The 288,358-nt window shown below is 41.7% G+C and overlaps 3 protein-coding genes across 3 annotated transcripts in view; 2 read left to right on the top strand and 1 right to left on the bottom strand.

The window, feature by feature from the left end:
• dennd1b (DENN/MADD domain containing 1B) overlaps positions 1-6,885 on the bottom strand; it is a 216,774-nt gene extending 209,889 nt beyond the window's left edge. The window contains exons 1-2 of the mRNA XM_060941793.1: positions 6,829-6,885; positions 3,033-3,147 (exon numbers count right to left, since the gene is read on the bottom strand). The gene's annotated coding sequence lies outside the window, so the exon portion shown is untranslated. The remainder of the gene's footprint in view (positions 1-3,032; positions 3,148-6,828) is intronic.
• A 12,637-nt stretch (positions 6,886-19,522) lies between these two features.
• On the top strand, positions 19,523-27,844 carry lhx9 (LIM homeobox 9). The gene is given in 6 exon segments (XM_060940618.1): positions 19,523-19,773; positions 20,790-20,963; positions 20,965-20,993; positions 21,517-21,896; positions 24,817-25,019; positions 25,720-27,844. Coding segments are annotated over 6 exon segments (1,236 nt in total). The 5' UTR covers positions 19,523-19,578; the 3' UTR covers positions 25,975-27,844.
• A 45,990-nt stretch (positions 27,845-73,834) lies between these two features.
• nek7 (NIMA-related kinase 7) lies at positions 73,835-223,237 on the top strand. The gene is made up of 10 exons (XM_060941791.1): positions 73,835-74,082; positions 138,923-139,004; positions 152,067-152,207; positions 154,875-154,937; positions 161,226-161,336; positions 171,894-172,002; positions 176,184-176,291; positions 182,196-182,290; positions 209,291-209,404; positions 222,334-223,237. Exons 2-10 carry the CDS (start codon positions 138,951-138,953, stop codon positions 222,442-222,444), a joined length of 906 nt encoding a protein of 301 aa, XP_060797774.1. The 5' UTR covers positions 73,835-74,082; positions 138,923-138,950; the 3' UTR covers positions 222,445-223,237.
• Positions 223,238-288,358: the final 65,121 nt, after the last annotated feature.

Below are 288,358 nucleotides of genomic sequence, written 5' to 3'. Positions count from 1 at the left end.
ATTAGCGAATGGTAAATGAACAGTATGAACGTGGTTGGATTAGCCTATCAAGAGAACACTTTTACAGTTTGTACAGTGACATTTTTTCCATTTTAATAACTGAACTGACTTGTGTGATAAACAAGATGAAATATTACGTTATGCTGGTGCTAATAACTAGTGCTAATAACCGGTTTCATAACTAATGAGGTGCCCTAAATATGCACAGATTCAGCCTCAGGGGGACCTCTGCCCTACCAAACCACTGAACCCCCCTTTGGAGAAGGAGGTAAGCAGCAATACAACCCATAAATGCTTTAGGATTGAAGTTTTTAATGAGCGAGCGCCATATACAGTTTGCTATATACAGTGCAATTGTGATGAGGGTGGGCAAAGTTGAGGGGCCCAAAATTCTAATCTTTCATGGGGCCCAAAATTTCTGGCGGCGCCCCTGGGTACTGGTATGGGCTGCTATTATGGAGGATGAGTTAGTTGAACCATTTCAAGTTGAAGATGGATTTAAAAATCAACTCCCAAACCTACTGCCAGTTTCTAGAAGATACATTCTTCAAGCACTGGTCCAGGAAGAAGTCTGAAATCATTCAAGAAGGCCATGAGTTTTATGCAGGCCAATGCACCATCACATGCATCCAAGTACTCCACTGCTTGGTGAGCCAACAGAGGCCTTAAAGATGGCCAAGTAATGACACGGCCCCCTTCCTCACCTGACTTAAACTCATTGAGAACTTGTGGGCCCTTCTTAAACGTGCGATTTACAGTGAGGGAAGATAATACACCACTCTGAAGAGCATTTGGGAAGCCGTGGTTGCTGCTGCACAAAAAGTTGATCATCAACAAATCAAGAAACTAACAGACTCCATGGATGGAAGGCTCAGGGCAGTTATTGAAAAGAAGGGTGGCTATATTAGTCACTGAATATTTTTGAAATGCCAAAAGTGTGTATTTGTTAATTCTGAATTGTTTATTTGTTACAATTACTCTAAAAATTTAAATAAGATGGGGAAATTTTAGCTTTTCATTTTGTTGCATAATAATTCTGCACACTAAATCTTGCCTAATAATTGTGCACACTCATATTCCCCTGAGAAAGCCTAAACTCCCTTTTCCTTTGTTAAACATTCAGGTTTTAGGTTTATTAACAATTTAGATTGACTGAATTGTTTTGGCCTGTCTGTGCATGGAAGTCGCATCCTTATAAACGTAAGTGGCACAGAGCCCTCAGGCATCAGCACCCATTCTAGCACCCGGTACACACCAGGCGTTAGTGCAGGGACAGGCAGGGCTGCCCGAGCAAATAGCATCTGAGAGAGAGAGAGAGTGTGTGTGTGTGTGTGTGTGTGTGTGTGTGTGTGTGTGTGTGTGTGAGTGAGAGAGAGAGAGTGTTTCTCAGTGATCAAGTCCCTCAAATATAAGCCGAGATTTTTATGATCCGTATTGGAGCAGGGCGGACTGCTTCAGCACAGCTTGCTCAGGGGCTCCATGCCATTAACTCTCCACATGTGGAGCAAATTTGTTTTATTTATTTACAAGCGTATAGCAACTCATGGCAGGGGTGTGTAGAAACACTGTTTCCAGTGACGGTGTCACACTCACAGAGTACCTGGGCTTGTCTGCCTCTGCTCATTTTGCCTAGGGACTTGTCTGTCACATTAAAGTAGACACATTGCCATTCAAGACCCTCTCCAGTCCCTGCTGCCTGACCATGAAATAGGCCAACTTTCATGTCTTGCCTCGCTTCTCGGCATTCTCTGACTTTTGAGATTGCCTTGCCTTGTCTTCTCATTCGGCTTTCTAGCAGTTGGTGAATGAGACATAGCTGCCGCATCGCTCTCGTACACAGGTCCCTCAGCAGACAGATTTCAGCAGGGCTTCCAGGAGCAAAAGGACTCACTAGTCAGCACTCCTTTTGTCGTGTGCAGTATTCACAGCCCTCAAGCAAGCGAGAATTTGAGCACTTGCATGAGAGATGGACGAATTTGAAATTGAATATGACTATTTAGTGTGTGTATATGTAAAATCTAACACATACACAGAGATTATATATGAATATACACTCATCGGCCCCTTTATTAGGACCACCCATACATCCACCTGCTGTCTGTTTGATGCAGTTCTCTAATCAGCCGATCCCTTGGCAGCAGCACAATGCGTCAAATCATGCAGATACAAATCAAGAGCTTCAGTTAATGTTCATAATGTTCAAACATCAGAATGGGAAAAATTGTGATCTCACAGTGAAGAGTGACTTTCACTGTGGCATGGGTGTTGGTTTGAGTCAGATGGACTGGTTTGAGTATTTCAGAACCTGCTGATCTCCTGGGGTTTTCACACACAAATAACAGTCTCTAGAGTTTACACAGAATGGTGTGAAAAACAAAAAACAGAATGAGTGAGCGATAGTTCTGTGGGTGGAAACAAACGCCTTGTTGATAAGAGAGGTCAGAGGAAAATGGCCAGACTGGTTTGAGCTTCTTTGCCAGGAAGGATACAGTAACTCATATAATCACTCTTTATAACCGTGGTGAACAGAAAAGCATCTCAGCATGCAACAGCAGAACAGAAAAACACATTGCAGGCCTAGAAATTCATATATTTTTTTCACCAGCCAGCTGGACTAGTTACCTTCCAAAGTAACTAGCCAAACAGAAAATCAACTAGCCAAAATTTGTTCATGTATGAATTTTACTTCTGTCAAAAATAACACAAAAGAGAATAGTTACCATTGTTCATGACTAATGTGCATTTATTTCAAGACCCGATTATTTTGATACTGTTGTCAAATACATAAATGAGAACAACACAGAGCACTATAATATAACATCAACAAATAATAATATATTGGAAAACTTGGCGTATGAGTATTGAAAACAAATGTACTTACTATCATGACTATAGCACCCAAAATATGTCCAACATGCTTTCTGTATTTAACCATTTATGAGACAGAAAGCATTAGGAGCTTCATACTGACTAGGAATCAACTTGAAAAAAATTAATTATTCCATAAAAATTGTATTGCAGCCAAGGCCTACCCTGTTTGCTTAGAAGTCCTTTGTCGTTTCTCCTTCTCGTACGCTTTATCGGCTGCCTTTTTCTCCTCTTCAGACCGAGGTCGCTTTGTCCCTGTCTCAGGCAGTTTCTGTACACCTTTCAGAAAATTCCACATCACAACGTAGCTTTGGCAGATGTAGATGTAAACAACAAAAACACGTGTTTAAATGGGCGATAATGTGGCCACATCTATTGAATTTGATAACGTGATTACCGCGATATTCAACGAGATGCGTTATATGCATCCGCAGTAGTGAAAAAACCGACAGCCTGACTTGTACACAATATGATTTGGAATTCTTCAGTATTTTCCGTCCTGCTGATAAACACATCGATTAACACAGACACGGCACACGCATAATATGTGGCGGCTTTAGTTGACGGTGTGTCTGAATCTTCGCTTCATATATATTTTTTATTTTCATCTAGCCAGCCGGGCTGGCTAGTGACAGGAATTGCCTGCCAAATGACAAATTAAGTCGCCTCAGGCGACTGGACCACCGCGAATTTCGAGCCGTGCATTGGGTTCCATTCCTGCAGCCAAGAACAGGTTCTTATTAAAGTGGCCGGTGAGTGTGTGTGTGTGTGTGTGTGTGTGTGTGTATATATAAAATCTCATCTTATCTCTAGCCGCTTTATCCTGTTCTACAGGGTCGCAGGCAAGCTGGAGCCTATCCCAGCTGACTACGGGCGAAAGGCGGGGTACACCCTGGACAAGTCGCCAGGTCATCACAGGGCTGACACATAGACACAGACAACCATTCACACTCACATTCACACCTACGGTCAATTTAGAGTCACCAGTTAACCTAACCTGCATCTCTTTGGACTCTGGGGGAAACCGGAGCACCCGGAGGAAACCCGCACGGGGAGAACATGCAAACTCCACACAGAAAGGCCCTCACCGGCCACGGGGCTCGACCCTGGACCTTCTTGCTGTAAGGCGACAGCGCTAACCACTACACCACCGTGCCGCCCCGTGTATATATCATCTCATTATCTCTAGCCGCTTTATCCTGTTCTACAGGGTCGCAGGCAAGCTGGAGCCTATCCCAGCTGACTACGGGCAAAAGGCAGGGTACACCCTGGACAAGTCGCCAGGTCATCACAGGGCTGACACATAGACACAGACAACCATTCACACTCACATTCACACCTATGGTCAATTTAGAGTCACCAGTTAACCTAACCTGCATGTCTTTGGACTGTGGGGGAAACCGGAGCACCCGGAGGAAACCCACGCGGACATGGGAAGAACATGCAAACTCCACACAGAAAGGCCCTCGCCGGCCACGGGGCTCGAACCCGGAGCTTCTTGCTGTGAGGCGACAGCGCTAACCATTACACCACCGTGCCGCCCCGCCCCATGTATGTATGTATATATGTATGTATGTCAGTCATCTCATCTCATCATCTCTAGCCGCTTTATCCTTCTACAGGGTCGCAGGCAAGCTGAAGCCTATCCCAGCTGACTACAGGCGAAAGGTGGGGTACACCCTGGACAAGTCGCCAGGTCATCACAGGGCTGACACATAGACACAGACAACCATTCACACTCACATTCACACCTACGGTCAATTCAGAGTCACAAGTTAACCTAACCTGCATCTCTTTGGACTGTGGGGGAAACCGGAGGACCCGGAGGAAACCCACGCGGACACGGGGAGAACATGCAAACTCCACACAGAAAGGCCCTCACTGGCCAAAGGGCTCGAATCCGGACCTTCTTGCTGTGAGGCGACAGCGCTAACCACTACACCACTGTGCCGCCCCGCCCTGCCCCATGTATGTATGTGTGTATATATATATATATATATATATATATATATATATATATATATATATATATATACACACACACATATTTGTTTATTTATTTATTTAACAGCTAACCCACAAAATCGAGTCGTACATGAGCTGATAGCTGACTAGGCGCATAGCACCGAGTCGGCTATAATCCATGTACGATGAGACTGAGTGGAATAACTGTTTTATTCTCTCCACATTCACTGCATTTTGAGAAACAGAGCATTTTTATTTTTTGCAAATTCAATAAAACTTTATACAAGACATCCAACAAAATCATTTCTGCTTAGAATGTACAACCCCGATTCCAAAAAAGTTGGGACAAAGTACAAATTGTAAATAAAAACGGAATGCAATGATGTGGAAGTTTCAAAATTCCATATTTTATTCAGAATAGAACTTAGATGACATATCAAATGTTTAAACTGAGAAAATGTATCGTTTAAAGAGAAAAATTAGGTGATTTTTAAATTTCATGACAACAATTCTCAAAAAAGTTGGGACAAGGCCATGTTTACCACTGTAAGACATCCCCTTTTCTCTTTACAACAGTCTGTAAACGTCTGGGGACTGAGGAGACAAGTTGCTCAAGTTTAGGGATAGGAATGTTAACCCATTCTTGTCTAATGTAGGATTCTAGTTGCTCAACTGTCTTAGGTCTTTTTTGTCGTATCTTCCATTTTATGATGCGCCAAATGTTTTCTACGGGTGAAAGATCTGGACTGCAGGCTGGCCAGTTCAGTACCCGGACCCTTCTTCTACGCAGCCATGATGCTGTAATTGATGCAGTATGTGGTTTGGCATTGTCATGTTGGAAAATGCAAGGTCTTCCCTGAAAGAGACGTCGTCTGGATGGGAGCATATGTTGCTCTAGAACCTGGATATACCTTTCAGCATTGATGGTGTCTTTCCAGATGTGTAAGCTGCCCATGCCACACGCACTAATGCAACCCCATACCATCAGAGATGCAGGCTTCTGAACTGAGCGCTGATAACAACTTGGGTCATCCTTCTCCTCTTTAGTCCGAATGACACGGCGTCCCTGATTTCCATAAAGAACTTCAAATTTTGATTCGTCTGACCACAGAACAGTTTTCCACTTTGCCACAGTCCATTTTAAATTAGCCTTGGCCCAGAGAAGACATCTGTGCTTCTGGATCATGTTTAGATACGGCTTCTTCTTTGAACTATGGAGTTTTAGCTGGCAACGGCGGATGGCACGGTGACTCGTGTTCACAGATAATGTTCTCTGGAAATATTCCTGAGCCCATTTTGTGATTTCCAATACAGAAGCATGCCTGTATGTGATGCAGTGCCGTCTAAGGGCCCGAAGATCACAGGCACCCAGTATGGTTTTCCGGCCTTGACCCTTACGCACAGAGATTCTTCCAGATTCTCTGAATCTTTTGATGATATTATGCACTGTACATGATGATATGTTCAAACTCTTTGCAATTTTACACTGTCGAACTCCTTTCTGATATTTGTCGGTGCAGAATTAGGGGGATTGGTGATCCTCTTCCCGTCTTTACTTCTGAAAGCCGCTGCCACTCCAAGATGCTCTTTTTATACCCAGTCATGTTAATGACCTATTGCCAATTGACCTAATGAGTTGCAATTTGGTCCTCCAGCTGTTCCTTTTTTGTACCTTTAACTTTTCCAGCCTCTTATTGCCCCTGTCCCAACTTTTTTGAAATGTGTTGCTGTCATGAAATTTCAAATGAGCCAATATTTGGCATGAAATTTCAAAATGTCTCACTTTCGACATTTGATATGTTGTCTATGTTCTATTGTGAATACAATATCAGTTTTTGAGATTTGTAAATTATTGCATTCCGTTTTTATTTACAATTTGTGCTTTGTCCCAACTTTTTTGGAATCGGGGTTGTAAACAAACCGGCAAAATGACAGGAGTAATTTGTGAAAAATGCGATAATAATAATTCTTGAAGAAAAAAAAAGATGTTCTTACCATCAAATACTTTTATTCCATATTTTGTTGCTTTTTTTATTTTGGGGTTTTGTTTTCGAGTAGAGTTTTTATTTGGTCCTCGGTTGGCTCAGCAACACGCAACGCCATTTTGTTGTTGTTCTTCTTCTTTAGTTTTTTTGGCGGTTGGCAAACTATCTTAAAGGTGCATTACTGCCAACCACTGGGCTGGAGTGTGGAAGAGGCGATACTGGGGGGATCCAAACAAACAAGCAAAAATCTATATTCTTTTAGCTATTTCTGTTTTTTTTTTTAAATAAACACTTTCACAATTTTGGGGGTTTTGTTTTTGAGTAGAGGTTTTATTTTGTCCTCGCTTGGTTCAGCATCACACTCTGCCATTTTGTTTTTCTCTACTCATGGTATATGAGCTGATAGCCTAGTAGTAGAGTAGCCAATCAGAGCATACGATTGCTCATATCCAGTGAATGTTGATAGAATAATCACATATATATTTGTGGTATATTCATGTGGTGGCCTAGGAAAACCCTCCATGAAGTCAAAGTGTTAGCATTTTCTACTCATTTCTGAAATGTACAGCTTTTCCTGAACCGAAATACTGTATATCTCTCTTTTGCGTGCATCTCAACCAGAAGTATTTTAAAATGTGCTTTCTCTAAAAGAAGAGGAAATGCATTTAAAGTTTCCTTTCCAGTTCAACTGAAATGCCGCACCTACCTTTATAATCATCTTTAATTTACTTATGAAAAAAACCACTGGAATGTTACTGCTAAATTTGAAAGTATTATACACTTACAATGACAAACTAGTTATCACAATTATCGCTGATGATCAGCATCGTCCACATCAGCTTCTAGCTTTGCACGTTCTCATTGCATCCATGTGAGGTTCCTGAAGATTCTCTGGCTTCCTCCAAGCTCCCAAACATATCCCACTGGTTGGATTGGCTCTGTGAATTTGCCCCTGGATAAAGCAGTTAATGAATGAATGAATGAATGAATGAATGAATGGTACGTAGGAAATGGTAGGTGAATTCCATGTCACCATTTGGGTTCTTCAGCAAGGCCTTCAAGATGGAAGCAGTAATTTTTATCTCCGAAGCAAATTTGTTTTGTAATATTTGCTGATGTTCTCTTCACATTCTGGCAGCTGTCAATAAAATATATCGACTCAGAGTGCCTCCCCCAGGCTCTGTATATGAGACTGGGTGGAGCTGGGGATCATGGCCACCATCATCCAACCAAATAGTACACGGAGGTGGCTCTACTTGTGTCTCAGTTCAGAAAGCTCCATCTTTTCTACAAGGATTAATAAATGTAATTCATCTAACCCTAGGTTAATTAAACCTGTGATCTAAAAATCAATTGTTCAGCTGTACATGGTTAGGAAAAGGGGATGTGTGGACACCCCTACTCATTCACAGGTTTTTGTGTATTTTCACAATTTTCTACAATACTGAAGACATTAAAACTATGAAATAACATCTGGAATTATTCTATCCACATTCACTGGATATGACCAATCGTGCGCTCTGATTGGCTACTAGGATATCAGCTCATATACCGTGAGTAGAGAAAAACAAAATGGTGGAGCGTGTTGCTGAACCAACCGAGAATGAAATAAAAACTCTCCTGGAAAACAAAACCCCAAAAACTGTGTTATCAAATATTTAGTAGAAACAAAAATAGCTAAAAGAATATACAACCCCGATTCCAAAAAACTTGGGACAAAGTACAAATTGTAAATAAAAACGGAATGCAATGATGTGGAAGTTTCAAAATTCCATATTTTATTCAGAATAGAACATAGACGACATATCAAATGTTTAAACTGAGAAAATGTATCATTTAAAAAGAAAAATTAGGTGATTTTTAAATTTCATGACAACAACACATCTCAAAAAAGTTGGGACAAGGCCATGTTTACCACTGTGAGACATCCCCTTTTCTCTTTACAACAGTCTGTAAACATCTGGGGACTAAGGAGACAAGTTGCTCAAGTTTAGGGATAGGAATGTTAACCCATTCTTGTCGAATGTAGGATTCTAGTTGCTCAACTGTCTTAGGTCTTTTTTGTCGTTTCTTCCATTTTATGATGCGCCAAATGTTTTCTATGGGTGAAAGATCTGGACTGCAGGCTGGCCAGTTCAGTACCCGGACCCTTCTTCTACACAGCCATGATGCTGTAATTGATGCAGTATGTAGTTTGGCATTGTCATGTTGGAAAATGCAAGGTCTTCCCCGAAAGAGACGTTGTCTGGATGGGAGCATATGTTGCTCAAGAACCTGGATATACCTTTCAGCATTGATGGTGTCTTTCCAGATGTGTAAGCTGCCCATGCCACACGCACTAATGCAACCCCATACCATCAGAGATGCAGGCTTCTGAACTGAGCGCTGATAACTTGGGTCGTCCTTCTCCTCTTTAGTCCAAATGACACGGCGTCCCTGATTTCCATAAAGAGCTTCACATTTTGATTCCTCTGACCACAGAACAGTTTTCCACTTTGCCACAGTCCATTTTAAATGAGCCTTGGCCCAGAGAAGACATCTGCGCTTCTGGATCATGTTTAGATATGGCTTCTTCTTTGAACTATAGAGTTTTAGCTGGCAACGACAGATGGCACGGTGAATTGTGTTCATAGATAATGTTCTCTGGAAATATTCCTGAGCCCATTTTGTGATTTCCAATACAGAAGCATGCCTGTATGTGATGCAGTGCCGTCTAAGGGCCTGAAGATCACGGGCACCCAGTATGGTTTTCCGGCCTTGACCCTTACGCACAGAGATTCTTCCAGATTCTCTGAATCTTTTGATGATATTATGCACTGTAGATGATGATATGTTCAAACTCTTTGCAATTTTACACTGTCGAACTCCTTTCTGATATTGCTCCACTATTTGTCGGCACAGAATTAGGGGGATTGGTGATCCTCTTCCCATCTTTACTTCTGAGAGCCGCTGCCACTCCAAGATGCTCTTTTTATACCCAGTCATGTTAATGACCTATTGCCAATTGACCTAATGAGTTGCAATTTGGTCCTCCAGCTGTTACTTTTTTGTACCTTTAACTTTTCCAGCCTCTTATTGCCCCTGTCCCAACTTTTTTGAGATGTGTTGCTGTCATGAAATTTCAAATGAGCCAAAATTTGGCATGAAATTTCAGAATGTCTCACTTTCGACATTTGATATGTTGTCTATGTTCTATTGTGACTACAATATCAGTTTTTGAGATTTGTAAATTATTGCATTCTGTTTTTATTTACAATTTGTACTTTGTTCCAACTTTTTTGGAATCGGGGTTGTAGTTTTGTTTGTTTGTTTGTTTGTTTGTTTCCCCCCAATATCGCCTGTTCCATACTCCAGCCCAGCCGGTGGCGGTAATGCACCTTTAAGTTGGTTTGCCAACCACCAGAAAACCCTGAAGAAGAATAAGGAAACCCCCCCCCATACAAAAAAGCAACAAAATATGGAATAAAAGTATTTGATGGTAAGAATGTATCTTTTTTTTTCAAGAATTATTATTATTATTATTGCATTTTTCACAAATTGTTCCTGTCATTTCACTGGTTTGTTTACATTCCAAGCGGAAATTATTTTGTCAGACGTTTTGTTAAAATGGATAAGTTTTTATTTACCGAATTTTCAAAAAAAAATCAAATAAAAATGCTCTGTTTCTCAAAATCCAGTGAAATGTGGATAGAATAAAACGGTTATTCCACTCAATCTCTTCGTACATGACTTACAGCCAACTCAGGGCTACATGCCTCATCAGCTATCAGCTCATGTACGACTCGATTTCGTGGAATAACTGTTAATTTCATGGAAAACACAAATAAAATTGTTAAAAATACAAAAAAAAAACCCTAAACATATTTGAGAGTTTAGATTCTTCACCGTACCCAGTGTTTCCCTTGATGATGCCTTACACACTATTGGCGTTATCTTAACTGGCTTCATGAGGTAGTCACCTGGAATGCTTTTCAATTAACAGGTGTGCTTCGTCAAAAGGTAATTAGTGGACGAGTTTCTTACCTTTTTAATGTGTTTGTGTTCACACCACAACTGTAGTAATCCATATTATATCAAGACCCGAACAGCTAACTAAAGAGAAATGACATCCATCATTACTTTACGACATGAAGTGACTTTTAATTAATAAAAATAAAAAAGCCATTGAATTAGAAGATGTGTCCAAACTTTTATACAAATATATAAATAGGTTGATTGATTGCTTTTCGGCGGCACAGTGGTGTAGTGGTTAGCGCTGTCGCCTCACAGCAAGAAGGTCAGGGTTTGAGCCCCGTGGCCGACGAGGGCCTTTCTGTGTGGAGTTTGCATGTTCTTCCCGTGTCCGCGTGGGTTTCCTCCGGGTGCTCCGGTTTCCCCCACAGTCCAAAGACATGCAGGCTAGGTTAACTGGTGACTCTAAATTGACCGTAGGTGTGAATGTGAGTGTGAATGGTTGTCTGTGTCTGTGTCAGCCCTGTGATGACCTGGCGACTTGTCCAGGGTGTATCCCGCCTTTCGCCCGTAGTCAGCTGGGATAGGCTCCAGCTTGCCTGCGACCCTGTAGAACAGGATAAAGCGGCTAGAGATAATGAGATGAGATGATTGCTTTTCTAAAATGAACTATAATTAACACGAGCTTCACTTTGTTCTTCACCTTGTCTGTAATCTCAGTTGTCACCGTCTTGTTCCATCTAACACTGCTTTGCTCACAGGTCATTAATTAGTTTGCACAATTTCCCCAGCATCAACGCATGTCATGTGTGTTCTATCACAGTTCTCCGCCTCGTGTTCTGAAACGTACCCAAGATGCTGTGGGGCAGACAACATCTGCATCAGCAGAGCTTTGGAGTCTCGAGCTGACCTTCAGCGAGACCATATGCTGCGTACGCTGAAACCAGTCGGCTAGGCACTAAGAAGGCGAGCCAGTTTGATTTATTTAATTGGAGGGTGACTTTGACGACAGTAGAAATTAATAATAATAATAATTTATTATTATTATTATTATTATTATTATTATTATTATTATTAATTGAGCCAAAGACAGTTTCTCACTCCTACTGTTGTTGTGGATGATGACACACACTTGGCCACTAGAAGCTGATGTCAACTGGCTGATGGCTGAGAATCAGTTTTAGCATCTGCGCTCTGTCCTGGTGTGTGTGTGTGTGTGTGTGTGTGTGTGTGTGTGTGTGTGTGTGTGTGTGTGTGTGTGTGTGTGTGTGTGTGTGTGTGTGCGCACGCACGTGCAGTCTGGGCTTGTATTGGCTGAGTTGTTCTCGTTGTTCCAGCCCAGGAAAATCAGACTCCAGTCATGGAAGGCCACAGCTGTACAGAGATTTGTGTTTCTGAACAAATTCATCCCGTGAAGGCGTTGATAAGTGATCTGAGGAGTCGATTCAGATTTTTCAACAATGTACAATCTTAAACTCAATCAGATTTGATGTGATCCTCTAGGTCCTCTTGGACTCTGTGTGTGTGTGTGTGTGTGTGTGTGTGTGTGTGTGTGTGTGTGTGTGTGTGTGTGTGTGCACTCTGGATCAAGCAGCATCTGAGCAGCCTCCAGATCACCGTCTGGTCATGCAACAGTGACAATGTCACTCAGCCTCGGGGCTTCATCCTCTCAAAGTGGTCAGATGGACAACAACTGTGGTTGTGCCAATGTTGCTGGAAGAGCCCACCGCATCTGACTGACAGGGACATGAGATTCCTCTGGGTACAACTGCAAATAGCCACACAAAACAGGAGGTCATCTCCTCAAGACCACTCTCAGCCATGCAATCAGGACATCATCTCACACCAGCTATCATTCTGGGTGGGTCAAAATGACAGTTGACAGTTGACAGTTGACAGTTGTGTGGCATATGTGGCCATGTATGTCATTAAAGCTCCAACAGAAATAATTTCAGAAATAAATTATCCATAAAGACCACCTATTATCCTAAGAAAACCTTGAGACACAAGTCAGGTTTCCTTTCAAATGTGCCAGCTGTCTGTGTTTTCATCAGGTTTTCTTCTGTACACTTTATAATAAAAACGAACACATGACTGGAGTTTGGAGTTTAGAAATTACCTTTATTGTCTTCAACTCACCTGTACCTTGCTGATGTTGCTCACTTCACCTAGTCTGAGGACTCTTTATGATCGTAGACCAGGGATCATCAACTGGTGGACTACCAAGTCTTTTATCTGATTGAACCATGTACTTGAAAAAAAATCTGTATCAGAACCAAGCAATGTGATTCGAAATACGATTGGACAGAGATGTTTGTGTTAATTGTCTGCTTCAAGTTCGAAATAGGGATAACAAGTCGAAAGGGATAACATGAAACACAAATGCAAAACCAAACACAACCACTTCAAAATTATGAGTCTTATTTATAGCCATGAATTAACGACTAATGGTTAAATAATGGGCGTGATGTTCTGACTGATGTTGCTCAGTTGCGTCGTGGCAGCTGTGCAGGCAGTTTGGGACATACCAGTGCTCTGCATGGCGGTGCGTCTGTGCTCGCTTTGTGGATCCATGGCGTGGTGTTCCAAGTGATGTTGCCCAGTGGCGGCGCAACGGCTGTGCTGGCAGTGTGGGACTTGTTTTTGTGCGCCTTTTGGTGGGACTGTGGCTGCTATACCATTGGAATGACATCCTGACCTCTATTTGGTGAACTTTTTTTTTTCATTTTTTCCCTATAATTGTAAAGTGACCTTGCATTTTGAGAAAGGTGCTATATAAATTGAACTTTTATTATTATTATTATTATTATTATTATTATTATTATTATTATACAACAGCAGCTTGTGAATACAGATTTTAACAGCATAGCCTCAAACGATCACACTCAACTTATCCTATCGATGACTATCTAGTGAAAGGTCTTTGAGACAATCTTTACTTTATCTTACAATAGAAATGGATATGGCCATCATACATGCACTATCTTGATATACTTTATTATTCTATCCACATTCACTGAATATGAGCAATCGTGTGCTCTGATTAGCTACTCTACTACTAGGATATCAGCTCGTATACCATGAGTAGAGAAAAACAAAATGGCAGCGCAAGTTACTAAACCAACTAAGGATGAAATAAAAACTCTACTTGGAAAAAAAAGCAACAAAATATGGAATAAAAGTATTTGATGGTAAGAACGTATCTTTTTATTATTATTATTATTATTATTATTATTATTATTATTATTATTATTATTATTATTATTATTATTATTATTATTATCACATTTTACACAAATTGCTCCTGTCATGTCACCGGTTTGTTTACATTCTAAGCAGAAATTATTTTGTCAGACGTTTTGTATAGTTTTTATTTATCAAATTTGCAAAACATAACAATAAAAATGCTCTGTTTCTCAAAATCCAGTGAATGTGGATAGAATTAAACAGCTATTCCACTCAATCTCGTCGTACATGACTCATAGCCAACTCAGTGCTACGCGCCTCGTAGGCTATCAGCTCATGTTCGACTCGATTTCATGGAATAACTGTTAAATATACTTTGTCTTTAATTGTAGAAGTTTTAGATTTAATTCCAATTATTTACTCTAAAAAAGATCTTTAAAAAATTATCTCAGTTTGGTGTAAAATCATGAATTTGTGGCGTTCTCTCCTCTCTAAAACATGTCCTCCTAAACTTAAAAGTGTTCATCGAATGAAAACGGGCGGGGCAGCATAATTTCTGCCCCAATGGACCTCTATAAGTATTTGACCTTATAAGTACTCGACCTTTTAACTGAGTACATTTGAACATGACAGACCGTTGTTTCATTGCTTTCGCACAATTCAAGAGTTTCAAGCTAATTCAGATTTTGTTCGCATTGTGTATGAGTTCAGATTTCATTTTCAGATTTTTGATACACAGTACCAGGTTTTTGAACATGTTTTGAAGCTATTTGCTTTACAGACACAGGAGATTATTTAAATATGGCTTATGCTGGTTTTTGGGGGGTTGATTGTTGGGTCTGGAGTACAATCTTACAGATCTCTTGTAAAATAACAACAACAACCAATAATCTACTTCAAATCTCCATCTTTAAAGTTAATAGTGAAAGCACAAACCCATTTGGGAATTTTGGAAAAACAAAACAAAAAACCCGAGGAGATGTTCTGAGCAGAAGCAGTCCTAAAGTCATGGTGGTTATATTGCTCAGCTTTTGGGAAAAGACTGGGTTACATTGTTTTATTATTATTATTATTATTATTATTAATACTGTACCAGTCTTTTTCCATGCCAGGGACAGCTATTATCAAATCTGTAGCTTCACAAACCTTAGGGATCAGTTGTATCTGAATTAGGAAGGAGATTAAAGAAGAAAAAAACAATACAGCAACTTCCATCTGTCAAAGCACTGTGTGTGTGTGTGTGTGTGTGTGTGTGTGTGTGTGTGTGTGTGTGTGTGTGTTGGGTATTGGTGAGCGTCCCCGATCCGCTCTATCAAACTCTAAATGCCGACGTGCGCAGCTGCTACGTCATTTGAAATCCAGCGAAAAAACGCACTGTGATGTCACTTTGCATCTCATTTACCTATGTAAATCCAGTCGCGTGCGGCTATGAGTATGGCGTCATTAATGATGTCAGGGGCTTGCATTTATATACACGGGGCGAATGTCCAAGGAGTTGGAAGTGAAATAGGAGGATTTTGGGGGGAAAAATATTTAATTCGAATGAATGAATAAATAAAAACGTGCAAGTTTTACTAAGGACCCCAGAATCTTATCCACATGAACTGGAAGATCATATGACTAGATTTGTTTTTCAGTGCAATTCAGATGAAACCCAACCCTGGTGAGGCCCGAGCCTGGGAAGAGGCTCCAGTCGCCTGCACATGCTGCATCCTGAAGCCCGGTTCTTCAGTTCCTCAGAGCTGTCAGGCTCCAGGCGGGGAGGCGCGCGGCTCTGCAGGGATTATTCCCAGTCCGAGTCCTCCTTCTTCTTCCTTCACATCCAGCTCATAAAGTCTTCAGCTGATGAACTGACTCAGAATCTTCAACTCAGCTTTGAAGTCGGACATACATTCCCCTTTAGTTCCCATTTTTGTTTGTTTGTTTGTTTGTTTGTTTGTTTGTTTGTTTGTTTGTTTGTTTTACCTTCACCTGTTTTTTTTCCGGCTAGTTTTGAACATTTGGGGAGAAAAATAGCTCGGGATAAAAGTCTGCAAAAAAAAAAATCTTTCATTTTATTTCTATAACAGTGTCGATTTGAGGTGCAGGTGCAGGGAGGCCTTTATTCGTTAAAGTGTTATTAACTGAAGTGGTAAAAAAGAAGATATATAGCTTATATATAATTCTGGAGTTCAGCACGCGCTTTTCGAAATGACGTTCATGTGAGCACGTGAGCTCCATCCGGCTGGGATATAATCCGAGCAGTGAGTGGGAATGTTGATCTTCTTTCACTGAATCAACCGAGTTAATCAAGCTCAATTACCCAATTACTGAACTCGAGCAGAGTGAACATTACAGACAGACACACAGACACCGGCCTTCACCGAGATTTATTACAGCAGATAAGATTTTCCAGCTGTGCCTTTAATAATAATAATAATAATAATAATAATAATAATAATAATAATAATATTGTATTAATAAGCAATGTACTATTGGATAAATAAAACAAATATACATTGAAATATACTTAACATTTAAAATACAAATATTAAGGTATTTAAATCCGAGGTATATCACACCACATTACTGTATACACACACACAGTGTGTGTGTGTGTGTGTGTGTGTGTGTGTGTGTGTGTTAGAAGGGTAATATAATAATAATATTTATTATTATTTTTCCAAAGTAAAAATATATTCCAGGTATTTTGCACACAACACACACCCAGTGTGAGGATGAAAATCACACTCGCCTGTCTGTCTCAGAGTCCTGATCCTCACCGCTCCTGTGTGTGTGAGACATATAAACACACTGTGCTGTAAATGACACCCGCATATACGGCGAGAAAGCAGGACCAACCCCGAGCGCTCGCTCTCTCTCTCTCTCTCTCTCTCTTTCTCGCGGGCGCGCGCGCAGGACGGATCTGGCGGAGAAGGCTCGCGCGTTTCCACACTGATGATGATGGACTCAAGTGAGAGTGAATGAGAATAAATGCAGTGTGACTTATGTTTCTGCCCTGAACACAGGATCAGTAGGTTATTAACGACAAACCATCAAAATGTAAATGAAACCGAGAGCTCGTGCTCAGGACATATTTACTGTCAGGACTAAATAACCTACGGACAGGTAAGATCAACGCGCAAGTGTGTGTGTGTGTGTGTGTGTGTGTGTGTGTGTGTGTGTGTGTGTGTGTGTGTGTGATCTATCTATCTATCTATCTATCTATCTATCTATCTATCTATCTATCTATCTGTTTGTCTGTTCGTCTGTTTATCTAATCTACTCACAGTATAATTTGATTTTAAAAAATTCTTGTCACCTTTTGGACAAATGATATTTGATATTTAGTTGCAGAAGGTAATCTGTGTCTAGTAAAGAAAAATTTCGGAAAATAAATTATTATTATTATTATTATTATTATTATTATTATTATTATTATTATTATTTTGAATTTCTTTTTATTTGTTCTCCGTATTATAAATTCCCTGTTCTTTTCATTTTTGCTTAATTTTTTTATTTGTATCTGGGTTTTTTTTTGAAAAAAGGTCATTATAATTTACATTTTTATTTATTCATTTATTATTTTTAGGTTTTTTTATTATTTATTTCCTATTTATTTGTGCTCCGCATTACAACCTCCGTGTTGTTTCAAGCTCATGAAGAAAATAAATCATACTTAGAAGGAGAAAAGCTTCCAGTAAATAATAAAGCATAGAGTTTATAACCAAAACAACAACAACAACATTATTATTATTATTATTATTATTATTATTATTATTATTATTATTATTATCTTTTCTTTAATCACTGAAGAGAAGGAAATGCTCTCCTGGATCTCGGTTCCTCATTTGTAAGAACGTCATATACACTAACTGATTTCTCTTTTTGCATTTTTTTTTTACATTTCTTTAAGTCACTTGAACTCATGCTCATTCTGTCCACTGTGTCCATGTGTGTGTTGTTTTGAGACAGTTATAAAGCCCGAGCCTTGTCCTGCTCTTTCCTCTCATTCCTCCCTGAACATTTCACCAGCACGCGCTTACATTTGCATTGCTTAATTTATTAGTGTAATTTAGTATTCAAATGAATATCACCCTTATATATATATATATATATATATATATATATATATATATATATATATATATATATATATATATATATCACAATTCTAGGAGAACATTTTTGTTAAAATAAATAAAATAAAACAAATCTATAAATGGCCATCTCTCTCTCTCTCTCTCTCTCTCTCTCTCTCTCTCTATATATATATATATATATATATATATATATATATATATATATATATATATATATATATAGAGAGAGAGAGAGAGAGAGAGAGAGGGCCATTATTTTATTTATTTTAATATATATATATATATATATATATATATATATATATATAGAGAGAGAGAGAGAGAGAGAGAGAGAGAGGGCCATTATTTTATTTATTTTAATATATATATATATATATATATATATATATATATATATATATATATATATATATATATATATATATATGTGTGTGTGTGTGTGTGTGTGTGCTAAAATGTATTTATCGTCGTCTTCATTTTTTCTGTCGAAATAAAATTAAAACGCGCGCGCGCGCGTCGAGCTGATTTCTGATTTGCACACATATCTGCCATTCCTCATGAGATTTAGTTATTGATTTATTTATTTATTTCACACAACTGACTTCTTCACTGAAACAGTGCTGAACTCTGCAGGCGTTTCAACCCATATAAAGCGCCAGATCCATCCTCCCTCAGTCCTTTACCTTCCTCCAGAAGTGAAGTGAATTGGCTCTGTCCCTGATCAAAGATAAAGAGCTCCTCAGTGAGTGAGTGAGATAGTGAACATGGTGTTGGTGAATGAAAAGCAGTGAAAATATATTAGTAGTCATTACAGTCGCTTCATTAAATGCTCAATTAATCACATTCAGAGTTTGTGGGGTTGTTGTTTTTCCCCCCTAAATGAGCTCTCTATCATGGGATGTGGTCACAGCAAATGGCCGAATGGACCCTGATTAAAGCTGCTGGAGGTGAAGGAGTGAAATGAGAGCTTTGGCCATCAGCAGCCCAGTGACAGCTCTTTGTTAGTGAACACAAGAAATCAGGACTGAGAGAGAGGGAGAACTCCTCCTACCAAATTACCCAATCTCTCTCTCTCTCTCTCTCTCTCTCTCTCTCTCTCTCTCTCTCTCTCCACAAATAAGACAAACGTCTCCCAGACTCTCACACTCCCCACACCCGACTCCTGAGCGCTCGGATCCTCTCAGAGACAAACTGGGAACTAAAACCGCACGCTTTTAAACCATCCGTGTTTCTCAGCACATCTCCTCCTCTTCACCCGGACTATACTTTTGATTTTTTTGCATCTTTTTTTCCTTCTTTTTGCTGTTTTTAACCAGAAGTGGATGTGCGCTTTAACAATGTTTCTGCCGTTTGCAGTTTGCGAGGCGGCCTGCTAAAGTGCGCGCACGTGCGCGCGCACAAGCGCGCGCGTGTGTGTGTTTGTGTGCGCGCGTGGTGGTGTATGCGTGTTGGGTGGGTGGGTGGGTGGGTGGTGTGTGTGTTAAGTTTCTGTGCAGCAGGTCGCTCTCGGATGGTGTGAGGGGCTCCGCGGCGCCTGGTATATGGAAGTTGTGGCGTGTAAGGCGAAAGAGAGCAGTTGCACATTGCGCCCCGCAGCAGCAGCAGCAGCAGCAGCCGCCATGCTTTTCCACGGCATCTCCGGAGAACACATCCAGGGCATCATGGAGGAAATGGAGAGGAGAAACAAAACCGAGTCTCGCCTCGCCAAAGCTGTCCAGATGAACGGAAGAGAAACGGTGAGACTTTTTTCCCCACCTAAACTGCACAGGATCCATTTATTTCCCTCATCGACTACTGAACAACTAAACTACTGAACAACTAAACTACTGAACAACTAAACTACTGCAGCTCCAGCAAATCACTGCTCTTCTCTTTTTAGGTGAAAGGAAGCGTGTGTGTGTGTGTGTGTGTGTTTGGACTTTGGGCTGTGTTTAGAAAACGTAGCGAAAATACCGAACAGAATTCAATTCATTTTATTTCTATTTCTTTTTTTAACGGTGTACACAGCCACAAAGCAGCTTTAGAGAAATAATAATAATAATAATAATAATAATAATAATAATAATAATAATAAACTGAAAGCGTGAACAGATTTACAAGTCACTGTTTAATGTTTTTTTGAAAACAAAAAACTTTAAAAGCGGGAGATAGAGTTATTATTGTTGTTGTTATTATTATAAATCAATTTAAAACAATATAGTAATACTAACAGCAACATTAACATTAATAATAATAATAATAATAATAATAATAATTATTATTATTATTATTAATAATAATAATAATAATAATAATAATAACAACATTATTTTTACTTCGAAAAACAAAGAAAAAAAACGAGTCCTAGTTCTGTTCAAACAAACAGTATGTGTTTTTCAGATAAATCCCTGTGTCAGTGTAAATATCTGAGCTGCACTTCCTCTAATCTCTACTCATGGTGTAGTTTCTGAGCTCAGGCCTCTTTTATTCCTCCTCCAGTGGACTCAAACTAACCCTTGAATATAATTCAGTAATGGGTTGTTTATCTTGTGTTATTTGCTTATAAACACGAAGTGATATAAACACTAAAAGAGGCTGCGGATGTGACTGTAGCTTCACATTGAAGTGTCTGTAAATAAATATCAGGAGGGAGAATCAGTTTCGATGTCAAACATCAAACATGTTTCTAATCACTATATGTGTGTGTGTGTGTGTGTGTGTGTGTGTGTGTGTGTGTGTGTGTGTGTGTGTGTGTGTGTGTGTGTGACCCCAGAGCATGCCGTCTGTGAGCCCGGAGAAGCCCGCTCTGTGTGCCGGATGTGGGGGTAAAATCTCTGACCGTTATTATTTACTGGCGGTGGATAAACAGTGGCACCTGCGCTGCCTCAAGTGCTGCGAGTGTAAACTGGCGCTGGAGTCCGAGCTCACGTGCTTCGCCAAGGACGGCAGGCATTTACTGCAAAGAGGATTACTACAGGTGAGGAGGACAAGCATGGGGACAAAACACACACACATCACACTGCTTCAGAAGGTTACTTCTCTCTCTCTTATAAAGAGGGATATAAAGAGGGACCAGAATGCCAGTGGATCAGGACGCAAATTAAATATAGAGTATGTTATTAAATATATTAAATATAAAGTGTAGCTCGAACTATTATTGCTATGATCTAGGCCACTTACAGTCTAATGATCACTGTATGGATGTGGTCGTTTTTATTTTCTTTAAAAAAAAAAAGCATTGCTAGAATTGGTAAATTTCGCAATTTTCCCATTTCGATTTGTTTAGCTGTGGAACATCATGAACATCTGGATGTGGTGAGATCTTTCTGAGCTGTCGCGGATGTTTTCCCTTCAAGATTTTCTCAGTCCACTTGCACTTAGGAGCATTTTCTCCTTTATTATAAAATAATAATAATAATAATAATAATAATAATAATAATAATAATAATAATAATGATGATGATTGGACCCGATTGTAAATAAGGTCCTTGCCGTTCCAGAAGGTTCTCCGTGCAGCGGTGCGCGCGCTGCCACCTGGGCATCTCGGCGTCGGAGATGGTGATGCGCGCGCGCGACTCCGTGTACCACCTGAGCTGCTTCACGTGCACGTCGTGCCACAAGACGCTGAGCACCGGAGACCACTTCGGCATGAAGGAGAGTCTGGTGTACTGCCGCCTGCACTTCGAGAGCCTCGTGCACGGGGAATACCACCAGCACCAGCAGCAGCAGCAGCACGCGCAGCTCAACTACGCGGACCTGGCTGCCAAGGGCGCGAGCCTCGCGCTGCCCTACTTCAACGGCGCGGGCACGGTGCAGAAGGGCAGGCCCCGGAAACGGAAGAGCCCCGCCATGGGCATCGACATCAGCACCTACAACTCGGGTGAGCGCTGTGGCTGCTGTTGTTGTTGACCTTTTTTCCGCATCTACATTCCATTTCATGACAATCATCCAGCGCGCGCTTCACAGGGCGCTTTACACGCATGCGCACTATTATTATTATTATTATTATTATTATTATTATTATTAAATGCACCAGAGTTATTCCAGTTTGAACTGATTTAATAAACCAAGCATAAATAGTAAATATAATATATTACACTGGCAGATAAAACAAAACAAAAAAACGATCAAAATGCAGAAAAACTGGAGCTTTTAGAGACAGAAAGAAGCCTGTGATATCACAATCACGAGTACATGAGTCGCGAAGACTTTACAAAGCATTAGATCAGAAATAATAATAATAATAATAATAATAATAATAATAATAATGTCACATTTAGATTGGAATTATTCGAAAATAATTTTAACAATTACATGCATTGAAATAGCAAATAGCTATAAATTTATAAATATATAAATATATATAAGGAAAAATAGACTACATGATATTGCACGACATGAAATTTGATTATAGATAGATAGATAGATAGATAGATAGATAGATAGATAGATAGATAGATATTTGATTTTATGTTACAGTTTTTTTTTTTTTTTTTTGGGGGGGGGGGGGGGGGGGTTGCTGCAAGGAAAATGATTTCACGCGCTGCTCCTTTCTCTTTCAATTCCGATCCGTTTGGGAGGAAAAAAAGAGTGATTTTTCCCCTTCTTTCGTGAAATGTGTTTAGTGTGAATTAAAGGTGATCTCGGGGGACAATAAATAAATAAATAAATATAAAATAAAATAAAAACAATGCCGAGGTTCTGCATCGGATCCGACTTTTTCTGTCGAGAAAAAATTAAAACGCGTGCGCGCTCAAACACAGAGAGAAAGAGAGAGAGAATAAATTAATTAATAAAGTGTAAATTAATTAAGTCTTGGAATATTGTATCTTGGAGTATTGGGTCTCGCGCTGTCGCTCAGGATACAGATGCAGATAGAGATGTGGGCTCCATCCCCATATAAACCCGTGTGTTAATTGTGTTCAGTGTTCTCAGACTGTGATGAGCCTGAACACACACACACACACACACACACTGCTTTAGAAAATATTTTCCATCAGTGTGAAGTGTGCAGCATGCAGTCCAGCATTAATGGACATTTCCCCCTTTTTTATTCGCCCTGAAGACATGCTGATCATTCCAGCAGACTTTATTATTATTACTGGTCGTTTTTGGGTCAAAAGCAGCTCGAGTTTCATCTAAACTACAACACTGTGATGGAAAAAAAAAGTTTTCACACCGACATGTACCCTCATCCTGATTCTTATTGTTTCTATACGCGTCCAGTTATGTTTTTAAATGCTTTCTATCCGTGATGCCTTCAGCTCCTTCCTGAAACACTGATAGAGCAGCAGAGAAATGGATCAACACCCAGAGCCTGTATTTAATCAGCGGCTGGGATCAGAGCCCCCTGCTGGTCACATCAGGAAGTGTCCGACTCTCAGACTCGCTTCACAAGAGCGTTCGAAGCCAAAGATAAACAATTTTTCCAAATGTCAGCTTTTTCACTCTGGCTGCTTTTGCTCGTGTAAATATTGATGTGACTGTGGTGGATAGATCAGATATCTAATAGCGGTCCAAGTAACAAGTGAAAAATGAACCAATGGAAAGGGATTTCTTTTTTGGTCGACCAAGGGTTTGTTGGCTGCGTATGCAAATGAAAAAATGTTGGTGTTTTTTTGTTAAAATAACAATAAAACATTTTACCATGAAAATTATATACTGAAATTATTTTAACACGGTGTAACCAAATCTGGCTTTTTATCTGGAAAACAAAGTTGACCCAGTCATGGAGATTGTTGCACCAAAACAAACAAACAAACAAACAAACAAACAAACAAACAAACAAACAAACCACACCCTCCCCAAAAAAAGACTGGCACCATAAATAATAATAATAATAATAATAATAATAATAATAATAATAATTATTGTTATTATTATTATTATTATTATTATTATTATTATTATTCGCTATATACAAAACCCCAAATTTAAATGCAATTTTTTTAAAACTTATGGTGCAAGAATAAATCTGACAAAATTGAATCAGAGTTAAATATCATAAAACAGGAAGGAGAGGACATTTCTTGGATGTCCGTGCATTAAAACACACAACCAGAACATCCTGTAAATATTCAGCCGATATGTATTTAATGATAGATTTGTGATTTTTTAAAAAATTTTGCATGATTATTTTTTAATTAGATAACCTTTCCATTTAAAATTTTATTATTTTCTGCTCTATGCTGATAGAGTAGCTGTAATTTGTTGTTTTTTTTTTTTACAAAGAGGCTGAGACATCCAGAAAAAAATCTTAGAATACAAAGCTTTTTTTTTGAGAAACTGGATCTTTGTCGTGTCATTCCTTACTTCCTGTGTGTACTCTTCTAGTAATACATCCCTCTATCCTAGATTTGTTGTTGTTGTTTTGATGGATTGCTTGCGTTTCAAGTTCCATGTGGCTGATACTCATTAGAAATGTCCCTTCACACTTAAATCCAAGATTCCAAACGAATCAAACACATGAAAATTTTTTCTTGGTTATTTGTCCATGTTTGTGTTTGTGTTTCTTTGATGGACCCCTGAGATTAATTTTGAGTTATTTAGATGCTTTGGTGTAAAGATCCTGTAAACAGAAAGAACCTAGAGAACCTACGACGAACTTGAAAACAAACACTGAGACATGATAGAAGACAGGAAGAAGAAAAAGAAGAAAAACCCTATGTCTAAAAATGATCACATGTTTATGATTTCTTTTTTTAATATATAACTTGATATATATATATATATATATATATATATATATATATATATATATATATATATATATATATATATATATATTTGTTTAATCTCAGGTTGTAACGAGAACGAATCTGAGCATCTGGATCGAGACCAGCAGGCATACGCTCCATCGCAGAAGACCAAACGCATGCGCACGTCCTTCAAGCACCACCAGCTTCGCACCATGAAGTCCTACTTCGCCATCAATCACAACCCCGATGCCAAGGATTTAAAGCAGCTTGCGCAGAAGACAGGCCTCACCAAAAGAGTGCTGCAGGTAAGCATCAGGCTTCTTCTGTCTTTCCAAAGGAAAAAAAAAACAAGAATGTACCTAGAGCTTATTCATGTGCCCCCCTTTAGTGCAGATTTCCTCTCATATCACTTCTCACTCATCCAAGCTTGAGTTATTTTACTCAGTCATGTCACTTAGAGTCACATTTCCATCCATTGTCCTTGGAGTGAGTTCATTAAACATGAAAGACAGATAAATGGACCAAAGGCACAACATTTCACCAATTTGAGATTCGAGATTTGGGAACTAGTTTGAAATTTTTGTAATGATTTCATTTCTCAGTTTATAAATTGTCCTCCATGGGACAGAGGATGATCAAGTCCACTGTATAAATCCTGTAGCAGCATTAAGCATGAGCAGGAATGTACAGAATTCTGCAGGAAAGCATTCTGTAATGGTCAAGGCCCATTTTGTAAGTAAATAATTAAATAAATCATTCCTGTGTTATGGCTGTAAATAATGCATCTTACCAGCCCTCATGTTCTCCACAGTACAAGAATAGAACAAAGTGTCTAGATTCATGGCGTAGTGTTTTCTTTAGACAGTCAGTATTTATTCCTCATCCCCCCTTTTTTTTCCATGATGGCATTTCAGTAATGTAAATATCCTAAAGCTAGGAATGTGACAGTATCCCGACAGCAAACACAAAATACGAAAAGTAAAAGGCATTGGGGTTGGTTTGCAGGTCTGGTTCCAAAACGCGCGGGCCAAATTCAGACGGAACGTTTTGCGGCAGGAGAGCGGGGGTGTCGAGAAGGCTGACGGCACGTCACTTCCCGCACCCTCCTCCGACACTGGTGCTCTGACTCCGCCAAGCACAGCCAGCACGCTAACAGACCTGACCAATCCCTCTATCACCGTAGTCACCTCAGTCACCTCTAGTTTGGACAGCCACGAATCCGGGAGTCCCCCGCAAACGACCTTGACGAACCTTTTCTAACGCAGATTTGGGTTTTTGTCCTTTCTTGATTGTTTTTTGTTTTATTATTATTATTATTATTATTATTATTATTATTATTATTATTTTAGATTTCCTCTCCTCCCATCCAAATGTCACTTTTTTGTTGTTATTTACAAAACATACAAAACACTCTTTAAGGAACAAATTTGAAGACGAAGCAGTTACATCGTGTCAGATCCATTTTGGATGGACTGTGTTTTGATTTGGCAAGGAATAAAGACAAAAGACGCCTTCAAGATTTTGATTTACGTTTGATTTTTGTTTGTTTGTTTGTTTGTTTGTTTGTTTGTTTGTTTACACTTTCCAGACAGACCCATTCACATCAGCTAGTATGTGAACGGCTACAACTTTGTAAACCTGCTCTGTTTTTCTCTTACTTTACTTTACTAATTTGACAGATTTCATTTCCAAACTCAATCAACCAGTGACAGTCCCATGATCCATTCGCACATAAAGAGTATGAAAACAAATGAGAGGGTCAACTTAATGTGTAGCATTAACTTGCAACCACTTGGCAGCTGAGTTTACACGTGTGTCTGTTTTTTTTCCTCTCTTTTTTAAAAATGTATTCACCATGTCAGCGTTGTGTCGACATGTTTACCGCTTCATACGTGAAAGTGCAAACACATCTCCGACATCCTGTTTTGTAGTTGTTTAGGTTTCATTGATGATCTGCGTTTTATTTCCAAAAGAAAGCATTTTACATTCCATACTTTTGTATTCAACGAGTGTAGCTTTGACAAAACTCCATCACCATTTCTTTTACTTTTACGACTCATGTGCCAGGTGGTGCTTCAACCTCAAGATAGTATTGTCTATTGTCATACCAGCGTGGCTCTAATTCGGGTTAAACGATATCAAAACTGTGCAGTGGTAACTGTTCAAAAAAAAAAAGCTCAAAATCCCTTCCCATGACTTTTTGATGGGCTACAAAGGTTGTACAGATGATAATTAACAAGTATTTTGGCGTAACTACTTTTCCGTATGCCATTTACTATTCATCTCTATCGACTTCTAGGTTGCTTTAGTGGCATCAAAGTGATAAGTGTGTAATGTAACCGTGGTGCAGCAGCTCAGGGTCATAGAGATCTACATCTACAGTACTCTGTAGTCATTTAAAAGAAAAAGAATTACTACTTCTGAGCTTGTCGATTGGAGAATTGAACCAACAAAACAAACAAACGAGCGACTGGAGAAAGTTAGTCACGTTTCTTTTTTCCTCCTTAGTCTTTTTTTTTTTTTGAATGGACACTTGCCACTGAACAGTCCAAAAACCATGGCAGGAAATTTGTCTGGAAGTGACAGCAAGGCAGGCGAGGGACAGTTAGGGGTTGACAATGTGGTTGATTGTGTGCTGGAGAGTCAGTTCTGTCTGTAGAACAAAGTGCTCCTCTAAGATCTACTTCATGAAAGTAGACGCCTAACTCAGTTCTACTATGTGCCTTACGCTATAACCTGGAAGAGAACTTGTGAAATTCAGGAGATACATGTGTGTTTGTTTAATGGATATCGCATTCTTTGAACGCCTCACTAGTTTTGTACTGTTCTGTTTTTCATCCAAGGATCTTTCTAATGGTGTGATTCTGTTACAAAGGAGGCAAGCGATGGCCTAGAAAGCAGTTGTGCACTCTTTCAAAAATATAGTCGGTCAATCCGAGTATCTTATATATTGATCTTCGTGTTAATAGTATGGTACGTGTTCTATCAAGATTGTCCATTGTTTCCTTGTTTCTTGAAAAAAAAAGAAAAAAAAGATGGTGTATAGAAACTATTTCCCATTAAATATTTATGGACCAAGCGGTTGTTATATCTTATTAAATTTGTGTGAATAAAAAACGCCTTGCATTGACAGTGTTTTATTTCTCTCATTGCACAACCATTCTTTATGTTGCGTCTCAGATCTGAGCTGAAAACTAATATTGGGGAATGATAATTAAAAAAAAATAATAATCCCACCACATATCTTTCTCTTGCTCTCATTTGTGATATTGATTTCCAATTTCATTCTCTTTATTATTCTAAAGTAATGCCCCATGGATTTGCACTAAGACCCTGTACTTGACGAAAAAATGATCCTAGAAAAATCAGGATTGGGTTTTTTTTGTTTTTTTGTTTTTAAATGCATGAATATGCCAACATTATAAAAAGGTCTACTGTGCTGAAAGAAAGTGCACACTGGTATTAAAAAAAGAGAGAGAAAGTAAAATAAAGAAAAAAAGAAATAAAACTAAATGCAAACCTCTTAAGATCAGGTTGCTTTGTAGTTTAATATATTGTTACTTTATGATTTCTTTCAGGGAGAACAAATCTTGGGGCATTACAGCCATACTTCACGGCGTTTGAAAATTCCCTAAAGTATTAAAAGACGGGGAAAACTTTGATCGGAATTCCTCACCATTGAAGACAAAGACAATATTAGGATCAGACGATAGTAATAAACCTAAATCAGCAACAATAAATGTAATGCAAAAGTCTTTTTTTGTTTTGTTTTGTTTTTGCTTTTTGTTTTGTTTTCCTTTTTAAATTCTTCTGAATGTTTGAATCCACACTTGGAGAAGAATTCACTCAATATGTGAGATTTTTTTTCTTTTCTAATATCTTTGTTATATTAGAACTAAAATTGTTCTTTGTATCAGGATGACATTGACAAGAAATATGTATAATATACAAGCTGTATATAACTGAAGAAGGACCTCTCACACACACACACACACACACACACACACACACACACACACACACACACACACACACACACACGAAAGCTACACATATACTGACTGTCTGCCTGTCTCTAATCACACACACAAACGACATACACACTAACTCATACCTTCTAAATGCATGGAAAAGGACATTCTCAAAACACCAAAGCATAACAGATTTAAGAGAAAACAACAACAACAACAACAATAATAATAATAATAATAATAATAATAATAATAATAATAATAATAAAAATTTGTATGTTGCATGCACCTTATGAGTGGTTTACATTTTAAAAACTGAGTACCATTTTGTTTGATGTTTCATGTAAATTAAATTATAGAACACACTTTACCTTGTGAAACCTTCCATGGATGGAAGAAAAAAAAATCTTACAATAAATGCACAACTGCATGCAGTATTTTAATAATAATAATAATAATAATAATAATAATAATAATAATAATAATAATATAGTAGTAATAATAATAATAATAATAATTATTATTATTATTATTATAAAATACTCCTTTCCAAATAGAAACCATTTGCTTTGGGATTTCTTTTGTTTGCTTTGTTGTATGTAAACGAGCACTACAGTGATGAATTCTGTTAGTACCTTGGACACTACGAGCCGGACACACGGACTCGGCTGTTTTACGGAGGCCTTCGACGTTTACTGCGTGTCACGCTGTCGGAGCCGATCTCAATAAACTCTTGGTGGAATCCAGTGGCAGATCTTCAGCTATTGCTGTAAAGCGAGCAGAACAGATGGCTTCTGAAGCAAGGCTGCGTCCACGACCTGTCTATTTACATAACCAGTCGCGCTGATCGAAAAGGTTTGCTTTTATTTATTTCCTGATCTGATTTAATGATTTCGCTGATGCTTGTGAGCTGCCACAGTTCTCAGGGTGCACCATTCGATGTTGTAAAAGCGAACAAATACCAAGGAGTGCTATTAAACTCATTCTGTTGCACTTTTACACATGGAACTCTGCTTTTCTTTCTTTCTTTCTTTGGGTGTAAAATACACAAATGTCAGCTGGTTCCAATTGGAAACGTTTCCATGGCGGCGGTGGTGATGGTGACTTCTTGGAGCGAAGTCTTGCCAATGCATCAGAGCCTCTTAAAGCTTGTGACTTCAGAGACGCTGCTATAAAAAGGGTGTCTTTAAAAGGAATATATGTCATAGAAGACTAGATGAAACGACAAGGTGGATCCCTTAAACCTTGACAAGGAAGTAATGTTCGTTGCAGTTTCACAGCTCCAGGGTGTGTAGGATTGATCCTGAGCTCAGGTTACAGGCTCTGTGTGTGTTTGTGTGTGTGTGTGTGTGTGTGTGTGTGTGTGTGTGTACTTTCGAATGTTCTCCCCATGTTCCTCACTGGTAGGTGGACTGGCTATGCTAAATTAGCTGTACGTGTGTGATTGTGTGTGTGTGTGTGTGTGTGTGTGTGGTGCCCCATCCAGGGTGTATTCCCGCCTCGTATCCAGTTTTTCTGGGATAGACTCCAGATCCAGTGTAACCCTGACCTGAATAAAGCGCTGACTGAAGATGAAGGAATGAATGAGTGAAGTACTTACATTAATGTCTCATATATATATATATATATATATATATATATATATATATATATATATATATATATATATTTTTTTTTTTTCTTCCCTGTCTTTTGACCATTTTCTACACTATTGAAGACATCAAAACTATGAAATAACATCTGGAACATGTCTGGAATTTTGTGGTAAACAAAAAAAGTGTTAGAAAACAAAATACATTTCATATTTTAGATTCTTCAGTGTATCCAGCGTTTCCCTTGATGATGCTTTACGCACTATCAGCGTTCTCTTTACCAGTTTCATGAGGTAGTCACCTGGAATGCTTTTCAATTAACATGTGTGTCTTGTCAAAAGTTAATTATTGGACGAGTTTCTTACCTTCTTAATGCGTTTCAGTTCATCAAACACTAAATAGTAAAGTAATCCATACTGTATGATGTCAAGAACTGAACAACTAACTAAGTAAAGAGAAACAACATCAATCATTACTTTGAGACATGAAGTGTGTTTTGTGTTTATGAGTATATATATTTTCAACACAAGAAGACAAATCTTCTTTGCAACTTCACATCACTGTGTAATGTTCTTTATATTATATTATATGGACACAGCCACAAAAAAATATGCAAGTTAATCCAAATAATTTTAATTTTGAACCAGTTCGCCATTTTGACAATGCACATTTAGTCAGCGGGAAAACACTGGGAGTGACGTCATTGGAGTCATCAGGAAATGTGTCACTCAGATCCGTGATGTATTTCATATGAAAAATGTGAGTTTTTCAACACGAGAAGATAAACTTCATATCATCGAGCCAATGTGTGATTTTCTTTTTGTTATATCGACACATTCACACAGAAAAAAGTCCCCAAATTTATCAAAACAATTCATCGATTTCCTCACAAGTGACATATGGAGATTTACGTCGCTGTTTTGGTTCCCAGATGGAGCTCGTATGAAAAATACAAGTGGTGTATTTCCCAGTAAAACACTCATGTCTATATATAAATCCTCTTTTAGCTGTTCCAGAATCTCAAGCTTTATATATATATATATATATATATATATATATATATATATATATATATATATATATATATATATATATATATATAAAGCTTGAGATTCTGGAACAGCTATAAGAGGATTATGCGCTAACGGGTAACCAAGACTGATTATACACGAGCTGGAAGGTAATGAAAGTACACTCACCTTGGGTCTGCTCCTGTTAGACATTTCAAACGAAGGCCTAAACGTCTCACACTCCTGGACAGAATCACACACACATAAACACAGGCCTGTTTCAGTTCAGCTCAGATTTATGATTGTGCTATGGCTTCAGCTGCTGATATGACTGATATGGTAGCATAAGCCTGAAAGAGACTGGCAGATCAGACATCAGACATGTTTACAGTGACAGGTACAACACACACACACACACACACACACACACACACACACACACACACACACACACACACATGGAAAGCTCCGAGTGTCAGGAGATGTGTACATCCAAGTCTGTGTGTTCTTGGACCAGCATTCTCCTCTTCTGTGAACATGACCCCCCCCCCCCCCCCCCCCCCTCCCCACACACACACACACACACACACACACACACACACACACACACACACACACACACACACACTCACACAACCCAACCCAAACACACACACCTGTCTACACTCACTGTGGGTGAGAAGTGTGGGAAGACGACTGCATTGCCAACTAGCACCAGGAAATGTAAGTATGCATGTGTGTACATGCCCTGTGCACACAGACAGAAGAGAAACACTACCATTTCTTGCTTTCGTGTGTATTTTGGATCTTTCAGTTGAAATAAATTCATCTGTAATGCCCCTAATTACAGGACTGCACAAAGGCCTTAAATCAAGGACACTGGAAAACATTGTACAATTAAACGCCTACCGGTAGCAATTATCACAGTATCGGCTGTTTTTACTTTTTTCAGTATGCACTTGTTTGGTGTGTTCACCTCTATAATACATAACATGCTCTTACTCAAGAAAATAATTCACTATAAAAATATTACGTAAATGTCAACATGATTTTCCATTTAGTTTATATTCATTAATACTTGAGATCTAATCTAATCTAATCTAATCTAATCTAATCTAATCTAATCTAATCTAATCTAATCTAATCTAATCTAATCTAATCTAATCTAACACAATAACTAATGGCCTTCTAATTTCATGCCTTAACTGAATATTTTCATCTAATTGTACATTATGTAGCCAAAAGTTTCTGGGCACCTGACCATCACATCCATATGTAGCCTACTTGTTGAAGCTCCCTTTCCAGATGTTATCCCCTTTTCCTGTTATAATAACCTCCAGTCATCTGCATAGTCTTTCCACTAGATTTTGGATCTGTGCTCATTCAGCCACAAGAGCAGTCGGCATTCCTGTTCACCCCAAAGGTGATCAATGGGGTTGAGTTCAGGGCTTGAAAGTGCTTCCAGGAAGCACTTGGTACACCATGGAGCTCTTCAATACAGTGAAAGGAACCTGTGATGCTCCAGAATGCAACGACATTCTGTATCATATACGTATTATGTGCTCACATATGGGTGTGATGGTCACCCCTGGCGTCCACATACTTTTGGTCATAGAGTGTATGATGAGAAATATAGAGTATGTGAATGATATAACAAAAGAGTTTGATTGATATCCATGTAAACACACAAATCTACATACAAAGGAGCTGGAAGAAATTCGGTAGACTTTAGATATACACATTTCACCAAAGGCTTAAAAGCATAATTTCCCCCATTTTTTAACCCTCAGAGGTCTACGCCTGTTTTTTTGGCCACCTATTGTAGGTTTAAATATGCAGTCAATAAATATGCTTCAATCCTTCAAGGTGTTTTAGACAATTTTTTCAGCATAGACAGGTTGATGAATACCCAAACACCCAAGCACATGATTGGTCAAAGGTCTTGATTGAAAACCGTGTGCGTGATGTTTATATACTACAACTGGCTTACCAAATATTTCATATGATATCATCTTTTCTGTTGGAGACCCAAGAGAGAAAAACAACAACAACAACAACAACGCGAAGACAGCATTTAAAAACAATGACCTTGGGTTCCTCTACCAAGCAGGTACAACAGACTGGTATGTGGAATGCTCCAATAATCATACCTTTATCAGGAGATGTATGCTCAGGTTATTGCAATTAAATGGAAATAGTGAGTGGGAGGAATTCTCACTCAGGACCAGGACCAATCAGGAGCTCCCATGCATGTTAGCATCACTCATGGTCTTTCACATTGATATTACAGGATAAGTGTAGGATTTAAAACATGACAACAATATATTATATTATGCATTATGTTCTAACTTCCCCTTTCTCAGTGTTCAGAAAGCAAGCAAGCAAGCATTTAGATGAACTATACATTACAACTCAATAATATGAATTATTTGATCATGAGATTATAAGAAAATGCTAATTAACAGTTAATCCACAAAATCGAGTCGTGCATGAGCTGATAGGCGACGAGGCATGTAGCACTGAGTTGTCTATAATCCATGTACAACGAGATTGAGTGGAATAACCATTTTATTCTATCCACATTCACTGGATTTTGAGAAACGGAGCATTTTTATTTTTTTGCAAATTCGATAAATAAAAACTTTAGACAAAACGTCCGACAAAATCATTTCCGCTTAGAATGTAAACAAACCGGTGAAATGACAGTCGCAATTTGTGAAAAATGTGATAATAATAATTCTTGAAAAATAAAAAAGATAACTTCTTACCATCAAATACTTTTATTCCATATTTTGTTGCTTTTTTAATTTTTGGGGTTTTGTTTTCGAGTAGAATTTTTATTTCGTCCTCAGTTGGTTCAGTAACACGCTCCGCCATTTTCTTCTTCTTCTTCTTCTTCTTTAGGGTTTTTTGGCGGTTGGCAAACCAACTTAAAGGTAGACTGCCTTTCAGATTTTTCAAGTGTAGGTCATAAAAAGGATTTTCCCCGACACCCAATTATTTTTGTATAGTGGACTGAAAGCTACTGAATTCGAATCACAGACTTCCAATTTTATTTTTTTAAATAGAACAATTAATGAATTTAAGGCCATGTGACCCTCAATTCTCTGCTATTTTTTCCTGCTTCACCATGACCCAATTCAAGATACTACGTCATGCATCATGTGGTAGGCTTTCCTCGTTCGCGCAAGGCATTCAAATTTGAAAAAGGAGAGAAAAATGGAGGACGTGAGTGTGCAAATGAAACGGGAAAGGTAAACCTGTGCATGCGCACACACACAGACTTCCTCTGTCTGCTTGACCGCACGAAGTGAGTGATTTCATGCACATTATTTGCTCGGGAATCCCCTCAAATTAAATAACTTCCCAACCACAGAATGGCCTAGGTTTTTTTGAGATATTACTGAAATAAACATACAGTTAGGTCCATATATATTTGGACACTGACACAAATGTTGTTGTTTTTTACCTGTTTACTGAAACATATTCAGGTTATAGTTATATAATGGACATGGACATAAAGTCCAGACTTTCAGCCTTCATTTGAGGGTATCCACATTAAAATTGGATGAAGGGTTTAGGAGTTTCAGCTCCTTAACATGTGCCACCCTGTTTTTAAAGGGACCAAAAGTAATTGGACAATTGACGCAAAGGCTATTTCATGGGCAGGTGTGGGCAATTCCTTCATTATGTCATTCTCAATTAAGCAGATAAAAGGCCTGGAGTTGATTTGAGGTGTGGTGCTTACATTTGGAAGATTTTGCTGTGAAGAAAACATGTGGTCAAAGGAGCTCTCCATGCAGGTGAAACAAGCCATCCTTAAGCTGCGAAAACAGAAAAAAAAAGCCCATCCGAGAAATTGCTACAATATTAGGAGTGGCAAAATCTACAGTTTGGTACATCCTGAGAAAGAAAGAAAGCACTGGTAAACTCATCAATGCAAAAAGACCTGGACACCAACAGAAGTCAACAGTGGTGGATGATCGCAGAATAATTTCCATGGTGAAGAGAAACCCCTTCACAACAGCCAACCAAGTGAACAACACTCTCCGGGAGGTAGGCGTATCAATATCCAAATCTACCATAAAGAGAAGACTGCATGAAAGTAAATACAGAGGGTTCACTGCACGGTGCAAGCCACTCATAAGCCTCAAGAATAAAAAGGCTAGATTGGACTTTGCTAAAAAACATCTAAAAAAGCCAGCACAGTTCTGGAAGAACATTCTTTGGACAGATGAAACCAAGATCAACCTCTACCAGAATGATGGAAAGAAAAAAGTATGGTGAAGGCGTGGTACAGCTCATGATCCAAAGCATACCACATCATCTGTAAAACACGGCGGAGGCAGTGTGATGGCTTGGGCATGCATGGCTGCCAGTGGCACTGGGTCACTAGTGTTTATTGATGATGTGACACAGGACAGAAGCAGCCGGATGAATTCTGAGGTATTCAGAGACATACTGTGTGCTCAAATCCAGCCAAATGCAGCCAAACTGATTGGTCGGCATTTCATAATACAGATGGACAATGACCCAGAACATAAAGCCAAAGCAACCCAGGAGTTTATTAAAGCAAAGAAGTGGAATATTCTTGAATGGCCAAGTCAGTTACCTGATCTCAACCCAATTGAGCATGCATTTCACTTGTTAAAGACTAAACTTCAGACAGAAAGGCCCACAAACAAACAGCAACTGAAAACCGCTGCAGTAAAGGCCTGGCAGAGCATTAAAAAGGAGGAAACACAGCGTCTGGTGATGTCCATGAGTTCAAGACTTCAGGCAGTCATTGCCAACAAAGGGTTTTCAACCAAGTATTAGAAATGAACATTTTATTTACAATTATTTAATTTGTCCAATTACTTTTGAGCCCCTGAAATGAAGGGATTGTGTTTAAAAAAATGCTTTAGTTCCTCACATTTTTATGCAATCATTTTGTTCAACCCACTGAATTAAAGCTGAAAGTCTGAACTTCAACTGCATCTGAATTGTTTTGTTCAAAATTCATTGTGGTAATGTACAGAACTAAAATTAGAAAAATGTTGTCTCTGTCCAAATATTTATGGACCTAACTGTATATCACAATGATCGAATTTCAGAGGAAACTAAATTTCACCGATTTTATGAAATCGAAAGGTCGTCTAGCTTTAAAGGTGCTTTACCGCCACCGACTGGGCTGGAGTGTGTAACAGGAGATATTGGCAGAAAAGAAAAACTACATTCTTTTAATTATTTCTGTTTCTTTTAAATAATTTATAACAGAGTGATATATCTGACTTGATGCATGCCACCATTTTGTTTTTCTCTACTCATGGTATATGAGCTGATATCCTAGTCATAGAGTAGCCAATCAGAGCGCTCGATTGCTCATATCCAGTGAATGTGGATAGAATAATATTATTTACGCAGGTCTGTGGTCACTGATTTTACTGACTCATATTTGTATATAGTTTATGTCAGATATTTTCACTGTAATATGTTCCTTTCTAATATGGCGTAGTGTAGTGAAGAAAAGACTTCAGGAAAATGAAGTGAAGAAGGTACATTGCAGAAATAGAACAACAATTAAAACGATGTTCATAAAGAAGAAACAATTGGTGACGGGTTTACAATAACGAACCACAGTGCATGTGACAGTACTTTCAGAACAATGCAGGTTGTACTCAGTTGTACAACAAATTTTGACAAAGCCGACGTGTGTGTTTACAGTTGGAAACCTGCGTCTCATCCAGCACTCTAATTATTCCCTCAGAAACCACAAATTTGAAAAGGCTAAACACAGTCCCAATTTGTCAAAGACAGGCATTGATCTCATTGAGAGAAAATGTGGGAGTCGACTGAGCCCAATATAACCCATGCCATTAAATTCCTGTGCAGTGTTCAGCAACGGGACTGACAGATTTACCAGAGATGCTTCTTTGTAATTTTGTTCAAGAAAGAGAAAACACACACCATATGTGCCTTACCTTACCTTGTTTATATCTGTGCGATGGTTAGTAAAACTGCTATTGAAGTGTCATGTGAGTAATACTGAGCACACATCACTTACTGATTATTAAGTATAAAAATAGAGCAGAATAATTCTCTATTTCTTGTCATGAAGAGATAAAAATTATTTTAGCATGAATTCTTTGATTGAACATGACACGACAACTCATTGCATCCTGTGGCATTCAGGTTTACTGTATGGTGAATCATATTGCTGTTAAAGGGCATGACATTAAAAGTGCTGGAATACAACCAAATGTTTGTAGTTTACTGTAAACAATACTGTAAAAATCAGAGGTACTGTTAAAGCTTGCTTACTCAGTCTTCTTTGTTTAGCAACAGGTTCCTATCGACATCAAATCTTCTCTCATCTCTTAAAAAGCATCCTTGGGTTCTTGATCCCTCCCTGGAGATCTTTGGCTCAGAAGTACACTGTGTCCAGGAGGGTCACCTCCTCATATAGATGATGATCATAAAGATAAAATAATATCTTATTTGGGGTTCAGGAATAGTGAAGGTCTGATGTTAGGGAAAGTGACTCCAGATTTGGATGGAGTCTAAATTTAGTTTATGAGTGTATAAGGACATGTCAGGTTGTCCCAAGCATTCACAAATAGCTGAATGCTTGTCCAGGCTTAAGCCTTCCATAGTGTTTATATAAAAATCTCCCACTATGGTGTCACACTCCAGTCTTGGAGGTCACTGACCCAAAGAAGTTTGAAACCACCAACATCAGCCCATTACCCCAGACACAAGATATAAAAACTGGACAGGTTCTGAAGCAGCAAGGCCTCGATATAAACAGACTGGTAATGCAAGAAGTTATCACTTGATGAGCATGAACACCAACACACATTGTGTGGTGATTGCTAGATGTAGGTGTCAGTTGTCAGGGGAGACAGAACGTTGGGTGTATAATTAAGTGATGGAGACTCCTCCATGAGCTGCTCCTGAGGTGTGGGGCTGTAGACTTGGTGAACAGGTTCTAGAAGATCTTGATAAGACAACCGAGAGGTTGGTCAGTCTCTTGGGGTCCCATCATGGTGAAGGAGCTTCAGTCAAATTGATGGCAAGAGGGAATTTCCTGCTCCAGTCTCTCCACCTGACTCTTGGATTCAAACTTGTGAGTGAAGGTGAGACTAATGTTAACACTAATATTCAGACACTTCGTAAAAGCCATATATAACAGTGTACCTCGGTCAGAGAGGATGTTGGGTGCTAGCCTGTATCAGTAAAAAAAGTACTGGAGTATGGCTCCTGCTCTCTGATATACAGTGGGAAGACCTGTAAGGGGGCAACATACCTTAGAGAATTGATCAACAACCACCAGTATTATAATATTGCCTGATTCTCGAAGGTCGATAACAAACTCCAGAGGTGAGGCAAGGGGTTGCCTCTGTTAACAGTGGTCCTAGAGTCCCTGGAAGGCAGTTGATGAGAATTCTTGGTTTGGGTACATGACTGAATATATTTCTAAACCTTGATGTGAAAAGTAGGTCACCAGTATTTTGTCATAAGTAATTGTTGCATGGTTGTGATCCTAGGATGCCCAGTAGCTGGTGATCTGTGTGACTAAGTAATGAGCTTACTCTGAAGGACCTCTGGAACATACACTTTGGCCAGCTTGACTGACGGTCTGGGGTTTCCAGCTACAGCAATTGTTATTTCTGGATCCAGAAAATGGTACAACCAAGCCGTTGAGCAGCAGGATGGTGTTTCGCATAGGATATGTGTAACACAGTCATTTGGTATTCATTGAACCTTGATGGGGTGGCACGGTGGTGTAGTGGTTAGCGCTGTCGCCTCACAGCAAGAAGGTCCGGGTTCGAGCCCCGTGGCCGGCGAGGGCCTTTCTGTGTGAAGTTTGCATGTTCTCCCCGTGTCCGCGTGGGTTTCCTCCGGGTGCTCCGGTTTCCCCCACAGTCCAAAGACATGCAGGTTAGGTTAACTGGTGACTCTAAATTGACCGTAGGTGTGAATGTGAGTGTGAATGGTTGTATGTGTCTATGTGTCAGCCCTGTGATGACCTGGCGACTTGTCCAGGGTGTACCCCGCCTTTCACCCGTAGTCAGCTGGGATAGGCTCCAGCTTGCCTGCGACCCTGTAGAACAGGATAAAGCGGCTAGAGATAATGAGGTGAGATGAGATGAGATGAGATGAACCTTGATGATAGTTAAAAGTTAAAACAATCTAGTAAAGCATATGGCCCACCTGGCTAGCTGATGGGTGAGATGCTGAGCTCAGTAGATGTACTTTCTCATCTGCTTGTTTCAATGGTTCGTGAACATTGTTTACATAATTTACAGACGTACGTATGTGAGAGTTAGACACACCACCCTGAGAAAGCAACACCATGAATATGGCTAACTTTGTTGTGTAATGGTTCATGGAGGGATGGCAAACCCCATCCAAACCATATCCCCACTCTCCAGGGACAGACTGATAGCAAGGAATTCCTGGTTACTGACATCATACTGTAATTCTTCTTAGTTGGGGACAGCTTCTTGATGAAGAATATACCAGGTGGATTATCTCTTTTCTCTTTGTTATTGGGAGAGCACACCCTGATGCTTACTTCAAAGGTATCCACATGAAGAGCAAATATGGTTGTGGGGCAATAGAATGGGAAATAGTGGTGTATTTTTTCTTGAGTGAGGCTTTTGCAGCTAGTTACCAATACAGTTTGCATAGAGAGCAAGGAGAGAGGTAAGGCATTCATGTAGATGTTTAAGATGAACTTCCTGCAGAAGTTGTTTGCATTCCTTAGGTCTGGTTTGGTGTAATACCATGGTCCACGCAGTGAGACTGACACTATAAAAACTATATTGTTATGTCTTGGACTCCAAATGGAAGGAGACTGATTTTCTATCCCACATAGTCAGATGAACTCCTGTTTCAGGACGTCATTGCTTGAATTCTTTCTCCATAGCTGCTATTTGTTTGATGGAGAGGGGTGTTATGGTTTGGCAGAAAGTCCTCTGAGCTATGAGGTAGAAGTTCACTAGCACTCTTCATAAAAGGTGAGGGGGTTCTACTGTGCAACTGGTCTTAGTTTGTTCCTGGACCCTCTTCAAGCCAGAAGAACATTCATCCACAGCTTCTACTAATATGTAAGTTTGCACCAGTGTGTTAGAGCTCAGACCAGGTACTGATCAATAAAGCTGTTATTACAACATCTATTATTCATGTACCATTAGCAGACTTACTATTCCAGTATACAGTGTGTGTGTGTATATATATATATATATATATATATATATATATATATATATATACACAGTGTTCAGCGTAAATCAGTACACCCCCTTTGAAAAGTAACATTTTAAACAATATCTCAATGAACACAAAAAATTTCCAAAATGTTGACAAAACAAAGTTTAATATAACATCTGTTTAACTTATAATGTGAAAGTAAGGTTAATAATATAAACTTAGATTACACATTTTTCAGTTTTACTCAAATTAGGGTGGTGCAAAAATGAGTACACCCCACAACAAAAACTACTACATCTAGTACTTTGTATGGCCTCCATGATTTTTAATGACAGCACCAAGTCTTTTAGGCATGGAATGAACAAGTTGGCGACATTTTGCAACATCAATCTTTTTCCATTCTTCAACAATGACCTCTTTTAGTGACTGGATGCTGGATGGAGAGTGATGCTCAACTTGTCTCTTCAGAATTCCCCATAGGTGTTCGATTGGGTTCAGATCAGGAGACATACTTGGCCACTGAATCACTTTCACCCTGTTCTTCTTCAGAAATCCAACAGTGGCCTTAGATGTGTGTTTAGGATCATTGTCATGTTGGAAAAGTGCACAATGACCAAGGGCACGGAGTGATGGTAGCATCTTCTTTTTCAGTATAGAGCAATACATCTGTGAATTCATGATGCCATCAATGAAATGCAGCTCCTCAACACCAGCAGCACTCATGCAGCCCTACATAAGGACACTGCCACCACCATGTTTCACTGTAGGCACCATGCATTTTTCTTTGTATTCCTCACCATACAGTTTTGAAGCCATCAGTTCCAAAAACATTTATCTTGGTCTCATCACTCCAGAGTATAGAGCCCCAGTAGTCTTCATCTTTATCAGCATGGGCCCTGGCATACTCTAGGTGGGCTTTTTTGTGCCTGGGCTTTAGGAGAGGCTTCTTTTGTGGATGGCATCCATGCATGCCATTCCTCTGCAGTGTATGCCATATTGTGTCATGGGAAATAGTCACCCCAGTTTGGCTTTCTACTTCTTTAGACAACTGCAGTGAACTTGCATGGCGATTTTCTTCAACCCTTCTCATCAGAAGATGCTCCTGTCGAGGTGTTAACTTCTGTGGATGACCTGGACGTCTTTGTGAGATGGTTGCAGTTCCATCTTTCTTAAATTTTTGTACCACTTTTGCAACAGTATTCTGACTGATAAGTAAAGCTTTGCTGATCTTCTTGTAGCCTTCACCGTAAAGAAATTATTTTCTTTGGGGAATTCTGAAGAGACAAGTTGAGCATCACTCTCCATCCAGCATCCAGTCACTAAAAGAGGTCATTGCTGAAGAATGGAAAAAGATTGACGTTGCAAAATGTCACCAACTTGTTCATTCCATGCCTAGAAGACTTGGTGCGGTCATTAAAAATCATGGAGGCCATACAAAGGACTAGATGTAGTAATTTTTGTTGTGGGGTGTACTCATTTTTGCACCACCCTAATTTGAGTAAAACTGAAAGATGTGTAATCTAAGTTATATTATTAACCTTACTTTCATGTTATAAGTTAAACAGATGTTATATTAAACTTTGTCTTGTCAACATTTTGGAAATTGTTTGTGTTCATTGAGATATTGTTTAAAATGTTACTTTTCAAAGGGGGTGTACTCATTTACGCTGAGCACTGTGTGTGTGTGTGTGTGTGTGTGTGTGTGTGTGTGTGTGTGTGTGTGTGTGTCTGTGTGTGTGTGTGTGTGTGTGTGTGTGTGTGTGTGTGTGTGTAAAAGATTGGTCTGATGCATAACTGGGCAAACTTTAAACTGGATATGCACATGTCCTCCCATGACAGACACAACCTAGACGTGTGGTTTCTTTGGTGTAAGGTGGGTCTTACTAAGGTGGGGGCACTGACTAGAGAGGGTGTATTCCAGACAGCTGAGTTGTAATGAGATAATGATGGCCTTCTTATTTCGCCTGCTACTGGCTGCCAGGTTGCGGGACTCAGAAGCTCTGTCTTTAACTGCAGTAACTGTTGGAACGACTCTTTTTCTTCTGTGGGGTAGTCAAAGACTGCTCAAACAAGGTTGGTGAAACACTTATAAGACAATTATAGCATTCCTTTCCTGATCATTCTCAGTTTGCGGTGGCTAGTTCTGTTGACCCTGTTAATGGAATCATTATGGACATGAGATGGGTTCTGGTTTATTTACAAGGGGCACTGAAAGACAATGCAGAAGCATGATGCATGTTTACCATCATCATCATATTTATCCAGATTTTAGATATGATAGTTGACTGGAACAACAAGAAGATTTCACGCTCACCTTCCCTATGACGGGAGGATGTATAGGCTGGAAAGCAGTCAGTTGATGGCTGATGTTAACCCATGGCAGAGAAAGTTGTTTCTGTTGTTGCTGAAGGCTCTGATGTTGCTGCATAAACAGAATCTGTTCCAAGCTGACTGCTCCATCCAAGCACAAGCATAACTTTGTTGTGTAAACTGCTGGGGACAGGACTCGAGGCAAAAATGCCTTGCATGATCTCTCAGGTCAATTCACACCAAAAGGTTTTTTCAGTTATCTGTATTGAGCATGTTTCCCACAAAAGATACACTTCTTTTTTTAACCAGTGTATAAATCCACACCCACTTTTTAAACAAAAGAGAATCAAGTGAATGCTAGTTGTTTTGAAAGTCTCTTAAATTGTACTTTGCCTCAGGTTTTATCACATACGTTGCATCTTGCAGACCCCATTAGAACAAAATAAAAGTAAAGCAAGGAGGACAATCTGATAGGCTATGTATATCATGCCAGTATTGAGTTGGGCTTTTGATTTTCATATAAAATATGAGGTCATGACACAAACATTTGCATTCGTAGCTGAGCAAATCTACCAGAAAGTCACTCATGCCATGTTAATTTACAGACGTACGTATGTGAGAGTTAGACACACCACCCTGAGAAAGCAACACCATGAATATGGCTAAATTGATATTTTTAGAAAGTGTGATTAAGTTGAACATCTCCTTACAGAAAGATTCACAAGTTATGCTTGTACACCTTTGTTAAATAAAACCATGTTTTTAGATTTATTTATTTATGATAAGGCTTAGATTATGTGCAGTGTCTCCGATACAATTTCCAGTGAATGATATATATGCTACTTTAGAAACCAGGATTGGTTACTCTTCAGGGGAAAGTAACTAAAGCATTTTCAAAACGTTGCTAGAAATCACCAGAAGATGTTATGGATTAATTTGCATATTCACTGAAACATCATGATCATTTGTACATCAAAACATGTTGCATGAATAAGGAATATTTTCTTAAGAAACTAGGAATAGAATATATATATATATATATATATATATATATATATATATATATATATATATATATATATATATATATATATATATTTTTTTTTTTTTTTCTAATTTCACTATTTCACTATTTTTTTTTTTGCATTTACCTAACAATGTTTCTTTTGTCATGTTGAATTCTTATTCAATTGAATATGATTACCATTCAAATGCTTTTGTAAAATTGATTCACATATAAAATAACTACATCATGAAGAATGAAAGCCCCTCCTTCACAGATGAGTGAAAATATTGAATAAATTTCCTCTTTTTGATTGCTTGGGGGGCGGCACGGTGGTGTAGTGGTTAGCGCTGTCGCCTCACAGCAAGAAGGTCCGGGTTCGAGCCATGTGGCCAGAGAGGGCCTTTCTGTGCGGAGTTTGCATGTTCTCCCCGTGTCCACGTGAGTTTCCTCCGGGTGCTCCGGTTTCCCCCACAGTCCAAAGACATGCAGGTTAGGTTAACTGGTGACTCTAAATTGACCGTAGGTGTGAATGGTTGTCTTTGTCTATGTGTCAGCCCTGTGATGACCTGGCAATTTGTCCAGGGTGTACCCCGCCTTTCGCCCGTAGTCAGCTGGGATAGGCTCCAGCTTGCCTGCGACCCTGTAGAACAGGATAAAGCAGCTAGAGATAATGAGATGAGATGAGACTTAAATATGAATAATATGATACATTTTGGGTATTTGATATGGCGAAATAGGACAATAGGACACAATGGAAAAATCAAGAACACACTGGAAAGATGAGAATAATGGCGCTGGTAAAAGAACAGCGACTGTACCGGCTGAAGGTTGCGCGGGTCTCTGCTGCGACGTGTGAGCAACGGGACATCACTACTGCACCGGATGGAGCGTGAGGCAGGGGTGGGGCAAAATGACTGGCCGTAAATTCTATCAAAAATTCGATCTAAATTGACCATGGTTGCAAAATCTCATCTCATCTCATTATCTCTAGCCGCTTTATCCTTCTACATGGTCGCAGGCAAGCTGGAGCCTATCCCAGCTGACTACAGGCGAAAGGCGGGGTACACACTGGACAAGTCGCCAGGTCATCACAGGGCTGACACATAGACACAGACAACCATTCACACTCACATTCACACCTACGGTCAATTTAAAGTCACCAGTTAACCTAACCTGCATGTCTTTGGACTGTGGGGGAAACCGGAGCACCCGGAGGAAACCCACGCGGACACGGGGAGAACATGCAAACTCCACACAGGAAGGCCCTCGCCGGCCCCGGGGCACGAACCCAGGACCTTCTTGCTGTGAGGCGACAGCGCTAACCACTACACCACCGTGCCGCCCCGGTTGCAAAATATTGGCCAAAAATATGCAAACACTATGAAATATGAAAGGAAGATGAAAAAGATGATTATTTTGTTTTAGTCTTGCAGTATAAGCCAATAATTCTATTGCCTTATACTGCAAGACTAAAACAAAATAAAACTGTCAAAACTCGCCTTTTCAGTGATAACGTCCGAAAAGATCACTCACATAACAGAAAGACTGCAAATGGAAGGATGATCAACTTCTAACTGTTGGAGTGGAAAATTCCATTCTACACATGCAAATTGTTAATGTGTGTCCTTCCCCGCACACAAATAACACGTTACGGTAAAAAATAGACCACAACTCATTTTATAGCTCAGAAATTCATACAAGACCAGCTACCATTGTAAGAAACATATTCTATACCTAACTTTCAGCTTTCATTAAAAAAACCCAAAATCGCTGATTTATAACTAAATTTTTGTATGGCGTAGTGATTTTAAGTTACTACTTTTGGTGAAGTAGTGACCTTGACCCTGAAGCTTTCCGTTTACGTAGATCAAAACACACGATCGTATTGGTTTTGGGTATGTGGAAAATGGAGTTACAACGGTGATCAAATATTTTGCATGATGTTTTATTACGGTTATGATTATTCTGTGGGCGCACCAATCCTTAGGTGTATAAAGTTACAACTTAAAATACAATTAGTGATAACTGTAGACTTTTCAGTGGACTACAACCTTTTTAAGGGAATGCGATGTAGTCAACCATTTATCATGTCCCAGATCAAGCGGCCATTTTTCCACAAATTTGCAGAATTTTTGTCAAATTCTGAATAGAGTATTCACATCAAAGATTTAGTTTTATCTGTATTATTTCTTTCATCATTTTATTTCAAATTAAAACCAACATCACGATTCAAAACCATATAGTTTATTGACTGTGAGTATATTTAATGGGGTACCCCTACAGTACCCAGTTTCTGAGACAGACTCATATATCTCATCTCATCTCATCTCATCTCATCTCATTATCTGTAGCCGCTTTATCCTGTTCTACAGGGTCGCAGGCAAGCTGGAGCCTATCCCAGCTGAGTACGGGTGAAAGGTGGGGTACACCCTGGACAAGTCGCCAGGTCATCACAGGGCCGACACATAGAACCATTCACACTCACACCTACGGTCAATTTAGAGTCACCAGTTAACCTAACCTGCATGTCTTTGGACTGTGGGGGAAACCGGAGCACCCGGAGGAAACCCACATGGACACGGGGAGAACATGCAAACTCCGCACAGAAAGGCCCTCGCCGGCCACGGGGCTCGAACCCGGACCTTCTTGCTGTGAGGTGATAGCACTAACCACTACACCACCATGCCGCCCCAGATCCATATATCTATATCTCTCTCTCTCTCGCTCTCTCTCTCTCTCTCTCTCTCTCTCTCTATATATATATATATATATATATATATATATATATATATATATATATATATGTGTGTGTCTGTGTGTGTCATTTGTTTACCTGGGTTCTCTTTATCTACTTTTAGGACTTGTGTGAAAATCTGATGTTTTAGGTCATATTTATGCAGAAATATAGAAAATTCTAAAGGGTTCACAAACTTTCAACCTCTCTCTCTCTCTCTCTCTCTCTCTATATATATATATATATATATATATATATATATATATATATATAACACACTCGCCGGCCACTTTAATAGGTACATAGTACAGTACACCCATCCACCTGCTGTTTTCTGCAGTTCTCTAATCAGCCAATCCCTTGACAGCAGCACGATGCATGAAATCATGCAGATACAAATCAAGAGCTTCAGTTAATGTTCACTTCAAACATCAGAATGGGAAAAATTGTGATCTCTGTGAGTTTCACTGTGGCATGGGTGTTGGTTTCAGCCAGATGGACTGGTTTGAGTATTTCAGAAACTGCTGATCTCCTGGGGTTTTCACACACAACAGTCTCTAGAACATATATATATATATATATATATATATATATATATATATATATATATATATATATAAAATGTTGTCCCATTCTTGCCAAATATACAATTTCAGCTGAATGGTGCGAAAAAAAAAAACACGTTAAGTGAGCGACAGTTCTGTGGGTGGAAACAAACACCTTGTTGATAAGAGAGGTCAGACGAAAATCGCCAGATTGGTTTGAGCTGCCAGGAAAGATATAGTAACTCATATAATCACTCTGTACAACTCCTCTCTGGGGGGGAAGAGGGGTAACAGGAGGACAGAGGATGGGAAGGAGCAGTAACCTAGCCATAGCCAAAGCAATACTGGACAATGTGCAATATAAATGTGCAATATAATGTGCAATACCTCTCCTGATGGACTTTTTCCCCCCCATATCTTATTCTTTTTTTATATTTTTATATGTAAATACTTAATTTAACAAGAAGTTGTCAGTGGGTATGTATGTATGTATGTATGTATGTATGTATGTATGTATGTATAAATAAATAAATAACCACACAAAACCCCATTTCCAAGTTGGGACACTGTGTAAAACATAAATAAAAACAGAATGTGAAGATTTACAAATAATGGTGTTAGGGTTTTGCTGGGATTCGTGTGATAATCCAGCAAACCCCCACTAGGCCACCAGGGGGATGACTCAAGTGCAGAGGCGTGAGGCGAAAGTAGAGTATAAAAAAAAAGTTTATTTACACTATTTACAATCCAATGGAAAAAACAAAAAGAAAATCCAAAAGCTCAGAAGATAAACCAAAATAAAAATATCCAAAGGTAAAATGTCCAACAACAAAAGGAAAGGCAAAATGCTGAACGCTCAGAAGATCAAAAAGGTACAAAGTCCAAAGAAAGCAAAAATATCAAAAACACAAGGGCACAGGCAAGATACGTGGGACAGAGGAAACTAGCACTAGACAGCATAGCATAAAGACTCCATTACAAGGGAACAAACAGAGGGGTATTTATACACAAACTAATTAAGGAACAGGGCGGGGCAGGAAACAGTCAAGACAAACACAAAACACAGTGGCGGCCTCTAGAGGCCAAAACAAACATGACAAGATAAACATAACAGCGGCCTCTAGAGGCCAAAACAGTCCCAGTCCTAACAGGACCCCCCTTCTAGGAGTGTCTCCTAACGTTCCCAGGGCGATCCGGATGGGCCGAATGGAAGTCCTGACAAAGTCCTTTATCTAAAATGTCCCGGGCGGGGACCCAACAGCGTTCCTCAGGGCCATAGCCCTCCCAGTCTACCAGATATTGAAGCCCGCCACGGACCTGGCGGGAGTCAAGCAGGCGATGCACAGTGAACACAGTCTGACCCTGGAAGATACAGGGGGGGTGGGGGATTCCTAGGGGCAGGGGCATATGTAGACGTCAGTACAGGCCGCAACAGGGAAACATGGAATGTGGGGTTGATCCTCAGAGTCCGGGGCAGCTGGAGCCGGTAGGTGACAGGGTTCACCCTGCGCACCACCTTGAAGGGGCCAATGTAGCGAGGAGCAAGCTTGCAGTTCTCCACCCGCAGCGGAAGGTCCTTGGTGGACAGCCAAACCCACTGCCCAGGGCGGAAAGCATGGGCAGGCCTTCTATGGCGGTTGGCCTGAGTCTGGTTGGTTCTGGAGGTCTGGATGAGGGTCCTCCTGACCTTGCTCCAGGTCTTGCGACACCGTCTCACATATTGGTTGACCGAGGGCACCCCCGCGTCCTCCTCCTGGTCCGGGAACAGAGGTGGCTGGAACCCGAATTGGCACTGGAATGGCGACAGCTTGGTGGCCGATGACTGCAGGGTGTTGTGGGCGTACTCTGCCCATGGCAGCCAGGTGCTCCACAATGTCGGGTTATCCATGGCCAGGCCTCGCAGGGTGGTTTCCAGGTCCTGGTTGAGCCTCTCCGTCTGGCCATTGGACTGGGGGTGGAACCCAGAGGAGAGGCTGGCAGTGGCTTCGATGAGCTTGCAAAACCCGTGCCACACTCGGGAGGAGAACTGGGGCCCCCGGTCAGAGACGATATCCTGTGGGAGACCAAAGACTCGGAAGACGTGATTGAACATTAGTTTAGCTGTTTCAAAGGCAGAAGGGAGCTTGCACAGTGGTATAAAGCGGCAGGCCTTGGAGAATCTGTCAACTATGACCAAAATGACAGTGTTACCTTTTGAGTCTGGCAGGCCCGTGATGAAGTCGGCCGCCACATGGGACCAGGGACGCCGGGGAATAGCCAGAGGATGCAGGAGACCCTGGGGACGCTGTCATGGATTCTTAGTTCTGGTGCAGATATCACAGGACAGGATGAATGACCTCACTTCCTTCTCCATGTTCGGCCACCAGAAGCATATTTTCAAGAAGTCCAGGGTCCTCCGAGCTCCCGGGTGGGCGGTGAGAGGTGATGAGTGACCCCACTGGAGAACCTTGGCCCGGGCTTGATGTGGGACGTACAAGAGGCCCGGTGGCCCCGTCCCAGGACCGGGGTCCTGGCGTTGGGCTCGTCGGACGGCCTCCTCAATACCCCAGCGGACAGGGGCCACAATCCGGGACACAGGGATAATAGGCCCAACTTCGCTCTCCCTGTTGGTGGGAGCGAACAGCCTGGAAAGCGCGTCAGGTTTGGTGTTTTTGGAGCCGGGGCGGTATGATAGGGTAAAGTCGAACCGACTGAAAAACAAGGCCCACCTAGCCTGTCATGGATTGAGTCTCTTTGCTTGCTGGAGGTACTCCAGGTTCTTGTGGTCCGTCCAGACCAAAAATGGATGTTTCGCTCCCTCCAGCCAGTGCCTCCACTCCTCAAGGGCCAGTTTAACTGCTAGCAGTTCTCGATCCCCCATGTCATACCGGTACTCCGCAGAACTCAGGCGGTGGGAGAAGTATGCGCAGGGGTGCAACCTTCCTTCCGAGCGTTAAGAGAGGACCACGCCGACGCCGCTCTCTGAGGCGTCTACCTCGACGATGAAGGGTTGTGAAGGGTCCGGGAGGACCAGAATGGGTGCCGTGCAGAAGCGGTGCTTGAGGTCTTTGAATGCCTTTTCCGCCTGAGGAGACCAGACATACGATCCACCTGTCCATTTGGTGAGGTCCGATATGGGCGCTGCTACAGAACTAAAGTTTCTAATAAACTTGCGGTAGAAGTTCGCAAATCCTAAGAACCGCTGAACCTCTTTGACGGACTTGGGGGTGGGCCAGTCCCGGACGGCCAGGGTCTTGGCTGGATCCATCTGGAGTTGGCCTGTCCGTACAATAAAACCCAGAAAGGAGACCTCGGGAACATGAAATTCACATTTCTGGGCCTTAGCGAACAGATTGTTCTGTAGCAGCCTCTGGAGAACCTGGCGGACATGGTGGCAGTGCTCCTACACGGTCTTGGAAAAGATTAGGATGTCGTCGAGGTAGACAAAAACGTACTGGTTAATCATGCCCCTCAAGACGTCGTTGATTAGGGCCTGAAAAACAGCTGGTGTGTTGGTGAGTCCGAAGGGCATCACCTGGTACTCGTAGTGCCCAGACGGGGTGTTAAAGGCAGTCTTCCACTCGTCTCCCTGTCAGATACAGATGAGGTGGTATGCGTTCCATAAGTCCAATTTGGTGAAGACAGTGGTGCCTTGGAGCAGATCGAACGCTGTGGACATCAGCGGAAGGGGATAGCGGTTGCGTACAGTGATCTTGTTCAGACCCCTGTAATCAATGCATGGCCAGAGCCCCCCATCCTTCTTGCCGACAAAGAAGAAGCCGGCACCAGCGGGTGAGGTGGAGGGTCGAATGAACCCAGAGGCCAAGGCGTCCTTGATGTACTCCTCCATGGCCTTGCGTTCTGGCTGAGAGAGGGAAAACAGTCTGCCACGAGGAGGGGTGGCCCCAGGGAGCAAGTCGATGGCACAGACTCTTCCGTCACCTAAGGCTTGGCCATCCAGGGCAGACACAGACAGTGGGACTTCAAGAGGAGCAGTCGGGACATTGATACTTTGGGCGAAGTGAACATCCATAAAGTTTCCAGCCGCCCCGGAGTCTAACAAGGCTTGACAAGAGTGGACGGACTCACCCCAGGAGATGGAGACCGGGATGTAGACTCCTTGGCCAGGGAGTTCAGGAGAGAGGGTAGGCCCCGTCACAACCCTCCCTCGGCTGGACAGGGCGGTCCTTTTCCCGAGAGCTCGGGACATGATGCTCGGAAATGGCCAGGCTTGCCACAGTAGATGCAGCACTTGTCCCTCCTTCTGCGCTCCTTCTCAGCTGTGGAGAGACGAGTACGGCCAACTTGCATGGGCTCTGGACAGTCACTGGAGGAGGTAGACGGGCTCCAGGTCGAGGCAGTGAGGCCAGGGAAGCTCTGGACTTGGCGGCGCTCTCTAATCCTGTTGTCAAGACGAGTAGAATGTGAGATCAGAGTTTCGAGGTCACTTGGGCATCCGATAGAGGCCAGGCTGTCTTTGATGGGGTCAGACAAACCATGGTGAAAGGCTGAAACCAGGGCTGCTTCGTTCCATCTGCTGACTGCTGCGAGCGTCCAGAATGCGATGGCGTAGTCCGCGACGCTTCCTTCTTGCTGGATGGACATGAGCTTCCTGGCTGCATCTTTACTGGTGTCTGCCTGATCGAAGACACAAAGCATCTCCTCCGTAAACAACTTGAAATCAGAGCACTCGGTTCCCTGTCTCTGCCAAATGGCCGTTGCCCAAGCCTTACCAGCTAACAAGGTTATCACAAAGGCAATCTTGCGGCGATCCGTAGTGTAGGTGGTAGGCTGAAGCTCAAAGGTGAGTTGGCACTGGGTAAGGAACTCCCGGCACTCACCGTGCTTGCCGTCATACCTCTGTGGTGCAGGAAGGCTGGGTTTGCGAGGTGAAGGAGACAGCGTGGCAGGAGGCACTGGAGCGGGAGCAGATGGTGGAGCAGGAGCCGGATCAGGATGAGGAGATGCAAGCAGAGGAGTCAGCTGTGCCAGGGTTTTCCCAATTTGCTGAAGCAGTACCTCGTGGCGAGCAAGGGCCTTACGTTGGCTCGTAAGTGTTCGTCCATGAGTGTCCATGGTAGCTCCGAAGTGTGTTAAAGAAGCCATAATTCCCTGAAGGTTAGCTGGGTAGACCGTTGAAGATGCCTCTGCTGAGTCGGTCATGACAGAGTCTTTCTGTTAGGGTTTTGCTGGGATTCGTGTGATAATCCAGCAAACCCCCACTAGGCCACCAGGGGGATGACTCAAGTGCAGAGGCGTGAGGCGAAAGTAGAGTATCAAAAAAAAGTTTATTTACACTATTTACAATCCAATGGAAAAAACAAAAAGAAAATCCAAAAGCTCAGAAGATAAACCAAAATAAAAATATCCAAAGGTAAAATGTCCAAAAACAAAAGGAAAGGCAAAATGCTGAACGCTCAGAAGATCAAAAAGGTACAAAGTCCAAAGAAAGCAAAAATATCAAAAACACAAGGGCACAGGCAAGATACGTGGGACAGAGGAAACTAGCACTAGACAGCATAGCATAAAGACTCCGTGACAAGTGAACAAACAGAGGGGTATTTATACACAAACTAATTAAGGAACAGGGCGGGGCAGGAAACAGGCAATCAAGACAAACACAAAACACAGTGGCGGCCTCTAGAGGCCAAAACAAACATGACAAGATAAACATAACAGCGGCCTCTAGAGGCCAAAACAGTCCCAGTCCTAACAAATGGAAACCCCATATTTCATTGAAAATATAAATTTTAGCGTTTTTTGAAAAATATATGCTCATTTTGGCCCTGTGATGACCTGGCGACTTGTCCAGGGTGTACCCCGCCTTTCTCCCGTAGTCAGCTGGGATGGGCTCCAGCTTGCCTTTGACCCTGTAGAACAGGATAAAGCGGCTAGAGATAATGAGATGAGATGAGATGAGATGAGATGAGATGAGATGAGAACACGTTTCAAAAAACTTGGGACAGGGGCATGTTTACCACTGTGTTGCATCACCTCTACTACACTCTGTAAATGTTTGGGAATTGAGGAGACCAATTGCTGTAATTTTGAAAATGTTGTCCCATTCTTGCCAAATATACAGTTTCAGCTCTTTAGCAGTTCAAGGTCTCCTTTATCATATTTTGCACTTCATAATGTGCCAAATGTTTTAAATGAGAGACAGGTCTGGACTGCAGGCAGGCCAGTTTAGCACCCAGACTCTTTTACTACAGAGCCATGCAGTTTTAATATGTGCAGAAAGCAGATAGAAGGAAGGCCTTCCCTGAAAAAGATTTTGTCTGGATGGCAGCATATTGCTCTGAAACGTGTATATATCATTCAGCATTAATGATGCCCTCCCCATACATAACGCACCCTCATACTATGACAGATGCTGGCTTTTGAACTGTGCACTGATAACAAGCTGGATGGCCCCTCTCCTCTTTAGCCTGGAGGACGTGGTGTCCGTAATTTCTAAAAAGAATTTCTACTTTTGATTCATCAGACCTCAGGACAGTTTTCCATTTCACCTCAGTCCATCGTAAAAGAGCTCGGGCCCAGAGAAGGTGGTGGTGTTTCTGGATATTGTTTATATGTGGTTTTAACTTGCATTTGTGGATGCAGTAATGAACTGTTTTCACAGACGATGGTTTTCTGAAGTGTTCCTGAGCCCATACAGTGATTTCCACTACAGACACTTTTAATGCAGTGTCTCCTGAGGGCCTGAAGATCACAGGCATTCAATGTCAATTTTCAGCCTTGTCTCTTGCATACAGAGCTTTCTCCAGATTCTCTGAATCTTTTAATGATATTATGTACCACAGATGATGTGATCCCCAAATTCTTTGCAATTTTACATTGAGGAATGTTATTGTTAAATTGTTGCACTGCTTTCCCACGCAGTCTTTCACAGAGCAGTGAACCCATCCCCATCTTTACTTCTGAGACACTCTGTCTCTCTGGGATGCTCTTTTTATACCCCATCATGTTACTGACCTGTTGCCAATTAACCAAATAATTTATTTTAGCATTACACAACTTTTTCAGTCTTTTTTTGCCCCTGCCCCAACTTTTCTGAACTGTGTTGCTGACATGAAATTCAAAATTACCAGATATTTTTCAAAAAACAATAAAATTTCTCAGTTTCAACATTTGATATGTTGTTTTTGTACTATTTTCAATGAAATCTCAGGTTTCCATGATTTGTAAATCTTAACATTCTGTTTTTATTTGTGTTTTACACAGTGTCCCAAATTTTTTGGAATTGGGGTTGGATATACAGCTCTGGAAAAAATTAAGAGACCACTGCAAAATTATCAGTTTCTCTGGTTCTATAGGTATGTGTTTGAGGAACATGAACATTTTCATTTTATTCCATAAACTACTGATGCTTCCCCCAAATAAAAATATTGTCACTTACAGCATTTAATTGCAGAAAATGACAACTGGTCAAAATACCAAAGAAGATGAAGTGTTTTCAGACCTTGAATAATGCATATAAATCAAGATCATGTTCAATTTTCAACAACACAATACTAATGTTTGAACTTAGGATGAGTTCAGAAATCAATATTTGATGGAATAACCCTGACATTTAATCACAGCTTTCATGTGTCTTGGCATGCTCTCCACCAGTCTTTCACGTTGCTCTTGGGTGACTTTATGCCAATCCTGGCACAAAAATTCAATCAGCTCAGCTTTGTTTGATGGCTTGTGACCATCCATCTTCCTCTTGATCACATTCCAGAGGTTTTCAATGGGGTTGGGGTGGCCATGACAGGGTCTTGATATTGTGGTCCTCCCATCCACACCTTGATTGACCTGGCTGTGTGGCATGGAGCATTGTCTTGCTGGAAAACCCAATCCTCAGAGTTAGGGAATGCTGTTAGAGCAGAAAGAAGCAGGTATTCTTCCAGGATAACCTTGTACATGGCTTGATTCATGTGTCCTTCACAAACAAAAATCTGCCCCATTCCAGCTTTGCTGAAGCATTACCGATCTTCCATGAAATTTCAAAATGAATGGAAGACACTGTGGCTTGTAGGCCTCTCCAGGTCTCTGTCTCGCCATTAGATGACCAGGTGATGGGAAAACCTGAAAATTGGACTCATCATGACCTTACTCCAGTTCTCTATGGTCCAATCCTTATGGTCTTTACCAAACCTCAGCCTAGTTCTTCTTTGGGTCTCATTGATAAGGGCTTTTTTCTATCTTTGCATGACTTCAACCCCACCCAGAGGAGCCTGTTTCAAACCATCCTTGCCGTGCACTTAACCCCAGCCACCATTTGCCATTGCTTTTGTAGGTCTCTTGATATCATCCTATGATGGACGATCATCCCAGTCAGTGGAGAGTCATTTTCACTCTGCCAGTCTGTAACTTTGTTGTCCCCAGTGTCTGCTGCTTGACTTTGAAATTTTGAGGATGGAAGCAACCTGACGCTCACTGTATCCCTCTGCCAATAAAGCTAGAACTGAACCCTTCTTTTTCTCACTCATAACTTTTCTTTTTAACTCTTTTGGTATGATGAATAGATATTTTTGTGTTCCAATTAAATTTAAGGTACTACTAGCACTGGTTTTGCCATCCAAACTGGTCCTATTGCCAGAGGATAGTGATGACCACAGCAATGGTTTTTGTACTTTTCCTCATTAAATAAGATTTGGGTCAGGTGAATCATCAGTACCTCATTAAGTAAAATGAGGTGTGCTTGTGTTGGAATTCCAACACACACACTGGAATGAAGTGGCTGTCATACCTGTTGATCATCATAGAAGATGATTTAAGAAGAAATTGAAGTGGTCTCTTAATTTTTTCCAGATATACAGTCAAGCCGGAAAGTCTGCACACCCTTTTCACCTTCTCCACGTTTTATTACATTACAGGCTTATTCTACAATAGATTGAGTTCATTTTTTGTCACAAAATTCTACACAAAATAGCCCATAATGACAAAGTGAAAGCAGGTTTTTAGAAAATATGCAATTTTATTTTACTGACAAAAATTGGTTATTTTGGATAGATTAGGGATAAAATTAGCTCATGTTTTAAGTCGTTCAAATTCTGTAAAGCTGCTTTGCGACAATGTTTATTGTTAAAAGCGCTATACAAATAAATTTGATTTGATTTGATTTGATTTTGGGGTTACATATCTGTACACACCCTTAGCCTAATACTTGGTTGATGCACCTTTGGCAGCAATTACAGCTTTAAGGCATCTTGGGAAAGAAGCTACGAGCTTGGCACACTTGTTTCTGGACATTTTTGCCCATTCCTTTTGGCATATCCTTGCAAGCTCCATCAGGTTGGATGGGGAGCATCAGTACACAGCCATTTTCAGCTCCTTCCACAGATGTTCAATTGGATTCAGGTCTGGGCTCTATGCTGGGCCACTCAAGGACATTCACAGACTTTCTCCGAAGCCACTCCTTTGTTCTCTTGGCTGTGTGCTTGGGTCATTGTCATGTTGGAAGGTAAACCTTCGCCCCAGTCTGAGGTCCAGAGCACTCCGGAGCAGGTTTTCTTCAAGGATCTCGGTATACATAGCTGCATTCATCTTTCCCTCTATCAGGACTAGTCACCCCGTTCCCACTCCTGAAAAACATCCCCACATCATGATGCTGCCACTGCCATGCTTCACTGTAGGGATGGTATTAGCCAGGTGATGAGCGGTACCTGGTTTTCTCCAGATGTGACGCTTGGTATTCAGGCCAAAAAGTTCAATTTTGGTTTCATCAGACCAGAGAATCTTGTTTCTCATGGTTTGATAGTTGTCTAGGTGCCTTTTGGCAAACTCCAAGCGGGCTGTCATGTGCCTTTTACTAAGGAGCAGCTTCCGTCTGGCCACTCTACCATAAAGGCCTGATTTGCGGAGTGCTGCCTGGATGGTTGATCTTCTGAAAGGTTCTCCCATCTCCACAAGGATACACTGGAGCTCTGTCAGAGTGACCCTCGGGTTCCTGCTCACCTCCCTGGCCAAGGCCCGTTTTCCCCAATCGCTCAGTTTGGCTGGATAGCCAGATCTAGGAAGATTCTTGGTGGTTCCAAACTTCTTCCATTTATGAATGATGGTGGCCACTGTGCTCTTTGGGACCTGTAAAGCTGCAACAATTTTTCTGTACCCTTCTCCAGATCTGTGCCTTGACACAATCCTGTTTCTGAGGTCTGCAGATACTTCCTTTGACCCCATGGCTTGGAGTTTGCTCTGACATGCACTGTCAACTGTGGGACCTTATATAGGCAGGTATTGGCAATCCCCAATCATATCCAATCAATTGAATTTACCACAGGTGGACTCCAATTAAGTTGTAGAAATGTCTCAAACAGTATCAGTGGAAACAAAATGCACCTCAGCTCACTTTTGGGTGTCATATCAAAGGGTGTGCACACTTGTATACATATGATATTTTACATTTTGATTTTTAATAAATTAGCACAAATGTCTAAAAACCTGCTTTCACTTTGTCATTATGGGCTATTTTGTGTAGAATTTTGTGACAAAAAATGAACTCAATCTATTGTAGAATAAGTCTGTAACGTAATAAAACATGAAGAAGGTGAAAGGAGTGTGCAGACTTTCCGGCTTGACTGTGTGTTTCAAAAAATTTTATATTATTTGAGATGTAAATATCCCAGAAACTACAACCCTGATTCCAAAAAAGTTGGGACAAAGTACAAATTGTAAATTAAAACGGAATGCAATGATGTGGAAGTTTCAAAATTCCATATTTTATTCAGAATAGAACATAGATGACATATCAAATGTTTAAACTGAGAAAATGTATCATTTAAAGAGAAAAATTAGGTGATTTTAAATTTCATGACAACAACACATCTCAAAAAAGTTGGGACAAGGCCATGTTTACCACTGTGAGACATCCCCTTTTCTCTTTACAACAGTCTGTAAACGTCTGGGGACTGAGGAGACAAGTTGCTCAAGTTTAGGGATAGGAATGTTAACCCATTCTTGTCTAATGTAGGATTCTAGTTGCTCAACTGTCTTAGGTCTTTTTTGTCATATCTTCCATTTTATGATGCGCCAAATGTTTTCTATGGGTGAAAGATCTGGACTGCAGGCTGGCCAGTTCAGTACCCAGACCCTTCTTCTACGCAGCCATGATGCTGTAATTGTTAGGACTGGGGACTGTCTTGGCCTCTAGAGGCCGCTGTTATGTTTTTCTTGTCATGTTCGTTTTGGCCTCTAGAGGCCACCACTGCTTCTGTGTTCTGTGTTTGTTTTGACTACCATGTGCCTTTTGTTTTTCTTGTGCCTTGTGCCCTGCCTAGTCCTCATTATCGTCACCTGTGTTCAATTTATTTTGTGTATTTATACTCCCTCTGTTTGGTCCCTAGTCAAGGAGTCTTTATGCTATGCTGTCTAGTGCTATTTTCCTGTGTCCCATGTACCTTGCCTGTGCCCTTGTGTTTTTGATATTTTTTGCTTTCTTTGTACTTTGTACTTTTTGGATCTTCTGAGCGTTCTGCATTTTTGCCTTTCCTTTTTTTTGGACTTTGAACTGTTGGATATTTTATTTTTCCCTTTATCTTCTGAGCATTGGATTTTACTTGTGTTATTTTTTACTTTGGATTTTTGGATTTTTTGCATTAAACTGCTTTTTTCTATTCTACTTTCGCCTCACGCCTTTGCACTTGAGTCATTCCCCTGGTGGCCTAGTGGGGGTTTGCTGGATCACTACACCAACGACCCGGGTTCAAATCCCAGCAAGACCCTAACAGAAAGACTCCGTCATGACCGACTCAGCAGAGGCTGCTTAAACTGTCTACCCGGCCAACCTTCAGGGAATTATGGCAGCTTTGACATGCTTCGGAGCGACCATGGATGCTCATGGACGAACGCTTGCAAGCCAATGTGAGGCCCTTGCTCGCCACGAGGTACTGCTTCAGCAGATTGGGAAAACCCTGGCACAGCTGACTCCTCTGCCTGCATCTCCTGATCTGGCTCCTGCTCCACCATCTGCTCCTGCTCCAGTGCCTCCCGCCACGCTGCCTCCTTCACCTCGCGAACCCAGCCTTCCTGCACCACAGAGGTATGACGGCAAGCACGGTGAGTGCCAGGAGTTCCTTACCCAGTGCCAATAGACCTTTGAGCTCCAGCCTACCACCTACACTACGGATCGCCCCAAGATTGCCTTTGTGATAACCTTGTTAGCTGGTAAGGCACAAGCTTGGGCAACAGCTATCTGGCAGAGACAAGGATCCGAGTGCTCTGATTTCAAGCTGTTTATGGAGGAGATGCTTCGCGTCTTTGATCAGGCAGACACCAGTAAAGACACAGCCAGAAAACTCATGTCCATCTGGCAAGGAGGAAGCGTTGCAGACTATGCCATCTCGTTCCGGATGCTCGCAGCAGTCAGTGGATGGAACGAGACTGCCCTGGTTTCAGCCTTCCACCATGGTCTGGCTGACCCCATCAAGGATGGTCTGGCCTCTATTGGATGCCCAAGTGACCTTGAAACACTGACTTCCCATGCCATTCGTCTTGACAACAGGATGAGAGAACGCCGCCAAGTCCTGAGCCTCCCCGGCCTCACTGCCTCAACATGGAGCCCATCTACCCCCTCCAGTGACTGTCCAGAGCCCATGCAAGTGGGCCGTACTCGTCTTTCCGCATCTGAGAGGGAGCGCAGAAGGAGGGACAAGTGCTGCATCTACTGTGGCAAGCCTGGCCATTTCCGAGCATCATGTCCCAAGCTCTCGGGAAAAGGACCGCCCCGTCCAGCCGAGGGAGGGTTGTGACGGGGCCTACCCTCTCTCCCGAACTCCCTGGCCAAGGAGTCTACATCCCAGTCTCCATCTCCTGGGGTGAGTCCGTCCACTCTTGTCAAGCCTTGTTAGACTCCGGGGCGGCTGGAAACTTTATGGATGTTCACTTCGCCCAAAGTATCAATGTCCCGACTGCACCTCTTGAAGTCCCACTGTCTGTGTCTGCCCTGGATGGCCAAGCTTTAGGTGATGGAAGAGTCACCCAAGTAACTTCTCCAGTCTTCCTCCAGTCTCAAGGTCACAAGGAAGAAATATCCCTGCACCTGATTCCTTCACCAGAGTTCCCAGTTATTCTAGGTCTTCCTTGGCTTACCCATCACAACCCTCATATAGACTGGGTCACTAGCCAGGTTGTGGAGTGGGGTCCTGCTTGCTATGCCTCTTGTCTGCTCTCTAGCTCTCCTGTGTCTCCTGCCGAGCCTCCTGATCTCACTGAGTTATCTCAAGTTCCCACAGAGTACTGGGGTCTCAAAGAAGTTTTCAGCAAGAGCAGGGCTGCCGTTCTTCCTCCGCACCGTGCCTACGACTGTGCCATCGACTTGCTCCCTGGGGCCACCCCTCCTCGTGGCAGACTGTTTTCCCTCTCAGCCAGAACGCAAGGCCATGGAGGACTACATCAAGGACGCCTTGGCCTCTGGGTTCATTCGACCCTCCACCTCACCCACTGGTGCCGGCTTCTTCTTTGTCAGCAAGAAGGATAGGGGGCTCCGGCCATGTATTGATTACAGGGGCCTGAACAAGATCACTGTGCACAACCGCTATCCCCTTCCGCTGATGTCCACAGCATTCGACCTGCTCCAAGGCGCCACTGTCTTCACCAAGTTGGACTTACGGAATGCATACCACCTCATCTGCATCCAACAGGTAGATTTGTGGAAGACTGCCTTTAAAACCCCATCAGGGCACTACGAGTATCAAGTTATGCCCTTCGGACTCACCAATGCGCCAGCTGTGTTTCAGGCCCTTATCAACGACGTCTTGAGGGACATGATCAATCAGTATGTTTTCGTCTACCTTGACGACATTCTTATATTTTCTAAGACCTTGCAGGAGCATCGCCACCATGTCCGCCAGGTTCTCCAGAGGTTGCTATGGAACAATCTGTTTGCTAAGGCCCAGAAATGCGAGTTTCATGTCCCCGAGGTCTCCTTCCTGGGATTTATTGTGCGGACGGGACAACTCCAAATGGACCCAGCCAAGACCCTGGCCGTCCGGGTCTGGCCCACTCCCAAGTCCGTTAAGGAGGTTCAGCGGTTCTTAGGATTCGCTAACTTCTACCGCAAGTTCGTCAGGAACTTCAGTTCCGTAGCAGCACCTATGTCGGATCTCACCAAAAGGACTGGTGGATCGTATGTCTGGTCTCCTCAGGCGGAAAAGGCGTTTAAGGACCTCAAACAACGCTTCTGCACGGCACCTATTCTGGTCCTCCCGGACATTTCTCAACCATTCATGGTCGAGGTGGATGCCTCAGACAGTGGTGTTGGCGCGGTTCTCTCCCAACACTCGGAGGGTAAGCTGCACCCCTGCGCATACTTCTCCCACCGCCTGAGCCCTGCGGAGTCCCGGTATGATGTGGGGGATTGGGAACTGCTTGCGGTTAAACTGGCCCTTGAGGAGTGGAGGAACTGGATGGAAGGAGCACAACATCCATTCCTGGTTTGGACGGACCACAAGAACCTGGAGTACCTCCAGCAAGCCAAGAAGCTGAACCCACAACAGGCTAGGTGGGCCTTGTTTTTCAGCCGATTCAATTTCACCCTATCATACCGCCCAGGCTCTAAGAACACCAAACCGGACACACTCTCCAGGCTGTTCTCACCCAACAACAGGGAGAATGAAGTTGGGCCTATTATCCCTGTGTCCCGGATTGTGGCCCCTGTCCGCTGGGGTATTGAGGAGGCCGTCCGACAAGCTCAACGCCAGGACCCTGGTCCTGGGACAGGGCCACCGGGCCTCCTGTACGTCCCTCGCCAAGCCCGGGCCAAGGTTCTCCAGTGGGGTCACTCTTCCCCTCTCACCGCCCACCCGGGAGCTCAGAGGACCCTGGACTTCTTGAAAAGACGCTTCTGGTGGCTGAACATGGAGAAGGAAGTGATGTCATTCGTCCTGTCCTGTGATATCTGCACCAGAACTAAGAATCCACAAAAGCGTCCCCAGGGTCTCCTGCATCCTCTGGCTATTCCCCGGCGTCCCTGGTCCCATGTGGCGGTCAACTTCATCACGTGCCTGCCAGACTCACAAGGTAACACTGTCATTTTGGTAATAGTCGACAGATTCTCTAAGGCCTGCCGCTTCATACCACTCTGCAAGCTCCCTTCTGCCCTTGACACAGCTAAATTAATATTTAATCATGTCTTCTGAGTCTTTGGTTTCCCACAGGACATCGTCTCAGACCAGGGGCCCCAGTTCTCCTCCCGAGTGTGGCACGGGTTTTGCAAGCTTATTGGAGCCACTGCCAGCCTCTCCTCTGGGTTCCACCCCCAGTCCAATGGCCAGACAGAGAGGCTCAACCAGGACCTGGAAACCACCCTGGTGATGGATGGATAACCCGACATTGTGGAGCACCTGGCTGCCATGGGCAGAGTACGCCCACAACACCCTGCAGTCATCGGCCACCAAGCTGTCGTCGTTCCAGTGCCAATTCGGGTTCCAGCCACCTCTGTTCCCGGACCAGGAGGAGGACGCTGGGGTGCCTTCGGTCAACCAATATGTGAGACGGTGTTGCAAGACCTGGAGCAAGGTCAGGAGGACCCTCATCCAGACCTCCAGAACCAACCAGACTCAGGCCAACTGCCATAGAAGGCCTGCCCACGTTTTCCGCCCTGGGCAGCGGGTTTGGCTGTCCGCCAAGGAACTTCCGCTGCGGGTGGAGAACCGCAAGCTTGCTCCTCGCTACATTGGCCCCTTCAAAGTTGTGCACAGGGTGAACCCTGTCACCTACCGGCTCCAGTTACCACGAACGCTAAGGATCAACCCCACATTCCATGTTTCCCTGTTGCAGCCCATATTGTTGTCCACGTATGCCCCTGCCCCTAGGAATCCCCCGCCCCCTGCATCTTCCAGGGTCAGACTGTGTTCACTGTGCATCGCCTGCTTGACTCCCACCGGGTCCACGGTGGGCTCCAATATTTAGTGGACTGGGAGGGCTATGGCCCTGAGGAGTGCTGCTGGGTCCCAGCTCGGGACGTATTAGATAAAGAACTTTGTCGGGACTTCCATTCGGCCCATCCGGATCGCTCTGGGAACGTCAGGAGACGCTCCGGGGGGGGGGGGGGGGGGGGGGGGGGGGTCCTGTTAGGACTGGGCCTCTAGAGGCCTCTAGAGGCCGCTGTTATGTTTTTCTTGTCATGTTCATGTTGGCCTCTAGAGGCCACCACTGCTTCTGTGTTCTGTATTTGTTTTGACTACCATGTGCCTTTTGTTTTTCTTGTGCCTTGTGCCCCGCCTAGTCCTCATTATCGTCACTTGTGTTCAATTTATTTTGTGTATTTATACTCCCTCTGTTTGGTCCCTAGTCACAGAGTCTTTATGCTATGCTGTCTAGTGCTAGTTTCCTCTGTCACATGTACCTTGCCTGCATACCTGTCAACTTTGAGGTTTGAAAAAAAGGGATATTTCCCAGATTTTTAACTCAAAATAAGGGAAAATTTCGGAAAGTCATACCCTTCACCAAAAGTGGGTGTGTAGTTGAGTGGGGGGCAATTTTCTATCTAGTATTTGTGATTTCCTGTACTCTGGTGCATGATGGTGATAGCCAAGACCCAAACTCAATATGCTTATGGTTTATAGAGTGCATTTGTGAATAAACTATACATTTATTTTTATTTGCTTTCAGTGGTACCAGTTATTTCCCAAATTAAGGGCTAAAATACGTATCTTATGTTAAAATAAGAAAGGTCATTATATAACCAGTCAATAAATTCAATTCCATTGCAATTTATTATGGTTTTACCATAGTCATGGCCTCAGAACACTAGATAGATAGATAGATAGATAGATAGATAGATAGATAGATAGATAGATAGATAGATAGATAGATAGATAGATAGATAGATAGATAGATAGATAGAGTAATAAAGAGATAAAGAGTAATATAAGATATTAAACCAAGAGTGATTTAAAATGGGTAAGTTTCAGATAGAAAATAAAATAGACAATGAGTGGATAAAACAGTTAATACACCAATTAGTTTACACTAGGCTATTTATGAGGTCTTAGCCAGGACATACTTAATGTAAACATATGTAGCTTACCTTTGATTATTTGGGAGGCTTTCGTTTTCCCCATGGAAAATTTATTTGCGATGGAAGAGTCTGGGAACATTCCAGCCACGCACTTGTTGAAATCATCAAAGAAAGAGAGGCTAATGTTTTTCTTAGCTATTAGCATCGCCATCTTCACCTCAGACCTAATCAGTGTTGCCAGATACTGCTGACGTTTTCCAGCCCAAAATATGTTCAAAACCCGCCAAAATGCACTTGAAACCGCCCAACTTGGGCAGGAAACCGCCCAATCTGGCAACACTGGACCTAATCACTTGTTCAGCCTCGCCTCCGGACGGAGTTCTGTAATTACTGATGCCTGAGAGGGCGGGGACGTGAATTCATGGCCCGACTTCCTGCTGTAAACTCCTGTCAGAGGCGCGTCATGAATTCTGGACCTACCGACTTTTATATAATGTGAAAATACAGGATATTTTCGGGAAAATAAAAAAACGGGAAGACAGCGGAAAATAAGTCAAATGAAGTATAGAAATGATTTGTGAAATCACAAATTTTCAATATGCGCACCACCTGAGACACAGCACTGAACGAGGTGCAACTTGTAGGGTTTCAATTGCAAATGTTTCCTCAGGACACACCAAACTGTTGTTGGAGGAATCTGGGTCTCCAGACTTGCTCTTCTTATGGACTTCTTGGGGCTTCACAAATTTTTTGCGAACCCGCTCAACCATCTCTTCCGATGCTGGTGGTTGTCCAGATCCTTTTGCTCTGCACAGACAGCCGTCCTCTTTGAACTTTGTGTGCCATGCAGTTGGTCCATTTTTAGAGAATTCTCTCATAAATGCACGCTGCACAGTCTTGTTCGACTGTGTTCGAACGTACTGTAACACACAAAACGCCTTTTCTTTTCCAGTGAATGGCATTTCTATACCTAAAAAGATAAAAACAAAAACATTAAACATAAAATTTTGACCTGTTTCCACACATGCTGTTAAAATTTTAGGTCAATTGAATGAGAATTGGCAAAGTTATTAGATTGTGAAATGATATCAAATTTTTTGAAAGACCCTGTATATATAATATTGCAAAAGACACCTAAAAATCACCAAATCTAGTGACAGTGTTGCTAAGTTGGCCGCACTGATTGTATCAATAACATATCAGAACAAGTGTTGCCAGGCAAAACAAACCTCGCCCAGTAGCACTTATGATGAATATGTCACAGTCTGGTCCAGTCCATCCATGCCTTAGATTGTGGGACTTCCATGCTGGCTCCAGGCCTGATCCAGGACAGGAATTCAGTCCTGCCTTGCTGAAGGCCATTTCCTGAAGCGGCACTCCCACACCTGCTCCCACTCCTCCCATCAGCCAGGGCTTTTTAAGAACTGTTTGGAGCTACTCCATTTGCCAGAGTGTCTCTTGTAGGCTTTCCTTGCCTTGCTACAGCTCATTGGTATTGTGTCTTCTTGATTCCCCCTGTCTGAATTTCTCCTTGTTTTTCTGTCCAGTTTTTTGTCCCTGTTTTTGCCTGCCTGTTCTTTTGAATTGTGTCTTTTGCTACCTCTGCCTGGATTTCCCTTGTCCCTGTGCTCATCAGTTTTTGTGAAGATTTTTCTGTCCTGTGTTTTGTTCCTGATTGTGTCTACCTGCTCCTGTGTTTTTAACCTCCTGGCCTGTTTTTTGACTACCGATTTTTGCCTGAGCCCTACTGTACCTTTTTGCCTTTCTGCCATCTACTTCATTAAAAAATTTTTCTCTTTACGCTACCTGTTTTCTGAGTCTGCTCTTGGGTCCTCACTTCACCTCAGCTCGCCACTCCTGACAGAATATGAAGGAAGATATTGCACAAAAAAAAAGGTACCCTGATTGGGTCACTGTCGGCCCCTGCAGAACTCGATCAGGCAACTGAATGCTTAGAGTCAACATTCTGCCATACCTTAGATCAGGGGTTTTTAAAGTGTGGGAGAGTCAGCCCCCCCTCAGACAGAAAATAAACAACAGCGCCCCCTACAATTTTTGTTGTTGCTATACTTAATGTTCCATCCATATTTTTAAAAAAATGGTTGTTGTACACATTTTTTTTCTTTTACACATTTTAAACATCTGTGCTTTTTTTAAAACCTCTTTTTTACACATTTCAAACATCTGTGCTTTTTTTAAAAAAACATCTTGTTTTACACATTTTAAACATCTCATAGCATCATTAGCTAGCACCTCTTGGCAGACAACACACTGTGGCAGTGGAGTATCTTCAGATCCAGTCCATGAAAATCCAAACTTTAAATAATCGTGGTCATACTTCCTTCTTTTTTTGCTTGGCCCAGACTCTGTCTCCTCACTCACTGTAGCTTTAGATACTAAAAATCGATCCATTTTGTTTCTGGCAAAGGATAGCTGAAGTTCACTAATGTCCGCAATAGTAACTTATTCTGGTTTATTTTTCTTCACGTTGCGCCCCCCCCGAAGAACTCTGGTGCCCCCTAGGGGAGGCACGCCCCATACTTTGAAAAGCCCTGCCTTAGATAATGTAGCTCCTCTAAAAAGGAAAATGGTCAGAGACAAAAAAATTAGCATCCTGGTATAATGATGACACTCGCACTTTAAAACAGACCACTCGAAAATTGGAACGTAAATGGCGTCAAAAAAAAAAAAATTGGTAGTGTTCAAATTAGCGTGGAAGGAGAGCTTCCTGAAGTATAGAAAAGCTCTTAGTGCTGCTAGATCAACATATCTCTCCTCCCTAATAGAAGATAACAAAAATAATCCTAGATTCCTATTTAATACTGTAGCAAAATTAACCAGGAATAAGTCCACTATAGACACATGCACACCTGTAGTACGGTATGTAGTAGCAACGATTTCATGAATTTTTTTTAATGACAAAATTGAGAATATCAGACAAAAAATTCAAACTACTAATTTAAGGTCAATGTAAGTGACCCTGTAGTTAACAATATAACTGTATCAGATCAGCAATTAGAATGCTTTACTCCCCTTAGAGAAACTGAATTACTTTCATTAATCTTGCCATCAAAAGCCTCAACTTGTGTACTAGATCCCTTACCTACACGTCTATTCAAACAGATAATACCGGAAGTAATTGAACCGCTTCTAAAAATAATAAATTCTTCTCTTAGGACTGGCTATATACCCAAATCCTTTAAACTAGCAGTTATCAAACCCTTGATTAAAAAACCTGACCTTGATCCCTGTCAGCTGTCCAATTATCGGCCAATATCAAACCTCCCCTTTATCTCCAAGATCCTTGAAAAAGCTGTGGCACAGCAGTTATGCTGATATTTACATAGGAATAACATCCATGAAATGTATCAGTCAGGATTTAGACCTCATCAAGCTCAACAAACAAAACAGAAAAGAAAAAGAATCATAGCACAGAAGACAGCACTGGTTAAAGTAGTAAACGACCTACTGTTGGTGTCTGATCAGGGCTGTGTCTTGCTGCTTGTGTTGCTTGACCTTAGTGCAGCATTTGATACCATTGATCATTCCATTCTTCTGGATAGACTAGAAAATGTTGTGGGAGTTAAAGGGCCCATGGCATGAAATTTTCACTTTCTGAGGTTTTTTAACGTTAAAATGAGTTCCTCTGACCTTCTTAAGTCACCCCAGTGGCTAGAAATTTCATAATGTGTAAACCAAACTATGCCCAACATTTGAGAATGGCGCGTCAAAACTGCACATTGATAAACTCTTCCCTTGCCTACATCAGCAAGGGAGATGATCCCCACGCCTCCCCTCTGGATTCCCACCCACTGTATGGATTGCCCGCCCAGCTCAAAAGTTGCCATCAAACATGGAAGTTGCGCTGTACATGGATGTGACAACACAGAAAGGAGTCTGTTTTTACTGCCGACGGGAGAGCCCCTGAAGACGCAGTGGCTTAATTTTATTTACTCCAATAATACGCCGTCGAGTCTACCTAAGACGGTGTATGTTTGTCGGAAGCATTTTCCTGATGAATGTTTCCACAACTTGGGACAGTACAGGGCAGGTTTTGCACATCAACTGTCACTGAAGCCTGGGTCCGTACCAAGCATCCCTGCCGCATCAGCCACAAACACCGAACAAGTAAGTGTATAACTGTTAAGTCGTTTTGCCGTGTTTTAAAATCGGTGCCACGTTAGCCTTGCAATGGCTGGGGGCGTCGTGGCTCAGGTGGTTAAGGCGCCATACCATGAATGCGGGCGACCCGGGTTCGATTCCGGCCCGAGGTCATTTCCCGATCCCTTCCCGTCTCTCCCGCTCATTTCCTGTCTCTACACTGTCCTATCCAATAAAAAAAAAAAAAAAAGGAGCCTTGCAATGGCTACATTAGCTGTGCAGCTAACCGCTTCCTGCAGTTAGCCAGGTACTCTGCACTACAAAACCAAAAAGCATGCAGCATGCTCTGTTAAACTGAGTTTAGTCTGGAAATTGACTGTAACTTATGAGCTTATGTTTTGCCGTCTTTTAAAATCGGTGCCACGTTAGCCTTGCAATGGCTACATTAGCTGTGCAGCTAACCGCTTCCTGCAGTTAGCCAGGTACTCTGCACTACAAAACCAAAAAGCATGCAGCATGCTCTGTTATAATAGCCAATCAAAACAGTTTTTACAAAGACACCCACATTCTTTTTTTTTAAGTCACTCGTTCATTTTATTTGTTTGTTCAGTAAAAACCCAAACATTTGTTGAATTTATTTTATTTCCTCGCGTCGCACCTTAATGACGTCAGCACGCGGTATTTTTCCCTTCGCGGTTTGTTCCTTCTCTCTCGCCATAGTAAGACACCCACATCCGCTTGTTCTGACCCACTGGAGGTAGCGTCACAGTGCTGTTAGCCAATCAGAGTCATATTAATATTCATATTAATATTCAATGTCATGAATATTAATGATAAGACCCGCCCCCACCCTCTACCCTTCCCCGCCTCCTGCTTCTCATTAGCAAAACGACGCACTGGGAAAAGCGCTGAAATGGGGCTTTCTCCCAGGAGGCTATATCTACGTGCCGAGGGTTCATTTCGAGAAAGGCTGCAGATATAACATCCGGAAACCTCCATGAGCCCGTTTAAAGCATCAACAAACTACCATGCCATGGGACCTTTAAGGGAACGGCCCTCTCCTGGCTAAGCTCTTATTTAACTGATCGCTATCAGTATGTTGATATAAATGGTGATATTTCTAGGCATACTGAGGTAAAGATTGGTGTTCCACAAGGTTCTGTCTTGAGTCCACTGCTTTTTTCTTTATATATGTTACCTCTGGGTGATTATTATTCATAAACAGTGTATTAGTTTCCACTGTTATGCTGATGACACACAGTTGTATATTTCTGCAAAACCTGATGAGAGACACCAGCTTAATAGAATTGAGGAATGTGTAAAGGACATGAGACACTGGATGCCTATTAATTTCCTTCTGCTTAACTCTGACAAGACTGAAGTACTTGTACTAGGACCACATGCAGCTAGAAGTAAGTTTTCTGATTACACAGTAACTCTGGATGGCCTTTCTGTTTCTTCACGTGCAGCAGTAAAAGACCTCGGAGTGATTATTGACCCCAGTCTTTCATTCGAAACTCACATTGATAACATCACCCGGATAGCTTTCTTTCATCTCAGAAATATTGCTAAGATAAGAAATTTAATGTCACTACATGACGCGGAAAAACTAGTTCATGCTTTTGTTACCTCCAGGTTGGATTATTGTAATGCCTTACTGTCTGGATGTTCTAATAAGTGCATAAACAAGCTCCAGTTAGTTCAAAATGCAGCAGCAAGAGTCCTTACTAGAACTAGAAAATATGACCACATCACGCCTGTCTTATCCACACTGCATTGGCTCTCAATCAAATTTCGTATTGACTATAAAACACTACTACTGACCTTTAAAGCACTGAAAGGTCTCGCACCACAGTACCTGAGTGAACTTCTGCTCCTCTATGACCCACCACGCCTACTTAGATCAAAAGGTGCAGGCTATCTGCTGGTACCTCGTATAATGAAGGCTACATCAGGGGGCAGAGCCTTTTCTTACAAAGCCCCACAGTTATGGAACAGCCTTCCAAGTAGTGTTCGGGAATCAGACACGGTCTCAGTGTTTAAATCTAGGCTGAAAACGTATCTGTTTTGTCAAGCCTTTCGTTAATGGTGTTTATGAGGTAAAGGAGTAGATCTGGAGGGTCCTCAGACATAGAGTGTTTTGCTAAACTGGGATGTATGGATGCTGTCAGTCCCCCACTCGCTTGCTCACTGAGTTTGTTGACGGTGTAGTGGCTGGCTGCTTTATGTCCCGGGGCTCCCTCATGCCTGGGTTACCTTCTGGCTCTCCCCTTTTAGTTATGCTGTCATAGTTAGTTGCCGGAGTCCCTGCTTGTACTCAGTGCAATATGTACAGTGGTGCTTGAAAGTTTGTGAGCCCTTTAGAATTTTCTATATTTCTGCATAAATATGACCTAAAACATCATCAGATTTTCACACAAGTCCTAAAAGTAGATAAAGAGAACCCAGTTAAACAAATGAGACAAAAATATTATACTTGGTCATTTATTTATCGAGGAAAATTATCCAATATTACATATCTGTGAGTGGCAAAAGTATGTGAACCTTTGCTTTCAGTATCTGGTGTGACCCCCTTGTGCAGCAATAACTGCAACTAAACGTTTGCGGTAACTGTTGATCAGTCCTGCACACCGGCTTGGAGGAATTTTAGCCCATTCCTCCATACAGAACAGCTTCAACTCTGGGATGTTGGTGGGTTTCCTCACATGAACTGCTCGCTTCAGGTCTTTCCACAACATTTCCATTGGATTAAGGTCAGGACTTTGACCTGGCCATTCCAAAACATTAACTTTATTCTTCTTTAACCATTCTTTGGTAGAACGACTTGTGTGCTTAGGGTCGTTGTCTTGCTGCATGACCCACCTTCTCTTGAGATTCAGTTCATGGACAGACCTCCTGACATTTTTCTTTAGAATTCGCTGGTATAATTCACAATTCATTGTTCCATCAATGATGGCAAGCCGTCCTGGCCCAGATGCAGCAAATCGGGCCCAATCCATGATACTACCACCACCATGTTTCACAGATGGGATCAGGTTCTTATGCTGGAATGCAGTGTTTTCCTTTCTCCAAACATAACGCTTCTCATTTAAACCAGAATGTTCTATTTTGGTCTCATCCATCCACAAAACATTTTTCCAATAGCCTTCTGGCTTGTCCATGTGATCTTTAGCAAACTGCAGATGAGCAGCAATGTTCTTTTTGGAGAGCAGTGGCTTTCTCCTTGCAACCCTGCCATGCACACCATTGTTGTTCAGTGTTCTGATGGTGGACTCATGAATATTAACATTAGTCAATGTGAGAGAGGCCTTCGGTTGCTTAGAAGTTACCCTGGGGTCCTTTGTGACCTTGCCGACTAATACACGCCTCGCTCTTGGAGTGATCTTTGTTGGCCGACCACTCCTGGGGAGGGTAACAATGGTCTTGAATTTCCTCCATTTGTACGCAATCTGTCTGACTGTGGATTGGTGGAGTCCAAACTCTTTAGAGATGGTTTTGTAACCTTTTCCAGCCTGATGAGCATCAGCAACGCTTTTTCTGAGGTCCTCAGAAATCTCCTTTGTTTGTGCCATGATACACTTCCACAAACATGTGTTGTGAAGATCAGACTTTGATAGATCCCTGTTCTTTAAATAAAACAGGGTGCCCACTCACACCTGATTGTCATCCCATTGATTGAAAACACCTGACTCTAATTTCACCTTCAAATTAACTGCTAATCCTAGAGGTTCACATACTTTTGCCACTCACAGATATGTAATATTGGATCATTTTCCTCAATCAATAAATGACCAAGTATAATATTTTTGTCTCATTTGTTTAACTGGGTTCTCTTTATCTACTTTTAGGACTTGTGTGAAATTTTGATGATGTTTTAGGTCATATTTATGCAGAAATATTGAAAACTCTAAAGGGTTCACAAACTTTCAAGCACCACTGTATACTGTTCCTACTTATTCAGGTGACATTGGGCATACCTAACAACCTGTGTTTTCTCTCTCTCCCCCCCCCCCCAAATCTGTCCCTCTGAGTTATATGTCGGTCCTGGGATCGAGATGCTGACCTCTTCTGCTCCTCGGACCTGCCTGATCCATCCTGGTGCCCTGTCTCTGGTTGGAGTCTCATCGTATCGCTCCTGTGGAGGGCAGCCCCATGTGGACAGTTGAGGGTCGCGCCTGGAGGATGCTCTGGACTCTTGCAGTGGTGCTTTTGTAGCTAGGGACTTGCTGACTTTAGGACTGCAGTTGACTTGCTGACTTTAGGACTGCAGTTGACTTGCTGACTTTGGGACTACGGTTGTCGTGAATGGTTTTGCGCTCGGGTTTCCATCGGTGGGGGGTTTATAGCATCAATAAAGCTGACTTTATGTTAGGACTGTTAATGTTAGTCACGTTGTCTGTTGTTGCCTGGATGGGGATGGGTTTCCTTTTGAGTCTGGTTCCTCTCGAGGTTTCTTCCTCATGTCGTCTGAGGGAGTTTTTCCTTGCCACTGTCGCCACAGACGTGCTTGTTGGGGATAGATTAGGGATAAAATTAGCTCATATTTTAAGTTGTTCAAATTCTGTAAAGCTGCTTTGCGACAATGTTTATTGCTAAAAGCGCTATACAAATAAACTTGACTTGACTTGACTACCCTATGGGTACATGTGGCTCCTGCTTATAAATAAAATTGTCTTCTGATACCATGTCCATACAGTAAATGTAGTATATATATTTACTCTGAGGCAGTAGCCACAAAAATGAAGCGTAATTTAAAAATCACTGAAGTAAAATATACCAAGTGTCTGTACTTTATATTATTCTACTCTTACCTCTTACAGTTTTCGAAACTGAAACCTCTGAACCGAGGCTGACATACACACGCTGTTGCCATGACCGAAACTTTTATTTCCCAAAAATGGCCTGGTGCTAGAGCTCAGTGGAATGCACTTTCCCTCTATAATAAGCATAAACATGTCTGAAAGCGATTTCTTTAGTGTAGTCCATTTATTTTGAATGGTGAACCGAATTGTATACGCTCACCAGCTGTTTTAATCAGAACACATGTATGCGCAGTGCGCGATTGTTACACTCTTACATTCTTATAGCATGATGACATAGTGACTAGCTCCTCTATATGAGGCAGTAGCCACAACAAAAACGATTTTGACCTTGACCGGACGACCCTCAAAATGTTGGAGGTTCTATTTGAGACCAATGCCCATCTATCCTGAAAGCTTCATGAAGATTGATCCAGCCGTTTTCCCGTAATATCGTTAACAAAACAAAGAAAGAAGCAAAGAAACCCGACCGAAAACAATACCTCGTCCCCTGGTGGACTTGTCCTGGGCAAGGTAATGAGTGCATTACTGTGATTTGCCTTGCAGCCAGAGCTAGACAGTCGGTCAATTTGCATAAGTACAGCTACGCAATAAGCGCTTTAGCCTGAAAGTGTCTTCATGAATGTGGAGAACATTGACTCAGCTGCACACACATTCACAGCTAGGGGTGATTTTTCTTAGCCAGTCTAGCTACTGGCATGTTCGTGTGAGGTGGGAGGAAACCAGAGAACCCTGAGGAAACCCATGCAGACATCAGGAGAACACGAAGAGAGTTTTTGTGTTTAGAACTGCCTCCAAACTAAGGGAATCAAATCAGAGGAAGCAGAATTCAGCTTTTGTAATATTCCAGTGTGGGTGAGAATGGGAATGCTGGGAGATATTGTGCAGATCAGGAATTGTTAGCTAGAACTCGCCCTGTGTACACACACACACACACACACACTACTTCTGGGACTACCCACCATAGTCTGTGCGCGCGCACGCGTGTGTGAGTGTGTGTATGTGTTACACACTTGCTTGGGAGCTGGTGAATTAATCCGGAACTGAAGTTTGGAGTTATTTTACACCTTCATCATCATCATCCTCCGTGTCCTTGTCCTCGTTATCAGTCGGAGTTCCAGTTGAAGAGTGTGTGCACGCTAGGCTGGCTCTTCCTGGTAAGAGATAGAGCGACGTTAGCTAGCTAAGCTAAGCTAACCTGCTAGCTAATGACTTGGTTTTACTACGTACAAGTTACGAGTCAGTGATGGAAGTAATGCTAAAATGTGTGTGTTTTGAGAATCGCTGGAGAGTAAAGCTCGTCCAACCGTCAGTTAGAAAATAATAAGAGTCACTTTGTAAAAAAAAAAAAGTTTAGCTAAAACTCTAGCTAGCTGGCTAGTTAGCGTGGGAGTGTTGCTAGCTGTGCTGGGTGACCTGGGTATTACTGGACTTGCGCAATTCATCAGTGTGGCTTCATATATTGTTTTAAAGTTGTTTACAGCAACACTGGCCCTGTGTTAAGATGTGTTTGTGTGTGTCACATGCTCCTAGCTGTGTAACTTCATGCTCCAGAAACCTGTTTGTTGTTAACACGTTATAACTCGTTAATAGTACGACGTAGTCGCCGTTTCTATTTTATGTTACACACACGACGTATCCACTTCGGCGATGTTGTTTATTTCAGTTGTTTAGTAAACACTTAGGCCAGCAAGTGAAGCACGTCGTCGTCAAATGTTAACATGGACCAGAAATGATGCAGAGACAGAAAGTCAGCGCATGCGCAGTGTCCACTGGCCACATTTTAATGTCGGTGAACCGAACCGAACCGAAAAACAAACGCCTGCATTTCGTGTTACTCTTCAAGTTTTGTCATCAAAGTCAACTCATAGCTCGAGTTAGCCTTGTATTTGGTTATTATTTATTATATTACTTTCGTATTAGGCATAGAAAAGTGCAAGTTCCTCACGACTACACAGGAAATTATTATTATTTTGAATTCGAGTGAACACAGGTAGCTCACATTAAAGGTGCATTAAGTGAAGATTCTTCAAGACTGGACCTCCGGGTGGCAGTGCAGTGGTTATCACTGTTGCCTCACAGCAAGAAGGTTCCGAGTTCGAACCTCATGACCGACGGGTGCTCCGGTTTCCCCCACAGTCCAAAGATATGCAGATTAGGTGAAATACCCCGCCACTGGGGTTGTACAAGCCAGTCCATACTTAGTGCCAGTCCCAAGCCTGGATACCTTGGGAAGGGTTGCATCAGGTGGTGTTGTGGTTAGCACTGTCGCCTCACAGCAAGAAGGTTCTAGGTTCGAGCCCAGTGGCCGATGGGGACCTTTCTGTGTGGAGTTTGTATGTTCTCCCCGTGTCTGCGTGGGTTTCCTCTGGGTGCTCCGGTTTTCCCCACAGTCCAAAGACATGCAGGTTAGGTTAATTGGTGGCTTTAAGTTGACCGTAGGTGTGAGTGTGAATGGTTGTTTGTCTCTGTCAGCCCTGCGATGATCTGGCGACTTATCCAGGGTGTACCCTGCCTCTCGCCCATAGTCAGCTGGGATAGGCTCCAGCCTGCCCATGACCCTGTACAGGATAAGCGGTTACAGATAATGGATGGATGGATGCTGTGGTGACCCTAAACGGGAGCAGCTGAAAGAAGAAGATTATTCAAGACTGGACCTCTGTTTCCACTAAAGCAGTATGAGGGCTGGTTAGGAGCCAGTGCCTAATCTCAAACCAGTTCTTCACACCCAAAGAACCAGCTCTCAGGCAGGAAACCTGGTTCGAGAGCAGCACCAACAGTTTGCTGGTCTAGAACCAAGAAGAGTTTGCTGGTCTAGAGCAGCTGGGGGTGGGATTATCATGACCAACAAGACCAACTCATACTTTGTGACCATAGGAAGGCCATGGTCTAAAGGTTAGAGAAATAGCTTTGGGACTAAAAGGTCACCAGCTTGATTCCCTGGAGCAGCAGAAATGGCTGAAGTGCCCTTGAACAAGGCACCTAACCCCCAACTGCTCCTCAAGCTGCTCTGGGTTTGTTGTACATCGCTCTGGAGAAGAGCGTCTACTAAATGCCTGTGATGTGATGTAATAAAAAAACAAAAAAACCTGAGCTAGTGTAGATTCTAGTCTGCCTCATCCCGTAGTCCGCCATTGTTGGTGTTTCACTTGGTGCTAGTGTTGCTGGGAGAGAGAGCAGATACAGACATATACGCTGACTTAATGACGTGCCTCTCTGGCCCGTGGAAAAACAAACCAGTGATTAGTAATTGAACCAACTCCGAACCGGCACTAGCACCTAGTTTGTGTTGGTGGAAAGGCAGTATGGATATGAAGTAGTTTTTTTTTTTTTTAATTTTGTTTTGTGCTCCTTGCTCCCACCTCTCCCCTTGCCACATCAGCAAAGCCACACCCCCTTGAATCTGGAGTGGCCAGTGAGTTCAGTTCAGACTGATTTATACCACTGTAATATTCAGTGATTGGCTCTTTATTATGGATATTTTTTTTACTTTTTTTAAAAGATATTTTTTGGGGGCGGCACGGTGGTGTAGTGGTTAGCGCTGTCGCCTCACAGCAAGAAGGTCCTGGGTTCGAGCCCCGGGGCCGAGCCCCGGGGTCGGCGAGGGCCTTCCTGTGTGGAGTTTGCATTAGGGTTGTGCCAATGGACGATATCATCGTCCATCGTCATTTATGACCCACCATCGCGATGGATAGTAACCATCGCGATGCCACGCCCCTTTTTTGTCAGAAACATGCACTGACCTTCTTTAGGCCTGTTGACCTAAAAATTTAGCAGGATTGCACGGTAAATGATCAAATCACGAATATAACTAATATGCATTAGAGTTTAAGTAGTCAGACATGACAATTAAAATACTGTGTGGCTACAAATAGGACTAATTAGCCTATTATATTATTTATTATTATTATTCTATTATTAATAGGCTATTATTATTTATATCTTGAGGCTATAGCTTGCCTTCGTTTTTTTTTCTACATGTCTGTATTAATGTTCAATATTTGAGCAAATAGAATAAGCCTGGTCGTAGTGCGTCGGGAAACATGCTCATTGTCAACTGTATGACGTTCAACTTCAGCGAAAGCATTAACTTTGCAGTACAAAGGCTATAAAATGAATAGGCACGAAGGTGTTTCTGTAAACACGTTTATTAAAAGTTGAACAACATATCAAGATCAAGATAATGGAAGGTATACTGCACGAAATGCTGCCACAAAGACAGAACTTTTAAATGGCTATGCCATTTTTACTGCAAAAGCTTTAAAAGAAATCGTCATGCAGTTCACTATGATATCACAGCAGAACAATAAAGAACCAGAGAACATGGGTATAAGAGCAAGCAAAATAATAAAACAAACAGAAAACATGGCTTCCCGAAACGCGCAAAAAATGTAATAACTTAAAAGGTTAAGAGGGCCGTGTATTCCAACATGTTTAAATTTCAATGTTTCTGGCCAAGAAAACTAACATGTTAACCTTCTCTGGCTTTAATAAGCTGCGGATTGGGGTGACTACACTACCCGCGGTGCTGAAAACTCTTTCTGACGGCGTGCTGGTAGCGCATATGCACAGATATTTTCTTGAGATGTTTGCCATTAACGGAAACCTGCACTGATTATTTTTCCACCATATCAGTGGATCCTCTTCCCCATCGATTGCACTTTCCTGCAGGTAGATGGCCATTTCTGCTTCAGCTCTTTGCTCGTCAGTGAGCGTGGATTCTCTGGCTCCCCTCTTCCCTAAAAGGCTCCCCAAAGACGCCTTCTTTTTTTTGGGCACTGCCGCGGCGCTTTCTCCCGTTTCCTCTTCTCCGCCTTGTGCCGGGCCGGGTGTTGCACTTGAATGAATGATTTCTGCCACGACCTCTTCAATCAGCTCACATTTTGTACAGCGAAGTGCTTGGGGGCTCATGTGGTCGCCTCTGTACCTGGGGTCAAGCAGTGTGGCTTTACGCAGCATCCTCTGAATGGTGTCATCATATCTGCGTTCCATCTGCTCCAGGACAACACGCTTCAGGTTGGCTGTCAATTCGGAATCATCATCACATTTCTCCAGCACACTTTCTAAATGGCCCAGCATGGGTACCAGGGAGGACACCGTTATGTAGTTTTCCCCAGAAAGAATATCTGTGAAATCCGCCACTGGCTTCAGCGCCTTGTTCACCGATTCTAGAACACTTATGTCCTGCCATGTCAGTTGGGGCAGTGGGCGGCGGCTTTTGTCTTCAGCAAGCACACGTTTGATGGCTTGTGCTTGCTCCAGTATTCTTTCCACCATTTGCTGTTTTGAGCCCCATCGCGTGGCACAATCCTATCAGTAAAGACACAGGCCTAGTTATCCACTTTAAGTTAGCCTAATGTCAATAAGCTGCACATTAAATGATAAAATAATCTAGCCTATATTTGGCCCTGAATATGCTAATGATTTAAAAAGCTATATAATAATTTAAATACTATTTAGTTGTTAGAACTGTTTAAAATATTACCGTGATCAATGAATGCTCAGGGAGGTTCATTTCCACCTGCGCTTTCCGAAGCTCATTTCGCCGTAGCCAGCTGTGGGAAAAGGCAGCGTTGACAGCTCGGCAAACTCCAAAAGCACGGTCTGTGCTCGCCTTCTGTTGCGCCAGGGAGTTGTTAATGGCCAGGTTCAGGTTGTGGCCAAAGCAACTCAGCCATTGCCATTTCAACTGCCGGATGGCAGCGACGATATTCGCCCCATTGTCAGTGGTTATGCAGGCGATCCTTTTCTCCTGTATGTTCCACTCCATGATCGTGCTGCGCAGAGCATCCTCCAAATTGTCCGCCGAATGCGTCTCTGGCATGAAGTTGGTCTGTAGACATTTGGACTGCATTCTCCACTCTTGGTTGACATAATGTGCGGTCACTGACATGTATGGCATCATGTTGCAGCTGGACCACATGTCAGTTGTCAAGGCCAAATATTCCACCTGGCCCAGCTCGGTTGCAATGCCACTTCTTATCTCATTGAAAAGATTGGGTACAGCCGTATTAGAAAAATATTTGCGACCTGGCAACTCGTACTGCCTGTCAAACGTGTGTAGCATGGCCCTGAAAGTGGGCTTCTCCACCGTGTTGAACGATACCATTTCTTTGGCCAGGTAGCGAGTCACAACACCTGTCAGCTCCCTCCACCTGTCACTGTCAGTTTTATATTTAGTGCTTTTCGCAAACATCCCAGATATGGTCGGTTGCGCTTTTTTGCAAGGCCCTGTACGCACGGACACGTTGAGGGTCGCATATTGTTCAGGATGGTGAACACGCAGGTGATCGCGCAAATTTGTTGTCTGTCCATCTTTGACACGGACCACAGATGCGCAAATCTTGCAGACACATTTGTTTATGTCCTTTGGTTGCCCACGCTCATCTGGTTCAAAACCAAAGAAATTCCAAATAGGCGAAGTCGTGCCCTTCTTTCCAACCAACTTCTGCGTCATAGTAGGCTGCCAGCTGTTCAAATGAAATGAAACGAGCCTTTCTAATGAAATTGGAAGCTTTTAATCGTTAACATTAAAATTTCAAGCAGAATGGAATGACAGCTTTTTATCACGCGCAGCGCGCCAAAGCCCAGGAAGAGTATGGATTATGTAAAGTATATACCGTATTTTTCGGACTATAAGTCGCACTTTTTTTTCATGGTTCGGCTGGCCATGCGACTTATACTCCGGTGCGACGTATATATGTTTTTTTCGTCTTCATAATGGATTTTTTGGCTGATGCAAACTCCGGAGCGATGTGTAGTCCAGAAATACGGTAGTTTTTAAAATGTATTACCATTAAATTATCATTATTAGTAGATTATTATTTTTATGTAGGCCTAATTATTTATTTAGTGTTACAATTAAGTAAATAAATATATAGTATGGGATAGTGACATTCTCAGCGCACGGGCCATTCAAATGCAATGGAAGTTTTTTTTTTCCCTTACACGTTAAAGCCCGGGAAGTCCGTAGTATCAATACCAAGTAGCTTATATACTACTGTTATTTTATAATTATTAATTATGTTTTTATATAGTATTAAATTTGGTCATGAATTCCGCAAATCACTCAAACCCCCCCCATCCTCTGACGATATCATCGTCCATCGCATCGTTTCACTGTAAACATCGTCATCTGCCAATTAAGGAGACATCGCCCAACCCTAGTTTGCATGTTCTCCCCGTGTCCGCGTGGGTTTCCTCCGGGTGCTCCGGTTTCTCCCACAGTCCAAAGACATGCAGGTTAGGTTAACTGGTGACTCTAAATTGACTGTAGGTGTGAATGTGAGTGTGAATGGTTGTCTGTGTCTATGTGTCAGCCCTGTGATGACCTGGCGACTTGTCCAGGGTGTACCCCGCCTTTCGCCCGTAGTCAGCTGGGATAGGCTCCAGCTTGCCTGCGACCCTGTAGAAGGATAAAGCGGCTAGAGATAATGAGATGAGATGAGATATTTTTTGGGCTTTTTTCACCTTTATTGGATAGGACAGTGTAGAGACAGGACAGGAAATGAGTGGGACAGAGAGACGGGGAGGGATCGGGAAATGACCTCAGGTCAGAATCGAACCCGGGTCCCCGGATTTATGGTATGGCGCCTTATCCGCCTGAGCCCCGACGCCCCCGACATATTTTATTTTTGACAATAAAAGTGCCCAGTGTTTGTTGTCCTGCATTAGAGAAGATACCTTTACCTCAGAAATACATAAATACCTAGCCAGCATAATTTTAAGAAGAGCTAGCTGTTTCATAGATAAAACAATTGATTACTCCCATATGACACAACAAAAAACCTCTATCTCTGAGATGGTGAATTTGAATCCCAATGATGCCACCACCTTCTGAGAGTCTTGACACGTGTCCGTACATTACCGCTGTCTGAATCCATCATGTCAGTCAATTTTTTAGACACCAACCGTGACATCATAACTTGCTTGTGATTTGTCCATCCGTGGATGAAGAGGTAAGGGTCTTGCTCAAGGGCCACTCTCAGTGTTGTTTTTTTTTCCCAGACTCATGTGATCTGTGAAGTGTGAACGTTGTTTTCGAGTCCACGAGTACTCCAGTGAGCCGATTTGCAGGTCCTTTTAAAAACAGCAGTCTGGGGTTCTCTTCAAACAGAACCATGGCATGGTCCACATCAGGTGTGGAAGGCTTGGGGCTGCATGCTGAGGAATGTGATTGGATTGGTTCAGCTTGGTGGTAAATAACACCAGATTTTCTTCGGGCTGGAGCGCTGTAACCAGTTCAGTTTGTGGTGTGAGTGGTTGCACGGAACCCATCACTTAAAACGTCAACCTGGACTTGTAAAACTCTTATTTTATACAAGATCAGCTCCGTGTTTGCATGATGACATTCCCTGCTGTTGGTACCACAGGAAAGTAATAACATCATGCGAATGAACCGCAATGGAATTGCGCAATCGAGCCATGCTTTGGAAAGCTATTAGTCCTGCCCACAAATAAGCCTCAGGTATAGCCTCGAGTATTCTGAGCAAGTATGAAAACACCCTTACCGACTCTCTGGCAGTCCTTAGACTCAGCCTTTTTGTCCCAGGATCCGTTAAAATGCAGCGTAATTTGTATAAACAACTTTAACAAACTTAAGTGACTTCAGATCTTTAGAGGTTTAATGCAAAAAAGGCAGAGGAAGCCAAATCACGCAGGGACGCTCTGGAGTTCATCAGTTGTAACATTTAAAAATATAAACATAGTTTTTTTTTTTTGTCAACTCCAGACTTATGGAAACAGTGCCATAGCTGGTGAGCTTGGGAGCTTATAATTGTGTTTTAAAGGGCAGAGGAAGCCAAATCCACAAGCCGAATCCCGCAGTGAAGCCAGTCAGCCCACACTGTGTCTGTAAGGCTCGCTCTCGGCGTTTGGTAATCAATTTCAGAAGGTAAAACTTTGATCCTATGGTTATAAACGATAGCAAACGGCTTTATTCTGAAAAGAAAAAAAAAGACCAGGGGCTTATATGCAGAGTTTGAGTAAAGCCTGAGGGACGACCGAATGAGGTTGGGACGAGGTGTGTTTGTGTGAATTCTCATATTTTAAAAAAATAATAATTTGGTTTATAACACGCAACCGTATACACAGATGATGATTTATGATTGAACAGTTAGCAGGGAAAGAGGAGCTTGACCAGGTCTGTCAGGTTCCTCTGTCCAAACATAACACCCCCCCCCCCCCCCCCCCCCCAAAAAAAAAAAAAAAAAAAAACCCCGATGTACTTCTTCCCGTGTCTCTCTGGGATGTTTTTATTTTACAGAAAACTTATCACAAGATATAAATGTTAATAAATGTTCATAAAGACAGTACGCAGTCTCATTCAGCTGAAAGGACATGACTATTTTATTCGCACAGCATTATTATTTTCACACACACACGGTGAAGTCCTGGCTTTCAGACAGATGGGGTAGCTACTGTATATGTAAGGGCTTTGGGATCACATTGATTTGGTAGTTATTAAAAAAAACATTTCCATAATGATAGAAATGATGGGATTTGTAAATATGATTCTTAATTACTCAGAGAGGGTGGTATTTTCGTTCTGGGGCGTGGTCGATAACTCGTACGGCTCTCGTGTTTACCGATCTATGAGATCCCAAGCACAATGGCATGAATGGTGGTGGTAGCATGAGACTTGCTCTGTTTGAGAAGAGTGTACAGATGAGGAGGTGAGAAAGCTAAGGGACTAAAGGGCCGCTGCATCATTCTGTTTAGGTGGCGATGGAGTGAAAGGTAACAAGTGGAGTGAAAGTTAAACAGCATTGTGGGTAATGCAGGAGGTTGTTTTCTAAATCAGGGTCCAATCAGGGTTCTCCACTTTTCAAAAATAAAAGGTGGCGAAGTCCCCCTGAAGCTGACGGACTTTGGTCTTTTTTTGACGGTGAAACTGGCCAATAAATGGATTGGAAATGCTAAATCATTGTTAAAATAATTTTACAAAAAATTAACATTCTTACTGTACATATCATCTTTATTGTCAACGTGAGACTCATTTGACATTTCAGTTGAGACCGATGCGCCTGTTGCGCCTCCCTGAATTAATTATATTTTTTCTGTGTGTGAAAAATAAATGAACTTCCATGCATAAACAAAATACCCAATTACAATAAATGCATACATTTTTTTTTACAATACACATAATGTTAATTGGGTGAAACCACTCCAATTCATGCACGAACTGGTGCGCGTGCCCGAGACTAGCACTACAAAGCCACCCCGGCCTCCGTAGCTCGGGTCCTTTGACCCAGGAACTGCAGTAAACAAACAGTGAAGCAACGGGAAAATGCAGCTCTTGCCTACACGATCACAGATACGTAAAATAAAAGACCTGAGCTTAACTAATGTGTGTGTGCTGTTATATGATTACTGTAACTGTGCATGGTCAGAAAAGACGATAGATAAGCGTAACCGTTGCACAATAACGCTACAAACACCCGCAAAGTTATTTAGCTGCTGGCTAGCTGCAGCTTGTGGCTTCCAGCGTTACTATGTGTCAGTATAGTGTAATGTGGTGCGGTGTAGTGTAATGCAGGGATAGCCCTGTATGCATTTGTTTAATGGTCTTCTGCGTGTTAAATAATTACAAAATTATAATAAAGTGAATACGATTTATTTGGTGTATACTGATGAAGTTACATATTTTTTTTTTGGCCAAGGGAAGGGTGGCGGGCCAGAATTATAACGTGGCGGTGCGCCACTTTAAAAGCGCCCGTGGAGAACACTTGGCTGTTTCTTACGCAATCTGATATGTTTTCTCTGTCGGTAGCCCTCGTTATTCTCACATTTAAAACAGAATATACAATTCCCGCAAGACATGGAACGTCTCGCTTCCATGGAATAATTACGCAATGCGTATGGCAGCATAAATACACTGATTAGCCATAACGTTAAAACCACTGAGAGGTGAAGTGAATAACATTGATTATCTCATTACAGTGGCACCTGTCAAGGTGTGGGATATATTAGGCAGCAAGAAAGAGAATAATCGGTTCTTGAAGTTGATGTGTTGGAAGCAGGAAAAATGGGCAAGCGTAAGGATCTGAACGACTTTGACAAATTGTGATGGCTAGATGACTGGGTCTTGAACATCTCCAAAATGGCACATCTTGTGGGGTGTTCTCAGTATGCAGTGGTTAGTACCGAACAAAAGTGGTTCAAGGAAGGACAACCGGTGAACCGGTGACAGGGTCATGGGTGTCGAAGGCTCATTGATTTACATGGGACATGAAGCCTAGCTCATATGGTCCAATCCCACAGAAGCGCTACTGTAGCACAAACTGCTGAAAAATTTGACCCTGGTCTCTTTCTGTTTTAACTGGTTGTCCTTCCTTGGGCTGCTTTTGGCAGGTACTAACCACTGCATAACTTGCGGGGAACACCCCACAAGATGTGCCATTTTTTAGACATGCTCAGACCCAGTCATCTAGCCATCACAATTTGGCCCTTGTCAAAGTCGCTCAGATCCTTACGCTTGCCCATTTTTCCTGCTTCCAACACATCAACTTCAAGAACTGATTATTCTCTTTCTTGCTGCCTAATATATCCCACCCCTTGACAGGTGCCACTGTAATGAGATAATCAATGTTATTCACTTCACCTCTCAGTGGTTTCAGTGTTGAGGCTGATTGGCGTACACCAGCACAAGATCTGTTCTGCGCTGTCTGTAAAGAATTTCTGCTTCTTCACACAGAGTTTTATTGCCATTTGTTCCATCCTGGTGGCAAACAAACCTTAATAATTCATTGAGAATGAAGCAGAGCTGTTTTGAAAAGCTTTTTTTGTAAATATGTCTGTGAAGGTTCTCAGTCATCCAGGTCATAGTAAACCGTAGATGCTAAAGAAGGCAACTAGACTTGCTTGAAATCCTTGAAGATGTTTCACCTCTCATCCGAAAGGCTTCTTCAGTTCTGTCTGACTAGTGGGGGGTTCCAGGTATTTATCCTCTAGTGGATCAAAAGCAACCCTAAAGGGAGTCATTGAGGTCACATGGGTTGTTGACACTCTCAGGCCAAGTTTACATTAGACCGTATCTGTCTCGTTTTCTTCGCGGATGCACTGTCCGTTCACATTAAAACGCCGGGAAACGGGAATCCGCCAGAGCCCACGTATTCAATCCAGTTCGTGTCTGGTCCGGTGCTGTGTAAACATTGAGGATACGCGGATACGCTGTGCTGAGCTCTAGCTGACGTCGTCATTGGACAACGTCACTGTGACATCCACCTTCCTGATTCGCTGGCGTTGGGATCACACACACACAGCGGCTCAGTCCCGAATCACTGCTCGTGCGCTTCACTCGCGCGCTCTGTGAGCTGCGCAGGGCCGGAGTGCGCACCCTCCAGAGGGCACTCGCTGTTCAGGGTGGAGTGATTTGGAGCGCAGGAGGAAGCGCTGAGCTGCACTGAGGTTTATTTACACATTTCAACCTCCTTCAGGCGCTTAAACTCAGTGAGAACATGAACATCACAGCCAGGTGTGTTTATCTGCTGGAGAAGGTGTTCGCTTGCCATCCTTCCACTTGCAAGTGGTGAGTGACTTGCGCATGCCCGATATGCACTGGGATCATGTGACGTGCCGTCTAATTAGTCATGTGATTAGCGTATCCGTGTATTGGCGTTGCTGTGTGCACGCGAATCGTGTATTGGCGTTGCTGTGTGCACGCGAATCGTTTTAAAAACGTTAATCTGATGATCCGCTGATTCGAAATAATGTAAACAGGGCCTCAGTCATCCTGTGAAGCTATATTCGTCAACCTGGAATGACCATCGTTGAACAGAGGAGGTGGACTGAGACATTACTTATCAGCGACCTACAAGGCAGTCCTTGGTACACTTCCCAGAAAACTGAATACACATCCACACCAGAACTCAGCTGACTTCAAAGATTCACATGATGCTAGAAAGAGCCAGTGACCCACAGATCACCCTGTAGGTGCAATTAGTAATTAAGTGATCAATCTCATTAAATCAGTCTCATTAAGTCATTAAATCAGTCTCATTATATAATACCTTTAATTTTGATGCTCAATAATAAATTATCAAACAGCTAAATTATGGTATGTTCCAAATTATTATGATCACTGACCATATTACACAACCTATATGCACCTTGGAATCCTTTGAGATTGAGTCACTTCAAAAATATCGGAACAGCAAATAAACACACAGTTTCAATAATAATGGAATTTATTATGACAAAGATAAAAATGAATAATAACAGTTGAAATCTTCAGCAAACAGTGAGGTGTGTGTGTGTGTGTGTGTGTGTGTGTGTGTGTGTATTAAAAGGAAATTAAACATGAAACATGTAGTGTGTGTGTAAAGCCTTCTGGCCTACAACGAAGGAGTTAGTTTTGAATGCTGGCTAGGTGTGTGTATGTGTGGTGGAATTGACCACGTGTTTCTAAGTAAAACAAGAGAGTTAGCTTTGGTTGCTAATTAGACAAAAGAATTGTGTGTGAGAGGCCTGGTGACCACGTGTTTCTAAGTAAAACAAGAGAGTTAGCTTTGGTTGCTAATTAGACAAAAGAATTAGCCGTATGTGGCTAGCTAAGGCCCAAGGATCCTACCTCGTGGAGTTAAAACAAAAGGGTGTGTATGTGAGTGTGGGGGAGGACCGCCTTCCCTTGAGACAATACCCTTAGCCCTGGATGCTAATGAGACAAAAGAATTAAGGCCTCTGCATGCTCTTGCGACAAGGCTTTCGCAGATAGCTTTTCGCAGACAGTTGTAATTTATCGTTGAGCGGGGAGTAATAGGCGTGCGCGATGTTATTCACCGCCACAACGCAAGGGGGCGCGAAGTTGCGAAATCGCTAGGAGTAGTTGGTGGGTGTGGTTAGTGGAGTGTTTATCCTCTGGTTACTTATAATGACTAGAACTGGAGTCGTATAGATGTACGCATAGATTTACATAGAAGACTAGATGCCTCGTCCCCGTTGCCCGTCAACAAAGTCGAACGTCCGCACATGGCGGCCATCTTACCTCAGACAGCTGGCTTACCCATTACATTGTGTTGGTAGCGATATGTACTTTTCAGATGACCGTAACTTCCTCAAATTTCAATCGATATTCAAATGGTTTGGTTTGTTATATAAAAAAAACAAACGGAAGTATGTATTTATGATATTAATGATGAATAATCATTTTATGTTTTAAAAAAATACGCATAGCTTGGCGAAAATATTTCAGTATACTACAGACTGTAAGACAGGATGCATGCTGAAATGCCTATGCTGTGAGAAGCCTAACACTGCATACTTATGGATAACTGCGGCCTTAGGACAAATAACCATACAATTTATTTCCCATTTTTAGTGAAAATATTTTTACATGTGATAGGGCCGTAGGGGAAGCTAAAGTTAAATAAACAGCTTACTCACTTCTGAAACTTCAGAAATACTTCATCCACCTCAAAAACCTAATGCACTCACATCATAGCATAATAACAAATGTAAACTCACATCATAGCATAATAACAAATGCACTGCCCGAGTAAGTAATAGTATAAAACAGTGACAGCGACTCATGGTAGTTTGTGACAAAAAAGCATTTAATTAATCACATGTGGTTATACTTCCAAGGATAAAAAGATATCTTTACATTTACAAAAAGAACATTCAAAGCTGATTATCATGTCAAAGTCAATATATGTTAGCACAGAAGATTGAAATTTCATTTGACTAGGCTCCAATGTGCAGTTAAAATAAAACTAAACATACTGATATAAACATCTACAATTAAAACACACACAGACACACACATCACCTTGTCATCAAAGTCAGTACTTTGATTTCCTGTAAATTATAATGTGAGTGCTGGGCTGTGCTGTGCTTGCGTAAGTCTTCATACCCCTTGTCTGTGGTAAGATGGCCGCTCTGTGCGGACGTTCTGGAATATGCGGTGAGGAATCTAGTCTTCTATGTAAATCTATGGATGTACGTACTTCCTCGATCAACCGCTCTTCGTGCTGCTCCATCTTCGCTTGTGTTTTTAAAAATGGCGGTCGTGAAAACAAACCAAACCGGGAAAGTAGGGAAGCGGAAGTGCGTGTACAGCGGATGTAGAGTGGACCAATCAGAGCCCTCTTGTCTGCGACGCTGTCTGCGAGGCTGTCTGTGGTGGTCACAATTTTTGGGAGGTGCACGCAGAGCGTCTGCGAGGGGGGGGGCTTCGCAGACGCCTTCTGCGACGCCATCTGCGAGGACTGGGTTGTCAGCATAAATTGGCCTTTAGCCGTAGGCTAATTTCACTAGCTTATAACAGTACTGAATCCACTGAAATCTTGATAAGGTCAAAATGTGTAAATAATGAAATTAAAGTGTTAGAAAGAAAAAGGGGGCATGCAAAACCTATCTATTAAACAATTGAGAGATCAAAAATAGAACAATAATAGAAGCACAAAATCAATGTGCACACTTAAACAGTTCCTGAGTTTAAATTCACACTAATAAATAAACTAATTCCTAAGACTAGTTTTTATGCCCAAAATGCCAAGTCTTACTTAGTGTCTTGCCTCTACGCAAAATTATGAAGAGGAGTTTCACCGTTGTGGAGCACGTGAGTCGCTTCTGTGGAAAGCAGAGGATCTCTTGGTCCGACGCGTGATTGCTCGTGATGAAAACAAAGTCTCTGATCAGACAATGTGTACACGCTTTAATTAGAAGGATCCGGTCGCTTCTAACATTAATTAACTGCTTGGGCTGCAGTCCGTACATACGTACAATGAATAACTGAAAACCGGTTGTAACTCAAGCTGAGTTTAAAAATCGCGCGATCCGAGAATCTACCGTGGCCAAAGGTGAGAGGAAAGCGCGAAACTCTGATTCTTGAGGAAAAGAAAAGACGTCTTTATCTGGTTTGCTCGGTCAGAGCAAATCTCTCTGTGTCCAGACAGCTTGAAGTCTAAGATGGAAAGAGGGAGAGCGGAAATGTGTTCCGTTACTTATGCCTTCATGGAGGATGTGACGTTGGTGATCCCGCCCCGGTGTGACGCAGGTCAACGCGGAAGCTGGTGATGGGAATTGTAGTCCTAAAAGACAATACAGGCGGTACCTACAACCCTAATGATAGGGTGATCTAGGTTAGCAGCCTAGAGCAAACCTCTAGGCTGCTAACACCGTTTACACCTGGCCTCCAGTTACCCTAACAACCTACAGGATGACTGAGAGGGTCAACGACTCATGTGACCTCAACAACTCTCCTTAGGGTTGCCTTTGGTCCACTAGAGCAGGGGTTCCCAAACTTTTCCATGCCAAGGCCCCCCAAACAGCATTAGCTTCTGGCCGGGGACCCCCTTTGCAAACCCACAGACAATGCTACAAAATATGTAAAGAAACATCAACTTTTAGAATGTTTTCTCTTACTTTTATTCAATAGTCAATAATTGTTACATTTGTTTAGCATAAGAATATTATTAACTAACATGTTTTCAACACAAATATCTTCGCACTGAACAACAAACTGTATAACCAACTGTAGTACCTGATTCAACTCGTCATCCATCCTTTTTGCGACCAGTGCCTCGCGATGGAGCATGCAGTGTGTGGCCACTACATGCGGGGCTTTCTGCTTAATGAGCGCGGTCACTCCACTGATCTTCCCGGTCATTGCCGCGGCTCCGTCCGAACACACCCCCACACAACGGGTCCAGTCCAATCCGTTAGACTCGATGTAATCATCCAAAACTTGAAAAATGTCTTTCCCAGTAGTTCTTCTTTCAAGTGCTTTACAAAAATAGTATTTCCTCCACAAATCTTTCCTGTGAAATAAATCTGATGTACACAAGCAGTTGGGCCTCATTGGATAAATCTGTGCTCTCATCCAGCTGAAGTGCGAAGTATTCGCTGGCTCTCACCTGCTCCAACAGCTGAGCAGATACGTCTTGAGCCATGCCACCAATCCGTCAGCTCACGGTGTTATCAGAGAGTGGGACAGCATCGATTTTTTTGGCAGCATCCTCACCAAGCAATTCTCGGACAATGTCTTTGGTGGCTGGTAAAATCAAATCTTCTCCAATTGAGTGAGGTTTTTTAGCACGAGCAATGTGGTACGAGGCTAAAAATGATGCCTTCAGGGCCCACTCGGGGACAGTAGCTTGCTGGGTGAATGCAGCAGATTGCCTGACCAAATGCTTTTCTTTGCGTCTGAAGAAATCTACTGTTTTTTTGGCATCTGTCGGATGTTTTTGTACCAAGTGACGCTGAAGTTTCGAAGGTTTTAAGCACTCGTTTGACAGGGTCTCCAGACAGAGGATGCATTTCGGGCAATCATGGCCATTTTTCTGTATGGCTGTAAAGCCATACTTAAATGTATGCTGCCTCATATTTTTGGATTTTAGTTGGCCAGGACTTCTTAGTTTTTTTCGCAGCAGTGTCCTCCACAGCAGGGCTGTTGGTTTGTTCCTTCGGTCTCTTCTTCAAAAACCTTTCCATTTTGTGCTAGCAATACGCTAGCTTGAGGAGCAAAGCAGCTTGATAAATGGCGCAAACCGCACCGTCACAGGCAATCGGAGAGATGAGCATGGCAAACAACGTTTCGATATGATATATTATTATTAATAATTATATTTTATAATACTGATTAAAAAACTAATTACAATATATTTAATAATAATTATTTTTAAAAAGTATATATATTTTTTGCAATTTTTTTGTTATCGTCCCTCTAACTTTCTGAGGCCCCCCTAGCGCCCCCTGGCGGCCCCCACTTTGAAAACCACTGCACTAGAGGATAAATACCTGGAACTCTCCACTCGTCGGACAGAACCGAAGAAGCCTTTTGGATGAGAGGTGAAATGTCTTTAAGAATTTCAAGCAAGTCCAGTTGCTTTCTTTTGCAACTACGGCTCTCTTAGTAAATCTGGAATACCATGTGAAATACTGGGAATGCCATTCCTCTCATAGTAGCACTCAACAGGACTTCTGTGATATCTGGCCCTACTCTCTGTGCTCGGTCACTGGGAGAAAACAAACCCTCAGGGTTTAGGATACATCTTGTATTGGAATAAAGCAACCTGTCAGAAGGTCCCTTTGTGTCTGTATCTTGTAGATTCGTTAATACTTTCAGTCAGGCTTGTAGTACTCAAGTCCGACTCGTGCCCTAATTTTAAGGACTTGTGACTCGACTTGGACTTGAGCACTGATGACTTGGACTCGTACATTAACTGCATTCAGACTCATAAATTGGAGACGAGGACTCGGATTATTTCTTTATTTTTTGTAACGCCATGATAATTTGGCACAAGATATTTATATCTACATTAATTTTTGTACTAATTTTGTGCAAGAGTGTCACACCTGTGTGCCTTGGTGCGTGCATCAGATAGACTCTTGGGCGCGCTCCCAGACAGCGCGCACGCCATGCGGACTCTCACGTGCGCACTGTAAATGCCTTGCACCTGCGCAGGATTAAGGCACAATCAGCACGCCGATATCAAAACTGTGAAAACGCACTTACTTTGTGAAGTATTGAGTTGCGTTGCTGACACATTACCAAGCTTTATTTCCTTGTTTGGTTTCCTGATCCCTGATTTTCTCTTTCTCGTCCTTGATTCTGTCAAGTCTACGATAGCCTGTTTGTGCCTCGCTCGATCTGTTGTCTGTTTCACTGTTTTACGATTTTACCTGCTGTTCTGGATTGTTTACCGTCTTCACTTGTATTAATAAACACACCTTCTGCACTTCCATCCATCTCCCAACCATCTCTGACAGAATACTTCACACTCCCTGACAAAGAGAAGCGCATTCACCTGTTTATACGTCATGTTCAGGAGCAAACTAATGTTAATGGCGCTGAAACAGCCACCGTCAAATGGTGCGGTTGGAGTCTTGTTCTCGGACTCGACTCGGATCAATAGTGGACTTGGCTCGGACCCGACTCAATTTTTTTTAATGACTTGGACTTGACTCAGACTCGAGGTTTAGTGACTCGACTACAACACTGCTTTCAGTTTTCAAATTGAGACACGGTTCATGACAGCAATCACGAAGACAGCGGAAAGAGCTAATCGGTGTTTTTAAGATCTCTGTGCATCACTGTCATTATGAAACGTTGTGCAGTTTGACTTGGAAACCTGATAAACAGCGTCTGGTAATTCACTGCAAGGAATATTCCTTTGGTTTTTAGTCACTTGTGCTAGACATTACAGTATTTGTGTATGATGCGAACGCTGAACATTACAGCAGTTCTAAATTGTGTATATATAGAATTAAACAAATGAAAGATGGTCAGAATATTCAAAATGTCCTTTGAAAAAAAAAAGAATTTGGGAAGCCATGATGGACCAAAATATAATCGTACTGTGTTATGGTCTAGAGTTTAGATTTGTGACTGTGAGAATGGCAAAGGCATCATTAACATGTTCTGTGTAGCTGTTTAGCGGGATGCGGTAAGCTTCTGTTGCTAATTACGACTGGTGAAGCCAGTGCCAAGTGTGTGACATTCTTTAGAAGCTGTGAGGCTGAAATTTTTAAGTTTCTGGGGTAGAACAAGGGGCACGAAAACAAATCCATGCTGAAGGAAAGGGTAAACCTTACTTAACGCACAACCGTCTCTTCATGCAGCATTATAGCGTTGGCAGCATTTCGAATCCTTTTTTAGAAGTCGTGCCAGCTTGCCACTTGGAGACGTTTGCCAGCGTGGTTCGGGACAGAGAATAAAAATGTTTTACAGATGTTTGAAGCCAGGCATGGAAGTTAGCGGGGTACTGGCGCTGCTGTGGAACGGGACAGTTGTTTGGCCGCCAGCGAGCAGCAAGGCAGGGGCGGGAACGCCGTCCTCGTGCAGCCATACTGTGAACGCCAGGCGGGTGGCGAATGCCGCTGACAGTTTAACAGGGAATATTTTACAGCAGAGGGTACGGCATGCTGTAAACAGTGGGTGAATGTTGTAAAGCCTGTTTATCGTGCTTGTGAAGCCTCCAAAGATAAGTTCTGTATATTTGAATAAAGCAGATGGCATGGGTCAGGGAGGCGAGATGAAAGGAGGCCAGATTTCTTTGAACAGCTAAGTCATGTAAGTTCATGTCTCTTGGTTCTTGGGTCAGAAAGGGCCCCGAGATTCAAGAAATCATTTTATAATTATATTACAACATTTCTTCGTCTTTGTTTTCTTCTTAATTTTTTAAAATCTTGCATTGGTCGTCAGCGGTCACTAACTTCATGTTATTCTTAGTTTGGTTGATTTTAAATTTGTATCATTAATGCATATAGTGCTGGTTATTTCCTAAGGTTTTTTTTTTTTGGGGGGGGGAGAACGATAAACCAGAAAAAATGCGCAAAAACTCATTTAAATACTCAAACTCCATGGAAAAGGGGTGAGCATGGCTGAAGAACGAAACACTACAGTGTATGAGTCCATTTTTCTGAAGCCTGGGATTATCGCTAATGGATAACCTGTGTGATTTACTTATCGCTGTTGATGAAGTGTCTATCGACGATATGTATCGCTGTCATTTTATCGCCCAGGCTGAGTTCTGGTGTAATTTTGCGACTCTGCCGTTTTATTTCAGTCAAATATGCTTAGCGAAGTCAAGCATATGGTGAGAGAGTTTCATTTCACATGAAACATTTCCCGTTTACCGTGACAGAAAGCGAGAGCGCCATGAGAGTCCGCCCGAGAGCATGAGTGAGATGACAAGGGGTGGGATATATTAGGCAGCAAGAAAGAGAACAGTCAGTTCTTGAAGTTGATGTGTTAGGAGCAGGAAAAATGGGCAACCGTAAGGATCGGAGAGACTTTGACAAATTGTGATGGCTAGATGACTGGGTCTGCAGTAGTTGGTACCGAATAAAAGTGGTCCAAGGAAGGACAACCAGTGAACCAGTGATAGGGTCATGGGTGTCGAAGGCTCACTGATTCGCATGGGGCACGAAGGCTAGCCCATGTATGGGTCCAATCCCACAGAAGAGCTATTGTAGCACAAACTGCTGTTTTAGCCAGCGTTAAATTTTTCATAAAATGTGTCTTTTTTTTTTTTTTAAGAGATGCTCAGGCCCAGTCATCTCGCCATCACAATTTGGCCCTTCTCAAAGTCGCTCAGATCCTTACGCTTGCCCATTTTCCTGCTTCCAACACATCAACTTCAAGAACTGATTGTTCTCTTTCTTGCTGCCTAATATATCCCACCCCTTGACAGGTGCCATCGTAATGACATAATCAGTGTTATTCACTTCACCTGCCTGCGGCCACAGGCCAGGCCGGATAAGCTTATGCGATCACGCATCATCTGTCCGTTGTCCGTCCACAATTTGCAAAAATCACTGCTCCTCCTACAGCATTGATTGGCTTTCGATCAAACTCGTATACAATGTTCTGTTCCCCAGGTGGGTGTGCATAAAAGTTGTCAAGACGGTGGTGCCACCTGTCGCATTTACGATTTTATGGGCGTCTGAAAATTTAAACGCTACTCTTCGTAAACTGCTTGAATGTTTTCACTGTAACTCATCCAGAAGACTCTGAAGACATATAGACCCCTTTCACTGACGTCACCCGAAACCGGAAGTAAACAGACCCTGCGCCATATTGGAAGACCAACAAACTCGTGATTAGGGGAAAATAACGGCAGCGGTATGTGAACCCACGAGAATAAAGTGGAGTGGCAAACAACTTAAACAAACAAATCTGAGCTGCTTTATTTATGATTTATTGGCCCAACAGTAGACTTGAAAGAAACCTGTGTGAGACTTGGCAAAAAACTGTGGATATCATGGATAAGTATGTGCATGATCTTTGGACACTTTAAGGGTAAGCAAACGCAAGAAATTCTGATTTAAAACATGCTAAATTGGCCCCAAGTTGATAACTGTATGAGGAGCAAGCCTCACAGACTTCTACAGTTTAATAATAATAATAATTTAGGATGGTTTGGGGCTTGCTCGCTGCTGCCAGGTTGGTTGTTGAGTAGCCTGACTGTTTTTTTTTTCTTGCGTGTGGTATCATTGTTGACGCGAGGTTGTTTTTTGAACATGCCAATGTGGACACGATTTCCCCTGATGAGTTATGACTTCAGACGCGATGCGTGTGTGGAGGTGTGGAGTCCGCGTGATATGTGCGTAAGATAGGCTTCTCATGTGTTTGGAGATCCGCGCTCCGAGACAAGCACAAGGCTTCTCATGTGTTTGGAGATCCGCGCTCCGAGACAAGCACAAGGCTTCTCATGTGTTTGGAGATCCGCGCTCCGAGACAAGCACAAGGCTTCTCATGTGTTTGGAGATCCGCGCTCCGAGACAAGCACAAGGCTTCTCATGTGTTTGGAGATCCGCGCTCCGAGACAAGCGCAAGACTTCTCATGTGTTTGGAGATCTGCGCTCCGAGACAAGCGCAAGCGCCCCAAGGGAAAAAAGGGACCCCCCGAAAATATCGGCATTGTTCGAACACTGAGTGTAGGCACTGGGTGTAAACAACAAATAGTTTACAATGTCTGGGTAGCAAACAGATGGCAGAATTGGTGTCAGGTCCTCCTTATGTTTCCATTCTCCCTTGCCGCGAGTCTTATCATATGGGTCAAACCCATCAATCACAGCGAGTTTCTCCACATACCGTGCCCTTTCTGCAGCTGGTAATGTACTCACATAACCAGAATTATCATCCATCGTGTCACTTTACTCTCGCTCGTACTTTGTTTTATATTGTGAGTGCATGTACTTGGTCTTCCAATATGGCGCCTAACAAAATCTCGCGGCGCGGTGACGTCATGTGAAAGGGGTCTATAGCAACGAGAGTTGTTCACCAGGTGGTGCCACCTGTCATGGATGCGGCTACACAGGGATCATATACAATTTCATGAAAATCATTACTCCTTCCACAAGATTGATCGGATTTCAAACTCACACACAGCAACAGTGGTCGGTATGCGCTCCAGCCTCATTGAGGCTATTTTTAATCTTATGGCTGATCAGTGTACAATGATCTAATATAATTGATAGTATAATAGAAGTTTGGTTCAGGGTATGTTTTAAGGAAATCTTCTGCGTGAAGCAAATCCACCTGTCACATGTGGATATTTCTTCCCACTGGTGTGTGTGTGTGTGTGTGTGTGTGTGTGTGTGTGCGTGCTCACAGCACTTCCACTAATAGTTGCATAAATTGTGAACTAGCTGTAATGCCAAGCTTATTAGTCTTCACTTCACAGACCTTCCACGAAGCCATTCTTCAGCACTGCACATTCTGCTGATTCCATACATCTCACCCCATCGCAGTGATCCAGGCCTTACTGAATTCCACTGAACGCTGCAGAATCTCTCTGAATATCCTGTCAGCTCATTTAAGCAGTGCTGCACCATGGTGGGAAATTCGGCTGACGGGGCGATACCACCAAACCTTTGCTACGCTCTGAAAATAAAGCTCATTGTATTCACGGATCAGTTCCACGTTAACGAACACAGTTTGTTTTTGTACATCCAACATGATTTGATCGTGTGATTTTTCAAGGCAATCCGTGGAATAAAATCAAAGCCTGAACGCGCTCAAGAGTCGATCAGGTTAACTTAATACCATAGTAGCTCTAGTGCTGCCACCTAATGGATCGTGTTAATACTACGTGAAATGATCACGCTGACTCGAGAAACTCATTGATTGAGTTTCGTATAAGTAATGAAGTCATGTTTGGATGTAATAGTAATAATGTAATAGTCTTATTCAAGCTATATGAAACACGTTCTCATAAATCTGACCACCATATTCTGGACATAGTTTTATATTTTTGCCAATTATAAGCTTATTCTTTCAGTCAATTATAAGCTTATTCTTTCAGTCAGTATCAAGTGTTAGACTTCATATGATTCCCAGAAAGCGACTCTTTCTTTCTAGTGCGATGTGAAGTCAACATCGTGCATGGCCTTGGTATGAGCCAGGGATTTTTTAGGTGTTTTGGAGCTCCATGTAGAGTGAGTTTGGTCCACATCCACGTCTTCCTCAGTGAGTTAAACCTCAGTAACTTCTCAAGTTTGACACTAGGTGGGGCAGAATGCAGTGGAATCGCTCTGCGCTCCTCATAATGTGCGAGTTAGTACGCGGAAGCTTCAACCACACACCGTAAATTGGACCTACTCATCATTAGTCTTCATCTATGATGATTGTTTTTGGTGATTTTTTATTTTTATTTTTATTATTTTGTTTATTATTTTTATTATTTTTTTTTATTATTTGGTGATATTTTATATTATATTATTTTTTCTTCCAAAAGTTGTTTGGTTTCGGAGGAAATTTTAACTGCTTGTAGCCATGGACGACGGAAGCTCACTGACCCAAGATGACCCATTTTTCAAGGTCACAGAGCATATTTTATGTAGTTTTTGTTGAAAATGTCATTTATTACGGATATGAGGATTTCCCATTAGATTTGATATAAACACATGATGTGCTCATTTCCTGCGCAAAAAGCTTCGATGCCAGTCAAGCAGAAAGTGACGCGTTCTGGACCGCACTGGAAAACAGTTTGTTTCCTAAATGGCCAAAACCACAACATGGCCAAACACACCAATGGTGCCCAAAGTTGTCATTTGCAGTGCAGGTTCTTCTTTTGTAAACAAGTCTTAAATACCAATTTTTCAGTTTTCGAAAAATTGAATTGAATGTATTTTGCGCGTTCGCAAAAATGGTCAATTTAGCCATTTCACCATGGCTTATAATATACTCAAGTAACCTACCCCAAACACGTAGCCATTCTACCAGAATCAAGTGTCATATTTGACCTTTGACCTACTTTTAGAGGTCAAAAAGGTCACTTTCTGTTTCAGACTGTACTATTTTAAAAAATCATAAAAATAGTTGAATATTGACATATGTTGATCTTGTATCTTTTCTTTTGTGCTTTTTCTTTTGTACTTATTCTTTTGTAGATTATTGACAGATTGATCTGTTTTATCAAAAGCCTTGGTATGAGCCAGGGATTTTTTAGGTGTTTTGGAGCTCCATGTAGAGTGAGTTTGGTCCAAATCCACGTCTTCTTCAGTGAGTTAAAGCTGTAATTGCTATAGCAATTACAAAAATTCTCAAATGTGATGGTTATTGTTTAAAACTTTCCATTGGTGTTTTCCCTAGTACTTTGGATTTATTAATGTGGGAAATACGCTCAGTATAATATGTATTTATTATTTTGAAAACCCACCAGCTGACTGATCTGGCATGTTTTAATTGTGCGACAGTAATGACGTAAATAACGGCACGACAGAGTAGTGTCCGCAAGTGTTTTTTCATTTTACCAATGAGCTCGCTATGCAGTCCTCTATATAGTCATTCCCTATATAGTGAGTAGTGAATGAATGAGTGATTTTGGACATAGCACACGACTTTCCCGAACTCTGACCTTTCCCATGATTCCCATGAACTGCTAGGTAGGGAAGATCAAAGATGGCTAAAAGGTAGGGCTGTAACGATACACCCAACTCACGATTCGATTCGTATCGCGATTTTTGACCCACGATTCGATACGCCCACGATTTTTTTAAAATGTTTTTTTAAAGTAGTAAATTTGACTTATTAACATTTACTTACTTACATTAACTATTTAATAACAAATAATTCAGACCACTGCAGAGAATGAGTAATATGTATGCAAAAATGAACAAATGTATATCCAAAGACTGTTTTATTTCTCAAAATAATACTGTTGAGCCGGAAGCTCTGGTTTTTTCGGTTCTGAAAAAGTCATTTTTCCAAATCGTGTAAATCCGTTAAGATTTTTTTTTTTTTGGGGGGTGGCTCTCTCACTGTCTCACTCTCATAGGGCCAATGATTTTCTGTGATCGCGGAAAACAGATGGAAATTACGGAATTTTTATGGTGAAACATTGCTCGCGTGTCAAAATGTAACTGCTGCAGAAGGCTTCCGCCCAAGCAGACATGCCTTCAGTGTTGCCAGATATTGCTAACGTTTTCCATCCCAAAATATGTTCAAAACCAGCCAAAAAGCACCTAAACCTGTCCAATCTGGCAACACTGCATGCCTTTCCGGTCAAGTGATTGTGATTGGCTTGTGGCACACCTAGCCAGCCAATGAGCTGCTTGTTTACAGATTCGCTCCCCGCATCGCAACCAGAATGGCGACCGCTTAAAAGAAATGAATGCTCTTCCAGTGGCGAGTGTGGACGGTGCGTGACTCGCAGAAGATTGTCGCAGGTCGGCGAAAAAACGACTTACTAATAGATATAAAAAAATAAAAGTAATGTAAGTAAGTTTAAAATGTAATTTAAATAAAAAGTAAAGTATTCATAAATTGAAGTTTGGAAGCGCCTCTGTTTTTGGGCTGAGGAGAAGTTTGAAAGGGTGTACCGCGATTCTGCCTTCTTGTATCGCGATACGGATCGTGGCTCTGCGTATCGCGATTTCGATTTCGATACGCATATCGTTACAGCCCTACTAAAAGGTGGTTACACGGATCCGATTTTCTGACGTGCTCTGAGGATAATACGATCAAAGTGCCCCATCCATCTACCTTCACGGAATGGATAGAGGACATGAAGTTGTGGTCTGACGTCAGCTACGTTGACATGGTCAGTTATTTTGTTCTTAGTGAGGGTGTTGATGGCGATGAGCTAAGGAACTACAAAAGCATAGTACGGAGGTGTACAGTTATCTACACAGGAATAACATTGGCAAAATTGTGGGTAAAAGAGAGGGCGAGTTTAGTTTGTTTGCTTAAGCCTGAGATTGAGCCGAGCCAGAGGAAAAAAAAAGGGAAATCCTGCAGCCATGCAGCAGCTCTCATCTGGAAGGTCGGCTATGTTGGAGTAGAGCGACTGTATTATTGTATTGGTTTACTAATAATGTAAGTCACTTTTGACAAAAGCATCTGCCACGTACCAGAACCATAACTCTACCTATATTGACCATAAGCACCTAGAGCTAGTCTAATACAACCCTACCAGCCGACTGTACTGTAAGGTCTCTTGTATAGGCTCAAGAAGGAAAAGCTGGGAGAGAAGCACAGGCTTTAATGCAGATGCAAATACTGTTGAACTTTGGAAGCAATAAACACACCATACTTAAATAATTCCTTGTCTATATATTCGTCCAAGTGTCTTCAACTTCTTAACTACCCTGATCATTCCAGATATTGGATGGGATTTGTAGGCTGTTTGTTTACACTCGTACTTCAGCACTGGTTGCTCATGGATTCTCTCGGTTACTTGCACTTATTGTTAGTCACTTTGAGTAAAAACGTCAGCTAAATGACTGTAATGGAGTGTAACGTCTGAATAATGTACAACAACAATTACATACAATTAATGGTGTTGATGTGTACAATTGTACACATTATTTCCGAAGGGGTTTTAAACACCGTGGGGTGTTATTCAAGTAAAAATGGTTTAAAATTTTTATCCCCCACTGGCCGAAAGGCCCTAAGGGGGATTATGTCATGGAGATGTCCGTTCATCCGTCCCGGGAAGGGTGCTCACGGTCAGTATCTCCATGGAAAATGCAGTCACTAACCAAACTACGAACATGGACTCCCAGAACTACACATCCCAGAATACACAGTGCCCTCTGTCACTGGCCTATTGAACTCAGCTGACAATCATCATACACATCATTAGTCTCCCCATATAACCACGCAAGTTCCACACCTTCATTGCAAAATATCGTTCTGTGTTCCTACTAGTACTACCGGTCCTTTTCATTGTCTGCCTACTATCTCGTTATTCTGACCCCTGCTAGTATTTCTCCCTTGTCTTTTGCCTCACCTACTTTGTGTTGTTTGCATAATCGATCGACCCTTGCCTGGTTACCGACTATGTCTCTCATCACACGGCTTTGTTTGCAGTCTGTTTCTCAATCTCTTTCTGCACATACATCCGTAAGTGCCTGCAATCTGACACTCACCTTCTGAAATCAACTCCTCTCACAATTTGTGGAGGAATTTTGCAAAACTTGGCAGGATTTTTGTTATATGCCGGTAATATGCATGTTGCAATTTCATTAAATTGGGTCACATTTTACCAGAGTTACAGCCCTTGATTTAATAAAATTATAATTTGACAATTTCATGAGGGTGTGTTTTCCTTCTGAAATCAATTCCTCTCACAATTTGTGGAGGAATTTCACCAAACTTGGCAAAAGGCCTTGTTATATGTTGGTAGTACGCATATTGTAATTTTGTTCAATTCGGTCGCATTTTAACAGAGTTACAGCCCTTGTTTAACAACCTTGTACTTTCACAATTTCATGAAGGTGTGCTCGCCTTCTGACATCAACTCCTCTCACAATTTTTGGACGAATTTCTCGAAGCTTGGCAAAAGGTCTTGTTATATGACGGTAATACGCATATTGTGATTTAATTTCGTTTGTGAAAAATTTCCCCAGAGTTTTGACCCTTGATTAAATAACTTGTACTTTGATAATTTCATGAGGGTGTATGTTCTTCTGAAATCAACTCCTCTCACAATTTGTGGAGGAATTTCACCAAACTTGGCAAAAGGCTTTGTTATATGACATTTGTATGCATATTGAAATTTCATTTAATTTGGGCAAATTTTCCCAGAGTTATGCCCTTGATTATTAACAAACTTGTACTTTGGCAATTTCATCAAGGTGTGCTTGCTTTCTGAAATCAACTTCCCTCACAATTTTTATCCCCCGCTGGCTGAAAGGCCCGAAGGGAGATTATATCATGGCGATGTCTGTCCGTCCCAAGTAGGGTACTCACCTTCTAAAATCAACTCCTCTAACAATTTTTGGAGGAATTTCACTAAACTTGGCAGGATTCTTTGTTATAGACCCTTTTCAGTCACGTGACCTTCGTAAACGCGACCGCCATTTTGGACATGTAGTGGACTTCGGCTCGAATCGGTTTGAATGCGAGGAAGGCGACAAACATAAAAGAAAAAGGAGCGAGATGCAGAAAACTGTATTTACTAGTTTACTGTAATTATGATCTGGCAGCTATTTACACCGGATAGCTGCCGGAGCCAACGTCCGAGCTTGCCGGAGCGCGCTCTGGCCGGCCGCGAGCTAGCGCGCTCTGGCCGGCCGCGAGCTAGCGCGCTCTGGCCGGCCGCGAGCTAGCGCGCTCTGGCCGGCCGCGAGCTAGCGTGCTCTGGCCGGCCGCGAGCTAGCACGCTCTGGAACCTCGGACGTTGGCTCCGGCAGCTATTTACACTGGATCCGGTGTAAATAGCTGCCAGATCATAATTACAGTAAACTAGAATGGAATGTTAACAGCAATGTAATGCCTTTTCTGGCTAATTTTATTCGTCTTACCTCCAACAAAGTGGTCACTACACAAGCGTTGGTATGCCGCTATCCATCTTCTCCATCGGTCAGCATCTACCGGGATCCAATAAAATGATAACCCTTGCCTTGTTTGTTGATGGTTACTACATCCAGGTGCACAACAATATAGTGGCATGATGGAAGTCTTGCTGAAAATAAACACTTTCTTTGCTGCCGTTCCTCAATGTTGGCTGTGGTAAACTACTGGTAGTACATGTCCAAAATGGCGGCCGCATTTGTCGTGACGTCACGTGAAAAGGGTCCATAGATTGGTAATACGCATATTGCAATTTCGTTCGGTTCAGTCACATTTTACCAGAGTTATGGCACAGTTGCCAGCAGGGGATATTGTACTCTCAGAGCACTCTTTTTGTGTGTGTGTGTGTGTGCGCATAAAACAGAGGGGCGGCACGGTGGTGTAGTGGTTAGCACTGTTGCCTCACAGCAAGAAGGTCCTGGGTTCGAGCCCAGCGGCTGACGAGGGCCTTTCTGTGTGGAGTTTGTATGCTCTCCCCGTGTCTGTGTGGGTTTCCTCCGGGTGCTCCGTTTTCCCCCCACAGTCCAAAGGCATGCAGGTTAGGCTAATTGGTGGCTCTAAATTGACTGTAGGTGTGAATATGCTTGGAGAGGAGATGGGCGCCACCAAGCAATCCAAGCACAGAGAAAAGACATGAGAGATGAGATCAGCATCTCTCATGCCTCCCTACGACCGCAATGAGGTTACGGGAATGAACAGAACAGTAAAACAGAAAGCGAAGAATCTCTTGGACGCATTTTAAAGCCCTTCTTGATCATAAATGGCTCAAAAGTTATTCAGTGTTTTGTAGAATGTGTCTGTGTTGCATCAACACTTAAGCAAAACAAAAAGCAATGTGATCACTGCTGCTTCTGCTGTCTGACGTGCACCTGACACGCACGAGCGTGTCACACTGACTAATTTAATTGTGCAGATCAGGGCAACATCCATCCATCCATCCATCCATCCATCCATTATCTGTAGTTGCTTATCCTGTCCTAGAGGGTTGCAGGCAAGCTGGAGCCTATCCCAGCTGACTATAGGCGAGAGGCGGGGTACACCCTGGACAAGTCGCCAGGTCATCACAGGGCTGACACATAGACACACAACCATTCACACTTCCATTCACACCTACGGTCAATTTAGAGTCACCAGTTAACCTAACCTGCATGTCTTTGGACTGTGGGGGAAACCGGAGCACCCAGAGGAAACCCACGGGGACACGGGGAGAACATGCAAACTCCACACAGAAAGGCCCTCGTCGGCCACTGGGCTCGAACCCCGGACCTTCTTGCTGTGAGGCGACAGTGCTAACCACTGCACCACCATGCCAATCAGGGCAACATTGATGATTTTATTTATGTTTAGGTGGTGGGTTTCTGTTTGTGCCACTGCCAGCGTGACTCACATCAAGTGCAGCACACAGGTGTTGATTTTGATTACTTCCCCCCAAGTTCATGAAAGCTTATGTGTGACCTCCTATGTCTGGTGCTGCCACCTAGTGTTTAAGACGAGCTCAAGCTTATCGTGAAAAACCTCCGAAGCAAAATTGGTCTTATGGTATTTTCGAGCGTGATTTCCGAGATTCTGTCTCATGCCGCGTGATCACATGTTACAGCTGTGAGGATGTGCACTATGGGTGAGGAGGTGTTAATTATGAGTGTTTTTGCTCTCCACTGAGCATGTGTTTGATTCTGATGCGCTCACTGTCGATTAGCTGTCTTTCGTCCTTTTGGAAAAACATACTGTTCTGCGTATCAGGCGTATGTGCATCATTGACAACACGTGGCGCAGTATTTTTAGCCCAGTGTCATGCTAAATGTGTAAATGATTTGACTGCAAAACAAGGACTTTGTTTTTTTCTTTCCTCTCTCTCTCTGTGTCTTGTAGCTTCTCTTGCCTCAGTGATAAAGTTGAGTTACAGTGGGACTCCTCTCTTCTTGTCTCTCTCAGAGAGTATCTGCATAACTAACAGACTGTAGCGTGATGGCTTTAAATCTAAAGGATAAAAGCGTATTGTTTTGTGGCATATGCCATTCTGCATGCACGTGGACAGCAGGTGGACAGTGGGTGTGGCTATTATTCAAATATTAAAAAATATTAAGAGGTGATGTCAGTGTTGGAGAGTCACTTAAAGTGAATCATGATAAAAATGATAATAAATGATTACAGGATTAAATATGCCTGCAACAAATAACGTTAACGATGGTGATAATTAGATCATTAGAAGACTGCCTTCCTGGCTGCACAGCAGGTAATACAGTATCTTACAAAAGTATTCATCCCCCTTGGTGTTTGTCCTGTTTTGCTACGTTACAAGCTGGATTGAGGTCTGGGCTTTGACTAGGCCATTCCAAGACATTTAAATGTTTCCCTTTAAACCACTCCAGTGTAGCTTTAGCAGTATATTTAGGGTCATTGTCCTGGTGGAACATGAACCTTCGTCCCAATCTCAAACCTCTGGCCGACTCAAACAGGTTTTCCTCCAGAATTGCCCTGTATTTAGTGCCATCCATCTTTCCTTCAGTCCTGACCAGCTTTTCTGTCCCTGGAGATGAAAAATATCCCCACAGCATGATGCTGCCACCACCATGCTTCACTGTAGGGATAGTGTTCTCAGGGTGTTGGGTTTGCGCCACACATTGCATTTCCCATGATGGCCAAAAAGTTCACTTTTAGTCTCATCTGACCAGAGAATCATCTTCCATGTGTTTGGGGAGTCTGCCACATGCTGTTGGGCAAACTCCCAATGTGTTTTCTTAAAGGAGATATGCAGAACCATGGCTTCACTTTTTGTTTATAAATGCCTTGAGACCTCAAGAATGGCATAGGAATAGTTTTAAGCATGAACAATAAATCTAATATAGTCATTTTTATGATTCATATAGCGGTCTGAGTAGCAGTCTGAGTGAATGACTTTGACATCTGTGACGTCACTGCAGGAAGGCTATTGGTCTCATCGCCATTTTTGCTATATTAAAACAGAGCTAACTGCAACTTCAGTCCTCCATTTTGAGCGAATTTATCTCCAAGTTCAGTTGCACCAGTTCTCCCGGAGTGTGAGCCAAGGGTTGTTATCGCTTGGGCAGTGACCTCCCCGCGGTTATTGCTAAAACTGGTGACGTTCCGTCCCGGGTTTTAGTAATTGCCTGAGCCCAGCAGTACTGGTGGAGTACTCAGTATGGAGAAAATGGAGAATGAGTGGACCAGCCATCTGATTTCTCCACTGGATATGGTTGCCTCAGCAGTAATATCTCGCCCTTACGTGGAAGAAGCAAATGAACGGAGAACTGAACGAACAACTGAAAGTCAGATTGTTTCAATCAGCCACAAGGTCGCCCTTCAAGAAGTGAGAACACAGACGGGTAAGCTCCGACTCTCATTTGGATACAAAACAACAAAAACAACAATACTCGTTGTTTACCTGCATTTCGATGAATACATGTAACTTGTATTGTGTTACCCGTATATGATTATTTAATTTGCTTCCGAATGTGATTGTCTCAGTTCATCTGATTTATTTAATTAGCCTTTTACGTTTTATCAGTGAAAATGCATGCATGTACATGTATGTTGCATAAGTTATAACACCTATCCTGTTTTAATGAGAGTCAACTCACAATCAATGAAGTCAAATCAGTCTTAGTTGAGCAAGTCGGTAACGGTATTTCTTACTTTCACCATAAATGTTTATTTATATGACTTTGGTCTATAGCTGTGAAAGGCCTCGCCCTTAAAACCGGTTCCTGCTGTGACGTCACGTTTTCAGGGTTGGCTGGCTCAGCGGGGCAGCTCGAATGCCAACTTTGCGGTTGATTTTAACTCTCAAAAAAAAAAAAATTATATATATATTTTTTATTCCCTATAAAAACACCTACATACAAGAGTCAAGGATGGAGATACTATCCACTCAGAAATTTACTTAAAAATAAAGGTTCTGCGTATCTCCTTTAAGCAATGACTTTTTTCCTGCCACTCTTCCATAAAGCCCCGCTCTGTGGAGTGTACAGCTTATAGTGGTCCTGTGGACAAATATGCCCATCTCCGCTGTGGATCTTTGCAGCTCCTTCAGTGTTATCTTTGGTGTCTTTGTTGCATCTCTGATTAATGCCCTCTTTGCCCGGTCTGTGAGTTTTGGTGGGCGGCCTTCTCTTGTCAGGTTTGTAGTGGTGCCATATTCTTTCCATTTTGCTGTAATGGATTTAATGGAGCTCTGTGGGATATTCAAAGTTTGGGATATTTTTATAACCCAACCCTGACCTATACTTCTCCACAACTTTGTCTCTGACCTGTTTGGAGGCTCCTTGGTTTTCATGTTGCTTGCTTCGTAAAGTTGCAGAGTCAGGGTCCTTCCAGAACAGGTTGATTTATACAGACATCATGTGACAGATCATGTGACACTTTGATTGCACACAGGTGGCTCTTCATCAACTAATTATGTGACTTATGAAGTGAATTGGTTGGACCAGCTCTTATTTAGGGGTTTTATATGAAAGGGGGTGAATACTTATGCACACTCCAGATTTCTGTTTTTTCATCTTAATTATTGTTTGTGTCACAATAAAACAACAATGTGCACCTTTAAAGTGGTAGGCTTGTTGATTTACACAACATGCCTAACACTTTAAAGTGCATATTCTGGACTAATTTCGTGTTTTTTTTTTTATATGAAAGTATGTCCCTTTACACACTCATCCAGAAGGGTAATTTTGCACAAGGCCATCTGTCTACAGCAGAAAAAATAAAATAACAAAATGCGTCTGGAAAAATCCCAAGGGAGTCTGGAGCCAGATTCGTGACGTCACCTGCGGATCCGCCAGCAGGCTGAGAGAGCTTGCATGGGTTCAGTGCACAGTCTGTGTAGACCAATTTTAGCAGCTAGCGATTTTGCATTGAAATATGGAATTGTTGCCTGAGCTTTTAAACCCGTGGATTCATGTATCAATGCATTGTTACATAAATCATATTTTTTCTAATTACTGTTATGTATTGATATATTTCTTCATTTAGAAGAGTACTGGCTACTGTCGGAGAAAGATTTCATAAGCTACACACATGGAATCGGCTAAGCAGGGGTGTATATACATTTAATGTGTTTGATGGGTCCCAAGATCTCAAGCCCTGACACGCATATCCCTTGATACATGTGAAGTAAGTGTATTATCGCCCAGCGCTTTCGTGTTGTTTACTTTTGTGTGTGTCAATAAATAACATTATCTGTGTACCACACAAACACAGGAACACCTAATTTAGAGTATAGTCTCTCTTATTTCTTACCCTGGCAACAGTCAACTTGTGAATCACGGATTTTCTTGGTCTTTTTCTCGGCTCTGCTTTGGTCCTCAGCTTCCAGGTGCCTCGCACGAAGCGCTCCCATTTCTCTCTCATTGTCCGATCTTTTGGAAAACGATGAGAACTAATCCCATCATGATTGGTGTTGCTACACCCTCCTACGATACATCTGTTAACCATTTTAATAATTACGTGATAACGTTGAAGAAATTTGCAGAAAACCACCAGGTCGTTTTCTCATAAACAAACCAGCGCTGACGTAGGATTCAGAAGGAGGCGTCCCGCGCGTGACGTCATGAAAATCAATGTTTGCCGGGAAATCCAAATGCCAAGTTTTTTCAGAGGCGGACCAATTCGCCTCAAATGGCTTGATTTCAACTGAATTTTTTCTGCTATTGCGCAAGGTAAAAAAATTGCACAAAATGCAAAATGTGACAGATATTTGACCAAAGTTTAATATAAAATAAGAGAATTACATTGATCTTGCTCCTGAATTTACCCGTGATATGGACTTTAAAGGTAGACACTATATGTATTGATACGCACATCTTCCTGTATGCTTTAGGCTCAAGACAATTCAATCGTTTCTCGTGATATTTGAAAAGGGAAAACCGCAATTGGAGAAAATGGTTCTTGACGATCAGCCTCTATGGGTTATTGACCAAATCAAACAAAGTGTACTTTTACTTCTGGCTGTACGGACGCACTTTTCCAAAGTGAAACAAATCCTGCTGTTCTCCACTGCGACCGTACTCAATCTCGATCCAGGGATGCTGATGTAGCTAGCTAAAAACACTTCAACATGGCCTTCTAAAGAACCATACAGATTGTACAGAACACGCACATGGCCACTGTTTAGACCTCAGTGAGGTCCGTTTTTGGGCCATGCTCCGAACTTGTCATGTATGTTTTTTCACTTGAAGGAGTGAAGAGTAGATTCTGTAGAAACCCTTTGAGTTTGTGTGGTTTGATAGTTCTTGTACACCAACCTGAGGAAAGTAAACAGGTTCTTTACCGTCCCACTGATATCTGCTGCTTCGAGTGTTCGAACTCCGTCTATTCTCTACTTTCACATACCCATAATGCTTTGCCCCTTGGGAGGTAACCAGGTGCTATATTTGTTCACTAAGTCAGATAACCTCAGTCATTTCTTCAAATTCACATGGGGAAAAATGACTTGTCCTGATTTTATAAAATACCTAAAGAAGTTTTATAAAATACCTAAATAAGTTTTATAAAATACCTAAAGAAGCAAAAACCATTTCACTCTGGATTCTTCTAGGATCAGTGTGCATCTTTCTTTCTCAGCTCTTCTGCCGATCTTTTAACTTCTGCAGGTCAGTAATTGTTGGAACACCCGCGTTGACAGACAAAGAAGGCTGCTGACTCACTGTCACCTGAAGTAGACCCCTTTTCCACCAAATCAGTTCCAGGGCTGGTTCGGGGCCAGTGCTGGTGCTGGTTCACAACTCGTTCAACTTGCGAGCCAACTGAGAACCAGTTTGCTTTTCCATAGCTCGGGGTGCTAAGGGGAGCTACGTCATTACGTCGCTGTATATGTCAGTTACGTCGCTGCGTTTGCATAAACCTTGGCGCGAGCATCGAAGCAACAACAGCATGGAGAAGAAGAAGCAGCAACAACAACAATAATAATGGATGACTTCGCGTTTGTACAGCTGCTGCTTCTCGTCGCTTAAAAATGGTGACCTTTCGCGGTCTTGCGATTGTTGTTGGTCTTAACCCCCCCTGCTGATGTAAGCAGTTCTTTCCTCTGGCCCAGCAAAGAGTTGGTGCTAGCCTGGAACCGGTTTTTCTGGCCCAGAGCCAGTTCTTTGTTCAGTGGAAACAGAAAACCCGGTTCCAAACTAAGCACTGGCCCCGAACCAGCACTGGAACTGCTTTGGTGGAAAAGGGGCAGTAGAGATGTTTGAAGCATTCGATATGATATTTACAAGTGCTTTTTTTATCGAATGATTTCTCAGAGTTCACAGAAAAGACTTTGCAGATTTCTTTAAAGCTGTACTGCCTTCAGATTTTTCAAGTGTAGGTCCATCCATCCATCTATCCGTTATCTGTAGCCGCTTATCCTGTTCTACAGGGTCACAGGCGAGCTGGAGCCTATCCCAGCTGACTACGGGCGAAAGGCGGGGTACACCCTGGACAAGTCGCCAGGTCTTCACAGGGCTGACACATAGACACAGACAACCATTCACACTCACATTCACACCTACGGTCAGTTTAGAGTCACCAGTTAACCTAACCTGCATGCCTTTGGACTGTGGGGGAAACCAGAGCACCCGGAGGAAACCCACGCGGACACGGGGAGAACATGCAAACTCTGCACAGAAAGACCCTCGCCGGCCACGGGGCTCGAACCCAGAACCTTTTTGCTGTGAGGCGACAGCGCTAACCACTACACCACCGTGCCACCCCAAGTGTAGGTCATAAAAAGAATTTTCCCCGACACCCAATTATTTTTGTTCAGTGGAGTGAAAGCTACTGAATTCGAATAAATAGACTTCCAATTTTATTAGTTTTTTTTAAATCTAGAACAATTAATTAATTTAAAGCATATACGCAGAGACATGGCCTCACTTTCGTTTATAAAAACCTCTGATCTGTTGAGGAGTGTTGGCTATAAGCCCGTATTGAAAGAGGGTACAGTCCAACAATTAAAGAAAAATAAAATAAGAAAAGGAAAGTATTTATTTTATTTTATTAAAGTGAGTTCCGTTGTGGGGCGGCACGGTGGTGTAGTGGTTAGCACTGTCGCCTCACAGCAAGAAGGTCCTGGGTTCGAGCCCCGGGGCCGGCGAGGGCCTTTCTGTGTGGAGTTTGCATGTTGTCCGCGTGGGTTTCCTCCGGGTGCTCTGGTTTCCCCCACAGTCCAAAGACATGCAGTATCTGCTTTAAGGTCACATGGCCCTAAATTCTCCGTTATTTTTTTCCTGCTTCACCGTGACCTGATTAAAGATACTACATCATGCATCATGTAGTGGGCTTTCCCTGTTCACGCAAGGCATTGTGGGATACAAATTTGAAACAGGAGAGAAAAATGGAGCACGTGAGCATGCGAATGAAATGTGGAAAACCGACTACAGTAACGGAAAGTGAGAAGAAAAGACGTTATGTTGTATACAAAGGAAAGGAAACACAGGACCAAACTAATAAATATCGGCGCTCAGCGAGCACCTCGGTGTTAATCAGCTGTTCGTTTAGAAACAGGATGATCGAACTGTCAGTGCACGCTCAAAGGTAAACCTGCACATGCGTGCACACACACGGACTTCCTCTGTCTGCTTGACTGCGCGAAGCGAGCGATTTCACGCAAATTATTTGTTTTAATCCCCTCAAATTAAATAACTTCCCAGCCACAGAATGGCCTGATATTTTGTGAGATATTACAGAAATAAGCATGTATCACAGTGACCACATTTCAGAGGGAACTAAATTTCACCAGTTTTATGAAATTGAAAGGCCGTCTAGCTTTAAGCTTTGGATTAGTTAGTTTTGACACTTCTTTGAAGGTTTTAGGGAGATTTAAATTCGAAAGATTACGGTCAGTGTGCGACAGCTTGTTGCTTTAGTTTGTTTATATTTTGGTTACCCCGCCAAGGCGCAAAGCATTATGGGTAATGTCAATTGTTACAGCACACAATCCAAAATTCATACTGAACAGAATAACAGTGAGAATATTTTAATACATATGTTATTTACCAGCTGGGAGGTCCGTATGGTGAAATACCGTGCCCGAGGTCTTGAAAGTACTGACCAAGGCCCTCTGGGCCGAGGTCAGTATTCAAGGCCGAGGTCATGGTATTTCACCATACGGACCAACCTTAAGCTGGTAAGTAATATATAAATTTTTTTCTTTACCAAATTCTAACAGAAAATGAGAGCGCCCAAAAGGGAAAACCGAACTGAGCAGAGCCGCCATTTTGAATCCTCATTCACGGCTGTAATGCAAATGGGTTCCCCCTCGGTATACAAGTGCACGTCCATGGCAGTGGAAAAAAAACTTACATTTTGCTGCCTATGTAGTCCCCTATTTATATAAATAGGAGTCTTTCAGGATTCAGCCATGTTTTTGTTCGGTGTTAGCAAATTACAGGTTTTAGCTTTCTCCTGAAATGTTTTCTTTTATTTCTTCTTCCTCAGGGTAGTAAAACTCGCTTTCACTGTGAACACTGTCGTTATCACTATCCATGCTGTAAAATTAATGGTATTCTCCTGAGAAATGCTGGCAAAAATTTATAAGATTTTTGATAATCTTATAAATAAATCTTATAAAAAAAAAGATAAATGTTGACAAAAAATGCTACTATGTTTTTTGTTGTTGTGAACGAGCGAGTCGCCAGAGGTCCGTAACTGGGGTCCGTACCGTAGGATACGGACCCGCTCGCCAGCCGATCAGAGTGCAGGATTTGGACCACGAAAAAAATGTGTTATTTACCAGCTGGGAGGTCCGTATCGTGAAATACCGTGACCGAGGTCTTGAAAGTATTCAAGGCCGAGGTCACGGTATTTCACCATATGGACCGACCTTAAGCCGGTAAATAATATATTTAATTTTTTCTTTACCAAATTCTGACAGAAAACGAGAGCGCCCGAAAGGGAAAACCGAACCGCCATTTTGAATCCTCATTCACGGCTGTAATGCAAATGGCTTCCTCCTCAGTATACAAGTGCACTTCCATGGCAGGAAAAAAAATACATTTTGCTGCCTATGTTAAGTTAAAGTCCTTCCCGTGCCGTGTGGCGCATCAGGCGGCACCGATCTCCGTTTCCACAGCCCTCGGCCTCTCGCCTATTACATAGCTAGGGTTACAGTGGGGGGCGTGTCCTCTGGTAACCACGAGAGTTTAACTCCCCACTCTGCATCTGTATTGCAGCATGCCTTGCCAGATGGTAGTAGATACCATTTTTATAATGATCTTTGGTATGACCCGACCACAAATAGAACTCACGATCTCCCGATCGAGAGGCAGACACGCTACCACTAGGCCACTAGCCAGTTTTGCCACCTGTGTAGTCCCCTATTTATACAAAATTGAGTCATTCAGGATTCAGCCATGTTTTTGCTCGGCATTAGCAGCAGTTACAGGTTTTTAGCTTTCTCCTGAAATGTTTTCTTTTATTTCTTCTTCCTCAGGGTAGTAAAACTGGCTTTCGCTGTGAAGACTGTCGTTATCGATACCCATGATGTAAAATTAATGCTATTATGCTGAGAAATGCTGGCAAAAATTTATAAGATTTTTGATAAAAATCTTAGAAATAAATCTTATAAAAAAAGATAAATGTTGACAAAAATTGCTACTATGTTTGTTGTTGTTGTGAACAAGCGAGTCACCAGAGGTCCGTAACTGGGGTTCGTACCGTAGGATATGGACCCACTCACCAGCCAATCAGAGCGCAGGATTTGATGGAAACCGCACCGCGAAAAAAATAACGAGAGTTATTTATAAATGAGAATATAAATGTGAAATAGTTTGGTTTGTCTATATCTGTAAGGTTTCTTACTGGAAATATTTGGCAGCTTGGCACACATTCAGTAATTGATCAATAATCTGAGTATAGCAGGGCTCGACATGAACTCTTTAATCCACTCGTCCAGTTGGACAAGCAGCACGATTTTTCACTTTACCTGACCAGAACCTTTTTATTATGATGTATTTAACTAGTTCAATAAAGGGCAAGTGATTAAAAAAGTTGATCAAAAAGCAGGTGTAGTTATGATCATCATTACGCTTAAATTCTTCAATAAAACTCAAACTTTAACTGTAACAATAAACAGAAATGATCCAAAGTCCCATTACGGTGCATGTGTTGTTCTAACCCATTACCTGATCTGCAGTTGTAAAGCTAGACGGCCTTTCGATTTTAAACTCTCTAGCAGGCCCTACTTTTGAGAAATACAAAGGCCTACAGAGCACAAAGAAGGGATTAGAAATATTTGATTATTTTGATAGAGAATGGTAGATGTGAATGACATCCAATGCTTATTTATGCAGATTTTATAATTGTACAAATACAAATTTATAATACAGCAAAGGGCTGTTAGCATTAGCATGTTAGCATGCTAGCTGATAGCATGTTAGCATATTAGCATGTTAGCATGCTAGGTGTTAATATTAACATGCTAGCTGATAGCAAGTTAGCATGTTAGCGTTTGCATGTTAGCATGTTAGCATTAGCATGTTAGCATGCTAGCTTTTAGCATGTTAGCATTAACTTGTTAGTATGCTATCTGATGGCATGTTAGCATTAGCATGTTAGCATGTTAGCTGTTAGCATGTTAACATTAGCATGCTAGCTGATAGCATGTTAGCATTCACATGTTAACATACCATTCGCGTGTTAGCATGCTAGCTTTTAGCAAGTTAGTATTAGCTTGTTGGCATGCTAGCTGATAACGTTAGCATTCACATGTTAGCATTAGCATGTTAGCATACTAGTTGATAACGTTAGCATTCACATGTTAACATGTTAGCATTTGCATGTTAGCATGCTAGCTGTTAGCATGTTAGCATTCACATGATAGCTGTTTTGCTACAGTTCAGCGCAAACACTGCATTTTCTCTGCGGAAATGCAGTCTTGTATTTGTAATTGTAATTAACATTGAGGTTTACGGTCATTTAGCACAAAAGTCTTTTTGCACAAATGTTCTAGCATAAATTTAAAGTCTTTTAGCACAAGTTCTAAAAACATTTAATCTGTATTATAAATATCTACTGATCATGTTAAAAGATGTTTTACTGGATTTTTTAATGAAAGTCGCTGAGATTCCAATTGAATATTTGCGTTTGTATTTCGCCACTCTGCCATCTTGAAACCGCCATGTTTGATGTAGCCCGTGTGTTCGTCACCAGTCTTCCCTTCAAACGATTTAACACAGTACACCAGTTCAGCTATCGTTGACTTCCAGGTTTGTAACGTGTATATGACAAATAAAGGCTTCCAATTCAAAAAATCTAATCAGAAAATTTCTGTAACCATGTTTTACTGGCAACAAAATGTGCAAATCAACACTCTTCACTTTTGTGAAATTTAAATCTCACTCCACACATATGGCACTGACACAGATACTAGTAAACAATCACGTTGCCCTAGCAACGCGAAACTTGTCTAAAAAGATCACTTTTTTCAGTGAATAGAAAACAAGCAAAAGCATGTCACATAAAAATACAAGGAAAATGTTAATTTTCAAACAAACAAATAAAAAACAAAGTTGCCAGTGATGGAGTTTATGGACCGCAAGATGCTCCCAAAGTCTGGGTGAGTGTGCTCACTGTTTGTGTGTGTGTTTTCAGTGTTTATATGATCGGGCTTATTTTTACACCCAAACATTTGACACTATGCCATCTTCAGGGTTGTTTGCAGCAATTGCGCAAAATGACTTTTGAATTGTGCTAAAAGATTTTGGATTTGTGCGAAATGACCGGATACCAACATTGATTTCTCCTTCTTTGTGATATATAAATGAGTTAAGATCCACTTTATATTGCACAAATCAAGCCATTTGGTGAAACTTTGAAGAAGAGCGTGTACCGATTTAACGTTTTTACCTAATTAGCATAACTAATACTGATTTTAAATACTAATTTGCAGAATTGGTTTTTACTAATTTTTCAAACTTTGTATTCAGTATACAACCATCTATGTCCCTGCTAATTTTCATGTAAATATCTTGAAAAATAAAAAAAAAATTATTAAAAAACATTTGATCTCATTGGTTAATGAGGCCCATTTTGGACCATGTGATCCTCATACAGAATATTACGTCAGTTTTCTAAAAATTAAGCCATTTTTTCAATCTTTGAGTTGTAATATCTCAAGAACGGATAAACGTATTTTAATTCTGTAAAAACTATGTTGTTCTGTATTCAGTGAGAGCAGTTTGGACTGAATTTGAATTTTCACCTGATAGGCCTATCAACAATTCTAAGAAACTTCCTGCAGTCCAAAAGCGCTTTTTGTTGTCACTGGGAGTGCCGGCAGCTCTCAAACCCGACGAATCCTGTTCATTATTTACCACTTAATTCCCCATCTTTCAAAAACAAAACCTTCCAAAAATGCAAATTCTCGATAGAACTGAGAGCTGAATGCTGGAGTTGACAAAACAGAGCCAAATCATTCTGCACCATTCCTCCCAGGTTTCTTCAATGCTCATTTGGACTGGCTCGCCGTTTTCAAAATGGGATGTTTGGTTGAGTCTTTCTGGGTTAAAATCTTCCTCCTTTTTTCCTCTTTTGGTTCATTTTTCATTTTCCCATCCACGCAAGTCTTGTGAGATCAGGGGAAAGGGGCGGGGCTTTCAGGAAATTCAGGAAATTGTTCGTGTTACCCTGGTGAAAAGCCTCACAGGATCTTTAAGGATTGTCAAAGACCTGCCAAAGATCCTTAAAGATAAGGATCTTCGAAAGATCTTCAAAGATCTTCATATGCAAAATCATTTGTAAAGATCCTCATAATGATCCCCGCAAAGATCTTTGCAAGGATCCTTTAAGGTCCTCAAGGATTCAGCGAGGATCTTTCAAAGATATTACAAAGATACTGAGAAGGATCCTTTTGAGATCTTTGTTAGGATCCTTGAGGATTTGATCAGGATCTCTGTCAAGATCTTCACAAGATCTTTGCAAGGATCCTGCAAGATCCTCAAGGATTCAACAAGGATCTCTGAGGATGTGATCAGGATCCTTTAAGGATCTTTGCCAAAATCTTCACAAGATTTTCTAATTCTAAAGATCCTTGAAGACCTTGAAAAGAACTTTGAAGATTTTTGTAGATCCTTGAAGATCTTGGCAAAAAAAATTTGAAGATCCCTGAAGATCATGTCAAGAACTTTCAAGATCTTGACAAGAATTCTTGAAGATCTTGGCAATTAAATTGAAGATCCTTGAAGATCTTGGCAAGACGTTAAAAGATCCTTGTAGATCCTTGAAGGTCTTGCCAATAATTTTAAAGATCCTTGAAGATCTTTTGAGGATCTTTGTTGAGATCCTCCACAGGATCCTCAAAGACACTTACAAAGAACTTTACGGATCCTTGAAGATCCTTGAACGATTTTCACCAGGGTAGAGAATTCAAAAGACCAGTGGAAGTCATTCCAGAGTTATACAGAATGACTCTCGTCTCCTGTTTAACTCGTGAAAAAGTTCCTGCTGTTTTGGCGTATTTTTAATTTGACGTTTCATTGTGGAGCTACTCTGCGAAATGAGGGAAAGTTACTTACATATAAACGTTGAGAAATTTCACTGGAGGTTTAATATCGTGTAGAGAGGATAGTATTTTATATTATAAAGACATGCGTGTTTTACTGGGAAATGCGCCACTTGTATTTTTCATCTGAGCTCCATCCGGGAACCAAAACCGGGACATAAATCTCTATATGTCACTCGTGAGGAAATCAATGAATTGTTTTGATAAATTTGGGGACTTTTTGTTTGTGAATGTGTCGATATAATAAAAAGAAAATCACACGTTAGCTTGAAGATATGAAGTTTATCTTCTCGTGTTGAAAAACTCGCATTTTTCATACAAAATGATTCACGGATGTGAGTGAAATAATATTGGCTGGCATTAAGTGGTGTATATATATTATATACAGATATATTCCATTCAGCGAGCATGATACTGAACAAGTTGAAGGTGAGCAGCTGAATGGAATATATCTGATATACCACGAAAAAAAGCCAGCCAATATTATTATTATTATACATAAATGTTTCTTTTGGGTGTTCAATGTGTCTTTCTCTTTCAAAATTCTCTCAAAATCTTCTGTATTTACTGAAGCGAACCTGGCAAACAAAAATGTTTGTTTACAAATTATCACAGTCGCTCACTAGCGTGGAAGTTTTATGTCTCCGATGTGTGACATCGTGTTGTCTTGACAACTAGGCAATATCATAAACCATATTCAACGTTCATTCTCCATTGGGTAGAGTGACGTAATACATGTAGGATAAGCGATATGCTAACAATATTGCATGCTATTAAATCAAATGAATGAAACCTGCGAGAAGGGAATAGAACACATCTTTTTAGTCCATGGAAAAAGTGTCCTGTATGGATAATAATTCCCGATATTTCACTCTGATGATGTCACTCTCAGTGTTTTCCCGCCGACTAGACGCGTGTTGTCAAAATGGCGAGCCAGTTCAGAATTAAAATTCTTTTGATTAACTTGCATGTTTTATTTTTTCTGTGGATGTGTCCATATAATATAAAGAACATTACACGGTGGCGCGAAGATATGAAGTTTATCTTCTTGTATTGAAAATATTTTCACTTGCTCACTTCAATCACTCGTAAATATATATACCACTCGAAGGTAAACTTCGTATCTCCACACAACTGTGTAATATCCTCTATATATATTGCACAAGCTTGAGGAATGTCCTGAAAGCATAAGTTTTTTAATGATAGTATTCACAATAGAAAATATTCAAGAGTTAAGCAATGACAGATTTGGACACTTAAATGAGCGTCTGTTATGCCTACTTCTACTATAGTGAGCGTCAAACTTTCGCGCAACATTTTTTACAACAGCCAGCTAATGTTAGTGATAACTCGAACGTTGATTACAGATGACGTTCTCTAAACCAAATGTCTGCACATGTAGCTAATTCCACGTCACTCTGTAAGTGAGGAAGGAACTGGAAGTTGAAATTTGTCCCAAGTTGACGAGTTGAAATTTCAAGTCGAAGGGGTTTTTACTGCCTGTAGGCGAGGAATCGCACGTTTCAGCTTCACCTTGAAAGCTGAGGGTGGAAATGAGGTGGAAATGGGAAACCTCAGATGATGTCTTTTGTGGTTAAATGGAGTCCAGGGGACTTGATGAAGCCTGGGGTAGGGGTGCGAAAGGGAGCCTCCTGGGGCCACTCTGATCTTCTGTAAGAATAGAGAGCAGAATGCAAAAGCAAACAGCCATTCACTCAAAGCTAGTCCTTCTTTGGAGCTCCTCTTTATGGCAGCTTTATCAGGCGTGACCCTCAGTGACCCTGAGTGACCTTGAGATGAGTTCGGAATCTTGTATTGGTTTTCGAAAACTAGCTCAGCATGAGCGGATGGATGCAACAGGAAGCCTGTTCAAAGTACAAATCCGTTAGCCCATACAGTATGATGAACGTTATCCAAAGTTTTTTTGTCTTTTTTTTTGAAAACTTTTTAAATCTCAACTTTCTGAATGCTCAGAAGTAGTTGAACGAAATGTTTGAGATTGTTGCATCATGAATATTGGTGAGAAGCAGGCCACGAGCAACAGCTGTTGTTTTGTTTTGATATATGCTGAGTTTTTGCAGTAATGAGGACGCAGTGATTGGCAGGAACGTGTGGTATTCGCTGTCAGGCGTTTGCGTCTGCAGATCCAGTGAAAAACACAAACCTGTGCGATACGGCGACCTGTAAAAGAGTAGGCTCGGGTTCGGCGAAGGATGGCTCACGGTGTCACGGTTGGTTGCGCCACAACATCGGACCATTCCCAAACCGATGACTGTTTTCAGTTTCCTGATTAAAGCACACTTCAGTCTGCCTGTTCTGTTAATTCCTTTACCCCAGTGGTGTTCAGCTGAGATGCCTGGAATAATTCACTCGAAATCACACAAACAGGAAACGCACCCTCTCTGCCTTTTGACATGACAATGAGGACTTCAGAAATAAACAAAACTGCAGTCTATACTGCCGTGCCAGTTGGATTAGATTAGATTCAACACATGCCTTTCCTTGCAAACTCTCTCCCTTTTTACTGATGACGACAGTGTGATAAAGACAGACAGGACGCACTGACAGCCTTTTATTAGCTGTGTGTAAGTGTTTGCATAAACCAAACCGAACTAAAGTTTTCCGCCTGATTTTCCGTTCAGAAAAGCTGATTTTCTTCATCAATGTGTTGTGTAGGTATGCTGATCAATTTTCACACGCAAAGCTTGGTCCGAACACAGCTCATTTGCATTTAGTGATGCCCACAAAACTCCATAAAAGGTCAAGAGCACAGGCAGCCAGGAGCACGAAATGAATAATCAGGGTAAAGTCTAAAAGAGAGAAGTGGATGCTATTTTAACTCACTTCTGTACTGATACAGCTGTTGGATATTGTTTATTAATAATAATAATAATAATAATAATAATAATAATAGGAGAGCACTCAATAAATGTTCCATATGCTGAGCCGTTAGTTTGGGGAGGGGGGGAAAGGAAAAGTAGTAAAAAGAAAAGAAAGGGAGTAAAATAGAATGTAATAAATAGACTAAAAATAAAAATATATATTTTTTCTTTTTTAATATTTTTAAATATTTGAAATAATTTTAATATTTTTATTTTTATGTTTGAGGTTTTTTAGTCGTCTTATGTGTAAATGTACACCCTTTTAAAATTTTTTTTAAAAAAATTTGTAGGATTTTCACGAACACCAAATTTCTTTGCGTAAACATGCATACGAACAAGTTTTGAATAAACCTGTCTGCATCCAGTTTGATAAACAAGGCCACTGGACAAAATCCAGAGACGTCCACAAGCTCCGGCGACCGGCAGTTTTCTCCGCCTACACAGACAGTCTGTGCCGGCTACGCAATCCCAGAGAAAAAAAAAACCCTCGCCTTTCAATGCTCAAGTGATTTATGGGTAATTCTGCCCCAGATCACCAGATTTAGAAAAATGTTCGCCACTGACCATCTCAGATTTGCTTCATACTTTCTGGAAATATTGTCGGTGTGCCCAATAAATAGTGTACAAAATTTTAGCCTTGTACCTTCATTAGTTTCTGAGATATAGGGGCTTTAAAGAAGGGGTGTGGCCCCAATTTCACTGTTAAAACGTGTGCTACAGAAAATGGACCTAACTTCCATAAGTCATTACTTTTAAACTATTCATGCAAGATACATGAAATTTTCAAGGATTGTTCTTCAATGCCAGATACCTTTAAATACTAAAATAGAAAGTTCACAGTTCAATATTTGCCAAGTTATGGCTTGCTGAAAATCATTAAAAAATGTGCTTTGGAGCAACTTTGATGCCCCATATCTCCACATTAAAGCATACCAGATCTTTCAAATTTTCTTATTTATTACTCATGTTATAGTACTCTTTAGGCAACTAGGTATGTGTTCAAAAGAAATCAAACTTTCTGATTTATTAGGCTTTAAAAATAAAAAAAAAACATTTTGCGCCTGTTATTCAAATGCATATTACAAATGTATGACAAGGTTTACCATAAAAACAATTATACCACTGGAAAGAGCTTGTTTTGGTTAGCAAATGCCAGAGATGCCTACTAGTACGGATTGGCCGTATTTTGTACGGAAAAGTTACGTAAATACGATGTTACGGCAAACAGTATTATTCTGTACGGAATTATTATAAAGTCTTAAAAAATTCCAGTGAGTTGTTTTTAAATGTCCAAGCGACTTTTTCAATCCATGCGCGATTCACGGCTATTTATTTTTACGACAACCACACATGCTGTGTGTGACATGCGCTAGGGCTGGGTATCACCAGATACCTCATGATACGATACTATGGCGATATTTTGCCCATGATAACGATATTATCACGGTACAGCGATTCTGCGATAATCGATATATTGCAAGAAATTTCAACCACATCACAATATCTGTGTCACTGAAGAAAATCTGAATTTAGTGACCACTGTAAAATTACATTTCACATACATAACTACACACTCTTGCCAGACATATATTTGTCTCTATTCTACTGCTGGCAAAACCAAGAGTTGCTTCACTACAACATACAGAAAATTCCCATTTCTGTGCTAGTATTATCAACTTTTCTGTAAGCATGGACACATCAGTGCTGCTTAACAAGCAGAATCAAATTGTTTTATGAAAACTTAAAACTTGCACTGCAGACTGCACATACATTTCAGTGCTAACACTAATATCAATTTGTTCTTTGTAAACTTGAGAACATATACCTGAGAACATTTAACTTGTGCTTATTTTGCAGGAACAACACACTGTCTGAAACACATTGAAAAGTGCAGTGGGCATCTTAATTGGAGCATCTTAATTTAATTGGAGCGAAACAGGTTTTGCAAAGTGCAGTCTCTTTGTCCAGCTCACTGTTTTTTTTTCTCCTTTCCTTTGGAATCCAAAGTGCCTCCAAACATCTGCCTTAAAGTTCGGCGGCGTCTCTAGGTTCATGTTAACAGCCATGCTTGCCTGTTTTTTTTTCCTCACTGCAACTGCCGGGGAAAAAAGAGAAGACGAAGAGTGCCTTGCAGTGAGGTAGCGGCACAGCGACACCTCGCGGAGCGGAGGTCGTACTGGATTTACAACCCGTCTGAAACATGATTTTATTATTTGAAAAAATATCGATATTCAAATTTTGAATATCGATATTGAATCGGAAGACAAAGTATCGCGATATATCGCTGTATCGATATTTTTGCACACCCCTAACATGCGCAGATACCGCACATGCTGTGTGTGACATGCGCAGATACCGCACATGCTGTGTGTGACATGCGCAGACATAGAAACATAGACGCCGCATTCTGCGTAGAATCATACATCATCCTCGCTGCCATATTGGATGTGGCAAAGTGGAGATTCTTCAACCGTCTCTGGTATAGCATCTAGACTAGAATAAAGATGCCTCATTCATGTGCTGCGTTTATCTGTACCAACAGGTTTACCGTCCAAATGAGATCACATGGGATTACCTTTCACAGGTGAGACTGGAAAAATACTTTTCAATACTGTTCCTTCAGTCTTCAGTTTCCCAGCTCATCTCCACCGGGGAGGTGTAGAGTTATAAGCAGTGAGAATTAGATAATACAGTGCCACACTATGATGAACGTTTTTGAACGTATGATGAATGTTTTTAGCCTTTCTGAATGTGAAGGAATCAGTGATGTATTTTGTTTTGGTATGACGTTAGAACCTGGCCGAACTCAGTTTGGCGGTCATTCAGCTCACTTTATTCAACGAGAGTAGGTCTGTGTGGTGGCTCAATAAATAAAACAGTACATTTTTATTTTCATTCACTATTTCCAGTTTTTCCATTATTTCCATCATTTATCATATTCAGTCTTGTAGGTTGGTTATTGTGGCCTCAGGTTTTGGTAGCTTGCTACGGTATGCTGACTGATTAGCTTACCTGAGCTATCTATCACGTATCTGTCGCTAGTTTGCAGTGTACAGGGTATTTCGCACACTATTTATAACCATCACATTAAAAGTTATATATGTTGTTTTGATGCCTGTTTGTTTCCCAAATATATACGTGTGTGTCTTAATGGGTGAATAAAAGGCATCGAGTTAAATATTATTGTAGAAAGGGGCTTTATGAAGTTCAGTCCATTTACTTGCATTGGTTTACGGGGAAGATTTGCCACATCAAATATGGCGGACACTCTGACGTATCCCACCAACGGGGCCACCAGCTCAATGCGGCATCTATGTTTATATGTCTATGTGCGCAGATACCGCACATTTGTTCACGCTATTTTCGCTCAGCATCACACATGCATGGTGCTGCTTCTCAATCGTGGAAATGAAACGCTCAGTATCGGGACAAGTGAAACACAGGTCTCAGGCGTTCCTCCCACGATATACGGTAGAATGGCCGTGCATTACACCCAGTCAAAAGGGCAATGGATACGCGCACTGCAAACTGTGTAGAACTGACATTAACATCACTCATGGTGGTCGCGATGACTGCAGGCGGCATGTCAACTCCAAAAAACATATGGAGTATGCTGAAATGTCGAGTCAGGCAGAAAGTAAATCTGGGGGTATCCAGCAGTTTTTTATGAAATCTGTGGATGAAAAGACACGGAACGTGACACGTGCTGAAGCGGTGATGGTTGGATACTTGGAGTTGAACTTACCGATTAGTGCCATGAAATGTGAGTTAAACTTATTCAGTTTCTTTTTACATGTATGATTTTTATTCACTGAAATATCAAACACTGGCTGTACTTCTTTAATTCAAAGTCTTTTCAGTGTTGCAAGTACAAATGTACATGTAGTATGATCAAAAACAGAATTTTATTAGTGTTGTTGGGATTGTGGCAAAAAATTGATCATTCCACTGTTTTAAATACAATTATAAATGTCATTTTATTCAATATCTCTTCTGAAGCATTATGCTGAAGTATTTATATATTGGGACATTAAGATAACAATGTCGGACTCTCTTTGGCATGAAATAAGATTTTTTAAAAATTTTATTAGAATCCGTTAACAGGTAGAACATTTTGCCAGGCAATATAATATAATACTTTTGAGGAGTTACACTCAATACCAATGATTGGTAGTCAACCGTAATGTCTGCAAACAGGGAATACTATTGTATGTAGAAAAATGTGAGATATTGTCTGCTCTAGAAATTTGTTGAGTGGAAATTCAATTGAGATGGCTGCTCGTGTTTTGTTTATTCAATTCACACAAAACAGTACTTCTTAATAATTTAAATGTTAAACATATTGGTATATACACCTCTTTATAATAGAAATGCGCATAAATTAATGTTACTGAAAGTCATTCCAAAATACTGAAAAATGTTTTCAAGAATACTGAAATTCAAAATTTGGGGTAGGCATCTCTGAAATGCACAAAATATGAAGTTATTGGGCGCACTGACAATATGTCCAGAAAGTATGAAGCAAATCTGAGATGGTCAGTGTCGAGGCCTTTGGTGATTTCACATGGATTGACCCTTATATCGTCTCTGTTGCCCATAATTGTCATGCTCCGCCCCGGACTTCCACTCCGGAGATTTATTATCTCCCAGTTCAGCACTTATCTGGATCCGGGATAGGACTTTTATCTTGCCGGCATTCACTTCCTGGTTTGCTCTGCTGTGTATAAAAAGGCCGTTCTCAGAAGGGGACTTTACCAAAACGTCTCGTTGGTTTCTTCACGTCGTCTCTGTGCCCTTATTGCTTCTTGGATTTTTGCTCTCTGTTTTGCCTGTTCCTTGTCACAGTTTTTGCACTACGTTTGTCTTTTTTCATGTTTGTTGTGCTACATTTTTGTCTCAAGTTTTTTGTCTGGATTATTTTTTATGATGGGTTTTTTGTCCTTGCCTGCCTCGTTTTTTGTCCCTAGTTTTTTCTGGATTATTTTTGGTTCATCTCATTCATCTCATTATCTCTAGCCGCTTTATCCTGTTCTACAGGGTCGCAGGCAAGCTGGAGCCCATCCCAGCTGACTATGGGCGAAAGGCGGGGTACACCCCGGACAAGTCGCCAGGTCATCACAGGGCCGACACACAGACACAGACAACCACTCACACTCACATTCACACCTACGGTCAATTTAGAGTCACCAGTTAATCTAACCTGCATGTCTTTGGACTGTGGGGGAAATCGGAGCACCCGGAGGAAACCCACGCGGACACGGGGAGAACATGCAAACTCCACACAGAAAGGCCCTCGCTGGCCACGGGGCTCGAACCCAGGACCTTCTTGCTGTGAGGCGACAGCGCTAACCACTACACCACCGTGCCGCCCTTTTTGGTTCATTTTTACTCCTATTAAATCTTTTTTATTATTGGATTCACTGGTCTGTGTTCTGCTCTTGGGTCCTACTCACCACATCTCACCTCCCATAACAATAATATGGCACAAATCCAATTATTCCACCACGAAATTGTCTTCAATTCGAGTCTAGCATGACTGGAAGCGACGCCATATTTGTTGATCGATTCTCGCGCTCTGATTGGCTGAGTCGGACCACACTGTGGCAGATGACGGTAAAGACGCAGTTGGTGGTTGTTGCCGATGATTTCATTTGGTTTTCAGTGAAACGTGACCGAAGAAGAAAGTAAAACCTTCTGTGGGCAAATAAACATAAAGTCTGTTTTCTGCAGGTTTGTGCATATCAATTGTAATTAACATTTTCATATCTAAGAATTGTTCTTTTGATATCTAGAAGGTACCCGGAGTGCCTCAGTTCCCATAGAGATGTCTGGTCCCTTAGCTAAGGCTTCATACTTATAAAGTGCAGGTGCAGATAACTAATTGTGTACAAATATTTATGCTGAAATTAAAACTATATGATTAAATAATACTGGCTGGCGTTGAGTGGTATATCGGATATATTCCATTCAGCGAGCATGATACTGAACGAGTTGAAGACGAGTAGCTGAGTGGAATATATCTGATAGACCATGAAAAAAGCCAGCCAGTATTATTTATTATTATTATTATTATTATTATTAATAAACACATTCGATGGGACAATGATAGATTTTACAAAAAGTTAAGAACAGGAGAGTAACTTACCAATACTGAGTGCTGATTCTGATTGAATGTAATTCAATGTTCTGTCAATCCAATGTACTCTACAAAGTCAAAATTCTAACAATAAAAATGGTCCAAGTCCAAAAAGCGTGAACAACAACCCAACTTATATACAAACTATATACAGGTTACAGTTCAAGTTCAAAGTTACTTTTGAATTGTTACACTGCAGTTGTTCAGAACAAAAGGGCTTTGCTGAGTGAAGTTCATGAGTGAAGTCCTCTTGTAAAAGTCTCCATCACTTTTCCTCACCTCCAAGTAGAACTTTGACAATATTTCCACTGTTGCTCTCTTTTCCAGTTTTTTGGTGTCCTTTGGTCTGTTTTTCTCTTGTAAATATGTGTGAAAATATCCAGTGAAGTTTTGGTAGCCTTTTGGGAGTTCAGCGTGTCTTTCTCTTTCAAAATTCTTTCAAAATATATCTTCCGCTTTTAATGATGCAAACCTCGCAGCCATGTTTGTGTACAAACTGTCACAGTCACTCGCCAGCGCAGAAGTTTTACATCTCCGATGTATCTCTTTTCCAGTTTTTTAATGTCTGCTGGTATGTTTTTTTCTCTTGTAAATATGTGTGAAGAATATATAATGAAGTTTTGGTAGCCTTTCGGGTGTTCAACATGTCTTTACTTTCAGTTTTCAGTTTATTTATTTAGTGCTTAAACTGAGCACTGGATCTTCTCTCTTTCCCAGCCGACAAAGAAATGATTGTGTGCATGCACAGCAGAAAAGTTCTCATTGGATCTTCACATCAGCTCCGACGTGTGATGTTGTGTTGTCTTGACAACGTGCAATATTATAACAATATTGCATTCTCATTCTCCTTTGGGGAGAGCAGTGTAATACATGGAGAAGTGATATGATAACAATATCGCATACCATCAATAAACCCGCTAGAAGGGAATAGAACACGTGTTTTTATTCCATGGAAAAAGTGTCCCGTATGTATAATAATCAATCATATGTAATACCACATCAGAAGCACATCAGGTACATTCCACGTGCACCAAATAAGCTCAGCATGTAGTTATGTTACAGAGCCGGGCAGCGTGCTACAGAGGGGAACTGAGAAAGCCAGGCAGTCACACATCTGGAGGGAAATTTCACTACTACTGCCGGATTTTTTTTAGCCGGATATTTCAGCTTTTCTGGAGAACCCTGAAAATATTACAGAAAATTTCTCATATAATAATGTTCGATAATTCATTACAACCAGTGGATTTTTGATTTATGTTTGTCACCACTAGTTAAAGGTTAAATGTGTCTGTAAGACATTCTCGAGGTTATGTTTGTTGGTTTTCTTTGGTGAAAGCTTATAATTAGTTCGTAGATCAAAATCTTTGAGAATAATCACTCTTAGTATAAATATGCAAGTGATTATCGGAAATCGCGCACACTGATTGGTCGAGAGATTCGGACTATTTCTCAATAATCACCTCGAGCGACTCAGCAAAATAGCGGCCGAGGTGAAAAATCTTCGTCACCGTAAGTGAGGAAGAATTACAGATTCTGAAAGAAAACGCTGTTCCTAAAAGCACTAAAGACACTCCGAAGTTTGGTCTAAAACTATTCAAAGGTAAGGTGGGATTGTGGTTTATTTTATCGATTTCAAAACAAAGTGTTTTATGTGACAGCGTTGATAAGTGACACAAGTGTGCACTGCAATGTTATGTTTGCATGCCACTTTTCAAGTTTGAATTTTTATGCCTCCGCCACCGTAAGGTGCAGGAGGCATTATGTTTTCGGGTTGTCCGTCCGTGTGTGCATCCGTGCGTGCATCCCGAAACCTTGTGAACGTGATATCTCAAAGGCTAATGAAAGGAATTTCATCAAACTTTCACCATTTCTGTGCTTTGGGACAAACATGAACTGATTAGATTTTGAGATCAAAAGGTCTAAGGTCAAGGTTGCTGTGAGGTCAAATGTCTGTCCAAAAACCTTGTGAACACAATATCTCCAAGGCTGATACAAGTAATTTCACCAGGTCACGATCAGGGCTCTACACTAACTTTTTTTTTCAGGAGCACACCTGCTCCTAAGTTAAAAATTTTAGGAGCACAGGGAAAAAAATGGGGTACAAGCACAAGTAGGTTTTCATTTTAAAGGTTTATTGCAGTGCAAACCTTAGACACACCAACACATAAAACGCAAAATTCAATTGAGAATGAATGAATGAACGAATGAATGAATGAACAAACAAATGAATAACGAACAACTGAATGAATGAACAAACAGTAGCTAAACAGAGAGCAGAGCTCAGCAGAGCTAACAACATCATCAAGGACAGCTCCCACCCTGGCTCTGAGTTCTTTGACTTGCTGCCCTCAGGCATGCGTTACAGGTGCATCAAAGCAAGGACCAACAAACTCAAAAACAGTTTTTTCCCACAGGCCATAACCACCTTGAACAATTAGCCTTTTTCACATTACGTCACTTGCAAGGGAACTCATATCCGTTTTCAGCCTTTTGAATGGAAGAAGAGGTATACGGCGGCAACATATGTTAACAAAACTGTGTCATTCACAGATAAGACTGATAATAATATTGCGCATTGTTGTTTATCATTACGTATTGTTAGCGACCATTCCAGTCACCTATCTGCCTTGTTTTGGAAAGGAAGTTTACTGACTTTCTATGGTTGCTACTGGGGATGTCCCGATCCGATCACGTGATCGGAAATCGGGCCCGATCACATGGTTTCAGACTCGATCGGAATCGGGCATTGCCTCCCGATCAGGGATCGGATATATATCTATATAATATATTCTCATTTTTAACACATCAATAGCTATGCGTTGGCACAGAGTGAGACCAGACCTCTTGTCTCAACACAGCAATCAACGCATGCGGCATGACATCACTTTGTAGCGGAGACGCTATTGGTTATTGGCTGCCTGTTGCCGGCAAAGTTGAACACGGAAGCAGTTCGAAGCGGAAAGCAAAGCATGAGATCTTTTTTTTTTGTTGGATGACAAAAGAAACGGGCTCAAACCTGAAAGGGTAGAAATGCTCGTTTTCATCAAGAAAAACGTTCATTTCCTTAATTGAAATTACTGTACACCACTGTGAGATGCGTTCTTAAAAGCAAATTACCGGCACTGTGGCACTTTATTTTTTTTTATTTGTTTAAATTCCTGCCAGGTATTTTAAGGTTATTTTTTTTAATTTGTTATTTATTGTTCAAACTGCCTCATGTAAGTACTCTGTTTGCTAACGGAGTTGTTGGATGTTAAAATAAGGTGTTAAATAAAAAATGAGGAACATCCTGGATCCGTTTCTTTCCTCGTCTTTATTTTTTATGGATTATAAGAAGTATCGGATCGGGACTCGGTATCGGCAGATACTCAAAATCAAATGATCGGTATCGGATCGGAGGGCAAAAAAACCTGATTGGGACATCCCTAGTTGCTACTTGTTAGCTAGCAGATTAGCATGCCGCCTCTTCTTCCATTCAAAAGGCTGAAAACGGATGTGAGGTTCTTCTGCAAGTGACGTAATGTGAAAAAGGCTAATTACATGCAGTGACTGATGCCACTTCTGGCAGGTGCAACAATGCACCAACAAGGACCTACCGGTAAAAGGACAATATTCTCACACTTACCTGATACAGTGCAATACTTATTACAGTGCAATCTCACAGAGCAACTTTTTAGTTTTTATAGCTTTTGTATATTTTATATTTATATTTCTACACTTTTACATCCATACCCAATACAATGCAATACCAAATACAGTGCAATATCCTGAGTTTTGTAGCTGAACTGAGTTTCTATAACTAATGTGCAATTAACATCTGCGACTCAACACGCCCAGTTGTATATATATTCTTTGTTTTTCTGCTGTGTTGTGACATGCACCATTTGTATATACTACTGTATATTATTTGTTTTTCTGTTGTGTTGTATGTTCCCATCTAAATGTTTGCACTGGGGTGTGTGCTTTCCATCTCATTATATAATTTTCCCGCACCTTCTCCCATCGTTCTAGCTTTCTTCACTACACTTTCTTCCTCGTCCGTTCTTTTATTCTTGTTTCCACCATCATTGCTTTTAAAAAATGCCGTTATTCTCTGCATAGCGAATATATTTCTCAGCTCGGTCCGAACCAGCTCTCAGTTATCTCTCAGTTGAATGATCTGATGAATCCCTAAAAAGCACTTTTCCCACCTAATGCCACACCCACAACATACAACCGTGGGAAAGAGGGGCAATCACAGAAAGATGAGTAGAAAATGGGAAATGTTACGGGGGATATTTATTGTGATAGTAGGCTATTGTAGCGTCAGCACAAAAGCACCAGACTGAACTTTAACTGAAAGTGTTATTCAGTAGCCTAAACTTAGGTGGGGTTTACATTAGACCGTATCAGCGGATCATCAGATTAACGTTTTTAAAACGATTAGCGTGCACACAGCAACACCAATACACGATTCGCGTGCACACAGCAATGCCAATATGCTCGGCTCCGCAGGCATCCTGCGCTCCAAATCACTCCGCCCTGAACAGCGAGTGCCCTCTGGAGGGTGCGCACTCCGGCCCTGCGCAGCTCACAGAGCGCGTGAGTATAGCGCACGAGCAGTGATTCGGGACTGAGCCGCTGTGTGTGTGATCCCAGTGCATATCACTTACCACTTGCAAGTGGAAGGATGGCAAGCCTAAAGATAATCATAACTACACAATGGGCAGTATTTGCATCAGTATTTGCAGTATTTTCATACTTTTATACTCTTTAATGAAAGGTGATACAAGGCGGAAGTCCGCGCCGTTTTTCAGCAGTCGCGTCACATGACCAACGCCAGCGAATCAGGAAGGTGGATGTCACAGTGACGTTGTCCAATGACGACGCCAGCTAGAGCTCAGCACAGCGTATCCGCGTATTCTCAATGTTTACACAGCACCGGATCAGACACGATCTGGATTGAATACGTGGACCCTGGCGGATTCCCGTTTCCCGGCGTTTCCAGGCGTTTTAATGTAAACGGACAGTGCATCCGTGAAGAAAACGAGACAGATACGGTCTAATGTAAACTTGGCCTTATTCAAGCTACAGACCGAGAAGAATAAAAATACTGAAATCTCATGTCCCGGTAAAACGCACTAGCATGGCAGAACGGCAAAAAAAATGTAACTTTGTAATGTAGTCTACCGGGCGGAGGCATCCCCATCGACGCCGTTGGTGTCGAGTTCTATCTATTTTTAAAAAAAATAATCACCTGCGTATTCACACTAAAACAATTCTCTGCCTCTATAATTGTTAAATATATTCAAGACGTGTTACGTTTCCTGACCATGTTCACAAAGCCCCACCCTCAGGATCTACCGTGGCCTGGAAATGAGTCTGTAAAATGACTGACAGGAAGTACATCCAAAGACAAACAAGGATTATAAACAGGAAGTCAGTTTTCTAAACTGGTTGATGACAATTATGATGATTATTGCACCTTTAAATCACCCTGATTATTAAAATAATTCACTCCAGTGTGAAGGTTAATAGGTGAATGAACATCGGCTGAGTGTCGTGTATTCTGAAGCTATGAGTATAATGTTAAAGGATAATATATATACTATACATCATGGTGCATCGTATCACTACACCACTAATGTTTAGGTAAGACGCGTCATTGGCTTCTGTTATTTAAATAAAGCAATTTCTCAAATTGGCTGCATGTGAGACGTACACATCAAACAGGAGCTGCTCTTGTTCTCGTCCAGCCGTAATTAACCATGCTTGCTCAGTCTCTGGTCTATAAAGCACCTGCTGGCTTGACAGCAGCCCAACAAAAAACTCAGGTCAAGCCTGATTCATTACACCGGTGCTCGAGAGCTGGGCGACAATGGCAAGACGGCGACACGCTCTATTGCTCCTGTGCCAAGTCATCGAAAGCAGCCTTTTGAGTCGGAGAGAGCGAGAGGCTCACAGGTGCACACACTTCAGGCTCTTGGTCCATGAAAGCTGCTCGAGAGCAGGTGGGTTTAAATCGGTGGCACACACAAAGGTCTGCAGGAGCAGGTCGCCCTGATTGCTTTTTAAAGGGAATGCAGAGGAGAAACTGAAGCAGAGAAAGCTCTGGGCGTCTCCAGGGACACACAGTAAAAGGTGGTGAGGAATCGGGTGTAATGGGCTGAACTGATGAAATCAACTATTGCCCTCACACATGATCAGTCTGCGGCCCGACTGTTTACTTCCGCTGGGAAATTATCATTACTCTGTAAAAACAACATGAAAAATGTAAAGAAGGTCCATAAATGCACAAACGGACGAAACATAGAAAGCAGGTCTGGGTCTTTTACAAAGCAATTTTCTTTGTCCTTTGTTTCTTCAGTGATCAGATAAACAGATTGGCAGCTGGATTTGTATCTTTATCATCCTATCAGGGATGAAATGGTGACCAGATTCCGACTTTGAAAACTTTGAATCAGGATTAATGCCACAGTTGATCATCGTGGTTTGAAAAGCTTGCGTTAAAGGGACAGTTCGGTATTTTTGACATGAATCTGTATGGCATCCCCATCAATAGTGTCGTGCAAACATACTGACTTACCCCTGACAGCATCCTGTGAGTCCAGTTCTTGTCCAGTTTTGGTCCAGACGAAAGTAGTCCGGCAAGTTTATTGGGGTCACAAAAGTAAAACGTTTTTCGTCTCAAAACAGTATGTGTTCAAAAGAGTGATATATTTGCATCACAAAACCGTTGTCAAATAAAAAGTCAGACCTCGAAATCGCTTGGCACTATTTTCTCTCCCTTCTTATCACTGCGCGCTGCCGCCAGGTGACAGCGAAACGCAGACCCACTAAGCTGGTGGGAGACCAAGGCTGCACTCTATCCACGGCTTACACACGTGATGGCACGGAGGATGTGTATAGTGGCAGCATCTGTCCCCCCAGAGAGGATCTTTTCAAAAGCAGGACAGATTATAACTGAGGAGAAATAGAATCAGAATTAACTAGTTAATTGCAGCAATTAAAGGAATAGGTAGGAAAAGGAAGGCGCAAAGACACCGCGCAGCGCCTGAAAACGGGTTTTCAGGCACTGCGCACCCGTTTTCAGGCGCTGCGCGGTGTCTTTGCGCCTGCAGCGGTGCTTTGCCTGTGCTGTGGCTGAAAATAGTTCCAGATATAAATTGGTCTAGTAAATCCCTTCATGTTAATTTGCATTGATATGTGTACTCGAGGCGGCACGGTGGTGTAGTGGTTAGCGCTGTCGCCTCACAGCAAGAAGGTCCTGGGTTCGAGCCCCGGGGCCGGCGAGGGCCTTTCTGTGTGGAGTTTGCATGTTCTCCCCGTGTCCACGTGGGTTTCCTCCGGGTGCTCCGGTTTCCCCCACAGTCCAAAGACATGCAGGTTAGGTTAACGGGTGACTCTAAATTGACCGTAGGTGTGAATGTGAGTGTGAATGGTTGTCTGTGTCTATGTGTTAGCCCTGTGATGACCTGGCGACTTGTCCAGGGTGTACCCCGCCTTTCGCCCGTAGTCAGCTGGGATAGGCTCCAGCTTGCCTGCGACCCTGTAGAAGGATAAAGCGGCTAGAGATAATGAGATGAGATGTGTACTCGATGTGAATGTACAAGTCATGAGAAATAATTATAAACAATCTTGAGTTATTTAATTCACTTTTGTAACGACAATGCTAGCTGGACACGCCTGATTACAGTGACTAAGCTAAGCTAACCGGGGCGTTTATAGATCAGGACAATGGCTGGGTCGGCTACAAAACGCTTTGGCTCACTCATCCAACCCTAGGGACTGCAGGGACTGACTCAATTTCATCTGGGGGTGGCGTATTCCTTTAAATCAAAAATAAAATCTCAGGAGCCGAAAGAGCCGGCTCTTTATAGTAAGAAGAGCCAAAAGAGCCGGCTCCCGAAAAAGAGCCGAAATTCCCATCACTAGTAAACAATGAATGAAACAGCCGTGGCTGTCACCTGGCGGCAGCGCGCAGTGATACCGAGGGAGAGAAAATAGTGCCAAGCGATTTCGAGGTCTGACTTTTTATTTGACAACGGTTTTGTGATGCAAATATATCACTCATTTGAACACATACTGTTTTGAGACGAAAAACGTTTTACTTTCGTGACCCCAACAAACTTGCCGGACTACTTTCGTCTGGACCAAAACTGGACAAGAACTGGACTCACAGGATGCTGTCAGGGGTAAGTCAGTGTGTTTGCACGACACTATTGATGGGGATGCCATACAGATTCATGTCAAAAATCCCGAACTATCCCTTTAAAGTCCATGTAAAGCAAATTCAGGGAAAATACATTTGATAATAATAGCTGCTGAAAACATGTGAACAGATGGAACTGTGTCAGACTGAACTGTGGAGTTAGAGAATTTTTGGGCTGGTCACAGATCATGGCTCAGTGACACCCTGGAGCCAAATTCAACATCGCAACGTTTAGAGGAAATAAAGAGAATCTTGTTTCTATTTATTTAATTTAAACACACGTGGTGTTTTTTCCAGTCCAGCCCACAGGACGGGTGTGCTCAGCTCTAGTGCTGAGATGCTAAATGCTAGTTGAAAATGGATTCATTCATAGACTATTGAACTTCGATAAGAAAAGAAAATATAGTTTTTCTGTGTTGTGTGATGAGACAAGTTAGTGAGGTGTTGTGTTAATGTTCAAAGCGAGCACACACACCTCCGGGTGTTACAGGGATCTAAACACAGACTTGACTGAAACACTGACTCGACTGAGGAAAGGTGAGACAGAACTTAGCTGAGAGAGAGAGAGCGAGACAGAGAGAGATGGACAGAGAGAGAGAGTGAGACAGTGAGAAAGAGGAGAGACAGTTAGAGAGAGAGCGGGACAGAGAGAGAGAGCGACGGCCAGAAAGCGACGGCCAGAGAGCCAGAGAGAGACAGCGGGACAGAGAGAGAGAGAGCGATGGCCAGAGAGCCAGAGAGAGAGAGCGCGAGACAGCCAGCCAGAGAGAGAGAGCGCGACGGACAGAGAGAGATGGACAGAGAAAGAGAGAGTGAGACAGAGAGCGATGGACAGAGGGAGAGCGACAGACAGACAGAGACACGGACAGAGAGAGTGAGCAAGACAGAGAGAAATGGACAGAGTGAGACAGAGAGACGGCCAGAGAGAGAGAGAGCGAGACAGAAAGCGATGGAGAGAGCGAGCAAGACAGAGAGAGAGATGGCCAGAGAGAGAGAGAGATGGACAGAGAGTGAGACAGACAGACAGAGAGAGAGAGCGAGACAGAGAGAGACAGACAGAGAGAGAGTTGTTTTGCTTTTCGTAGTTGTATATATTGGTCTGTCCTAACAGTCGCTCAGATAAACCACTTGCCTAAACCGCTGCTGTGAATCTACAGGGAGGAGATGTGGGCGTGGTTTCAGCACCTTCAGTGAACACGCCCCCAGCACCTCAGAGCAGAGAGTACTACTTATTATTTCTTGATTCAGTCGACAGATTAATGGAGAGAGAAGTGGCTATAAACAGCAGCCCTAATGTTGTTATTTTCTGTAAACAAGAGGTGCAGCGTGCTGCTCATTAGATTTATGGTTTTCGATATAAAGCCTGTGTTTCAGTGCTTTCTGAACACGTTTTAACAGCACCATGAGAACACTGATAACGGTGATAGTAAATTTCCATCTCGACGTTCTCTCAGTAGTCGAGCAGCACTTGGTTTTGTAAAGTCTTTTTTCCAGTCTCATATTTCTGATCATGTTGTGTAATACTGATCCACACGGCTCGGCCATCTGGCAAGAAATATCTTTTTCACCATTTTTCAGGTCAGATCACACCTCACGTTCTGCATGTTGATTTTTAAGCTAGTTGCGTCTAATGTTTCAGTTTTCATTGCACTTTTAGCACAAAATCCACTGAATGTGGATCGAATAAAGCAGTTATTCCACTCAATCTCGCCGTACATGGATTATAGCCGACTATCAGCTCACGTACGACTTGATTTCGTGGAAATGTTTCAATCTTGTCTTATTTGCACCTTTTTCTGTGCTGCGATCGAACAACCAAAAGAAGAAGAACACAAGTGCCTTTCAGTAGCAAGCAAGTTATCAGCTCATAAATCCTCCTCCGTCTCAGGGAGCAGATGACGCAGTTCGATTCCCACCGCTTCGTTATTAAGTGTTAGATTCTAGTGTTGATCCATGAACACGAGTTCTTTCTTTTGTGTTAGTGAGTATAATCTCTCTAACCTGAATTTTGCTCTCACAAAGACGAAAAGCTATACTCACCAGCCACTTTATTAGGAACACCCATCCATCCATCCATCCATCCACCTGTTTGATGTCTGTTCGATGCAGTTCTCTAATTGGCCAATCCCGTGATCGACAGCAGCATGATGCATCAAATCACACAGATACAGCATGATGCATCAAATCACATCAAATCACACAGATACAGCACGATACATCAAATCACACAGATACAGCACGATACATCAAATCACACAGATACAGCACGATACATCAAATCACACAGATACAGCACGATACATCAAATCACACAGATACAGCACGATACATCAAATCACACAGATACAGCACGATACATCAAATCACACAGATACAGCACGATACATCAAATCACATCAAATCACACAGATACAGCACGATACATCAAATCACACAGATACAGCATGATGCATCAAATCACATCAAATCACACAGATACAGCACGATACATCAAATCACACAGATACAGCACGATACATCAAATCACACAGATACAGCACGATACATCAAATCACACAGATACAGCATGATACATCAAATCACACAGATACAGCACGATACATCAAATCACACAGATACAGCATGATACATCAAATCACACAGATACAGCACGATACATCAAATCACACAGATACAGCACGATACATCAAATCACATCAAATCACACAGATACAGCACGATACATCAAATCACACAGATACAGCATGATGCATCAAATCACATCAAATCACACAGATACAGCACGATACATCAAATCACACAGATACAGCACGATACATCAAATCACACAGATACAGCACGATACATCAAATCACACAGATACAGCATGATACATCAAATCACACAGATACAGCATGATACATCAAATCACACAGATACAGCATGATACATCAAATCACATCAAATCACACAGATACAGCACGATACATCAAATCACACAGATACAGCACGATACATCAAATCACACAGATACAGCACGATACATCAAATCACACAGATACAGCACGATACATCAAATCACACAGATACAGCACGATGCATCAAATCACACAGATACAGCACGATACATCAAATCACACAGATACAGCACGATACATCAAATCACACAGATACAGCACGATACATCAAATCACACAGATGCAAATTATTCAGTTAATGTTCACAATTTTCAAACATCAGAATGGGAAAAATTGTGATCTCACAGTGAAGTGTGACTTTCTTTCACTGTGGCATGGGTGTTGGTTTGAGCCAGAATGGGACTGGTTTGAATGTTTCAGAAACTGCTACACAGAATGGTGCGAAAAACAAAAAACATCAAATGAGTAAGAGAAACAAACACCGTGGAAACACTGTGGGTGGAAACAAACACCATGTTGATAAGACAGGTCAAAGGAAAATGGACAGATTGAGCAGTTCGAGCTGCCAGGAAGGATATAGTAACTCATATAATCACTCTTTACAACCGTGCTGAGCAGAAAAGCATCTCAGTATGCAACAGAAGAACAGATTGGGTTCCACTCCTGCAGCCAAGAACAGGAATCTTAGACTCAACAAGAAGTTACTTTTGAGTGAAATCCACATTCACTATTTCCATATTCAGCACTTCTTTCTCTTTCGGTATCAAGGTCAAGGGTTAATGATTCGGAGCAAAACCATCTCGTTATTGTGTCAGTGTTATTGTGTTATTGTATCGACGTTACGGATGATAATACGAGGTAGCAGTAAAGTCTGCTTAACTACTCATCCGTCTGTCCTGGAGATCCCTCTAAAATACCGCATGTCCATGCAAGGAAATTTACTTCACCGTCCTCAGCAAAGAGTCGTACTATCCAAAAAAAAAAAAAGGAGAATAAACAACGAAACAATGCCGAAGACAACAGACAACGTGTCGTCCTCAAGCTGCCACTCAAACCCCCAGGCCTGAGTTTTCGGCTTAATTAGCATTATTAACCTTCACGAAAAATCAGGCAGGTTTTATTTTGCCGTGGTGACAGCTTGGGCTGTATCGCTCCGTTCTCCAGCATGAAGCATTTTAATTGGCTCCAGCTTCATGCTCTCCACACTCCTGACGACATGGCGGGGGCGGATGCGCTCTGAGGTGAACGACATGCAAATGGCCTTTTTATTTTTTTATTTTTTTATGAACGGAGGGAGGGGGCGGTGGAGGTGTGTGTGTGTGGGTCTTGCTCTTCATATTTCTGCGGTATCTATCTATGGCAGGGCACCGAGCTTGCTTCCCCATGCCGTGCAAGATGCTCATGTGACAAGTGATGGATCATTAAAATTTCTGACGGCTGCCACGTACAGGCCTATCTACCGCAGCCACTCGTGAGCACACCGCCACCTTTTGTATTCGTTCTGTCACCAAGCGAAGTTAATTTATTCCTTTCACCGAGACGGTTAACCAGTTCCAACTTGGAATTCGCCGCGTAATTCAGGAATCGCCCTGAACACAAGACGTCGAAGGAGACGTCACTGGCTTGCAAAACTGTTCCCTAGAATCCGCACAGGAGGGTTTCGGAGAACCTCAAGCAGGTCGGACGAGGCGAAGAGAAATATCTGATACAGTATGTAAAATAAAAAGAAAGAAAATAAATAAGGCAATCTGTGAAGGTATAAACTTAGCATTGAAAAACTTTGTATATATCAATATAGTGCTTGTGCATGGGAAAGAGTTCACATGTAGAGGTAAAGTTTTTTTTTTTTTTTTTATTCATTCCCCAGACGAGTTTTTAGGATTAAAATGGAACGCTTGCCGCGCTCCGGCTCGGCGGCTCCATGACAGGTCTCATTATCACAGTAGGTGTCGTGTTCTCACTGGCTAGGGTTCTGCGACAAGGTGACGCCAGACAGCCATTTCCTCGGAAGCATGTGATTGCCAGAGTGCAGCTCGCTGCTCTAATTCTATTACCAGATTCGCAGGCATACCTTGAGCAGAGTGCGAGCACTGAAATGGTGAGAAGTGCTACTTGTTCATGTGATTTATTGGTGTGTTTCGTTTTCTGACAGGGGTGTAAGGCACTGAGCGCCTGTCAGCATGGACGCCCAACTACAAGGCCAGCAGCCACCAATAGCAGTGTTTCAACCACAGGTAGGTGCATGTACACGTACACTCCCACCAAGCTGACTTGTATAAATTTAGTGAGAAAACAAATCCAGATTAGGATTAAAGTTAGAGAGCTAATTCAGGGAAAGCTGAACATTTTTATTTCGCTTTAAATTAATCTGGTTCTCGCTTCACAACCCGGATCTAAAGGGTGCTGTTTATCCGTGGGTTGTTAAGGCAGAGAACAAATGAATGAACGAACAAATGACGTGAATAAGCTCTCTTTCTCATGTTACACTCGTTCCTAGGGTTTCACACACACAAGTGTGCTAATTTGCCCCCATTACAAGGCCAAAACAGCATGAGCAGGGCGTGTCAGGTGTGCTGCGTCTCTTTCCCTGGATATTAATCACACATTTGGATCACACATTTGGGGGTCGTTCATATTAACGAAAGATGTTCCTACTCTCCTATAGTGTGTGATGGCTAGTGATGTGGACTGCACACACACATACGTTGCATTCAGTATTTATTTATTTATTTTTATTTTTTGATGCAAGCGATGACACAAAGCATTCCTTTTTTTTTTTTTTTAGATATTTTTTTGGGCTTTTTGCACCTTTATTGGATAGGACAGTGTAGAGACAGGAAATGAGCGGGAGAGAGAGAGACGGGAAGGGATCGGGAGATGACCTCGGGCCGGAATCGAACCCGGGTCGCCCGCATTCATGGTATGGCGCCTTAACCACCTGAGCCACGACGCCCCCAACACAAAGCATTCCTTTCCGAATTATCAGCGTTAATTAATCCTCCGTGTCGTTCCCGAGATCAGATCAGCACTTGATGAAAACCGAACTGACACTCATTTAAAAAAAATCCTTTATTTTTTAATTTGTCATCTTTATTTCCTTTGTTCTTCCTATTTTACCAACCTTTGCCATAGCTGGCTCGCTTCGCCTGTCGCCCCCTTTCCACATCTGCCTGCGCCGAACCTCTCCAACTGTCAATCTCCCCGCAGAGAGACAGGCGGTGGTCTGCTCACACCGTCTCTCCTCTCTGGCTCCTCCTGCGTGCTGTATGAGAAGTGATAATGAGATTCTGCTCTCTGCACAAGCAGCGCTTCCTGCACACAAAAGCTATCGTGTGTTTTTCTCCATTGCTTTGCCGGAGACAGAGGTGTTGAAGCTCAGCTGCTAGCTCTCACTCTCTCTCTCTCTCTGTGTGTCCTGTGGTGTATTTATTTCTCTCTCGTTCTCTCTTTGTTCCACTCGTTTTCTTTTATTCGCCTCCTTTCCGTATGGATCTACTATTTCCCCCCGAATCTCACTCCTAATTAATCCATGGATTGATTTCCAATGTTCCAGTAGAATAGAATGATAAAAATTATAACTGCTCAGGTCGTATTTCTGTTTGAATTTTTAGCGATTTAGGGGGCCAAGCATTCAAGATGGGATTCCAATTCCAATGCCTTCCATTCCAATCCAGGCATTTAGTAGACACTCATATCCAGAGCAATGTACAACATACCCAGAGCAGCCTGGGGAGCAGATGCCTTGCTCAAGGCCACTTCAGTCATTCTTGCTGCTCCGGGGAATTGAACAGGCAACCTTTTGGTCCTAAAGCTGCTCCTCTAACCATTAGGCCATGACTTTCCCGCAAACAGAAAACCTTCTGTTACGTTGGTTGGTCAGTTTTTATCCCCCGCTGGCCGAAAGGCCCGAAGGGGGATTATGTCGTGGTGATGTCTGTCCATCCGTCCCGGGAAGGGTCCTCACCTTCTGAAATCAACTCCTCTCACAATTTTTTGAGGAATTTTATGAAACTTGGCAGAATTTTTTGTTATATATCGGTAGTACGCATATTGTAATTTCATTCAATTCGGTCGCATTTTACCAGAGTTGTGGCCCTTGATTAACAACCTTGTACTTTGACAATTTCATGAAGGTGTGCTTGCCTTCTGCCATCAACTCCTCTCACAATTTTTGGACGAATTTCTCGAAGCTTGGTAAAAGGTCTTGTTATATGACGGTAATACGCATATTGTGATTTAATTTCGCTTGTCAAAATTTTCCCAGAGTTTTGACCCTTGATTAAATAACTTGTACTTTGACAATTTCATGAGGGTGTACGTTCTTCTGAAATCAACTCCTCTCACAATTTGTGGAGGAATTTCACCAAACTTAGCAAAAGGCTTTGTTATATGACAGTTATACACACATTTAAATTTTGATTAATTTGGGCAAATTTTCTCAGAGTCATGCCCTTGATTATTAACAAACTTGTACTTTGGCAATTTCATCAAGGTGTGCTTGCTTTCTGAAATCAACTTCCCTCACAATTTTTATCCCCCGCTGGCTGAAAGGCCCGAAGAGGGATTATCCGATATGGCGATGTCCGTCCGTCCCAGGAAGGGTACTCACCTTCTGAAATCAACTCCTCTCTCAATTTTTGGAGGAATTTCATGAAACATGACAGGATTCTTTGTTAATAATGCACATATTGCAATTTCGTTTAATTCAGTGGCATTTTACCAGAGTTATGGCACGGTTGCCAGTAGGGTATATTGTGCTCTCAGAGCACTCTTGTCTGTTATAAGACCAGAAGGCTGGGAATAATAACCTGGTCCAAATCTTAACATGTCAAGTCAAGTTTGTTTGTGTAGCGCTTTTAACAATAGACATTGTCCCAAAGTAGCTTTACAGAATCTGAATGACCCAAGACATGACCCTCTCCTGTATATGTTTTGGACTGACTGCCTGTCTCACCTCCAGTCTTGTGCTGTTAGTGGTATATAGATTTCAGAAGGACTTTGCAGGGTGCAAAACTATTTGTTCGGTTTCTGCAGATTCCGTCATCGATTATTTGTGGAACTGAAAAGCAGTGGAAGAACAATCTGAATCGTGAGCCTTGTGAAAAAATAGTAGACGTAAGGGATGGGTGATATGACACAAGTATCCGATCACGATCAGGCTTTTAGGCAGGATTTTTTTTTAGGGAGTCTAACTTTTTTGCAGGTGTCACTGTATGTGGCGAGGTGTAGCGGCGCGTTGAGCGCTGCTGGCACGAGTGTTTTAGGGGGTTCCGGGGGTACTCCCCCGGAAAATTTTGAAATTTCTAATGCTCTCAAATGCTATTTCCTTCATTTTGACAGCAAATTTTGAGCAATACAGCCAAGTGTTTTTGCCTTTGTTACAACATTCTTGTATCAATAGTAAGGCTGGACTGGGGGGAGGCATGTGTGCATGGAAAAATTCAAGCCAGATTCATTTTAGGTAAAACAACTTTCTTTAATGTCTTTCTTTAATGTCAAAGGAAGCTGCAAGTCTCAGGTACGACTGGAAGGTGGTATTTCTACTTTATGTCGTTGTGTTCAAAAGATATGGGCTGTCAAACACACTTTGACAGATTGTGACACCCTATAGGGTTGGTTGTCACAATGTTATTTCAATGGGGCGGTACAGGAACCGAAAATACATACATATTTTTGAGAATTATGTAAAAATGTTAAAGAAAATGTATTCAAAATACATGTAGGTATAACAGATTGGTAATACAATATCAACTTTGGGAACACCAAAACAAAATACACTGCAAACTGCGTATATTTTTAATGAATATTATTATTAAAATGGGTATATTTCTGGGATTTTTTGAGCTGGAGTTGCATATTAAGCATGACAAATTAGCTATAAAGCTTTCTGATCGCAGAATACTACATAAATAAAGCTTGTTGTAGCTGTGTTTGTCTCAGTCAGTAGTGCACCTATTGCAATTGCATTACATGTGACAACCAACCCCGAACACAGTGTGACAACCAACCCCGGCTGACCAGTTTTGCTTTCAAAGCCGCTAGCGTCCAAAGATTTAGTATAACAAAGAAAAAAACACACAGGAAATATGGCTAAGTCTTCAAACATTATAATGGTATTCGTTTTTTCACGTGCGTTCTTTGGAATCCCAGCATCCTTTAGAACGTGTCGTATTTGATTATTGTTTAGCCTACTAGAAATACTACCCGCCGGCTCGACTACCACACTCTCCACTACGTAGCCTGTAATGTTGGGAAAATCTGCATGAAAATGTGTTATTTACTGTTAAAAGGATTTATTCGGGATAAATAACATGTCAGGTAAGGCCGGTTTTCTATAGACTACATTCCACATTTAGCTGCGGCAATATAGTCTACGGCTATATTGTCTGGATATTTATGCCAGTGTCTCCTAGGCATACATCTTTTCCCCCTCTGCTCTGGGAACGCATATTACAAGTGCTTTGTACACCAAATTTATTTAATAACCCATTTATTTATAACGAGGGCTCTCACAACTTTGAAATTAGTGCAGCCATAGAAACGCGTGTTTCTGTAGCTCTGCGGCGGGTGCCTATATTTTGTACTCTGGGCTCGTGCTGTTGCTATGGTAACCCTGGGCGTCTTCGGGAAAGACAGCTGTCAAAGCGAGACTTCTGAAATTTCCAAAATGGCGGTGTCAACAAAGCTTGTAGATCCTCGGAAAGCTCAGACTCGGCGATTTTTTTAACATATTCAGCTAAGTTACCGGACATAACACGGGCGGAAATATTAGGGCGTCTTTAGGGCGTCGTACTAAAAAGTAGGGCGTCCAATTTCTTGTTTTTTTCAGTACAGGGCGTCGAAAAGACGCCCAGACGCCCCTCTATCTAAAAGCCTGATCACGATTCTCAAAGGGGTTTCTGTATAATTTGTTTATTAGTTATACATACATACATTTATAATAAATTACAATGTATTTGTATTTTGAAATTTAAGAAAACATTATAAGAAATCTGTAAAACCTTTTCCAAATGTAAATAAAGGCCACAATCAATCGCATCACATCAATCGCTTCCAGGCAGTTTGTGATGACGTATTTAAATGTCCTTAAATACACCAGAGAAGCATCTCGTCTACATAATTTACCCCAATTTCGATATCGTATCATCATTTCGTATCTACGAGCCCTCGTAGACATTCTGAAACATTAAACATTATTAAAATAATTTACAGCCAGAATATTACTATATCCCCAACCGTTCACGTTCACTCCGACGAAAAAAAAAGTTTGAGAACCGCCGCCTTAAAAAGTAGAGAAGGTGAAATTTCTATGCAGTCGCACATTTAATATTGCTGGCGCTATCATAATTAAGTAAGTCCCGAAGGTATGATGCATATGCATTAGGTATAGTAGATGAGCTGGTAAGACTTGCTTATTTAATGGTGCGTTTGCTTGCTGAGCGAGCGAGTGAGTGAGCAAGCGGGCGGGCGGGAGGGAGGGAGGGTGAGATTTTCAGACGCGATTTTGATCGTCACCTCGGATTTTTGACAGAGCAAAAAATCCCGACATCAAGCAAGGAGGGCTCTAAACACTAAAACAGAACGCGGAGAAGCAGAACCACTGTCGGAGGGTAAAGAAAGCATAAATATTGCATGGGCCAGGCTGATGAAAAGGATGAGAAGTGGATCTCCGGCATGTTGCCTCCCTCCCGCCTTCCTTTTCCTTGCCCTGTCACTCCCACCAACACCAAGGCCGGCTCGCTGCTCTCGCACCTCTTCACTGCTCGTGTTGTCCTCTCCCTGGCAGCTTCTGGCAGTGTTGTGCTGTCATCTCACACCTAGTCCTCCATGCTGCTACCACCCCATCCTCCATCACTACTCCGTCTCCTGTGTTCCCGTCACCGGGCTGCATGCTCGTGTTTCTCTTTCTTATCCTGGTGTCACCAGTGGTCAACCCTCAGTAGGCCGCCTTTCTAGGAGTGGAATGATACGGTTTAGCGTGTCGCATCATACAATAATCAAGCTCACAATCCCACCTCTTTTGTTTTATCTCAGATGAGCAGAGGCTACAAAAAAACGCACTGCTTTGAGGCACGAGCCGGTGCAATAGCGCACACTTAGTGTGTTAGGGCAGGGCTTTTCAAAGTGTGGGGCGCGCCTCCCCTGGGAGGCGCCAGAGTTCTTCGGGGGGGCACAATGTGAGGAAACATAAACCAGAATAAGTTACTATTGCGGACATTTAGCGAACTTCAGCTAGCCTTTGCCAGAGACAAAATGGATCGATTTTTAGTACCTAAAGCTACAGTGAGTGAGGAGACAGAGTCTGGGCCAAGCAAAAAAACAGAGCCTCCAGGATTTCGCGATGTTGCGATTCAACCAATCCCCGCGAATTCAGGGCGGTGTTGCAATTATATCCAATCACCGCAACCTTCCCGCAAATTTGACCAATTGTTGGCGTCGTCTTGAGGTGACGTCGACAAACTACCTTCCGCCTTACTTCCATGTATACGTTCAAGAGAAGCAGCATGCGCACAGTGTTGCCAGATTGGGCGGTTTTAAGTGAATTTTGGCAGATTTTTAACATATTTTGGACTGGAAAACGTCAGCAGTATCTGGCAACACTGCATGTGCGAGACAATTGTTTAGGCAGCTTCAGCATCATACTTCCATTGTTTAGGCAGCTTCAGCATCATACTGTGAGATTTTGTTCAAATTGTTTTTTTTCTTCTATGAAGCCTGAGCCATTTATTTTCTTAGTTTATAATTACTGTTTAATTTAGTCTTCAGGAGAGACTGCCTGCACACAGTACTAGTATTAATAGTGTTTTTTCTTACATGAAAGCTGAGGCATGTATATTATATTTTAAGATAACTTCATGTTGTGCTGTGAGGTTCCATGCACTTTAACTTTTGAACCAACGGGTGCATTTGGATAAGTAAAGCCTATTTTTCTGCATTTTTGTAGTCCTGGTAATCTTTTATATTGGTAAAGTTGTTTATAGGACCATTTCTCAGTGTCTGTTTTTTTAATCAATAGTTTTTCAGTAATAACTTAATATTTAACATATCACTCAATTTTAATCACAAAAAGAGAAAATCGCAACAATTTCTCGCAACTTTCACTTCCTCCCGCAATGTAACCGCAACAAAAACCTAAAAAACACCACAACTTTCATCACAATTTTTTGGAAAACCCCCCGCAACATCAGACATTTTAGCCCACAACAATCACAAAAACGGCCCACAAAATCCTGGGGGGACTGAAAAAAGAAGGAAGTATGACCACGATTATTTAAAGTTTGGATTTTCATGGACTGGATCTGAAGATGCTCCACTGCCACAGTGTGTTGTCTGCCAAGAGGTGCTAGCTAACGATGCTATGAGATGTTTAAAATGTGTAAAACAAGATGTTTTAAAAAGAAAAGCACAGATGTTTAAAATGTGTAAAAAAAAAAGATGTTTTAAAAAGCACAGATGTTTAAAATGTGTAAAAGAAAAAAATGTGTACAACAACCATTTTTTTAAAAATACGAATGGAACATTAAGTATAGCAACAACAAAAATTGTAGGGGGGGCGCTGTTGTTTATTTGCTCTCTGAGGGGGGGCTGACTCTCCCACACTTTGAAAACCCCTGTGTTAGGGTATCGGCTTGGGAAAAGCAACCATGGTTGCGGTCAGCAGCAAGCAGGAAGCTGGAAGATTCCCCTCACGTGGTGGTGGTGATGGTGTGTATGCAAGCAGTTTGGCCTGCAATGCTGATGAGTGTTGCAGATACCACAAATATGGCCGACATCACCCTGAAAAACACTCACTGCAGTCTGTTGTACTGTTTACAGGCAGCCACTTTTCCTTCAGGCTCCTTCTAAAATAAAATGTATTATTATTATTATTATTCTAAGTCATTGGCTGTGTAAGCGAAGCATTTTCAGCCTCCAGATATATATATATATATATATATATATATATATATATATATATATATGGCGGCACGGTGGTGTAGTGGTTAGCGCTGTCGCCTCACAGCAAGAAGGTCCGGGTTCGAGCCCTGTGGCCAGCGAGGGCCTTTCTGTGCGGAGTTTGCATGTTCTCCCCGTGTCCGCGTGGGTTTCCTCCGGGTGCTCTGGTTTCCCCCACAGTCCAAAGACATGCAGGTTAGGTTAACTGGTAGGGGTGGGTATTGGCAAAGAAGTCACGATTCAATTCGAATCACGATTCACATGCTACGATGCGATACTATCACGATGCATCACGATTCTTGAATTATTGCGATGCATTGCGATATATTCAACATACTTCAGTGAAAATGTAAAAAAAAAAATAGAGCATAATTACCAGTGGCTGTGTACGATCTGGATAGTGTCTCCAATTGATGCATAACTTAGAGCAACTCAGTTCATAACTGAATTTAATGACACGACTTTGGAGGTAGTTGCCATTAAAACAAATACTGTTTCCATAACGAGTGGACACACTAATGACAAAAATTGCATAGGATTTATAAAACTAAAAATAATAAAAGAAAACTAATAGCAGCAGTTTTCAATTTCTTTGCAGCACCTGCAGTATGGGAGGACAAGGCAATAATAAATATCAAAATATATATACTATATTACTCAGTACATTAAATTATCATCATCATTATATTATTTGTTACATTACTTTACATTATATTTAAATGCCTTATGCATTTATAGTTTGTGGAGCATCCTCAAATTAGGAAACAATACACTCATTTAGCATATTTCTTTTAGCATGTTGTAGTACCGCAGCAGTTATGTCAGACTCGGTGAGTGTGCAGATGTCCTTCTCAGATTTACGTATTTCTGCAGACAGGAGTGCAGCGTGGATGGCAGGCTGTTGCTCTAAAAAGCGCTCAAGCATGTCGTGCGCGCTGTTCCAGCGAGATTTGTAAACAGAGTCGCAGTCGCATATGATGTCTATGCAGAATGTCTAGGTCGCAGTAGCCCGCCGCCGGAAATGCCACTGGCATGAAGGCAGCGGGCGTCAAAGACTCCACGGCGACATCTACAGGACTGGAAGTTGTATTCTACTTGTTTTTGGCTGATGTTCGCCAACCATTCATACAATTTTATTTATTCATTTTTTAAAATTAATAATCGATATTTGGCGTCAAGAATCGATGCAGTATATCGTGAAAGTTAGTATCGCGATGCATTGTCATGACGATTATTTTGCACACCCCTATTAACTGGTGACTCTAAATTGACCGTAGGTGTGAATGTGAGTGTGAATGGTTGTCTGTGTCTATGTGTCAGCCCTGTGATGACCTGGCGACTTGTCCAGGGTGTACCCCGCCTTTCGCCCGTAGTCAGCTGGGATAGGTTCCAGCTTGCCTGCGACCCTGTAGAACAGGATAAAGCGGCTAGAGATAATGAGATGATATATAAAATCTACTATCACATGACTGTCACACTCATATGTTCTTGTTGAACATCCCATTCCTGATCCCCTGTCCTGTTATAATAACCTTCACTCCACTCTACCGCGAAGTCTTTCCACTCGATTTTGGAGGGAATTGTGTTCGTTCAGCCGCAAGAGCATTACTGAGGTCACGCACTGATGTTGAATGAGGAGGCCTGGGGTTCACAGGGTTCTATCTGGACCAAAATATCAGCGTAGTGGCACCAGTCATAATGGCCGGGGGGTTTGGGGACCACCTTAGACCCCTTAAAAGCTCACGGGTTGCTCATGCTCAGAGATGCATTCTAGTGCATTTCCTGGCACTTGCAGGCCTCCCTGAAAGTCACTCTTTTTTGCTAACATTAATGAGATATATATTTTGCCAAAAGTTGCTGCGATTGTTTTTGATTGAAGACTTATTTTAATTAATATTCAACTATATTAGTGGGCGGCACGGTGGTGTAGTGGTTAGCGCTGTCGCCTCACAGCAAGGTCTGGGTTCGAGCCCCATGGCCGGCGAGGGCCTTTCTGTGTTGAGTTTGCATGTTCTCCCTGTGTCTGCGTGGGTGTCCTCTGGTTGCTCCGGTTTCCCCCACAGTCCAAAGACATGCAGGTTAGGTTAACTGGTGACTCTAAATTGACCGTAGGTGTGAATGTGAGTGTGAATGGTTGTCTGTGTCTATGTGTCAGCCCTGTGATGACCTGGCGACTTGTCCAGGGTGTACCCCGCCTTTCGCCCGTAGTCAGCTGGGATAGGCTCCAGCTTGCCTGCGACCCTGTAGAACAGGATAAAGCGGCTAGAGATAATGAGATGAGAACTATATTAGTGACATATTTATGGAATAAGAATAAAACAACCAGTTGATGTTCACCAAGTGTCAGCTTTATTTTCAGCTTCAGACATTTAATTACAATACATGACTATCCAAATCTAGCTTGGGGACCGGCATGCATTACGTGCATGGTGTGCAAGTGCCTCTTAACACGGATGGCACTTTACTGCGAACATAGCGTAAGGAAGGCGGTAAACCGGAGTAGCATGATCAGTGACCATCTCCACACGGAACTACTTGGGCAGCTATGCACCGGGCGCTTACGTGGACCGGAAGTTGAGTATGCTGCATTGGGGAAACGAGAAAATGAAACAAAAGACCACATTTTCGAGATTGACGCCAACACGCCTGTAAAAGTTGCCGCTACAATCCTAAAAAGACTTTTTTAGGATTGTAGCGGCAACTTTTACAGGCGTGTTGGCAATATTGTGGTTGTAGCAGTAAGGAAACGCTGCGGATCGGCCCGATACGCTGAAAAGGCCGAGTTAGAACCCTGGGTTCAGTCGGTGTTCCAGTTAATTCCAGTGGGGTTGAGTTCAGTCAGGGTTCTGTACAGGACACTGGAGTTCTTCCAGTCCGAACCTGGTAAATCATATCTTCATGTAGCTCTTTGTGCACGACAGCATTGTCGTGCTGGAACAGGTTTGGGCATCTTGGGTCCAGTGAAGGGAAACTATAACACTACAGCATCCAGAGACATTCTCTATAATTGTTTTTCTAACGTTTTGACAACAGTTGGATGTGATGGTCAGCTGTCTACAAACGTTTGGCCGTGGAATGTATTATCCTTAACTCCCTGAATAAAAAAGTGTACCAGCAGTTATTCCTGTGAGATTTTTTTTTTAGTTCTCATTCTGGACAAGGATCAGACTGGTGTAGGTTTAAAGGTGCAGTAATATAGCATATGTGATTAGGACGATAATCTGATTCTGTTTTATAGTCGTGTGATTTCTACACAGTGCTAACCTGGTAAGACGTCCTCGATAGCTAAACTACAGATGCAAACTTACCTTGACTACCTCCTCCATGTGACTAGCTCACGGTGACTGTGGGGTCGGTGCCTCCTCTGCGCTCCACCTGCCTACGCCCCACTGCTTATTTTTGTTTTGTCCCTCTCCTGCTGAGGAAAACGAGCCCTTTGTGCCTCTCTACCCTTCTGCAAGCTGTGATCTGTACAAATTGTGCCACGTCTGTGGCACGCGACCCCGGTGGCCCTGGAGCCTTTTCTTCCGCTGCACTTCATTCCTTCTCAGCCCGGCGCTCTAAATTGTGTGACAGAGCAGAGCTCGGATGAGACGGCCTGTCAGTCAGCACGCCCCGCTGCCCTTTGAAGGCGAGGCCAGGGGACGAAAAGGTGCGGCAAATGGCCTGTGAAGTTTACATACACTGCCCACTGCTAAACAGATTACCGCTAATGAAGTGTCTGGAGCTCGGGTGGCGTCAGGCCTAATCCTGGCTGGCAGCACGTCCCTTCGGCTGCCAAAAAAGCCGCCACCCTCTGGCCTTCTTCCGCCTCCCAGGCGCAGGGAGGTGCCCATCGTTAATCAGTCCGGATAGTGCGCAAGCTGACATGCAAATGTAGGTCATTGCATATGTAAATGTGTGATTAGCGAGCTGCATGCCAGGACACATTAGCACAACTTTGCTCTCAGCATGCACTTGTCACGCCGCTTTACAGGCTCATGCTAACATTTGTCAAGCGACCGTGCGAGGAGTGAAAGCAATGCCTCGTCCTTTTGCAAACCCCTCCCCTTTTCGACATCACATGACCTCCCAACCCTGTAGAAATCCTTTTCCATGCCATGATTACACAGCGACTTTCAGTCTGAGCTGCACTTATTGGACGAGCGATCACGCTAATGCCGTGATGTATCATTAATTCCCACAGTGTTTTTGGAATCGTCCCCCACACCCTCACCATCACCCCGACCCCACCCCAATCCCAGTCCTACTCCTACAAAAGCCAATATTCCAGGATCAGTATTGCGATTTAGATATCATCTGAGAGGGGGAAAAAAACCAAAACAAAAAACAATGGCATCTTTAGAGCAGAAAAATAAAAAAACAACTTAAAATAAGTCATAATTGCCCTAATCGTGATATTAATGGACAAAAAAAAATGTAGGAAAGGAAGATTTTTTTTTCCCTTTGGCACCAGATGTGTACCTGGAATAAGTGTGTGGTGTCACGAAGAAAAACAAGCTGCTTCAGTGTGTTAATTGGATGGGGCAATTCTTCAGCTCTCGCCTTTTTTCTCCCCCTTAAAGCTGTCAAACCAAAACAATGAAATGCTTAAATTGGCTGCCCCTTGATCTATATCCATCCTTCTAGCACCCAGCAGGTTGGGTGCTAAGCTACAGCGTGCATTTCCTCTGAGCCCGGGCGCTTCACATAACCGTACCCTGTAGTTTTTAGATTCAGCAGACGGCTCATATAGCTGTCAGTGCTACGTATAAAAGTGTTTTGCACTTTAGTTCAAGCGATCACCATAAGCTTCGAGGAAGCGTGCCAGCTTTTGTCGTAAACTCCACAACACCAGGAGGGATGAATATAAAGTGAAAACTTGGAGTTGCATGATTTAAGCCTGGTTTAGATGCAGGAAATAGTGAGATTAGGTTGAACTATAATGGATTGGGATAGATCACGAGGATGGTCTTGTCTCACCACGTGCAGAGTTAAGTCCTTTAAGGTTATCCCGTGGTCATCTTATGCATATCCGCTTGTGACACGGCGCGTTCTTTTGTGTCACTTCTCATTCCGGGAGTCTTTCGTAGGACGACAGGGAAACAGAAAAGGTCACCATAGTTAGTTTATTTTTCTCCTCTCGCGACATAGCCAAAAGGCTAATCGTGACTGTTGCTTGGCGTTTTAATTTTGCAGAGGCCATTCAGGGAGTGAAAAACACTCGGGGCAGTGAGGAAATTAGAGTGTCACCCAACACGACATTTACATTTTTTTTCCTTTCTTATCAGGTGTGAATAAATGCGATTTGTTTCATTCTTCTGAATTCAGAGCTGACGTATCTTTTGAGCTTTTGCCGATTCTTTTTGTTTCTGTAACAGAAGCCGCTACAGCCGGAGATGGGCTACAACAGCTTAGCCAATTACTACATCGAGAAGAAGATTGGACGAGGGCAGTTTAGCGAGGTCTATCGGGCGAAATACCTGATCGACAACACTCCAATAGCTTTGAAAAAAATCCAGGTAAGTCTGTCCTTGCTTCGATATATTCGATTAAAAGTTATGTGAATATTTAACAGTTATTCCACAAATTTGAGTCGTACATGAGCTGATAGCCAATGAGGCGCATAGCACTTTGTCTGTAATCCATGGATGACGAGATTCACTGGATTTTGAAAAACGGAGCATTTTTTTTTTTCTTTTTTTTTGCAAATTCGATAAATAAAAACTGCATACAAAACGTCCGACAAAGTCATTTCCGCTTAGAATGTAAACAAACCGGTGAAATGACAGGAGCAATTTCTGAAAAATACCATAATAATCATAATAATTCTTGAAAAAAAATACATTCTTACCATCAAATACTTTCATTCCATATTTTGTTGTTGTTTTTTTTATTTTTTGGTGTTTTGTTTTCGAGTAGAGTTTTTATTTCATCCGTGGTTGGTTCAGTAACACGCTCCGCCATTTTCTTTGTCTCTCCTCATGTTATATGAGCTGATATCCTAGTAGCAGAGTAGCCAATCAGAGTGCGCGATCGCTCATGTCCAGTGAATGTGAATAGAATAATATGGTTTGTTCCAGCTTTTACAAATATGGGTAAGTAATTATTGTTCGTTGTTAAGAAAATGAAACAAAAGGTGTTTTTTTATGTACTTAACAAAAGGGATATTTAAATTGACAAAATATAAGAAAATAAATGTACATGTTTATTGGTCATAAAATCTCATCTCATCTCATTATCTCTAGCCGCTTTATCCTTCTACAGGGTCGCAGGCAAGCTGGAGCCTATCCCAGCTGACTACGGGCGAAAGGCGGGGTACACCCTGGACAAGTCGCCAGGTCATCACAGGGCTGACACATAGACACAGACAACCATTCACACTCACATTCACACCTACGGTCAATTTAGATTCAGCAGTTAATCTAACCTGCATGTCTTTGGACTGTGGGGGAAACCGGAGCACCCGGAGGAAACCCACGCGGACACGGGGAGAACATGCAAACTCCACACAAAAAGGCCCTCGCTGGCCACGGGGCTCGAACCCAGACCTTCTTGCTGTGAGGCGACAGCGCTAACCACTACACCACCGTGCCATCCTCTAGTAAAACGTATAATCGTAAAATTTGGCTCTTGTCAAAGTCACACTGTGATGGCTAGATGACTGGGTCTTGAACATCTCCAAAATGGCACATCTTGTGGGGTGTTCCCGGTATGCAGTGGTTAGTACTGAACAAAAGTGGTCCAAGGATCCAAAGGACAACCGGTGAACCGGCGACAGCGTCATGGGTGTCGAAGGCTCAGTGATTCGCATGGGGCACGAAGGCTTAGCCTGGCTAACGCGACTTCAAAGCTCTCCGAGCTATTGGTCTGGCCAAGATATTAAGCTCAACCGTTTCCCAGACCCCGTGGTTGACCCGCCTCCCTAAAATGCCTCAGTTTGCTACTGGTCGAAGCCAGAAAAGGCTGTGACGAAGCTTAAACCAATCACATCACTCTTTCCTCTGACGTATGCGACGCGACGGGGCTAACTGGTAGATTAAACTCTTACCGAAGCCGGTCGGGAGCAAGGCGAAAACGTCCTTCCTTTCAATAAATACCTCCAGGGCTGCTCTTTGCTCCGTTTTCAATGAGAACTTCCCGTTGAATGCTTTCAATACAGCATCTATGCATAATAGATGCGGAAGCGTGAATGAAGCGCTTCCGGCATAGATTCTGTAAACAATCTATGGCTTCCGGTCGCAGTTCTACTACGTCAGTGCCTTGAACACGCCTCTACCCAGGGCCGTTGGAGATGCTCAAAGTTGATTGGGTCCCGATTTTTCGGGAGCTTGGAAGAGCTGTAGATAGCTTGCCTGGCCAGACTAAGTTCGCAACAGGCCCTCGTGTTGCGTCACGCTTAGGATGGGCGGGCCCAGGCTAACGAAGGCTAGCCCATATGGTCTAATCCCACAGAAGTGCTACTGTAGCACAAACTGCTGAAAAGGTTAACGCTGACACCTTTCTGTTTTAACGGGTTGTCCTTCCTTGGACCACTTTTGTTCGGTACTAACCAGTACATACTGGGAACACCCTACAAGATGTGCCATTTTGGAGATGATCAGACCCAGTCATCTAGCCATCACAATCTGTCAAAGTTGCTCAGATCACTTGCCCATTTCTCCTGCTTCCAACACATCAACTTCAAGAACTGACTGTTCTCTTTCTTGCTGCCTAATATATCCCACCCCTTGACAGGTGCCATTGTAATGAGATCATCAGTATTATTCACGTCACCTCTCAGTGGTCATAATGTCATGGCCGATCGGTGTATGAGCCATTAAACTCTACACGGTTATCCCGAAGGTCCTCTGAGTTATTAAAACCCCGAAGATATCGTGTCTCAATTGCTATGCTTTAGGCTACATTAGAAATGCTCTGTTTCTTTTCAGTGTTGTTATAGAGACAGCGTGACCCTGCTGTCCCTGTTGCGATTGGCTGAAGCAGGCGTTTTGGGTGGTCACATTGGCATGCTGCTCCACCACCATGGCATGACTCAATACCACCTTTTTACCCATGCCACCTTTTACCTCCCTGCTACATTGACGCTTATTTATTTTTGTTTATTTCTCCATTTTTTCCCCCTTCCAAATGCCATTAATGCCTTCCATGTTTCTCTCTCCTCTCTTACTCTTTTGATCTTTTGATAGATATTCGATCTGATGGATGCCAAAGCCCGGCAAGATTGCATCAAAGAGATAGATCTCCTGAAGGTAAGAAACCAGAGGAGGGGAGAGAGCGATGCCATGTGCTGCTATTACGCTGTTTTAAAGACGCCTCTGCTGAGACCTTATAACAGAGGAACGGCTAGACATAGAGGGAGAGAAAACAATTGATCTACACCACCAGACGCACTGTGCGCTCTCTCTCTCTCTCGCTTGCTTGCTAGCTCTCTCGTTTTCTCCATTCTTTCCTTTTCTCTCTGCTTGTGTAAGGCAAGTACAGATCATGCGCTTCTTCATGCCGTTCCTCCAGGCTGAGATTGACTTTTTTTCAACGCCAAAGCTATAATTTTTTTTCAAATCTTTTTTTTTTCTGTAATGTTTAGCAAGGAGGGGGGCATGAGAGCAACAGTGTGGAAATTCTGTGCACTCCCTCACGTGCCCTTTGATGTTGCACATCCTCTGGCTCACATGTTCTCCCATGCCTTTAAACGCAGCGTTTGCCTTCATCAAACTGCCTCAGACAGGCTGCGGCTCGCGCCAACGCGAACGCTAACTAGCACGTTAACGACAGGTCCAATAAGCATGAGCGTCCAGGTGATCAGAGGGGTCTCACTGCACTGTTTTGTCTCACCATCTCATCAGATCAGCTCACACAGACAGCTTGAGCAGGGTCTCTCAGTCGTCCAGACCTGTGGTCATCGAGATTTTACCGTTTTTAACAACCATTTTTAAATGTCGTTCACTGCTTAAATATTTGGATTTATACCGGAATTTGACTCGGCTAATCAGTGTCTGGTTTGGTAGTATATTTTAGTTATATGATTAATATATGTATTAACAAGGAAGGAAAATGAGTCTAGAACATGGTGCTTGCTCCTTGGTCTCCTTAGCAACCCTATAACACTAATTCATCAAGTGGCCAAAGACCTGATTTAAATTTCTGAGAGCAAACTCGCTGCTTAACCTTAACCAAGCTACAGAACCCAAGCCCAGATAGAAAGATACATGGACCACATAATAGAAACGCACACACTGGAGGTGTCTGAATGTTGGTAGGTATCTAGGTCTAGTTTGCCAGTAAGTGCAGCAGCAGCATTAGCTGATTACCACCGAGAAAAGCCTTTGTCTTTGAGAAAATTACCTTTGTCTTCTTACTGGCTTTGACATCTGTATGCGTTTACAGCTGTCAAACTTCATCCACACTTCATCCACCAAGTAGTGAACTTTAGTTGGTCCTGTTTCCAGCAAATCAGTCATTTAACCCATACCGACCAGGATGCAGTTCAGTAGCCCTGAAGGGAAATTAATGAAATGTGTAAGAACAATTTCATACCCCTTTTTTTCCTCCACCGAGAAGGATAAAGTATGGAAAAAAATCTGTAGCTATTGAGATAACAATTAGCTTGTTATACAAACCTTGACCACAAGGGGCAGCTATTTTATACTTGACCCTCTGCGAAACCCAGTAAAATTATTTTGGTGAAGCTAATACAGCTTGCATGTGACACCAGGTTTGAGGTGATTAAGGAAATATAAATTCTCAAAAGCTATTGAGGTATTTCACCTGACGTCACAGGGTCACGTGACGCCCCGGTGTCCACCATTTTGGACGGCAAGCTAGCTAATGTCAACAACAGTAGCTAGTATGTTACTGTAGCAATATTTACGTTCAGTCATTTGGATGACTGTTAAAACCTTTCAGTCTCAAGTTTTTCCTTTACTGGATTTACTAGTTTACTGAGCTAGCGCGCGATGGCTCCCGGCTCGGCCGCTGAGCGCGCGATGGCTCCCGGCTCGGCCGCCGAGCGCGCGATGGCTCCCGGCTTGGCCGAGCGCGCTAGCTCAGTAAACTAGTAAATCCAGTAAAGGAAAAACTTGAGACTGAAAGGTTTTAACAGTCATCCAAATGACTGAACGTAAATATTGCTACAGTAACATACTAGCTACGATGTTGTTGACATTAGCTAGTGCTAACAGCTAGTTGCTAATACACTGCTACAACTACACCGACCCTAATAATACAGTTCTTGGTCATTGCCTGGTAACAGCTAATTTATAACGGGCCATGTCTCAACAGACTAAGAAGTTATTTCAATGACATTTAATAACATTTTGTTTATCCTGAGGACCGAAAGTAAATGAAAATGTGAACAAACCTTAGCTGTAATCAGATGGCGACCACCGGCTCCAGGGACAACCCGCTGATGTAGGCATGTTACCCAGCCTGACACAAAATATTTGTAGGCATCCAAACTCGTATACGCTTTCAGATCAATACCTGTGTATGGCGATGGGTTTTTAACGACATAGGTATACAGATCATGTGGGCCGAAGTCAGGTAAAGACGAGGGCTTCGTGTACTTCCGTACGTCAGTGAACAATCCTGGTGGAAGCAGGTAAACGTCGTTCTCTAAGCCTGCTTACCTCAATTTTTGCAAATACCTCTCCCTCTGCTCACCCTGTAAATGCCCTACGTCGCTGGATAGTGAAGGTGTTTTCTGCATCTCGCTCCTTTTTCTTTTATGTTTTTCGTTTGTCGCCTTCCTCGCATTCAAACTGATTCGAGCCGTGCCGTCCAAAATGGCAGCGTCACATGACTTGGTCACGTGAGTGAAATACCTCAATAGGTAGTAGTTGGCTCACGGGTTTTAGCGTAGCACATATTTGATAAACATGGCTATTTGTGCCACAAGTGTTTTGTTCCTTTTGAGGTATTACTACAGCAGCACTTCACATCGTACGGATTATTTATTAATTTTATTGATTTATTTCACGGCACCAAAGGGTGTAACTTGTTATACTATCTGCCATCTGCTAGTGTTGTCAAGACCACCTAAAATGAGATTGAGTCATAACCGAGACATGACCCAAGACCAAAGTGTATTGAGACTGAAACTTTGAGGGTTTGAGATGAAGTAAAGACCAAGACCAGAATGTATTGAGACTGAGACTCTGAGGGGTTGAGATCAAGTCAAGACCAAGACCAGAGTATATCAAGACCGAGACAAGACCAAGAATTTGAGGGGTTGAGATCAAGTCAAGACCAAGACCAAGGCAGGGCGAGACTGAGTCAAGACCAGGACCAGACCAGTGGGTGTGAAGGGGTGTGGGGAGGGGTGACAGTCGCTAACAGGAATGAAAATTTCGAATTAGCAATGAGTCACGTTATTGGTCACATTTGATGCAGGAAGTTTTACATCCAATCACAGTAATGATGTAAACAAATAAATCAGACAATGCACAGGCAATTTAGTGAAATCCCCACAGTTGTGGTCTTGACTAGTCTTAAACTAAAATCCTGAGTCCTCCCTGTCCGAGACCAAGACAAGACCGAGTAATAATGCAGTCGATTCCAAGACCTTCAAAAAATGGTCTCGAGACCAAGACCAGTCTCAAGTACTACAGCACTACCATCTGCATCTACTGTATCATTGAACTGTTAATGAAATTTGGTACACTGATTCCGCATTGTCCCAAAAGCCTTCTGAGTTATTAAAACCACGAAGACGTAGTGCATAAAGTGGTGTACTTGGAGTTAAACTGAATTGGTCAGGCAGATTTGCTGTACGTTACAAATTCACTTTGTCGCCGCTAAAGCAAGGGGTGCAAAGAAGACTTTTGTTAAGTTTCAGATGATGGATACCATTCAGGTATGAATCTGTGTCCAGTACGCTCCCGTGTTAATCATCATGGCCTGTCACACAAGTAAAAACCATCCACTGCTTTTGTTGGCTTTTTCAAGGCACCTTCGATGAAAAAAAGAAAAAGTAATTTTGCAAAAACGAGAAACCGTATCTTCTAACTGAGAGGTAAGGAAAAAACAAAAGAGAGAGAGCAAGTGAACAAATCAACCTAATAAGAAAAACTGGCTAAACTGACCCAGCTTCCTTTTTCTGTTCATCTACAAAATACTCCAAGCAACATTTAAGGTATTAATGTGTGTTTCTTGGGCTGAGGTGTCTTCTGAAGGTATTGAGCTTCATCTATTATTATTATTAGTAGTAGTAGTAGTAGTGGGGCGGCATGGTGGTGTAGTGGTTAGCGCTGTCGCCTCACAGCAAGAAGGTCCTGGGTTCGAGCCCCGGGGCCGGCGAGGGCCTTTCTGTGTGGAGTTTGCATGTTCTCCCCGTGTCCGCGTGGGTTTCCTCCGGGTGCTCCGGTTTCCCCCACAGTCCAAAGACATGCAGGTTAGGTTAAGTGGTGACTCTAAATTGACCGTAGGTGTGAATGTGAGTGTGAATGGTTGTCTGTGTCTATGTGTCAGCCCTGTGATGACCTGGCGACTTGTCCAGGGTGTACCCCGCCTTTCGCCCGTAGTCAGCTGGGATAGGCTCCAGCTTGCCTGCGACCCTGTAGAAGGATAAAGCGGCTAGAGATAATGAGATGAGATTAGTAGTAGTAGTAGTATGATAATGTTGTGTTGTCCACATAGGATTTCTAAGGGCCATTCTCAGAAAATGTGACGAGTAATGGAAAAGACATTTTTAAAATCATTGTATGCGCTAATTTTAGTTACAATCCCTGTAAGACAACACGGGGTAACAGTAAAGGCATCTCATGACATTTTTGGGTCACTGAGTGCAGAAAAAAGAAAAACAAATTGTGTTTATTATCCCATCCTAACGGCGGCACGGTGGTATAGTGGTTAGCGCTGTCGCCTCACAGCAAGAAGGTCCGGGTTCGAGCCCCGTGGCCGGCGAGGGCCTTTCTGTGCGGAGTTTGCACGTTCTCCCCGTGTCCGCATGCATTTCCTCCGGGTGCCCTGGTTTCCCCCACAGTCCAAAGACATGCAGGTTAGGTTAACTGCTGACTCTAAATTGACCGTAGGTGTGAATGTGAGTGTGAATGGTTGTCTGTGTCTATGTGTCAGCCCTGTGATGACCTGGCGACTTGTCCAGGGTGTACCCCGCCTTTCGCCCGTAGTCAGCTGGGATAGGTTCCAGCTTGCCTGTGACCCTGTAGAACAGGATAAAGCGGCTAGAGATAACGAGATGAGATCCCATCCTAACTTGCTACTTGGCTAACTAAACTTTTTCAACATGCAGCATCATTACCTTTTATCATTTGTGGGTAACGGCAAAGACATTTAATTTTCCTGACATCTCAAAATTTCATATTTACCTGATCAGTATCCTGGATTCCAACATTCATGCACCAATGATTTTTTCAAAATGGCTGCTCAACATCCTGGTCCTTTGTCATGTAGCTGCACTGCCCTCTAGTGTCAAAGCCCTGAGTTACAGCATTTGGGTAACGGTAAAGACATCAAGAATGTACACATTCTTGCACATATATTTTAGGCTATACACCAAAAACGGTTGAAGCAAATATCATATTTTCCACAATAAAAAGTGAAGGTATAGAGGTAATATTTCAGAAAGAAAAGTGAAAATAAATTATAAACAAAGGCATTATTTTCATTTAAATTTCACTAATCCTCATTTAGACACATGGCGCTAATGACATTTTGGTCTATTTAGGCGAAATAAAATTTTTGCAAATGCAGACAAGTTGTCTCAATTATAATTTTTTTTACTGCTCTGTTAAATTCTTTCTTAAAATAAATGTATAATAGAAGGCCAGGATTAATGGTTTTAGAGAAAGGAAAAAAAACCCAAACTTCGTGTTTTTGAAACTGAATTTGTCACATTTTCTGAGAACGTCCCTAACCTGGGCGCGAGATCTTCAAATATCCGAATGACCATGATGTAAAAACCGTATCCCCATAAACACCGAGTCGTAAACAAGACGTTTTCGAGACGATGGTGAAATTACAGCTCTCAGCATGATTCAAGGAAACACAGCGCTGCAGGACGATGCTCCAGCTGCTCCTGGGTGATCCATAAATACATCTAATAAATGTACTGTGATGGAAATGAGCATATATATCAGCTTGGAGCAGGAAGATTTTTTTAATAACGCTCTGTGCCGCGTCACTGGCCTGGCTTGCTCTCCGTGGCTTGAAAGTGGCCTGTTCTTTCTCTTCCCTTTCTTGCACTTAAAAAAAAAAAGAACTCTTTCTTTATGCTTCCTGTCTGTTTCTGTCATCCTCGCCGTTGCTTCTGCTTTATTGACTAACCAACAGGAAAAAGAAATGGAGGACGGAGATTACGCTATGCTCTGCTGCTGTCTGGCTTGCCACGTTAGCATCAGCCGTGCATTGAAACGTCATGCAACGAGTCGAACTTCTTTTTTGTTTGCGTCTTAATTTAATATCGCAGGGTTTTCTGTTGTGAATAAAGTCCATTTTTGGTGAATTTTTAACATTCGCTGATTTCATGCTCTCTCTCTCTCTCTCTCTCTCTCTCTGAATCATCCTGCTTGTCTGTCTTTCAGCAACTCAATCACCCCAACGTAATTAAATATCACGCATCATTCATCGAGGAGAACGAGCTAAATATAGTGCTGGAGCTGGCGGATGCTGGGGACCTCTCGCGTATGATAAAGGTACGGCCATGCGTCAGCACTTTCTCCCTGAATGTTTACATTCTCAGCACTAGAACGTGAAAGGAACGAGCGGGCGTCATTGATGGCTCAAAACGGTAAGTGTAACAGCCCGTTTCCTTCATGCAGGGCATGGATCTGGATTTAATCGAGAATACTGAAGTGTGCTCATGCTGTAAAGAGCTTTAGTGTGAAATAAACAGAACCGTGCAATCAGGGCCATCTCAGCATCTTTTTATCGTTTGTATGAATCGAGTTTATCATTGGGCTGTGAACAGAAAGGGTGTGGTATTTAGTCTGTGTGAATTGGACCTTCCCACCGCTCAGTACGTTAAGTGCATATTTCTGACCAGTAAATGCTTTAAACCTTGTAAAACCCGTCCCAAAGCCCTCAGCTAATGATTTTTTTAAAATTATGTTCAGACTAAAAGCAAACCATTTGGAAAAAAAACCCCCAAAAAACAGATGTATCAGTTTCTCTTGGATTCAAACTCGACCAACAGTTCGAAAGTCTTGCACGCTGATAAAATGCACGCAAACTGGAAAACTTCCAGCATTACATTACAAGCGTTTCACAGACACTCTTATCCAGAGTGATGTACAACATACTCAGAGTAACAGTAAGGGGTTAAGTGCCTTGCTCAAGGGCACGTCAGCCATTCCTGCTAGTCCAGGGAATCGACCCAGCAACCTTTTGGTTTCAAAGCAGCTTCTCTAACCATTAGGCCATGGCTTCTCCTAGCATAGTAAAGCCTGCAAACTTCTCATACTAAAACATACAAAACATTTAATCCAGGTTTTCTCAAAGGGGTTGTGACCACATTGATTTAGAAATGGGATTGCAATAGAAACTCATATTGTGTTCTTTTATTGCATTAATTTACTGAATTTTACAAGTTAATATTAGAAACATTGAAGAAAAGTTTCATGCTCCAACATTTTAAAATGTTACTCGGACTCGCATTCTGACAAGCCACGACGAAATGAGTAGTCTACGAGTTATTTTAGGTTGCATTCACGATCCTGAACACAGCTCATGACAACAATCAAAACCACGGCGGCGGAACGTTTTAAGTGCACTTTCGTGTGTTTTAATATCGCTGTGTATAAAATTGCGAAACATTTTGCAGTTTGACTTGCAAACCTGGTGGACAGAGGTGTTTTAGAGTCTCACGTGTTGAGCGAATCTTGCTTTTAAATCTTATAAATGTAGGAACGATACACTAAGTATGCGCCGAGTTTCACAGCACACCACTTTGGCGTGGATTATTTTCATACGTCAACACAACATTTCTCACTAGACTGCGATGTCAGTGCGACGAATATTCATCTATTGGCCCTTTTCCACTACCCTTTTTCAGCTCACTTCAGCTCGCTTCAGCTCACTTCAGCCCGACACGGCTCGCGTTTCGACTACCAAAGAACAGCACGACTCGGCTCGCTTCAGCCCTGCTTAGCCCCTAAAACTCGCACCGTTTTGGAGTGGGGCTGAAGCGAGCCAAAGCGAGCCGAGTGAGGCTGGGGGCGTGAGCAGACACTCCCCTGTGCACTGATTGGTGAGGAGGAGTGTCCTCACATGCCCACACACGCCCCGCGAGCACGCTGGGATCTGTAAACACCGTAAACCCGGAAGAAGAAGAATTACGAATTATGAGAATTTCTGAAGCCTTATGCACCTCGCCTCATCTATACGCTCTTGCCAGTATCTGTTGGCGTTGTCGGTGACAACAAGCCACAGCACCAAGACCAGCAACACTAATGACTCCATGTCTCCATGTTTATTGTTTACTATTCGGGTCATGAGACTACCGCTTAAAAGATCACTGATGTCACTGTTTGCGCTGCTTAACGACATCACATGACGTCCACCCACTTTCGCTAACTCCACCCAATGTGTCCACCCACTTCCAGCCAGCACGGTTCAGCGCGGTTGTAGTCGAAATGCAGCTTCAATAGCCCCGCTCAGCTCGACTCAGCCCAACTCAGCACGGCACGGCTCAGCCCGACTCAGCCGCGTTTGTAGTGGAAAAGCGGCAATTGTTTCAGTCACAACAGTTATTCCACAAAATTAAGTTGCACATGAGCTGATAGCTATAAGCGATGTATGACGAGATTGAGTGGAATAACTGTTCTACTCGATCCACATTTACTGGATTTTGAGAAACAGAGCATTTTTATTTGTATTTTTTGCAAATTCAATTAATAAAATCTTTATACAAAACGTCCGACAAAATCATTTCCGCTTAGAACGTAAACAATCCGACGAAATGACAGGAGCAATTTGTGAAAAATGTGCTAATAATTATAATTCTTGAAAAATAAAAAAGATACATTCTTACCATCTGGAATGAAATATGGAATGAAATACTTTCATTCCATATTTTGTTGCCTTTTTTGTATTTTTTATTTCATCCTCGGTTGGTTCAGCAACACGCGCCGCCATTTTGTTTTTCTCTACTCATGGTATATGAGCTGATATCCTAGTAGTAGAGTAGCCAATCAGTCAGAGCATGCGACTGCTCATATCCAGTGAATGTGGGTAGAATAAATATGGATGTTACGAACATGATAAAATGTCCAAAGCTTGGAGTTAGAGAAAATTCATAATGTTGAGTCGGGGTTGTTTGCACAAAAAAGCCTGGTCTAAGCATTACTTCAACTATAAAATGCAAATCCTTTTCCCTTCCCTTTCAGTCCAATCCTGAGATCCCCCACAGTGCTTCCAAACGAACTCCCTACATGTCAGAAGTGCACTTCACCCTGCACCACTCACCAGAGTCTGACACACAGGGGTGCTTAAATGAGGAAAGTGGAGATTAGTATTACCAGGGCTTGAACATATTGACATCACCATACAGTTATGAGGCTTCACGAGCCGTTACTGCGGCCCAGTAAAGTGTGCTGCGTACAAATAGATTCCTCTCGTTCATCCGTCCGTTCATGAACATTATTTATTTAGTAAATAAGATCAGGGGCATTGGACTGGCTCAACTGTGCACTATGAAATAAATATGACTAAACAACATGCCGTGTGTAAACCAGATGCTCCGTTAATGTGTGTGTATATAAAACTTGATCATTTTTATTTTTTTCTTCTTCTGAAACCCCAGTACATTTCTGAATTCAAAATCAAATGACCCCTTTATTTGCATGCACTTAGGGAATAGTGCATGTGCTTGTTAAAGGCGCGACGGGGCCGCCATATTCCCCCATTAACATCAAACAAGTCTCTGATATGCAAATAAGGACGGGAGAAGAATAGATCCACCTGCTTTGTTTGGGTCAAGGTATTCTGAGCTCAGGACTGCGTTTCGATGATTTAACTGAACGGCAAAGCAAGCCATTTCCATAATGGGAATAATACAAAGTGGAATGTGAATAACTAGGCAAGTAACGGTATATCGTGATACAAATTTGTAACAGTTTCAATCGAAATAAGAAATGAATCGCGTTTAGTATCAGGCTGCGTAATCTCTTAGTTTTTCCTAGCTCTAATTGCGTTATTTAGACAGCGGGAATGCATGCGACTTCATTGTAAGTGGAAGTAACACAGCTCTAATGTGGCAGAAGCACACAAAAACTGATCTAAAACGTGAAGTGCTGTTGTGCAATTGCTGTACAAATACATTTAACAAGAAATCTAAGCTCTTTTGACAGACTGCTGAAAAGAGAAGCAAATGGACAGAGTACAAATGTTCATAAAAGGTTATTAAGAAAAGGCGTATTTGTTAATAATGAAGCAGGGTTTTTGACCTCCTGTACCTCTGTTGTACAGTGGTGCTAAAAGCAGGAGAACGTTAGATGACACATGTTCATAGAGCTTTCAGAAGCCTTAGGAAAACATTGCCTTACATTAACACTGCAGGAAGTAACTTTGGTGCGTTCGTAGACCTTGCTGGTACTAATATGTTGGAACGCAATCCATCAAACATGGAACAGAACAATGTCAGAGCAATACATAGAGGTGAAATTATCACAAGAGGGGAATCAATGAGTCAGCGCTTTAATTATAGAACGTAACCATTAGCAATGCATGAACTCAAGCCACTCACTGGTGTTATTTATCCTTGAGGTACATGAGGAAGGACTAACGGTAATGTGTTACATGGTACAGATTGACACTCTGGGACATTTTTACAAAAACATTTAACACAAGTGGCATATATGGAAACCAGTCAAGCATACTGAATATTTTTAATCCCTATTTAGAGTCTATTTACACTATATGGCCAGAAGTATGTGGACACTTAACCATCGCACGCCTATGTGGTTCTTTTCCAAGCTTACCACAAAGCACACAATTGTATAGAATGTCTTTCTGTGCTGTCGTATTGCAATTTCCCTTCACTGGAACGAAGAGGCCCAAACCTGTTTCAGCACGACAGTGCCCCCGCTCACAAAGCGCTCCATGAAGACACTGGTGTGCCAAGAACTAGAAGAACTCGAGCATCCTGCACAGTTTGTGACCTCAACCCAACTGAACATCCTTTTGGGATGAACTGGAACACTGACCACCCCTGAAGCACCCCAGACCTCCTTGCTGAACATCTCAGGAATGCTCTGGAATACAAATCCCGACAGCCACATTCCAAAATCTCGGGGAAAGACTTTACGGAAGAGTGGGGGTTATTATAACAGGAAAGGGGTACTTGATCTGGAATGGGATGTTCAACCAGAACATGTGAGTGTGATGGTCAGGTGTCCACAAACTTTTGGCCTTATTGTGTGTATCTAGTGTTCTATAATTATAAATTATTATATCAGTTATAATTTTGTATAGGGCTGAAATCTTTATCGGCTCAAATGGAAATGAAAGCTCTCGACACAGCCACAACAGACGGCCTGCATGAATCGACAGTCTGAGCTAGAAAGAACTCAGCTCCAGACTTGCCTCTTCATTCCATTCTGTGTAATGAGCACTGGTGGTGCTGTTGCACATGGTTATACTGAAAAAAGAAAACAATCCAATTTGAAATGGGCGAAGCCATGGCCTAATGGTTAGCGAAGCAGCTTTGGGACCAAAAGGTTGCCAGTTTGATGCCCTGGACCAGCAGGAATGTCTGAAGTGCCCTTGAGCAAGGCACCTAATAGTCAGGGAGCATATGTAACCTACTTTGCAAAATTTGCAAGTCTGGTTTCTCAGTATTAACCTTTTATTACATCCCAAACAAATTATTTTTACTTGTTGTAATGTCGGCAATCACCATTTTCACCAAAAAAAGGAAATGCTAAATATCGCATGTTAAAACGTAAAAAAACTCCAACCATATATTCGTATCACTTAAATCCATTATAACATCTGTATTTTTTTAATTACCCGTTTACTAACTTTATGTGAATAGAAATCATATATTCACATGATATTATCAAGTTAAGTTTAAAATGAGACATTTAAGTACATAGAGAACATAAAAAAGCCAGAAATATTTTATACTATTGCTACAGAACTTGAGCTTATCTACATTCTGGAACTCAGCTCACAATCTCTCATTTTAGAAATTTCTGTGATACTGCTAGCAGTTTGGTTTTTTATGTTCAAACTACATCAAGAAGTAACACTTTGCCTAAGGATTCAAACACAAAACATGAAGATAAAAGTAACACATATTATGTGATATTGGTAACACACGTTATGACCAGAAATAAAGCAGAATGAGCATTTTCTAAGAGCATGCATATTAAGCTACCTTCAAATGTGGCCACGTTTATGACACAATGAACTCATCATTTGATATTCCATATTAATGAATAAGTAAAAAACGAATGATACTTCTAATTTGAAATATTATATTTGACATGTGCAGGTTTCAAATTTTGTCGTATAAAATCTTTTATTCAAATAAGGAATCACTTATCCCAGCTTTTTGTTGAAGAGTTGGTATGTGGACACATTGTTATTAAGCATTAGCATATTAGCACCAAGCATATTTACAGGATAGGTGTAAGGATGAGGAATCTGTTGTGGTTGTGTATGGAGAGTGTATGGACAGATAAGCATCAGACATTTCAGTAACTCTATAACTAACAGGTTCACTAGTTATCTACAATTTGTAAGAAAGAGTTATATTCTTAATTATGGCAGACATCTGAGACAAGCATGCACATATACAGATAGGCAAAGGCAGACACACAAAGAAGCGACTAATGGGGCTTTTCCACTACCAACGCGGCTGAGTTGGGCTGAGCCGTGCGGTGCTGAGTGGGGCTGTTGGGGTTGCATTTCGACTACAACCGCGCTGAACCGTGCTGGCTGGAAGTGGGTGGACACATTGGGTGGAGTTAGTGAAAGTGGGTGGATGTCACGTGATGTCGTTCGGCGGCGCAAACAATGACATCAGTGTCCTTTTAAGCGGTAGTCTCACGACCCGGATAGTAAACAATAAACATGGAGGACATGGAGTCGTTAGTGTTGGACCACTGGCTGGCCTTTCCTCGCTTGGGTTGGTTTTCCATCTTCTAATTTTCTGATCTTCTTCTTCTTCCTTGTCGTAATTCTTCTTCTTCCGGGTTTACGGTGTTTACAGATCCCAGCGTGCTCGCGGGGCGTGTGTGGGCATGTGAGGACACTCCTCCTCACCAATCAGTGCACAGGGGAGTGTCTCCTCACGCCCCTAGCCCCACTCGGCTCGGCTGGGCTCACTTCAGCTCCACTCCAAAACGGTGCGAGTTTTGGGTGCTGAGTAAGGCTGAAGTGAGCTCAGTCGTGCTGCTCTGAGGTAGTCGAAACGCGAGCCGTGTCGGGCTGAAGTGAGCTGAAAAAGGGTAGTGGAAAAGGCCCATTTCTTGCTGAAATGTTTTTGCAACAAATCTCACAGAGTTATGGGACCCCAACAGAAAATCGGTCACCTTGTTCAACACTTTTTTCATCAATCTTGAAACAAACATACTTTTAGATAAAGAATCTATAGAGTAACAAACTCCTAAAAGCAAAAAGTTATGTCAGTTGAATAGACTGAGTGGCACACCACACCACACTACCTCTGAGGTTCTAACTGATCCCATTCATAGTCATGAAAGTGTTCCGGATTTTCCCGGAATTCTGGATTTTTAGATTTTCATGAAAATTCCTCCGGATTTTTTCCGCTAATGATGAAATACCCGGAAATCTGGATATTTGACAAAACTCTTGAAAATCTCCGGTTTTCCGAATGGAGAAATTTATTTTTCGGATTTTTTGTGTTCCTAGACGCGGCGTAATACTTCGCATCGTCCTTGCCTGGGCGCGGTCCTTAAATGGCCCAAACATAGTTCATTGATTAAAGACAGGTGTTCTTTGTTAACGGTGCGTGTGCCGGAGCTCGTTAGGCGCGGGCACCCAAGGTGCGCCTTCAGGTACACGTGCTAAGGCGCACAGGACTGGCACCGTTCTGTGCAAGCGCAACACAATCGCACTAGAAAGCATGTTCAAGCTGCCAGTGTAGCTGCAGTATTTTTAGTTGCGAATTACGAGTATTTTCTCTTGTGTTAATAATTCGCCACGTCAAAACAAGCAAAACTTTCCTTCTTTCGACGTGAAGAGAGGTAAGCAATTTATTATACATTTTTTTCCATCAAAGTTGCATTTTGTGGTTTCGAAGCTAAGTTTTAGTGCTGTTTCTAGAACACAACATCAAGAAAACGTGGAAGAAACAGCAATAATGGAAGAGCCGGTTTCTAAGCTGCCTAAAACTAGCAATGGTAATTTTTTTTTTTTTGTTACATAATGTGCTCAGGCTGCCAGTCAGTGTATCACACACACACACACACACACACACACACACACACACACACACACACACACACCCTACGCCCCTGATTTACATGAGAAATTTGGTATTCATTGGTGTGTTTAAATTTACAGACAATACGAGCTAATGTAAACAATTGGCTTCAACTCGCGTAAATATGAATTGGAAATTTTTAGTTCACTTTAGCTTCTGCAAACGCACAACTCGACTAAAAGATTGATAAACGAGGCTCAATGTCCCCAACACTGAAACCTGAAAGCTTTAGAAACTCTAACAGACCTTTACTTTTTAACAGTACTGTTTAGGGATTTTGCTGAGTTTACCTTCAACTGTCTGATTTTTTTTCAAAGTAATGAACTGTGTAGCCAGGAAAATCACCGCGTTTTCTAAATGCACTCCTGAAAATTACTCATTAACTAGGGGAATTAAATTTGATATTTTTGACATGTTAATCATTAATGTACATGAAAGAAAAAGGCTTAAAAGTTATAACTTGTTTTAGTGAAAATAAGTACTAAAATGCACTAGGATGCAGGGTTTTGCGTGTTGTTATAATATTTTCGGGGGACGTTGCCTGCCTTCCCCCCCATCTTAGTTTGACTTTCAGGGTTTTTTTTCTTTGCTCCACTTTCATCTCTACACTCAGTAGTTTAGGTCCTTTTAGGGTTAAATGGGTATCTAATGTATGAACCATGCTTTTGATCGGAGTAAAAAGGTCGTGTGCCACAAATAACACCTATTATGGTTATACAACCCTGGTTCCAAAAAGTTGGGACAAAGTACAAATTGTGAATAAAAACAGAATGCAATAATTTACAAATCTCAAAAACTGATATTGTATTCACAATAGAACATAGACAACATATCAAATGTCGAAAGTGAGACATTTTGAAATTTCATGCCAAATATTGGCTCATTTGAAATTTCATGACAGCAACACATCTCAAAAAAGTTGGGACAGGGGCAATAAGAGGCTGGAAAAGTTAAAGGTACAAAAAAGGAACAGCTGGAGGACCAAATTGCAACTCATTAGGTCAATTGGCAATAGGTCATTAACATGACTTGGTATAAAAAGAGCATCTTGGAGTGGCAGCAGCTCTCAGAAGTAAAGATGGGAAGAGGATCACCAATCCCCCTAATTCTGCGCCGACAAATAGTGGAGCAATATCAGAAAGGAGTCCGACAGTGTAAAATTGCAAAGAGTTTGAACACATCATCATCTACAGTGCATAATATCATCAAAAGATTCAGAGAATCTGGAAGAATCTCTGTGTGTAAGGGTCAAGGCCGGAAAACCATACTGGGTGCCCGTGATCTTCGGGCCCTTAGACGGCACTGCATCACATACAGGCATGCTTCTGTATTGGAAATCACAAAATGGGCTCAGGAATATTTCCAGAGAACATTATCTGTGAACACAATTCACCGTGCCATCCGCCGTTGCCAGCTAAAACTCTGTAGTTCAGAGAAGAAGCCGTATCTAAACACGATCCAGAAGCGCAGACGTCTTCTCTGGGCCAAGGCTCATTTAAAATGGACTGTGGCAAAATGGAAAACTGTTCTGTGGTCAGACGAATCAAAATTTGAAGTTCTTTATGGAAATCAGGGACGCTGTGTCATTCGGACTAAAGAGGAGAAGGACGACCCAAGTTGTTATCAGCACTCAGTTCAGAAGCCTGCATCTCTGATGGTATGGGGTTGCATTAGTGCGTGTGGCATGGGCAGCTTACACATCTGGAAAGACACCGTCAATGCTGAAAGGTATATCCAGGTTCTAGAGCAACATATGCTCCCATCCAGACAACGTCTCTTTCGGGGAAGGCCTTGCATTTTCCAACATGACAATGCCAAACCACATACTGCATCAATTACAGCATCATGGCTGCGTAGAAGAAGAGTCCGGGTACTGAACTGGCCAGCCTGCAGTCCAGATCTTTCACCCATAGAAAACATTTGGCGCATCATAAAACGGAAGATACGACAAAAAAGACCTAAGACAGTTGAGCAACTAGAATCCTACATTAGACAGAATGGGTTAACATTCCTATACCTAAACTTGAGCAACTTGTCTCCTCAGTCCCCAGACGTTTACAGACTGTTGTAAAGAGGAAAGGGGATGTCTCACAGTGGTAAACATGGCCTTGTCCCAACTTTTTTGAGATGTGTTGTTGTCATGAAATTTAAAAATCACCTAATTTTTCTCTTTAAATGATATATTTTCTCAGTTTAAACATTTGATATGTCATCTATGTTCTATTCTGAATAAAATATGGAATTTTGAAACTTCCACATCATTGCATTCCGTTTTTATTTACAATTTGTACTTTGTCCCAACTTTTTTGGAATCGGGGTTGTAATAATTGCATACTAATGATGTAATACTTTTATACCAATTGTGGTATATGTGGTTTCAGGGCTCTTTTTATGCGCAAAGTTCCCCTGCATAATTAACTATGAAACAGCAGCCTACAAACATTAGAACAAGTCCATATTTATGAATTTATATCTGAACTTGTATATTATTACCAAAAACAAGACTTGGCAAATTTTGCAAAGTAGCCTCCAAATATAAACAAATACCACCTGACTACAACCCCCACCTGCTCTGTAAGCTGCTCTGTAAGCTGCTCTGCATACGGTATGTTGTACATCACTCAGTATAAGAGAGTCTGCTAAATGCCCATAACATAGCATAATTAAAGGTGAACCTTTTTTAAAAAAAAATAATTTTTACGTGTCATTCTTGAGGATGCTTCATTACAGATGCTTTTTGATATAAAGCCTAAATGAGTCCTTGCCTTTTATTTTACGTTTATTTGTCTTCCTTTTGCAGCATTTCAAGAAACAGAGGAGGCTGATCCCTGAAAAGACTGTATGGAAGTACTTTGTTCAGCTGTGCAGTGCACTGGAGCACATGCACTCCCGACGTGTAATGCACAGAGGTATACATACATACATACCTGTATGTACGTACGTACGTACATGCATACATACATACATACATACATACCTAATACACACAAGCAGTGTTGCTATCCTGCTTAAATGCTGAGTGAAATGCTTAAATATCACAAACATATACAGTACTGTGCAAAAGTCTTAGGCACATGTAAAGAAATGCTGGAGACCGAAAACGGCTTAAAAATAATGAAATGAAATGTTTTAATATTACAAAAATACTATAAACAGTAATCAGTAAGCCATAATAAATCAATATAACAAAGTCGATATTTGGTGTGAGATGACCCTTTGGTTTAGTCTCAGGTCCAATGAGTGCAGTTTGATAAGGAAATGAGCTGTAGGTTTTACTGAGCATCTTCCAGAACCAGCCCCAGTTCTTCTGGACACTTTGACTGTCACACTCACTTCTTCATTTTGCACCAAAACCCAGCAGCCTTCATTATGTTTTCTTTTTTAATCTGAAAAGTGCTCTCTCAATACTCAATACTGCTCAGATATACAGTATTACAAACATTTTTCTTTTCTGTAACATTTAATTTAGTGCTGGAAAATGAATGAACGTTTGGAACACTAAAATGTTTTTGTAATGTTGTGATTCGATAATGTAGAAGTCATAAAATTGAAATCTGTAACAAAGTTTGTATGAAAAAATGGGGCGCTTAGACTTTTGCACAGTCCTGTATGTTGAAAGAGGTGTCGATTACACGCTACCTAAAAGTCCGTCTGGCTCTGAGTGCGAATGTTTACATGTAAAGATTTTACCCGATTCCCAAGTAATTCATTTAAACTGCAGATTCTGAACCAGTTTAAACGCGTCCTAATCCGAACACTCTGTAGGCAGTTTTTATTTCATTGCACGTCACGTGTAATCTGATCTGAAGTTCTGTGCATGCCTGGAGCGAGGTTTAGCACCAACGCCGCCATAAAAATGAAAAGTGTGCGAGTCTGGTGAGCATGTTCAGCTTTTTTTATTTGCGTTATTTGTGTTGTTAACGAGCTCATAATTATTTCCGTCTGAAAAAGAAAAAAAAAGTCATCCAAAGTGTAATCATTAAATGGAAAAGTGAGAAGAATTTGTGGGCATTGTTGCTAAGCAGTTTTAAAGCAAGAAATTTTCTCAGAATATTTGTCTGACATTCAGGAACTGGGATGCTGTAAAGACGTAAAATGTTTGCTATAAACAGAAATATCTGCTTGTACTGATTTATGAGAATGGTCATGTATTGGTTTTGCTCTCCTGAGTTTCTTTATCATAAAGAAGGTTCTTACACTTGCAAATTTCAGAATGAGATGGGGCGGAGCAAAGGGGCGTTAGGGGGTGGCTATAAAGTTGTCAATAAATGACAAAGACCAGACTGGAGCAAAATTTCTACACCATATAATAATAATAATAATAATTTAAAACTCATTTTAGATGTATTTTCCAGATCATTTGTAAAAGTACAAAATAAAAAATTGACTAGTGCACAGTTTAAAGAGCTTATTTCTTTTTAAATGAACACAATAATTAAAGGTTTTTACCCTTAGTTTACCATGTGCATGTTCAGCATCCATCCTGAATTTCTGGCAAATAGGAAATGTTGAACTTTACTGGGGCCAATCAACATCCTGCACCTGCTTCTAAATGTTTGGTGTCCATCCTACTGCCTGTCCAATCTAAAGCATGAACTGTGGGTTTTTTGTTTGTTTGTTTTTCAACTGTTTTGTTGCAGCAGGATTTGCTGATTTTGATAGTGAAAGCAAATGTTTAATTTATTATTATTATTATTATTATTATTATTATTATTATTATTATTATTGTATTTAACAGATTATTAACAGGATTACTCATCTCGTTCATTTGGAAAGAAATTTCACTCGGCTTTGCCTCTGTCAATTCAGATTGAGATGTTCACATGAACACTTTCTATCCTGAACGTACAGCTTGATTGATTGATTACTAACTGATAATTATATAGTTATATGTAATTTAATGTTGACAGGCAAAAATTCAAAAATAAACCCACAGGATGGCATGCTTGCTGTTGATATTAATGAATTAATATTTTCTTTCAGTTTGGAGATCATAATTAGAATTTTCTTTTTTTTTATTTAATCCTCTGGGGTCTGAGGGTATTTTCTGGCACTCTAATGATTTTGGCATGCTCTGATTTTGTTGTCACTTTCAACAAATCTAAGCAGTATTTTCAAAGTCATATGACTTTTTTTGATTCAGCACAAGTTCAGCTACAGTAATATCTCTGTAGTACATACCGTATGTCTTGATTGTACTTTTAAAAAAATAACAGATAAATGAAGATGTTGTAAAAAGCAGTTTTAGAACTGTGTTGGAATGTGTGAAAAAACATGACCTTACCCATTGTGACGCACCGTTTTGATCACTTGCGGTGATTCCGTTCAGTCTTAGGAATGGATCAAGCACAAAAACTTAAATCTGCTCCAATGATTTGGATAATTAACTGGCCATCAAAAAAATTATGTCCTATTGTTTTGGGATAAAGGGTTGGCAGTGGGAGGAGTATACAATGAAAAGAGTAAAAAAATTCCATTCCATTCATTGAGAAGAGTGAAAACCCCTCCCACTGCCTACTCTTAATCCCATCAGGTCAAGTGACCAAAACGGTTTGTCACAATGGGTAAGGTTATGTTTTTCCACACATTCCAACACAGTTCTAAAACTGCTTTTTACACCAGCTTAATTTATCTAGTATTTTTTAAAAAGTACGATCCTGACATACATACTACAGAGATATTATTGTAGCTGAACTTGTGCTGAATACATAAAAGTCATATGACTGAAAAATATTGCTTAGATTTGTTGAAATTGACAACATCAGAGCATACCAAAATCATTAGTACCAGAAAAAGACGAAGAAGAAAAGAGAGCAAACAAGCGCCGGTGCATGTTTTATTTACTCAAGAAGCATGCAAAGATTATGCACTACAGCGCATGCATATCAACCGATATGCTCATAAGAAAGAGAAGAAATATTTACACTTACTCGAGTTGATTTTCGGCTGGATCGAGTCGAAGTTCAAAATGACACCGCTCATCATCAGGGTTGTAGTTCTCAAGACTGAATTGAATCCCTGTCCCGAATCATCCGAAGTGCCTCCTGAGCATCAAATCGCTGTTCCATCTCGTAACAAATTTGACCTCCAAACAGGGAGTCTAAACTATGGCTGACCTGTTTACGGTGGGCGTTCCCACGGCGAAAGAGAAACCAATCGAAACCAAAAGAGTGAAAGTGATGATCATGCCGTTACCATGTGAACAGTCTTTTATGAATGCATAATTGTGCGCTCAGCGCTCCGACTCCGGTGTGACTGAGTAAAGGGACAAGTTTTATGTTTCATCTAATTTAGGTAATTTTAAAACTATAATATTATTTGGCAGGGAGCGCATAGGAAAGTATAAAGTTTCTGTCAATATATTTATCAGGCTTGTATGATAAAAACGGGCAAAGATATTTATCTAAACACATGACCTACTCATTCTGAATCTCTCTCTCTCGAAGCTCTCGGCCCCAGAGGGTTAACCACAAGTTGCTTTTATTTGATGAGGGAAATCGAGTATGAATCGTGATCCACAGTTGTTTGCGTGATGTCCTGAATGCATGTTTTTATTTTGACAGTGTTTGCTGAGAATCTGCGCACACTCAGGCGTATGCACACTCTTTGGGAACCTGTATGCGAACTATACACTGATCTTGACTTGTGCTCTGTCGAGAGTTCACCACCTGTACATGCACACCATTTCACACACCTGAGCCACTCTGTTCATGTCGATTTCTCCGGATCACACCTCCGCATCTAAACATACGTCCGTGTGTTTGTTATTGCTGTGATGCCTCATGTCCTGAGGTGTTAAACTTGAAATGGTACAGTGTGCCTACAAGCATATGGTTCTGATAATGTCTCGCACACGCGCACACACACACACACACACACACACACACACACACACACACACACACACGCGCGCGCGCACACGCACACACAATGCCCTTAAAATGAGATGTCCAACACTGCTCTCCTAGTCTATTAAAGGTGATTTATATCCTGTGCCTGCTTCCTTTTCCTGATTTAGGTTTGTATAGGCCACGTTTCTTTTCCGTGCTGCGCCATAAGCTGTTCCATTTATCTTTGTTTATTTTTAAAGATATTAAACCGGCCAACGTCTTCATCACTGCTACCGGAGTGGTGAAACTAGGCGACCTGGGTTTGGGCCGCTTCTTCAGCTCCAAAACCACCGCTGCACACTCTCTAGGTGAGCACTCCTTCTCTCTCTATCCGCTTTCTATTTTTAGTGCAGTCTCTCTCTCTCTCTCTGTCTCTCTTTCTGTAAAAAATAAATAAATAAATAAATAAAAAATCGAGACGGTACAGTGGAAAGCCGTGCTTTCTCTTCTCTGTAAAAGCTCAGAAAAGATATCAGGTACAGTGGACCGGCTCCAGAGCAGGTTGGTATGTTTCATTAGGCCTCGCTGTGAGCAGAACCATGTGTCTGTTATAAAGCGCGACTTCCCGCCTGCCCCCAGGGCCAGTTGGGAGCAAAGCGTTTTCAGGATCTGTATCCATTTCATTGAGCACTTAAGGCCTTCCTGTTGCCTTGACCCCTGTGCCACATCTCCTCATGCATGAGTTCGAGCTACAGCCAGTGATCAGGAGTGGAAAGAAGTGTAAATGTGTGGCAGAGGGAGGGGAACGAAAGAAAAAAAAAACACGCGAGAGAAAATTAGCCTTTTAACGCCAGACACTCCGTCTAGGGCAGCACGTGTTGTGAAGTCATGATGCTCGTCTGTACATGAGGATCATCTCGGTCTCCACTTTGAGTTCAATAAAGATGGATTTCCATTTAACAGCACTGGTATAGAGTTATATTTCTATTGTTTCCTCAGACTCCTGCAGTTACGTTTTCATACCTGACGTGTGTTTACCAAACCTCATTCCACGCCCAGAGAAAGTCCGAGTCAGCATTATAGTGAATAAACGACGCGTTTGCTTTTCTCGCACCACACCGTATGCTTGTCTCGCTTCTCTTTTACAACTAAACAGCACTCAGAAATGGCAGATAAATAAAAAAAAAATGTGATCCAAGCCCACAGCACCCTCTGCAGATCAGACCAGTGAAGTCCTGGTCCAGGACTGTGTCCCTTCCCACAATTCCCTTTATTAGGACTGTTACATGTGTCTTATGGGTCTCTGTTGGTCCATGCAGAGGGACACTCGCGCCGTCATGCTCACACACTTCTGCTTTCTGTAGGACCTGAAATCATGTGGATGAACAAAGCTGTTAGGTTTACGTTTACTTTTACATTTAACACCAAGAGAGTCCTCTTCCTTTATAGCATCATTTCTTCATAGGGAAAAATACAAAGCTGTTTTTTTCACAAGGTTTGATTTGCAGTTGTATTTAACTGAAAGGTGTGTGTGTGTGTGTGTGTGTGTGTGTGTGTGTGTGTGTGTGTGTGTGTAGGCTGAATGTGAAATTTGTGAGGTTAAATTCACCCAGAGGCTTGGAGACCTGGCTCTGTGTCTCCCTCGGGGGACAATAAAGTCCCCTTGTGCTCCCATGCTCTCTCTCTCCTGTTTATCTCTCTCTCCCCCCTCTTGCCCCCCCTTTTTGCCTCTCTCTCCCTCACTCTCCTTTTTATGTCTCTCTCTCTCGCTCTCTCTCACTCTCTCCTTTTTATGTCTCTCTTGCTCTCTTTCTCTCTCCTTTTTGTCTGTCTCTCTCTCCTTTTTATCTCTCTTGCTATCTCTCTCTCCTTTTATGTCTCTCTCTCCTCTTTATTGCTCTCTCCTTTTTATGTCTCTCTCTTTTGCTGTCCCTCTCTCCTTTTTATGTGTCTCTCCCTCTCTCTTTCCTTTTATGTCTCTTCTTTTTGTCTCTCTCTCGCTGTCCTTTTTGTCTCTCTCTCCTTTTCTCTCTCTCTCATGTCTCGCTCTCTATCTCCTTCTCTCTCTCTCTCTCTCCTTTTATGTCTCTCCTTTTTATTGCTCTCTCTTCTTTTTATGTCTCTCTCTCTCCCCTCTTTATCCCCCCCCCCCCCAATTCGGTGCATGGCGGTGGGGAGGGTGCCAGAGGAATAGTGGCTTGACAGTTGAGGCTGTAATGAGACAAACCACCGTGATAGAACAGTGCGATGCGCGCTGGATGGAGCTCCGGATGGGCCTGTCAGTTCTCTCCCTCAGAAGTCGAGCCGCATCCTTTTAACTCTGTCTCCCAGCAGCTCCGCAGCCCACAGATCCAAACAAAGCCAAAGAGAGGCGCGAAATAGCGAAAGAGCAGAAAAAAAAATCACTCTTTTCTTTGCATTTTCTGCCAGAGGCTCCTTCCCCTTTAAATTAGTGGAGGTGGGGGTGCAGTGCAAAGGCAGATTTTCAGAGGAATATCAGTGCCAGAGGTGGCGGTTAGAAACGGAAGCCAGTGCATTATCGTAATTAAGAGTAGAAACGGTCAGGTTCATTACACATCGGCTCGGCGTTCACACACACGTTCTCATGGTGAAACGCGTCTTCTCCTGGAAAGGTGTTCATCTGACTCTAATCTAGCTGTTGATCAATTATACATTTGCTTGTAACCGCTGTGATGTTTATTAGCATCCACCTCCACAGCAGAAGAAATGTTTCAGGCCTTTCGTAAATGATATATCCTCCTGTCATAACTATTCATAATCATCGAATCAATCAATCCCAACATGACTCAGTTCATTTGCATAAATAAGTGCTCTTGCCAGAATGCGCTTGCTTTTTTTTTTATAAAACTATTAGCATAAGAAAAGATTATTTTTAATCATCGAACAATGGATGATAGGAGCCGCTGTTCAGACAGCGCTGGGAGATGCTGGTGTTTGCAGAAGCACAGTCATTAACTCCAGTTAAAAGATCTCACTAACGATGCACTCAATAGGGAGGTTAATTGCTCCTGGATTATTAAAATAATTTAAAATTGAAGCTTGTTTTTTTTTTAATAAACATTACCTATTATAATGAAATAAATGTTAGATTTCTGTTTCTGTGAGCACTTCCTAACTGCCGTCACCGACTACCACCGTTATGAGTTCCAGGCCACTGGTACTCTGAGGAACCGATGCTCAGATTCATCGAAAACAGCATGTGCTGTCTGGGTGGGAGGGGAGGGACGGAACACTCTCTGTCTCCTGTCAATCACAGCAATACAAGCCAGTCATGGGTGTGTATGAGCCATGGGTGTGTTCCACAGCCCTGTGATGCAGCATAAGCAGCAGCAGCTCGAAAACATCGATGAACCTTACAATAAATTTTAATGTTAAAAATTTACAGATAGAGGCGGTGTAGTGGTTGTAGTGCTGTTGCCTCACAGCAAGAAGGTTCTGGGTTTGAGCCCAGTGGCTGGCAAAGGCCTTTCTGTGTTGAGTTTGCATGTTCTCCCCGTGTCTGTGTGGGTTTCCTCCGGGTGCTCCGGTTTCCACCACAGTCCAAAGGCATGCAGGTTAGGTTAACTGGTGACTCTAAATTGACCGTAGGTGTGAATGTGAGTGTGAATGGTTGTTTGTCTGTGTGTCAGCCCTGCGATAACCTGGCGACTTGTCCAGGGTGTGCCCTGCCTCTCGCCTGTAGTCAGCTGGAATAGGCTCCAGCTTGCCTGCGACCCTGTAAGACAGGATAAGCAGCTACAGATAATGGATGGATGGAATTTACAGATAGAATTTTACACTACCCGGCCACTTTAATAGGAACAAGAGTGGAACCCAATGTGTTCTTCTGTTCTGCTGTTGCATGCTGAGATGTTTTTCTGCTCACCACAGTTGTAAAGAGTGATTGTATGAGTTATTATATTCTTCCTGGCAAAAAAAGCTCAAACTGCTCAATCTGGCCATTTCCCTCTGACCTCTCTTATCAACAAGGCGCTTGTTTCCACCCACAGAACTGTCCCTCACTCACTTGATGTTTTTTGTTTTTTGCACCACTCTGTGTAGAGACTGTTGTGTGTGAAAACCCCAGGAGATCAGCAGTTTCTGAAATACTCAGACCAATCCATCTGGCTCAAACCAACACCCATGCCACAGTGAAAGAAAGTCACACTTCACTGTGCGATCACAATTTTTCCCATTCTGATGTTTGAACATTGTGAACATTAACTGAAGCTCTTGATTTGTATCTGTATGATTTGATGCATCGTGCTGCTGTCAATCAAGGGATCGACTGATTAGAGAACTGCATCAAACAGACAGCAGGTGGATGTAGGGGTGTTCCTAATATACTTATTATATACTGGGTGGCCAGTGAGTGTATATATTTGCACTAAATGAAAGCATAATTTTAAAAAAGGCAGCACTTGAGTATCACGATACATAGTGTGCGTCATAGAAATGCCTTGAAGTATCATGATAAGATATTTGTGTCATATCGCCCTCCTCTGCATCCTGATAACTTTTATTCTCCTGTCTTCTAATGTCCCATGGTTTGGCATGCAGCTGGAAAGCAGCGTTGCGTGAATCATTTCTGGATGACCTTACCTCGCCACCTCACCATCCATGAGGCTGAAAAAACAGGGCCAGCAGAACAGAGAGAGTATCATGTAGTTTAGAGAATTATGAAGAAGGACCGATTGTGATGCGAAAATATGACTTCAGATCACAGCTGTCAGAAAGAACTCGCCTCATTTATCAGCGCACGTGAATGCTTTTATTCATGAATGTAAATCATGCTCCTATTTTTCGTTTATGAACGTAAAATAGGAGCGCTTATACAAGAAATTCGGTTTCCAGGAAACCCCTGTAATTTATCCCACTCGTGCTTCTGAGTGTGCGTCAGTTTGCGCAGAAGAAGACTGGCTAACGGAAACCTCGACCTGATTGACTTAAAAAAAAAAAAAGCGCTGTGGAAATGATGCAGAACCTGACCCTCATTCACCAAGGGGTGTGCCCTATTTATTTATTTGCTTTTAATGTGATATTTATGTGATTTAAAAAAAAGAAAATTTATCTTTCATGAATTTTTTTTGCCCAGCTTTATCCTTTAAGACACATTTAACATAAGCTTCATTTCATCCAAAATCTGATTATTATTATTAGCAAAAAAAGATCACTGTCATTAGTTCTCACCTGTTTTCCAGCGTCTTAAATCAGATTTGTGTTTTCAGCTCAGTTTGTGTATCTTTTCTACAAGAAACTACGATTCCCCGGTATTTTATTCGGCTGATTTCTAACAATTTTTAACCTAGGATTTGGCCCTGTTCACCATAAACATGCGATTTGAAAAAAAATTACCATCGGCCTTCAGTCCATTCGAGGCCAAGGGCCCAACCTGAAGAAGTCAGAGGTTTGCTGGTGGTCACTAGTTCGTGCATGTTCACCTGTGAGAGAAGGGCCCTGGGTTCAAGTGTCCTTGACTGCTGTTGTTGTGTCCCTGATTGATAAAAACGCTGCACGCTGCTCTCAGTTCCTGTTGTGTAGAACGAAGGTGTCTAATCTGAGACCTTTTTAATGTTCATTTTTTCATTAGGTAAAAAGTCAAAGTGGAATCAAACAGATTAAAGTGTGAAAGCATTTCTGGAATATTCAGTATTGTGTAGGTTATGACATTATTACTCGTAGATTTGTATGATTAACTTTTTTTAAATATGGGATTCGGATATATTCTGTACATCAGCCAGAACCTGAGATTATTATTATAATTATTATTATTATTATTATGCCACAGCATCAGATTTTCATCTCCTGAACAGTATGCGATTTTCTCAGGAAAAGAGTAACGACTGTTTCCTGTACGTGACCAAAACACAACATGATGCCACGAAAGCAGATCGAGAACATCAGCTAAAATCTCCTGATAACACTGAGTTGAAATAATAACCAAAATAATTTTTGAACTCCGTGATCCCGTCACTATCAGTTAGGCCGCTTTAACGCAACCCAGCGCTCTTGGGATGGAACTTTTGTTTCTGTCATTCCTTGCCGCGTGCACGCACGGTTGAGTCAGGATCCCTTTCAGCACCGCGCTCCCTCTCTAGTCATCCACATAGTGCCGTGTTCTCAATCCGAAGCCCCCATGAAGCAATGAAGCATCCATGGGTGAATCTGGTGTCTCGCCTGTACGATTCCTCACTTAGCGAACCAGACGTGCCTCTAACTTCTGTTTTTCCTCCCATCTCTCTCTCTCTCTCTCTCTTTCTTTTCTGATCCAGTGGGCACCCCTTATTACATGTCTCCCGAGAGGATACACGAAAACGGATATAACTTCAAATCTGACATCTGGTCGCTAGGCTGTCTGCTCTATGAGGTAACGTATAGAAAACCTTTTCCCACCCCCAATCCCTCTTCCTCCATCCCTCCCTCCCCTTCCACCAAGTTGGCGGGCGCGTTCCTCTTTTGTGAGACGCAAAAAAAATACCGTCTGTCACCAAAATTATGGAAAAGTATGGTTTTCCACTTTACGAGGCAAGCATCCCCGCCTGGGAAACCTGGAGTGTGTTTGAATGTTGGAAAGGAAATGTGACTGACGTTTACATGTGTTTTAGATAAGACGTCTCTGAAATGATGCTGCCTGCTTTGATTAGGCCTCAATAAAGCATCGCAGGGATTGAGTTTTTGTAAGTTGTGCAAAGGTCAACAGTGTTTTTGAACTGAGATAAATGTTTCGTTGAGCATCCATACATTTCTTACAGTGTGCTGTACCACTGCCAAGCCTTAGAACTGTCTGTCCAGTCCAGCGAGCGCCTTTACCAGGTTTGGAACACAGTATCAGGGCTTTGGGAAGCATTGTTTTTTTACGCTACAAGGTCTGCTTTGCATGTATGTATATTATATTTAACAGTTATTCCACGAAATCGAGTCGTACATGAGCTGATACATGCCGAGTCCGCTATAAGCCATGTACGACGAGATTGAGTGGAATAATTGTTTTATTCGATCCACATTCACTGGATTTTCAGAAACGGAGCATTTTTTTTTTCAAATTCAGTAAATAACAACTTTATACAAAACGTCCGACAAAATAATTTCTGCATAGAATGTAAACAAACCGGCGAAGTGACAGTAGCGATTTGTGAAAGCAGCTAGAGAAGAGATGTTCTTTTTTTAGATTTTTTTTGGGCTTTTTCCACCTTTATTAGATAAGACAGTGTAGAGACAGGAAATGAGCGGGAGACAGAGACTGGGAGGGATCGGGAAATGACCTCGGGTCGGAATCGAACCTGGGTCCCTGGATTTATGTATGGCACCTTATCCAACTGAGCCACGACGCCCCTGAGATGAGATGTTCTTACCATCAAATACTTTTATTATCCCCCGCTGGCTGAAAGGCCCGAAGGGGGATTATGTTGTGGTGATGTCCGTCCGTCTGCCAGTCCGTCCGTCTGTCTGTCCTGGGAAGGGTGCTCACCTTCTGAAACTCCTCTCACAATTTTTGGAGGAATTTCACAAAACTTGGCAGGATTCTTTGTTATATGTCGGTAATACGCATATTGTAATTTTGTTAATTCGGTCACGTTTTACCGGAGTTACAGCCCCGATTAACAAAATTATAATTTGACAATTTCATGAGTGTGTTTTCCTTCTGAAATCAACTGCTCTCACGATTTGTGGAGGAATTTTACCAAACTTAGCAAAAGGCCTTGTTATATATTGGTAGTCACGAAATATTGTTAGAAATATTATTTCATTCAATTCGGTCACATTTTACCAGAGTTGTGGCCCTTGATTAACAACCGTGTACTTTGACAATTTCATGAAGGTGTGCTTGCGTTCTGACATCAACTCCTCTCACAATTTTTGGACAAATTTCTCAAAGCTTGGCAAAAGGTCTTGTTATATGACGGTAATACACATATTGTGATTTAATTTAGTTTGTGAAAATTTTCCCAGAGTTTTGACCCTTGATTAAATAACTTGTACTTTGACAATTTCATGAGGGTGTACGTTCTTCTGAAATCAACTCCTCTCACAATTTGTGGAGGAATTTCACCAAACTTGGCAAAAGGCTTTGTTATATGACGGTAATACGCATATTGAAATTTTATTTAATTTGGGCAAATTTTCCCAGAGTTATGCCCTTGATTATTAACAAACTCGTACTTTGGCAATTTCATCAAGGTGTGCTTGCTTTCTGAAATCAAATTCCCTTACAATTTTTATCCCCTGCTGGGCGAAAGGCCCGAAGGGGGATTATATTGTGGCGATGTCTGTCTGTCCGTCCATCCCGGGAAGGGTGCTTACTTTCTGAAATCAACTCCTCTCACAAATTTTGGAGGAATTTCAAGAAACTTGGCAGGATTCTTTGTTATATGTTAATAATACGCATATTGCAGTTTCGTTTAATTCAGTCGCATTTTATCAGAGTTACAGCAGAGTTGCCAGCAGGGGATATTGTGCGTACAAAGCAACAGTCATTATGTTGACTGACCATGTGTTTTTAAACCATAGCCGATCCAAAAGGCCATAAATTAATGGAAAATCAATGAGATCAGCCGATTTTCACGGAATCTGCCCAGACTGAACCAGAAGATCCCGAAGGGGTGTGTGACATCACACGTGTAACAATCCAGGTATCAATTTCGTTCATGTCTGCAGCAGTGGTTAGATCAGTCTCGATATGGAATCACATTTTGGAGAGAATTCTGATAGTGATTGGGATTCTTATATGTCGGATGAAGGGGCAGATGATTATCAAGGATATTCCGGAGTAAATGGTGATCTTTTTGAGTCCCCAAGAGAAGAAACAGTTTCCAGTTCACTCAGTTCACGACAGTCCCACTCACCGCCGATAGCGCACCACCAGCCAGAGAGAACTGGAAACTGTGGATTTTTATTCTAAGCTGGCCAATGCTCAATAGTGTCATTATTGAAAGAAAATACGAAGTGGGCGATAACAGGGGAATCGACAAACTGTCCAAATGTCAGATCAGATGTCATTTATTAAATCAATGGGTTTCTTTTTGCCCCAGTAATTCCCATGTGGTCATCCTGGTGGTGGTGAACACTTGATGAATCAGATTTATTATTAGTAGGCGACATGAAATCTGCCTACTTCGTTTGCACAAACCTCACCCACTGTCGCTTTAGATTGGTGTCATTTCTCGGAAATTGGTGAACCGAATGTCCTGTTGTATATGGATTTGAACATCCAAACACAATGCAACGCTTCCACATTGTTATTTTTGTAAGATTTCTACAACAATATCCAATTTCAGTGAGTAAATAAGCACCGAGTCCAGTGAACCGAAATGACCCAGATAACCGGGGTTCCATACGTGATGTCATGCGAGATTAGCCCTGAGGCAAGGCTGCCTTTTTCCGGGATCCGGATGCCGCGATTTATCGATAGGTTTGTGCTTGATGATAAAATAACATATAATTAATATTATTTTTCCTTCTGCTTTATTAATTCATTTTGGTCGTTACTAATGATGTATATTCATTTTAAGGCATTACAATAAGGGCCAATTTATGCTGACAACCCAGTCCTCGCAGACGGCGTCGCAGATGGCGTCTGCGAAGCCCCCCCCCGCTTCGCAGACGCTCTGCGTGCACCTCCCAAAATTTGTGACCACCGCAGACAGCCTCGCAGACAGCGTCGCAGACAAGAGGGCTCTGATTGGTCCACTCTACATCCACTGTACACGCACTTCCGCTTCCCTACTTCCCCGGTTTGTTTTGTTTTCACGACCGCCATTTTTAAAAACACGAGCGAAGATGGAGCAGCACGAAGAGCGGTTGATCGAGGAAGTGAGGAAGTATGTACATCTATACGACTCCAGTTCTAGTCATTATAAGGACAGCGCATTATAAGGACAGCGGTGTTGAATGACCTGTTGCTCAGTAACCAGAAGATAAACACTCCACTAACCACACCCACCAACTACTCCTAGCGATTTCGCGACTTTGCGCCCCCTTGCGGTGTGGCGGTGAATAACATTGCCCATGCCTATACACGCCTATACTCCCCGCTCAACGATAAATTACAACTGTCTGCGAAAAGCTATCTGCGAAAGCTTTGTCGCAAGAGCATGCAGAGGCCTTAAGGCATTACACTTTAAAGGTGAACTATTTTTTTTAGCTATTTCTGTTTCTTTTAAATACTTGATAATTTTTGGGGTTTTGTTTTTGAGTAGAGTTTTTATTTCGTCCTCAGTTGGTTCAGCTACGCGCGCCGCCATTTTGTTTTTCTCTACTCACGATGTATGAGCTGATATCCTAGTAGTAGAGTAGCCAATCTGAGCACACGATTGCTCATATCCAGTGCATGTGGATAGAATAATAATGTATATTTTCCTTCTTTTTTTTTTTTAAACTAATGAATTGACGCAGTCTGAAATAGAAAGTACAGCGTTTATTACACACATGACGCACACATACTAGAAATAGACACATTGTTAGTCCAGCACCCAGCCCATTCTTCCCGGAATCCCCCCGAGTTGCCTTTTTCCCCCTCATATTTTTTCATCCATGTTGGGGAGCTCACCAGTAGCCGCACCTCCCAAAGTGCCTGGGGCTGAAAAACATCCATCCGAGTTCAGCGCCGCTTGGAGACCGCACTTCTTGGCGCTAATTAGTCTCCCACAATGCACCGGGGCCGACAGCGTGCCACGGGTCAGCCGAGTGCAGCGGGGAAGGGCTGTGATCTCTTTAAGCATCCACTGAAACCAGCCCTGAACACATTGCTCCAAACACTCCGAAACCCAAAAATTAAGCATTCTCTCATCTTGTCCCCCAGTCTTTTGGGTCACATGACCTGAGGGAGAATGCTGGGAGGCAATGACTTGACATCTGCTTGACTGACAGGTCTGATGATGGGCAAACCCGCTGGCGTTGAGCTTGATGCTGATGCAGAGGTCCAAGTTGTTGGAGCAAACTTGTAGCACACAGAACGGCTCGTAACGTGCACACACATATTCAGAGATGTCCGGGTCTTTTTATTTTTAATTTTTTTTTAACTCGTTCCCCCCCCCCTTCATCCCCAATGTATTTTGTGACCCAAATCCTCTGTCTTGTTTGGCTTTAAATACAGAATTGCCATGCACCAGTGCAACTCCAAACAGCCGAAGCGCTAATTTGCAGACTTGCGCCACCTTCCATTGAGCTCCATTGATCTTCTTTGTGTGAAGGCGGACCACAACACACATAATTCTGCCTTTTGAAAGTATAAATCGTTCAGCCCCTCTGCCTTGGGGTTTTGGGGTCATGAGGCCTTGCTTTCAAACCATCAATACCTGCGCATTGTATTCCTCCAATCTGCATCAGTTATTCCGTTTGATGCAGCCGCTCTGTTGGAGCTCATTTATTTGGTCAGCTGATGAAGAAGAAGATGATGAAGGCTCTGTGCTTTCCTGTGCACCTCGGTCAATACCAGCCAAGCATGGCGTCATATTTCCATTATTGACACCTCACTCTACTCAGTGGAGAAAGTTATATCCAAAGCCACGGGACTTCACTGGTGACGCGTTCAGACCGATATTAGTGTGTACATGTTTTATTCCCAGACTGCTTTACACTAATTAGTGTTCATTTGTGATTATTCGGATACCACGATACCTGCATACAGGTCCCGGAGTCACTCTTCAGGAACTCACAATGCCGTACATCAAAAAAGAAAAGTTATATCTGGCACTTTTTTGTTTTTACTCTTACATGGGACGGGAGTGGGCATCGACTACAGCTCAATTTACAGCGCATTTACACCAGCAGGGCTTGGTAGATTACCCATAATTCTTCACCGTGTCTCTGTGTCCACCTCCACATGAGCCATGCTGCATTAAAGTACCTGTGCTGAATTTGGTTCCCCTTTCCCTTGTCTCTTTGCCATATGAGCTGAGCCAGGACATATGGGCGGAGCTCCAAATAGTGCAGCTTGCTGATTGGTCAGACACTATCTCATATGTTCTGATGAATGTCTCTGGCTGGAATTTCTTCTCAATTGGGATGAAAAATGTTCCGTATGGATCACTGAGATATACCTGGGTGTGGGTTCACTTCTCACCTGGCTCCTTATCTCACCCACAACACACACACACACACACACACACACACACACACACACACACACACACACACACCTCAACACACTCTGTCTCTCTCTCACACTCTCTCTCTCTCTCTCTCTCTCTCTCTCTCTCACACACACACACACCTCAACACACACACACACACACACACACACACACACACACACACACACCCCTCAACACACGCACACTATCCTTCTCTCTCTCTCTCTCTCTCTCTCTCTCTCTGTCTCTCATGCACACACACAGCTCAACACACACACTCACTCTCTCTCTCACACACACACACACACACACACACACACACACCTCAACACACTCTCTCTCTCTCTCACACACACACACACACACACACACACACACACACACACACACACACACACACACCCCTCAGCGCTCTCCTCTCTCTCTCTCTCTCTCTCTCTCTCTCTCTCTCTCTCTCTCTCTCTCTCATCCTCACCCTGACACTTTATCTTGGAGAAAGCCCAGATGATTTTTTTTTTCTCCAAATGTCACTCGTCTAGTTATCCTACACTGAACGTACCTCACTCATCTTGCAGGAAAGACCTTTCAACAAATTCTCCTGCACAGGCTTCCCATTTCGTCCCAGGTCTCCTGAGATATGAGATTGTATATTATGTCACAGCATCCTCCCTCCCTCCTCTCCACAGGAGTCCACGCTCCAGGTTTCAGTGTTGGGTTTTATGATGCCTGAAATAAAAGGGTCGTCTCAGGCTGACCATATGGCCCCGTTGGTTTGTCTTCCACCTACTGTCTCCAGTCTCTATTAAGTACAGACTGTGTTCAGAATACTGGATCGCGACTCTCATGGTCTGGCCTGGCTTTTCAAAGTGCTCGTAAATCCTTAACTACTAGCTGTGTTTGGGACGTTTGGAATTTTTATTACTATAAATCAGGACCTGCAGTCAGTTACATCACCTTCTGACAGCAAACAATGGCTCCGGTTTACGGATCAGACGCTTATCATTAGCAATTGAACCCCTTGTTTTTTGTAATGATTTTTTGCCTGGAGTAAACAATGTATATGCGATTTGTCATGCTTTAGAAACTGTTCCTACTTTTCAGTTTCAGGTTCTTCTTTTTAATCGGGCCAGAATATTGAATTGTGGAGTTGTATGTATACTGACTCCTGAGGGTTAATTAGTTGTGTTCAGCCTTGTTATGCAGCGGTTACATAGAGTGGTTCTGAACAAGTAATCTGAAGATTGTGTGATCTAATCCCCGTACTGCCAGAGAACCTGTGCTGGAGCCTTGAGCAAATCTTTTAGTGCTGAACTGCTCAACTGTGTGCTTCATTATAAGTACAAAAAAAAAAAACTTTACCGAAGAGCTCTGAGAGACTCAAGTCAGTAGATGGACTTAGGAGACTGGTAAAAATTGAACATGACACCATAGACTGGAGTCCTACAATAACGTTTTGTTAATTTGTCCAGGAAAGACCCAACTATTTTGAGAGAAATGGGTATCGGTAGTTTGAATAACTTGGCAAATGGCCAACCACAGTCTCGATGCTTCGTGACCTTTTCCAGTCGTTCATCGATCAAAAAACATGCAAGGTTTACTTCCTCCTAACCACAAACTTAGTGCTAACTTTTAAACAGGAGATTCTGTTAACGTTTCAGTTTCCAGTCCACTATCTATATCTCGTTCCAAAACACCCTTATTGTGTTAATTTTCCCACCGAAAACCAGCACATGGAAAAACAAAGAGCCAGCCTTTAAGATTTTGAAGCTTGTGTCCAGAAAAGTGCCCAGAAGGACACATCGGAGGATATCATGGTTCAAGCTTAAGCAAATATAATCCATAGGGCATCTGCTAGTCAGATATCATCTTCCTCTGTAGCAATGCATATTAAATATTCCTCTTTGAGTCATGTTGCCATGCAGAAAGAGTCTAATTTGATAGTTTAATAAATGAACAGGACTGTAGAATGTACGTGTTGAATAAACATGCTGAGAGAGTACAGTGGAGGCTTGAGATTTCTGCTGGCTTGGCTCAAATCTTAGCTTTCCCTCGTTTCCTTAACGAAGCAGAAAACCTGGAATCTTTCGTTGTCTCTCTTTTTATTTATTTTTATTTTTTTGACAAATACACAAGCAAAAGATGTTGCACTTTTTCCTCCTAATAATAGACCTAACGTTACAAATGTGTGTTCTCAGGTTTTAAAGAGAACGGCAAGCGCACGTGTGTGTGTGTGTGTGTGTGTGTGTGTGTGTGTGAGAGAGAGAGAGAGAGAGACTGATGTCCTCCCCGGTATTAGTCATTAAAATGGGGACATCTTTACTGGGTACATTTTTGATGTGCGCTCCTTTTATTAATATATCATTAAAGTATGAAAAAAAAAACCTCAGAGGAAATAATGATTCCATGCTGTAAGCTCTGCACATATTTGGGCCACGTGGGGTCGTCCCTTTTTTTTGGGGGGGGGGGTTGCTGGTGATTTATATGCGCAGAAAAAACCTATCAATATTAATTAAGTCTGAGTTATGGTTTTATTCCACTTGAGCTCTTTACATGGTCACTGATGCTCACTTTTCCATGGTGGCCGAGGTTGTCGTGTCCCGTCCCATTCCCCCCCCCAGTCCCTATGCTCTGTGTGTATGTGTGTGTATGGCCTTGACAGTTTGTTTTTAAATGCACCCAGGTGTGTTACCATGTCTTTTTTATGTGCAAGTGTGTGTGTGTGTGTGTGTGTGTGTGTGTGTGTGTGTGTGTGCGTGTGCGTGTGCAGCCGCATGCATTTCTGTGTGGGTGTGGTGCCTTTGTGGAAGGGGATTGCTCTGTGTGTGTGTGTGTGTGCCCGTGCGCAGTCAGACAGCAGGCCAGCGCAGTGTGTGTCGGACAGCTCCAGAATAACAATGAGGAGTGCCTCTGGGCTCCGGGGGGTCAGAGAGCAAGTCAATCATCTCGCCCATCGAATCAAATTAGTCTGAAAAATTCAGGGGCCATGAGCGCAGGCCGAGCAGCTGTCAGGGCCACAAGCGGCCCGCCACTAATGAACCAGATGAATAGTGCAAAAACTCCAAAATAGAAAACAGGACAGTTGACATTTTTCATCTGTCAGCAGCAGAGGATGCATGAAAACACAGTGGTCCTTGTTTAACCCTTTGTTGGCTGCAGCTGCTCCTCCTGCACTCCCCCGAACGAAAACGCACGCTCACTACTCCTGAGCATGTGCAAGCAGACACACAGTGGTGCTGAGATCACATGTGGTGTCCCTCTTGCCTTGCCTTGCCTTGCTTTGCCTTGCACACACGGCTGGTTTAGGCTGGCCTAACTTGTGTGCTGCAGAATGCTGCACACTTTAATTACCCCAAGGAACTTTTTTGCAAGAGCAGCAGCATATCGAACAGAGCCAGATGTTGCAGTAAAACTGTACTGTTCCTTTGCATACCCATAGCTTGAATAATCCTTATCTTTCACATCTGTGTGCATTTTTGCCTGTACGTCACACCCGCACTGAATATAACACACTCAGGCAGGGACTGTCATGCAGACACTGTGTTACATGGAGTAAAATCTGATCAGGGATTTCCTCCTTCTTTTACTTATTTCCTTTTTCTTTTCTTTTTTTTTTTTAAACAGTACATCTGTTCAGCTTCTCTCCGGGTTTATGTCTAAATCCGAAAGATTGCGACAAACCTCCTGATCCTTGATTCTGTGCTGGAATATCCCAGCAGTCCATGCAGCATGAACTGGCTGTGTTTCTGGCGAGTGATTAGAACAGTGCTGGCCTGTATTAGTGTTAGCGTGAGGAGCAGCGATAAAGTTTGATTCAGAGAAGCAAAGCCCCATTCCTCGGCTCCTCTCCTCTCCTCTTCTTCTTTGCCAATCGCTCACAATCCAAACTGGAGTGCTGTCTCACTCTGACACTTGCTTTTTCACAGTTTGTTCACTCACTTTGTCTCTGTCGATCTCATTTGCGTTTTCTATGAACTTGCAAAATGGAACTCCGAAAACAAAACCGGTCGTAATGAAGCAAAGGCGTTTTAATGTGTGTTGGAATCCAGACATCTACTGTATAATCAGAAGCCTCAAAGACAGTCGTCCAAGTCGCTTAGTATTTTGAAAGAAGGCGGGATCTGTCCTCCTTCCTTGCACTGAGGTTCCACAAGAGTGACCTTTCTACTTTTTTCTACTTTTCTTCTTACTAGAAGAGCAGGTGGAGTTCACTTCACTTCACAAAATTCCTTTATATCAGAGGTGAAGTTTTTAGCAAATAGGAAATGATCAAGGTGTTAATGATCAAATTTCATCCACCAGAATGGCGCATATACACCGATATGCCAAAACATTATGAATACTCACAGATGAAGCAGATAACATTGTCACGGTACAGTGGTGGATGTTGCATTACATTACATTACATTACACGGCATTTATCAGACGTTCTTATCCAGAGCGAGGTACAACGAGTACAAAAATCAGGTACATGAAGTGCTGAACAAGTGACAGCAATATCTAGTGTAATATGCTGTTGACATACCAATACCCAAACAGCCAAGGAAGCAAACCAACCATATAAAGTATAACTAAGATAGAGCGCTCAAAACAGCTAACCCCAGGCTAGACAGTACACAGCCTGGGTTGGTCAAGACCGAAATGCAGTTACACAGTGGATAGGGAAGAAGGGGAGAGGTGCAGCCTCAAGAGGTGGGTCTTCAGGCCATGGCTGCCCCCGCAAACCAGTGACAAGGTGTTGGGCACCCAAGGCTCTTCAGTGCACAAGAGCAACAGAGGCCATCCCACCAAACCGACAGGAGAAAATTTGAATGATTGTTGCAGCAGGAATATGTCGCACCACACAGTGCATAACCCTTACAAAGTGCCTACAACGGGCAAGTGAGTGTCGGAACTACATCTTAAAGCGATGGAAGATTGCCTGCTCCAATGAGTCCCATTTTCTATTCCAGCTCGTGGATAGCCGGGTATGTGTGCGCCAGTTACCTGTGGAAGTGATGTCACCAAGACGCACTCTAGTCGATGGAGGGAGTGTGATGCTTTGGCCAAAGTTCTGTTGGGGAAACTCTGGGTCTGGGCATTCATATGGATGTCAATTTGACACCCATACAACCCTTCATGGCAGTGGTATTCCCTGATGGTAGTGGCTTCTTTCAGCAGAATAATGCACCCTGTCACACTGCACATATTGTTCAGGAATGGTTTTGAAGAACATGATGAAGTGTTCAAGGTCTTGCCTTGGCTTCCAAATTCCCCAGATTTCAATCTAATGGAGCATCTGTGGGATGTGCTGGAACATGTCCGATCCACAAAAACTTGCAGGACATAAAGGATCTGCTGCTAACATCTTGGCGGCAGATACCACAGGGAACTTTCAGAGGTCTTGAAGAGTCCATACCTCAGTGGATCAGAGCTGCTTTGTCAGCACATGGAGGACCAACAACATCCATCCATTATCTGTAGCCACTTATCCTGTGCAGGGTTGCAGGCAAACTGGAGCCTATCCCAGCTGACTATGGGCGAGAGGCAGGGTACACCTTGGACAAGTCGCCAGGTCATCACAGGGCTGACACATAGAGACAAACAGCCATCCACACCTACGGTCAATTTTAGAGCCACCAATTATCCTAACCTGCATGTCTTTGGACTGTGGGGGAAACCGGAGCACCTGGTGGAAACCCATGCAGACACAGGGAGAGCAAACTCCACATAGAAAGGCCTTCGTCAGCCGCTGGGCTCAAACCCAGGACCTTCTTGCTGTGAGGCGACAGTGCTAACCACTACACCACCGTGCCACCTGGACCAACAGCATATTAGGTCATAATGTTTCAGCTCACCAGTGTATGTTGTGTTGCTGGTGGATATCTGTAATTATTGTGACTGATTAACACAGGATAAAGGATTGCTGTATAAATTACAGACATGGGAATGGTTACATGTTGTCACTAAAGTTTATACATAGATTTCACTGTTCATGCAGCAAAATCTATACGGGCTTGTCAGAATATGTGCTTATTCCCATAAAATTCTCCAACTCCAGGGTCTCTGGTTCGATCCTGAGCTCGGATTTCTGTCTGTCTGGAGTTTTACAGGTTTTGGACATATAGTGCTGTGGACTGGAATCCCATTTGCCATCAGCTCATATACAGTGTTCCCAGGGAAAGGATTTAGATCCACCAAAATGCTGACCTGCAAGATGAAGGAGGGAATTAATGAATTAAAAGCATATCCACAACTAAATCCATATGGTTAATGCTGCAATCCATTGTTCTCAGAACTCAGAAACTAGCAAGTCAATTTTTACTGAATTCCGATCTAAACACATTCCAACAGGAGATGCCCAGAGCAAGGTCATGTTTGTGTGGCTGCCCTCTGAATTGGATCAAACACATGAAGATCTACATGAAATATTTGTGTGATTAGTGATGAGAAATGACATACAAGGCAGGTCATGTGTATTGTTCATCTTTACTCATAAAATGTAGCCAAACTTTTATGGACACCTGAACTATCACATCTATAGGTGTTTGTTGAGTATGTGCTTAGGATTTGTGTTCATTCAACCACAAGAGCCTGGTGTACAGTACATTTGGAGTAGGAGGCATTTGGAAAAGAGTAGTAGGCAGAACCAAAGTGTCTTGCGTCACTGTGATGCAGAAAAAGGCAGGGGGTCTGGGGTTCATCCCCCAGAAAATGTTTAAAATATAGATGTACAATAGTATATTCTGAGTGATCCAGAATAAACATTTTACATCTCAGAGTAAATAAAATGTTCCTCTTGATCTTATGATTTAGGCAGGTAATGTGAAAAATATAAAATTAATGAAAATGAACATAAAGTCTCTGTAATGATTTCATACCAATTCAGTTCATCCTATTTTCAAGTTTTATAGGTCAATCATGGGTCAACTTATAATATATGTCGTAAATTCTTGAATATTCAGTTATTATTGTGAAGGTCGACACCATCTTCAAAATTCTGCCGGGGCTGAGGCTTCAATAGGAAACTGGCAACCCTAAGAAGAGCTGCTTCAAGATTAGAACAACAACAAAGGAAATAAAAGAGATATTGTGAAACTGAAATATTTAGTAAACTTTATCAAAACTAGTGTTGTAGTACTCAAGACTGGTCTCAAGACCACTTTTTGAAGGTCTCAGCCTCATCTCGGAATCGACCTCATTTTTACTCGGTCTTGTCTCGGACATAAAGGAATCGGGATTTTACTTCAAGACCGGTCAAGACCACAACTGCGCAGATTTCACTGAACTGTAACAATAACATTACATTAACAATACATTAATGATACATTAACGTTAGCAACAATAACATTAGCAATAACGTGACTCACTGCTAATTTGAAAATTTTGTTACTTTTAATGGCCCCCCCCCCCCCCCCCCCCCCCCCCACACACACACACACACACACTGGTCTGATCCTGGTCTTGATCCGGTCTCACCCTGCCTTGGTCTTGACCTTGACTTGATTTCAACCCCTCAAAGGAGGAGATAAAGGTGTGGATGAATCACAACTTTCTCCAGCTGAACAGCTCCAAAATGGAAGCAATCTTAGCTGGTATCCCACACCAGATCCAGTCGTCCTCCATAACCAGCATTACGTTCTCTAACCATGACATTCCCATCTCCTCATTAGTCACCAACCTTGGTGTAAAATTTGACCCTCAACTCACCTTTGAAGCCCATATCAAACATCTTTGCAAGATCTGTTTTCACCATCTCAGAAATATTGCCAAACTCCCATCCCACTCTCACCTTATCAGATGCTGAAAAGTTGGTCCATGCTTTGGTCTCCTCCAGGCTGGATTACTGCAATGCACTTCTCATTGGGATCCCTAGCAAGAGTCTTCAAAGACTACAATACATTCAGAACAGCGCTGCAAGGATCCTGATGAGAGTGCGAAAATATGAATACATCACACCCACTGGCTCAGTGTCTCTGCCAGGATTGAACATAAGGTCTCCCTCCTTACTCACCAGTGCATCTATGGAAATGCCCCCATCTACCTGAAAGAATTACTCATCCCACTAACCTCAACATGATCCCTCTGCTCCGGACTGAGCTCAGCACCATGGGTGATGGAGCCTTCTGTTCTGCTGCCCCTCGCCTATGGACTGCCCTCCCTGACCATCTGAGGGTACTACAGACTACTGAGAGTTTTAAAAAAGAACTTTTCATTTTTAGCAGAACATATGACTCTTAATTATGCTTTATTTATTCTTTATTTTATATAATGACATTCTATTCTAGTCTATTCTATTCTATTTATTTCTGTTCATTTTTATGTTACGTTGTTTCTATCTGCATTTTTAATGTTTCTATTTTGTCGCGCTTTGAGATTTGCTCTAAATCTAAAGTGCGTTACAAATAAAATGTATGATTAATAATAATAATAATAATAATATCAAAGTCTTGGTCTCATCTTGTTCTCGATACACTCTGGTCTTGGTCATGACTCGGTCTCGGTTTAGGTGGTCTTGACTACAACACTAATCAGAACTAAAGAAAGAAAATATTTTAATAGAGGAATCTGAGTTAAAACTTGAGTCAGCGTAAATAATTCATAGTATGATTTGTACATTTATGTATTTATACTACAATTAAGCACTTAATGCAAAAATGTTACTGAAAATTCTCTTCCTATTAACCTAAACAAAAGCTAACACAAATTGCACTTTTTACTTGTCTCTTACAGTTGTGCTTGAAAGTTTGTGAACCCTTTAGAATTTTCTATATTTCTGCATAAATATGACCTAAAACATCATCAGATTTTCACACAAATCCTAAAAGTAGATAAAGAGAACCCAGTTAAACAAATGAGACAAAAATATTATACTTGGTCATTTATTTATTGAGGAAAATGATCCAATATTACATATCTGTGAGTGGCAAAAGTATGTGAACCTTTGCTTTCAGTATCTGGTGTGACCCCCTTGTGCAGCAATAACTGCAACTAAACGTTTCTTTCTTTAGTTAACTGAGGAACGTTTCTTTCTTTAGTTCTGATTAGTGTTGTAGTCAAGACCACCTTTCAGTATCTGCTGTGACCCCCTTGTGCAGCAATAACTGCAACTAAACATTTCCGGTAACTGTTGATCAGTCCTGCTTGGAGTAATTTTAGCCCATTCCTCTGTACAGAACAGCTTCAACTCTGGGATGTTGGTGGGTTTCCTCACATGAACTGCTCGCTTCAGGTCCTTCCACAACATTTCCATTGGATTAAGGTCAGGATTCTGACTTGGCCATTCCAAAACATTAACTTTATTCTTCTTTAACCATTCTTTGGTAGAACGACTTGTGTGCTAGGGTCGTTGTCTTGCTGCATGACCCACCTTCTCTTGAGATTCAGTTCATGGACAGATGTCCTGACATTTTCCTTTTAGAATTCACTGGTGTAATTCAGAATTCATTGTTCCATCAATAATGGCAAGACGTCCTGGCCCCGATGCAGCAAAACAGGCCCAAACCACCTTCAAATTAAGTGCTAATCCTAGAGGTTCACATACTTTTGCCACTCACAGACAGTGATGGGAATAACGGCGTTACTAACGGTGTTTTTTTTTAGTAACGAGTAATCTAACTAATTACTTTTTACATTGTTATCACGCCGTTCTCGTTACTTTATTAAAGCTGTTTTCATCTGGCACGCTGCTCGTTCAGCCTTTCTTTACTCTGCTTTAGTGTGGGGCGGGGAGATGCGAGACAACGGCATAGTAAGCCAATCAGAGTAGATTTGGACAACATATGTAGGTAGGCTATGTCTACTGTACTACTGCGCACACTTTCAATCAGAAGACACAGCGATGGTGAGCGGTCAGCCCAAGACTGCGTTTTCAAATTGGAAATACAGCCATTACTTTTCATTACTTGAAATAAAAGGCAAAAATGTCTACGTGCAACACACATTATGTCGAGGAACAAAGCGTTTGTCCTCGTCAGTGGCCAGTAATTCAAACCTTATGAAGCACCTCACCTCATCTCATGGCTAGTGATGGGAATAACAGCGTTAGAAATAAACAGCGTTACTAATGGCGTTATTTTTTTTTAGTAACGAGTAATCTAAGTTGCATACCAGTTTGATTTATTTAATATGCACTATGAAGAGTCTATATACATATATTTTATTATTATTTATTTTTTGGTACATTGCTTGACATGCATAATTTCATTTTTGAGTCGTGTGATAGCCAGTTGCAGCTCGTTTAAGTTAAGTGAATAAATATCAAAAGTTCTAAAACATTTAGAAACTGAGTTTTATTGTATCATTAGTAACATAATTTTAATAACTACAAAAATATATTAAATTTGATAGATGTCTTATCTCACATTGTCTCACAAAAATATTAATATAGTGTAGATAACGTTACTAATTGGTTCTGTTAAGTGTCCATTTCAGTCATTAAACACATTTAACATTCACTTTTATGATGATTACACTAATTGAATTTGATTTTTTTGGGGGGGGGGAACACAAAATGTAACGGAATAATTACTTTCCCTGGTAATTAGTTACTTTTATGACAAAGTAACTCAGTTACTAACTCAGTTACTTTTTGGGAAAAGTAACTAGTAACTATAACTAATTACTTTTTGAAAGTAACGTGCCCAACACTGCTCACAGATATGTAATATTGGATCATTTTCCTCAGTAAATAAATGACCAAGTATAATATTTGTCTCATTTGTTTAACTGGGTTCTCTTTATCTACTTTTAGGACTTGTGTGAAAATCTGATGATGTTTTAGGTCATATTTATGCAGAAATATAGAAAATTCTAAAGGGTTCACAAAGTTTCATGCACCACTGTAACTTTGTACATCATCAATGACAAAAAAATCAAGACGTGATTTTTACTGGCAACAAAATACACGAATCAACAGACTTCACTTTTACGAAGTTTAAATTTCACTCGGCTAGATAACACGTGCGCAGTACTGACATAGATACTTGTAAACAATGTCTGTAGTCATAGTAATGCAATTCTTGCCGTCTAAAAAGATCACTTTTCTCAGTGAATAAAAACAAATAAAGCATGTCACGTAAAAATACAAGGAAAAAAAAATTTTTTTTGAAAAATACTGAGTCGCCAGTGATGGCGCGTTTATGGACTGTTTCACAATCAGGGTAAACTTTTCACGCCACGATAGTCCAAAAACAAAACCTCAGAATTTTGTGTTTCTCTGCTGCCAAAATGACCTTTTGAGATGGAAACGAACTGCGCAGAATTTCAGAGCTACAGGTCATATACTAGGCGTGTTCCTTGTGGCGAGAAGACAGCATATTCAGTAGTGTATTTCTAAAATTGTCCACCTTTTCTTATAGTCCAAAAGAGTAAGTGATACAAAGTGGAACAACTGTTGAAATGGATGTGATGTACAGTGGATATAAAAAGTGTATACACGCTGTTAAAATGATAGGTTTTTCTGATGTAAAAAACCTGAGACCACAATAAATAATTTCAAATAATTTCAAAACTTTTCCCACCTTTAATATAACTTGCACAATTCAATTGAAAACCAAACAAATCTGTTAGGGGGAAAAACATAAAAAATAAAAAATGTACAATAAGCTGGTTGCATAACTGTGCACACCCTTAAACTAATACTTCGTTGATTTATTTACAGCATTCAGTCTTTTGGGGTCAGAGTCTATCAGCCTGCCACATCTAGACTTGGCAATATAGACTTGGCCACTCTTCCTTGCAAAAGCGCTCCAAATCTGTCAGATTGTGAGGGCATCTCTTGTGCACAGCCCTCTTTAGGTCACCCCACAGATTTTCAATTGGATTTAGGTCTGGGCTCTGGCTGGGCCATTCCAAAACTTTACTTTTCTTCTGGTGAAGCCATTCTTTTGTTGATTTTGATGTATGCTTGGGGTCATTGTCATGCTGAAAGATGAAATTCCTCTTCAGCTTCAGCTTTCTTGCAGACACCCGAAGGTTTTGGGCCAAAATTGACTGGTATTTAGAACTGTTCATAATTCCCTCCACCTTGATTAAAGCCCCTGTTCCAGCTGAAGAAAAACAACCCCAAAACAAAATGCTGCCACCACCATGCTTCACCGTGGGTATGGTGTTCTTTTGGTGATGCGCAGTGTTGTTTTTGTGCCAAACAGACCTTTTGGAATTGTGGCCAAAAAGTTCAACCTTGGTTTCATCAGACTATAACACATTTTCCCACATGCTTTTGGGAGAGTTGATGTTGTGGGGTTTTTTTTGCAAAATTTAGCCGGACCTGGATGTTTTTCTTTGTAAGAAAAGGCTTCCGTCTTGCGACCCTACTCCATAGTCCAGACATATGGAGAATACGGGAGATTGTTGTCACATGTAGTACACAACCAGTACTTGCCAGAAATTCCTGCAGCTCCTTCTGTGTTGCTGTAGGCCTCTTGGCAGCCTCTCTGACCAGTTTTCGTCTTGTCTTTTCATCTATTTTGGAGGGACGTCCAGTTCTCGGTAATGTCACTGTTGTCCCATATTTTCTCCACTTCTTGATGACTGTCTTCACTGTGCTCCATGGTATATCTAATGCCGTGGAAATTGTTTTGCACCCTTCTCCTTTCAACAGTGAGATCCCTTTGATGCTTTGTAAGCTCTCCGTGAACCCTGGCTTTTGCTGGAGGATGCAACTGAGTAAATGTCTGAACTTTATTTGGGGTTAATCAGAGTCATTTTAATTGATGGCAGGTGTGAACCCAAAAAGACTGAATGCTGCCATTAAATCAAAAGGTGCTTCAACAAAGTATTAGTTTAAGGGTGTGTACACTTATGCAACCAACTTATTGTACGTATTTATTTATTTATCCATCCCCCCCCCCCCCCCCCCCCCCCCCAACAGATTTGTTTGTTTTTCAACTGAATTGTACAGGTTATAGGTCACACTAAAGGTGGGAAAAGTTTTGAAATTATTAATCGTGGTCTCATTTTTTTTTTTAAACATCAGAAAAACCTGTTATTTTAACGGGGTGTGTACACTTTTTATATCCACTATATGTTAAGTACAAATTTTCAAGTCCTGTGCATTGATGTTTGTCGATGGTGGTAACTAAAATCACAGCAACTGAAGTGGTAACCATAATCCTTGTGGTTTTCTGGAGAGGACACTTTTTGACAGACTCACATTTCAACCACATGTGAAGCTCCACTGCAAAAGTGTTTCATATCTGTTTCAAGTCCTGTTTTTTACTGAGCAACAACAAAGTATTTTGCTTCAAAAGAAACAAATATTTTCTTCAGAAATCATTTATAACCTCATCATATGGTGAGTGTTTTCTGGAGAGGGCATTTTTGACGGATAAAGGATCCCGTCATAGGGACGGTCAAAGGATCCTGTCATTGTTAGTTTACAAAACAATGTAACTTCCACTTAAAGATCTTACTATTGTGAATGAAAGTATGGTATACGTCCCAAAGTAAAACCTAGTTAGTGATAAAAAAAAATGCAATTCTGAATTTAACCAGTAAAATCTAAGTGAAGTAATTAAAGTAGAATTAAATGAAATGACCACAAGGTCAAAACTGAGCCTGTAATTGACTCTTAAATGTATTTGTAAGAGACATTACTGCTGTAGGTAGGGGATGGTGTGTCCCTGTAAAATAAGGTAGAAGAAAATCCGGCAGATAGCCACACTGGACCTAGTTGCAGGAGTTAGTTTGTGTTATTCAAAAAGACAACCATGATCGTGAAACAGCCTGGTTATAGGCAGCAAAATCGCAGAGTGCGAGCTGTTATTGATAGGGCTGCATCCCAAAGGTGTTCAGTGGGATTGAGGTCAGGGCTCTGTGCAGGACACTCGAGTTCTTCCACTCCAGCCTTGGTGCACCATGACTTCATGGTTTGTGCACGGGGGCATTGTCGTGCTGGAACAGGCTGCAGGAGTGGAACCCAATGTGTTCTGTTCTGCTGTTGCATGCTGAGATGCTTTTCTGCTCACCACGGTTGTAAAGAGTGATGAGTTACTATAGCCTTCCTGATATAGAGTTACTATATCCTTCCTGGCAAAAAGCTCGAACCAATCTGGCCATTTTCCTCTGACAGACCTCTCTCATCAACAAGGCATTTATTTCCACCCACAGAACTGTCGCTCACTCAGTCACTCACTTGATGTTTTTTATTTTTTGCACCATTCTGTTTGTGTAAACTCTAGAGACTGTTGTGTGTGAAAACCCCAGGAGATCAGCAGTTTCTGAAATACTCAAACCAGTCCATCTGGCTCCAACCAACACCCATACAGTACCACAGTGAAAGAAAGTCTCACTTCTTTGAGGTCACAATTTTTCCCATTCTGTTTGAACATCGTCAACATTAACTGAAGCTCTTGATTTGTATCTGTATGATTTGATGCATCGTGCTGCTGTCAGTCAAGGGATCGGCTGATTAGAGAACTGCATCAAACAGACAGCAGGTGGATGTAGGGGTGTTCCTAATAAAGTGGTTGGTGAGTGTACATGCTACGATATGGCACTTACTACATGTAGCCTGGTTTGTCTGGCCATGCCCAGATTTGTAGCCCTGTACTACAACCTTTACAAAACAATCTGTTGTTGTTTTTTTATTGTAAGCTTGAAGGAGAAAGAAACTCTGTAAGGAAAATTTAATCCTTCAAACAAAGCTAGCATGTGAAGATGAGGAATGTATTTTAAAGTCTGTTCATGATTCAGCTTGTTCTGATGACTCTACATCCCTTGGACCTTCTTTAAACAAACAAAACAAGAGCTCATGGCTTTTATTATCAGCAGGTGTTGTGTGGTGAGCTCTTGAAGCCAGCACTGCTGATTGTGTTCTGTTACAAATCACTCACTGGTCTGTTTGTTATTGGGATTTAACTTTGAAATCTCGAGGTGATGGAAGATTAGCACAAGGCCACTGATGCACATTTGCTACAGAGTATAGACTGAAAACTGGCTCGAAAATGATCAAGGCTTAAAAATGTTTTAGTCAGTCGTAGTAATATTCTGTTCTCTAGGGGGAGCTACCATGCAAACTATCTCTATGATTTGATGCATCAATATGACAAGTTTCTTTTGTATATTAGACGTTTTGTATATTAGACGTCTAAACATGTATTTAGATGCTCATAAACATGTAGACCTTGCGAGAAAAGTAACTACTTGGACAATGAAAATGCACTTTGGAAACTTGTCACAGAAGATAATTTTGGTTTTGAATCTCGAGCTTAGCGATTTGTTTAATAAATAGTCAATCACAAGATTTTGTTTATAAGTAACAAGAACTATATTAACAAGCCAGCTAGAAAACAAGCTCATGTTTGTGACAAGGGATTGATTTCATTTGATTTTGTGACTGTTGTCACAACAGTTATCTTTTATTTATTTAAAAAAAATTTTTTGCGTGTCAAGCGATCACCCCGTCGTGGGTTCAAATCCCAGCAATGCAACAGCCATCCATGGCCAGGAGTCAGGAGAGTGGAATCGGTAGTGGTCCAATTCTTGGTGGGAGGGACAGCACTACTCGCTCTCTCCCCTGTCAGTCACAGTGATGCTAGCCAATCGTAGGAGTCTGTGAGCTCTTGTATGTGGAAGAGGACAGATAGCGCTTTCCTGTGAGTCTGTTACACTGCATGTGCAAAATTTCAGAAGGAGGTGAAGGTTGGCTTCAACATTCAACTCAGAGGAGCTATATGTTTGTGCCATAATCCCTGGGTGTATGATGCATGAGCCAAAACCAAATTGTGGAGAAAAAAGGATGGCGAGGGGAGATGAAGCAGTGATAGTAGTGCTGATTTAGTCCATCCATCCATTATCTGTAGCCGCTTATCCTGTTCTACAGGGTCGCAGGCAAGCTGGAGCCTATCCCAGCTGACTACGGGCGAAAGGCGGGGTACACCCTGGACAAGTCGCCAGGTCATCACAGGGCTGACACATAGACACAGACAACCATTCACACTCACATTCACACCTACGGTCAATTTAGAGTCACCAATTAACCTAACCTGCATGTCTTTGGACTGTGGGGAAAACCGGAGCACCCGGAGGAAACCCACGCAGACAACATGCAAACTCCGCACAGAAAGGCCCTCGTCAGCCATTGAGCTTGAACCCAGGACCTTCTTGCTGTGAGGCGACAGCGCTAATCACTACACCACCGTGCCGCCCCGCTGATTTAGTCAATAATCAGTATTTGGTAGTCAGTTGAGCCCTGTTCATTTTCACACAGGTGGAGCGACAAGTGGACTCAACCCTGAGAAAACAGAAGCTGGAAAAAATAAACCTGTTGAGGTTGCAACCCCAATACGATGCAGTGGTGCTTGAAAGTCTGTGAACCCTTTAGAATTGTCTATGTTTCTGCATAAATTTGACCTAAAACGTCATCAGATTTTCACACAAGTCCTAAAAGTAGATAAAGAGAACCCAGTTAAACAAATGAGACAAAAATATTATACTTGGTCATTTATTTATTTATTGAGGAAAATGATCCAATATTACATATTTGTGAGTGGCAAAAGTATGTGAACCTTTGCTTTCAGTATCTGGTGTGACCCCCTTGTGCAGCAATAACTGCAACTAAGGCTACGTTTACATTACGTCGAATCAGCGGATCATCAGATTAACGTTCTTAAAACGATTCGCATTTACACTAAAACCGTTAGCCGTGCACACAGCAACACCAATACACGGATATGCTTGGCTCCGCAGGCATCCTGCGCTCCAAATCACTCCGCCCTGAACAGCGAGTGCCCTCTGGAGGGTGCGCACTCCGGCCCTGCGCAGCTCACACAGTGCGCGAGTGAAGTGCACAAGCCACGATTCGGGACTGAGCCGCTGTGTGTGTGATCCCAGCGCATATCACTTACTACTTGCAAGTGGAAGGATGGCAAGCCTAAAGACAATCATAACTACACAATGGGCAGTATTTGCATCAGTATTTGCAGTATTTTCATACTTTTATACTCTTTAATGAAAGGTGATACAAGGCAGAAGTCCGCGCCGTTTTTCAGCAGTCGCGTCACATGACCAACGCCAGCGAATCAGGAAGGTGGATGTCACAGTGACGTTGTCCAATGAGGACGCCAGCTAGAGCTCAGCACAGCGTATTCGCGTATCTCAATGTTTACACAGCACCGGACCGGACACGATCTAGATTGAATACGTGGACGCTGGCGGATTCCCGTTTCCCGGCTTTTCCAGGTGGTTTAATGTAAACGGACAGTGCATCCGCGAAGAAAACGAGACAGATACGGTCTAATGTAAACGTAGCCTAAACGTCTCCGGTAACTGTTGATCAGTCCTGCACACCGGCTTGGAGGAATTTTAGCCCGTTCCTCCATACAGAACAGCTTCAACTCTGGGATGTTGGTGGGTTTCCTCACATGAACTGCTCGCTTCAGGTCCTTCCACAACATTTCCATTGGATTAAGGTCAGGACTTTGACTTGGCCATTCCAAAACCTTAACTTTATTCTTCTTTAACCATTCTTTGGTAGAACGACTTGTGTGCTTAGGGTCGTTGTCTTGCTGCATGACCCACCTTCTCTGTTGCTGCCTTTATGTGAAAGTGGCTCTGCTACTGTGTTGGACTAACGTTACTGCTCGACCGCCCCATTTTAGTTAATAGGCTACAAATAAAAAGCTTGTTCATCACTCAGCAAGCCCCGCCCACTATCAACAGGGCAAATAACATGAGAGAGGGTTAACACTAGCTAGTTTATCGGTCAGCAAGCCCCACTATCAACAGGGCGTATGAACATAGCGTGTCACTTCCTTCTCTGGGTGGAGTCTTGCTAAATGACGAATAAAGTTCAAGGTTGGCGCCGTCGTCTCCTCGATAGTTGTTCTTGCCGAACACAGCACAGCACTGCATGAGAAGTCTGTATAAGCAAAACGGACAATCCTAGGGGCGTTCTCTCCAGGCATTTTAGCGCCATTATGAGCAGGTGAATGTTGAAGTTAGTATAAAAATTAATGTAGATATAAATATCTTATGTTGAATTATTATGGCATGTTACAAAAAAAAAAGAAAAAATCTGAGTCCTCTTCTCCAATTTATGAGTCCGAATGCAGTTAATGCTCAAGTCCAAGTCAAGTCACGAGTCCTTAAAATTAGGGCACAAGTCCTGGACTTGAGTACTACAAGCCTGGTGTAGGATGAGTGACATAAGTGATTTTTGCTTGCTGTGTGACAAACTTCATAACTGAAAAATGTGACCTTTCGTCCATGAAGCAGAGCTCTATCTAGTCACAAAGACACCTTTTGTTTATCAAGTAAATACAGTAATATTAAGCCTGATGAACCAAATCTACTCTCACACTTGTACACTTTTAGTTCTCACCGTGAAAACCTGTTCACGTCACGAGATCACATTATGGCAAAATCATTTCACCTTTACGTATTAATATATTGCTCATCACTGGTTTATAGTCAAGCACGTCGTAATGCTTGAACTGATATTGGCGATTGTCATGCATCCTGCCTGCTCATGATAAACCCCCGAATGTCATATGTTCGGTAGGCTGCGGCGCAGCTGCCTGATATCTTCATCAACCCTGAAGCCGTCATTCAGCGATGTCTATTATTTACTGTAGCAGAACTCCAGCCAGTCTGTCAGCTCCTGCTTGATGAAGATTGAGTGGCTGTGCTTCTATTGTGCGTGTGAGCGAGAAGAGAAAGATCGAGAGGGTGTGTGCGCACCGGAGAATGTTATATGACAAAACCGCAGCCGCTTTCGTAAAGCTCGTTGTAACGCCTGAAGCCACACCCGTGTTCTGCTTTAGTCAATGTTCCAGTTCTGCACTGTAGCTTACAAAGGCTTGCAGGATTGCATTACGCTCGTAATAGAAAAAAAAAATCATTAAATATTAAGGCTGCTACAGACAATATTTTATAATGTCATGTCACTGTTAACGATGAGATTGATTAGTCAGCTGATGGAAGTGTTCAAGATAAGCAGAATGATCTACTTTTTGAGAACATGTACATAATGTGATGTAATATAACAGCAAAATACACCATTTTGTCAAATTTGATCATAGTTTTCACACGCGTGCTTACACACACACACGTCTCAGATTGTATTGTGTTGGTAGGGAATGTCAGTGTTGATAAATGATGAAGATTGTAGGAGAGAGAGAGAGAGACATCTGGAAACCTCTACGTTCATGCTCCAATTCACATTCTAGCTCACATGCGGTAGATTTCTGAAACCACATTTATATTTCAGATCAGTTTGTGTACATGATTAATTGGTTAGAGTTGTTCTACACACTCACTGACCACTTTAATAGGAACTTGTTGTTGATTCTAAGATAATTGTTCTTGGCTGCAGGAGTGGAACCCAATGTGTTGTTCTGTTTCATGCTGAGATGATTTTCTGCTCACCATGGTTGTAAAGAGTGATTATATGAGTTACTACAGTATATCCTTCCTAGCAAAAAAAGCTCGAATCAATCTGTCCATGTTCCTCTGACCCTCTCTTATCAACAAGGCGTTTGTTTCCACCCACAGAACTGTCGCTCACTCACCTCACTCGATGGTTTTTGTTTTCTGCACCATTCTGTCTGTGTAAGCAAGAAGGTCCTGGGTTCAAGCCCCGTGGCCGGCGAGGGCCTTTCTGTGCGGAGTTTGCATGTTCTCCCCGTGTCCATGTGGGTTTCCTCCGGGTGCTCCGGTTTCCCCCACAGTCCAAAGACATGCAGGTTAGGTTAATTGGTGGCTCTAAATTGACCGTAGGTGTGAATGTGAGTGTGAATGGTTGTCTGTGTCTATGTGTCAGCCCTGTGATGACCTGGCGACTTGTCCAGGGTGTACCCCGCCTTTCGCCCGTAGTCAGCTGGGATAGGCTCCAGCTTGCCTGCGACCCTGTAGAACAGGATAAAGTGGCTACAGATAATGAGATGAGATGAGATTCTGTCTGTGTAAACTCTAGAGACTGTTATTTGTGTGTGAAAACCCCAGAAGATCAGCAGTTTCTGAAATACTCAAACCAAAAATACTCATCTGGCTCAAACCAACACCCATGCCACAGTGAAAGATCACAATTTTTCCCATTGGGATGTTTGAACATTAGCTGAAGCTCTTGATTTGGATCTGAATGATTTGATGCATCGTGCTGCTGTCATGGTGTATGGGTGTTCCTAATAAAGTGGCCGATGAGTGTATATGCATTATATTTAACAGTTATTCCACGGAATTGAGCCGTACGTGAGTTGACAGTCAGCTATAATCCATGTATGACGAGATTGAGTGGAATAACTCTTTTATTCGATCCACATTCACTGGATTTTGAGAAACGGAGCATTTTTATTGTTTTTTGTTTTTTGCAAATTTGATAAATAAAAACTTTATACAAAACGTCCGACCAAATCATTTACATTTAGAATGTAAACAAACAGGCAAAATGAAAATGCAATGATAAGAATAATTCTTGAAAAATAAAAAAGATACGTTCTTACCATCAAATACTTTTCATTCCATATTTTGTTGCTTTTTTTTGTTGTATTTTTGATGTTTTGTTTTCAAGTAGAGTTTTTATTTTGTCCTTGGTTGGTTCAGCAACACGCACCGCCATTTTGTTTTTCTCTACTCACACTATATGAGCTGATATCCTAGTCGTAGAGTAGCCAATCAGAGCGCACGATTGCTCATATCCAGTGAAAGTGGATAAAGTGTTATCCATAGATGGAAAAACTGAAATAAAAACTGGTAATGCATTTGCATAAGTTAATTAGCCCCACCCAGTGCTAATTTACATAGATTTAACTATTAACGAGCTTAACACTGAAAAGGCAAAGGGCGAAACGAGAAGTAAAAAAGCACAAGCGCAAACTTGACACCTGACTGATTACTCCTTTTAATTTTGACATTTTACGTCAAAAATGGATTTGGATTTTCTTTGACCTGATTCTATTTGAGCATGAAATACCAAGCTAAATTAAATGACATGACAAGGATGTTTTAGATTTGTGTTTTGATACGTGTTTGTATGGAAATTGCAAATGTAGTCATTTCCTTTTATTTTTCAGCAGTTTGATTGAATGTGATTGTCTTAATTAGTCGTCGTCTTGCTGGGTTTATCTCACTGAGGAAATGCCAAGTCAGCTGAGGAGTTTATCATGGAAATAAACAGCTGAAATTTCTAACTCATAGCCAGCCAGTGTGTTTTTGTAATCCACTCAGATTGCGTAATACGAATCAGACACGACAATGTCAGTGACAAATATCAAGCGAATCAGGAGCATGGAGCGAGAAGACTGACCTCGGCACACGCGCCACAGGTATTTGGTGTGGTTCTTGTGAAAACTAACAGCTTGTCCTTCCCTCGCTCTTAGATGGCTGCTCTTCAGAGTCCGTTCTACGGGGACAAGATGAACCTCTACTCGCTGTGTAAAAAGATCGAGCAGTGCGACTACCCCCCTCTCCCATCTGATCACTACTCGGAAGAGGTGAGACATTTCACATCAGACAATCAGACATCATCTGCATTATATTACACACATTAGTGTGCAAAAGTCATCAGAATAAAGACGTTCTGTAGCCACAATAGAGTTGCTTTCAAAAGTAATGGAACGAATGGGTATTTGGTGTCGCCGTGCGGTATCAGTTCTCTCAGGCAGTCGTGCAGGTTTATAAGGAAATCCTAATCCAGATAGAGAAAGAGTAAACCACAGAATTTGGTTCTCAGGCTTTCTTCTATGTCAGTGGGTAAAACTACACATCCTCCAGTTTGTTTGGGTTTTTTTTTTTCAGATGAGTGGATGAGTGTTTGAAACCCCCAAATTTGCTCTTTTTTTAATGACACATTAATACAGAAGACATAAACATTGAAGCCAGAATTAATATATAAAAATGAACAATGCAGAGGGGCGGCATGGTGGTGTAGCGGTTAGCACTGTCACCTCACAGCAAAAAGGTCCTGGGTTCGAGCCCAGCGGCCGGCGAGGGCCTTTCTGTGCGGAGTTTGCATGTTCTCCCCGTGTCCGCGTGGGTTTCCTCCGGGTGCTCTGGTTTCCCCCACAGTCCAAAGACATGCAGGTTAGGTTAACTGGTGACTCTAAATTGACCGTAGGTGTGAGTGTGAATGGCTGTTTGTGTCTGTGTCAGCCCTGTGATGACCTGGCGACTTGTCCAGGGTGTACCCCGCCTTTCGCCCCTAGTCAGCTGGGATAGGCTCCAGCTTGCCTGCGACCCTGTAGAACAGGATAAAGCGGCTACAGGTAATGGATGGATGGATGGAACAATGCCGCAATTAGGTGACTTAAACGATTGCGTTGCTTGTGTAAAAAGATCGATATGGATCTTTATAGATGACTTGCAACCACATGATCAAAATGTGCTATGTCATGAGCGTCCGCCATGATGGTGGATATACAAAGCAACTCGGATGGCAGCCGCTGAAAGCGTCTGTAAACAATGCTGAATTTTCTCAGTATTACCACGATTTGAACGGTCGAGTGAAGATTCGATACAAAGAGAAGATAGATATGTGTGGTTTTGACCCATATTACTGAAAAAAAGTCAGAATTTTCTGAAGATAATCCACTTCTACTGACCATTGAGTACCCAGATATCGTGTTCTATCTGGTTTGGCTGCCGAAGAATCAAGTCCGACCTTGGCTGAAACATAGCCCAATTTCTGAGTGGGTGTCCAGTCTGGATTGTTTCTATCATATAATTTTGCCGGCGCGCCTAGAAGCGAAATGGTAGTACATGTGTTAAAATTATAACGACCGAGTGAACCATGACAAGAGAACGCTCATTTTATAGCAAAATTCTAGCAACATGAAATAAAATTTTTCCATGATATTATCGAGAAAGCTTTTGAATCTCACCTAACATAAAATGATTACTGTAAACACGAGCTGTTTTGGTTTTAGCCTCTGTTAGATCAGCCCTGCCGATGTTGTTCAGCTGTGCTTGTCTCCTCTCCATACTAAACCTCAGAGTTTCCTCACCCTCTTTCCGAATCACAGACGGAATTCTAAAAAATCAGAATGTGCCATGGTCACGAGTACTGTTGTGAGCACAACCACATACAGCACAAAGATATGGCATAGCTAAAAGAACGCTTAAAGCAGTGGAAAAACAAAGAGAGTCACGCACGCGTGACTATGTTTTGTATGAAATGTTGCTTGACGCCGCATTTGTACTGTATATCCACTAACATGGCTGACATCTGGGTTTCTATTTTGCTTTGATGTCACTTGGAAGTCAAGGATATTTGACAAGTCATTTACTTAACCAGCAATAGAAACACGTTGTTCAAGCTGGAATGTAATTCAATAGTGAAGCCACTAGGGGCAGCAGCACTGATATTTCTGCACTACACAACACAGTGCACAAAGCTGGGTTCAGTTTTAAAGAAATAAAAAAAAAAACAAGATTGACGGATTATATATATATATTAGTGCTGTCAAGCGATTAAAATATTTAATCGCAATTAATGTCGCGACTGTCATAGTTAACTCGCGATTAATCGCAATTTAATCGCACATTTTTGTCACATGAAAAACCATTGTAATTCTCTTATCAGCATAAAAAAGTGAATTGGCTTGCTTTGTACCAATGTTTTTTTTTTATTGCAGAGCATAACGCGTCTTGTCACAGCCACTGACATCCATAACTTCCATATTAGATGAGAAAACCAAGGGATGAAAAATAAAGTGCACATCACTGTGAAAATTAAAAAAAAAGTTTTATTTTACTCTTCATTAGTTTCTTTTGTATTTGCCATAAAAGAAGAAAAAAACAGATAAAAATAAAAACATTCATCATACGTTCAAAAACGTTCATCATAGTGTGGCACTGTATTATCTAATTCTCACTGCTTATAACTATACACCTACCCGGTGGAGATGAGCTGGGAAACTGAAGACTGAAGGAACAGTATTGAAGATTATTTTTCCAGTCTCACCTGTGAAAGGTAATCCCATGTGATCTCGTTTGGACGGTAAACCTGTTGGTACAGTTAAACGCAGCACATGAATGAGGCATCTTTATTCTTGGCTACTGTCTAGACGCTATACCAGAGACGGGTGAAGAATCTCCACTTTGCCCCATCCAATATGGCGGCGAGGATGTTTATATGTCTATGCCTTTCTCCATCACTCACACGTACTCTTATTGAAGCAGCGCGCGACAAGCCTCAACAGGAACTATGGGTGACTCGCAGGGCCAAATTAGAATTTGCGTTAACGGCACTATTTTTTTTAATCGCGTTAAATTGAGATTGCGTTAACGCGTTATTATTGCGTTAACTTTGACAGCACTAATATATATATATGTATGTATGTATGTTTGTGTATATGTACAACCCCGATTCCAAAAAAGTTGGGACAAAGTACAAATTGTAAATAAAAACGGAATGCAATAATTTACAAATCTCAAAAACTGATATTGTATTCACAATAGAACATAGACAACATATCAAATGTCGAAAGTGAGACATTTTGAAATTTCATGCCAAATATTGGCTCATTTGAAATTTCATGACAGCAACACATCTCAAAAAAGTTGGGACAGGGGCAATAAGAGGCTGGAAAAGTTAAAGGTACAAAAAAGGAACAGTTGGAGGACCAAATTGCAACTCATTAGGTCAATTGGCAATAGGTCATTAACATGACTGGGTATAAAAAGAGCATCTTGGAGTGGCAGCAGCTCTCAGAAGTAAAGATGGGAAGAGGATCATCAATCCCCCTAATTCTGCACCGACAAATAGTGGAGCAATATCAGAAAGGAGTTCGACAGTGTAAAATTGCAAAGAGTTTGAACATATCATCATGTACAGTGCATCATATCATCAAAAGATTCAGAGAATCTGGAAGAATCTCTGTGCGTAAGGGTCAAGGCCGGAAAACCATACTGGGTGCCCGTGATCTTCGGGCCCTTAGACGGCACTGCATCACATACAGGCATGCTTCTGTATTGGAAATCACAAAATGGGCTCAGGAATAATTCCAGAGAACATTATCTGTGAACACAATTCACCGTGCCATCCGCCATTGCCAGCTAAAACTCTATAGTTCAAAGAAGAAGCCGTATCTAAACATGATCCAGAAGCGCAGACGTCTTCTCTGGGCCAAGGCTCATTTAAAATGGACTGTGGCAAAGTGGAAAACTGTTCTGTGGTCAGACGAATCAAAATTTGAAGTTCTTTATGGAAATCAGGGACGCCGTGTCATTCGGACTAAAGGGGAGAAGGACGACCCAAGTTGTTATCAGCGCTCAGTTCAGAAGCTTGCATCTCTGATGGTATGGGGTTGCATTAGTGTGTGTGGCGTAAGCAGCTTACACATCTGGAAAGACACCATCAATGCTGAAAGGTATATCCAGGTTCTAGAGCAACATATGCTCTCATCCAGACGACGTCTCTTTCAGGGAAGACCTTGCATTTTCCAACATGACAATGCCAAACCACATACTGCATCAATTACAGCATCATGGCTGTGTAGAAGAAGGGTCTGGGTACTGAACTGGCCAGCCTGCAGTCCAGATCTTTCACCCACAGAAAACATTTGGCGCATCATAAAACGGAAGATACGACAAAAAAGACCTAAGACAGTTGAGCAACTAGAATCCTACATTAGACAGAATGGGTTAACATTCCTATCCCTAAACTTGAGCAACTTGTCTCCTCAGTCCCCAGACGTTTACAGACTGTTGTAAAGAGAAAAGGGGACGTCTCACAGTGGTAAACATGGCCTTGTCCCAACTTTTTTGAGATGTGTTGTTGTCATGAAATTTAAAATCACCTAATTTTTCTCTTTAAATGATACATTTTCTCAGTTTAAACATTTGATATGTCATCTAAGTTTTCTGATAGGGAATTTTGAAACTTCCAGATCATTGCATTCCGTTTTTATTTACAATTTGTACTTTGTCCCAACTTTTTTGGAATCGGGGTTGTACAGTATGTCTTGCTTATATAAAAGCAGTTCAGTGTTTTCTCGCTGAGGTTATATTATAAATTATTCTATCTACATTCACTGGATGTGAGTAATCGTGTGCTCTGATTGGCTACTCTACTCCTAGAATATCAGCTCATACACCGTGAGTAGAGAAAAACAAAATGGCTGAGCGTGTTGCTAAACCAACCAAGGATGAAATAAAAACTCTACTCGAAAACAAAACCACAAAAAATTAAAAAAAATAAAAAGCAGCAAAATATGGAATAAAAGTATTTGATGGTAAGAACGTTTTTTTTTCAAGAATTATTATTATTTTTTTCACAAATTGGTCCTTTCATTCTGCCAGTTTGTTTACATTCTCAGCGGAAATGATTTTGTCAGATGTTTTGTATAAGTTTTTATTTATTGAATTTGCAAAAAATACAAATAAAAATGCTCTGTTTCTCACAATCCAGTGAATGTGGATAGAATAAAACAGTTATTCCACTCAATCTCATCATACATGGATTAGAACTGACTCGGTCCTATGTGCCTCGTCGACTATCTGGTCATGTACGACTCGATTTCGTGTAATAACTGTTAATTGTATACATTTAATGAGTTGCTGTACACCACAAAGAAGCCGGGAGCTACTTCAGTGTGGACCAATGCCTAAACAACAAATTAGGCAGAAAAAAAAATAAAACAGCAAAATGGCTGTTTGTTCCGGCCATTTTCATTTACATGACAATTAATTCATTGTTAATTCATTTATGAATAATTGACGATGAAAAAATATATTTTTAAATGGCGCCTGACCTTTGCAGTACTGTAAGGCTACAGATAAGTATCTGGATATATTACTGTATCAGGGAGAAGTATCATTTTAGAATGAGTAACAAAATGTCTTTGCGGTTGTAATTCAGTTTCCTTAGCTTGTTCCTGTACATGGACATTTCTGAAACTATCCCTTATTCACTACCTATTAGGCATGTAATGATATCTCATGCAGCGATAAATTGTAACACAAATTTTATGACGATTTGAATCTCTTTAGTTTTTCCTTGCTGTAATTACGCTGTTTAGACAGCAGAGGGTGTACTGTAGCGGGAATGCACGTGACTTCACTGTAGGTAGAAGTAACAGACGTCTAATGCTGCGCAAACACAAACAACCCCAAAACAGATCTAAAATGGGAACGAGCTGCTGTCTGATTGACTGTACAAAGTTTATGAAGAGAAGGCCTATTTGCTATTGACAGTTTCATTTTTAACAAAAGGAATATTTTAAAGCTAGATGGCCTTTTGATTTCATAAAATCAGTGAAATTTAGTTCCCTCTGAAATGTGGTCGTTGTGATACATGTTCATCTCATCTCATTATCTCTAGCCGCTTTATCCTTCTACAGGGTTGCAGGCAAGCTGGAGCCTATCCCAGCTGACTACCGGCGAAAGGCGGGGTACACCCTGGACAAGTCGCCAGGCCATCACAGGGCTATTTCTGTAATATCTCACAAAATATCAGGCCATTCTGTGGCTGGGAAGTTATTTAATTTGAGGGGATTAAAGCAAATAATGTGCATGAAATCGCTCGCTTTGCGCAGTCAAGCAGACAGAGGAAGTCTGTGTGTGCGCGCATGCGCAGGTTTACCTTTGACCATGCACCAACAGTTCCATCATTCTGTCTCTAAATGAACAGCTGATCACACCGAGGTGCTCGCTGACTCCCGATATTTATTAGTTTGGTCCTGCGTTTCCTTTCCTTCGTATTTCACATAATGTCTTTTCTTCTCGCTTTCCGTTACTGTAGTCGGTCTTTCATGTTTCATTTGCACACTCATGTCCTCCATTTTTCTCTCCTGTCTCAAATTTGTATCCCACAATGCCTTGTGTGAACCACATGATGCATGATGTAGTATCTTGTATTGGGTCATGGTGAAGCAGGAAAAAAAATAGTGGAGACTTTAGGGCCATGTGGAGATAAATTCATTAATTGTTCGATTAAAAAAAAATAAAATTGGAAGTCTGATTCGAATTCAGTAGCTTTCGCTCAACTAAACAAAAATAATTGGGTGAAAAATCTGAAAGGCAGTTGACCTTTTAATACAACCCCGATTCCAAAAAAGTTGGGACAAAGTACAAATTGTAAATAAAAACGGAATGCAATTGTGTGGAAGTTTCAAAATTACATATTTTATTCAGAATAGAACATAGATGACAAATCAAATGTTTAAACTGAGAAAATGTATCATTTAAAGAGAAAAATTAGGAGATTTTAAATTTCATGACAACAACACATCTCAAAAAAGTTGGGACAAGACCATGTTTACCACTGTGAGACGTCCCCTTTTCTCTTTACAACAGTCTGTAAACGTCTGGGGACTGAGGAGACAAGTTGCTCAAGTTTAGGGATAGGAATGTTAACCCATTCTTGTCTAAAGTAGGATTCTAGTTGCTCAACTGTCTTAGGTCTTTTTTGTCGTATCTTCCGTTTTATGATGCGCCAAATGTTTTCTATGGGTGAAAGATCTGGACTGCAGGCTGGCCAGTTCAGTACCCAGACCCTTCTTCTACGCAGCCATGATGCTGTAATTGATACAGTATGTGGTTTGGCATTGTCATGTTGGAAAATGCAAGGTCTTCCCTGAAAGAGACGTCGTCTGGATGAGAGCATATGTTGCTCTAGAACCTGGATATACCTTTCAGCATTGATGGTGTCTTTCCAGATGTGTAAGCTGCCCATGCCACACGCACTAATGCAACCCCATACCATCAGACATGCAGGCTTCTGAACTGAGCGCTGATAACAACTTGGGTCGTCCTTCTCCTCTTTAGTCCGAATGACACGGCGTCCCTGATTTCCATAAAGAACTTCAAATTTTGATTCGTCTGACCACAGAACAGTTTTCCACTTTGCCACAGTCCATTTTAAATGAGCCTTGGCCCAGAGAAGACGTCTGCGCTTCTGGATCATGTTTAGATACGGCTTCTTCTTTGAACTATAGAGTTTTAGCTGGCAACGGCGGATGGCATGGTGAATTGTGTTCACAGATAATGTTCTCTGGAAATATTCCTGAGCCCATTTTGTGATTTCCAATACAGAAGCATGCCTGTATGTGATGCAGTGCCGTCTAAGGGCCCGAAGATCACGGGCACCCAGTATGGTTTTCCGGCCTTGACCCTTACGCACAGAGATTCTTCCAGATTCTCTGAATCTTTTGATGATATTATGCACTGTAGATGATATGTTCAAACTCTTTGCAATTTTACATTGTCGAACTCCTTTCTGATATTGCTCCACTATTTGTCGGCGCAGAATTAGGGGGATTGGTGATCCTCTTCCCATCTTTATTTCTGAGAGCCGCTGCCACTCCCAGATGCTCTTTTTATACCCAGTCATGTTAATGACCTATTGCCAATTGACCTAATGAGTTGCAATTTGGTCCTCCAACTGTTCCTTTTTTGTACCTTTAACTCTTCCAGCCTCTTATTGCCCCTGTCCCAACTTTTCTGAGATGTGTTGCTGTCATGAAATTTCAAAATGTCTCACTTTCGACATTTGATATGTTGTCTATGTTCTACTGTAAATACAATATCAGTTTTTGAGATTTGTAAATTATTGCATTCCGTTTTTATTTACAATTTGTACTTTGTCCCACCTTTTTTGGAATCGGGGTTGTATGTTGATATGCTGTTATACTTTACTCCAGCCTTTAAAAATGTGGGTAAATAAGGAAGACTTAAGTTGATAATAGGAAAATAAATGTTGCTTTTTTTTTTGGTAATAACATTTTCTTCATTTAAGTCAAGTCAAGTTTATTTGTATAGCGCTTTTAACAATAAACATTGTCGCAAAGCAGCTTTACAGAATTTGAACGACTTAAAACATGAGCTAATTTTATCCCTAATCTATCCCCAATGAGCAAGCCTGTGGTGACGGTGGCAAGGAAAAATGTTTCTTCCTCATGTTGTCCTCTCAGACAACATGAGGAAGAAACCTCGAGAGGAACCAGACTCAAAAGGGAACCCTTCCTCATTTGGGCAACAACAGACAACATGACTATAACATTAACAGTTTTAACATGCAGTCAGTTTCATTGATGTTTTAACTCTTCATTAATGGAACCTTGAGTGCAAAACTGTTCATGACAACTGCAGTCCTAAAGTTAGCAAGTCAACTGTAGTCCTCAGCCATAAAAGCATTACTGTAAGTGTCCAGAGCGTCCTCCAGGTGTGACTTTCAACTGTCCATATGAGGCCGTCCTCCACAGGAGCGATGCGATGAGACTCCAACCAGACATAGGGCATCAGGATGGATCAGGCAGGTCCGAGGAGCAGAAGAGGTCAGCATCTCGATCCCAGGACCGACATGTAACTCAGAGGGACAGATTTGGGGGGGGGGGAGAGAAAACACAGGTTGTTAGGTATGCCCAATGTCACCTGAAAAATAACAGTATACATTTTGCACTGAGTACAAGCAGGGACTCCGGCAACTAACTATGACAGCATAACTAAAAGGGGAGAGCCAGAAGGTAACACAGGCATGAGGGAGCCCCGGGACATAAAGCAGCCAGCCACTACACCGTCAACAAACTCGAGTGAGCAAGCGAGTGGGGACTGACAGCATCCATACATCCCAGTGTACCAAAACACTCTATGTCTGAGGACCCTCCAGATCTACTCCTTTACCTCATAAACACCATTAACGAAAGGCTTGACGAAACAGATATGTTTTCAGCCTAGATTTAAACACTGAGACCGTGTCTGATTCCCGAACACTACTTGGAAGGCTGTTCCATAACTGTGGGGCTTTGTAAGAAAAGGCTCTGCCCCCTGATGTAGCCTTCACTATACGAGGTACCAGCAGATAGCCTGCACCTTTTTATCTAAGTAGGCGTGGTGGGTCATAAAGGACCAGAAGTTCACTCAGGTACTGTGGAGCGAGACCATTCAGCGCTTTAAAGGTCAATAGTAGTACTTTATAATCAATATGAAATTTGATTGAGAGCCAATGCAGTGTGGATAAGACAGGGGTGATGTGGTCATATTTTTTAGTTCTCGTAAGGACTCTTGCTGCTGCATTTTGAACTAACTGGAGCTTGTTTATGCACTTTGGAACATCCAGACAGTAAGGCATTATAATAATCCAACCTGGAGGTAACGAAAGCATGAACTAGTTTATCCGCATCATGTAGTGACATTAAATTTCTTATCTTAGCAATATTTCTGAGATGAAAGAAAGCTATCCGGGTGATGTTATCAATGTGAGTTTCGAATGAAAGACTGGGGTCAATAATCACTCCGAGGTCTTTTACTGCTGCACATGAAGAAACAGAAAGGCCATCCAGAGTTACTATGTAATCAGAAAACTTACCTCTAGCTGCATGTGGTCCTAGTACAAGTACTTCAGTCTTGTCAGAGTTAAGCAGAAGGAAATTAATAAGCATCCAGTGTCTAATGTCCTTAACACATTCCTTAATTCTATTAAGCTGGTGTCTCTCATCAGGTTTTGCAGAAACATACAACTGTGTGTCATCAGCATAACAGTGGAAACTAATACACTGTTTATGAATAATATCACCCAGAGGTAACATATATAAAGAAAAAAGCAGTGGACCCAAGACAGAACCTTGTGGAACACCAAACTTTACCTCAGTACGTCTAGAAAAATCACCATTTATATCAACATACTGATAGCGATCAGTTAAATAAGAGCTGAGCCAGGAGAGGGCCGTTCCCTTAACTCCCACAACATTTTTTAGTCTATCCAGAAGAATGGAATGATCAATGGTATCAAATGCTGCACAGGTCAAGCAACACAAGCAGCGAGACACAGCCCTGATCAGACGCCAACAGTAGGTCGTTTACTACTTTAGCCAGAGCTGTCTCTGTGCTATGATGAGGTCTAAATCCTGACTAATACATTTCATGGATGTTATTCCTATGTAAATATGAACATAACTGCTGTGCCACAGCTTTTTCAAGGATCTTGGAGATAAAGGGGAGGTTTGATATTGGCCGATAATTGGACAGCTGACAGGGATCAAGGTCAGGTTTTTTAATCAGGGGTTTGATAACTGCTAGTTTAAAGGATTTGGGTACATAACCAATCGTAAGAGAAGAATTTATTAATTTTAGAAGCGGTTCAATTACTTCAGGTATTATCTGTTTGAATAGACGTGTAGGTAAGGGATCTAGTGCACAAGTTGAGGCTTTTGATGCCGAGATTAATGAAAGTAATTCAGTTTCTCTAAGGGGAGTAAAACATTCTAACTGATGATCTGATACAGTTATATTGTTAACTACAGGGTCACTTACATTGTCTGACCTTAAATTAGTAGTTTGAATTTTTTTGTCGGATATTCTCAATTTTGTCATTAAAAAAATTCATGAAGCCATTGCTACTTCATAATACTATAGCAACATTAACCAAGAATAAGTCCACTATAGACACATGCACACCTGCAGTATGTAGATACTGCGGGTATGCATGTGTCTATAGTGGACTTATTCCTGGTTAATTTTGCTATAGTATTAAATAGGAATCTTGGATTATTTTTGTTATCTTCTATTAGGGAGGAGAGATATGTTGATCTAGCAGCACTAAGAGCTTTTCTATACTTCAGGAAGCTCTCCTTCCACGCTAATTTGAACGCTACCAATTTTGTTTGACACCATTTACATTCCAATTTTCGAGTGGTCTATTTTAAAGTGCGAGTGTCATCATTATACCAGGGTGCCAATTTTTTGTCTCTGACCATTTTCCTTTTAAGAGGAGCTACATTATCTAAAGTATGGTGGAACGTTGACTCTAAGCATTCAGTTGCCTGATCAAGTTCTGCAGGGGCCGACAGTGACCCAGTCAGAGTTGATAACTCTGGGAGATCATTTATAAAGCTCTGTGCAGTAGTTGACGTGAATGTACGTTTAATACAGTCGCGTGGTGAGGTGCATATATTATTACTCAGACATAGTTTGAATGAGATGAGATAATGATCTGAGATAACTTCAGACTGTGGAAGTATGACTATATTTTCTACGTTTAACCCGAATGTTAGTATTAGATCGAGGGTGTGACCACAATTATGGGTCGGTCCTATGACATTCTGATTAATCCCTACTGAATCTAAAATGGACACAAACGCTGTTTTAAAGGGTCTTCTGGGTTATCGAAGTGAATATTAAAATCTCCAACAACTAAAGCTTTATCTAAGGAAATAACCAGATCTGAGATAAAATCTGCAAATTCAGAAAGAAACTCTGAACATTTAAATTTTGAAAATTTAAATTTTTTTCTTTTTCAAAAAATATCATGGGAAAATCGAATCGCAAGCCCAGTATGGTGAATCGAATCGATTCATAAATTGGGTGACTTGTTACATGCCTGGTGTGTACACTATATTTCCAAGAGCACTTTGACTGGACATGGTTTTGCGTGCACTGTTCAGATATTAAGACTCGACTTTTCTCGGTGACCCCATACCTCGTTCTGTAAAAGTGTTAGATTTGTGTTCTTTTTACAAACCAGTGCAGAACATTCAGGCTTCATTCTGTCTCTCTGAGCTCATTTCTGCACATCACTGTACGTTTCTACATTTCCGCTCGCCATCATCAACCCCGACCGACTTAAAAAAAAAAGAAATGCACCCCCCAGCATCGACACAGGGCCCGCATCCATCCCTGTCTGCGTTTAAACAATGCTCCTGAAGGCGAACGGCAAAAAAACTGTCAGTCGCTCATCTTTGGTGTGTCATTTACCACCTCCTGACAGACAAACCCCTTTCCCTCATCAGCAAATCTGCGACTCTCACCTCTTTGTTTTTCCCTTTAAACAAGGTATATGAATATTTTACATATCTGAATCCTGATTTGCACCCCCCATTCCCCAAGCCATCTTTTTTTTTCTTCTTCTTTTTCTCCTCTTCCCTCCACTAATTCTGCGCCGGGCTCGATTTGCATTTCACATGCTGTGCTGATTAGGAGACAGCAGCAGCAGCAGCAGCCAGGCCTGCGCTCGAAAGAGCCGGTTGCCATGGTGATTAGGTATTTGGGGAGAGGGGTCTTTTTTTCCCTTTTCTTTTTCTTCTTTTAATGATGCCGTTGTTGGGGCTGAGGTCGCGTCTCTGTCTCTCAGTAGCACGGGAGTGTGAATTTTGGGGACTCAAGTGTGTGTGTGTGTGTGAGGCAGCAAGCATGTAGAAAGCTTTAGCCTTATTTCAAGTCTGTTTCTTGGCTCGGAGAGGAAATGTGACTTCAAACAGGTTTTCGAGGCTGATTTGACGCCATAAATAAAAACTATTTCTTCGGAAACTAGTAATTGTGGTGCATCTATTATTTAGCAATTAAATGTCATGTGATGTGAAAAATATGGCACAGATAAAATGAGATGAGATGTGATGAGAAGTGTGAGTGCAGAAAAAAGATTGAACGCATCATCATTGGCGTGTTGATTTATTATTTCTTTTTCCTCTTTTTTTTTTTTTTGACCCAGCTGAGAAAGCTGGTAGATATGTGCATCAATCCAGATCCGGAGAAGCGGCCTGACATCACCTACGTGTACGAAATCGCCAAGCACATGCATGCGCTGACTCTGGCCAACTGAATCCATCCGCTGTCTGCTCCCCCTGTCTATGGCCCACGTCTGGATGATGTTTGCCGGCCTTTTTTTAAATATTATTATTATTTTATTAAATTTCCTATGGCTCCTTGGTTCATGTTACAATCATATCATACAATTGCTTCTTTACTATGAGAAACTTGTGCACGGTAATAACGTGAGAAAAAAATCGTCACATTTACTATTATTATTATTATTATTGAGTATTCATTCATTCTACTTCGGTGTGGTGTGTAGTGCTGAAGTGCCAAGTCACAGTAAGTGTATTTACTCCACACACACACACACACACACACACAGACACACACTTGTGCATGCACAACTTCCAACCAAAGATTACACAACGGTCGGAAAATTAAAAATGCATAGAATGTCTTATTTTTCTTCCAGACAGAATTTGCCTCGCACACAAAGGAGTACCCAAGCCTTAAAGCGTCATGCTGTTCTCTGTTGTTTTTTGTTTTTTTTAATAATATAATACACAAATGCTGCAGCACCCCTTTCTTTATGGTTGAATGTAAATGGGGTTTTTTTTCTGTATGAAATGAATCAAAATGTCCTGTGACGCTCATTCAGAAACCCTATTTAAACAAAAAACAACTCTGCCTTGGTCCTGATAAACTAATCTCACCCCCCCATTGAATTGTTTAACTTGTTCTTGTTTTTGTAGTTCTATTAAAAGAGAATGAAGTCATCATGTACGTATTGCAGGTTGCATGCACTTTTTAACTAATCCAGTGCCTTTAGTGTGCACATCTGCACCTCTTTTTTTTTTTTTTTAAGAAACAAGGGAACAAACCAGGTGTTAGTCATTTTGTAATTTATTCTCGCGTAGCATCCTCACTCCCCAGGACTGGCTACTTTTAAACACTTGCCTGCCCGAATGGAATCCCGAATAACCTTCGTTTATCACTTTTGATCCAAAGACAAGGCACTTGTTCGAGTCTCGGCGAAGAGACCAGGCTCAGAACCCGGATGGTGGAATTATTTTGACGCGGTTACGGACCACGACTGATGAAGGAACGACTGATGAATAAAAAGTCGGTTTTGTTAAGTGAATAATAGTAATGCAGACACAGCATTTTGACGCACTGATCTGACAAACGTATCTCACACACACACACACACACACGGTGTTGTCAATGTAAACCTCAACACAATAAATTGCGCTAAGTGCCTGTTCTCACCTACACCAAATCCGAGCTTTGTTCCGTCTGTTTGCCAGGCAACATCCAACAGAGGCAGCAAAGTCGCCAGTCATTTTCAGCCTAATTAGTTGACTTTTTTTCTAGATGTTTTTTTTTGTTTTTGTTTTTTAAAGCAAAGGTTTATTTGGGCTTTCCCATCTTGAAAGGACGTACACTCCCAGATCAATCGATTTGCACATCTCGTCTCGGTTAGGACATAACATCTCATTCGTGCACAAGTATTCGAAATCCATTTCAGTGACATCCCGTTCATCTCGATTACGAACTCACTTTTCCAGTGCACTTTTCACGCTCGACGGACCTTCAGACTTCCATTTCGGGTTCTCCGACAAAAACCTCCGAATTTCTTTACAGCTCTAACAGCTTTTGTGTCTTTTTTTTTTTCATCTAAACACCTAAATAATTTTGATTTGCTGTGATAGTATCCATGTAAAATGTTTTCAAGAGTAGTGTCGGAGCATTTTAAAGTGTTTTACTTTTTTTTTTTAGTATTATTGAGCTATAATCAGTTTATAACTTTTTTTTTCCTTATACTGTAATGTTAACACAATTTAACAAACTGTTGCCTCCTAGAAGCATATTTATCTCAATATCGGTGTTAAACTCTGAGACAGAGGGTCAGGGTGGAGAATTGTCACACAGAAGTAAGTGTGTGTGTGTGTGTGTGTGTGTGTTATATGATTTTAGTCGCGGTGTTTAACGGTGACATGTTTACATATGAAGCCTCTGCAAAAGTCAACGAAGAGCATGCGGCAGATCGTTTCCTGCTAGGTTGTGTTCACTAGCGCACTGCGTCGTGGACAGATTCGTGATCTACAGGCCAAGTAACTTTTGAAAAAAGTCACAAATTCCAATCTGCGAGTGTAAGTGAATGTTTCGGCGCTGATGAATGTGGCTCGGTGCGTCACTCTCTTTGCTTACACCCAAAAACATTTGTTTGGTTGGAGGGGGGAGGGGGGTTGGGTCAAAAACCCGTCTGTTATTTATTTATCATTTTTTGGGGGGTGTTTTTTTGTTTGTTTTTTTTGTTGTTTTGTTCTCAATGTCTAACTCAAAGATTAATCCTTTCCATGTTAACTGAAAGCGAAATAAAAATGGAACTTGTTTTATCGCATAACAGCTGTTGGATTATTTGCCATCACTGTGTGTAAATCTGAACTCATGGATATATGAAAGGTGATTTTTTTGTTTGTTTGTTTGTTTGTTTGTTTGTTTGTTTTTTACTCCATGCATCTCACACACCTTTGAGCTTCCTGCACTGATGTTCATTCCCCCTTTCAGGTGTGTTCGTTTGTCTCCTTTCGACGAGTGCCAGCCCTAAAGCGTTACCCTGCGTGCCACGCCTGTGGGACTTGGGCTAGATAATTCCCCCTTTGGCCTGACAGAGGCGTGGGACTCCAGCACTCTTATTCTAATGAATTCCAGGAGGAGTACTGTTCAATTTCATTACAGGAAATTGTGCCCCTTGGAACGACGTATACGCTGAAAACAAAATAAACAAGAGTAAGTGCAGGAATTGATATGGAGCTGCTGGTTGGGGCGACGCAGCTTATTTATTTATTCCCTGCTAACAGGCCGAAAGGTGCCTTGGCAAAGTTTCAGCACACATATGGAGCACGTTTCATTCAGACTGTTCCCGAGTTACTCACACCCATCTAGTGGTGATTAGTGAAGATGCACTGCTTTGATTTTTGTTTAATTATGTAAATGATCAGATACGATGAGGGTAATTTCAGTGTTGATAATATGACTTGATCACGAGCATGTAAATGTAGGAATGTTCTCACCCTACACTGTAAAACATTTCAAACTGGTTTAGCTTGGAAATGCAAGTTAACTCAGTTTGACAATTATCTTTGTTTCGACTCAGAACAAGTCTCAATTAGTCAAGACAACTAAGTAATTCAAGTCTAACCTTTGAAAACTTGCACAAATTAGTTCAAATTAAAACACTTTTCAGACCTTATTGAGTTAAAGAGAAAAGGTAAATGGACATAACTAAACAGGGTTGAAATGTTTTACAGTGTACAGGATGGAGTTATTACAGTACGAGCAGCTGCCTGGATTTTCCAGTGAAGTTCTAATGTAGTTGTAAGTCTTTAACAGTATTACTATTAGGGAAAATCCATCCATCCATTATCTGTAGCCACTTATCCTGTTCTACAGGGTCGCAGGCAAGCTGGAGCCTATCCCAGCTGACTACGGGTAAGAGGCGGGGTACACCCTGGACAAGTCGCCAGGTCATCACAGGGCTGACATAGGGAAAATTTGAAGTGTAATAAAATATAATAATAATAATAATAATAATATGGCTTGCTGTATAAGGGGATCACTTTAATATTATAAAGGGCAATTTGATAATGATGATAATAATAATAATAATCGCACAAACTGGAACTTGGAGACATTTCTACGATACACAAAACAAAATCACGCAAATCCTTGATGTTTGAGAGCAAACCTATACATCATGTATAGGTTTGCTCTCAAACATCAAGGATTTGCGTGATTTTGTTTTGTGTTTATGAAATTGAATTATTGAACATATCAAGTAAGGGAACTTTTTAAAGTATATTTTAAAAAACATATTACTGCTTTTTTCTGATAAAATCAATCCATTTTCCAAAAAAATGAACTGTTTAAACAGAATGTTCTCAAGCTATCAAGAAACAAGTGATATCTCAGAAAAGGGATATAAATGATTACAGTTTTGATTAGATCCTGATTTATATCGTGAGCTCTGTTGAGTGAGTGTGTGGGTGGATGTATGTATGGTGTATATATACGGTACCAGAGTACTGGGCAAAAGTCTTAGGTACATGTAAAGAAGTGCTGTCAACCAAAAATGGCTTAAAAATAATTAAATGAAATGTTTCAACATTAAAAAAAATGCTATAAACTGTAATCAGTATGCCATAGTAAATCAGTATAACAAAGTGGATTTGGTGTGAGACGAACTTTTGCTTTAGTCTCAGGTACAATGAGTGCAGTTTTATGCGGAAATGAGCTGTAGGTTTTACTGAGCATCTTACAGAACCAGCCACAGTTCTTCTGGACACTTTGTCACAATCACTTCGTAATTTTGCACCAAAACCCAGCAGCCTTCATTATGTTTTCTTTTTTAATCTGAAAAGTGCTCTCTTAAGGAATACACTGCTCAGATACAAACTTTTTTTCTGTAACATTTAATTTTGTGCTGGAAAACGAACAAATGTTTAGAACTCTAAAATGTTTTTGTACTGACTCGATAATGTGTATATATATGTATAAAATAGAAATCTATAAAGTTTGTATGAAAAGGAGGGGGGCTAAGACTTTTGCCCAGTACTCTGTGTGTGATTGCGAGTACATTTCAGATGTTGGCTCTGTTAGTCATCGTCAACTCTGTTATCATCAAACCGGGCAATCCATTAGTAGAACTGATGGTAACAGAGTTGACATTTTTTCCACCATTTTGTGTCTTAACTACACATGCTAACCTCAAACTAGCGACCACATGGCATATATAAAAGCAGAAGTTTATGGATTTTAATCATATTATTGTTTTTTTTAAATGAGTGAGAGATTCACTCCAGTACCACAATAACAGAGTTGATGAATAATTAATCAACTGTTGGTGTAAAATCCTCAACATTTTGTTCAAATTAATGACAGAAGAAACATAACACATGTCACTGCCTTTCTGAAGTTTCCCGCCAGAGGAAGTGACATCACTCGGTGCAGGTGTCATGCGCATTATTAAAAGTCTTTGTGGATTTTATGTGGTTGTATAACAGAGTTGACAGGAACATCGGGAAGAATAAAAAATATATATATTTTTTATGACTGAAATTTCACATAATACAGAAAATAGACTTTAGATGCAATTGATTTTATAACAGTGAATAGAATAAGCCCCCCAAAAAACAGACTGTTGGACTGAATCACTTTCTGTTTATTTGAGTTGAATGGATGAATCAGGAGTCGAAGACAGCCAATAATGTGTGTGTGGGGGGGGGGAGTCATTTAGCTAATGTTTTATGGATAAATGGATCTAAAATATACATCAAGCATTGCTATTGGTGAAAGTTTGTCATAATTTTCATTATTGTGCAAAATTGATGAATTAAAGATTTATTTTGTAGAAAATAAAAGGAATATCTCAGAGACGTGAAACGTACCCACACACACACACACACACACACACACACACACTGCTTATCATAATGTCACAATATAAGAAGTTTGCATTTATGTAATGATTTATCTGATTCACAATTTGATTTTCTCATGATATTTAAAAAAAAAAATTTAAAACGCAACATTTATTTTCCTGTTCTTTATCAACTTAAATATTCCTTTTGTTTCATTTTCCTAATAGCCAACAATAATTATTTACCCACATTTGTAAATGTTGGAGTAAAATATAATAGCTTATTAACTAAAACATTTTATTAAAAATGTAAAGTTAATAAGAAAAAGGCCTTTTCTTAATGTCTACGAACCTTTATACTCCCTCCATTTACTTCTCTTTTCTTTATCTTTCAGCAGTCTGTATAAAGCGAGCTCTGATTTCTTGTTAAATGTATTTGTACAGTCAAACAGCTCTTTCCCATTTTAGATCTGTTTTTTTGTGTGTTCTTTCAGCATTAGAGCTGCATTACTTCCGCCTACAGTGAAGTCACGTGTATTCCCACTACAGTATGTTATTGTACACGATCTGCTGTCTAAACAGCGTAACTACAGCAAGGAAAAACTAAAGAGATTATGCAGCCTGATAATAATCACCATTTTTATTTATTGATTTGAATTGTCATACATTTGTACCGCAGTTTATCATTGTATTTATCATCACTCCATACTGAATAAACTACTGAAGACGTGCTGAAAGAAGGGAGATTGGTCAGGGTCCGGATACACTGAACTCTTTTAATCTCTGTCCATATCTGCCAGATTCACAGCTTTCTTTCTTTCTTTCTTTCTTTCTTTCTTTCTTTCTTTCTTTCTTTCTTTCTTTCTTTCTTTCTTTCTTCATCTTTTTCTTTGTTACTTTCTTTTTGTTTTTTTCTTTCCTTCTTTTTTCTCTCTTTTTCCTTTGTTTTTTCTTTGTCTTTCTTTTTTCTGTCTTTTTTCTTCTTTCTTTCTGTCTCTTTTTCTTTCCTTTGTTTCTTTCTTCTTTATTTGTTTGTTCTTTCTTTCTTTTTCTTTCTTTCTTTCTTTCTTTCTTTCTTTCTTTCTTTCTTTCTTTCTTTCTTTGTCTTTTCTCTTTCCTTTGTTTATTTCTTTCTTATTTTTTTCTTTGAATATTTGCTTGTTTTCCTTTTTTCTTTGTTTCTTTTTTCTTTGTTTCTTTATTTATTTGTTTTTTCTTTCCTTCTTTGTTTTGTTTTCTTTCTTTCTTTCTTTCTTTCTTTCTTTCTTTCTTTCTTTCTTAGTTTTTCTTTTTAATTAGTTTGTTTTCCTTTTTTCCCTTTGTTTCTTTCTTTTTTCTTCTTTGTTTCTTTATTTGTTTGTTTTTTCTTTCCTTCTTTGTTTTTTGTTCCATTTTCTTCTTTGTCTCTTTCTTTCCTTTCTTTTTTCTTTTTCTCTGTTTTTTCTTTGTATTTCTCTTTCTTTTTTCTTTGTTTTTCTTTCCTTCTTTCTTGCTCTCTGTTCATTCATTCATTCATTCATTCATTCATTCAACTCTCCTTTGTCCTGGCAGAGGAATCGGCTGCTGGAAGTATTTTAGATCTTCCCCTTCTCCAGAACTTTCTCCTCCACTCTGTTCTCCCTTCATGTCAAACACTTGAAACTGTCAGAAAGTTTGTCACTTTATTGATGTGGGTTGTTGTCAGCAGAGAAGAGAACAGAAGAGAAGAAAAGAGCAGAGCGTCATTCAAGCTATAAAAAAAAAGCAAGCAGTGAGGGCAGAAGAGATGCGATGTAGGAAGAAGACATAAAGACTAGCCAGTAAACACGGTGCATCTTCTTTTTGGTTGCTCCCAGTGGACCAACGGAGAAAAAAAACTCAGTTCCTCACTAGAATCGTTCTATTTATTGATGGTTTGTTTTCTGAAGTGTGAAAAAAAAAGTGTGTGGATTTCGGAATAGCTGATAGTGCACGCTTGGCAAAGGAATTAAATCTCCAAACACTCACACTTCTGGTTTTTATATAAATACATACAACTTGCGCTGGACTCAATATAGCTTGCATGGGGGGAAAAAACATATTGGAAAATGCCTTCTGAATACAGGAAATGTGATATTGCATTGCATTGTATGATTAACTTGCTGTTTTCTTAACGAAGACATAATCTGTCTAGGACTTTAACAGCAGTGCTGGCACTCCAGTCATTTGGCATCGCATGGCAAGCTAAGATGATGTTTCTCGAGCAGCGGAACATCATGCAAACATTACAGCCTTTTCCCATACTGTAACTATTGGAACCAAATGCTTGGGCAGCGTTTCAAAAGAGCTCCGATGCGGAGAGTGGCTTTACAGGTGGGCGTTACTCACAGCTGCTTCGAGTTCTGAAGTGGCCCAATCCCAAATGTCACGTTCAGTTCTGTCGCTTTACTTTATCAGGCTCCTGAAGAGGAAACTGAGGTCCAGAGCATGCAAGAAGATGGGGATGGAGTTGGCTGGGGATTTGGTTTGCTTTGCACAACTAAAAATTTATGAGTAAAAATTAATCGTGAGCTAAGGTTCACAACTAGGCAGAGGTGGAAAGAGTACTAAAATATTATACTCAAGTACAAGTACTGTTACTCTGATGAAATTTTACTTAAGTACAAGTAAAGTTACCAGACAAAAAATCTACTCAAGTAAAAGTAAAAAGTAGATCATTTAAAATGTACTTTGAGTAAAAGTAAAATGTTACTTTTAACAATGGGTGTTTTCTGCCTCCATTGTGTTGTGCAAAAATGAAAAAGAAGAGGAAACAAGGATATATGTACATCTCAACCCAGATGTTTTATTTAAAGGAAGTGTATCAAATTGAATGCTTAGGATAATGCTGCATTAAAACTGAGATAAACAAAAAAGGTCAATACACACAGTCATGTCGTTTACATCGCCCTGACCACACACAAAGCATTGTACACGAAATATGAAAGTGAAATGTTGCACCGAAATCTCGTAGCTTGCCTGTGTGCACTGTGTGTTATTGAACAATTCAATTCAAACATTATTTGTTTTGCTTAGTATTCCTTTCTGGCCTGTTGGATGTAGAATGGTAGGAGGACTGATCACGTCAGGTTGGCGAGCTAACTTGCTTGCATGATTAGCCAACCGAATAACAGACTAGTTACCGTTATGTTACAGTACCAACAGGTTGCTACTTCAACATTAGCAATGCCATCCACTATTTTTGGAATATAACCAGCCTATTGTCGGTTTTACTATGGAAAGGAAACATTATGATCAGGGGTGCAGATACGTTTTTTGAACTGGGGGGGACAAAGCTGCCAGCAAACCAACCCCGATATGCCTGTCAAACTTGTTGTGGGTAACCATAGCAACCAAGCTCGAGCTCGCAACCTGTGCAGTCTGCGCAGCTCAACCAACCGAATATCAGTCTTTTTGTTTTATGTGAATTGTTGCAACTATGTATGTACTGCTGTGCACCTCAATAAACCGAATGGTAATTAGTCTTTTGATTTTTCCGTGAGGTTTGCCTTATGCAAAGAAAGACAGCATAGACATTTTTTCCTCCCTATAAGTGGGGGGGACCGAACGAGGTGAATTTAAATCTGGGTGGGACGAATCCCACCCGTCCCACCCTCTATCTGCGCCCGTGATTATGATGCCAATGACAATACTTACCTCAACATGCTTGCGCAGATTAGACGTCGAATTTTTGTATGCCGCAATGGTTGTCTTCTTGGGCACACAATCTGCATTGCATAATGAAACTGTCACCCCTTTTCTCTATGAAGCTGAAGTGATCACGTATGTAGGGCCAGGGGTGCACTTCATTACTGGAAGAAATTGCGTTTTCTGCAGGGTCGTCCACCACAGGTTCCTCGGTCTCCTCCATGTCTGCAGGGGCGCTTTATCAACACCCGTGGCCCAGGGGCTAGGCCCCTCATAGGCTACCTGTCAACCCTACCCTTACCGTTGGCCAGGAAAACACTCTTATTTTATTTGCAATACGTGTCAAGCATTTACAGTGTAAGCGCGTAATTAGCCTAGAAGCCTACGATAGGTTACGTTTGGCTCAGCGTAGCTGCGCAAGGCCCACGCTCACATCGCTCAACACATCCAACCACAGAGGGAGAGAAGAATGCGCGCATTATCATTACAGAGCCGGTTCTGATTATTACCACGGACAGGACAGTGACACTGCATAACTTTCACGCAGGGGCATGGCCAGAGATAACCACACAAGCGCGCATGCGCTAATGTAGACCTATGTGTTGTAAACATAAAACACACACACCTACAGACAAGTCCTTTTAAAAAATAAAATACATAAAAATAGCTCGGCGGCATGAAAACAAACATTCACTGCAAGACAAGGTGCCCTAGAATCGCCATCAGTTTTTAATATCTATATGGACTTTGTTGTCAGGATTGCACAGCATGAGATATCAAAACTGTACCCAGATACAGGCTTCAAGTTCAGATATTGCATTCCACAAGAGAAATGCGTACGAAAGCACGAGCATCAGGAGAGGGTTGCATAACAGAGATTCTATACGCAGATGATCAGGCCATACTCGCTGGATCCATCGAGGAGCTTCAGAATATTCTTCAGTTGTATGATAAGACCTACACCCGCTTTGGTTTACAAATATCATATGTCAAAACAGAAACAATGGCTTTTAACGTCAATGAGGATATCAAATGTAAACCAAGTATCATTTCCCTTGGCGGCACTAATATTAAAAACGTCCGCACCTTTAAATATCTTGGTTATAATGTCAGCAACTGTGATGAATCCTCACACTTCCTGCATGCTAGGATAAGTGCTGCATTTATGAAATGGAATGAACTGAAACACGTTCTAACCGACCACCGAATACTCCTAAAAACCCGTATAAAGTTCCTAGTGGCATGCGTTCGATCTCGTCTCCTGTACAGCACACAGGCATGGCAACTATCATCCAGTGAAATTCACAAAATTGAGGTAGTGTGGCACGGCTTCCTAAGGAAAATGATTAAAGTTGGATATAAACAAAAGAATGCCCCTGACCAAAAGAACACTACAAATGAAGATATAGACTGGAGCTACAAGATGTCCAATGCTGACCTCCGGAAACTGACAGGAACCCAGGATATAAAACTATCCTGCTACATACAACAACTAAAATATATTGCTCACGTTTGCCGGATGGGCAATAACCAAGTGCAAAAGCAGCTCCTGTTTGACAAAAATGGTTACAAATGGACGAAATGGGAAAATCTGCTGGGCATAGACACCCAACAGATAAGACGTATGATGATGGACAAATCAAACTTTGAGCAACTGCTGCAACTGCTACAGCAGAAGCACCCCTAGAGAGTTTAACTTTTGACAGGGGAACATGATGATGATGATGATGAAGGTACTTGGCTCGGCGGCCACATGAAACGTAAACACCATGGACAGCGGCCAAACTCATAACTCTACAGACCGAAATACACGAAACCAAGTCCTACTAGGGTCTATTTTACCGATCTATGTTCAAGCATCATGCAAGTCTTCCTTCTCCTTGAATAAGACCGTGCATTCAACTGCCTTTTTGACATGACTGCATCGAAATACCACTTGCAACAATATTTCACGCACTCCATCAAGAAAAAAGTTAAACATGATGAACACGGGCATACTGTTTTGAGCATACGATTTTTTAAAAAGAAACTAGCTACATCAAAGTCCTTCAATAAACCCATCCTTTAGCGCAAATGAGCTTAACCTAGTTCAAAGCATGACGCTAGCAGTAGCTGCATAAGGCAAAATCGTGTGGGCCTTTCGTCAACAACAAGCCACGGCGGGCAAACATTAATAATCAAGCGTCCTTACCTTAAAACGTTGTCTTGACCACAGAACTTCTCAAGTATTTCACTTAAATCCACACGGGTTAACAACACACCCAACACAGCTAGCGAGAAATGTGGATCTGTGCTAGCTTTGTATTGCTATTCCCCTCAGTATGCTTACACTGTCTGCTGCCCGAACTGTGAAAATTATAGGCTACAATCTTTTCATCAATTTCTTCAGTAGATGCCATTTTAGACATTTTATTATCCCCATCGAAATATGCTATTATACTAACAGGATTATAACTCGAATCACACGACACGTATTCAAATCACAACTGATTTATTTTACTGTTGGACAGATCATAGCATATCTAGCCTAGCTGCACATAGCCTAGCTGCTGGTAGGCTGATAACTGATAAGTAGCTGATATTCTGAACAGATTGGTGATCCTTACCTTAAAAAAGTCTGTGACTTTAGGCAACGATTCTATCATTACCTGCATCTCTCTCTTTTTTTCGTTTTATGCGCCCCGCTAACATGTGAACGCTTCATCTTTCAAAGTCTCTAAATTTGTGTCTCAGTAGTCTGCAGTCTTTGGTGTGCTTTCGTGCGTGACGTTACATTTTGTTGCATTTTATTCTGGTACAGTTGTGGGTGTTCGTTTCGCGAACCACATCCACCATGTCTCTTACAGCAGGCTACTGTGCGCTCATTTATTTCTAACCTTATTTCTATCCGTACATTAATGTAGGCCCACAATTCCGACAGTTTATTATTTTATTAATATTACAAGGCCCCTGATTGGCTGTGGCCCAGGGGTTTGAGCCCCCCGAAGCCCCCCCCCCCCCCAAAGCGCCGGTGCATGTCCGCCATCGTCTGTGTGAGACTCGTGCGCGCAACAACTGTCCTTCCCGTGATTCATTTCCAGAACGCATTTCCCCAGGGGCGTCAGAAGCATTTTTAATGTGGGGGGGACACACTGGCGGGGGGTCCTCCGCCAGAAAAATTTTAATTAATTTTCAACAACAAGTCCTCATTCAACTAGTCCATATATTCATCAGCCTGTTTTTAAACCCACCGCTACGCCTAAGATAATGAGATGAATGTGACACAATTTATCACCAACAATGACTTTATGGGTGCATTTTACTTTTTATTTTGTGTTTTCTATTTAGTTTTAGATGTAACACAACATGCCACTGGGCCAAGCAATAGTGACACTCAACTGTATGTTTAAAAATAAGAATATTCATAATCTCACACAATGACCAGGCATGACATGGCATCATGCAAACTTCATAACACAAAATCACACTGTGTCAAGCAACGGTGACACATAAAAAATAACTTCACACAATGAACAGGTGCAATTTTGTTCACCACCAACAGTGACTTTAGTGGGTGCATTTTACTTTTTTCCGATTTAGCGATACTCATAACAAAAATGGCATGGCATCATGCAGTCTTCATAACACAAAATTACACTGTGTCAAGCAATGACACATAAAAGAGAACTTCACACAATGAACAAGTGCAGTTTTGTCAACCTACATGCAATGGTGGTACTACAGTAGCATTTACAGATTAGTATAACAAATAGATTTATAGATATAACTCCTTATATTGGTGCCACCACAATTTCTACCACTTCATAACTTTTATCCCCCTTTCCTTCACAATCCACCTGGAATAACATCCATCTCTCTCCATCGCTTTCCTCTCTACTATTCCTTCCCCGTACACTGATTTCCCACCTTACTTTCCAGAAAACTGGCAAAGACCAGACAAAACAAGGAATCAATAAATATCATCAGAGCAGACTTGACCTCATTCTTGGCATTACAGTAAGGCAGTCCTACTGGGTTTGAATTAAATGATAGCTAACGTTAAGCTAGCTGATACATCTCCTAACATTGACTAGCCAGCTAACTGCACTAACATTTCCATTGGGACAAAAAAAACCTGTCCTGTGGGGAAATTTTGACTGACTTTCCGCTTCTTTGTAAAGAATGTCCTTATGTCCATTGTGTCTGGGGAGGAGCAAATACTGCAAACAATTCATCATCAACCAAGAATACCCCATTTGGCTAAGGTTATTTCATTGTTTAGTTGAATATTAATTTAACGTGTCCTAGGGTTAATTTTGAGGGCAGATAACAAAAGAATAAGGTTTTAGCAAAAGCTAGACATTGTGAGGTTGCAATGGGGCTGACGTCACCTCCTCCACTTTCCAGCAGCTGCACCAACATTTCTGTGCTCGCGCTGAGATTCACTTCACTCGCGCGCGGTGAGCTGTTGTAGGGAGCGCCCGGAAAACCCGGAGTGGATTTTCAGTACTCTGTGTATTCTCTTATCGATCAAGTGGAATGGATTCTTTCACGAAGCAAGAGAAACGGCGCTGGGTGAACTCATATTTTATGTTAAATGTGGGGGGTCCAAACGAAGAATTATGAAATGTGAGGGGGACATGTCCCCTTCACATTCAGTGGTGGCGACGCCCAATGCATTTCCCCTTCTCCGTTTTAGCCTTTTTTTAATTTTTTATTTATTTATTTATTTTACTCAGTAACGGTTGTGATGTAAAATGTACCGAAGTACACTACTTAAAAGAAAACATACTTAAGTAAAAGTAAAAGTACACTCTTTAAAAATTACTTGAAAAAGTATAAGTACACAAAAAAGCTACTCAAGTACAGTAACGCGAGTAATGTAATTCGTTACTTTCCACCTCTGCAACTAGGAGATAAATAACAATTCCAAGGTGCTGTAATACTTTAGAAACATGTAAATCCTTGAACTATTATGCTTATTCTACTTTATAGGACCAGGTAAGTGGTCTTAAATGTGCATCATCAAACCCTGACAGGTATAATCCTTAAAAATTATATATATATATATATATATATATATATATATATATATATATATATATATAAACTGTATTTTAAAATTTTTATCAACAATATATGGGCAACTTCTAAAAGGATTTCCCTCAGAGTCACTTCCCATCATGCTTCAGTTGAGTGAAATAAAGCACCCTGGTCATAAAGTTGGCATTGAGCTGTCCCCAAATAACTACAACCATCCCCTTCGTTTAGTCAGGTAATAAAGATGCACTTTTAAGATGTGCAGCTCTTAAACGCCCAGCAAGAGCCGACATGCAATCACTAACTGCTGCGTTTGTCATTCTTAGTCCGTATACAGCTACGTATGTAAACCATTAAAAGTTGGCTCTTGATTTTTTTTTCCTGATGTCATTCTTCGCCTGTCCAGTTTGGGTGAGCTTGTGCCCACTGGCTGACAGGAATAATGGACCCTGATGTATGTATTCTTCTACCGTTGTAGGTCATCCAACTCAAGTTTTATTGTGTTCTGATTGCTTTTCTGCTCACCATGGTTGTAAAGAGTGGTTATTTTAGACACCGTATCCTTCCGGTCCATTCAAACCACACCATTCTGTGTAAACTCAATGTGAAAATCCAAGGACATTTCTGAAATACTCAAACTAGCTTGTTTGGCACCGACAACCATGCCACTGAGATCACAGGTCTTACCCATTCTGTGAACATTAACCCGACTGCATCTGAATGATTTTATGTATTATGTTGCTGCCACATGATTGCTTAAATCTCATGAATAAACAGAAGTACATGTGTTCCTATTAAAGTGGCCAGTGACTGTTCACGCGCGCGCAGACACACACATCACTGACTGTGGACAGGCATTAGGTTTATTTTTAATGTGTCCTCTAATATAGTTTTAAAGGCTCCCCGACCTCCGCTTTCTCATATCCTGTGGAATGACGGCGCGCTCCTGGAGGCCGATGTGTTTGCGGATCTCCCCTGCACGTTTTAGTCTGTGCAGCTCTGTGTTTTGGACTCGGTTTTTCCAGTGCTGTAATATTGTACAGGTCCCCAGTAAATCAAAACCATTAGCAGATGCTGTGCGAGCCTGGAGCTTTAGGAAGCGTGAATCATTTTCGGGGCACTTGATTTACGCAGCCAGCTTGCGACCACAGACATTCTTTCGTAAAAGCAGCTTGCTGGAGCTCAGGCCTGTGTGTGTGTGTCTGTGTGTGAGAACATTCCCACGCTTTCCTTTCTTCTGGAACTCACTACCATGCACTATTCATCAGGCCACCTTTATTCTTTATTTTAAAAATGTTTAGTAGCATATCGTCTGGGTACAGTTGAGGTCAGAAGTTTGCATACACTCATCATGGCAATACTGGGTTTACATACAAAACTATCCATACACCCACTTAGATTATTAATTCAGTGGTGCTGAAAGTTCCAAAATGTCTCAACATTGCCAAGGCCAAATAACTTCCTTTAACTTCCTGTCAGTGATCATGATTGACTACAGCTGGTAGCTTCTCTGTGTGCAACATAAAAAAAAGTGTTTGATAAGTACAGGTTATCATGAACCGTGTAGCTACTTTGCCAAGGTTTGGAAGAAGACCCAAACTGTCACCTTCAGCTGAGAGGAAATTGGTTCTGATGGTCAGGAGCAACCCAGGAACCACCAAGGCACAGGCCTGTCATGAACCTGAAGCAGCTGGAACATCAATGTCACTGTCTACAGAGTTTTACATCGCCATGGACTGAGGGGCTGCTGTCCAAGAAAGAAGGCCATGCTCCAAAATCAGCACCTTCAAGTTCGAATGAAGTTTGTGCCTGAACAAGTCTTCTGAAGGAAAGTTTTACAGATTGAATTGGTTGTCCACATTGACCACAGGTTACATTTGGGCTTCAACCCCAAGAACTGGATAATGGAGAAGGAGGCCTGCCTCAGAATCCTTAAAGGAGATACGCAGAACCTTTATTTTTAAATAAATTTCTGAGTGGATAGTATCTCCGGCGGCACGGTGGTGCAGTGGTTAGCGCTGTCGCCTCACAGCAAGAAGGTCCTGGGTTCGAGCCCCGGGGCCGGCGAGGGCCTTTCTGTGTGGAGTTTGCATGTTCTCCCCGTGTCCGCGTGGGTTTCCTCCGGGTGCTCCGGTTTCCCCCACAGTCCAAAGACATGCAGGTTAGGTTAACTGGTAACTCTAAATTGACCGTAGGTGTGAATGTGAGTGTGAATGGTTGTCTGTGTCTATGTGTCAGCCCTGTGATGACCTGGCGACTTGTCCAGGGTGTACCCCGCCTTTCGCCCGTAGTCAGCTGGGATAGGCTCCAGCTTGCCTGCGACCCTGTAGAAGGATAAAGCGGCTAGAGATAATGAGATGAGATGAGATGAGATAGTATCTCCATCCTTGACTCTTGTATGCTGCATAAACGGGAATAAAAATATATATATTTTTGAGAGTTAAAATCGACCGCAAAGCAGTGGCAGCTGGTAGTCTTTCAAACAGGGGAGGCTGGTCGGTTACGATATTTCCAGATTTTAAAAGAAAAAAGAAAAAACACATCAATTTTGCCCATACTCTTGCCTCTGATCTGGCTGATTGTTGGCAGGGTCACAAACTGTGAAATAACAGGTTCTTTTGGCCCATTAGCCTACTGTCCAATATACATGATGGTGGTGTTGGGGGGGGTATAGTTTAACATTTTATATTTTAAAATTGTGGCATGTTGTTTAAAAATTGATCATTATTGAAAGCAGCTCTTTGTCAGGAACCTCAGCAGTAACAGCAGAGTGTTCTGGAATAGGTACAAGCACTGACCTTGGGGAGCCAAACATAGAGCTGGGTGCCACACATTTCATTCAATGACACTTTCCCTATATTTTACTTATTTTGACTGAGAAATATTTTGACATATTTTACTTATTTTGACTGTTTTATTGACAATTTTGATAACCCTTCACTTTTAATCCAGGTCTGTAGTATGAAATGTTCTCGGCTGTGTTTTTGTTTAAAAATGTTTTCCAAATTGTAGCTGTGTTTAATTCATATCCAGAAAAATATATATTCCAATATAATATACTTAGCATAAACATTTTAAATAGATTCTATATTTTTGGTCCATCCATGACATATTACTAAAGTAGCCTATTTACTGTTGTTGATGTGGGTCACTTGCTGTTAGCCAATTCACTTTCTCGTACCAGGAGAGCTGAAAAGAATGAGTATTATTCCCTACCTTTTTCACCAAGTCAATTTGAGGCGTTGGTCTACCCTGCTCTTTAATTTTAATTTTTTCCTCGAAAGGAAGACTGGCAAATGGCTTTGCCAAAATTAAATCAGCAATGTTTGGCATCCGTGCGCAGCTTTCTTGCTAGCTGACTAGCCCCCTCAAGTTCAAGTTCAGTCACTCAAATAAACGAAATTTCTGGAACTAAGATAGCAAACTTGACACTTTATTTACAATGAAAATATATACAAACTAAAAAAGCTGGTAGAAACCGTATGTAATGAATGAAATCGAAATGTAAGCTGATCTCTTACAATACACCACAGCACTTGCGAATCCGCATGGGACTGAACTGAGATTCACCGCTGCCTGTCTATATTTGAAACGAGCTGTCAATCAAAGAAAATATCCGGCCATTTTCACCAATCACCAGTCTCCTCGCTGAAAGCTTTGCCATGTCCCTCCCACTGTGAGGCTGGGAGTCCGGTGGGCGGGCATTTTCGCAGTATTTGTCCAATAACCATCTTGCATTTTGATATTGAAAGCGCATAGCTCCCAAATGCCATTGAAGTCCACTGAGGCTGGGCTGCATCACGCTGTCATGAGGGGGAAAAACTCACGCACACATTAGGCGAACTGGGGAAAGTTATAACGGAATGATTTCGCACTGTAGTTGGGTTGAGCACATATATTTCTATGATTCTGGATCTGAAATAGCAATGTTATAAGGTCGGCTATAACATAAGCCTAGCGCAATTCATCCTACACGATGTTCGTCATTTTTAGAGGAGGCTGAGCCTCCCTCGTTGTCTTAGAGCAATCGCCCGTGCCGCAAAGTTGGCATTCGAGCTGCCCTGCTGAGCCAGCCATGCCTGAGTGTGTGAAGTCACAGCGGTAACCGGTTTTAAGGCCGAGGCTTTTGACAGCTATAAATAAAAATTTATGGTGAAAGTAAGAAATACCGTTACCGACTTGCTCAATTAAGACTGATTTGACTTCATTGATTGTGGGTTGACTCTCATTAAAACAGGATAGGTGTTATAACTTATGCAACATACATGTACATGCGTGCATTTTCACTGATAAAACATAAAAGGCTAATTAAATAATCAGATGAACTGAGACAATCACATTCTGAAGCAAATTAAATAATCTTATACCGGTAACTTAAACACACAATACAAGTTACATGTATTAATCTAAATGCAGGTAAACAAGCGTTGTTGTTTTTGTTGTTTTGTATCCAAATGAGAGTCGCATCTTACCCGTCTGCGTTCTCAATGCTTGAAGGCCAATCTTGTGGCCAATTGTTTTGAAACAATCTGACTTTCAGTTGTTTGTTCAGTTCTCCATTCATTCGATTCTTCCAGGTAAGGGTGAGATATTGCTGCTGAGGCAACCGTATCCAGCGGAGAAATCAGACGGCTGGTCCACTTATTCTCTATTTTCTCCATACTGAGTACTCCACCATTACTGCTTGGCTCATGCAATTACTTAAACCCAGGACGGGACGTCACCTCACCGGTTTTAGTAACAACGGCAGGGAGGCCACTGCCCGAGTGATAATATGTCCTATTCCATCCCGGGTTTTAGCAACAACCCTCGGCTCACACTCAGGGAGAACTGGTGCAACTGAACTTACTTTCCTTTTCTTATGGTTTTATCTCATCTCATTATCTCTAGCCGCTTTATCCTGTTCTACAGGGTCGCAGGCAAGCTGGAGCCTATCCCAGCTGACTACGGGCGAAAGGCTGGGTACACCCTGGACAAGTTGCCAGGTCATCACAGGGCTGACACATAGACACAGACAACCATTCACACTCACATTCACACCTACGGTCAATTTAGAGTCACCAGTCAACCTAACCTGCATGTCTTTGGACTGTGGGGGAAACCGGAGCACCCGGAGGAAACCCACGCGGACACGAGGAGAACATGCAAACAGAAAGGCCCTCGCCGGCCACGGGGCTCGAACCCGGACCTTCTTGCTGTGAGGCAACAGCGCTAACCACTACACCACCGTGCCGCCCCTTATAGTTTTATTTTCCTTTAATTGTTGGTACTGCACCCTCTTTCAATACGGGCTTATAGCCAACACTCCTCAACAGATCAGAGGTCTTGTATGAGTCTTCAGTAAAATGTGCCGAGCAGAGGAGAGACCACTTCGTAGGCGCCCAATGTGCCTGTGAACTTCTCGCAAAATGCATCCAAATCTTTGCAGTTTGAACATTCTTGGGCCATGAATGCAACATAAATCCACCTTCTGTCGTGTTGCTGCACCCGCCAGCAACACATTTGCATGGCATGACGATAAATTAGCTCAAAATGGAGGATCGGAGTTGCAGTCAGCTCTGTGTTTTAGTATAGCGGAAATGTCGACAAGACCGATAGACTTCCTGCTGTGACATTATGGACATCAAGGTAATTCACTCAGACCGCTACCGATATGAATTATTTAATCATAAAAATTACTATATTAGATTTATTGTTAACACTTAAAACTATTCCTGTGCCATTCTTGAGGTCTCAAGGCATTTATAAACAAAAAGTGAGGCCAAGGTTCTGCATATGCTTTAAGCACAACCTCAAACCATCAGCTAGAGGGTTGAACCATTCAGTTTTCCAACAGGACAATGACCCCAAACACATTAAAACTGCTTGTGGATGAATGGATAAATCAGGCTAATATTAAGCTTAAAACAAATTCGGACCTCAACACCGTTTAAAAGTCAGATCTGTGCCAGGAAAGACACAAATTTAATTGAACTTTACTAATTTTGCCAAGAAGAGCAGTCAGTGTCTGGTCAAGGTGAAACTTGCTAAGGGACAATGAACCAAATATTTGGTGTGCTGTATGTGTTTATTAGATAGATATATAAGATACTATTCTGGTATCTTGTACCCTTTGGCTTTTAATGTATCTGTTGTGGTTTATCTTTTATACTTTTATACAATAGTGGATGATATAGGACAACTTACTGTGTGTATATATATATATATATATATATATATATATATATATATATATATATATATATATATATATATATATATTTGCTGAATTGTGTGCCATTTAAACTGTGTGACGTGAAATGCTGTATTTGGAGGTGAAACACCTGTCTTGGCCAAGTTCCTCTGTCTGAGGAGAAGGCTGAGAGCGAGCAGCAGTTGCTGACACACATATCTGACTGTTATATGTTGAGAGTGGTTTTAAAAGTGGTTTGCTCTGGTGGGGGTGCAACAACAAAATGGCATGACCTACAGAATCAGAGAAAACATCTTTTCGCTTCTTCTTCTTCTGAAGCAAACCTGACAGTACTGTTGGTTGTGAGGAAGGGGGTCGTGGCATCATTTAGAATTTAAATAAGTTGCAAATAAGTCACAGTTATAGAACCATATGTACATATACACAACTACTCAATGTTGAACTTAAATTTGTTCATAATTTTAGTAACACTGATTAAAAGGAAATGGCTTGTGTTGGTTTCATGGTCCAGAGCTGTGCACTTCTGTCATATCTTTTTTATAATAAGAGAGGAAAAAAAAACAGATTGACACAAATATGTATTCATAAGCCATATGGGCATGAGATGGAGAGTGAAACTAGAAGAGCACTTGGTAGAGTGCATACCTCATACCTCCGCCAAGCCACATATCCGGATTTGCATCAAAATCTAATCAAATGTTTCATGGCCCATGACTAACCTTTCCACCAAATTTCATCAAAATCCGTTCACTACTTTTCGAGTTACGTTGGGAACAGGCAAAAAATCCTGGATCCACATACATATCTGGATTTGCATCAAAATCTAATCAACTGTTCCTTGGCCCATGGCCCACTTGTCCACCAAATTTCATCAAAATCCGTTCACTACTTTTTGAGTTACGTTGGGAACAGGCAAAAAATCCTGAATCCGCATACATAACTGGATCCTGAGTCCACATACATATCTGGATTTGCATCAAAATCTAATCAGTTATTATGTGGCCCATGGCCCACCTTTCCACCAAATTTAATCAAAATCTGTTCACGGCTTTTTGAGTTACGTTCAGAAAAGCAAACATAACCTTCTCCAACAAAGTTGATGGAGGTAAACATGCATCTAAAGGTGGTTCATGTTCATGTAGGTTCATCTTCCAGTTAATAATATCCTAAATATATTAACTGAGCTTTATATTATAGATCTATACAGTTTTATAGATATTATCCACTACACTTGTTGCTCAGGTGTAAAGAAACTTGTTCCTCAATGCCCCAGGTTCATTGATAAACCAATGCACATTTCTATTCGGATTTCCTCAATGCTTTACTACAAACTGGTGAAAATGTCTGGAGGGGTTAAAAAAAAAGACAATTGGTTCTTGATGTGTATCAAGGAAACACATTTGTTTTCATATTAGCTTCATGAAAAATCTCATCCACAAACTGGAGTCAAGCTAAATATTCGTATCATTCTTAATGACATTCTGAGGAGTTGGGTGTGAAACACATGTAATATGCATTTATGCAAATGTGTGAATGGGAATTATTCCTTGAATACGTTTAAAGGCCAACATTTGCATACAGAGTCATAATTAACTGTTTACAGCTCAGTTCCCCTTGAGCTTACCCAAACAGGATTTCTTTTTGTGCTACAAGTCAGTCAAAACTTGCCTTTCCAATTAACCGTGCCATGGAAGTTCATTTTTCTATAGACACAACTTCAGATGTTTCAGACTTATTTGAACTAGAGCCGGTCCAGGGAGCAGGAAAGTTCTCGAGAAAACCGACAATCACCATCTTAACCTTTTCCTCTATTTCCCTGGTGGTAAAGGGGTGGTGGATGTTAGCCTGATTAGTTTACAGTCTAGTCACAAATCAGCATAATAAAGATTGTGACATGAGAACAGGATCTAACGTTCCCGAACTAGTTTGTGCTCACTCGCTCGCCTCCGCTCTGACCCCGAGGCGCCAAGTCACTCTGTACCTTCAAAAAGCTCCAGAACCTCGAAAACCTTGCTTTCCTGGCAGCATCCAGCTGTGCCACAGTTCCTGATGGAGATGGAGATGGAGTACATCATCCCCTCCGGGTGAACTCAGCTCCTGGCTAGAGCTGTAAGAGTGTTAAAAAAACATATATATTAATATATATATTAATCTTACAACATATCATAATTTTCAGTAGAACAGTGTGTCTGCTTTCAGCTGTGTGTTTTCAAACAGGGTGAGGTTAAGGGAACAGAATCTTTTTAAATAGGTTTGTGAAGACTTTACTTAGTAGAATCAGAACAGCTTTCTCGATTTTTACCTGGTGGAGTATGTGCAGACAAAATTATTGGCACCCTTGGTAAAGATAGATTAGAAGAACTCTTTTTTTTTCGTGGATAATACTCTTCATCTCAAACTGACAATATGGAAAATAAATCCAACCTGAAATCAATGTTAAATTATTCTTAAATAAATAAAGATATGCACCTAAAAATATCTGCATGTTCTGTTAGGACAATAATTAAGAAGCATAAAACAGCTGGAGTTGTAGTGAATGCACTTGGAGGAAGAAGAAGACACATTTTACCTCTATGCACAATGAGCTGAATGAAAAAATTCTCTGTTCTCCATGGAAGAACAGTTAAAATTTACAGAATATTATTATTAGTGTGCTTGCTGCACAAAGCAGCGTGACGCATCTCCGTCATGTTAGCATTAGCCTGTTAGCATGATAGCTGTTAGCATGTTAGCCAGAGAGTGTTAGCTTGTTAACCTTAGCATGTTCGCATGCTAGCTGTTAGCATATTAGCCTCAGCATGTTAAAATACTCACAATTACCATGTTAGCCATTAGCATGCTAGTTGTTAGCATGGTTGCCATTAGCATATTGACATGTTAGCTGTTAGCATATTAGCCTTAGCATGTTAGCATTAGCACGTTAGCATTAGAATGTTAGCATGCTAGCTGATACCATGTTAGCCTTAGCATGTTAGCATGATAGCTGTTCTGCTACAGCTCAGCAAGCACACTGCATTTTCTCTGTGGAAATGCAATCTAGTTGCATTTTGGAATCGCATCCCCAAGTCCCGCAATCCACAATTAAACACCACTTCAGGAATATGTGCCAGAACCAAGCCTTTTCATGCATCTAACCACAAAGATAAGCATGTGGAGTTCACTAGATGATACTGGGAGTTGGAGAGTCAATTGAGACAAAAAAAATAGAGTGTTTGGGCAACAAAGACTTTCAAAAGAAAGAAGGATGGCAATCCTAAATTTGGTAGGATACATGTCACTATACATAGACTCCATGAAGTATTGGGATATTTTAAATGAAAATGTGGCTGCTTGTGCCAACAAGCTCCATGTTTAACGAGCACAGAATCGCATTGACCATCCCGGTCCCCTGACCTAACCCCCAGTGAAAACCTGTGAGCTTTCCTCCGCAGAGAGGCCACAGGACCCTGGAGGATATGGAAAGATTCTGTAATGAAGAGTGTCTCAGATATCTTCGTATTCTCTGTTCTCATTGAGGTTTATAGAAGAAGACCCGGTACACAAAGAGGTGCCGATGTACTGTATAAAGACAGATTTCATAACATTTTCATCCATCAAATTAAAATTGACATTGTGAGTCAAGAGTATTCCACCCAGAAAGATCTCTGTGACTTTCTTCACTGTGGTATGGGTGTTGGTTTGAGCCAGATGGACTGGTTTGAGTATTTCAGAAACTGCTGATCTCCTGGGGTTTTCACACACAACAGTCTCTAGAGTTTACACAGAATAGTGCAAAAAAAACAAAAAAACATCAAGTGAGTGAATGAGGAACAATTCTGTGGGTGGAAACAAACGCCTTGTTGATAAGAGAGGTCAGAGGAACATAGACAGATTGAGCAGTTCGAGCTGCCAGGAAGGATATAGTCACTCTTTACAATCGTGGTGAGCAGAAAAGCATCTCAGCATGCAACAGAAAACAGAAGACCACATTGGGTTCCACTCCTGCAGCCAAGAACAGGGATCTTAAAATGACTGAGTATGTTAGTTTTGGATAATTAGTGTAGATAATTATGGAATTTATAGCCTATGCAATGGGATTGAAAGGACCAGCGTGTTAGCAAACTCATCTCAGTAAACTAATCAGGAATGTGGGAATCTTTGTATAGTTTAAATGGAGGCTTGTAGACCTTTCCTTCATAAAGCTGAGATTGACTTTATTTTCCAGTCTGCAGTATCTAAAACAGATTCATGCTGACCCTTAACAGATGGTGGGAACAAGAAATATCAGAATGTATACATTTATCCAAGCGTCTCTGCAACACCGTTGTGGAATTGCTTTGGGGATTGACCTGTGAGTCCCTCCGTCTCATGATCAGAAGAAGCGTGCGCTCCCCAACGCATCGCTGAAGGCGCGTTCCAAAATCTGCCTGATTAGACCTGAGCATCGCCGAGCTGTTTGCTGGAAACCACCTTTGTTGTTTCTTCTGTTTGTTTGTTTCTTGCGTTCTCGCTTTGCTGCTTGTCGTACTCTGATGGTGACGGAAGACGAGCTCTCTGTGGTGTTTGTAATTATCCAAAACTTCTCTGAGCCCTGCCATGTGAGAAAGTGCAGGAGCTCAGAAAAGGCGTGCTTGTTTGTTTGACTTGTTTCTTTTTTCCCCCTGCACTCTGTGAAAGAATCTTCCTTTTTTTGTGCATATCAAAGCGGCTCACATATGACAATATATCATTTTTAGCTGTCCATCAGGGCTCAAGTTACTTTGTTAGTTAGTTAGTTAGTTAGTTAGTTAGTTAGTTAGTTAGTTAGTTAGTTAGTTAAAATGTATTTTTTGTTTTGGCAGTCTGATTTCTGTAAAGTTAAGAGGAAGGATGAAAAAAGTAAACCTCTTTTTAGCCCAGGATTTAACACTTTTTTAAGTCAGATCACATGATGTCAATCTGCAGTAAAAGTCTTCGGTACATGTACGGTAAAGAAATGCTGGAGAGCAAAAATGGCTTAGAAATAATGAAATGAAATGTCTCAACATTAAAAAAATACTATAAACAGTAATCAGTAAGTTGTAATAAATCAATATACTGTAACAAAGTCGATATTTGGTGTGAGACGACCCTTTGGTTTAGTCTCAGGTCCAATGAGTGCGGTTTTATAAGGAAATGAGCTGTGGGTTTTACTGAGCATCTTACAGAACCAGCCCTGGTTCTTCTGGACACTTTGACTGTCACACTCGCTTCATAATTTTGCCCCAAAACCCAGCAGCCTTCATTATATTTTCTTTTTTCATCTGAAAAGTGCTCTCTTATGGAGCAGCGTGCTCAGATGCTACTCAAACTTTTTTTTTTAACTGTAGCATTTAATTTAGTGCTGGAAAATGAATGAATGTTTAGAACTCTAAAATGTTTTTGTACCGACTTGATAATGTTTAATAGTCATAAAATTGAAATAGAAAAAAAATAAGAGGGGGCTAAGACTTTTTGTACAGTACTGTGTGTGTGTGTGTATTTGCAAGTACATTTCAAGTGTTGGCTCTGTTAGTCATCGTCAACTTTGTTATCGTCAAACCGGGCAATCCATTAGCAGAACTGATGGTAACAGAGTTGACATTTCCCCACCATTTTGTGTCTTAACTCCACACGCTAACCTCAAACTAGCGACCACATGGCATGCATAAAAACATGTATGTATAAAAATGTATAAAAAGGGCTCTCTTATGGAATATGCTGTTCAGATGCTACTCAAACTTTTTTTTTTTTACTGTAACATTTATTTTAGTGCTGGAAAATGAATGAACGTTTGGAACTCCTAAAATGTTTTTATAATGTTATGACTCGATAATGTAGGTATCATAAAATAGAAATCTATAACAAAGTTTGTATAAAAAAAACAAACAAAAAAAAAAACAGGGTGCCTAAGACAGGAGCTCAAGTTTGCACAGTACTCTTAGTAAGACTCATGTTATGTCTCTTATGTAAGAGAGAGTTTGTGGACTTTTGTGTAAAGCTGAATCTTTGTGTAAGAGGCATGAAATCACATTAACTGCTTTAACAAGAAAGCCTTTAAAAGACTTGAATTGTTGAGTCGTGTGCGAATTCTTCCCACGTCTGCAGTGTGGAATGACATCGGAGAGCTCAAACTGGGCTCGCTTCTCAGTGTGAATCCGTGGAAGACCACTGTCTCCCTGCACACAGGAAGTCAGCTACTGCTGCTCTCTGGCCCCATTAGTACACGGGCACGGTAGGTGAAGCTCCAAAACCGCATTCATTATTCATGTGCGCTCAGGCAAAGGCCCTGATAAATTCTCACTTTATGTGACAATGAGTGACAGATCCTCTCTCTCTCTCTCTCTCACTCTGTGTGTGTGTGTGTGTGTGTGTGCGCGCTTTTTTTTACCGACTCCCTCTCCACGATGCACTGGCCAAAGGTCTTGCCCGATCCTTGGCTAATGACCAGCATGATGTATGTTCGATGGAGCGGCGATCCAGATTCCTTTGGAAGCTTCCAGCACAAACTCCTCATTAGCTTGGACACACAGGGTTAAAGCTGGAGGAGAAGGACAGGGAGGGGGGTGAGAGGGTGGCTTTGCCAGGTGACAGAGCAAACCGAGAAAGGGAGAAATATTTGATAATGCAGAAAATATCATCGCTTTCTTTCATGCTCCTTCTGGAAAGACAGACAGACAGAAAAACAGACAGACAGACAGAAAAACAGACAGACAGACAGGCAGACAGACCACCAGTGAAAGGAATTTTCAGCTGAAGCTTTTAATATTGAATTGAAATCCAGAAGAAAAACAGTTGCTGGCTTTAACTCCACAAACTCATGTGTATTGTTCAATTCTTTATGTTCGAGTGTATTATTCACTCACGGTAACTACAGAGTCACTATTAGGAATGTAAGTCTAGTCCCAATGAAGGGTTCAGGAAGTTTATAGGGTTAATAATCGTCTGTATTATTATTATTATTATTATTTTTATTTTTTTATCACAATATTACTGTGACTACTTCTACTACTACTATTATGACTACTAGAGCGGCGGCTACAATTATCGACACCTTAACGATCTTTTGGCCACTGCAAAAGTAGAAAAGACTTTCAATACGTAAATTGTGCATAGATAATTACTCAAACTTCCACTGGGAAAAAAAAATGAGTCGATTCCCGATTACTTAGCGTATCAGATCATGTGACACCATTCCACAATTACCGACACCTTTGTCCATAATTATTGACACCGTTCCACAATTATCGACACCCGACGATTAAATAAAATAAAATAGAATAAATAATCAGTATGTGGTATGACATTAACAAAACATAGTTTTTATTTAAAATTAGTTTTACATAGATTCATATTTAGCACAAAATATCTTTTATGTAAATATATCGATGTGGGTGCTTATGCAAATGAGGAAGTAATTCTAATGTTTGTAAACAAATGAACTGATAATATTTCTGAACCTGCATCAGAAAATCTTTTTGCTCAGCGTTCTAAGTATTTTTGTAGATCACATTTTGTTAATCATTCATTGTTGTTTGTATTAATTTCTTGTTTTGTAGTTTACCAATAAATGTCAACAGGGAATTGACATTGTAACCACATGAAAATCCAGGTCAAAGGTCGCATGTCCAAAATATAAAATGTCTCCTGATATTGTAATATGTGGTAGATATTTACAACAAAATGCAAAAAAAAAATTCTGAATGGAATAGAAAATTTCTGAATATTTCAAGCATATGATTTTTTTATGCGAGGAATTTAATTCTGGTCTAATTCTATTTATTTCAATCAGATTCCAAATACTCTATAAACATTCCATTCTGTTATGGATCAGAAAAAAAACCCATTATAAATCACAGCACTTTTATTTAGTTTTTAAAAGCACTTCATCTACTTCAACAATACTACACAAAGATCGATCCATAACAGTTGTAAATGTCCCTTAATTCCACAGCGTGTCGATAATGGTGGACACCGGTGAACATCATCACTATTATCGACACCTCACGTGACTTCTCAAACACACGTTTAGATACAAAATGGCGACTGTCAAATGAAAGAGTAAGAAACAAAGTAGGCGATCAAGGAAATCATGAAATATCGGTGAATTTAATCAGTAAAAACATGTCAATGATCTTTCCAACGTGCTTACCTGCGATGATAACGTCCAGGTTTTCCTCAAATTGCTGATCGTACTGAAAAAAAATCCATCTCAGGTAACGAGCTGTGTCATCAGATGACAAGATCAAAGGTCTTCCGGTTGATTAATTAACCAATAATAACTGTTGGAACTGAAACTCACCTTTGTAATTTTTTAAAAAATTGGTAAATCTGAAAAGGTGTCGATTATGGACTGTCGATAATTGCTCTACTACTTAAATTGGCTTTTCTACACCCGTAACATTAAAAGTCGACATTTTGCTTGAAAGTTGATGCAAAATGAGTTGACTATGAGTATGCTGAAGTATTAACCCTGCCATTCTGACCCCCCCCCCCCCCCCCACTACCTACCGCATTGTTCCGAAGCCAATAATAAACAACAGTAAGGTGATACCTGTTTTATTTCCTCAATGCACATGTGAAACGCAGAGATGTACTGAACACTGTGCAACTCCTAATGATTAGATTCTGTTTTAGTCTCCCAGCAGGGAAATGGAAAGAGCTGCCAGACGGTGAGATAGTTGTTCCATCGTCACTTGACTGCAGAACTGTGCACTAGATGAAGGCACCCAGTGTGTGACCAGCTTTGAGAAGCACGTCTCTTGGGGTGCGACCAAAATCAACATTTTTTTCCAACCTCTCTAGGGAAAACATATCAGAAATACAGTACTTCTTTAACCGTCCTAAATGTGGCAAAATATTTCTGCTCGTGTTTGAACACAAGAGCAGGCGCTTTGTACGACGTCGAGTCTCCTTGAAGGTGTTTTCCGTGATCGCAGTAGTGTGCATTACGCCCCTGTGCTGTTCAGATCTGCTCCCTGAGATCCTCGTATCTGAGCTGCGTGATGTGGACAGCTGATTGTGATTATACTACTACACACTGCCAGTATGATATGACTTGCAATATGTTAAAGCAATCTGCTGAACCTGTGATGTGTCAGGTGTAAACACCAGCTTGCATTAATTTGAGCAAAAATCATTCTTTTTTTGGGATCACGCCAAAGCCATGCTTTCTCAACACCCACAGCGGAGCCTGTGAAATCAGTCCGAATGTTCACAGCGTACACGTGGGGGCTCGTTTGAAGATTCTGCATTATAAATGCTGAGTAACAAACAATAAAATGTGCACTGAGTCAACTGTATTGTACTCTAAGAGGACAATATTGTGTTCATCAAAAAAAAAAAGTATATTAGAAATGCTGACAATGTTTGTTCATAGCACCGGGCATTCATGTTTGTGTTACAGTGTTACAGTACTGTGCAAAAGTCTTCAGCCCAGTATGTTTTTTTTTTTTTTACATACAAACTTTGGTTATAGATTTCTATTTTATCACTTCAACATTATCAGGACAAAAACATTTTAGAGTTCCAAACACTCATTTTCCAGCACAAAATTAAATGCTACAGAAAATAAAGTTTGTATCTGAACAGGCTTGTAGTACTCGAGTCTGACTCGTGCCCTAATTTTAAGGACTCGTGACTCAACTTGGACTTGAGCACTGATAACTCGGACTTGGACTCGGACTTGTGCATTAACTGCATTCGGACTCGTAAATTGAAAACAAGGACTCTGATTTTTTTTTTGTAACATGCCATGATAATTTGGCTTAAGCTATATATATGTATATGTACATTAATTTTTGTACTAATTTCGTGCAAGAGTGTCACACCAGTGCACCTAATGGTTTCACATAAAGGCAGCAACAGCCACCGTCAAATGGTGCGGTTGGAGTCTTGTTCTCAGACTCGACTCGAAATTTTCTTTAACGACTTGGACTTGAACACTGAGGACTCGAGACTCGACTCAGACTCAAGGTTTAGTGATTCGACTACAACACTGTATCTGAGCAGTGTATGGAGCTCTTGCAGTCACGTGACCGAATCCCGGCTGGAATGTAAACAGCCGCCATCTTGTCGGTCAACAACACAGCTGAATATTGTTGCACTCGTATACAAAATGGATCAATTTCAACCGACGGACTACACGGCTCATTTTTCTAATGAACAGATAACTAGATATATGTCTAAAATAAACGACCTACAGATTAGTGACCCTTATCGATTACCGGACGTAGTTTTCACGACCGTGTCAGTGGATATTGAACTGCCAGAGGTGGAATACCCAGATGTGTATAATTACCTCATAAACTTTCCCTCGCTGTTCAGTGGTGAAGCACTGCATGCTTATAAATCTCTGGACAGTTATCTTTACAGAAATTCAGGATTTGTCAGCCGCCCTCAGATGTGCCATCTTGTAAACAAGAAAATAACAGTCCTCATTGGACAGGTAAGTCACTTAAGTTTTAAGTACTAGTACTGATACTAGATATATCAGTAGTATCTAGTATAGCACTGACCAGCCGATTATGGTTGAATATTTTATATTATCAGTTAGATCAAGTATCAGTAGTCTATCACTATTACTGTATATATGGTATACCTGATAGCAACAATCCATTTTGCACGCCTGTCAGGGTCCCGTGGCAGCCTATGAAACTTTCTTCCCGATTTCTGACCTCTCCTGTTGTGGCATTTATATGCCATACAACTCTCCGGCATTGTGGCATGGTAATATTTGCAGATTTGGGCGAAAAACAACGAAAGTCAGTGTCGGTAAATTGCGATGGCGGAAATATGGCGTTTGACCGACAAGATGGCGTCTGTTTACAATCTGGATCAGCTGTGACGTCACATGCAAGTGGACTATTCCATAAGAGAGCACTTTTCAGATGAAAAAAGAAAACATAATGAAGGCTGCTGGGTTTGGGAGAAAAATTACAAAGCAAGTTTGACAGTCAAAGTGTCCAGAAGAACTGTGGCTGGTTCTGTAAGATGCTCAGTAAAACCTACAGTTCATTTCCTTATCAAACTGCACTCACTGTACCAAAGCATTGTCTCACACCAAATATCGACTTTGTTTCATTTATTATGGCTTACTGATTACTATTTATAGTATTTTTTAATACTGAAACATTTCATTTCATTATTTTTAAGCCATTTTTGCTCTACAGCATTTCTTTACGCATGCCTAAGACTTTTGCACAGTACTGTATATGTTACTAAACAAGGTTGTGGTATAATATGAGATATGTTGCCATGGGCCATTATAGGCATTATAAAGGGCACACATATCCATCCAGTAAATGTGTGGAGAAAAAAAAAAAGGCCATAGATCCTCATTAGGCTGCTGAGTCTTCGTGGTCTACTACATCACTAGATGCACAGGCTCTTCCCAAATCCCTGAGGACAGCCTCGGGAGCTTACGTAGCCACACTGAACAATAAAACCTCCTCTTTAAATTGCTCCGTTTGTCTGCTGTGGTCGAAGCGGCACAGGCTGAGACGTTGCCTCAAATGTTTTATAGCAAAGATTTTGAAAAGATGTTGATTGTTTCAGTCTGTTCAAACACCACTGTTAACGCAACCCAGTGAAAAAAAGTAGCCTTTTGTAATTACAGAGCCGCTAAACTCCGATGGACGACGGATGGCTGACGAGTGCCGTGTCCTGCCAGTGTTCCAGTGAAGAAGTAAAAGCTGTTTTAATAGGCTATACTGTAGTGTAGGCATCACGTATTTAAGTTGTCTTAGTGTTCCTGACCTGAAGTCATAGCTACAAATAAAAAATATCAAATATAAACATGAAATATAAAAGACACATGAAATATTTGTCAAGAGCAGTGAGCAGGCCAAGACGATGAACTTGCTGGACTTGCCGATGGATGGTTGATGGATGGATGTGTGTCTCGAAGGAGCACGTTACAGTAGCTACGTCTGGCAAAATTATCGAGAAACCCTGGGAAAAGAATGTAAGGAGTGTGTGCATTATTAAAATGAGATATCGAAATCAAACTGCATGCCTTATGATGGTGAGCCCCTTCATATTTCTCTCTCATTATGTATGTGTCTCGTCCATTGTTCTCCTCCACCTCTGTAGCGTTATTGACAGTAGGACACCTGGTCGCGGTCAGCTCTGTTCAAGAGGTATGTTCAATACGAGCTCCACATGAAACGGACCTGGTCTGGTTGCTGTCAAATGAATGGCTTGCATCCTTGTATCCCTTGATCTGGAATTTTAATTGCAAGCTGGAGGTTTTTTTTTTTGTCACACACACACACACACACACACACACACACACACACACACACACACACACACACACACACACACAGCAGTGAGGATATATTTCAAAGCAAAGCTTTTGAACAGGTGTCCTTGGTTTCCAGGTTCTGGCAGACTGCTATGCTGCTTCATTCCCCCATTCTGCTCATACACAATGACGTGTGCTTGTTACGCTAATTCGCCACCAGTCTGTACACCAGCATCATGGCAACCTTCACCGCTAGTCCATCTCTGTGGTATGAAGCGGAACACACGCGCATGATCTCTTAGTCATGGAAACCTTTCGTAGGCGATTTAATCTCAAGTTATACAATTCCTTGTATACTCACTGGCCACTTTATTAGGAACACCCAGACACGTGCAGTTCTCTAATCAGCCGATCCCTTGATTGACAGCAGCACGATGCATCAAATCATGCAGATACAAATCAAGAGCTTCAGTTAATGTTCACAATGTTCAAACATCAGAATGGGAAAAATTGTGATCTCACAGTGAAGTGTGATTTTCTTTCACTGTGGTATGGGTGATGGTTTGAGCCAGATGGACTGGTTTGAGTATTTCAGAAACTGCTGATCTCCTGGGGTTTTCACACACAACAGTCTCTAGACTTTACACAGACAGAATGGTGTGAAAAACAAAAACCACTGAGTTGAGTGAGTGAGTGAGTGAGTGAGTGACAGTTCTGTGGGTGGAAACAAATGCCTTGTTGACAAGAGAGGTCAGAGGGAAATGGACAGATTGGTTCGAGCTTTTTTGCCAGGAAGGATATAGTAACTCATATAATCACTCTTTACAACCATGGTGAGCAGAAAAGCATCTCAGCATGCAACAGCAGAACAGAAGACCACACTGGGTTCCACTCCTGCAGCCAAGAACAGGGATCTTAGAATCAAGAACAAGTTCCCATTAAAGTGGCTGGTGAGTGTCGTTTGGTCTGAATTAATTTTGCTGTGAATGGATTTTCACATTTCAGAGTCTTGTTGATCTGTCACGATGAGACATGTGTCTGTATTATTATTATTATCCATCCATCCATTATCTGTAGCCACTTATCCTGTCCTACAGGGTCACAGGCGAGCTGGAGCCTATCCCAGCTGACTACGGGCGAAAGGCGGGGTACACCCTGGACAAGTCACCAGGTCATCGCAGGGCTGACACATAGACAACCATTCACACTCACATTGACACCTGACCGGAGGTCAGTTTAGAGCCACCAATTAGCCTAACCTGCATGTCTTTGGACTGTGGGGGAAACCATAGCACCCGGAGGAAACCCACGCGGACACGGGGAGAACATGCAAACTCCACACAGAAAGGCCCTTGTCGGCTGCTGGGCTCGAACCCAGGACCTTCTTGCTGTGAGGCGACAGCGCTAACCACTACACCACCGTGCTGCCCTATTATTATTATTATTATTATTATTATTATTATTATATCTACATGCACCGAAGTACAACTTCATATTAAGTGTCTATTTTACGTCTTTTTTTGTCTCTTGATGTGTTCATGTACAGTATGAGTATATATTTGAGTCAGGAATTTATTTCATCTTTCCAAAGAATTATTTTTTCTTTCTTCTTCTTTCTTTCTTTTTTTTTTTTGATTTACAGGACTAATGCAACAAACCAGAAGAAGAAAAGAGCAGAAATGCTAAACGCTCTTCGAGTCCGAGATATTCAGTGTAGAAATGGTTGCAGACTGCCATCCAGTGGCGAAGTGGATGAAGTTGATTTCCCCCCAAACCCAAATTGAACCTGGCTTCTGTTGCAAATCTGCTTTAACTTCCTGAACTAAGCTGAATGAGGAGATTAGGGTGTGATGAAGCGTTTTCAGAAGCTTGAAAGCAAGCAAAATGGAGCTGAAGCATTTTGTATGATCTGTATCATACAAATGCATATCACATTCGAAGGTCTTCTAGTCGTGATGCTTCAGGCCTCAGGCAAGACCGTCGAACAAACATCACCGGCGCTAATACGGTATGAGATGAGATGACGTTGAAGGATTCCTACATGGAAAAAAGAAAGAGGAACAGTGACAAGGGCGTGTTAGAAAGGATGGGAAGAGATAGAACACTACCCAGACCGATGCAGTGCTCACTCCCTGTTGTAAATCATTCTAGGCCCTGGTTCAGACTCTATCTTGGAGGAAAAAAGGATGAAGTAAAGCTATAAAATGTAATGTACAGAAATACTCAGGTTTCTGTACATTAAAGATGCCCTGGACTGGAAATTACAAGCAAGCATACAGAGACAGGAACATTGTACCCTTACAGAGCTGGGGAGTTGCAGAAGGAAGCGAAACTCTCGCCTCAGCCAATGATGTCACCGTTTCTCTTCTTGCAAATGATGGACACAAAAGACCTTAGTGCTGGGGAGGGTGGAGTGGGGTGGGGTGGAGTTGCTGTCACATGAGCCAAATAACTGTAAAGCAGAAGAAAGCACACACACACACACACACACACAAATGAGAGGCTCATGAAAAGTGTGATTTTCTGAAATGTTTCCAGTTAAAATCAGCTCAATCTCGGATGTGCCTCATCCTTAGAAAATGATGCTTCCTCTTTCTGTTTCCTTTTACATTGGACATTTATGTCATGAAAACATTCTTGCTGTTCTATGCAAACCCATCCTGAATGTGTTACCATTTCCCACGCAACATGCCAGCACACTTTGGTACTGACTGTGTGTGTGTGTTTGTGTGTGTATTAGATTTGTGGCTTCTTTCAGAAAGATACTGATGCTCAAAAATACAGGAAGTGCACGTGAAGACAGGACAACGTTCTCAAAACGCATGATAGAGTGGTGTGGTTTACAGATGTGCATGTTTCTGAGGGGAGATCATGAAGATCATCTCATTGTCATTAAACTATCTTGATAAGAGCTTCTGCTTGGAAAGCGAAACAGCTCCCCATGTTAGTGTTTGTAAATGTATTCCTGTTCCCACAGCTGTATTTTTTTTTTTACTTGGTTGTTTCAACTCAGAAGAACATTTTACTTCCGACTGATAAAACAAGCAAGTAGTTTTCATGTAGAACTTCGGAAAAGCATTGTTGCCCTGAGTGATAAAGCTTGTTAAGACTTTTTTGTTGGGGTAAGGGTGTGTGTGTGTGTGTGTGTGTGTCGGTTGTTAGGTGTTGGGGGTGGAGCCTGTGGTGTGTTTTTTTGATAAGCAGCCAAAAATGACAAAATGTCGGGGTTTTCCACCACTTTATTTTTGGAAAACAGAAATAGATTTCAGAAGTGGCTCTTTTCCCTTTTTTCTTCTCTTTCTTTTTCTTTTCAGCTTGTGTTACCTGTGTGTGTGTGTGTGTGTGTGTGTGTGTGTGTGTGTGTGTGTGTGTGCGCGCAGAGATGACAAGTTTAACGAAAGTTACGTTTAAAACCTTGATGACAAAGCGTGATCGTCTAACTGTGATACGGTGAACATCAGGCTTTGATCAGGTTGTTGGACAGCTGCGTGTCATATTGCCATGCAAAGGCAAACTGCAGTATCTGGATATAGTGTTGGTGGCAAAAGGCGGTTCAGTAGTGAATAGGTGACGCTACTGGACTGTCTTTTGTCACTGACACAATATGCAGATACTGCAGTTTGCCTTTGCACGGCAGCATAGCAGAACTGACACGACGCTGTTCAGTTTAGTTTGTAAACAGCTGTCCGGTTGTCAGGGAAAAGCACATCCACTTTTTGACATAAAGACGTCAGTTGTCTGAATGCTGCAGCAGATCAGCTTATGATGATCCTGACCTAAATCAGACAATAAATAAGATAATAATAGATGCTATAAATGTTATTTGTCTGGGTTTTTTTTTCTAGGAAATTAAATGATATTCTTAATGCTAATATTAAACATGGAATGGCTGCTGTATGGATGGGGCCTCTGAATGGGCAGGGCTGTATGGACGGGGCCCCTGAATGGGCAGGGCTGTATGGATGGGGTCTCTGAATGGGCAGGGCTGTATGGGCAGGGTCTCTGAATGGGCAGGGCTGTGTGGATGGGGCCTCTGAATGGGCAGGGCTGTATGGGTGGGGTCTCTGAATGGGCAGGGCTGTATGGATGGGCAGGGGCGCAGATAGAATTTTTGAACTGGGGGGGACTGAGCTGTCAGCAAATGATTCCATTTTGTGTATATATATATATATATATATATATATATATATATATATATATATATATATATATATTTATGTATGTGTGTGTATATATATATATATATATATATATATATATATATATATATATATATATATATATATATATATATGTGTGTGTGTGTGTGTGTGTGTGTGTGTGCGTGTGTGTGTATATATATATATATATATATATATATATATATATATATATATATATATATATATACATACACACTACTGTTCAAAAGTTTGGGGTCACTTTGAAATTTCCTTATTTTTGAAAGAAAAGCACTGTTCTTTTCAATGACGATCACTTTAAACTAATCAGAAATACACTCTATACATTGCTAATGTGGTAAATGACTATTCTAGCTGCAAATGTCTGGTTTTTGGTGCAATATCTCCATAGGTGTATAGAGGCCCATTTCCAGCAACTATCACTCCAGTGTTCTAATGGTACAATGTGTTTGCTCATTGCCTCAGAAGGCTAATGGATGATTAGAAAACCCTTGTACAATCATGTTAGCACAGCTGAAAACAGTTTAGCTCTTTAGAGAAGCTATAAAACTGACCTTCCTTTGAGCAGATTGAGTTTCTGGAGCATCACATTTGTGGGGTCGATTAAATGCTCAAAATGGCCAGAAAAATGTCTTGACTATATTTTCTATTCATTTTACAACTTATGGTGGTAAATAAAAGTGTGACTTTTCATGGAAAACACAAAATTGTCTGGGTGACCCCAAACTTTTGAACGGTAGTGTGTATACATGTTATTTCACCTCCCTCACTGCCATCACCAGGAACTACCTGCAGGCCAGGACAATGATAACATTTTAACATAGCCTATGGAAATCCAAAGTTTACACATTATCATCACGCACAGAAATTGCAAAACTGCAAATCTAGTTTTAAAACCGCTAAATTCCAACGAGAGGCTGGGCTACGCGTGTGTGTGTAAAGTGTAAACCAGTGCATCCTGACTTTCTAACTATGCCTGTGTGTTGCGTGAGCGGCAGTCAGTCAACAACTCTTCGCAAAGTTTCCTTATGAAACAATATGCTCGCTGAAATTATGGCAGGAAACGCCAGATTAAACATTAAAACTGCCTTCTGAGCACTGTATCTACAGGTTACCACCGAAAGAAGGAGGCTACCAGAAAGGCATCTCTACTCCGTACGATTTTACTTTCACTACGACATTACTTTGAACAGACTATCAAAAAATTGCAAGGTGATATGATAAAGTAAGGCACAGTTTACTTACAGTCGTTTTGTTTTGTTTTTTGAAAAAACAATGCAATCGTTTTCTGCCTTTTGGCACCCTTCATCATGCCGTGTTGGGGTCCTGAACTAGGAGGCGCTGTCCCTGATATGCCTGTCAAACTTGTGGGTAACCATAGCAACCAAGCTCGAGCTCGCAACCTGTGCAGTCTGCGCAGTTGCAACTATGTCTGTACTGCTGTGCACCTCAATAAACCGAATGGTAATTAGTCTTTTGATTTTTCCGTGAGGTTTGCCTTATGCAAAGAAAGACAGCATAGATGTTTTTTCTTCCCTATAAGTGGGGGGGACCGAACGAGGTGAATTTAAATCTGGGTGGGACGAATCCCCCCCCGTCCACCCCTCTATCTGCGCCCGTGTGGATGGGGTCTCTGAATGGGCAGGGCTGTATGGATGGGGCCTCTGAATGGGCAGGGCTGTATGGGTTGGGGTCTCTGAATGGGCAGGGCTGTATGGGTTGGGTATCTGAATGGGCAGGGCTGTATGGATGGGGCCTCTGAATGGGCAGGGCTGTATGGATGGGGCCTCTGAATGGGCAGGGCTGTATGGATGGGGCCTCTGAATGGGCAGGGCTGTATGGATGGGGCCTCTGAATGGGCAGGGCTGTATGGAGCTGTATGGATGAGGTCTCTGAATGGGCAGGGCTGTATGGGTTGGGTATCTGAATGAGCAGGGCTGTATGGATGGGGCCTCTGAATGGGCAGGGCTGTATGGATGGGGCCTCTGAATGGGCAGTGCTGTATGGGTTGGGTAACTGAATGGGCAGGGCTGTATGGGTGGGGTCTCTGAATGGGCAGGGCTGTATGGATAGGGTTTCTGAATGGGCAGGGCTGTATGGGTGGGGTCTCTGAATGGGCAGGGCTGTGTAGGGGCAGGGCCTCTGAATGGACAGGGCTGTATGGGTGGGGTCTCTGAATGGCCAGGGCTGTATGGGCAGGGCTATATAGGCAGGGTTTCTGAATGGGCAGGGCTGTATGGATGGGGCCTCTGAATGGGCAGGGCTGTATGGATGGGGTCTCTGAATGGGCAGGGCTGTATGGATGGGGTCTCTGAATGGGCAGGGCTGTATGGATGGGGCCTCTGAATGGGCAGGGCTGTATGGATGGGGTCTCTGAATGGGCAGGGCTGTATGGATGGGGCCTCTGAATGGGCAGGGCTGTATGGATAGGGCCTCTGAATGGGCAGGGCTGTATGGATGGGGTCTCTGAATGGGCAGGGCTGTATGGATGGGGTCTCTGAATGGGCAGGGCTGTATGGATGGGGCCTCTGAATGGGCAGGGCTGTATGGATGGGGTCTCTGAATGGGCAGGGCTGTATGGATGGGGCCTCTGAATGGGCAGGGCTGTATGGATGGGGCCTCTGAATGGTCAGGGCTGTATGGATGGGGTCTCTGAATGGGCAGGGCTGTATGGGCAGGGCCTCTGAATGTGTGGGGCAGTATGGACGGGGCCTCTGAATGGGCAGGGCTGGATGGGTGGGGTTTCTGAATGGGCAGGGCTCTATGGGTAGGTGTCTCTGAATGGGCAGAGCTGTGTAGGGGCAGGGCCTCTGAATAGGCAGGGCTATATGGGTGGGGTCTCTGAATGGCCAGGGCTGTATGGGCAGGGCTATATAGGCAGGGTTTCTGAATGGGCAGGGCTGTATGGATTGGGCCTCTGAATGGGCAGGGCTGTATGGATGGGGCCTCTGAATGGGCAGGGCTGTATGGATGGGGCCTCTGAATGGGCAGGGCTGTATGGATGGGGCCTCTGAATGGGCAGGGTTGTATGGATGGGGTCTCTGAATGGGCAGGGCTGTATGGATGGGGCCTCTGAATGGGCAGGGCTGTATGGGCGGGGTCTCTGAATGGGCAGGGCTGTATGGGTGGGGTCTCTGAATGGGCAGGGCTGTATGGGCAGGGCCTCTAAATAGTGTTTGAGATCGTAGGCTATGAATAAAAACTGGCATGCTTTTTTATACCTCATTTACTACATGTATAAATTTTTTCATTAAACTAAATTAAGAAATAACGTTGCTTTTAGATATTTGTGTCTTTCACTGGATTCAAAAAGGACTCTTTAAATGCCACCACACATGGCTAGGTGTAATTGTATAGTATGAATGTCATCACTTATTATTCAAAAACAGATTTTTAAATAATAATAATAATAATAATAAAAGACCTTGTTTCAGGTTTGAGAGTAGGTTTGTCCAAATTTCTGCCTGATAATTTCCTTCCAGAAACATCCCACAGGTGGAATAATGCACACTGTAATAAGGGGTAATGAGAAATACTTGGGACTAATGAACCATCATGACCATGTATGTAAAGTCAAGGGAAAACACAACAGATTATGCAGGGTAACAAGAAACAGAATTAGGGCAGATGTGACTCTTAAGACATAATGATGCCTGCTGGAAGCCTGGAGCTGCAGGAACATCTGTTTAAACTCAGTGTTGAAATAAACTGTTCCTTAGCCTTCGCTACACTCAAAAAATACACAAAATGGATCTTTTCATTAAGCTACGGTCACACTACAGCTCGCGATGCTTTGCCATAGGTTATTGATGAAAATGAGGCTTATGGTGACAATGCTTCCTCGAAAGTATTCCCAAACCCCAAATCGATGAAAACATAGCCAGCAAATGTCATTGCATGTACTGAAACTTTTCACGATGTTTTTGGCTATTCACAAGGTGGAGACACATCAACATACAACTCGCGAAGCTCAGAAAACATTCTCTGCGCATTGCATGATTAGTTGCGATGCGACCAATTTTTCATCGCTAAATATTCGCAAACCCATCATGAGCTGTAGTGTGACTAAAGCCTTGGTCTTGGGTTGGGTGTAAATCTTTATGTTAATAAATAGTCCATTTTAGGATGTTTCTATTCCTTTTCTTTCCTTTTCTCCATGACTGTGTACAAACCCTGTTTCCAGAAAGTTGGGATATTTTCCAAAATGCAATAACAAAAATCTGGGATTTGTTAATTCATGTGAACCTTTATTTAACTGACAAACGTACAACGAAAATATTTTCAATAGTTTTACTGACCAACTTAGTTGTATTTTGTAAGTATAAACAAAGTTAGAATTTGATGCCTGAAACACACTCAAAAAAAGTTGGGATGGAGGCATTATTACCATCATCTTACATCATCTTTCCTTTTAATAACACTTTATAATCGTATGGAATCTGAGGATGCTAATTGCTGCAGTTTTGCAATTGGAATTTGCGTCCATTCTTGCTTGGAACAAGAATTCAGCTGCTCAACAGTCCGTGGCTGCCAATGTCTGATTCTCCTCTTCATGATGCACCATACATTCAGAAAAAAGCCTCATGCTGTCTTTTCCATTTATGCTACATTTAAAGGTGCATTGCATAAGATTACTCTTTTTTATCGCTGTTGTATGATTACGTCTCGAACATTTAGGTGGGTTTGACGTTTACATATATATATATATATATATATATATATATATATATATATATATATATATATATATATAAAACATATATACAGTTGGGCAAAAAAGTACTTAGTCAGCCACCAATTGTGCAAGTTATCCCACTTAAAAAGATGAGAGAGGCCTGTAATTTTCATCATAGGTACACTTCAACTATGAGAGACAGAATGGGGGGAAAGAATCCAGGAAATCACATTGTAGGATTTTTAATGAATTAATTGGTAAATTCCTTGGTAAAATAAGTATTTGGTCACCTACAAACAAGCAAGATTTCTGGCTCTCACAGACCTGCAACTTCTTCTTTAAGAGGCTCCTCTGTCCTCCACTCTTTACCTGTATTAATGGCACCTGTTTGAACTCATTATCAGTATAAAAGACACCTGTCCACAACCTCAAACAGTCACACTCCAAACTCCATTATGGCCAAGACCAAAGAGCTGTCAAAGGACACCAGAAACAAAATTGTAGACCTGCACCAGGCTGGGAAGACTGAATCTGCAATAGGTAAGCAGCTTGGTGTGAAGAAATCAACTGTGGGAGCAATTATTAGAAAATGGAAGACATACAAGACCACTGATAATCTCCCTCGATCTGGGGCTCCACGCAAGATCTCACCCCGTGGGGTCAAAATGATCACAAGAATGGTGAGCAAAAATCCCAGAACCACACGGGGGGACCTAGTGAATGACATGCAGAGAGCTGGGACCAAAGTAACAAAGGCTACCATCAGTAACACACTATGCCGCCAGGGACTCAAATCCTGCAGTGCCAGACATGCCCCCCTGCTTAAGCCAGGTCTCATCCAGGTCTCATCATTTTGGTCTCATCCATCCACAAAACATTTTTCCAGTAGTCTTCTGGCTTGTCAACGTGATCTTTAGCAAACTGCAGATGAGCAGCAATGTTCTTTTTGGAGTGCAGTGGCTTTCTCCTTGCAATCCTGCCATGCACACCATTGTTATTCAGTATTCTTCTGATGGTGGACTCATGAACATTAACATTAGCCATTAATTAGGGAGAGGCCTTCAGCTGCTTAGAAGTTACCCTGGGGTCCTTTGTGACCTCGCCGACTATTACACTCCTTGCTCTTGGAGTGATCTTTGTTGGTTGACCACTCCTGGGGAGGGTAACAATGGTCTTGAATTTCCTCCATTTGTACACAATATGTCTGACTGTGGATTGGTGGAGTCCAAACTCTTTAGAGATGGTTTTGTAACCTTTTCCAGCCTGATGAGCTTCAACAACGCTTTTTCTGAGGTCCTCAGAAATCTCCTTCATTCGGGCCATGATACACTTCCAAAAACGTGTGTTGTGAAGATCAGACTTTGATAGATCCCTGTTCTTTAAATAAAACAGGGTGCCCACTCACAACTGATCATCATCCCATTGATTGAAAACATCTGACTCAAATTTTACCTTCAAATTAACTGCTCATTGTAGAGGTTCACATACTTTTGCCACTCAAAGATATGTAATATTGGATCATTTTCCTCAATAAATAAATGACCAAGTATAATATTTTTGTCTCATTTGTTTAACTGAGTTATTTTATCTACTTTTAGGACTTTTGTGAAAATCTGTGTGGGTTTCCTCCGTGTGTCTGCGTGGGTTTCCTTCGGGTGCTCCGTTTTCCCCCACAGCCCAAAGGCATGCAGGTTAGGCTAATTGGTGGCTCTAAATTGACCGGAGGTGTGAATGTAAGCGTGAATGGTTGTCTGTGTCTATGTGTTAGCTCTGCAATGACCTGGTGACTTGTCCAGGGTGTACCCTGCCTCTCGCCCATAGTCAGCTGGGATAGGATCCAGCTTGCCTGCGACCCTGTAGGACAGGATAAGTGGCTATAGATAATGGATGGATGGATGGATGGATGGATGGATATGGACACAAGTCTGATCTGATGATGGCCTCCTTGGCACAGGCTGGCTGAGGCTGAGGCTGAGGAGCAGGTTCTGGAGAGACAATGGCTCAGACAGAAGAATGGCTAAGACCAGTGGCTGAAATACCATATCCAAGCACCTTCTGGAGCATGGAAGCCTGGAAAGACCAAATGCTTGCATGTAGAGGCTAATACCTTTACCAAAAAAAAAAAAAGAATCCATGAATCAACAAAGAAACGCACCCTTTTCCAGATCCAGTCCTATTTGCCCATTTAATGTGCAGGTCTATTTCTGTGATTCATGCTAAGCTAGACCTGCGTGAGTGTAATCACTGAAATAAGGATGTGTGATGATTGCGAACATAGCTGTCATATGGCAGATGTTCTCAGTGGGCATGACTAGGGAAATTCCATTGACTGAGAAGCATGGGACAACCCACTGGGCTGAGCCTGACTTTTTTTTTTCTTTTCTGGTGGTTGTAGTTGGTTTTGCAAAGCTTGGAGGTGTATTACGGCTTTTAGAGCATCAGATGATAAACCAAGCTAATCTGATAAGTCACATGCTGCTTTTGCCCCTATCCACCCCATCCGTGATGTGTCTCTGTATCCGAAAGTGCTGAGCTATTCTCTAACATGCACATGGGCAGCTCCGAAAGTTTATGATGATTAGGAAATCTTAATAAATCCATGGCTGGGGTCAAAAAGGTGTAAAATGAAAAGCACAAAACTCAGGATTCAAGCAGGTACACATACACTACTTTGGTAAACAACCAGGGAAATTAAATTCACAGACTAATAAGGGTTAAAGGTGATGTTAATTAACTAGCATGACGACAAGGAACCAAAAACAGGAAATGCAGACTATATAAGGAAAGTGGGTGGGGGAAAAAACAGAGCACAGATTAAAGTAAGTGAAGATGTAAAATATAGTGGATGTCACATACACACTGTAAACGCTTTAACAAATTTCTTTAAGCAATTAATAAAGTTGCGGATCGGTATGAAATAATAGTCTAGCATTTTCATTTCATGTATCCAGTCATACACATATACCCTCACTGGCCACTTTATTAGGAGCATCCATCAATCCATCCATCCACCTGCTGTCTGTTTGATGAAGTTCTCTAATCAGCCGATCCCATGGTACCGATTGACAGAAGCACGATGCATCAATTCATACAGATACAAATCAAGAGCTTCAGTTAATGTTCACAATGTTCAAACATCAGAATGGGAAAAATTGTGATCTCACAGTGAAGTGTGACTTTCTTTCACTGTGGTATGGGTGTCGGTTTGAGCCAGATGGGACTGGTTTGAGTATTTCAGAACCTGCTTATCTCCTGGGGTTTTCACATACAAATAACAGTCTCTAGAGTTTACACAGACAGAATGGTGCGAAAAACAAAAAACAACAACAACACTGAGTTGAGTAAGTGAGTGACAGTTCTGTGGGTGGAAACGAACGCCTTGTTGATAAGAGAGGTCAAAGGAAAATGGACAGATTGGTTCGAGCTTTTTTGCCAGGAAGGATATAGTGACTCATATAATCACTCTTTATAACCGTGGTGAGCAAAAAAGCATCTCAGCATGCAACAGAAAACAGGAGAACACACTGGGTTCCATTCCTGCAGCCAACAACAGGAATCTTATAATCAAGAACAAGTTTGTGGCTGATGAGGGTAGATATAATCTTGAAAGGGCATCATATGAGCTACAATGTGTCTTTGTGTCTCTATATGTAGTATATGTGTGTGTGTGTGTGTGTGTGTGTGTGTGTGTGTGTGTGTGTGTGTGTGAGAGAGAGAGAGAGAGAGAGAGAGATGCATTGCTGTTGATGAATACAACACCTGCTCCCTCGAAGAGGAACTTGCATCTACAAAGCTATGCCATGTCTACTATCATGGTACTTGTTTCTTCTCATCGCACCAGTGTAGAGCTCTCTGTAATCATTTCCTGCTACTTTTTGCATTCTGGAGAATGAAAGCAGTTTGTTGAAGCAAGCACGACAGTGCAGCCTACACTCTCGCACAGTGTGGGCAGGAGGAGCTTTTGACACATATGTGAGGTTGATTTGCTTCAAGGAACACATCACGACTGGCTTTTGAACATGACACTGATGGTGTTTGTCATCAGAACGGAAGGGCGTTTAATTGTATTTTGTTGAGCTGATTTCCTTGATACTGTATGTTATTGTATTTCAGTTCCACTAGATATTAAAAGGAGTAGACAGTATCTATCTATCTATCTATCTATCTATCTATCTATCTATCTATCTATCTATCTATCTATCTATCTATCTATCTATCTATCTATCTATCTCAGCTTTACTAATGTTTTGATTCATTCCAGGTTGTAAAATCAGGTAGAACATTATTTAAAACACGCTGCTAACTGTGCATTCTTACAAAAAAAAAAAAAGGTTCGTCTAACAAACAGGGGATGGTGTAAACATTCTCTGTAGAACCTTCAAAGAGAAGGTTTCTCTTTCAGAGATGTTTCTAAGTTCTAAGGAAGCCCAGAACCCTTAACTACAGTATCCAAAGAACCCTTGAGGAATCCCTATTTCCAACAGCACGCAGGACAAACGTACTGCACTTAACCGACAAATTAACTTAACATTGGATTATCATATTGTTCAATGCTCTTTAGATCGTGGAGGCCTCCTTCAGTTGTAGTTGACGATGGGCACATCTCATTAGTTGCTGTTGGAGCATCTTCAGTGGTGGATGAAGAGCCCGATCCTGGACTGGCAGGCACGGTTGCAGATGTCACAGACAAAGGTGGCATTGGTGCGTGGGGGTCATACGCCTTTCTTTCCTTTGGGCCCGCTTGTCCTTAGCAGCATTAGCGAGCTTTTCTTCACCGAGTGTAGTTTGCTGTTTCACTGCACCACTCCAATCGCTGTGGTCAGCCGCCAGCTCTTTCCAGGATTTTATGTCAATGTCCAAAGCCTTCAGGTCCCTCTTGCAGACATCCTTGTATTGCAGTTGGGGGCGGCTAATGTTCCTTTTGCCAGCCGTAGAGGCTGTAAAGTTCACCATAGAAGATGTCCTTTGGTATACGACCATCCTCCATGCACCGTACATGACCCAGCCAATGCAGGCGGCATTGCCTGAGGAGGGTAACCATGCTTGGGAGACCAGCTTGAGACAGGACCTCGGTGTTTGGCACCTTATCTTGCCAACTGATGTTCAAGATGCGATGAAGGCAGCATAGGTGAAAGGAGTTCAGTTTCTTCTCCTGCTTGGCATATGTGGTCCATGTCTATGTCCACTGCCATATAGTAGTGTACTGAAGACACAGGCATTGTATACCACCATCTTGGTCTTTGTGGACAGCTTAGGGTTCTCCCAGACACAATCGGTGAGGCGGGCAAGAGTTGTTGCTGCCTTTCCAATGCGCGTGTTGACCTCTTCATCCAAAGACAAATTGTCTGTGATGGTGGAGCCCAGGTAAGTGAACTGATGGATGACTTCTAGTTCATAGTCATCGGTGGAGATGTAAGGTGGGGCTGCAACATCTTGACCCATCACATTTGTCAGGCTGATGGTGAGGCCAAAGTCCTCGCATGCCTGGAAGAACCATGACATAAGTGCCTGAAGCTGCTCCTGTGTGTGGGTTGCCACTGCGGCATCATCAGCAAACAGCATGTCTCTAATGAGGGTTTCTCCCACTTTGGTCTTGGCTCTCAACCTGGCCAGGTTAAAGAGTTTTCCATTGGACCTGGTACAAAGGAAGATGCCTTCTGTCGCTGTGCCAAAGGCATGGCGTAAGAGCATGGCAAAGAAGATTCTGAAAAGTGTCAGAGCTAGAACGCAGCCTTGCTTAAATCCACTGCATATGTCAAAACTCTCAGAGCAGTTGCCGTTGAACTGCATGGTCCCCTTTATATTGTCATGGAATGAGACAGTCATGCTCATGTGGAGTTGTTCGCGCCGAGTCCTTTTTCCCGCGAGTGCCGGCGTTAATTACTAATCCTTTTTTAACTTTTTTTCTATAAATAAATTTCCAGTATCCTCTTCATTTTTATTATACTGTCGCTTTCATTTTTGTACTTTTCACTTTCGCTTTCCTTTTTCCGTTTTTTTTCCCGTTTTTTTCTCTTTCTTTTTTCGGAAGAACGCCGAGACCGGAAGCTTTCTTTTTCTCTCCTCCTGTGTAAAGTCCACAAGCGGAGGCCATCTGATCTGCTTTAATATCAACAGATCTTCATTTAAGGTACGTGAATCTTTTCATCATGGCACACCTTCAGCCTGTTCAGTGTGCTGAGTGCAGGATGTTTAGTCATTCTTCCTCCGTCACTAGCGATAGCTCTATTAGCTTTACTTGTGATAAGTGCAGATTAGTTAGCTCTCTGACGGAGAAGATTTCAGTGCTAGAAGCGCGTGTCCAGGCTTTAGAGCAGGTTAGTGAGCGTGAGAACAGTGTAGTTTCTGTTAGGGAAAGTCTGGACGCCCTAGGTGGAGTTAGCAATCCCCCAACTCCGGCATTAGAGCCCTTACAGCGGGGCGAATGGGTGACGGCTCGGCGGCATAAGCGTAGAGCCAAAGCTACCGCTGAGGCTCGCCCACGGGAGCACCACTCCTCTCCGCGTCACGTGCCGAACAGGTTTGCTCTCCTTAGTGATGCACCCACTGAGAAACCTGAAAGAGCTCTGGTTATTGGGGACTCTATCATACGGCACGTGAAATTAGCTCAGCCTTTAGGGGCACCAGCAGCTTTAGTCAGGTGTATACCGGGAGCCAGGGCGCCGGACATAGCAGGTAATCTTAGGGTCCTAGGCAAGCACAGGTTCTCAAAGATAGTTATCCATGCAGGAGCTAATGATATACGCCTTCGTCAGTCTGAGGTTACTAAGAGTAACTTTGTAGAGGTGTTTAAATTAGCGAAGGCGATGTCCGATGCTGTAGTATGCTCTGGCCCCATCCCAATGCGGCGTGGCGATGTAGCTTACAGCAGGTTATGGTCGCTGAACTGCTGGCTGTCCAGGTGGTGTTCTGAAAACAGTGTGGGCTTTATAGATAATTGGGCTAATTTTGAGGGCACTGCTGGCCTGTTAGGGCGGGACGGTATCCATCCCACTCGGGAAGGTGCTGCTCTCATTTCCTGCAGCACAGGTCATAGTCTCAGAACAGGCCTAGTTAATTTCTGACAATCCAGAGCCAAGGCCAGGGAGCAGACGAACAGGCTAAACCGACTGTCTGCTAGCTGCACAGAGTTGTCACTCAGGGCCCACTACATCGAGACTGTGTCTGTTCCCCGAGCTCAACAAAAAGGTAGAAATTTTCAGAGAGTTTGTTCCAGTAACCTAATCAATATAAAATTAGATCAGACTGACTGTACAGCTGCTGCCAGCACCTTTGATCTAAAGGTGGGGCTATTAAATATTAGATCTCTTACATCTAAAGCGCTAATGGTTAATGAACTCATTACTGATCAGGAGTTTAATGTACTGTGTTTAACAGAAACATGGATTAAGCCAAATGAATATATAGCATTAAATGAAGCGAGTCTTCCTGGATACAGTTATATACACCAGCCTCGTCTAACTGGCAGAGGAGGAGGCGTCGCGGTTATTTATAATGATTATCTAGGTGTAACACACAAACCTGGTTATAAATTTAATACATTTGAAGTTCTTCATACTCATATAATGTATGTAGCCTCGAAAAATAAGTCTACCCAGTTAATTCCATTGCTTATTATTTACAGGCCCCCGGGGCCATATTCTGAGTTTCTTTCTGAATTTGCAGATTTTATCTCAGATTTGGTTATTTCCTTAGACAAAGCTTTAGTTGTCGGAGATTTTAATATTCACTTCGATAACCCAGAAGACCCTTTAAAAACAGCGTTTGTGTCCATCTTAGATTCAGTCGGGATTAAGCAGAATGTCATAGGACCGACCCATAATGGTGGTCACACCCTTGATCTAATACTAACATTCAGATTAAACGTAGACAATATAGTCATACTTCCACAGTCTGAAGTTATCTCAGATCATTGTCTCATCTCATTCAAAATATGTCTGAGTAATAATATATGCACCTCACCACGCTACTGTATTAAACGTACTTTCACGTCAACTACTGCACAGAGCTTTATAAATGATCTCCCAGAGCTGTCAACTTTGATTGGGTCACTGTCAGCCCCTGCAGAACTTGATCAGGCAACTGAATGCTTAGAGTCAACATTCCGCCATACTTTAGATAATGTAGCTCCTCTAAAAAGGAAAATGGTCAGAGACAAAAAATTAGCACCCTGGTATAATGATGACACTCGCACATTAAAACAGACCACTCGAAAATTGGAACGTAAATGGTGTCAAACAAAATTGGTAGTGTTCAAATTAGCTTGGAAGGAGAGCTTCCTGAAGTATAGAAAAGCTCTTAGTGCTGCGAGATCAACATATTTCTCCTCCCTAATAGAAGATAACAAAAATAATCCTAGATTCCTATTTAATACTGTAGCAAAATTAACCAGGAATAAGTCCACTATCAACACATGCACACCTGCAGTATGTAGTAGCAACGACTTCATGAATTTTTTTAATGACAAAATTGAGAATATCCGACAAAAAATTCAAACTACTAATTTAAGGTTAGACAATGAAAGTGACCTTGTAGTTAACAATATAACTGTATCAGATCATCAGTTAGAATGTTTTACTCCCCTAAAAGAAACTGAATTACTTTCATTAATCTCTACATCAAAAGCCTCAACTTGCGTACTAGATCCCTTACCGACACATCTATTCAAACAGATAATGCCTGGAGTAATTGAACCGCTTCTAAAAATAATAAATTATTCTCTTATGATTGGCTATGTACCCAAATCCTTTAAACTAGCAGTTATCAAACCCCTGATTAAAAAACCTGACCTTGATCCCTGTCAGCTGTCCAATTATCGGCCAATATCAAACCTCCCCTTTATCTCCAAGATCCTTGAAAAAGCTGTGGCACAGCAGTTATGCTCATATTTACATAGGAATAACATCCATGAAATGTATCAGTCAGGATTTAGACCTCATCATAGCACAGAGACAGCACTGGTTAAAGTAGTAAACGACCTACTGTTGGCGTCTGATCAGGGCTGTGTCTCGCTACTTGTGTTGCTTGACCTTAGTGCAGCATTTGATACCATTGATCATTCCATTCTTCTGGATAGACTAGAAAATGTTGTGGGAGTTAAGGGAATGGCCCTCTCCTGGCTCAGGTCTTATCTAACTGATCGTTATCAGTATGTTGATATAAATGGTGATATTTCTAGACGTACCGAGGTAAAGTTTGGTGTTCCACAAGGTTCTGTCTTGGGTCCACTGCTTTTTTCTCTATATATGTTACCTCTGGGCGATATTATTCGTAAACATTGTATTAGTTTCCACTGTTATGCTGATGACACAGTTGTATGTCTCTGCAAAACCTGATGAGAGACACCAGCTTAATAGAATTGAGGAATGTGTTAAGGACATTAGACACTGGATGCTTATAAATTTCCTTCTGCTTAACTCTGACAAGACTGAAGTACTTGTGCTAGGACCACATACAGCTAGAAGTAAGTTTTCTGATTACACAGTAACTCTGGATGGCCTTTCTGTTTCTTCACGTGCAGCAGTAAAAGACCTCGGAGTGATTATTGACCCCAGTCTTTCATTCGAAACTCACATTGATAACATCACCCGGATAGTTTTCTTTCATCTCAGAAATATTGCAAAGATAAGAAATTTAATGTCATTGCATGATGCAGAAAAACTAGTCCATGCTTTCATTACCTCCAGGCTGGATTATTGTAATGCCTTACTGTCTGGATGTTCCAATAAGTGCATAAACAAGCTCCAGTTAGTTCAAAATGCCGCAGCAAGAGTCCTTACTAGAACTAGAAAATATGACCACATCACGCCTGTCTTATCCACACTGCATTGGCTCCCAATCAAATTTCGTATTGATTATAAAATACTACTATTGACCTTTAAAGCACTAAATGGTCTCGCACCACAGTACCTGAGTGAACTTCTGCTCCTCTATGACCCGCCACGCCTACTTAGATCAAAAGGTGCAGGCTATCTGCTGGTACCTCGTATAGTGAAGGCTACATCAGGGGGCAGAGCCTTTTCTTACAAAGCCCCACTGTTATGGAACAGCCTTCCAAGTAATGTTCGGGAATCAGACACAGTCTCAGCATTTAAGTCTAGGCTGAAAACATATCTGTTTAGTCAAGCCTTTTGTTAATGGTGTTTATGAGGTAAAGGAGTAGATCTGGAGGGTCCTCAGACATAGAGTGTTTTGGTAAACTGGGATGTATGGATGCTGTCAGTCCCCACTCGCTTGCTCACTCGAGTTTGTTGACGGTGTAGTGGCTGGCTGCTTTATGTCCCGGGGCTCCCTCATGCCTGTGTTACCTTCTGGCTCTCTCCTTTTAGTTATGCTGTCATAGTTAGTTGCCGGAGTCCCTGCTTGTACTCGGTGCAATATGTATACTGTTCCTACTTATTCAGGTGACATTGGGCATACCTAACCACCTGTGTTTTCTTTCTCTCCCCCCCACCCCAAATCTGTCCCTCTGAGTTACATGGAGTCAACAGGAAATCTTTTGGTGGAGACGGTGGGGACCTCGACTGGCTATCGTAGCCTGCAGGGAATCGGCCGTCAGACATTCTGTCGCATGTCCCAGACCCGGTGAAATGTAACTGAATTGTCTTGGCCAGGCCTAAGGGTCCCATCTGCATCTCATCATTGCTGAGGAGTGTGCTCCCATCACCCAATCAAGCATCCAGCCAGAGCAGGTCATGATATATTTTTTACCATATTAACATGCCATTGTGTGTTATGCCTGATGTAAAGACTCTCGTCTCTGCGAGCCTACCACACAGATTTAATACTTGTCATTTTTAGGGCATACCTAACAACGTGTTTTCTTTCTCTCTCTCTCCCCCCCCCCCCCCCCCCCCCATCTGTCCCTCTGAGTTACATGTTGATCCTGGGATTGAGATGCTGGCCTCTTCTGCCCCTCGGACCTGCTTGATCCATCCTGGTGCCCTGTGTCTGGTCTGAGTTTTATCGCCCCACTCCTGTGAAGGACAGCCCCATGAGGACAGTTGAGGGTTATACCTGTTAAAACTGTTAATATTATAGTCAGGCTGTCTGTTGTTGCCCAAATGAGGATGGGTTCCCTTTTGAGTCTGGTTCCTCTCGAGGTTTCTTCCTCATGTCGTCTGAGGGAGTTTTTCCTTGCCACCGTCGCCACAGGCTTGCTCATTGGGGATAGATTAGGGATAAAATTAGCTCATGTTTTAAGTCGTTCAAATTCTGTAAAGCTGCTTTGCGACAATGTTTATTGTTAAAAGCGCTGTACTTGATTTGATTTGATGCTCAGCAGCTTTGGTGGGCAGCTTATCTTGGGCAGTATCTGAAAGAGGCCCTCTCTGCTGACTAGGTCAAAGGCTTTGGTGAGGTCTATGAAGGCAACATAGAGCGACATCTTCTGTTCATGACACTTTTCCTGGAGCTGACGCAGGGAGAAGATCATGTCAACTGTTGACCTCTGGGCATGGAAGCCACACTGTGACTCGGGGTAGACATGATCTGCAGAGCTTTTGAAGCCGGATCAGCAGTACGCGAGTAAAGTCTTTGCCTACTATGCTCAGTAGGGAGATACCTCTGTAGTTGTTGCAGTTGATCCTGTAGCATTAGAAACCATGATAAGTCAGTCCTCTCACCCATATGTACTTGTTGAACATCCCATTCCAGATCCGGTTCCCTCTTTCCTCCATCCTTCAGTGAAGTCCTTCCACTTGATTTTGGGGCATGGGTGTGAGGATTTGTGTTCATTCAGCTACAAGGGCATTATTAAGCTCAGACACTGATGCGGGATGAGGCAGTCTGGCGTTCAGTTAGAAGTTCCAGTCAGAAGTTCCAGTTCATTCCAAAGGTGTCTGGTGAGATTGAGTTCAGTCAGGGCTCTGTACAGGACACTCGAGTTCTTCTAGTCCAACCTTAACACACCATGTCTTCATGGAGCTTGCTTTGTGCTTCCTGAGCTTCCATCTTTGTGGCAACAATTTGTGGAAGAACTGTATACTTTTGGCCATGTAATCCAACTTTTCAGGAAGTAACAGGAAGGAAACATATATATTACATTACAGGCATGTCACAGATGCTCTTATCCAGAGCAATGTACAACAAGACCCTGACATATCCACAGCAGGCAGCCTGGGGGTTAGGTGCCTTGCTCAAGGGCAATTCAGCCATTCCTGTTGGTCCATGGAATCAAACCAGTGATCTTTTGGTCCAAAACTGGTTCTCTAACCTTTAGGCCATGGCTTCCCCATAACAGGAGCTGGCTCTGTCCTAACAACCAGGCAGTGAAACGAACATCTCCTGGCTTTCTAAAACAGCCCAGTCTTTATCTGTTGTCTTCCAAATGCTCAGACTCAGTTTCACAGAAAAAGACATTTACATGCAACTTACACTCACCGGCCACTTTAATAGGAAACTGTTCTTTATTCTAAAATCTCTGTTCTTGGCTGCAGGAGTGGAACCCAATGTGGTCTTCTGTTCTGCTGTTGCATGCTGAGATGCTTTTCTGCTCACCATGGCTGTAAAGTGTGATGATATGAGTTACTATATCCTTCCTGACAAAAAAGCTCGAGCCAATCTGTCCATTTTCTTCTGATCTCTCTTCACAACAAGGCGTTTATGTCCACCCACAGAACTGTCGCTCACTCACTCAACTCAATGTTTTTTGTTTTTCACACCATTCTGTCTGTGTAAACTCTAGAGACTGTTATTTGTGCATGAAAACCCCAGGAGATCAGCAGTTTCTGAAATACTCAAACCAGTCCATCTGGCTCAAACCAACACCCATGTCACAGTGAAAGAAAATCTCACTTCACTGTGAGATCACAAGTTTTCCCATTCTGATGTTTGAACATTGTGAACATTAACTGAAGCTCTTGATTTGTATCTGTATGATTTGATGCATCGTGCTGCTGTCAATCAAGGGATCGGCTGATTAGAGAACTGCTTCAAACAGACAGCAGGTGGATGGGTGTCGACAAAAAACCCCCACACACTGAGTGAGAGACAGCTCTGTGGGTGGAAACAAACGCCTTGTGGATAAGAGAGGTCAGAGGAAAATGGCCAGATTGAGCAGTTCGAGCTGCCAGGAAGGATATAGCAACTCATATCATTCTTTACAACCGTGGTGAGTAGAAAAGCATCTCAGCATGCAACAGCAGAACAGAAGAACACATTGGGTTCCACTCCTCCAGCCAAGAACAGGAATCTTAGAATCAAGAACAAGTTCCTATTAAAGTGGCCGGTGAGTGTAAACTTCTCCACAGCTTCCACTCTGAAGTCTGACAGATTTTTGTTTGTTTTTTCAACCGTTTCTTGTGCAAGTACGTTTGTCTTGTTCAAAGCCAAGACAAAATCTGACCCTCCTCGCAGAGGCAACCAGGCTTTGAAATATTCTGGTACTAATATTCTGATGCCATTAATCATTAATAAGTGTCCATGAACCACCAGACAAAAGAAAACTGTGGGTGGTAGAAATGGGCAACTGGACTTGCTTGAAGATTCTTGAAAACATTTCACCTCTCGTCCAAAAGGCTTCCTCAGTTCTGTCTGACTAATAGGGAGTATCAGATATTTATCCTCTCCTGGATCAGAATCAGAATTCTGATGACCAGCTCATCTAAGGTGTCATTGAGGCATCATGTTGGTATGGGTCACTGGAGGCTGGGTGTGAACGGCGAGTCATTAGGGTGATCAAAGGATTGCCCGTTAGGGTGATCAATGGCAATCTGACTCTCTCTGTCCTCCTGTGAGTCACCGAAAACAGCTGGGTCCTGGCGTACACCCAGCCATCTGGGAAGAGTGTCCAAGACTGCCTTGTAGATGGTTGACAAATGATGTCTTAGACCCCCACCTCTGTTCAGTGATGGCCGTTCCAGGTTGACAAAAATGGCTTCTTTAACTCCTCGCTCATACCAACGATCCTCTCTGGCTAAAATGCGTACGTTACAATCCTGAAATGAGTGTCCTTTGTTGTTAAGATGAATGTAGACAGCCGAGTCCTGGCCTGAGGAGCTGGCTCTCCTGTGTGGGGCCAAGCGCCTGTATAGCGGTTGTTTTGTCTCCCCAATATACGCATCCATGCAATCCTCACTGCACTGAATTGCATACACTACGTTGTCCTGTTTGTGTCTGGGTATTCTGTCCTTAGGGTGGACCAGTTTCTGCTTCGGGGTGTTACTGGGTCTGAAATGTACCGGAATGTTATGTTTGTAGAAGATCCTCCTGAGTTTCTCAGATAGACCAGAAATGTAGGGAATGACAATGTTCTTGCGTTTGATCCTGTTATCATCCTTGTCAGTTATGTTCCTTTTTATGCTCTTTAGGAAAGCCCAGTTGGGATAACCGCAATTCTGAAGTGCTTTCTTGATATGATTCTGCTCCTTCTCTTTTCCCTCTAATGTTGTAGGAATGTTCTGAGCCCTGTGTTGCAAGGTCCTAATGACCCCCAATTTATGTTCCAGTGGGTGGTGAGAGTCGAAAAGTAGGTACTGGTCTGTGTGTGTGGGTTTCCAGTAGACCTCGATACTAAGGCTTCTGTCTTGTCTAATGTGTACATCACAATCCAAGAAGGCTAGATTATTCCCACTGACATCCTCCCGAGTGAAGTTGATGTTGCTATCCACTGCATTGATGTGTTTCGAGAAAGCTTCCACCTCCTGGATTTTGATTTTAACCCAGGTATCATCCACGTATCTAAACCAATGGCTGGGAGCAACTCCTGCAAAAGTGGTCAAAGCTATATGCTTTGTCAGACAAAAGAAAACAGCCTGAAAACATCACTGATCCACCTCCATATTTTTCAGGGCGTTATCAGGTTTGTTTGCTGTCTCCTTTTCATTGTCAGGCATGCTGATGGTGTGTGTGAGCAAAACACTTTGATTTTAGTTTCATCTGACCACAAACCTAATGCCAATTATAATTCTAATGACACATGGTAAAGTTCCCATGCAGCAGTGTATGAGATTGCTCTCATGAAGGGTGTCATGAAGCACAAACAACTTGTTGTTACAGAACTGTCATTTAAAAGATGACTTTTGATTCTGTTTTTTTCTTTTTACCTCTTCACTTCTTCACTGTGTGGGTGAACAGTCCACAAAGTAATAATAATAATAATACTAATAATAATAATAATAATAATAATAATAATAATAATTTATAGTTAATAAAAAACAAAAGTTCAATAACTGCCAATAGTTATTTATTTGTTTATTTTCATGAATTTTTTTTTATTATGGCCCTTATTGCACTTAGTAGTGTTTCTAATGTCACATGCATATAAAGAAATAAATGCATGTATACACACAGCATTTTCTTAACAAGATATACAACATACCCAGCACAGCCTAGGGAGCTGCATTGCTCAGGGGCACTTCAGCCATTCCTGCTGGTCCAGGGAATCAAACCAGCAACCATTTGGTCCCAAAGCTGCTTTGCTAGCCATTAGGCCATGGCTTCCCCCGCTTTTGTTCCTGGTGACATGGGGCATGTAATCAGTCTTGTAAAAGTCTTATAAGTATTAAAAAATGTGTTGTCCATCAGCATGACTGTTACATTTTCCATGTGCAAGATGAAAAAGCAAAACATCTTCCATTTAAAAAGTTCTCATCTTGTCATCAGTGAGCTAACATGACTCAGAGAGCTCTTTCTGATAGCGATCTATTTTGAAATGCCAACCTAGCTAGGTAATGTTAACACCAAATATTTTTTGACCCAGCTGGAGGGGATAAATTATAGTAAAACAAAAAAACCTAATTATATTTCTTGGAAAAATTAATGGTGTGAATAAACCAATAAACCTGTATATTCACACACAGTGATAGGCTTTTTTTTTTTTTAAATTAGATGTTTGAAAAGTCTTGTAACCATCAAGTAAAGTTTTGATGATATTACTATCCTAGTGTATACTATATCATCAAAAGTATATGGACACATGACTATTACACCCATATTTGCTTGTTGGAAGGAGTCTCCAGCATCAGTGCTTTGTAACCATCAAAGGAAAAAGATGCACTTTTAAGTTGTAAACATGGAAAAGTCTTCAAAACTTCAAGAGAGAGAGAAAAGAGAGAGAGAGAGAGAGGCTGGTAAGGAAACAATTGTATAGCTGATATAATGTACATGAGAACAGGAAGTAACTTGTTTCATTATTACTGTAAACATAAAAAGGGTATCATGTTGCTGTTTAATAAAAAAGGTCATCAAAGGCAAATTGCTTGTTGATTGTGGATTCAACTGTGTTACAACTGTGTTTTTGAAACTAATCAATGTCGGGCCTCATCACAGCATAAACACGCGATAGTTATTTTCCTGTAACCTGCTGTGTTTTATTCTTTACATATTTCCTTCTTTAGCAGAAGTCCACTCACGGTATATTTTTAGCTCCTATTTTTAATCGCAAATTTCACTGACAGTATCACACAGTGACTTATTAATCACGGCAGATGTTTATGACTTGAACATCATGCGTGAAAGACTGTAGGTTATAAAAGAACAGGAACCTGTTTCTGTTATTGTCATCCTGTTCTGCTGTAACTGAGACACCTGTAAGTTGCAATTGTTAAAAATGCCAACTTGAAAATCTTACATGGCATTACAATCAGCGCGTTATGTGACAATAGCTGCCATTTTCACACGCTTGAGAGATGGAAATTCTGAAGTTGTGACTGTGAAGCTAAGAAGCTGTATTTCTGAGTTCTCAAACGAATCTGTCTCTCTTTGTAACTTCCTCAAACAAGGCGGGAAACTAAAAAGAGAGAAGAAAAAAGAGTAAGGAAGTGGTATCTTGTTGCAGCATACTCTTACAAGGGACTAGATGATGAGTTGTGTTCATGAGACTTGTACAGGCCTTTAAAAAGGGATGAAAAGTTTTTAAAATCCTGCAGCATTGATACCAAGGAATCAAGAATAGATGTTAATAAGGTGTTTATTACACTGAGACAAATATGAATAATATTACAATATACGTTATAGTACATGATATAGATCGAGCCAATTATCATCAACCATTTGTACATGCTTGAGAGACAGAGAGCAAATTCAATGTAAATTTTAAACATTAAATTTATTTATTTATTTATTTATTTATTTATTTATTAAAAAGCATGCCTAAAAAATTACGTGACATGGGATAGGAATTCTATGTTGTATTAAGAAATAAATAAGCATTTCTTAGTATGACATACATTTCCTTCTACATTTAGCTTTTTTATGATGATCATGTCTTTAACTATTTAGTTTAACTAATTAGAGTTTACAGCATAGGTTGTTCAGCCAATGTATTTATTCATTTATTTATGCACTAAATACCAGGTCTGATTACATTTGAACATTTTTTTTTAATCACTGGAAGCTTGCTTTTTCTTTTCTGGAACAGATTTTCTGTTTATTGCTTGACATCCATTTACTGTAGTAAATATATAACTTTTGCAAAGAGTACAGTTTGTTCACTACAATGCATGTTAAACAATCCAGTTATTTTTACACCAAAACATTTCATTTACAGATTTTTGAAAATTTCTTTAATGCATATTTAATTAACAGAGTATAATTTGGATTACAGATAGTGGTGTAGTGGTTAACACTGTTGCCTCACAGCAAGAAGGTTCTGTTTTTGAAACTCAAAACAAATGGGGACCTTTCTGTGTGGAGTTTCATTTTTCCCCATGTCCGTGTGGGTTTCCTCCGGGTGCTCTGGTTTCCTCCTACAGTTCAAAGACATGTAGATTAGGTAAAAATACCCAGCCACTGGGGTTACACAAGCCACTGCAATCCAACCTTAGTGCTGGTCCCAAGTCTGGACAGATTGGGGAAGGTTGCGTCAGGAAGGGCAGCTGGTGCGAAACCTATGCCAAAACAAATATGTGGAACAGATCTGCTGTGGGTGGCATGGTGGTATAGTGGTTAGCACTGTCGCCTCATAGCAAGAAGGTCCGGGTTCGAGCCCTGTGGCTGGCGAGGGCCTTTCTGTGCGGAGTTTGCATGTTCTCCCCGTGTGTTTCCTCCGGGTGCTCTGGTTTCCCCCACAGTCCAAAGACATGCAGGTTAGGTTAACTGGTAACTCTAAATTGACCATAGGTGTGAATGTGAGTGTGAATGATTGTCTGTGTCTATGTGTCAGCCCTGTGATGACCTGGCGACTTGTCCAGGGTGTACCCTGCCTTTCGCCCGTAGTCAGCTGGGATAGGCTCCAGCTTGCCTGCAACCCTGTAGAACAGGATAAAGCGGCTAGAGGAGATGAGATGAGAATGAACCAGGTACTGTGTAGATGTACTTATAGGTGTATAGCACTGATGCCATAAAAATTGGAGCGCTGTGTAAAATGTAAATAAAAATTATTTGCAAATCCTTCTCGATATATATTCAATTGGATACAATACAAAGACAAGAGATTTAATTTTCAAACTGATCAACTTTATAATTGTTTTCTAAATATACACTCATCCTGAATTTGATGTCTGCAACACGTTCCAAAAAAAAATTGGGACAACAAAAGACTGGGAAAGTTGTGGAATGCTCAAAAAAAAAAAAAAACCCACACAAGTGGGGGAACATTTGACAGGTAAACAGGTTCATTGGTAATTGGAAGGACTCAATTACACAAGGGTTCACAAGGAAGGATGGGGTGAAGGTTCATCACTTTGTGAAAAACTGCATGAGCAAATAGTCTACCAGCTTAAGAACATTTCTCAATGTACAACTGCAAGGAATTTGGGGATTTCATCATCAACAATCTATAATATCATCAAAAGAGTTAGAGAATCCAGAGAAATCTCGACACATAAAGAGCCGAAAACCAATTTGAACACCCGCGACCTTCGATCCCTCAGGCAGCACTACATTAAAAACTGACAAGATTATATAAAGGACATTATGACATAGACTTGGGAACACTTTGGTAAACACAGTTTGTCACTGCATCTCCTATGCAAAGTGAAAAACCAAATATCAACAACATCCATAAACCCCTCCAAATTCTCTGGGCCTTAGCTCATCTGAGATGGACTGATGCAAAGTGGAAAGTGTGATGTTGTGTCCTCCGGGCTAAAGAAGAAAAACATCGTCCAGATACCAACCAGCACAAAGTTCAAAAGTCAGTGTCTGTGATGGTATGGGGGTGTGCTAGTGTCCATGATATGTGTAACTTGCACATCTGTGAAGAAGAAGAAGAACTTTATTCATCACATGCTTGTGAAATTCCTTTCTGCATTTAACCCATCTGAAGCAGTGAATACACACATACACACACACGTGAGCACACACACATACCCAGAGCAGTGGGCAGCCATGCTAACAGTGCCCCAGGAAGCAGTTGGGAGTTAGGTGCCTCGCTCAAGGGCACCTCAGCCCAAGGCCGTCCCCGTATTAACCTAAGGGTTAATACGGGACGGCTCCATTAATGCTGAAAGTTACACACAGGTACGAAGCAACACATGATGCATCCAGGCGATGTCTTTTTCAGGGACGTCCCTGCTTATTTCAGCAAGACAATGTCAAGCCAGATTCTGCACATGTTACAACAGCATGGCTTCAGAGTAAAAAAGTGGAGGCGCTAAACTGGCCTGCCTGTCTCCTACTGAAAATGTGTAATGCATTATGAAGCACAAAATACGACAATGGAGACCCCAGACTGTTGAGTAACTGAAGCAAGAATGGGAAAGAATTTCATGTTCAAACTTAACTTCAACAATTAGTGTCTTCAATTCCCAAACACTTCCTGAATGTTGTTAAAAGAAAATGTAATGTAACACAGTGGTAAACATGCCCTTATCCTAAAATTTTTTGGAACGTGTTACAGGCATCAAATTCAGAACAAGTACATATTTAAATTTACAAAAAGCAATAAAGTTTATCAGTTTGAACTTTAAATATCTTGTTTTTGTATTGTATTCAATTGAATATAGGTCAAAAAGGATTTGTTTTACACAGTGTCCTAATAATTATTATCTGAACACAAAATTAGAAAAAAAGACAAAATTCATACATTGCTAAGAAAGACCAAGGCAATACATTTGTCTCTGTAAAGAATCTTGGTGACTCGACTTGTACCGATGAGGAGCATCTTCAGGTTTACCCGATGATGACAACATCCCCATCAGGATGTCAGGATGACGTTGTAGGTTTGGTACATGCTCCTGCAGTCCTTCCCCTTGTACAGACATAGTTACAGTCCACTTTGAATTGAAGAAAGTGTACATGACTGTTCTCAAAGGACTGTCCCTTGTCCTTTAGCTGTCGGTAGATTAATAGCTAGGTCCTGCCTTGAGGATATGATTTGATAGTTAACACCATGTTTGTCTTCTATGTCTTCCTTGTACAAGATACAAGATACAAGGTGTCTGTTTAGCTGTTTAGCTTCTCATTCTGTTATTCAAACTGCTAAAACAACTAGCCTTGCCTTTATATTTTGCTAGCTATTGCTACCTTTAGTGGTGATCGACAAGATATATGTTATGCTAGCTATCTAACATTATCCTGCGAAAAAAAAGCAAAAATAAATAAAAATCCACACAGTTTGAACTGGAAAGGTTTCTGAATTGGTGCTACTCATGCTACACTGTATATAGTTGTTGTTTTTGTTTAAATAACCTTGTAAATGGTTGAGATTATTTCAGATTTAGCCTCAATGTTAGCATTAATTATTAGCTGGTAAAGATAAACGGTACAGCAACTGGTTTAAGAAGTGCTACTCCTTATTGCTACTGTAACTGAGTGTTGGTACTTATCTTATAAACAGAGTTTTGTAATAACTGAGGAGACACATGTTCGGAGGGAGACACAGATCTTCATCCATTTATTAGAACTCTTTCCCACCATTCCAACTCACACACACAGATCTCGCGAGAGCATTAATACATGGCAGTCCTATGGAAAGTCCCCGAGGGGATAACATGCATTTTAAAGCTCATATTAAATCTGCTACATACGTCCCCCCCAACGAGAATAAACGTCCCGTTTATAACAAAACAAGACACAAAACAAGGAGGGAATGCATGAAATGAAAAAAAAAAACCAGCATGAGATATGAAAAAAAACCACACTAAACAGAGACAATGCCGGCTAAACACCAGCCTAGACCCATTGCATAGAGAATACAATATAGCAACATTGCACATCCTGTTTTTTTTTGTTTGTTTGTTTTTATGTCAACATTTTTTTTTCCCGACAAGATCACGGAACAGCTTGTCACAAATGCACAATCAGTAAACAACAAAATCACTCAAATGACCAGGCACTCTAAGCACCCTACCTGCCCTGCTACTGACCGGTCCAGGCGACACAGTGGCCTCTGCAGAACAAGGCAACTCAGCAGAAGCCGGCAGGTCATCCAGGCCAGCATCTGGTAACACAGGAGAACCAGGGATGGGGGACAAGGAAGTGTCTAATGTCAATGGCTGAGGGGGCAATTGAACTGGTAATGTATAAGGTCTCAGTCTGTTATAATGCACGACCTGTTGCCGCTCATCACTATTGAAGGGGTTGGAGATGCGGTAAGTGAGGCCGGGAACCTCACCTGAGTCCATCACCTGCAAGACCTGATAAGGCCCTTTCCAGTGAGGGGCTAGTTTCATGCGACTTTCAACCGGGTTGTCAAGCCACACCATAGCACCTACTCCATAGGGTTTGTGCCTTGCCCTCTCATCATGGTAAAGCTTCTGGCGCTCATGAGCTTCAGCACTACGCATTCTGGCTCTACTGAAAGCAACGTCCAGTTTTGTTTGTAAAGAGGAGGCAAACTCTGTGTGAGACTCAGGACTCTGCGACTCAAGAACATGGGTAGGTATCAGTACGTCTACTGGGACTCTGGCTTCGCGCACATGGGTAAGAAAGTAAGGAGTGTAATGTGTACTAGCATGAACTGAGGTATTGTATGCAAAGGCCACCTGTTTCACATAATCATCCCAGTCACCCCCACAGTCCAGTAATGTTTTAGCCAGTTGATCAATCAAAGTTCTGTTAAAGCGCGCAACCATCCCATCCGATTGCGGATGGTAGGGAGTAGTGTGCGTTTTTGTTATCTTTAACAGACGACAAAGGGCCTGCACAACGTCCGCCTCAAACTGCCGTCCCTGATCGCTGTGCAAGCACTCAGGTACACCTTGTACCAGTACATAATCTTCAAAGAGGCACCGTGCCACTGTTTGTGCTGTCTGATTAGGTAGGGGATAGAGATTAACAAACTTCGTAAAATAGTCCTCGACTACCAGTACATACCTATTTCCTCTGCTAGTCACTGGCAACTCAACAATGTCGGCCGCCACTCTCTCAAAAGGACGAGTCGCACCAGAGCCTCCCAGTGGAGCACGAGATGGCACTGGGGACCGACGCGTCTGGCATGCCTTGCACTGCTCACACCATTTCTTTATGTCTCTGAACATGGATGGCCAATAGCAAGTCTGACGTGCTCGTTCCCACACACGCTCCACTGCAAAGTGGGCTGACGCGGGGCTTCCATGCAGCTGCTTCAGGAGGTCAGGCACCAGTGAAGAGGGGACCACAATCTGATGGAGCCTCTCACCACTGCAGGGGGAGACAACAGACTGACACAACAGTCCATCTCGCATGAGCAGGCGATCAAACTCTGCCCACAGTTTCCTCACATTAATAGAGGCCCCCCTCAACTGCGCCCTAGACGGCTTTCGTGATGATTTTAGCCAGCTGCAATCTGAATATCTGCATCTGCCTCCTGATGAGCTTTAACATCCGCCAGGTCATGGTCCAAGGCGAAAAACAGTGGCTGAATAGGCCTTGGGTCACCAGTAGATGCTCCTAATGACCCGCAGGCTACTGTCTGAGGCTGCTCAGGGGAGGGTGTGGTACTGTCTATTAGCTGCTGAACGGCATTAACCCCTCCTGTGGTGTCAGGTGGGTGTATTTCACAATCAGCTCGGCTGTCTCTCTCCGGGCGTCGGGAGAGAGTGTCAGCATTCATGTGATGTTGACCATCCTTATACACTATATCCCAGTTAAGGGGGTCTAGCTCCAAAATCCATCTACCCTGTCGGCCAGTTGGGTCATCACCAAGCACCATGCGTTGCAGGCCCAACAGAGGACGATGGTCAGTGACAATGGTAAAAGGCCTAAGCCCAATGCAATGCCGGAATTCGCGAACAGCCCATACAACTGCCCACAGCTCGCGGTCAAATGTTGACCATCTCCGCTGTGTTTGGCTCAGAGTCTGGCTGGCGTAAGCCACCACATGCTCCACCCCTTCCTTTATCTGAGCCAGAACAGCACCTACAGCCTCCCTAGAGGCGTCAGTGAACACCCTGAAGGGCATACTGAAGTCTGGGAGGGTCACGATGGGAGCAGAGGATAGCACGTCTTTAAGGTAATGAAACGACGCTTCACAGTCCACAGTCCATTGAAAAGGCACATTTTTACCCATTAAGTGATTCAGGGGAGCAGTGTGTTTGGCAAAATTGCGTACAAAGCGCCTATAGTATGAGCATAAACCCACAAATGCCCTGACTTCTAACGTGGACTGAGGGGCAGGCCAATTCTTGACCTTATCTGTGTTTTTTGGATCGGGCTGGAGACCCTGCCGGGAAATTACATGGCCTAGGAAAATTACATGATTTCTGGCAAGGTGACACTTGGACGGATTTAACTTAAGCCCAGCGGCCTCAATCCTAGCGAGTACTTCCCTTAAGCTGGAGAGGTGCTGTTCGAATGTGTTACTATACAGAAGGACATCATCTAGGTAAACCATGCAAATATTCCAAGGCAAACCCCTCAGAACTAACTCCATCATCCTTTGGTACGTGGCAGGCGAGTTAGATAAACCCATTGGCATAGAACGCCATTGGTAAAGACCCCTACCTGTAGTGAATGCCGTTTTTTCACGGTCCTGCTCAGCGATCTCGACCTGCCAGAACCCGTTTGAAAAGTCCAACGTGCTGAACCACACGGCGCCAGCTAGTGAATCCAGTGTGTCGTCCACCCGCGGCAGAGGGTGGCAATCTTTCACAGTCACACTGTTAAGATGCCTGTAATCAACACAGAATCTCCACTGACCATTTTTCTTTTTGACTAAAATGACCGGAGAGGCCCAGGGGCTGCAGCTCTCCTCAATTACACCATCAGCTAGCAGGTCAGCCACTTGTTTCTCAATCTCGGCCCTTTTTTCAGGAGTGGTGCGGTAGGCCCGTTGTTTAATTGGTGGGTGATTCCCTGTATGGATACGGTGTTGCACAAGCGTACACTTGCCGACATTCCTATCATTGGAAGAAAAAACATCCCTATACCGTAGGAGCAATGCAGACAGAGCCGCTTTCTGTGATGGTGAGACAGGCAAATCGGCTAGGGACACGGGGGGGTCAAATCAGAAAAAGAGGGGTCATTAGCAGCCACCGTGGCCACAACGTGTGGTAGTGCATATACGTCTGCTTCGTCGACAGAGTAGATCTCCCCTAGATGAGTGCCTTGTTGTAAAACAACATCACCTTTAGTGGGGTTCAAGACCCAAGCACAAGTCATCCCATTTTTCACTGATGTAACTGTGTGTGCTACCACTAGGCTAGCGCTATCAGGGATATTGGGCTCTAAATAGCCGACAAAATTACACGAATAGACCTCGGATGATGTAGGTGGAAGGACATTAACAGGCATAATAACTTCAATAAGTGGGGGGAAAATCA

The sequence above is a fragment of the Neoarius graeffei genome, chromosome 15 (genome assembly GCF_027579695.1).
Source record: "Neoarius graeffei isolate fNeoGra1 chromosome 15, fNeoGra1.pri, whole genome shotgun sequence".
NCBI classification, from domain to species: domain Eukaryota; kingdom Metazoa; phylum Chordata; class Actinopteri; order Siluriformes; family Ariidae; genus Neoarius; species Neoarius graeffei.
Note: the sequence above shows the minus strand (reverse complement) of the source record. Positions and strands in the feature narration are given on the sequence as shown.

Excerpts from the sequence above, each read along its gene's own strand:
- nek7 (XM_060941791.1), top strand. The coding sequence starts at position 138,951 with ATGGACGCCCAACTACAAGGCCAGCAGCCACCAATAGCAGTGTTTCAA. Across the intron at positions 161,337-171,893 it reads ACCTCTCGCGTATGATAAAG|CATTTCAAGAAACAGAGGAG; the intron begins GTACGGCCATGC and ends TTCCTTTTGCAG. Across the intron at positions 172,003-176,183 it reads CCGACGTGTAATGCACAGAG|ATATTAAACCGGCCAACGTC; the intron begins GTATACATACAT and ends TTATTTTTAAAG.